The sequence below is a fragment of the Sciurus vulgaris genome (assembly GCF_902686455.1).
Source record: "Sciurus vulgaris genome assembly, chromosome: 1".
Lineage (NCBI taxonomy): Eukaryota > Metazoa > Chordata > Mammalia > Rodentia > Sciuridae > Sciurus > Sciurus vulgaris.
In genome coordinates, this window is record NC_136461.1 from 30,321,095 (window position 1) to 30,607,496 (window position 286,402).

The following is a 286,402-nucleotide window of genomic DNA, read 5'->3' on the forward strand; positions in this document are numbered from 1 at the left end:
TCCAGCACCTCGGTGTGGGAAGCCATCCTTATTTAGCAGAGTCAGACTAGGTTGAGCCATGGGACACAGAGGCCTGGCTTCTAGGAACTGCCAGGAAGCATGTGGCGCTGCCTGGGAGTGATTCCATGTCTCCTTCTGGAATTTTCCCCTAAGAAGATGGCTCCCCTAACTCCACCCTATCCTGTCTATCACAGAAGGAGCTCCTCCCAGCCCTTGCCCCCTTTACCTGTATATTATCAATAAAGGAGAGTTGGGTGATTTGTCATTGTAAGAGGCCAGAGCTGATAAGGCCAGACCCATCATGCCCCCTCTCATAAAAAGAGTATTGGCTGTTGTGTGTTCATTGAGTAGATAAGTTTTTTGTGTAATAGATAGAAAAAGTGCCAATATCCTCCTCTGGCAGTTCACCCTTTTCTCCTCCATGTGGGACGTAGCAGAGAGGACCCCCACACCTCAGTGCACTCAATCTGGGCTAAGAGCAGGCATCAGGACACATGGAAGGCTACATGTAGGTTCAAATCCCATCCCCCCAAAGGTGGCAGGCAGGGGTTCTTCTCAGGCCACAGACCTTACACACACCTGCCTGTCTTCAGACTGAGGTGTGAAGTGGCCTTGTGATCTGGGCAGGTTCCTTTACCTCCTCATCTGTACAATGGGAATAATCACATCCTTAGGGTGTTGCAAGGACGACATGAGGTAACATCTGGAAAGACTCTAACAGAGGCCTCAGCACCCATGAGCTGCCATAATTGTATTTTCTTAGGGTTTCTAAAATTAACAATAAAAGGAAAATAAGAACCAAGCCCTGCCTCCCAAAAAAAGATGCTTAACTCAGTCTTTCTTTGGGACTCTGGAGATGGTGTAGCATTGTTGTCTCTCCTTTGACATGGTAGAGAAGTCATTCCACTCTTGCTCTCTTTTCCAGAAAGTAACCTATTTTTTAAATGTTTTGTACATTTGTAAGATGCTTTCTTGATCCTTGAAATTAAGAACTTCATCCAGATACATGGAGATGTTAGTTCATCTTCTAATTTTCATTGTGCATCCATGATGCTGGGCTAATACTTTAAATCTAAAGAATCAAATTCTCTTTCAGATTAAGTACATTTTCATGATTTCTTCTTTGCTAGTTCTGTTCTTTGGTATCCTTCATAAGTTCTTCTGGATTTGTTCTTCATGATTTAATGTTTTTTCTCATAATTTCACTTTTCAAATCCCTTTCCTCAGAGTCCTGGGGGGCTTCTTCAGGTTGCCCCTTTAGTGACTGACCTGATTTTCCGTGTTCTCCAGTCTAACATGCTATTGCTGCAGCCTCCGTGGAGACTTTTTTTTTTTTTTTTTAAAGAGTTACAATAAAAATCTTTATTTAGGTTTGGTCAGTACAGGTAAGATATACTGGAGTCACAGAGCAATATGCATTAACAGGATACAACAGTTCATAAAAATTTTTTTTTTTTTTATTTCTGAAAACAAGTTTTATTTAAATAAGGGTTTAAATACATTACATAACATTAAAACTGGAAGGGAAAAAGAAAACCAAAAACCAGTTTATTACTTCACATGGCACTGGGCAGCTGTTGCTAGTGAGTTGCAAGCTCTATAGCTAGCTACAGGACTGATAACATCAGTTTGGTATTTGTTCCCTTGTCAAAAGTTTAACTGATATTAAGCTGGCCTCACATTCTGTTGTTCTGGACATCCCTTAGCTAGAATATGTCTAGTCAAAAAGACCTTGGTGGCAAGCCAGATGTCATTATCACCTCACTGGAAGGAAGGTGGCCTTTGAGTTCTGCCCACCTGGTCAGGTTAGACACCAGGGGCTCTTTTTTCTTTTTCTTAAAAAACAAAACAAAACAAAACAAAAACCCACCAAAGGCCCCCTTCTAGTGGTACAGCTGCCTTACCCCATCCTCCTGCTCAGGTCATCACACTCTTAGGATAGGGGCCTCTGCTGAGGGAGAATTGAGAAGCTTCTGGTCAGACACAGCCATCTGATCTTGGGCCTCTGGGCTTTGCTGAAACATCACGTTATTGCTTTGTTTCAGAGTGGACACTGCCAGGCACCTACTGCTTGACCTCTGTTTAAATGAGGGACTTCAAGACTAGACAGCATGGCTCTTTTCAGTTTATTGCATGAAGGAGTTACACTAGTCCAAGTTAAAAGCGGACCCCAAATGGTTACATTATACAAGCTGTGAGGTTTTTAAACTTGTGACAAGGGACAGAAGGGAAATTCTACTCATTGCAAGGAAATCCTCACTTAAGCTTCAGTGAGCCACAAGCACTTAAAACCCATGAACCTTCAGCTGATCGTCCTTAGCCAGTCCAGTCTCTACCAGGAACTGGCATATGTTCTTGCGCTGGTCACCCTGTAGCTGAATTACTTCTCCATATTCTGGATGCTCAATTACAGTACCATTGCAGGCAAATTTCTTCTTAAACGCCTTCACTAGTTTCTTTTTATCGTAATCATCAGCGATCCCTTGGACAGTGGTAAGGGTCTTCCTGCCGTTTCTCTGTTGAATTCTTATATGGATATAATCCTCAGTGCCAGCAGGAAGCAGGTCATCACCCTTACTTGCATCAGCAAAGGGGTCGAAAGAGTGGAGGTTCTGGATAGCGGACATACGATACGATTCCTTTTCCTCGGTGGAAACGGCCTGCGGAAGGCGGCTGCGGGAGAAGGCGGGCGGGGGGGACGGAGCGTCGGGAAGCGAGGGGGCTCGAGGGGGAGGCTGCTGAGTCCTCGGCGGCGGCTCAGTGACTGGGCAGTTCATAAAAATTGAGTTAACTATGCACACAAATATCTTAAACATTCAGTCACCTAAAGAGAAAATGCACAGATGTATGGTGGAAAAAACTGTATGTAACACTGAAACTACTATAGGATTCCATCAACAAGTTCAACTTTTAGTGATAAAATCTACGGTACTGGGCAAACTTGGCAGTCATAAACCCACATCTACTCTAACAAGTCTGAATGGTGCGGAAGTATATAACAGCATGAGGAAGAATGCCCTTACACAGCACGGGTTCTAGAGACACAGATTTATACAGACATCATTGTGTTATACTTTAAGATTTCCATTTACAACTTCACATTAACTCATATAAAAATAACTTGACCCTACACAAAATGTCCTTTTAGCAACATTCAAAGTAATTAACTGTTACAATTTCCAAAGTGGCAGAGGTATTGAAGCAAGAAAAAAAAGGGGGGGGGGATCAAACAAAACAAAAACACACCCATAAAAAGGCAAGTTGTGACAAAGTATGCATCAATTTTCTGGACAGTATCCTCTCCCAAATTAAATGACACTGTATAAAAATTTGCTGGAAAAATATTACAAAACTGAACCCTGCACATTTACACTTGAGTCCAAGCCATTCTGGACGTGGCGGGAACCCACAGTTCGGTTACCTTTCCCACTCACTGCTTTCTCTTCTTGAGGGTCATGATTGGAGTCTGTGTCATTTGAATGGTGTGTGAGAGAATTTTCACTGCCCGTGGGAGAGTCTACACTTTCATACCCCGCACTGAGTTGGTTTACGTAACTACTACCTCCTCTGCCAGTTCTCTCCTCTGAGTTGTTGGAGGCCTTATTACCGTTCCCTGGAGAAGAAGGAAAGTCATCCTCTGTTGTGTTCCCCTGCCTGTGAAATCCAGACCCAGACGTCCTCTGACGGGAGAAGCTGCCATTGCTTGGTCCGTTTGCCAGACGACTGCAGTCTTTACTTGTGGCCTCTGCCTGTTCTACAGGTTCAGAAGATGTAGTCCTGCTGGTACTTGGGGCTGAGGTTTGAGACTGCTGCTGCTGGTACTGGGCCAACTGCTGGCGTGTCTCCTTCAGTTGCTGCTGAAGAACTAGAATGGTACTCTGCATACCTTCTACTTCTTTGTCAAGTTGAATGATGAAGTCATTCAGTTCATCCTGACTGCTTTTAAGTTCCTCACTATATTTCTTCTGTAAAGCCAACTCTGCTTCAAGCTGTGCAATACGACCCTGGGACAGTTGCCTTCCAAGCTCTTGGTTTTCCTGGATAAGCATTCGACACTTCGCCATTAACTTTTTGCCTGTTTGGAATTGATTTGAATGATTAAGAGAGAACTTAAGTCAACCTTGTTAAAACTGCACTTAAACGTTGGGACAAGCTGGAACATTTATCTTCCACTCATCTCAGACTCCATTATCACCAAGCGAAAATTCAAATTGGTGACTTACACAATGTTCTGACGAAAAAAATTCACCTCCAGGATTGGATGGAAGCATGAAGAAAATAATGCCTCATTTATCTAAATGATCAAATGAATTTGCTAGAAATGGTCACTATACCTTTTTTCAATTCACAAAATGTCTCAGTTAGGCCAGCCCATAGTTCCAACACATTATGTCCCCAATCTTCTGGCAGACACCCTGTGAGATTGTCCCACATTAATTTCTACTACAATATCCTGGGACAAAGTGTCAAAAAGCAACAAGTATCAAGTCTCCTTGTCTTTTATGATACCAGATGGAATAAAGTAGTTCTTTTAAAAATGAGATATACTTTTCCTTCACTTTGAAGAGCATAGCAATAATTTTCCAAAATGAATCTGCTCTCCACAGCCCCCCAAAATTAAAATGTTAAGAATACAACAAAATCATAGTATTCCTTGAACTTAAAAAAACAAAACCCAAAAACAAAAAAAACAAAAAACAAACAAACAAACAAAAAAAAAAACAACTATTCCAAGGCACATTTAATTTAATATCAAGAGTGTAATACAAAAGGCCCAAATACAATGAAGGAACACATCCCCCATTAACACCAACAACAATGCTCTTTTGACATGTGCCTGTTGAATGGGATGGGGTTTCATAAAGTTCACTACTGGAAAAAAATAATGCAGTGAGTCTCATCACAGCCAATATCCTTATACAATCTAGTTGTGAAATGAATGTTTATAATGCTTCAAACAGTTTAAACCTGAAGTTGGATACCACACCTTCATGTTTGTACAGTCCTCAGTTAAGATTGTCTAGTTTTTGCAACCAAAGAACAAACCATTGATGAAAACCGCATTGATTTAAGGCTCCGTCATGTGATATAGAGCCCTAAGCTAAATGGTTAGATATATGCACTACTTGTACGGACATCTGTTATTTGATTTTCTTGTGACTATTAAAGTTGGTTCTCAGCAAAAAACCCTTTAAAGGCAAAATCACCTCATTTGAGTTTTGACCCAGAAGTTCAACAACAATCACGAAGTCCACAGTCTTATTGGCAAAACTGATACACAGTGTCTCTAAGTCATTATGCTAAAGGTTAAGAGCAATGCATATTCCGTTTTTACATTTTACTGGAATTTTACATGTTCAATTCATGATTTTAAATCTCTAGGTTTTCAATCCTCCAAACTGTCTGAAGACACAGTGTGCCACAGACTTAAGACTTCTGTTTCTCCCTCTATTTTCTTCAAACAGAAACATTTCTCAAGTGTCTACATGTTCTAGAAGGGGAATTTTTCGGAGATGGCCTCTTCTTCGGAATAGTCCGACGACATCAGGCCTCAGAAGCAAGGGGAAGGGGAAGAGAAAAAAGCTGAAACACAAGGTTCATCGGGTAAGTTTTACATTAACCATTACAAGCTGCACGGTATAAGAATGTGGTTTTTTTTTTTTTTTTTTTTTTTTTTTTTTTTTTTGCTCAAAAAGTCTGAGTCTTGGTGTGGAAACGAGTACTTGGCTGTCCCACCACAGCTGTCTTGTAGTGGGACTGTCAGGAAAGTCTTGACGGGGGAGTATGATTTGTTTACCTATCAGGCGTAAACTTCCAGGCACTCAGTTCATTTTGGGCTTGTTCCAGTTTGTCTTTAGTCTGTTCCAGTTCGCCTTTCATTTTTAGGAAAAACAAGTTGATCGCTGGGTCTACCATTGTTGATCTCAGTTGGGCGACACTCGGCTGCTGGACTTGCTTGAGGTACTGAATTTGAGTAGTACACTCTTGCATCTCTTGTTCCTTGGTCGCTAGTCGCATTACAAGGATGTTTTCCCTGCGTGCAGACTCCTGCTGCTGTTGCTTTAGTTTTTCTTCAGACTCCCTTAAGCCTGTTACATCATTTGCTTAGAATTAACTCATCTCGTGCCATAACTTTAAAGTCTGTTTCACTGAGTCGAACCTTTTTTGGAAGAGGTTCTTCGTTGGTCATCTTGAATCCGAGGAGTCGCCTCCCGGCCGCGGCCGCAGCCGCCCGCCCGCCCGCGGCGGGGCCCCGCCGGGGCAGGAAAGGCGAGGGGAGGTCGGCCGTCCGCCCGGCCCGAGCGGGGCCTCCAGCCGTAATGGAGCAGCTGCACCCCGGCGCCACGCCCGGCCCTTCCCGGAGTCCGGCGCGCGCCCCCCTCCGTGGAGACTTTTAACTTGACAGTTGTTTTTCTCACTTGGGTCATCACTTTCTCATGCTCAAAGTCACCCCTCTCCAGGACTGTGCTGAGGGTGGCAAGGGTTTCTGCCCGAGCACAGTTCTCTGCTGTCCTTGGTGAGTCCATGCTGGAGAGGAGGTGTACAGTGTGCTAGGTGTGTCAGGGCTTCTGTCGCAACACAGATCTCCGTGTGCAGCCGAGAGCCCCCACGAGGGGGGCTGTCTGAAGTGGAACTCCTGAAATGCAAACCTCAGGCTCATCAGAAAGAAGCCACTGGTTGGAGGAGAGTGGCAAGGACTTCCAGCAGAGCTCTGACCTTCACACTCGCAGGGGGAGAGGCTGAAGAGGACCTGCGATGTGACAGTGTGGAAAGGCTTCCGGCCAGATCTCTGAGTTTATCAAAGACTTCACACAAGAAAAAAACTCACATGCCCTGCTTGAAGTGAAGGCTTCAGTTACCACAAGAATCTTCTTGCCCGTGAGAGTCCAGACATGTGGAAAGACTGAGAAGTGAGTTCAAGTCTTCAACGATCCACTTCCACACAGAAGGAAATCCCCCCAGTTTGGAGACTGTGGTAAGAACATGGAGCACATAGTATCCCCTCTACCAAAGTGTCTGTCTCCCACAAACCTGTGCGTTCCACAAGAATGGTGCTATGTGCACTTCTCTCACCCGTGTCCCCAGCTCCTAGCAGTGACTGGCACAGAGTAGCCATTTGGTAAATGTTTGCTGAATGAGAACCCATGTGTGAGAGAACCCCTCTTCATGTGCTATGCATGGCAAGGGCTTCAGCGTCCATGCTAAAATCTTCTTAAAACATCTGTCGTAAGGATTTCCATCCAATCACGGGTTTCACCCGTTCCCTGCAGAACGGAAGTCCTGTTAACCTGATGAATTGAGCAATGGCCTGAATCCGAGCTACTTGTTCAAATTATTGATCAGTGTTGTAACTTTAAAATACCTTGTCTTCAATACAACGTAATCCACAACCCCCAAACTGTGTAAATTATAAAAAAAATGGTAGTCAAAACTCCTAAGTTAAAAAGCATATCTAATTGCCATACCAAAATAAAAAAAATGCTGTGAATACCATAAGTGAAATTATGTGTCTGTCCAGACGGACCACCTTGACGTAAATTCAAGTCAACAGTAGAGGCTATTTTGTTTTACATTGCATCTTAAAAGACATGTCAGACTCAACAAACAGGTCACCCCGATCAATGACTAACAAAAGGGGCCTAGCAAAGGGGCCCTTTCAGGCTAACAGTCTCCTGACCCTAATCTGGTGTCTTCCTGTTCATCATGTCACCAGGCATCTTTATGCTTCTCCCCATCCAGTGCAGAAATCACCAGATGAGGCATCTTTAGGATAAATGTCTATGAAAGAGGGAGTTAGAGAAAGAGGCTAGGGTAGAGTGTAGGGAAGGAGATTAGAGGAGAGGAAAACAAATCTAAAGGGAAGGGAAAGGGAGAAGGAAGAGCCTCTGGGAGATGAGTGTCAGGGCAGGAAGAAGAAAAGCTCAGAGGCTTCTCCAGATGGATGGACCCCAGCACACCAAGAAGGTTTAGAGGAGAAAAGGTTAGGTTACAAGAGCCTTAGTCCAGTCAGTGGACTAATCACCTGATGGGATTGAATAGTAATGGAAGGCAGGTGGGTGTGGCTGGAGGAGGTGGGGCTTGGGGGCGTGGCTCTGGGTATATATTTGTATCTGGTGGGGTCGCTCTCTGCCTTCTCATAATTGTGAGCCGCTTCTCTCTGCCACACTCTTCCTCCATGATGTTCTGCCTCGCCTGGATTCCCAAGGAATGGAACTGACTGTCTATGGACTGAGACCTCTGAAACTGTGAGCCCTCAAATAAACTTTTCCTCCTCTTCAATTGCTGGTCAGGTCTTTTAGTCAGAGCAGCAAAAGAGCTGATGAAAACAGATGAGTAGAGAAGGACCCCACTGACATCAGGACCAGGAGGCACCAGCAGTAGAGGAGTCGTGTGAGGGCCTGGGAAGGCAGCTCATGCTCCAGTGTTTCCCAAGTGGCCCTAATCAGGGGGGACCGGTGTCCCTCAGTGGAAGGATCATTTATAAAGACAATAATATGATTGACCCTCCCCTTCAAGTGGCATAAATTAATCAGGGATCAGAGCCTGGGGACCTGAAGAGGAAAAACCCCAGGCAATGGAGATTAAGAAGGAATCAGTGATGGAGTCTCATCACTAAGTCTGTGAAGAGAGAAAGCGTCAACGTTTCCACCACATCCTTCGCCTAAGAGCAGGCCTCCCCTCCAAGCTGGCATCTTTGGAGAAAGGACGCCCATGATTAGAGAGACAGTGGGCTCTCTAGGAGGACTGTGCCAGTTGAGCTGTCCCGGGACTTTTGCCCCAAGTTGGGGAAGGGGGTTGATGTCTGCCGGGCACATGGGGGACGCTGTGGAACGGGCTTCAGCAAAGTTCTCCCAACTCTGAGGGCTTCCGCCCTCCTCTCTCCATCTCTTCCTTTGTCTTGGATTCTGTTTTTAGATTTCAAAAAATTTTTAAATATTTTCATAGCATAAAACATTTTAGACGCACGGAAAAACTCAGAAAATACAACAGACAACTCTTTCCTCACTATTGAGGTTAAGTAGATGTTAAAAATTTTCCCATATGAGCTTCAGATCTTTGTTGTTGTCAAGGAATAAAACAGCAGATGCAGCTAAAGCCTCGGGGCCTGTCTCTCCCAGCCTGAGTTCCTGGGTATTGTTCCTGTAGGTTTTGTGCTTTAATTACCTGGATGTTCACAGTGTTTAAATTTTTTACATCAATCATATTGCATTATGATTACCTTTTGGCCTTTTCCTTTTTTCACTGAACACCACATTATTAGATTTTTAGTGCTGATGCTCTAGAATTAGTTCATTGATTTTAACTTCTATTAAGAAACTTTTAGTTCATGAGAACTTTAGCAGATTCTTATAACTTTGTGATAATGACACACTTTTGAGTATTCCAGCTTTTTAAAAAATGGTTTTCGCTACTTAAAGCCCTTTATTCTTTCAGACAAACTGCAGGCTTAACTTGTCAAGTTCCTTGAACAAGATCTGTTGGATTTAGCGGAGGTTTCCCTTTCTCTCCTTTCTTTTCTTCGGTTGGATTGTGTTTTATTATTCATTTCCTCTACAGAGTTAGTAGTCAATTTTCTCTTTTTGATTTGTTAGCATACATAATTTAACGAAGACTATAATTGTGCCCCTCCTTAACATTGGAGGGTAGAACACTGACTCTAGTTTTCCTTCTCCCATGTTCCATGTTATGGGTTTCATTTTGTCATGTTTTTAATGTGGCCCCAAATTTGTCATTATTATTAATGTTGTAAATACACAATGCAAGTTTGGATTAACCTGCGCATTTGACAGTTTCCTTCTACTCGTTCTTATATTTCCCTTTTCCTTCTGAGTTTAATGTCTTTGGCCTCCCGGAGCAGAGGCAGCTTACGTAGTGGTGAAAGCACCAACTCTGCAGCCAGACCGTCCGCCTGGGCGTGATATCCAGCTCTGTTGCCCTCTGTGCGTGACCTTGAGCAAACTAATTCATTTTCTTTGTGCCTCGGTGCCTCCATTTGTGAAAGAAGGATGTTAATAACATTTACTTCATCGGTTATTTTAAGGATCAAATAATTACTATATATAGAATAGAACCTGGCACACAGTAAGCCTTATAAAAGTATTTTGTGTATAAATAAAATAAATGATCCCTCAGTAGTTTTTCAACAAGTCTGTGTAGTAAATTCTTTTTTTTTTTTTTTTTTTTTTTCTGTATTTCCCCTTTACTCTTGTATTTTAACTGGGTATAAAATTCTAAATTCACATTTATTTTTCCTCAGTGATTCCTTAGCCTCTAAAATGCTATTTTTGAAAAGGCTTGGGGTGTAGTTTAATGGCAAAGAGCATGCTTAGCATATGAGAGGACTGGGTTTAATTTACAGCACCAAAAAAATGAAAGGAAAAAGGGTCTGTTATTAGCCCAATTAATAGTCTCTCTTTTCTGTATGACTGCTTTCAAGATTATCCTTCACAAAAACAAAACAAAGAAAGATTATTCTCTTATCTTTATTTTGTAAAATTCTCAAAAGCAGAGAAGAGTCCTGCCATGTATCTGTATCATGTATCATGGGTTTGTTTATATTATTCCTAATTGGGACACATTGTGCTTTTTTCTAGATGTTATTTGTGTTTGTCATACTTTCCTGTCTTCTTGAGTATTATGTTTAGAGCTTATTTATTTTAGTCTCTCTTGTTTTCTTATAAATGTGTTTCAGTGAATTACATTTCTCCTGAGTACTTTGCCAACATCCTTTCCAAAATGCAGCTTGGAAAAAGTATCAAAGCCTTTAAAATATTTATGCCATTCGACTCAGAAATTTCTTAGCTAAGAATCTCTGTTAAGCAATAATCAGATGTAATGTAAAAAAGGTATACATTAACATGTTACAGGTACTATTATTTGTGGTGCTGGAGATTGAATCCAGAGGTGCTCTGTTGCTCAGCTGTATCCTCAGCCATTTTTAATTTTTTATTTTGAGTCAGGATTTTGCTAAGTTGCCAAGTCTAGCCTCGGATATGTAATCTTTCTGCCTCAGCCTCCTGAGCAATTGGGACTATAGGTCTGCTCCATGGCATCTGGCTTTATTTTCCATTTTTTGATGGTAATCATCCTGATGAGAGTGAGTTACTTTCTCACTGTCGTTTTTATTTGCACATCCCTAATGATGAGTGATGTTGAGCACATTTTTATCTGCTTATTTTTCACTTATATAACTTCTTTGGAGAAGCTCCTATTTAAATATTTTGACCATTTTTAAATTAGATTTTTGTTATTGTTGTGGGGTTTTAGGAGTTCTCTATATACTATGGATATCAATCCTTATCAGATATATGACTTGCAAATATTTTCTCCCATTCCATGGGTTGCCTTTTTTATCAATAGTACCTTCTGATGCACAAACATTTTTACATGAGGTCCAATTTGTCTTTTTAAAAATTTTTTTGTGGTGCTGGATCTCAAACACATGCTAATCAAGTACTCTATCACTGAGCTACACCCCTATTCTTCAATATGTCTATTTTTTTTCTTTTTTGTCTATGCCTTTAGCGTCACATCCAACAAATCATTGCCAAATTCAATGTCATGAAATTTTTGTCCTATTCTTTCTTCTAAGTGTTTTATAGTTTTAGTTCTTACATTTAGGTCTTTGATCCATTTTAATTAATTTTTGTGTATGACATGTATTAATCAGCTTTTCATCACTACAACAAAATCCCTGAATAATGAATTTATTAAGACAAAAAGTTTATTTTAGCTTGTAGTTTTGGAGGTTCTGGTTTGTGATCAAGTGCCTTATTGTTTGGGCCTATGACAAGGCAGTACACCATAGCGGGAATGTGTAGCAGAACAAAACCATTCACCTCATAGCTAGGAAGCAAAAAAGAGGAATAGGGGTCTGGGTTCCATGATTTCCTTCAAGGGCACAGTCTCAGTGACCTAAGATCTCCCAGTAGGCCCCAGCTCTAAAAGACTCCACCACCTCCCAACATTGCCACCCCAGGGATCAAGTCTTTAATATAAGGACCTTTGGGGGTATATTGAAGATCCAAACTCTAGCAAGATGTTAGGTAAGCATCCAATTTCATTCTTTTGCATGTGGACATTCAGTTTTCCAACATAATTTGTTTAAAAGATGGTCCTTTTTCCATTGAATATTTTAGCATCCTTATCAACAATGATTCAACCATATCTGGGAGGGTTTGTTTCTGTTTTGTTTTATTGTTTTTATTTGCTGGACGTCAACCTCAGGGCCTTGTGAATACTAAGCACATGTTCTACCACTCAGCCACACCCCAGCCCCTATTATCCTTTACCTTAAAACACTCTCTTCCCTTGGGTCCTATTTCTAGCCTCCTTTGTGGACTTCTTTCAACCTGTCTTGTACCATAACTACCGATCCTTGTTCTTCAATACTGTCTCTCTTTTCATACTTTTTGAAGATCGCATTTCTCAGATGCCTCTCAAATTGACATCCCTTGTTCACATCTCTCCCCTGAGTTTCTGACCAACTCTCCCTCTGAGTTTCAACGGATGCCCCACAATGTACTCCATTCTTAATAGGTCAAAACTAGAAACTACCACCTTCTTATTCCATGCCCCCTCAAACAAACCTGCTCTTCCAGTGTCCCCTGCTCCACCCTGTTCCCTAAGTCAGAAATGACTTCTGCCTTTAGATCACAACCACATTCTACCTATTTCTTCTCGAATTTTCCCCTCTATCCCCATGCTGTGTCCAAGTCAACCTTGCAACTTTTCTTTCCTTATTTTGTGCAGCTTAACTAAACTTCCTGTGTCCTCCTTCAACATTTCTACACACTGGAATCAGAGTGATTGTTTCCAAGACATGTTTTTAATGATGTCTTTCTTAAAAGCTTTCATAAAATAAAATCCGTGCTCCTTAAGGTGGCCCTTCCAGAAAAGACCACTGCTCAGATCTCTAGCTGTATGTCTTGCAGATACTCCCTAAAACCCCACTCATAAGAATTTGTAAATTCAATTAAGCCTCCATTGCTCTCACTTGCTGCTGGGTCTTCTTCAGTGTTATTTCTTTTCCCTGGATGCTGCTGCCGTAACAACCCCATCTCTTTAGCTCAGCTAATTCCCATTCTTATGGAAGTCCTCCGAGAAGTCTTTCTCTTTCCTGAACTACCAAGACTGGCATGGGCACCCTCCCTCGTGTTTCCATGGCACCCTGGGCTTCCCCTATCAGCACTGAGCTCCCTACAATGGAGGTAACATCTCTGCTCTGTGAGCTTTTAATGAGAAAATGATGAGAACCGTGTGGGAGCCTAACACATGGAACAGAGGGAGACCCTAAGCTCTCCTTGACCCCTTCTGGTCCAAAACCTTCCCTAGGTGTCTGTACTAGTATTTTCCTTCCTTCTTTCCTTCCTTCCTTCCTTCTTTCCTTCCTTCCTTCCTTCCTTCCTTCCTTCCTTCCTTCCTTCCTTCCTTCCTTCCTTCTTTCCTTCTTTCCTTCCTTTTTTCTGTTTTTAATTGGCACATGTTAATTGTGTTCATGGGGTATAATGTGAAAATTTGATACATATTTATAATGTATACTGATCAAGTCAGGGTATTGAACACTTCCATCTCCCTAAACACTGATTGCTTCTTTATGTTGGGAAACTTCAAACTCCAGGCCTGTAGTTCTTTTTAGAATATGCTAAATTATTGTATACTATAGTCACCCTACTGTGCTGGAAAACGCTAGAACTCATTCCTCCTATCTGTGTTTTGGTAACCATTATCCAACCTCCCTCTTTTGCCTTCTCCCCTCTTTCCTAACCTCTAGTGACTATTATTCTACTCTATACTTCTATGACATCACCTTTTAGGGTGTTCTTCATGTTCAGTCTTTTCCCTAGGAATTTCTCACAGTGGGGAAACAAGGGGCTCCTTGCAGGTTGTGGCAGTGACTTAACAGGAATGTAAGGTGCCTTCAGGATTCCTTAAAGGATGTAAGGAGAATAACCTCCTCCACTCTGTCTAGAGTGGGTCCTGTTGGTGAGAGGGTTCCCCTCCGCCCCCTGGAGAGCTCTGCACCTTTGACCCACTGCCTGGTCAGCCTGGGATTCTTTTTATGTACTCTGGATTGGGTTCTGTTCAAACTGCACCTCTAACAAACTGTTGGGTGACTTTGGACATCTCACTGGGCTTTAAATTCATCATTTATAAGATGAAGAAAGCTGTATTTGTGGTTGTAAAAGGTCTCTTCCTACAAAAAGTGCCCTAGAATCTTGGACTCTCTTTTAACAGAATCTGAGTCATCAGGAATCAAGCAAAGAAAGAATGCAGAGCACCGAACCCAGAACCCAGCGTGTGGACTGTCATTTCTCAACTGAAAGTCATGCAGAAGAAGATGCCCCGCCTCATTCGCGCTCAGCCTCCTCTTCATCCCACCTCCACCCCTGCACTGGCTGGGCCCCCTTCCTCCTCATCCTCCTCTTCCTCCTCCCTTCCTCCTGTCCTGCCTCTTGTCCCTCTGCCTTCTCTGTCTCATCACCCTGTGCCTTCCTCAGTCACCAGTCACTTACACCAAATTAGTTCTCTCCCCATCTCCTTCCCAGACTGTCTCCCTCCTCTTACCAGTCTCTCCTCATCCCATCTCCCTGCATGGGTCACCTCCACCCTGGCCTGTCCTCCTCCTCCTGCCACCTACCTTCCACCTCTCCCTCTCTCTTCTATTCACCGCCCCTTCCGACTCGCTCCCCTCTTCTCCCACACCCCTCCCTTTATCCCTGCCCCTCACCCTCACCCTACTTCCTCCCCTAGATGCTTGGGCCTGGGGTCCAGATAGACACACCCTGCCTCTGCTGGAACACCTGCCCCAACCCGCCCTCATCAGGCCTTATGGTACCCATATTCCATGTGGGGGTCCCAGGTCCCTACCAATGACGGACCTGGCTTTTCCCAGGGCTTCTGAGAGTGGTGGTATCCAGCATCCTAGTGACCTGGTGGACATGGGGGACACCGAAGGATGACCAGCAGTAATACAACCTGGAGGAACACCTCCATCAGGTAAGGACCTCTTTCCCAAGATGGGGTTCTCAGCAGCCACTACCTACATGTTAATTCTCCTGCTGCCTGAGTTCAGTGCATACCTCCCTGCCCATCCTTACTTCAAATGTGAATGGGAACTTTATTATTTTTACATAAGAGACTCCATAGAGAGGAAAGCTTAGGGAAAATTCCAAGTGGATTCTGAATTCTAATTATCCCTAATAATCACAATGCCTAAGTACAGATGTTCTGTCAGACACAACAGGACATGTTGTGTGTGCATACAGGTTACTATCACCCTGCAGAAGGATTGGCATTGAAGAACTAGGCAGCTTTAGCCTGATGGTGTGAGTTCAGGGCTCCTAAGATGTTTTATTTTCCCTTCCTTTTGATGTAATACCAACAACTTAATTTGGATCTCTCAATTTACTTCTACATCATATTTATCAGTTGAAGCCCATTTGGTGGTAGCATACCCTTAATCTTGGAATGAGGAAGGTTTGTTTAATCTCAGGAACAAAGGACCAAATTCCTTTGTTCTTAGTTCATACCCTGCGTTTATCATCGACCTGTGCAGGGTCTCACTCTTGTTTTATTTATTTATTCACTTTTTAAAAAATATTTTTTAGTTGTCAGAGGACCTTTATTTGTATGCAGTGCTGAGAATTGAAACCAGCACATGCTAGGCAAGCGCTCTACCACTAAGCCACAACCCTAGCTCTACGTATTCACTTTTAGCTCATTTCCCACTTGTGCTTACCTCATTAAAGAAAAACCTCTGAAGAGGCAGGAGGATCGCAAGTTCAAGGCCATACTCAGCAACTTAGCAAGGCACTAAGTAACTTAGTGAGGCCATGTCTCAAAATGAAAAAATAACAGAAAGGACTGAGGGTCTGGTAAAGCACCCCTGGGTTCAATCCCCATTACCATAAAAAAAAGACCTCTGAAAACATTTGATATGTGCATGTAGATAGATATTCTTGTAAAACGTGTGACTTTATTTTGTGGGTTATATTTTTAAATTTTGTACACAACATGCTCTAGACTTCATTCAGCCTTTTCCCCTAGCACTCTATTTTTATAAAGATCCATCTCTGCATGTGCATGTCATCTGTGCTTCTAATTTCCGCACTTCTAACTTCTGCACTGTATATACTCTTCTCTGTTACATGCATCCATTTCCCCAGGGACAGATGGGCACCTAGACTGCCTATAACTCTCCACCTCCATGCCCTGTTCTGAAAGGTCTTTCATATGTCCCCTTTTAATACCATGTGAGAGTTCTCTCAAACTGGTACCCAGTACCAGGAGCATCAGGCTAAATAGGCTGCTCCAATCTAAACTTCCACACTCACAGACATGTGTCCTCCCTGGGATGGAAATCAGCCATCATAAGGTCAGTTCAGTAAGATCCCTCTGGGCCATGGACATGCCTGAGACTGAGTATGGGAAGTGATTTTATCAAACCCACAAGAGAAATTTTGGTTCTGTTGAGGCAAATTTTTTTAAACCAGTTTATATTTTGCAGATTCTCCTGATTTTAGTGGTAGTCTTTTATCAATCTATGGAGTTTTGAGGTGCACACACAAATTGAGATTGTAGACTCCCCATTTTAGCACTGGCACAGCAAGCATTAGCTAAGGGGCCAGTGTCATTGAGGGTTATTTTACAGGAGCTGCTTGCTAGGCTTCTTCTGCAACTTCTTCACAACTTGTGAAGTAGTAATTACTACTACAGGTGTTGCTATTGTACATCAATCCACGGCACCTCCTACTTTCAGAAACTGGTGGAATGTTCAGCAAATTTCTTTTCCTTAGGCAGGTTGCTCCCCACCATCCCCTTATCATCCGTGCTATTGCGTATTATCAGTAGTGCTAAGTAGTATCCCATAAACTTATATGGCACCGACTGTCTTCCATCACCCATAGCTAGATGTGACAATTATCCATGTTACCTCTTAACTCCCAACCTGGTCCTTTTAAGCCATCCTCCTTTAAGTGAGAACAGTGTTGAACTTTGTCAGTAATGCTGTCAGAGGGACAGTGCAGGTGGAAGGAGCTCCTCATCCTGGTTCCAGTGTGCTCGTTTTACCTCCTCCTACTGCCAGATGCATGTGTATGAAACATCCATCAGCATTCTGCCCAGCTGTGTCCTGACCACATCCACCCCTGTGAGTGCACAGCCCTAGCCCAGTTCCTACCAAGGTAGGGCCTTCCCAGTGAGGGCTCTGCACACCTCAGGTCTTGCACTGCCCTGCAGGTGAATAAGCCTCAACACTCTGACTGTCTCTCTGTGCCACTCCATTCACCAGCGCCTGCCCCACCACCACCAGGGTGGATCCTCCAGACATGGACACCATGCCTCCTGGGGCTTATACCTCTCCACCTGCAAGCTGGTTCCTGACTCTCTGACTCTTCCCTGCTAGCCTCTGCCTGCCCGTACTTGGGAGGTCTGCATATAACTGGACCAGAGTGGTCCAAAATGGCTGCCCCAAGCTACATTCTCAACAGCACCTCTGAGGTTTCTGTATCCTCATGACCCCATCATCATTTGACATTATCCAACTTTCTCATTTTTTTTTTGCCAGCCTATTATAAGTACAAAGAGAGGTCCCATAATTGCTCCAATTCGCACATTAACTAAAAGTTCTTCCTTGTCCTAAGTCACAAAAATATTTTTCTTCCATTTTCTTTTATCAGCTTTATACTTTACCTTCCAATTGTTAGTCTACTAAACCAGGTAGTGCTTATCTTTGTATATCTCAGTTTAGGCAGGGATACTTTCTTTTTTATCCTGATAGTGAACCGGTTTTCTTAATATGCATTTTAAATAATCTCTCATTAAGATGCTCCTTTGTTGTCTAGTATTTTCTCAGATATGCATGTGTCAATATTTGGGCAATCACTTAAACAGAAGTTGATCAAACCATTTAGGAATTTGTATTACTTCTTGTAAGTTGTAGAGTAAGTTTAATTCTTAAAATGTCAACTGAAATTTTTATTAAATTACATTGAATTTGTAGATTTTGGGAAAATTAATCTCTATTGAACCATCTCATTCAAGAATAGGAATGTCACTCCATTTATTCAGATTAGCAGTTTTATTAGCATTTCAAAGTTTTCTCCAAAAGATCTTATATACTCTCAAATAATCCCTAGAAACTTAAGGATTTGGGGGAGGTGAGCGCTGGAGATTGAACCCAGGACCCTTTACCACTAAGCGGCATCCCCAGTCCTTTTTATTTTGAGGGGCTCTCACTAAGTTGCTGAGTCTGGCCTGGAATTTGGGATCCTTCTGCCTCAGCCTCCCAAGTTGCTGGGATTACAGGTACATACCACAATACCCAGCAATACTTAATGAGTTTTACTGCTATTGTGAATAATATTGTTATTATTGATTTTAGCCGCTTTAGAAAAAGGTTGATCTTAATATCTAGCAACCTTGCTGAATGTTCTTATTAGTGCTAATAATTGATGCTTTAAAAAAATAGGTGATCAAATGGTCTACGAATGAATTTTATCTCTTCTTTCAGTCCTTATGCCTCTTTTTTCTTCTTAATGGCATCATAAAGATTTCAAAAACTATATGAAATGGCAGCAGTGGTAGTGAGCACTCAGGTATTGATCTTAGAATGTGTTTTCCCACAATATTTGCTGTAGGTTTTTTAGAATATAACTTTTATCAAATTAAGTTACCTTTTGTTCACTAAGATTTTTTTATTATGAAAATAATTAAACCTTATAAAATCTTTTCTGCATTAGGATAAACAAAATTTCTCCCTCAGTCTATTAATGTGGTGAATTATAGTGATGAACTCATCTATAATGAACCATTCTTACATTACTGAGATAAACAATACTTAATTATGAGGTATTATTTTTAATACACTGTTGGAATTCATAGTTTGTATTTAGAATTTTTACATCTACTAGACTCTATTTTCTTAGTTTAGAGATTTTTAAATGGATACTTGATTGAGGTTATTCAGTATCTTCACCCTCCTCAAGAACATTCCAAGGATCAATTCATGTGTTGTTATATTTAATTTTACACATTAAACATTATAGTTTTATAATCTATGTTAATGCCTACTAATGTTTTTAATCTATTTCTTTGCTCACTTCCTTCTTGCCTCTTAGTCTTTCCATCCATGGCCATCTTCCTTAATGCTAGTTAACCTATGATATTTACCATGTTCCATGTGTTCTGTGAACATAGAACAGTGAGTTAAACATGGTGCCTTACCTTAATCCCCCAATAACCCTGCGGCATGCACTATGTTCCTTCTGTCTGAAGAATGCCCTTCAGAATTTCATTCTCTGGATCTCAGTTTTCATTGTCTGCCCTTTTGTCCTTTTGAGAGGTAAGAAGTAAAAACCAGAATCCTGGAGATTGCCAGAGTTCATATATTGGTCTCCTGAGCTGTCCCTCAAGAGATGATACCCATGGACACTGCAAGGCCAAGGGCCTGAGACACCACAGTTGAGGTCACCCTGGAGGGCTCCGGGGATGCAGGATGTCAGCCTTTCCCCTGGCCAGCACATGCTATGAAGATGCTATACTTCCTTCATCCTTCTGTGCTCGCCAGTCCCACCCAAGAGGACAATTCTAGAAGTGACCAAATGTTAACATACCTTTCTGCCCCTCTGAAAGGAAGGCAAGGGGTGCTCCAAGGGTCAGTTATAGTTGTAGTTCACAGTACTAGAGGTCAACTGCTTATGTTAGGTGTGGCTGAAGTTAGCAAGACTGACCCAGCCATATGCCTGAGCAGATCTTTTGCCCCTTAACTTTCCCCTCGATTTGGACATCCCTTGTGGAGTGTGTGGAACAGAAAGCTTTGAAGGCCAGTAAGCAGGAGCGCTAGAAGACAGCTGGGAAGCTGCCTGACCAGTCTAACTCCATAGCCCAAAACACAGCTGTGGCAATGGAGACCTGCCAGCCAGGGGTCAGAGGCCCAGGTCATACCTTCCATGCTTTTTTCTGAGATGTGCTGCTCTCCTGCCTCAAGCAATGTCTTGTCCCTCTTCCCTTTTCAGTCGCCTGGAATCCTGTTTTCTTTCTCCTAGAATTAAGAACTGCCTCCACAAATGCAACACAAGGTCAATTTCAAATGGACTTTAATAATTTTTGCTGCCCAAATACTGTACATGCAGAAGCCATGTGAAGAATTTTTTTCCTCGAGAGAACTGGCAAGGACATCGTACAAAACAGCCAGCAGTCCCTCCCAGCTGTCCACCTGCCACCCAGGAACCACACATTTGGAAAGATGCTGCACATAGAAAATGTATAGAGCACGGATATAAAAGGCAAATTGCTTCTTATCTAAACAGTGTGCTTGTCAGTCCCTAACACCTCTCTCTCTTTGCAGGGTGCATTTAGAAATTCTAAAAAAAGGGGTTCCTGCCTTCTGTGAGTTTTAATGCTAAAGGGGTTGACAGAACTCTTGGCCCCTTCCCTAGGGAAGCAGCCACTCTGCCTTCTGAGATGATGCCTGTAAAAGACATTTTGGAGGGAGGAATGGTTTTAAAAAGCAAAATACTCTGAAGGGAAATAAGTTCCCTCTTTCTTCCCATCCAAGAGCATTTCCTTTAAAACTCTCAGGACTTCAGCTCTCCCCACTGATATCTAGAAGCAGAAGTGAGGGTGACCCAGCCTCATCTGCTCATGGGGACACTGACCTACTCAGGATGCAACTAAAGAGGTGACATCACACCAGCCCCTTGAAAACTGTCTGTTGTAGACAACCCTTAAATATTTTTCATCATGACACAAGAGTAAAGGAGGAAGTGCAAACCATGGAAGGGTGAAAGCAGAGCATGTTAGGGTTCCCAGAGTTCTTGTCAGAAGCAGCATCTAGGTGCGGACAGGATCAGGACTGTGCCAGCTTGGGCACCAGGGGCTAGATGAAACCAGGTGCACCACGCTTGCAACCCTCCACAGCTAGCTCCAACTAGCTGAGGCTCTGATTTTGCAGATGAGGAAGCCAAGGTCTAGAAAAGTGAGGAGTCTCTCGCAAGGTCACCGCTTCTGGCAAAATGGTATAGAGCAACTGTCCCCGTCCAGGTCATTGGCTAATGGAGCAGAAGCTCAGTTGCCGCTGAAGTTCTAAGGCCCCATTTCTGTTAGCCAAGTGGTCTGGAACCCAGTCTCAGGGACCCTTCCTGGATGATACAACTCCTTGGGGGGCCCAAGGCCCTGTCCTTGCTGGCCAAATTTCCAGCCAGAGCCCTGGAAGGTTTCTCCATAGCAGTAACATTCATGCTTTTCAACAAGCACCTGCCCCAGGCCAGTTCAGGACCCTGGAAAATGCAAGTTCCTCTCACAGATGTGGCTTTCTGCACCAGCACAGCCATGCTGGGCCTGCAGAAGCCCAAGCTCGGGGTTGGGGGGAGGGGGAGTTGCTTTGCTACATGGAAAGATTAAGCCCTTTGTCAGAGAACAAGGTCCCACGCCTGGGCACGCCAACATCTGAGTTGCATTTGTGCAGCTCCCCCAGCAGAGCTGGTGCCCAAGGGGGCCAAGTTGCTCTCTTTGGCATCACTGACATTGCTCTGAGATGCTCAGGCACTCTTTCAAAATAAACCTTTCCAAGCCATACCAGGCCAATCCAGCCACCATCAGGACACACCTGACTGGTGGACTCCCCTGCTCTTCCAGCATGATGATTTTGTTTTGTCGTGGTCTCTTCTGAGCTGGGTGAGAAGCAGACTGGAGGGAGAAAGCAGGGGATGAGTCTACATTTCCATCTCCTCCCTGATCATCCCATGAAAGACAGTCCAGTAGAGGAAGCAACATTTTAAAGCATCTCTCTACCTGTCAGGACACTGGAGAAGTCACCTCTGAGGAGAGGAAGAAAAAGGAGGCAGGGAAGCAGGCCTCTTTTCTATCTCCCTGCAGCCACTGCAGAGATACTGCCCAACGACCTTCTGCCCTGAAAAAAAGGGCCACCTCTTGCCACCTTGGTGGGAAGCAGCTCATCCACATCAGACAAAGGCAGCAATTTCTTGCAGAGTTTGCACAGTGCTGGAAGCAATCAGGGAAACAGAAGAGCAGCCTTATCAAAGCCCTGCTGCTTTCTGGGCCAAGGGCAGAGGGGAACGTGAGGTATCAGGAGCCCTGGGACCCCAGGGGAGGAGGAGCAGCTTGGCATCTCCTGGGCAGCAGGGCCTGGAGTACAGCCCCAAGATGCATGTCAGGGCCCCTGGTATTGAAGTCCAGGATTGTGCTACATTTCATTTCCAAAGAAGTGCCCTTGGTGGGCTCTATTGTCTTTAAAAGTGGAGGCTTCTGCTCTCCTCAATGCTGGCAGTAAGAGCGAGCTCAGGCATGCTTCCCTGGTGGGAGTCAGGGCCCTGGGAGAGCTGGCTTGACCTCAGTCTCCAACCAGCAGTGATTCCATAAGTGAGGAGTGATTCAGGTGCCCTCCTTGCAGCTCTCCTAGGTTCTGCCTCAGCCGCACAGAATGCTGGCACTGAATGGGAACTGCAATCCCAAGACCTAAGTGCTCCTTTCCTAGCAGAACTGGGTGGAAGAAGAGACCGGATGGGGAGTACTTCTGGAGATGGTCTTCCCTGAAAGATCAAATCCTCCTTGTCGAACCAGGACTTGGCCCACTTACTGGAGCCTGCTTCATATCAAGGGCCCACTGCAGACTTCCCAAAGGGAAGGAGTCCATGAAGAAAGTAGGACACCGAGCAGAGCAGAAATATGAAGACAGATGCTATGAGTCATCCATCACCGTCCCGGACCACAGCCCAGCACCATGCAGGGCCACTCCTGTCTCTGCCACATCCTCAATGAACCCTACCCGACCAGGGGAGATGGAATGATACCCTCTCCTGGAGCCACTGTCGGGTTTCACTGGGGGTGAGGGAGCAGCCGAGTTGGCTCCACGGTAGGGAGGCCTCAGAAGGATCATGTTCCTTCCTTCCCTGCCGTCTCCTCCTCAGAGGGCAGGTCTCTTCCAGCCCAGGGCAGGCCAGGAGTCACACTTGTGCACTCTCCTCTTCTGGGACAGGCTAGCTCCAGAGTGGTTTCCCAGACAAGCCGAGCATCCAGAACTCCGAGGGACAGACCCTTAATGCAGCCACTCTCCATCCTGCATACCTGTCAGCCTCATGCACCCTCACCCTTGTGGGGGGTGGGAATCCAGGTGGAGGCTAGTAACTTATTTGTACAGTGTTAAAAAGAATTCCCCAAGGTCGTTTGCAGGGAATTGCCTCCCATAGAGAGATGGAATAGCAGAGCGGCCCAACTCCTGGGCAGTTTTGCAGTCAGGGATTGTAGATGGTCAACCCAAGTTACCAGCACATCAGGCCCCTCGCCCGATGCTGACCCTCCCAGAGGCAAGGGGAACCAAGACCTAGAGCTACAAGGGGCAGCCTCTCTGCTGGCAGCACTCTCATTCTCCCAGCGCCACCCGGGATGCCCAGAGTCATGAGGATATTGACAGATCCCATCAGCAAATGTCTGTGCTATCCGTGGGTCACTCATACTTCCCCCACTCCAAAGGTATATTTTCACACTATCCAGAGTGCGACTGTTCTAGAGGTGAATACACCCCAAAAAGGAGGCAAAATATCCTTTAGCAAGTGTTTCCTCCCTTCCCTGCCCCCACTGGGGTCAAAGAGTACAGAGCCCTTTGTCCCACTTTTAGGAACATGGGAAATGCATGTATTTCCAGGCCAAGCAGGACTGGGGAGAATCTTCTGCCTGAAGAGGAAACAGTCCAGTCACCTCTCATCCTCTGTGCACACAAGGATCTCTTCTCTGGACATGCAAGGATAGAGGCTCAGCAGGAGACAGAAGTCAGTTTTGTTCCTTTCCCTCCTGCCCTTACCCACTTACTTTCTGTCTGTGGCAGGACCCTTGGGATCCTGGCTTCCCTTCATTTTCTTGGGAGGGAGGTTACAGGACTCTGGCTTCAGCTCAGTAAAGATCCTTGCAGACAAGGAGGCCCTCTGGACTGAGATGGTCCCTGCCCCCTCCAGCTTTGGTATGAATGTAGTCAGCCCCAAGACCTCAGCCCTGCCACCCCAGGCAGTTCTCCTTGCCCCAGGCACTTGGGCTAGATGTTAGCACTTGAGGATGAGAGCTGGGGAAGAGGCAGCCAGCCAGCCTTTCCCTTACACTGATCCCTCCTGCCACCTCTTCCCTCCCTCCCAGACATGAACCCAGGGCTGCTTTGTCCCTCTCCAGGGCAGCCTCACACCCTTCACCCTAGACTGAGGAGGGAGAGGGACGCATGTGACATTCCCAAGTCCCATTCCCACTTCAGGATTCCCAGCAGACATCTCCCCCCACGATAGGTTCCAGCAGTCAAATAAGGGTCTAAGTGCTGGGAGAAGCCCCAACTCGACAAAGGTGAGAAATAAAGCGGAGGCATTTGGGGTGCCCAGAGCAGGCCGCTTCCTGGAGGGCAGCAGGATCGTGCGAGAAGGCAGGGAGGCCAAGAGGGGTTAAGTATTGCTTGTACAGAGCTGGTGACTGTGCAGATTAGAGTCCAGAGCCAGGCCACTCATGGAGCCAGGAGGCTGGAGCCCAAGTGTGTGTGACAGGGACTCTCATCTGGAAATAAGCAAGGACTAGAGCCTTCATGTAGCTCTTCCCCAAAGGTCGGACGGTATTCCCAACAGCAGCTCAGAGCAAGTCAGCCTCAGCCTCATTCCAGCAAACAGCCTTGCCCTCAGCGCCTCTTAGCAAGCCAGGCCCCACTAGGGACAAGCCCAGAGTGGGACAGGACCAACCTCTGGGCATGGGGGAGGAGGAGACTGTCTGCTTTGACAGATGACATCCCCACTGAGGCCAACCTCCTGGCTCCCCAGAGAGCTCCTTTGGCATGGTGGAGGAGGGGTGGATGGGAGGAGAGAAGGCCTTGAACAGTGCTGAGGGAGGCACCTGGCTCTGCCCTCTAGGGTACCTGGCCAGCACCCTGGGGGCTAAGACCTCTTTGCTTGATGGCAGGAAGCAGGTGATTCTAGCCTGGGGGAAAGCAACTCAAAGCCCTCTACTCCCAGGACACTTTCTGCCTCCCGGGGGCCCTGGCCAGGGTGCTGAGTGAGCATGCTACGTGCTGCAGGATGCAGTCGGTGGGGAGAGCTGCCGGAGCGGCTCGGGTTGGGGGGGTCCCCAGAGGAGCCCAGTGTGGCCCGCTGCAGTGGATGCTACATTCCTCAAAAAAGAGCAGCAATGCTGGGAGAGGCAAAGGGTGGAACAAAAGACAAGACAGAACCAAGCAGAGACCACCAAGAGGAGGCACGGGGGACACACAGGCTCTGCCCCGGGGGAGTAGGTGAAGCAGGACAGGCCAGTGGCCTCATCCCCCACTTCCACCTCAGAGATTCCTTGGGGCAAGTCATGTCCACACAATACTCCTTTGGGTTTCTTTTCAACAAGATACAAAGAGACATGGATTCCAGCCCATGTGGTCACCAGGACTGACTGTACCCAGACAAACAAATAGATAAAACACAAGACACACACACACACACACACACACACACACACACACACACACACACACACAGAGGCGCACACACACACATCTCCACTGCCAGCTGGGACAAGCCCAGTAGCCAACAGGCATGCAGCAGGACAAGGGGTCCAGAAAGACACAGAGACTATGTACAGCGGGGGAGATGGAGGCCAGTAGGCCTCCTCTCACACCACCACCCGGCCTCTGGTCCTGAACAAGGTCCTTAGGAGCAGGAAGGGCTGGTGGCACTCTCCAAGGAGGACTGGGACAGGCGCCTGGTGAGGGATCCAAGCGTGGAGTCTGCCACGGAGGAGGTGGGGAAGAGTTTGTACCAGCCGGTGACCGCAGAACTCAGATCCAGTTCGTCCAGCATGATCTGGGCCATGCCCATGAAGCACTTGTGGTCCATGCGGCCATAGTCTCCCCAGACGATCACCTGCCACAGGGGAGGAAGAGTCAGGAGCTGAGCCACTCTTCTCCAGCTCCAGGACTGGGCAGTGGGCCTAGGAAACTGTAAGTTTTGCCAGGGCACAGATGAGACAGAGAGAGCCAGAATCCAGACTGATTTTGGGCAACAACTTTCTGAGCACTTAAGATGTGCCAGACTCGATCCTATGGACTTTACATGTGTTATTTCAAAGATACAGTCATCTATAGCAGACCTGGGATTAGATTCTGGGTGTGTCCGACTCCAGGGCCTCCCAGCATCCTAATTGACGATTTCCCCACTCTCAGCTGACTGAGTCCAGGGCCCCCCACCATGGCTCCATTTTTACTGCGGATTCCCTGTGTGCCTTGCATCTGTCCCCGGCCCTCACACACCTCAGTGTTTCCATTCATAACTCTGGGGGTGGGGAACAGGTTAACTCAGTGATATTCAAATTTGTATTTTTAAACAGACACATGATATTGTGCCCTCTACCCCAGAACCCTAGGGTTCTGTGGTTTTTCAGTTTGGCAACTCAAGGGCCCTGGTCACAGAAACACCCCAGCCCAGAAGAGCCCTCTGGTTTGGATAACAACGTCCCCAAAGGCACAGGTGTTAAAGTCTTAGCCCTTAGCTTGGCGCTAGCGGGAGCTGGTGAAAACCTTTCAGAGGTAGGACCTGGTAAGAGGTTTCAGATTACTGGGGGTGTGTCCTGGAAGGGGATAGTGGGGTTCAGCTCTCTTCCTCTTTCTTGTCACTTCCCAGCTGCCAGGAGGAAAGCAGTTTTTTTCACTGCTCACTCCTTTCATCACACACTGCCTCGTGACAGGCCCAGAAGCAGTGGGGCAGACTGAAATATCAAAAACTGAGCCAAAATAAAACTTCCTCTTTCTGATTTGAGTATCTCAGGTATTTTGCTACAAACAGAAAGCTAACAGAAGACACATGGCCCAAGCAGGCCTGACTCTAGCCTCTTCTCTGTCACTTCTATGCTCAGCCAAAGCCAACTGCCACCACCACCATTATAACTTGGTGAGTGGCTGTCTGTATGCCAGGTGCGATGTTAGGCTCTGTACGTGCCATCTTTCAGCCTCCGTGATATACCATCTATAGCTAGTGAGTGTCTGCTGGAATTCGGACCCAGAATCAAGCTCGGAGATAGACCCACCACTGTGCTAAATGCCCACCTGAGCTCAGAGCCTTTGTCTATGGAGGAGGCCTGGTGAGTCCTCCCTTACAGTACTGCCATGAAGGCCAAGGACACACAGAGCATGAAAGGGCTTTGTCACCCTCAAGGGGTTGAGATGGGAGCCACCCAGACTTGGTCTTAACTCAGTTCTGCTAGTCGCTCACTAAAACCTCAATCAAATCACTTCATCTTCCCAAGACCCTGTTTTCTCATTTGTAAAATGGGGGGAATGACATCTGCTTTACAGCATAGTCTCAAGGACGACATGAGATCATATCTGGAAAGCACCTAATGCAAAGCTCCGCCCCCAGCTGATGCACAGTGAACATTAGCACCAGGTAGCAGGAGGAGGCAGGACAGAAATGAACCCTGCTTCTCCCTGCCAGCTGTGCAAGCTGGGGAGCATCTCAGCTACCCAAAGCCTTGATTTCCTTATCAATCAACTGGGGACAAGGACACCTCACTGGGGCTGTGAAAATAAATGGACAATGTAAATAATTTACCTGGTACACTGTTTGACATTGGGTGAATCATCACTGAAAAACTTTGTTATGATTTCTGGTTCTTGAGAGTCTGCCCTGGCCCACTGGCCCTGTAACACTCACCTGCAGTACCTTGCCCTGGGGCCCCTCATCAAAAAGCAGAGCCTGCTGGTACAGGGGATCACAGGTCTTCTTAGCCACCTTTGTCTTCTTCTTGGCCAAACAGGCCCCATTCTCAAGCAGGTAAGCCTTGATATAGGTAGCTGAGGGATGAGGGAAAGAATGGTATAGTCCCAGATAGATAGCTATGGCCTGCCCTATTCCCAACCTCCAGGGGACCCTGGAGGTGAGCAGGGTGAGTAGGATGTACACAGCAGGAGGAAGAGGCTGACCCCTCCATCCTCCCCTGCCCCCACCTTGCTCTTTGGCCTTCTAGGGAAGGAGTACTCCACTGTCAAGAACACTGATTTAGGCCAATGGGAGCTGAGGACTTACTACACACAGCTCAGCTACATACCCCTCCCTTCCAGGACCTCCATTTCCCAAGTCCCTCTCGTAGCTGCTCAGCCTCACCTGGGAGGGATTTGGAGCCTGGTTTGGGGGTTAGGCCCCGAGCTTCAATCACTTCCACCTCCAGCTGGCCACCCCGGTCCATGATAGCAATGTGCACATCTCCTGCAAGGGAAAAGAGGGACAATCCAGGCAGAGTCAGTCAGACAGGGCGGTGGGGGGTGGGGGGTGGGGGCAGTCAGTTTCTGGTGAGCATGTCAGTCTGCAGGGGACACTGCAGCATCACCAGAAAGGGAGCATGATGGGGCAAGCTGCAAGTGTCAAACTGTTCTCAGAGACCACTTCATATTTTTAAATTTTATTTTATTTTTGGTACTGGGAATTGAACCCAGGGGCACTATACCTCTGAGCTATATCCCAGTTCTTTTTTGTTTTTTATATTGAGACAGGGTCTCACTAAGTTGCCAAGGTTGGCCTTGAACTTGCAATCCTCCTGCCTCAGACTCCGAAGTCACTGGGATTACAGGCATGCAGCACTTGGCTCTTAGAGATCACTTTAAAATGCTGGGTGAGGTGGTACATGCCTATAATTCCAGTGACTCAGGAAAATGAGGCAGGACGATTGAAAGTTCAGTCTCAGCAACTTAGTGAGTCCCTGTCTCAAAATAAAAGGGACTGGAGTTGTAGTTTAGTGGTGAAGTATCCCGAGTTCAATCCCCAGTACCAAAAATTAAAATTAAAGAGACCACTTCAAAGTGACTGAGAAACACTTTGATAGATCCTGTGGCTTGGGATGGGGGCATGACCCTCAAGGGGCATGCTTGGGTCACAACAAATGGCTGCCAGACTCCCATCATCTGGCTGACTAGGAGGCTTCTGTTTCCCTAAACAGAATAGGCAAGTGTGGGGACAGAGAGCGTCCTGCGTCAGGAAGGTTGTGTGCTCTCTCTTCTTCATCTTCCCTGCAGCAGCCTTCAGCCACTCCCATTAATGTATCAAACAAATACTGAACGAGTGTCAGTGGGAAGTGACACCAAGCCAAGTTGGCCTAGGACACAAGGCACTACCTGGGAATGGGGCCACTCAATCCCTTGCCAGAGGAGCACAGAGAGCTGAGCACTCACAAGGTCAGATCCTGTGTCCAGCAAGGTCAGATCCCATGTGTGGAATCATAGCATTACGTGATTTCTAGGAACTCTTAGCTTTGTTCATCATGGATTTAGAATTATGCAGTAGACACGTGGAACAGCCTTCAAAGCAATAGATAATCATAAGCCTGATCCAGAAAAATTAAATGGGCCAGACTTCTGGTTCAGCCACCCATTTCAGATTCTCTGAGCCATTATGCAATTGCTCACATTTGCATATGAAAGAAGACAGGGATTTACTGCTTTCAGGAGGCATCCTAAAATTCATCTTCCTGCAGTGATTCCTGACCTCTTCAGGGGGGAAAAGGAGGGTCTTGGGAATTAATCTCCTCCATGTCTGGCTATATCTCACTCCCAAACCAAGGAGAGGAAATGCAAACCTGCTTTCCCAGTTTTGGACACAAGGGGGAACCACGCACAAAAGTTCTAGGCTGTGATGGCACATTAGCCTTGTGGATGTGGCTCTGCTTCTCAATTCATGGTCTAGAGGAGAGGGAAAGCAGGTTCCCCAGGCCCTTAAGAGGCTGCCAGAAAAGGGTGGGAATTAGGCAAATCCAGCCCAGAGCCAGATGAGAGCTGCACTGCCTCTCTGAGGATCCCCGTGGACCCCTCTTCCAGAAGAGGGCCCTGTGTGGGCCCTTTCAAGGAAGATGGGGAATGCTATGGAAAGAGTCCTGGCCCTGGACCAGACCCACTGTGCACCTTGCCTTCCTCTTTTGCTGGGAGGGTCAAAGATCGAGCAGTCTGGATAGGGGCCGACTGTGGGCATCTGGGTCAGATAATGCTCAGGCCAGACTGATGGGGAAGGGAGAGGAGGCAGGAAGCACCTCTGGTGAAGCCAGTCTGGAGAGGAGCTGCTTAAAGCAACACAGCCTGAGGGAGGGAGGAGTAGTCTGAGAGTGCATGAAATGAGCCAGACTGAGCTAAGAGGACCAAGGCTTTAGAATGTCCTTCCTAGCTGCAAGGAAGAGGAATGAGAACATTACTAGATGGCTTCTAGGTGCCAGGCACTGTTAGAAGTAACAGGTCAAATCAGCTCAGTTTCTACAGAGCACGTTAAAAGACCTCATGCAAAGCAACTTAATAGAAAGGAGCTCAATCAGCTGGTGCGAGATTGCAGAACTCAAGAGGGTATTATTATCCCCATTTTACAAATGAGGAAACTGAGGCTCAAAGAAGGGAAGTGACTTGTCCAAGTTTCCACAGAGAATTGGTGAATAAACTTCAGGACAGCCAATGCTACATACAGGTGATGGTTGAGTGAGGTGAGGGAGGGGACATGCTCTAAAAGTGCTGCGGGACAGCAGGCAGAGAAAGGCAGCCCTTCCTCCCCTCTTTGATGAGGGAGGGATTGATGAACACTCCACCAACTCCTCATTGGCACAAAAGCCTGAGGGCGGGCTCCTTTCTGCTGCCTGTGCCTTGTCATGAACCCCAGCAGCAGCACCAACACCACCAGCTCACCCTCCCTGCCTTGGCTGCCATCACCCCACTCCCCACGCGCTGCCCTCAGGAAGACTCACCCATGGGGGGTGTTGCCAGCGTTTGTCGCCCCACAATTTGGGCTGGTCCCAGCCCATCCAGGAAGTCACTGAACTGGCTTTCAGCTCCCAGCCGGGTGGTGGGAAAGATGAACCTGCAGGAGGCGGCAGAGGGGCCTGTAAGAGCCTCTGGCAGCACTGGGTGGACAGGATCTGCCCTGGGCATGGGGCTCCTCCTCTCCTCTACACAGTATGAGTGCACTAATTTGACTGGACAAACAACTGTTCGTATCTGCATATTGAAGAAAAATTATTTGATGTCACTGAAGAGACAAAATTTAAAATCTCATAATGATGGTTTTCAATCTTTAAGTTCCAGGGATTTCTGAGGTGACCCTCAAAATGCAGGACCTGCTGGACATCTGTGTTTCTCACCAGAGGATGTCGATGCCAAGAACCAGAGAGGCCAGAAATCTCAATGCCTGGAGCAAATTCTAAGAACTGAGGTTTGATTTGACCATAAATTTAAAATCCTAGTCAAAAACTACAAGGTGGTGCCCTGAACAGCAACTGAGACCAAAATAACACAATTATAGGGTTGAGATGAATGGCAAGAGATGGTGGGTGGTCCAGGGCAATGGGGGTCCTGGAAATAGTAACAAGAAAAACTGCTGGTGATTGAAAGCTGGCCAGGTGCCAACAGGGCACTAAATGTTTCACGTGTACTGTGTCTTTTTTTTTTTTTTTTGGTATCAGGGATTGAACCCAGGGACACTTAACCACTGAGCCACATCCTTAGCCCTTTTTATTTTTTACTTGAGATGGCATCTCACTAATTGATTAGGTACTAATTGCTTAGGGTATCATTAAGTGGCTGAGGCTGGCTGTGAGTTTTCCATCCTCCTGCCTCAGTCTCCCAAACTGCTGGGATTACAGGTGTGTGCCACCACACCCAGCACACTGTGTCACTTAAACATTACAAACATTCTGTGTGGTAGGAACTACTATCCAATTTTGCAGATGAGAAAACAGAGGCTTCAAGAGGTGAAAGACTTGCCTTGCCTACAAAACAGAGATGATGCCCAACTCACAGACTGTGGTGCAGGCTAGGGCAGATGGTACAGGAAAAGTTCTGGACAAACAGGAAACAACAAATGGTGGTTAGTGTCGCTGCTGCTACTGTTGTCATCAAGAGAAAAGTGCTGTTTTTTCATGTCCTCAAACCTAGACATCTGGGTGTGGCCAGCAGACAAAGGCCAAATGAGTAAGGGTTGGCCTAGGCCTGCTCAGGGGCTATGGTGGACCAAAGTACTAAGATCTGGCTAGACAGATTAAAGGCTGTGCAGGAAAGAATCCCTGTTGGACAGGTTGGCCTGGAGTCCCGAATGGTCAATGACAGGCAGGGAGGGGTATGCTCATTAGAGAGGCTATGTCTCCCCCACTACACTGAGTCTCCTCCACTCCCCAGGAAGGCTTCACGACACCCACTTTTTATTGACCATGATCAGCAATCATCCAGTATCACCTTCTTATACTTCTTATAACAATAGGATCTGAGAGCTTAAAGAAATGTAGACTCTCAAGGTCACAGACTTCTAGGAGCTTAGTGTAGAGTGGGTGGAGCTTTGACTAAAGGTTATAGAGTCAAATGGCCTTCATGTAAATACTGACTCCACCCACTTAACAGCCGTGACATTGAGCAAGGTTCTTCCCCTTCTCCTTGCCTCAGTTTCCTCACGGACAGACATAATGGTAGTTCCCATGTTCCCTGGGATGGTTACAAGTGTTAAATGATCACCTTTCCTGGGCTGATTACAGTAGGTATATTCCAGGGCAGGAATCACTGATCTGAGGTACTCAAAGGTGCTCTGTGCATGACAAGTCAAGTTAAATGTAGCAGGTATTCTCATTCATGGAAGTAGGTATGATAGGTCCTCTGTATCCATGGGTTCCACATCCATAGACTCAACCAACCACAGATTGAAAATATTAAAGAAAAAATGGTGCCTTTATTGAACAAGTGCAGGCTTTTTTCCTTGTCATTATTTTCTAAACAATATAGCCTAACAACTATTTCCATTGCATGTACATTTTAATACATGGGTCTTAAAAGTAATCTAGAGGTTACTTTAAGTAATGGGATGATGTATGCAGGTTATATACAATACTACACCATTTTATGTAAGGGACTTGCACATCCTTGGATTTTTTTGTCTGTGAGGGTCCTGGGACCAATCCCTCAGAAATACTGACTATATAGCAAAGAAACATGATCACTGAATATTAATAATGGAGGACAGAATCCTGAGACTGGAAATCACAGGGCCTTGATAAAGCAGAAGCAGAAAGTGTTAGTCATCAACCATTGTTTCAGATTCAGAAGAGAAGAGATCTAAAGGAATATCTAACCCAGCAACTTTCAAACGTTTTATTGCAACCTGAATGTAAGAAAAGGATCTAACATCATGACCTACTACAGACCAAAGTATATCTATATGTGTAAAACTGAAACAAAAGGACACAAGGTAATTCATCCTCACTATGAGCCACAACCCCAGCCCCATAGGACATACTTGAGTTCTCTATTTCTTTTCCTAATGCTGGTTTTGACCCATTATGGTGATTTTATGTCTTGCTGATGAGTCATTGCTGACAATTTTAAAAACACGGATCTAGTCCAATCTCCTTTCCTAAGCTCCAAGAAAGCCTACTTGTGAGAACTCCACTCATCCAAGCCATAACAATGGTTTCAGAGTTAAAGGTAATTTAGGATTATTTTCCTTCCCAACCCTCTCCTTCTGAGCAGGGTGGCATGAAAGTGGTAGGAGGCAGGAGGTATGGGTCCCTTTCTGAAACACACAAAAGGAATTCACTGCTCCTGGGCTCTAGAGCATTCCAATGGAGCAATAGGAAGACCTGGGGGACAGGCATGGCATGTCCAGGGAAAGAGACAAGGGAGGCAGAGGCATAGGGGAATCCAGACATTTTGACTGGAAACCACACAGGAAGATCTTCCTGCCCTGCCTGCTGGTTGTGTGACCCAAGTCGAGGGGGAGGAGACAGAATGGGCTCAGCAGGGGCGCACATACGTGCCGTCGGAGCTGTTGCTGTTCGTGCTCCCATCGGTGGACTCCCGGCTGCCCTGGCGAGTGACGCGACTCCGCATCTCCACAGCAATGCCAGTCTCTGTGCTCCGCCGGATGTTGCTGCGCAGCTTCTTGGTGGCCCCTTCTGAGAACCCCACCCCAAGGAAGGGGGAGGAAATCAGTTCAAAACACACTGAGGCCTCTTGGACAGTGCAGAGGCGGGTGTGGCTGAGCCACCTCCAGAGCTGGTCTATAGCCTGACAACTGACCCTGCCAGAAGCAGTGACACAAAGCGGACTAGAAAGATGGCTAGAGCGTCAGGATGGTGGAGTTGGAGAGAGGCATGAGGCAAAGCTGCACTGAGTGGCCTCTACCCTCCTCCTGATGCCACCTGCCCGCTCTACTTCAGCCCTTGCCCCCAAACTTGTGTTCCTTCCCTCTCTCCCTCTCCCCTACTCTTCTGGAAAATATGCTTATAAGATTTACTTTCCTTCTTCCAGGTCCCCTCAGGGACCCCATCACACCCAGACCCCACAATGTATTTCTCTGATACTTTCATAGGACCTATTAAAACAAACAAACAAACAAACAAACAAACAAAACCAGGGGAGCCTGATCACTCAAACAAACTTGCCGTCTGAAGGTAGGTCTAGAGGGGCACGTGTGTGGCAAGCTGGTAAGGCCCTCAGGGAAGCAAGACTGTGAGCGGGACTGTTAATCAGACCTGAATTCACTCTGGCTTTGAGAAAGGTCTGCAGAAGAGCCCACGAGATTGTGAAGGGCAAGCCTGCCCTGTGCCTCTGTATCCTATACAAGGCATGCCCTGCCCGGCCCCCATTCCCAGCCTGACAGGGGACACGGGGCACTCTCCTTCTCCTAGCAGCGTACCATCCTACCTGGGTTTCCATAGCAACCTCCTTAGCTTTCAGTGTAGTCCCTTCAGATTTACTCTCCTTTTGGGAGGTGGGGTGGGGACAGACTGAGGGTTTGCGGGATTTCCCTGCAGAAGCCTGCTGACCAGAGGAGTTTCAATATGGAGGTGGGGCTTGGATGGAAACTGTATCAAAGGAGATCCTGCTGTCATTGGTTAGATGTCCCAGCAAATTAAGGGTGGGGTTCTTTACAGAGATGGGGGAGGCCTGAGGGAAGGGTGGGAGGCACAGCCCCTGAAAGTAGTGGGGCTAGGGGAACTGATTACCCTAGCAGTCTGCTCCCATTCAGCAGTGGGTTGGGGAAGAGATGTTCAAGACCCCAGCCTCGGATAAGGAGGACTTTACCCTACATTTCTTTCAAGAAGTCTCCACCTGGGGAGGAAGCCAGAGAGGGTTAGTGTCACCAGTGGATGGGGTGGCAGTGGATGGAAGGTGATGGGAACAGAGTTGGGAAGTAAAAGGAATGACTTCTGTAAAATCAGCCTAGCGCCTGGGATACTGGAATACCTAGCATATCCAGGATCAGTGAGATCACTGATACGTGTCTGTCTCACACACACACACTCACCTCAGCTCATACGTATTTCTTTCACATAGAGGATTATAAGCAGATATACACAAATGCTGACGATCACATATATAAATACAATAATCTCACATAGGAGGTCATGTGTATGTTTGTACAAATTCACAGTCATGAATGGTCCCACCAGGTCTTAGTCATATATATGTACATGACATACTCTGTCAAATGCAGTCAGCTTACACATATATGACGTTTTGGTGTGTAAAATACCTGGAGTTGAACCAATTCACTCGATCACACACAACAGTGCCCACCCACACATGGTGTGTGACCCACCACATACAGAGGGCTGGGTAAATATGGGGAGTGTAAGAGGACTCTCCCTGTCCTTGGCTCCTAACTGCCATGTCCCCTCTAACCCAGTTAGAAGACAGATGGGCTCTGAGGGCTGCAAGTTACCCTTCCTCCCCCTTAACATCCTCACCCCCTCAGCACACACTCTTTTAGAGTTTGGGAAAGCTCTGACCCGTTTGAAGTGAATCTAACTTCTAAGACTTGCCCAATCCAATGTGAATCCTTGAATGGGGGAGTCAGAGGACCCTGAAGTGGTAAGAGATACTTTGCTAGCTCACTATACCATTTCTCAAATAGGAATCCTGAGGTCCAGGTGCCAAAAGAACAGGGACTAAATTCCAGGCCCTTAGACTCCCAGTCAGCTGGCATGCTATTTCTCTGCCCTTCCAACACCCCATCTATTTGTGACATGACTCATTAGAGAGAAATTTCCATGTCTTTGGGGGAGGATAAAGGTCTTGCAGTCATAGGGGAAAAGTCCTTCATCCCTGTGCAATTTCAACCCCCTATCTGTCCAGGGAATAACTTTATGTAGTTTCTCTCTAGAGCACCAGGCCAACTTGCTTACAATAATTCTATATCCCTGGAGACTGAAAAACTTCAGGAACCATCCCAAATGGGATGGTTCCCTCCCTGTCCATACAAGGGAGGGGCAGTAGCAGCTTGCAGCAATATACCAGAAGGGACAACTTCTGAAATGATCCTGAGACCTCTGACCCAGAGCCTAGAGAGAGCCCAGGAGAGAAAAGCCACTGTCCTTGGTACTGAAAAGAGAAGCTCTATTTGGACAGGGGCTGAAGCAGTCGTGCATGACCCTGTGTGGAGCTGGCCTAATTCCAGACCAGATTTCACCTGTGTCCTGGGACCCAAAAGCCATGACTTCACCCTTCTCATTGCTCCCACAACTTAGAGAATTATAGATCTAGAAGGAAGCTGGGAGGGAGCATTTTTAGTTCCATTTCACAGAAGAAACACTGAAACCCAGTGGGAAAGTGACTTTCCAAAGGTCCCACAGGGAGCTACAGACCCAGGACTAGTCCTCTAAAGCACCAGGATGAGTTTTTTGAAAGTTCACTCTAGGGCAATATGATGAATAAACTGGTAGCGGGTGGCAGGGGAACCGGAAGGAGGTTGGTACAGCACTCGGGCTAGATATTATGAGGCCTGAACTAGGGCACAGGCTTTGAAACAAAGAGGGGTGGGCAGGGCTCTAGCTGAAGCAGGGTACAGATAAACTAGATGAAGGGGGCAACTGAGAAGGGCAGACCCAGAGCCCAGAAGGTTGGGTCCAGGAGAGGAATTCCTACCAACTTCACACAGCCCAGCCCTGCAGGGAACTGAGCCATCCCATCTGGGGGCAGTGGCAGGCGGCAGGGGGCACCCTTCTGGGAAGTTTCCCCAGAACAACAGTTCCAGGGCCAATGCCCATGGTGAGTTGGCTCCATTCATCCCTCTCATGCCAGACTTTTCCACTCAGGAGGAGGCCCCATGCTGGGACACTGGCATCCTCGAGGCTTGGATAAAAAATTTTTAAAAAATTAACTGAGAAAAGGAATAAAGATGGGAGAGGTGTGGAGGCCAGAGAGGTCTTACTTCTATTTCAACTCTACTGTGCCCATGGATAACAATAATGGCACCAACACACTTCACTGAGTGTCTCCCATGTGGCAGGAATGAGGTTGGCCACCTTCCCATTCATTATCTCATTTAACCCCTGGACAACAATGCAAGGCATGTATTACTGTCCTTATTCTACAAATAAGAAGCAGGCTGAGAGATGGAGTAACATGCTAGAATGGATCACCTAGAAAATGACAGGGTGTGGCTTCAGAGGCCACCTGGGGTCATTCATTCTCCAGGAAAATGCTTTCTCCCCAGGCTTTGAATGCTTGTCATAAATGAGTACAGTGAACTAGATGACCGCGAGGAGCCCTTCCTGCTCTGACATTCAGCAATTAGATGACTCATAGGGACCTTCAGTTAGAAGGGCATCTGGGCAATTCTGGTCCCAGCCCCAGGCCTTCAGCAGTGCCCTTACATACCATGGAGACAGGGATCCAGAAGTCCCATGGCTATTCATCTCCTCCCAAGGCAAAAGGTCTTCCTGGCATCTGCCCCAACCTTGTTTGCTGTCTGTGAAGTCTATGCAGATCATTGCAATGGCTCCCAGGGACTCAGGCCCCTGACTTGGCCTTGGGAGACTGTACCACCCAATCACTCTGGACAAGAGAAACTTTTGGACCTGAGACTGGATTCTTGGGCTTGGTCTCCCAAAGCCAGACCCCTGGGGTCTAACACCTCTGTGACTTCCTAATTGTAATACCCTGGCCCTAATCCCACCCGTTGGTCCTACCCTTGTCCTTGTCCTAGCCCAAGTTCTGAATTGCCAAATCCCCACCTCCCTCACTCCTGAGTCCCAGGCCTGCACTGCCCACCCTAAGGCACTAATAACCTCAAGCCCCTTCTTTATCCAGCCTCTCCCTGAGCCAGAAACCACATCACAGCTTGATTGCTGGAAAAGACCATCCCATGTGCTCCTGTTAAGGGTTTTTGTAAAAATCTATTTTAAGGCCTGGAAAAGTCCCCCACCCCCAGCCCCAACTGGGGAGTCTTGATGAGCATTCTCCCTGGATCCTCCGGCAACCCTGCCCCCCACCACCCCCATCCAGCTGCCTATTTGAAGGTTTCTCGGGGAAGTTGTTACTCTGAGCAAAATAAGCAGGAAGAGATTTTAAAACAAAACCAGCTGGTGTCTGAGCTGATACCACAAAGTGAGGGGGTCTTGGTGGGGAGGGCTGGCGCCTCTGTGATGTGGGCTCCATGTGTGGCTGTGTGTGATAAGGTGGGTCTCCTACCAGTCTGAGTACATCTGGGGTTGTGTAAGTGGATACCAAGAATGTGTACGTTTTCATGAGGATGTAGCTGTTAAGGTGTGTGAATGTGGCTGTGTGAGGCATGTGCATACCCAAGTATGACATGCTTCTGTGATCTGAGTGTGTATTTGTACTCAGAGGACTGTGGTTCTGGTTGGTTTTGTCTGTTGCCATGTATAGTCTGAATGAGAATGATCACTGCATGCTTTCCTGGTCATATATATGAGTGGCTTACTTGAACACCTGGGCACTCTACTTATGTGACTGTACAAACCGTGAATCTCTGTGTTTCTCTAGTTTCTTTTTGAAACATCCATGTGTAACTATGTAACTGTATTTATGTGGCTGTTTCTGCTCAGTGGACTTGGAGATGATAGATGAGACTGAATCTTATACATGCGTGTCTGTAAAATAGTGGTGTCACTGACCATGGTTGCAGGAACAAAGGGGTTTCTCATAAACAACTGCTGATTAATGCGTAAGTATAAAAGTTCAGGGCCTTAAGTAGGAGCCAACTAATCAGGTTTTAACCCAGGCTCCACCATTCCCCAGCTACGTAATCTGGGACATGTGCCTAGCTTTTTCTGTGCTTCTGTGCACGCCTGGAGGGGCTGAGGATAACAGGAATCAGCATACCTACTGGGCACACAACAGCACCGAGTATGTGGGAAGTACCATATAATTGTGCGGGGTGTGGGAAAGCAGCACATCCACCAATTCAGTACCTGAGTACTCACAGCACAGTGACCCACTCCCACCCCTCCATGCCCTGTGCCCTTTACCTGGCTGGGGGAGCTGAAGTGTGCTCTTGCTCCACTGGGTCAGGCCCACGATGGCCACCATCTTGGCGCCCAGGCTGCTCCGCCGCTTCTTGGCAGTGGTGGTCCCAGTCCCGCCCCCAGGTTGCTGGGATCCACAGATTTCGCCACTGATACTGGAGCTCCGCACAACATTCCTGGAAGATCCAGCTGAGGCTGGACCTGGCTCCCCGTTAAACATGATCCCAGGGACAGCAGAGCCTCAGGCAACTCTGCAGTGTGATGGGAGACAAAGAGATTTCACATGAGACTCCAATAAATCTACAGCAGTTCCACTACTTCATAGCTGTGCAACCCTGGGCAAGTCATCAGCCTCTCTGAGGCTATAAGTATCAAATCAACAAATTAATATCAAGGGCATGCACAGGGTCTGGCTCAATAAACAAGACTATTCGTTTTAGTGCGTGGCTACCTGGTTTGGTAATGAAGACCAAGGCTGTGGAATTAGATGGCCTTGGCTTGAATTCCAAAGGTCTCCAGGCACTAGCTGTGTGAACCTGTGACCAAACATCTTGGGATCTCAGGAGACACTTCAGCAAAATGAGGAATAAAAGCCCTTACCTTATAGGACTACTGTAAGAATGAAATGAGATAGCACAGGTGAAGTGCCAGGAACAGAATCACAGCAGAAAGAACACTCAGCCAGTTTAGGGTTGATTATTTCCATAGCAAATAATAAGAACAGGGAGAACACACCAGGCTCTACCTGTGCAGCTGGAGGAAGGGGTCCTCCTGGGTGAAGGGGATGGTTCAGAGAAGCATGAAGCAGCAGGCCCAAATCACCCTTCCCTGCTCTGCTGAGAGGCAGCCACCACGAGTGTTTTAACCCAGTTCCTTCCAGTCTCCTTACCAAAATAATTGGACTCATACTGTAAATACAATTTTATATCCTGGTATTTTTCATCTAACATTATATCCTAAGTATTTCCCAATGTCATTAACACTTTGTAAAAAGGTTTTAATGCCATCATAATAGTTTGTTGTAAATAGGTAGCATACTTGACTTAAATATTTCAATACAGCTACCTCTTGAATCAGGTCCAAGTTTCTCTTGCCTCATTTAAATAATCACTGAAATAAACATCTTTCTGCACTGGTTTAGTCTGCTGATGTCCTGGGGATTGACTCCTAGAAATGGACTGGGGGGTGGGAGGGTGTGGGGATGGCTGATAGCTTTCCCAATGTGCTGTCCCACTTCCTACATCCTGGTAGAGTAGTGGTTTTGTCCAGGTCCTACCCTGTCCTTGTTTTAGAGGCAGATCCTGATTAGTTTTGGACAATTGGTGAATGGCATTCCCCATGGTGACTCTCACTTGTCCAAGGGTGGGCATATGACTAAGTTGGCCCAATTCTACCTAAAGGGAGACTTGGATTCTATGCTTACAAGAGAGGTGGGGGTCTTAGTGTGTCTGTCTGTCTGTCCCCACCCCACAGCAGGCCCACTCAGAGTCTGAAACTAGTGCTGTGGAGGGTAACACAGCACACAGACCCCAAAGTCACCAGGCCACACCTGGAGTCTGCCTTTCTCTGGTCTTCCAGTTCTAAGAGATAATACATTTTCCATTGCTAAGCCAGTTTGAATTAGAGCTCTCTGCTACATCCAAAAGCATCCTGCCTGATACTGAGGGCATAAATGGTTTTTGGATTCTTAGACTATATTGCCAAATTCCTTTCCAGAGTACAGAAATTTACTCTTCTCATTAGCTGCATTCAACAAATATTTAATTTCCTAAAATTTCAAGGCCAATGCTGAGTGCCAAGGGTACAGCAGTGAGCCAAGCCAACTTGGTCCTGCCCTCCCAAGGCCTCTAGTCCAGAAGGGGAAATAGATAGTAAGTAACTAATTATGCAATTAAATATTTAATGGTGGTTACAATAAGTGCTGGAAGAGGAGGACAGAAGACTCTGAGAGCCACTCTGAGGGAGGGGGCATCACGGGTTGGCAGCCCTATTTCATACAGAGCAGGGGGTCTCCAGCTGTCAGCCTCTGTGACTCGGCTGCAAAGCCCAGTGCTGCAGTCAGCTCCTCTGCTCAAGCAGAGTACAGGAAAGCCATGCTCTGCACCCAGCACCTTCCTGGCTCTGTCTCAGCCCACGGTTCTCTTCCTGGGCGGATGCACATCCCAGGGTTCAGGGCATTCTGTTTGACCCTTTGCCCTCAGGCCTGTTACCCTGAGAAAATTTGACTTTCCAAAAGGACACAGAAAGGGGAGGAAAATGGGGGTGGAAGAGGAAAGACACCACTCTGGCTGATGAGAAAGACAGTCCCCAGGCAGGGGAGAGCGGTCACCTGGACTCCCGGTCAGCATGGCTCCTGCCAGCCTGGTGAATTAGGGCTGACAGAGGGGATGAGTCAAAGCCTTGTTTTGCCTTCTTTGTGTCTGGACTGCTCTCACTCACCCAGTGATGTGTGCAAAAACCCGGATTGTATTACTCCATCCCCCATCAGCTTTGCAGCTATCGGAAAGTCCCCCTGGACTCTGGCCTGTGATGATCTCTTTAGTTTCCAGCTCCAGTGCCAGTTTGTATGGTTTTCTGGATATCTGCATGGTCTTTTGGTGGAAGGTGGGACAGGGCTTATCTGATACGGGAATCTGCCAGGGCACAAGTCTAATTTAGTCTAACATTTCTGCAAGGTGCATAGTTATCTCTACACGGCACATGAAAAATCAGTCTCAGAGAAGTAAGGGAGTTGTCCGTCCCACTCAGATAGGAAGTGGCAAGGCTTGGGCTCAAATGCAGGTTTCCTGTTTCTACAAACAGACAGATGTGCTCAGCAGCCTTTGTCCCTTCAACTGACAGCTCATCCAAAGATGTGTGGCCATTCCTCAATCTCTGGTTCTGCCCTGGGTCTCTAAGGTCTTTGAGAAAACTGCAAGGCCAGTGCCTATGATAAGAAAACCCCCTGTCTCTGTCCCAGACTCTCCCAGCTGGCATAAGCATCTAAGGGACATCCCCACCCCCAGACCATACCTGGAGAAGCAAATACTTCCCTGGTGCGTACCACCCCAGGGTGAGAAAAGAAGAGGTAAGGGACAGAAATTCTGACCCTGCCAACTTTGGGAGCTCAAGTTTCCTTATGAATAATGAATTAAACCTACAAACAGATGGCTTGACATCCAGGACGCTGCACCATACAGAGCCATTTCCTCATCTTTAACTGCCGGGGAGAACTGGAGAACTGATGAATGTCTGGGGAAGCCCAGCCTGCAAGCCACTCCCCAAGGTGGGCAGAGGAGCCAGATCCAAACACTTGACCCACAGTCCTAGGTCCTGACCCTCTGTCCAGGAACCCTAGTGGGGCAGCCTGGAAGGGTTAGAAATCATGATGTGGATTAGAACGTGAACAGATTCCTTGTGCGTACTTCTTTGTGCCTTGGCTTCCTCGTCTGTGTATTAAATAAAGGGGTCAGAAGAGGTGGTCCAGAAAAGTCCTTTTGACTAGGAGAACTGAATCTATAAATGCATGCTACAGTGGAGGGCTCAGGACTGGAGTTCTAGCTTCTCTGGCAGTCACTCTAGTTCAGGAAGGGTAAATCAGAGAAAGACAGAGATGGACACCTGGTCCCTATAAAGAGGGAAATCCACTCTGTAGCAACCCCAGAGCCTTCAGACCACAGGGATGGAAACGGGGAGAAGGCAGAGATGGGGGCAGGGTGATGAGGGGCCAGCAGGACACAATACAGCATGTCACACAGAGGTGGTTCTCAATTGCTAAATGAACTAAATCCTTTACACAAAAGTCACTTGAACAATTCCTCTGCTTCTGAGCAGGCCTGCCTCTTCCCCAGCCTAGTTCATGACACCTCAAGTAAGGGACCCTTCCCATGATCTCACTGAACTACAACACCTCCCTCTGAAGTTCTCCCTGGTCACTGCCATCTACTCCTGCAGCCGCCAAGGAACTCATTTCTGATTTGTCCTCCAGGGGTGAGGAACTACTGCCCTTCCCCTAAAATTTCAAGAGACTTCACACAAGCTGCCCAGGAATAAGCCATGTTTTCTTCCAGCTCTCGACATCAGGCCTCTGCCTGGGGTCTCCCTACACTACGGACTCTCCAAATCTTCCCTTAATCCTGACAACAGCAAGTCTCAGGGCCCTGCCAGCATCCCCACCCAACCCTGAGGCCACTTGGTTCCCTTTAATCATGTATCTAACCAGCTAATGAGACTTCTCCAACATTCAGTGAGGTACCTAAGTCTAAGATGAACCTAGCTACCTATGCTTTCAACGGGAAAGGCAAAGGAATCCATTACAGGAACTGGACTATTAGGCTGGGAAGGGCTGACCTGAGGCTCCTATCACCCTTCCCTATCCCCTTCCACAGCAGCCATTACTAAGCCATCTCTTTCCCATGGAGGTCAGACTGAACCTCAAAATCCCACTCAACACACAGCTCTAACGCCAGCTGATGGGAACTAGCTCATGAGCTAAACTGACTTGCCATCTCTCATTCCAGCCTGAGCCTTTCATTTTGCAGAGCTGGAAATCAAGGCCCAGAATGGGCAAGAGACACATCACACCATGGCCATACAGTAAGCTGGTGGCAAAACCAGAGTTCCAATCCAAGTCCCCTGACTTCTAGGTCCCATGTCACCTGGCAGATACTCCCTCCCAAACCCCTCACCTGGAAGAAAACCCAAACTCACCCAACTGATGAAACTGAGCATGGAGTTCTGCATCACAGGGGGCCGTGCCCCTCCCAGCAGCACACCCCTAGGGCATTGCACAAAGCTCCACTTAACTTCTGCTGAGACACCAATTTTCAGGAAAGGAGATGAAGGCAATCAGGGCAGCTCCAGGAGGAGGTGATGTTATAAAAGGGTCTGGAAGGGAAGAGTCGAGCTCAGAGGAAGGGCTAGTGAAGACATCTGTCCTCAAGGGTTCCCAGAAAATAGCTTGTGGTATAAAAAAAAGATAGATTTTGGAGATAGCTGTGGGATCTAGGGCAAAACATTTCAACTTTCTGATTCTTGGCTTCCTCTTTTGTAAAACTGTTTGAACTCCTGCATTCCCTAATCCACCTTGAGCACTTTATTGTCAAACAACTGAGGTCCTGCAACTTTAAGATTTTTAGGACTGGGTCTGTGGTAGAACACTTGCCTAGCATGCACAAGGCCCTGGGTTCCATCTCTAGCACCACAAAACAAAACTAAAACACAAGAACTTTAACACAAGAGGGACTCATCAAGGACCAATTGCTAAGGAGTTCTAGAGATACTCTTTCTTCCTCTACCTTCTCTCTGATGGCATCTGTGTCCCTCCCTAGATTCTTTGTGGCATGCCCAAGTCAGGATAAGGAGGCACTCCTACCTCTACCCCCAGCCAAGTGACCCTAGCACGTCACTCAACCTCTCTGATCCTCCATTTCATTTTCTGAGTCTGATGACCACCTGAACCCCACCCAATCCTTCCAACTAGACTAAGGATCAAATGAACCAATGAGGAGAAGAGCAGAATGATAAAAACACAGTGCTCTGGAGGCAGACAGAGTTGGACATAAAACCTGATCTGCCATTTACAAGCCAGTGGTGGAGGGTTTCTCTATCAAGCCCAAGCCCACTCCCATGGATCACTAAAGTAGGGATGACAATGTGTCAAGGAGTATTAGATATTACAAAACAAGGACTGGTACATGCTCAATGCTCAGGAGAGCAATTATCTGGTTATTACTAATAAGGTGCCTTATAAATAAATGATTGTCCAGGTATTAGTTCTAATTCACCAAGTACAACCACTCCAGGGGAAGGCTCAGAGATTAACAGGATCACCACGTCTTGCAGCCCTGGGGACACAGGGATAAGTGTGGATGCTGGGTCCTGGCACCTCTCAGTTGAAGTGGGAGATGGTCCATGAAGCAACGCCAATCTCAGCTCTTGAGCCCTTGCTGGATGCTGGGTCTGGCATTTGAGATCCCTGCCCTGACCCTGATCCAGCACAGGGACTGCCTACCAGACCAGCCATGCCAGTCCAGACGCATGTCAGAGGCCAGTGATGGTGTGCACAAAAAAGGGATCTTGGCTCTAGCCTTTCCCTTTCCCGCTAAGAGAAGGGTGAGTGGATGACAGGGGTTGGTATGTGGTGGGGAAGGCAGCTGAGCCAAGGAAGCACACTCTGCCAGAGTGGGGAGCACGCTGTGCCAACTCCTCTCCTGGCTGTGCCGAACTCCGTTTCCCCAGATCAGCTTGAACACACACACACAAACGCGTGCGCGCACACACACACACGTCACTGAATTTCAAATGGGTGACCACACACAATACAAACCCACACAGAGGATACACACATAAAGACGCAATCATGTGTGTTCACAGATATTCACACACCTCATTGAGATGCTCACCCAAAGGCACAGAGAAGCAGCCACCACGACAGTCTCAGACTCGTGTGTGTACGCACCTGCACACACGCTCAGGCATAACACACACAAACACACACATCCTTCCCCTGGTCCCTACCCAGCCAGAGGGGTGAGAAGAGCTCCATCACTTCAAGATTCCTGAAGGCAAGTGAATCTCCCACCTCCGACCAGTGGCAGGGAAACAGGAGGTGTCTTACCCCAAGCTGTGGGCTCTCTGGGCCGAGGCACACACACTGGCTCTAAGCAGATGCTTATGTGAGCTTGAACATAAACACACTCATACATACTCCAGCCCCCAAGCCCATCCTCCTGGCCCCCATCCCTGCCAGACCGGACAAAGGAGCTCATCGGTGAGGTTTGCGGTGAAGAGATGAGAAGCCTGGCAGGGAGCAGCTGCTGTCACCATGGCTACAAGCTGACCCACTTCTCCTCCACCCAGGCTGGCCCACCCAGCCCAGGCAAGGCAGGGATGGCAGCTTTGGGCATGATGGGCCCTCTCCCATCACACACAGGAAAGGGATGGCCCTCTGCAGGTATGGCAAGGGATGGGTTGAGCACCAGGTAGGCTCTAGGCATCCCTGGAGGGAAGGAGGGTGCTGCAGACACCGCCTCTGCAAGAACCTGGCTTCTCCCGGCATTCAGGCCTCTGACTTCAGGAAGCCACATGGGCCCTGGATACGTTCTCAGTCACAGCCCTCCCACAATGCGTGGGGTGGAGTGATCCGGTCTCACCCTATGTCCCCAGACTCAGAGGACTCAGCAAACCCATGGGCAAGGCTGAGAGCCCTGTCTCTTGTTCAGAGCAAGGTTTCTGAAGGCAAGTGAATCTCCCACCCACTGACCAGGGGCTGCTGGGGGAAAGCCGTGTCTCCATCTCTGGACAGAGCTGTCATATGCCTTCATAGCCAGAAGGCTCCTAAGGACATGGCTATATGTCCTCCTTCAGAACTAGGGACTTAAGACAGGCTTCTGAGCACTCAGGTTCGGGAGGAGGCAGCCTACAAAGCAGGATGAATCACTTGTGTCTGACAGTTTGCCATAGCTCCTCGTTTCCTTCAGGATAAAGAAGGCAGCCCTTATCAAGGCCCACTGTGACCCTGACCCTGATTTCCTCTCCCAGGTCTCACCTCCTCTGGGCCTCTGACCCCTGTCCCATATTCAAGCCACACTTGCTCCTTTTCATTCCTCAAAAGTGCCCCTTTGTCTCCTTTCTGCCTGGAATGCTCTTCCCAGCAGGGTCCCTGTGCTTGGAGGACCCCATACTGGTCTTTCCCTCTTCCCCTGCCAGCTTAAACCCTGTTCTTCACTTGGTCCCAGTTGAAGGTCATTTCCTAGGACAGTTTTCCCAGGCAAGATCAGTCATTCTCCAGAAATCTGTGTTGTCCTTGCATGTTATGGGTTGAATTGTGTCTCTAACCCCAACAAAATGTTGAGGTCCCGGTACTCAGAATGTGTCCTTGTTTAAAAATAGGGTCATTGCAGATGTGATTAACTGAGGTCATTTAGAGTAGGATTCATCCCTAATCCAACTAGTGTCCTTACAGGAAGCAGTGCCATGAGACAGGGACACAGGAGAAGCCATGTGACCACAGAGGCAGAGATTAGAGTGAGGCGTCAACAAGCCAAGGAATGCCAAGGATTACCAGCTGTCACCAGAAGTAATGGGAGAAGCCTGGAACAGATTCTCCCTCACAGCCCTCAAAAAGAAACAAACCTGCTGATGCCTTGATTTCAGTCTTCCAGCCTCCAGAACTGTGAGAGAATAAATTTCTGTTGTTTTAAGCCACCCAGCTTGTGGTGCTTTGTTACAGCAGCCCGAGAAATGAAGATGCTGCTGTTTCTAACTTGCTCAGTGCCTGTCTCCCACACCCCACTCCCTGGCTGTGAGCCGCTTAAAAATAGGAACCATCCTGTCTTCCTCACCCCAAATCCCTGGTACGCGACAGAGGTCTGAAGCATAGCAGGACTGTAAATATTGTTAAGTGAACCAATGAAAATCATAAACATTAAATTAATAGTATTTATGGTTGGGTAGTAGAATTGTGAGTCATTTTTACTTTCTTCATGTGACATTTTTTTTTTAAGTTACTACTTTAGAAACTATTAATGCTGTAATAAAGAAAAAACAACAAATATTTTTCTTTTCAAAACATGCACTAAAATAACAGACAATTCTAGCAATGCATGTTTTCTGAACAGAGAAAAGTTCTGTTATATGCTTAATAACTGCTTTTTATTGATTAATTGATTCTTCTTCATGTTGCAAGAGTGCTTTCTGGAGTCAGTTTTATGAGCTTAAGCTCTGGGGTCGTTCAGGCTATAGATCCCATGTGGGAAGGGTCCTGGCAGAGTACACATCCTTCTCAGCCATCTCTACCACTTACCCCCTTCCACAGCTTTTGGGATCTGGCCAGACATGGCACCTGTCACCTGATGAGCTGCTAAACTTGGCACCTGAGAAGACCACGCACCGTGGCCAAAAGCCATGCCCAAATAGAAAGGAAATCCTGTCTCAAGGAACACTGGTCAGTGCTTCCCAAACTGAAATGTACACATGAATCACCCAGGGATGTTGCTGAAACATGGAATCTGACTAGGGGTCACAGGTAGAGCCTAACAGCCTACATTTCTCACAAGTTCCCAGGTGATGGCCAGGCTGCTGGACCACCCAAGGCATTGAGGGGTAAAGATAAAATATTCTGATTATCCTGCAGGAGGAAACTCTTCAGAGAAGGAGTGGCAGGGAAGACATCATTAAGATGTGAGCTGTGGAGCACCTCAAAAGACAGGTGAGATTTGGCAAGGCAGAGGGGACTATAAGGAAAGCAGTGGCAACTACTAGGACGATCCCAAGAACAAACAGTATGCTCAGAGGCTGGTGAGTGGAGCTGTGCAGTTAGAGCAGAAGGTAACTACAACTGTGGAAGAGGGGGCTGGAAAAGGAGGCTGGGAGCAGCCAATGAAGGGCCCTGAATGTACAAGGAAAGTGGCTTAATCCTGTAGGAGTGAAATATGACAAAATTTAAATGTAATGTTTTAGGAGATCAATCTGACACTGAGGTGCAGAATCAGAAGCAGCTGACAGCAGGGAGGGTTGCTACACCCAGGCAAGCAGGAAGGGCTGCGCTGCTTCTGATTCGCATGTGTGAGCAAGGCCAGGGGTTATGGGTGGGGTGAGGGGACTGCCTGCAGTTGGAGAGAGGCAGCAAATGCGATCCCAGGTGATTTATAGGAAGAATGGGGCTTGAGGTGCCAGTGGCAGAGCCTGTGAACCCCTAGGACAAACCTGGCTTAAGGGGAAGATAAATCTTCATTTTAGTCTGAGATAATACTGCAGCTTCTCCATTAAGGTGTTAGGCAGGTAAGCAAATCCACTGAGCTCAGGAGAGCTACGTGAGTGGGCAGGAGTCAGGTGTGTTCCCAGAGGGAAAAGTAGGGTATGCAAAAGAAGGGAATGCCCAGAAGAGAGTACAGGTGAAGAAGGGGTGAGAGATGATACCCACAGTCAGACAGAACAATGAAAGGAGGGAGAATCAATGGTTCTAAGTAGGAGAACTCAGAGGAGGTGCCAGGAGTATATAGATGGCCAATCTGGTACCCTACAAAACCATGATGCTGAGACCAAAGAAAGGCCTGCCCTGGATCCAGAAGAGGTGGAGTGCATCCTGATGCCCGTTCTAAGGGGTAGGGGAAGCCCAGACCTGAGAAGAAGCACAGTTTAAATAGAAAGTAAGACTGGTAGAGAAGGGGGCTGGATTCCTAAGAGAGGGTCTGGGCTGCAGCAGGATCCCAAGGGCCTCAGGGCTCTCTAGCACTTATCCCAGCTCAGCCCTAGCACTGAGAAAGGCAACCCCCCCAACATACAAGTGCATGCAAATTGTGTGATTAGGCTCCTGGCTACAGAACATCCAAGGTCAAGCAGAGACCTCAGGGAACAGGTCTGTGGATCAAAGCCTTATTGCTGGTGAGCACATAATTTATCATCCAACTGAGACCAAGTGAGCCGGGACACTACTAACAATCACATCAGGACCACAGGCAAATGTGTACATTAGGAATGCCCCAGGCAAACCAGTTATATGATCACCCTAGCCCTGAGGGATATTGGAACCAAATAAGATGCCCATTTGGTTCCTCTGCTCCCCTTCTTAGATGGAATGAGAGAACTGACTGACAACCGTGGGGACAGACAGTTCATCCTGAGAGTGGGAGCCTTCCATTGAGAGTGCTGGTGGGTGGGGCAATGTCTCCCTCATCCCGGTGGGTCCTCCTGTGAACACTGACGCCCCCAACAGGGGCAGACGCGGCAGCACCAAGGACAGCGGCCGGTGCTCACTCCGGGCTGCCCCTCCCCTGGCCAGGCTGCCCAAGAGCGGATCAATATTTCATGGGGGGAAGGGGCTCCTGTTACCAGGTCTGCGCCAAGCCGGAAGGCGCCGCTGCGCCCGCTGCCCACCCTGGGGACCCTCCTCTGGAACCCAGCACAGACACAGCCCTGGCTGGGCCAACACTGCCCCCTCCCAGCCAGCACCGCCCCCCCGCCCCTTCCAGGCATGCCACATATCTTTACTTGGCCACTCAGACACATAGCTGTACAAAGACAACAACATACTCAAAACAACAAGTACACACCACACCTAGCATTCGAGCCACACATGCATCAAAGACACGAGTTACATGGAGATGAAGTGACCACGGACCCACACACACATCACACACAGACACTTGAGATCCCTGACACGCACTCACAAATTCACATGCTGCACGAAAACTCCCTCACAAAGAACCTCAGATACATCACGTGAGGATCCACTCACCACAGACACACGCACAATGTGCCTTCACTAAGACCCTCATTCACCATCAAGGCAAAAGCACCCCCCCACACGCTGCCCAGGCCCACCACCCCCATGGTGCCCAGGCCACACTCCCAGTGAACATGGGAAAGGACAGGGAGTAGACAGGACTCCCTACCTTCTAGCTGCCCTCTCTGCTCTGACCCTGATCTTGGGCCCTGTGGAGAAATCCACTGTGTTCTCTGAGGCCTCCTGGGATCTGCTGCTTAGTCCCCAGGGACAGGCAGTCAGCAGCACAAAGAGGTGGGTAAAACAAAGGATCCAGGGACCTTCGAGAGTCCCAAAGCCTCTTGGATATGCTACCCTTCAGCCCTAAACTCTGGGGCATGAAGCTCCAGGGACTGCCTCACCTTCACCTGAGGCCCCCAGAGCCTCCCTGCTCCCTGAGACTCCAGGTCTCTAGGAAGCTCAGAGGCCGGCGTTGTGTACCTGGACCAGAACTGTGGGTCTGCAGCTCTTGCTTGCCACAAGATGTCTCAAGTTATGGCCTCAGAGATGAGGGGGCATCTGACTCCATCCAGACACCCCAACTCCAAGAGCCCCCCTCTCAAGCAGGTTGTAGGGATGGCACAAATTCCTGTATGCAGGATGATCACTGCAGGATTGTGCAAAAGAAACACAAGCCAGGGCACAAAGTGAACAGAGGGGAGCAGGCCAGCATAGCAAGGAGAGACCCTCAAATATATCAGGTAGGTAGAGGGGAAATTTTCAAGGATAGGCCAGTGGTCCACATCTTACAATTCCATGTCACTTCCCAATTTTACATTATCCATGTAACACTGTGTACCAACCACCTCAACAGTTTCTGACAGACCCATATACTACTGTAATGCACATTATTTATTTTTTAATCGACACTTTTAACTTAAATGCATCAATTTTAAATACAAACTTGGTGTTACTACTATAAGCAGAAAGCCAATGTCACTTTTAATAAATATACAATGACAGCAAAACGAATGCAGTAAAAAACAAAGTTATATTTACAAATTTTAGCTACATGGAGTTGCCAACCATATTCTGAGATTTCTCTGTTCAAAAGGAAAGCTAGTAAGTGTTGGGAAGTTGCAAAAGATACACAAGCAATGACATGACACTTTCTTCCTGGGACAAGCTCAGATTTGCTAGAGTTGAACTTGTCCACAGTTACCAGTCACACTGACAAACAGGGCAGAGTCACAAGAAGATTTGCCTCCCACCCTGAGCCTTTTCAACTTTACTTGCATCCACCTGTCCTATGGTCAGGAGCCTTTGCTCTGGGCTGGTCCTATGGTGGGCAGTAGGGAAAGAGGGAGGATGGTAACCTGGTATCTTTAAGGCCCCCACAATCCCAAAAGGGTAAACAAACAAGTGAATAAGTAGCTGGGTTTAAGAGTTTTTACTCTGGAGTCACACTGCTGTGTACCCTAGTCCATAAATTCTACCTGTCAGAACCTTAGTTTCTTTGTCTATAAAATGGGGACAGTAATAGTACCCATTTCAAAGGAAGTGAGGATCAGATGAATAATGCATGTGCATAGTGTCTGGCACAAAGTAAGTACTCAAAAAATGGTTGTTACTAGGAAAGTACAAAGAACAGAATCAAGATAGGCAAAGAATGACTGGGGGAGAGGGATGGGCTTAGTATAATTCTTCTTTGAGGAAAGGAAATGAGTTAAGTCTTAGAGGATGATAAGGTTTTGGTAGGGAAATGGCTCTGACTGCTCTCACCAGCCCCTTCCCTCTCTCCCTACTCCAAAGAGAAGCGAGGATATTTAGGGTCTCATCTCCCTTTCTCTCTGCTCAGGCCTCTGAAATACATGTCACAGGTTCTTCAGAGCCTAGCCACTGATCCCAGGAAAAAAAGCCCCCTTTAAGTCATAATTCCAGGTTCCTTTTCTCCAAATGCCGCCCACAAGGAAGCCTGGGGCTCAGGCTGGACTGCCTGAACGCCCTGGCATGCTAAGGGTTCCAGCAGATGTCTTTTAAAGTACTCATCCAGCTAAGAACACACTTTCTCTGAAGTGGACATCAAGAGTCATGTTCACATGTCTGACTTTATGATCCTTTCCAGCAGGCTGCAATTGATTCGCCCAGGGTAGGTACATGACCCTTCAAAGTCAATCAGATCCTCCCCTAGGATTGGATCTCCCAAGCCCTGGGTTCTGTCTCTGAATATGGCTGGAACTGAGTGACACTATACAGGAACTATGGGTGGCTTAGTGCTTGGAAAAGCAGAGAAGTCTGGTCTGTGGGGAGAAAGGCAAAGACAGTCATTTCTTACAGTGAAGAAAACAATTGATTCACATTCTCCTGGCCTTCCAGATTCCACTTTCCCAAGTCTAACACTTTTCCTTCCCCTCAATTTCCAGAAATTCCATGTGTCCTCATAAAAAGCCCTTCCTTCTTACTGAAGTTGGCTCATGTGGATTTCTGTACATAACTGGAGACCTAATTAAGACAGGAGTTATGTATGACACATGCAATTCCATGTAATTCTAGCTACTTGGGAGAGTGAGGCAGGAGGATCACAAGTCTGGGGCAAGTATGAGCAACTTAGCAAGACCCTGCCTCAAGAACAAGAATATACTTCAGTGAGTTAGAGCACCCATGGGTTCAATCCCCAGAAACACTTAAAATAAAAAAAAGGACAGGAGATAAGCAGGGAGCTAGATAGATGAAAAGACGAATAATAATAATAAGGAAAAAAACCCAGTAACTGCCTGCAGTGAAGGAATCCAGTTTAGTGGGGAGAGTGAGTAAAAGGTTTAGGTTCTGCACAGATGTGGCAGAGGGAGGGTGGACTAACTGTTCAGGAGGGGTAAAGTGTTCCACACAGAGTGAAGGACATTCTCCATGGAGATAAAGTAGGGGTGGGGAGGCACTATGAGCACAGGGAACAGCAAGTGCAGGTGCACGGAGGCACACAACAGCCTGGCATGCTGCAGAAATGGCCAGGTGTTCAAAGCGTGCTACAGGAGCATGGGAGATGCGGCTGGACAGGGAGTCAGGCACAGATCATAAAGAGCTTTGAATATCATGATAAGAAGCTGAGGCCTTTTCCTGTCAGCAATGGGGAGCTATTGAAGTATTTTAAGTAGCAGGGGGTGACAGGGTCAGTTCTGTGTTTTGGGAAGATGACTCTGGGCTGTATGGAGAAAGAAGTAGAAAAGGCAGGCCTAAGAGCAGAAAGGCCACTTAGGAATGCTCATTTGCTCTTTCATTCACCAACCAACTCATTGTGTACCTACTACACATTGGGTCACATAACATGGGATTTCTGACCCATAGAATATACAGGCTAGCAAGACAGAGGGATGATGAAAGAGAAATTCGAGTGTGCTGAGTGTCACGAAGAAGTCCAAGATTCTGTGGAGGTGGGTAGAGTTTAGTTCCTGGTTTTTAGGCTTTGCTGAAAAAAATGCCACTAGAGCTAGTGTCCCTGTGAAGGATAAGTGGGAGTCAGAATGGCCCCAGGAGTGGGCCTACATTCCAGGATCGGGGACAACATGTGGGCAACTCAAGCAGTTGAGGGAGAGGGAGAATGGTAGAAGATGTTACAAAAAGGCAGACAAGGGCCAGATCACACAGGGCTGTGGAAACTGCGTCACTGAGTCTGGATTTTATTCTAAGTCCTAGAAGTCTTAAGCAGGGAAATGACACAATCAAACATTTATCTTTAGAAGATCGCTCTGGCTACAGAGTGAAAAATAAAATTAAGTGGGGCAGGAACAGAAAGGTAAGGAGTCCAAATATGAGGCTGTTGCCAACGTCCAGATGAAAGACAATGGTGGTCTGGAGGGGGCCATGGGCAGGAAGAGGGTCCACAGATCAGACAGGTATGCAGGCAAACTAACAGGACTTGCTGAGGCTTGGCTATAGGGTGTGGGGGCGAAGAAAGGGAGGCGTCCAGGAGAATTTCTAGCTTCCAGCTTGAGCAAGTGGGTGGATGATGGTGCCAGATATGAGATGGGGACCCTGGAAGCAAAGCAGGTGCAAATGGTGGAGCTGGGGACATGAGGCCCTACTGTCTGTGCCCAGGAAGCAGTTAGACCTGCAGGTCCTGAATTCAGAAGATATCATTACAGTCAGATGATTGGCGGGGGTGGGGATGGGGGGTAGCAAAGAAAGGGGCAATGTGGTTAAAAGGGGTCGGCAGCTCTGAAGAGCCATAGTAGCAGCAGGACCTGGGGCTCTGAGCTTGGAAAATCATAACTATGAAATCCAAAGGTTACTTATCTCAACCCCTGGTGTCCTGGCTTTAGCTCCTATTCTTGGCCAAGCAGTACCACCACCCCCATCCCTGCACAGATATTCTCACCTGAGAACACCCTCATCTCCTCTGCACCTTCTTCCCCCTGAGCAAAGCCAAGTTCTTGTTTAGACCCTACTCTGCAGTTCCTTCTCTGAGGTGAAAACTTCCCTGGTCCAGGCATGATCTCAGCAGCTGAGTCACTTGACAACTGTGTGGCAGATTTCAGTCAAATAACTTCAGTTTCCTCATCTGTACCATGGAAATGATAATCATACCCTCCTCACAGGAGGGCTGCTTGAAAATGAGCATGCAAAGTGCTAGCAGAGCACCAGCACACAGTAAGCACTAAATAAATGTTACTATGATTAACATCCCACCCACCTTCAGGCAGTTAGTCATGCCCTCCACCTTTCCTGTCCTCCACTTGGGAACTATTTCTAGGTCTGTGTCTCTCTGTCTCTTCCTATCCTTCCTCAACTTGTGGACTATATAATATACAGGGTCCAGTGCTAAATCAAAGTGCAAGACCCTTGTTCAAAATTATAAAGTTCAAGATGGTGACAGCAGAAAATTAAATCAAGTGTGGGGGTACTTCAGAGACCAGTGTGACCATAGAGTCTTTTTTAAAATTTTTTGTTGTTGTTGTTTAGTTTGTTGTAGATGAACAGAATGCCTTTATTTTATTTATTTTTATATGATGCTAAAGATCAAACCCAGTGCTTCACACGTTAGGCAAGCACTCTGCCACTGAGTTGCAGTCCCAGATCCTTTAAATGTTTTTATTAGTGCATTATAGTTACACATAATAGTGGGGTTCGTTTTGACATATTCATACATGCATGAAACCTATTTTGCTGCACTACAATCCCCAGTCCTTCCACTTTCCCTTTCTCCTCCTTCTGACTGTCCCTTCCTCTACCCTACTGGTCTTCCTTCTACTTATTTATTGATGCTTTGATGGGTAGTTTACAAATACACAAAAAGGTGGAATTCACTGTGGTATATTCATCTGAGTACATAACCTAATCTGGTCAGTTTCATCCAAAGTTCTCACTTTTCCCCTTTCTTCTTTCTCCCCCTCAATCCCCTTCCTCTACTCCAAAAATCTCCCTTCTGTTTTCAGACTCTGGACTCTTGAAATCCAACCTGCCTGCAACCCCCAGCCAGCTCTGGGCATGGTCCAGAGTAGGTGCCAGCCCCCGTGCAATAGAGTAAAAATGCCAGCAGACACTGAGATAGGGCTTTATGATTTCCATCTAGAATTTCACCTTATCCTTCCCACAGAGAGATTCATATCAACTCCATCTTACAGTTGAGAACATTGATGTTCAGAGACAGGGTGTGCCTTGCTCATGGACTGCTGAGCTGGGATGTGAACACAGGCCAGTCTGGTGCCAAAGCCCTGTCTCTTGCCCTTCTGGTTCCCCCTGGAGGTTGGGAAAACCTGGCCCCAAGGACTGAAACTTTGTCAACAAGGCTGAGATGCTGCTCAGCCCAGAGAGAGGGAGCTTGAGGGACTAGGACTGGCCTCCTCCCTCCTGAGGCAACCACATAAACAACCACTCCCTAGGTGCCAAGGCTGCTGCTGCACAAGGAAGAAACAGAAGGGGAACAGTCTCTTATGAGAGGCTCCGCCTGTGGGCCACACATCCAGCCCACACTCTGACCCCGCCCACTCTGCTTAAAACCCTTTAAGGCCTGCCACTGGCCTCAGGGCAAATCCCCAAGTCTCTAGTATCCTCCTAGACCATGGAGGTCTGGCCTGGCTATCCCCAGGCCTGCCTACACCCTCCCTCGCCCCTCACCCCAGGCCTGCTGACACCTTTACCAGGTCCCCAGACATACTGTTCCCTCCCTTCTCCTTGCTTCTTTACCTCTTCAATTCCTTGGCATCTTTCATGCCTCAACTAAGCTGTAACCCTCTCCAGGAGCCCTTCCCAGGCCCCAGAAAAGAAGAGAACCTGTCACCTCCAGTAATAGGTTCCGGAGCCTCCCTGAGTCCCTGTTTCAACACTTGTCACATGTGTGTAATTACCTGCTGGGGGTCATGACCCTACTAGAATGTTGGCTCCAGGAGGGCAGGGGCCACTGGGCTCACAGAGCTTGGTATATCCTCAGCACACAGTGAACTGAATACATCTTCCTGCAATGGAGGCAGGTGGGCCTTGCACTCTCCATGACCCTCCTTTCCTTGTCTGGGTATCTTGGGCTCAATGTGTAAAGAGCCCAAACTTGCAAAGGAAAAAGAACCACCATTATAGAGTAGGTGCCTTCCACTGCCAGGCCTGGGTTGGGTCCTGCACAACCAGTTACTCATCGAATCCTCTCAACACTTTCCAGGTGGGGTGAGCCAGTATGGGTACAAATTATTCCTACTTTCTGGAGATGGAGACTCAAGAGTTGAGGCCACTGTGTGAATTGGTAACAGGTTGCAAATGGAGGACAGAGGACTTGAACCCTGCTCTGTCTGATGCTCAAGTACCTTGTCTCTTCTCTGCCCCAGACTACACACCCCTCTGTGACTCACCACTGCCAGCCAGCTCACCCCCACCCAGAGAGCAATTTCTAACCCACACCCTCAGTCCGCAAACCCCAGCCCACGAAGTTCCTCTGTCAGGACAGCAGTCTACCAGTGTGGGAGACAGTCCCTCTACCCGCAAGGGGCCAGTGCTGAAGTCGCCCCTCCTGAGCATCAATAAAATGCCAGTGTGGGAAGAACACCCCTAGGTCAGCCAAATACTAATGGGGAGGTACCCACCCCACTGTCAGCAAAATGCCAGTATGGAAGATGCACCCTGTACCCCAAGTCAGCAGAATGCAAGCAGGGAAGACTGCTAGTCAGCAAAAGACCAGTGCAAGAGAGGCTTCCCTACACCCCCTCTGCCAGGGCCCATGACTTGAGTGGGTGTGCACAGAGTCTCTAAGGTGGGGCTTCATGGGGTGGGGCAGACCCTGGGGCCACTGTTGCCTGGGGGAGAACGCTGTGGCTGGGGAGTGGGGCAGACTCAGGTGAGAGTTCTCACATGGCACTAATGAAATCAACCACCAGCCTGCCCCTCCTTCCCCAGGGACCCTCCAGGCTCCAGCTGATGCAATGCCCAGACCGGATAATTGTTTTCTTGCTTCCTTAAAGGGCCAGCTGCTATTACTGCTGCAGACATCACCCAGAACTGTGAGAGACCCCACAGAGCCCAGCACCTGGGCAAGGAGAGGAGGAGCCCAGAGAGTAGCAGCCTCAGGCCTGGGCTCTGCAGAGTAAATTCAATTAACGTATGTCCAGAGACCAGAAGCGTTGGTGAGCAAGGAGGGACTGAAAACAGTTAAGACAGTGACACAAACCACATGTCCTCAGGGAAGGGAGCATGGCCCCTGCTGAGTCGTCAGCACCTGGCTCTTGAACACCTGCCCCAGCAAGTGCTTGGCAAAGGGCTTGCTCGTGAGTTCAGCAATTATCTACTGAGCTGTCCTACAGGCCAGACACTGGGCTAAGACTTAAATCCACCATTTCATTTACTCTTCTGAGTAGGTGGGTCTGTTGTATTGAAAGAGGCTCAGAGAGGGGAAGTGATTTCTTTAATATCACACAGTTAGAAAGTGCAGAGCCTCTGTTGAAGCCAAGTTTAACTAACTCTGGGCTTCAATACTCTGCAAAGGGTCAGGTAAGTGTAGAACCCCAGGAAAGTCCCTTAAGCCAGGCAGTTGTGTACTGAGGGCAAGGAATGGGTGTGTGGGCCCTAAGCAAACTCCAAAAGACTTGGTGCTTGGTTTAAACCCAGGTTATATGGGTTCCCTTCCCAGCAGGCCCCTGCCCAACCAGAAAATGCCCACTAGGCAGCCCACTTGCCCCTAGGGATATTGGCAGCTGTGTGATTGTAGACTAATTGGTGGCTGGCAGCAACTATGGGAATGGCTTGTTAACCCCTTGGTGACCAACCCCAACCCAGAAAGATCCTCCCTCCCCCCATTCAGAACCCAAACCCAAGAACCTCAGACCTGAGAAGTCATCTTGGGTAGGATGAGGCCAAAGGGGTAGCAGCCTTCTCCACACCCAGAGAATGTGTCTGGGGCTAAGGATGGGCACTGATATTCACCCAGGTTCCCAAACCCTGAAGAGCCACATTCAAACAGCCCTCAGGTAGCAGTGCCAGCCAGTGTCCCTTGTTCTCTGCCCTTAGGTATGGCATTGCCCACCTCAGGCCAGGATCACAAGAGTTATAAGTCCTTCCTGAGTTTCCAGGCCTAGAACCCTGGGAAGAAACTCACTCCTCAGGACTCAGTTGTCTAGAGAAGGTGATGGGGGCATGGGGTCCAGGCAGCCAGGAGGCCAACCAAAGAGATATCCTTCCTGAAACTAAAAGGAGATCCAAGTTGCCCACCAAGGGTCTTGTCAAGCCTCCCTGAGCCCTGGCTCCCCACCAGGCTACTGGCCAACTGTCTTTCCCAGCTTCCCAGATGCCCCTCTTCCCACCTGAGACTGGAGTGAGCACCACCCCTTCTTTCATGGGATGGCAGGAGCGGGGTCCTATGGGCACCACAATGGTGTCACGTTTGGAAGAAAAAAGTGGCCGCTTATCCCACCAGGGCACAGGCAGGAGGGAGAAAGGCAGGCTGCCTTCCAGTTCCCTTTCCAAGAGGGATTTTAAGCACTTTCCAAAAATGCCAAGCGAGGCAATGCTGTTGAACACCAAGGGCCCCAGGTACTCTGAGCTTCAGCAAAGAACTCAAGACTCTGGAGCCCCCTACCCCATTTTCCAGGCTTCCTCAATCACCCCACGTCCCCTTCTCAGACCTCAGCCCCCGCCCCAGAGCCATCACACTCGCTCTGCTCATCCCTGGGCCCCCCCCCCCAAACCCGGCACACTCACAAGCCTACGTTGCGCTTCACCGCCAGAACCCCCACCCTCGTGGTCTCCCAGATCGCAGCCCCCTCCTCACGTCCACTCCCAGGCGAGTAGGGCCTACTGACTTACCCCGAGGTGGGGCCGGAGTCCAGACAGGGAGGGGGCTCCGCAGGCCGAGGTAGCTCCGCAAGGCGGGGCAGGTGTTCCCCCGGACCCCGCCCCGCGGACCCGGCGGTAGGCGCGGCCCGGCCCCAGGCGGGCGCGGACTTTGAGAGGGTAGGGACGCGGGGCGGGGAGGGGAGACGAGAGAGGCTCACGGGGGCATCGCCCGCCGCCGAGCCAGGCAGCTCCGCTCCGCCCGCCTGCGCTGCCGGCTCAGCACCCGCCACCGTTCTCAGACGCCGCCGGGTGCAAAGCCAGAGCCCCGGCTGGCGGGAGGCGAAGAGGGAGGCGGGGCCTGCTGAGGGCGGAGCCTATGGCGGGTGGGAGGGGCCACGGCGACGGGGCGGGGCCAGTGCGCTGGGGTCGGTGGGGGGCGGGGCCTGGGGAACAGGGAGGGTGTTTGGGGGTCACTAGGTTTGATGAGGCCTTGAAGGAGTGTGCCTGGAAGCGGAGGGTCTGGGAATGCCTCGAGCTTCTCCCTGTCGCTATGACGCTCCTGCCTTCTGCCCGCCATCCCTGCCATCTGTTTTTTCCCACCCTTCCTGCTCTCTGGCAACTCCCAGGACTTCAGTGGCACCGCGGTGCTCCCTGCTGTACCCAGGACAGGATCCAGGAACGTCAGATGGTGAGAGAAGGGGAAAGAACTTACAAACATCAAGTCCATTTTACAGATGAAAAAACTGAAACTCAGAGAAGAAAGACTTGCCCAAGTGCCTGTGAAGAATAAAATGTCCCTTTCTGATAGAGGAAGGTAAGGGAGGAGAGACTGTCCATCCTGTGACCTAAGTTAACCTCCTTCACCTGCCCTCTCTACTCCTCCTAGGGCAATAATTTTCAACTTTTGACATTGTCTGGAGACATTTTTGGTTTTCACAATCTAGGGGGTCTCTCAGAAGAGACTCTGGATACTGCCAAACATCCTGCACAGGCCAGCCACCAAACAAAGAATTATCAGGTACATAATGTCAGTAGTACCAGGGTTGAGAAACCCTGTTCTAGGGCCTGGAAACTGCCTAAATGAACTTCAGAGTGGACACCCTGAGTCTCTATTCCCCAGCAGCTTGGGACTTGAGGAGCATGCTTTCGTGCTTACTTAAAATCGATCTGTTCCACTCTTGGGGTTTGGGTTTTTTAATTTCACTCATTCTAAGAAGGACAGTAGTATTATTATTATTGGTCCTGGGGATTGAACCCAGAGGCACTTAACCACAAAGCCACATCCCCAGCCCTTTTTATTTTTTATTTTGAGACAGGGCCTTGCTAAGTTGCTGAGGCTAGCTTTGAACTTGTGATCCTTCTGCCTCAGCCTCCCAAGCCTCTAGCCTTACAGTTTTGTGCCAATGTGCCTGTCTAGAAGGACAGTATATTTTAAAACTTTTTATTGATGCATGATAATTATGCACACTGGATCCATTGTGACATGTTCATACATGCACACAACAAAATTTGGTCAATCTCTTCCCTAGGATCTTCCCTCTCTCTTCCCTCCTCTCTCCCCCATCCCCTTCCTTTCCTCTATTACTCTCTCCCTTCTATTTTCATGAGATTCCACCACCTTTTTTTTCCCCAGAAGGACGATATTATTAATATTTGTTGGAGACAGGTAAAGCAAGTATTCATCCTGCTGAGGATATGAATTAAATGTGAATGGGGAGTGGGAGGTGGAATGAACAAGGAAAATTATTGAAGTTAAAGAACCTCATAGGGGCTGGCAATGTAGCTCAGTGGTAGAGACTTGCCTAGTATATGCAAGGACCCGGTTTTGATCCCCAGTATCACAGGAAAGAAAGAAAGAAAATGAAAAAAAAAAGTGTAAAAAATAAAAATAAAAAGGACCTCATGGGGATAGTTAGCTGTTTCTTCCATACACCTCCCCAATCATATCTCATTCCTTCTTATCTGATTTGTGAGAAAGGTAAACTAAGGCCCAGTAAAGCGGCCTTTAGGAGAGCCTAAAGTTGGGTCCCAAGCTGGTCAGAGGTGAAGCTGAGACTCATGATTTTATTTAGTTATTAATTAAAATGTTATCATCTAATCCACATCAGGACTCGCCTAGAACTAAGGCCTGTGTGGCAGAATGGTTGCCCTGGCGGGAGGGGGCTTAGATTAGGGGAGGCAAGATGAGAGGCAGGGAAGTATTGGGAACAATAGTGTAGGTGAAAGATGGGGAGAGCAGAGCCTGTGAGGACTGGGAGAAGAGAAGAATCAGCCTTCCTCTGTACTTTTCCCTCACCCCTGGCAAAGAGACAATGCCAACCAAGTGCTCCCTACAGAATCATCCTTCACACAGCTGATGAAAATTTTGGACTTTCTCTCCAAAAGAGAGAGTGAAAATGCACATTTTTCATATAATTTCAGAGACTCCAATGTTCACATGGGTTTTCAGAAGGATTAGATGGAGATGGGGTTGATTCTTAAATGTACATACAAAAATTAATATGCAGGAATAAAAAAATCTTAACTGGGCGTGATGGCACATACCTGTAACCCTAGCTACTTGGGAAGTGTGACAGGAAGATCATAAGTTAGAGGTCAGCCTGGGCAATTTAGCAAAGCATGGTCTCAAAATAAAATTTTAAAAGGGCTGGGTTTATAGCTCAGTGGTAGAACCACTTGCCTACCATGTGCAAGACCCTGGATTCAATCTCCAGTACCAAAACAACAACAACAAAAACCTATAAAAAAGTAATGAAAAAGGTTTTGCATTACCTGATATTAAAACATATTACAAAGTCAAAGTAGTTAAAACAGTATGGTTGGCCAGGCACGATGGCGCACACCTGTAATCCCAGTGGCTCAGGAGGCTGAGGCAGGAGGATGGTGAGTTTAAAACCAGCCTCAGCAACAGTGAGGTGCTAAGCAGCTAAGTAACTCAAGTGAGATCCTGTCTCTAAATAAAATACAAAATAGGGCTGGGGATGTGTCTCAGTGGTCAAGTACCCCTGAGTTCAATCCCAGTACCCCAAAACAAACAACAACAACAAAAAAGTACAGTATGGTATTGAAGCAGGACTAAGCAGAGCAGTAGAACAAAAGAAGTACAGAAATGAACCAGCAATGACTGTAGTTCACAATAACCTATTACAACAATTACTACTACTACTACTACTACTACTGCTGCTGCTACTATAACACACACACACACACACACACACACACACACACACACACAATTTTTCCGTGCTTGGGCTCAAACCTAGGTTTCATGTTCGCTGCTAAGCAAGTGTTCTACCACAGAGCTACACCTCTAACTCAATTATATATTTTATGGATTACTAGAAGAGAGGAATTTGAAGGTTCCAAACACAAAATAATAACATTATGGAGATGGAAACAATTACTCAGCTTTGGTCAGTACCTGTTGTTTCCATGTACTGAAATGTCACACTGTGACTGGATAAGTAAGTACCATTATTAGGTGTTAATAAAAATTTTTTAAGAAAATGTTTAAGGTGAGGGGAAATGATAACTATTCTGATTTGATCATTACGCTGTATACATGTACCAAAGATGACACAGTACCCATAAGTTTGTACAATAAATAAATAAAAGAGACCCACCCACCCATGGGAATATGGTGTATGATGAATTTGGGAATTTCTGACACAGGGGGAAAGAGAGGCCTTTCAATGATGGGTGGTACATCTACCAAGCCATTTGAGGAAACACAAAAAAGTTGTTGTCCCTACATACAACTAAATAAATTCCAGGTAGAGCACATAATTAAATAATAACACCATAATGGACCAGAATAAAACATTGGTAAATATTTTGATCATCCTGAAGATGGAAAAGATTTTCTAAGTATGATGAAACCTAGAAACCATAGAGAGGCGATAAGTTTGACTATAAAAACTTTCGTACACAGGAAATAACCATAAACAATTTGAAAGACAAATCACAGACTGGAGGGCATAAATCCCAGTTGCCCACCACTCTGTCGGCTGTGTCCCGCTAGCCTTTCCCGCCAGCCTCCAAGGGACTACACGGACTGTGAGAGTCTAGACCAAGCCTATCGCAGAGGCTCCCCCAGGGCGCCCGGACCAGCATCCACCTGTTCAAGGACTGGGAAGTCCCGGAAACCCCAGCCCTGCCATCTGGGTCCTCAGCAGGTGCTTTAGCACAGCGGAGTTCGTCGTCCAGGAGGCTGCTCACCACTTCCCTCGCGTGCTCATCCTAGGAACTGCAAGCATCGGTTCCAGTTGATGCCCCAACCTGACCTTAAGAGATTTTTTTCCCCTTCAGATAAATATCTATGTTTTGTTATTGCTTTTGTTTTTTGAGGTAGCTAACCGTATTCCAGGCATTGTGCTAAAATCTTGACATAGAGTATTTCATTTGACTTCAAAACTTTATCTCTTCAAGGTAGGTCTACTACCTTATCATTTCCATTTTGGGGAAAGTGATGCTTGAGACAGGGGTCTTGTACACCTCTAAGGGGTGGCACCAGAATTTAATGTCCCATTTCCAGACATAAGTTTTAATATGATAAACCCAAGTCCCTGGGAAAATTAAACAAAACAAGCTTTTTTGAGATTTACCTTGCTCTGAGCCTTGTACTGGGTGCTGGGAATTAAGAATCAAGGATGAAGGGAAGTAGGCAGAGAAATATACTTCAAGCAGTGAATCTTTGAGACTCCCGGAAGGGGTGGGAGGGCAGGGAGGAATCCTAGGGGAGACTTGTGGAATTTGAGAGTGGGGAGGCAGAGTGGAACTTGGGGAAGAGCAGTAGTCTCCGAGCTCTGAGCTTAGGTGTACATTGGAGACTAGCCTGGATAAAATACCCCAGGACAAAGCAAAGGAGTTTTGGTACAAAAGATTTTTGAGAACATTTCCATGTTTTTGTTGACTTGGCCTAGGAGTGCCTGCTCTGCCAACCTAGGCTGCCTCTCCTTCAGACACCCTTCACCCTGGTCACTGTAGTTTGAATCTCAAGTGTCCCATAAAGGTCCATGTGGTAAAATTTTGGTCCCCAGTGTGACACTATTGAAAACTGGTGGAAACCTGAAGAGGTGGAGCCTGGTGGGAGGTCATCAGATCACGTGGGGAGAGGGGAAGTGCCGTAAAGGGGATTGTGGGGCCCCACTAGGAATTCCACAGTCTTATTTCCTCTTACTTCCTTTTCTCTTACTTCCCAGTCACTCCGTTATCTGCTCCAGCCATCATGTGCCACTGTTATGGTTTAGATGTGGTATCTCCCAAAATCTCAGGTTTGGAGGAGAAATGATTGGGTTATAGCCTTAACCTAATCAGTGAGTTAATTCCTGATGGGATTAACTGAGTGGTAACTCAGGACCAGTGGGGTGTGGCTGGAGGAAGTGGTTAATTGGGGGTGTGGCTATGGGGTATATATTTTGTATCTGGAGAATGCAGGATCTCCATCTGCTTTCTGATCATCATATGAGCTGCTTCCCTCTGCCACACTCTTCCTCCATGATGTTCTGCCATATCTCAAGCCCCAAGGAATGGAGCCTGCTGACTGTGGACTGAGACCTCTGAATCGTTTCCTCCTCTGGTCAGGTCCTTTTAGTCACAGCAGCAAAAAAGTTGACTAAAACATCCACCTAGGCCCAAAGAACAGAGCCAACCGATCAACCTAGAGTTTAGGGCAGGAACCTCTAAAACTGCAAGCCAAAATAAGCCTTTCTCTTTATAAACTGATTAACCCAGGTATTCCTACAGAGACTAAAAGTTGACTGACATACTGGTTCAAGGTACCAACTGCCCAAGCCGGAAACCTGGGAATCACTCCACTCTGCCCTCCTTCTTACCTCTATCTACTTAGTTTTCAGGGCCAGCCCCAGTCAGCCTCCTAGAGACCACCATGGTTCACCAACCCCCCTAGTGCAGCCTGCCTTCCTTTCACTCCCAAGTTCAGCTGCTGTCTGAATGGCAGTCAAGGATGGGGTAAGAACTTATACAAAGGCCCTGAAGTTGCTTCTCCTGAGTCTCAAGTTCCTCATACATATAATGGAGATATTTAGGGTTGTGATATAATGAGATAATGTGTGCAAAATCCTTAGAATGGGTTCTAGGACATAGCAAGTTCTCCATAAAGGTTAGCTATAATAATTATCAATTTTTTTAAAAAGTAGAAAGCCATTGGAAGCAAAGGAGTTAAGTAAGCATTTTTTAAATGTCACTTCAGGGCCTGGGGTTGTGGCTCCGTGGTAAAGTGCTTGCCTCACATGTGTGAGGTACTGGGTTCAATTCTCAGCACCACATATAAACAAGTGAATAAAATACAGGTCTGTCAACGACTAAAAAAAGGTTTTTTAAAAAAGTCACTCCAGCTGCAGTGAGGGGCATGGATTGGCGCAAGGAAAGAGCAGATTCAGAGAAAATAGTGAAATTTTTGCAGGGTCCATTGAGAGCTGTGGGTTTTTGTTGTTGCTGTTGTTCATTGTTGTTTTTGTGGTATTGGGGATTGAACCCAAGTGTACCTTACTACTGAGCTATATCCCCAGTCCTTTTTTGTGTGTGTACTGGGGGAGTAGCTCACTAAATTGCGCAGGCTGGCAACTTGCAATCCTCTGCCTCAGCCTCCCAGGTCCCTGGAATTATAAGTGTGCACTACCACAACGGGCTAATTGTGGGGTTTGGGGACTGGGGTGGGACTATGGTTTGGATCTAGAATGTCCCCCCAAAGCTCATGTGTTGAGGACATGGTCCCCAGTGCAGCAAGGTTCAGAGGTGAGGCTTTGGAGCAATGATTGGATCATTAGGGCTCTGACTTCATCAGTGTGTCGATCTATTTGATGGATTAATTCAGTGCTATCTAAATGGAATACTGAGAGGTAGGATCCAGTTGGAGGAGGTAGGTCATCAGTGTGCCCTAGAAGGGTTTATCTTCTCCCCCACCTACCTCTCCCCCTCTCTCTCTGCTCACTACCATGAGCTCAGCGGCTTTCCTCTACCACCCTCCTCCACCATGATATTCTGCCTCACCTCATGCCCAAAGCAATGGAGCCAGGTGACCATGGACTCAAATTTCTGAAACTGGGGGCCGAAGTATATCTTTTCCTCCTCTAAGTTATTCTTGTCGGTATTTTAGTTACAGCAACACAAAGCTGATTAGTACAGGTGGCAAAGAGGAATTGGAGCGATTTTGTGGGTTAGATGGTAGACACCACTAGCCCTGATATTTTACTGGTACTAGGAAACGGTTGATAAGGAGGACTCCTAACTTTTGGGTCAACAGCAGGGTGGGTGGTGATGTTCTTCACCAAGACAGGGAAACCTGGAAGAGGATCAGGCCTTGGGGAGATGCTAGTCCAGTTCTGGATGTGTTTAGGTGCAGGGATTGCGGGACATCCCACATGAAAGGCTGGATAGGCAGCTGATGGGCTGTGGAGTTCAGAGGAAAAAACGGCTAGAAACATAAAACTAGGATTGTTGGCAATTTCAACAGCTTTGGTCCAGTGACAGCTGAACCTGTCACCCTCTGTGTGTAGTGGTAGGAGAGGACAGAATAGTTGGATGATTTTTTTAAGTTCCCCCTGGCTCAAACATGTATAGGGTCCCAAGTGTTGAAGTCAGTAGGATTCCAGAGATGGAAAAAGTCACATGGCCTGAAAGATTTTCCAACAGCCCCTTGGAGGCTACTTTGCTATTCTTTCTTCTCTCTCTTACTGAGCAGCTACTAAGAGTCACATGCTATTCTAGGGATGGAAGGATGAACAAGATGTAGCCTCTGCCCTCCAGGAATTCACAGCCTGGTGGGGCAGAGAGAGAAGGCAAAGGGCAATTACAAACCATTACCACAGGTATCCTAAGATAGGTTTGGGAGACCAAGTAATGCTTCCTGGGGGAAGTGGCACCCAAGATGAGACCTGAAAGGCAGAAGAAAACTGTGAGGGAACTGCAGCAGGGAGTGTTGTTTCAAACGTTGGTGTTTAAAGCGCCTCTTTTCCCTTGAATGTTTCACTTAGGACTCTGTCGTGTGCTCTGAGAGCCTACTCCAGGATCAAAGACCAGGCATAGCAGTTGATTCCTTAGGTTCTGTTGAATATGCCTTCTCCTCCTGCCAGAGCTGGAAATAGGGTGAGGCGTGTGAGACAGATGTCTCCGGTGGTGCAGTGTGCTCCTGATCACATCCCCGATTCAGCCTTCCCAGTCTTTCTAGATGCTCTGCTTGGGTCTTGCTGTTCTCATGTATGGTTCTCTGTGATTATAATCGCTCCCCACTTGGCCTAACGAAAGCTTGCTCGGGCTCAGCTCAGATGTCACCTCCTCCTGGAAGTCCACTGCTCTTCACATTCCTGCCCTCCTCCCTAGGCCAAGATGGTCCTCTGTATTGTAACAGCAGGGTACAGACCACACTGTGCAGTGTGAACAGAGCAGGTTGTTGGCATCAGAGCCCTGCTGTAATGACTATTTTCTGGAAACTACTCTCTGAGCCCGTTTCTTTCCACATGTGTGAAATGGGGTGCTGACTTCATAAGGGAGTGATAAAGATGAAACAAGAAAATGTGTGTCATCAGCCATGATTGGTACATGGTACTCAGTAGATGGTACCTGGTACTCAGTAGGCGGTATCTACTGTTACTACCTTGTTCATACTTATTCTAAAGCACTCATATACCCAAATTATCATCCTGCCTTTATCTTCTCTATATCATAAGCTCCTTGGGGCAGAGAGGAAGGGGAAAAGAAAGAGGAGAAGGAAGATATTCATGATGACATTTAGCAGGCATTAAGATATGTCTGCTGCATAAATAAGGAAAAGAAATTATAATTCCATGGCAGTTCCAGGTAGGAAATCTGAAGCCTTGAGCTCCAATCACAGTTTTAGTGATGGTAGTTTTTTTCCAGTTTACAGCCATATTGAAGACAAAGCCACCTTGAGGACAACACTGCTGGCTCTCCAACCTCTAGATCTGAGTATATGGTACCAATATCTGAGACAAGGGGCACTATTTCATGTGTGAACTGGTGACCTCTGACCAAAGACCTTGCACAAAAATCTGGGATGGGCCAATTAAAGCCTCCCTAGAGTGAAGGAACAGAAGGAAATTGCCAGATGGCAGAGGGAGTTGAAGTAGAGGGGTCAGAAACAAGTGGGCTCTGGCCAGGAAAGGCATGTGAAAAGTGGCATAAGAGGGAGCAGAAGCCTGGGTGCAGTAGAGAAAGGAGCAATTCTGTCCAGAGATAGGACGGGGCAAGGAGAGAGAATGAACAGAACCATGACACTTAGACCTGCCTCCTTCTCACTGGCCTCTCAGTTCCAGTCCTTCCTTATCAGACTCTCCTCCACATCTGAGTTACACTGAGTAAGTTCTGTTCCTTGCGGCCCAATGAACCTGACTCTACTGTGTTATCTTGGCCAGTTCCTTCCCCTCTCTGGGCCTTACCTTGATTAGACTATCTCTAAGATTCTCTCTAAATTAATGTTAATTATGAAGATTGTGTAGAGGATTGGTTTTTAGGTTTTGGCAACTGAGTTCAGTACTTATTGGTGTGCCCCCGACATCATGGCTTGTTGGCTGGTTGAAGAGCCTGTTAGAGGATGCAACACACACCTGGCTTTGAAACTGAACCCTTGATGTGATCTGCCTTCCCTTTCGATTACATTTTTTGTTGTATCACAAAGGAACTGAGGAACAGGGCTGGTGTTTCTCCAGTGTCTCCTGGCTGCTGAATGTCCTACCTGTCCCCTCAACACCTTCTGGACCCACTTCAGCATCTCAGAGGATTTTAGTGCCAGATCTTCTCCAAAAAAAGTGCCACTCCAGGAAGAATTTGAAGAAACGAAGTTTTTCAGATCTTCTGGCTTCTAACTGTTTGGCTCTTGGTCTGTGCCCTGCCTTCATCCTCCTAAGCTAACAGTTATGTTGATAATAATACCTTCGTGCTTTTGAATGGTGCTTGTGCTTCTCAAAGCATTTTTATACTTATCATATTATTTGATACTTGCTGAAACCCAGGGAGGATGGGCAAGAAGGAGACATAGAGGATAATATCTATGGTTTCTCCCATCCCATTTACCCCCTTAAATCAACTTATTTAAAATAGTTTGAAAAAAATTATATGCTGTTTTTAAAATAGGTGGAAATATTGAGATCGAGCTTAAGTGACTTGCCTAAGATCACAGAACAAGTTAATGGCTGAGTAAGATCTAAGTTTCCAATCACGAATCCTATTTTAAATTTACAGTTCTCTTTCAGGACTTGCCTAACTCTGCCTTGCAAAATGCCTTTGGACCATGGTAAGGACTGCTGAGAGAAGTAGTGTTTCTTGCCACTGATGTCCCTGTGGAGCCTTTGGGTCATGCACAATCCTTCCTTGGGCAAGAATAGCTCAGTGGTAGAGTGCTCACCTAGCACACAGAAAAGCCCTAGGTTTGATCCCTTCTGCTGGCATCAAACAACATGAAAAAAAATTACTCCTTGCAGAGACTTTGTTGCCCTGTGTTGGCTTGGGTAGCACCAGAAGACCACAGATCTAAGCTAGGTTGATGTAAGGATTTTGTAATGATTCCTCAGACATTGGCAAGGATAAATGCTGTTGGAAGTTTCCATTTTCCTTGTTTTGATCCCAGAGAACTTGGGTGGAAAACAGACAGAGAATGTTGAGAACCATCAGTCTAGTTCCTCCATCAGAACTAGCTAAAAAAAATATGAGCAGGAGTCACGATCTCTTCCCTTCCTCCTCTATAACTCTACTCTAGCCAGGATGCCCTTTCCTGACTCCTCTGTTTTGGATCCACTTGCCACTGTGCTCATGGCTGGGCTCCCATCTGGTCATTCTGGAGCCTATCCATCCTGGCGACAGCATAGAATTAAGTTCTCTTTGGAGGCAAGTAGTGCCTCCATAAGGCAATTATGGGGGTAGGTGGAAGCAAAAGGGAATAGGCAACTTCACCTGCACTGCTGTGGTCTGCCCTGGGTCCTTCCCCAGTGCCCTGGCTGAGAGCTCAGTGTGCCCCTCTTATAGCATCACCCAGCTCAACAATGCAAACCCACAACTGGGAAGTTAGTAATTGCAGTTAGCCTGTCCAGAGGCCAGGGTATGCTGTGTCATTTGGGGTGAAGATAACAAAATAGAAGATGTGCTTGGAATTTCAAAAGAGGGAATTTATTTCAGAGAATGTGGTTAGGAAAATGTTAGTAGGGCCTGAAGGAGCAAGAGTAAAAGTTGGGAAGACTGGATATTAGTAGCTGCAGGAAGCTTCTACTACCCCACAATGTGAAGAACAAATGGGGCGGGTATTATTAGACAGAAGAGCACTTACTGTGGACAACTACTAGATCACTGTTTTTCAGTATGACAGTGGACCACTACCAGCATGGCCAGAAATGCTGAAGGTCTCCTTACTACTGTGTGCTGTCAGTCTCCAGCAGACACAGAGAGAACAGTGCTTTACCTCTCCTACCACCATCTCTTCTTCAAGCACATTTCCCACCTGAAGTTCCCATTGGCCTAATCTGACAGGAGCCAACTAGCAAAAGGAGTCTGGGAAATGTAGTTTATTGGGTCCAGCACCCAAAACAGAACATGGGAAGGCGGAACTGCAGCTTACAGCAACAAGCAATGACTACTAACACAGATATTGTTGAACTGCCAACTAATTTGGAAACCATTAATTACAGGTTGATTTCTATTGGTCTTAATTGATTATTTCTTTAACCTGCCTTTCTCCTTTTCTAATAGTCTTGGTTTCCCTTCCAGGGTCTGTGTTTTCTAATTCCACCAGGTATAGCAGCACTGAACCAAACAGGGCATTCATTCTCACTGGCTGGGATGATATGAACTCAGCCAGTCCAATCAGAACGAAGTTCAGGATTTTGCCAGAAACCTAGCATGCAGATTCTCTTCCTTGCTTATTATAAATAGGAAACATGCAGGCCCTGGGGGCTATTGGCAATCATCCTGGGTCAATAAGGGGAGTGGAAAACCAAGAGGAAGAGTAGCTCTGAAGATCAGGATTAATTTTTTGATAATATTATGAACCCCACATGCTTAGACCACAGCTTGGGAGTTCTGGCATAGTTAAACAGGATCAGCCTTAGGGTGTTCATTTTCTTTCACAAATAAAGACCAATTTACAAAGCTTGTGAAAATCTACTGGAAGAGAACGAAGTTCTAGGAAATCAGATACTTTTCCATGGTCACATGCTAGATGGCAAATATTCTTTATCCTCAATAAAAAAAATCAATTTTATACCATGACCAGTACACATGTTGCTGTGTGTATGACAAGCACAGTTTCATAATAGTTTTCATAGTATTTAACTTTGTTCCATTAATCCAAAATTTAATTCTATTCTATTCCATTATAAAAACAAAGTTGGTCACAAACTTCTAAATGATTCTGTGATCTGTTAATGAATTATGACCTGAAATTTGAAAAACATCATCCTATACTATGGTCATCATTAATTGCTACAAAATTTAACTCTTGATTTTAAGCATCCTAACCTTTACTAGCTTTCCTGTTCCTTTACTCACATTTTTTTGTCTTCCTCTACTCTAATACCCCAGCTCCTATCAAGGTGAACCTCTCCCTTGACTTGTGCTCAGGACCTCAAGAACTTACCTCTGCAGATATTCTGTCTTGTTTGCATTGTCAATTCCCTCTTCTCTGTTGGAAATATTTAGTTTTACTTGCTTGCTCTAGAGTTTGGTCTTCTTAAAACCAAACCAACAAAAAGGCCTCCTTTGACCCCATTTTAACTTCTGCTTCCTTGGGTGTCAAAGGAGAGCAGATATGGTTGCCATGTGCAGGAAGCAGAAGGGGGGCGCCTTAGAGGTGAATTCAGCAGAAGGAATATGGAGTGTGGCAACTCCATATTTAAGTCAGGGGCACAGAAGGGAGAAGTTTTGAGATTTGTGGGAGCGTGTAGAAGGGCAGAAGTGAATATTTGATCCCGAACTGCGTTTTGTTTTTGTTTTTATTTTGCGGTGCTGGGGATTGAAACCCAGGGCCTGTGCTACCAACTGAGCTATAGCCCCAGTTCCCAGAACTGCTTTTTTAAGTTTCCTTTTTGAGACTCCTTTGCTCCCTGGTTCCCAAACCTTAGTTGGTGGAGGCTGAATTCTGGAGTTGGGGTAAGCTTAGTTTTGACACCAGTCCTGCCATTCTGAGCTGAGTGGGCTGGATAAAGGACATCTTTTCTTCAAGTTTTCTCATTTGTAAAATTAACCTAATAAATCCATCTCATTTAGTTGGTTTAAAGGATTAAATGAGATCAACATATATTAGTTCTCATTATTGTGTAAGGGTCTTACCCAACCCTTAATCCAAAATCTTACTCCTGGACTAATTTTAACTACATAGTGATCACCTGTTGATCAATTTCTCTGTGCCAGGCAATAATGCCAAGGACCTTAAAAACAGGGTTTCCAAGCCAAGAACTCCTTGGCACCTTCTAGTTCCTCCTCGCCCTGATAACTCAATGAACAGACATTTATCAGAATATTTATCATGCATCAAGAATAGACTGATTTTACCTATATTCACTCATTCAACTAGATCTGATCTACTAGGGTGCCAGGTACTTACTAAGTGCTCATAGATGCACTGTGGCTCTAACCCTTAAAGGACTCACAATCTGTTCACAGAGTAAGTGCTATATAATGAGGTGTATGCGGTGAGGTGTTCTTTCCTTGTGGCTTCCTTGGTCTAAGCAACTCCAGTTTGTGGCTCCAGGCTCCACAACGACAGTGTTTCCCATTGTGTTTTTCTGGCTTGACTTTGGAGCTCTATGTTTACTACATGCCTTTGAATTCTCAGCTCCCCTTGTGACAACTGGAATTAAGAGGAGAGAGAATTTTTGCATTTCCAGTCTCTCTGCCTGGGAGTTCCTTCTGGAGGAAAGGAACTTAGCTGGCATCCAAAAGGTAGGTGGATAACTGGTCTCAATTTTACCCCATCACATTTTAAACCCTTATTATCTTCATTCCTTCAGAGTCCTCCAAAATGCCAAATCTGACACTCTTTGACCCTTTGTAGATCTTTTGTCATTTCTCTTTGTGGAATCACATACCATTGAACTGTTCTTTGCATCTTTATTTTCTAGCTCAAAGAAGTTAAGTAAATGGAGCTGGGACTCAAACCTAGATCAGATTCCAAAGCACATGCTAGAGCAACTATAGAGCAACTACACCAAGCGACCAATTGTTTAGAACTGTGCTGCCTAATATGTAGTCGTTAACTACATGTAGCTTTTTAAACGTAAATTATAAATTAAAAAATTCTGTTTCTCATTCTAACCATCTTTCAAGTACTCAGTAACCACATATAACTAATGGGTATTATGTTGAACAGTATAAGGGTGAAAGCACTTCTATCATCTCAGAAAGCTCTACTGGATAGCATTAGAAAAAGTTTCTGCCTCTAACCTCACCTTTCCTCTTTTCCTTTATTTATTCTCTGGGAGTAGACAATCACCATTTGGTATACCCAACCCTCTATTCCCACTTTTCTGGGAAGCGTTACTCTTATCACCTGCCTTCCCACATACATCTATTCATGTAATGGTGCCTACCCCTCCACAACAATGTTGGGTTAGTTCAGGGGTGAACCCTTGGCTAAAGCTAGCCCAGCAGGAGTCTCTTCCTCTCAGGAATTTTAATTGGACCTACGATTGAGTCACCTGGATGATCTTTTGAATAGAGGTGACCTGGGATCCCTGGGTGACCATGTTTTGAAAACTGGTCTAGGAGAGAGAAAGAAATGATAGAAGAGCTAAACATAGTGGGGAAAGTTGGACTCTAGCTCCAATCGATGTCAGGGCTCAGAGAGGCATATACCTCTTTGTCTGAGTTCTATTTCCTCTCTGATGCCTTCGTGCTCAAGTAGGCAACTGTGTCATGAAGCAGGAAAAAAATGGTCACTACCTAAGATAATTGTGGGTCCAACAACCTCCAGAAGAAACCTCCTGTCTCTCCTCTGTCCATTTTTCAAATTGTATAAAGACTGTTTTCAGTTGGTTTGGGTCAAGTGCCTATGTTAGCAAATTTCCGTACAAACAATGTCTGAATAATGAATTAAGTGCTAAAGCTTCATGTGGAGACATAATCCAGGGCAGTGAATGAGGGGACAAGGGAAGAGCAGAAGATGGGAAGGAAACGCAAGGAAATGTTTGCTGGATACTTCTTAGTCAGCTGTGAAGAGCCACAGCTAAATCTTCTGGCAGGTGTACGCACTTGGACATGCAGTTCTAGGTGAGGTCATAAGGAGAAATTATGCCTTCAAACAGTTCATCAGAGGAGGGAGGGGGAGAGTAGATGATTCTATCCTGCTCCTTCCTGTCTCCTTGTCTCCCACCAGTCAATTCACCCCATGGTAGCTAAATCCCCTGTACTAGATTGCTTCATTGGCCCCTTTAGCAGCTACCCAGGAAGCCAGATTCCATGTACTGTGAGGTGGTCTGGAAGTTGTAGAAGACATAGAATCCATGTTTGCAATGAGGTTGACATCAGGCAGCAGAATTATAAAGCCTTGCTCAGATCTTGTCAGTCATGGCTGTCATTGAGGTGGATCAAGTGGTCTGGGAGCCAAATGATGCTAAAACTCTGAGGAGGTACTGGACCGGGATGTGGAGATTGATCATTATGATTGGCAAGACTAGTAGCCTCTGGCTAATGGGGCATAGGGAGTGAGTGTACCATGGTAGAAGCATATCCCGTCCTCCCTCCATTATTCTGTTCATCATCCTCAGAAATCAGACACCAAGACAGGGATACAAGAAAACAAATTTAGTATATAAAAAAAAAAACCTGAGAGATCATCGGAATAGAAGCATCTTAGACTATTGTGAAGTTCTGAGGAAAGTTGGCAAGGGCTGTTGAGTCCTTGAGTCAAAGTTGTCTATCAGAAGAGTACTGCTCAGGGCTGGGGCATACTCAGTGGTAAAGTGCTTGCCTATCACGTGTGGAAGCACTGGGTTTGATCCTCACCACAACATAAAAATAAGTAAAGGAAAAGTAGTGTGTCCATCTACAACTAAAACAAATATTTAAGAAAAAGAGGAAGAAGAAAAAGCTGTTTATCTCAGGAACAGGCCTGTCCAAAAATCCCTGTTGTGCTGTCATTGGCTCAGAGCAGCCTATGGGATTAGGCCTCAGAGTGGAAAGGACAACAGACTTCAAAGCTTGACGAGGGGTTTTCAGGGCCAAGCAGTTCGGACGATGAGAGAATATAAACAATTCCCCCACCAGTCAAGTAGATGCTGAAAATTACATTCTCAGGGCCACACACCCTCTTCAGCCCTGTGTATAATAGAGATGAAAGTCAACGATTCTACAACCTAAAGAGAGAAAAGCAGTGTGTCCATTACCACTCTAAGGGCAAGGGATATTGAGCAGACCAGACAACAAATATCCACTCCATGGCCTACAATGTCCCACTTGTGAGTCACAACTCTGTATGTCCAAACTGAACTGTGGATTTCTCCACACTTGGACTCTTCCTCTGGGACTATCATCCTCCCAGCAGTGAACTTGGGGGTGGTGTTAAACACCCTTATTTTCCCTTGTTCCCCACCTGCCTCAATAGTCATCAATGATCAAGTCCTTTCAATCTTAGCTTGGCCATATTCCTTATGCATTTGTTTCTTCTTCCCTCAATTCTCATGGCTGCTGATGAGTTCAGGTTCTCATGACATGTTCCTTCAATGATTGTGGAAGTCTCCACCTGATCATTCTGCAACTCTATCCCATTCTACTCTCTTCCAGATTGCTTTAAACATAGTTTTGACCAGGTCACTCCATTCTGGAAAACTGATACCTGTGGGAATGCCACTGTGGAAAACAATATGATGGACCCTTAAAAAACATTAAGCATAGAATCAACATGTGATCTAGTAAGTTCACTAGTACATACCCAGGAGAGTTGAAAGCAGGGACTCCAACAGAGATTTGCACTCCAATGTTCACAGCAGCATTTATTCACAGTATCCAAAAAGTGGAAATAAATGTCCATCAATGGATGAATGGCTAAACAAAATATACTATGTACACACAATAAAAAGAAATTTTGGTATATGCTAACAACATGGATGAACCTTGAGGACATTATGCTAAGTGAAATAAGCCAGATAAAAAAAGGACACACGTTTTATGAGTTCTCTTAGTGAGTTACTTAGACTCAAATTATTAATACAGAAGTGGGGGTAGTGGGAGATGAGGGGTTAATGTTTAAGGTAATAAAAAGTTTTTAGCTGGACATGGTGGCACATTCCTACAATCCAACACTTGGGAGGTTGAGGCAAGATGATTCCAAATTTGAGGCCAGACTCAGCAAATTAGTGAGGCCCTGTTTCAAAATAACAAAACAAAACAAAACAAAAAAGGACTGGGGATGTAGCTCAGTGGTAAAGTTCCTCTGGATTCACTCCTCAGTAGAAAAAAAAAAAAAAAAAAAAAAAAAAAAAAGGATGATGAAAAATTCTGGTGATGAATAGTGATTTGAATGTATTTAATGTCACCACATAGGACACATTCAAATTGGTTAAAATTGCTTAAAAACAAACTTCTACCACTAACTTTCCTTAGCAAAAAATAAGAGTCTTGATTCTCTTTTCCTCTGAGATACTTAACTATTGAGCTACATCCCCAGCCCATTTTATTTTTTATTTTGAGACAGGGTTCTGGCTAAATTAACTGGGCTGGCCTTGAACTTGCGATCCTCCTGCCTCAGCCTAGGTGTGTGCCACCATTCCCAGCTCAAGAATCTTAATCTGACTGTAATGTCTTCCTATATGATTTTTTTTTCTTCATTTCCCTCTTACTCTATTTCCTCAACTGATCCCTTACTTTCTCTATTTGCTTACTACTGCTTACACATGTCATACTCTTCATCTATTTACTTTTCAAGACCCAGTTCAATGTCACATCCTTGCAAATCTTTCCTGAATTCTACCCATTATTTCATACTAAGTAGCAGTAATCTCTTTTTTGAACTACAACAGTACATGACCTGTATCTCTTTGGCACTACCTGCTTTTCTTTTAGATCACAACCAGTAATGAGGTAGAAGGGTGGTTCTTAAGGAAGTTCAGCTGATTGTTGAGGCAGGTCCCTCGACAGTGCTATAACTTTAGGGAGTTTACCATCAACCCAGAACTGATCTTTTTTTTTTTTTTTTTGCTGTTTCTTTATTTTACTTATTTATTTATATGCAGTGCTGAGAAACGAACCCAGTGTCTTATACATGCTAGGCAAGCGCTCTACCACTAAACTACAGCGCCAGCCCCCAGAACTGATCTTTAACCTTGTAAACTCAGAAGCCTGATTTTAATAATAAGCAGAGAATGGAACAATCTGAGAGCCTTTGTATTAGCCTCACAGAAACTGATATTTATATAAAATAGAAATAGAATGTGCTTAAATTATAAAGAAAAATACAATCATTTTATAAACTAGCCAGGTGTGATGGCACATGCTTATAATCCCAGCTACTCAAAATACTCAGGATGTTGAGATTGGAGGATCCTTTAAGCCCAGGAGTTCAAGACCAGTCTGGGAACACAGTGAGATCCTGTCTAAAACAAATAAAAGAACTAGACTCCTCTAGGTAGCAGATGACTGAATTCTGACCCATTTGCTGGGTAACTAACTACTGACTCATATCCAGAAAGCACATTGATCTTAAGAAGCATTTCTTAGAGAGGCAGCCTGAGATATTATCTATCACTTAGATGACAGAAACATGGAAATCCTAATGCTCAGGTTGTCTTTGTTGAGACAGGGCCTAGAGAGGTAGTGTTAGTGCTAGCCCTGTGACTGCCTTGTTTTGGGTTGCCATTGCTAAATGAGCCTTTTCATGCAAAGAATCATTGTATATTCTATTTGGAGAGAGATCTAAACAGCATATACAATGAGGGATTGATAAGGTTTGTTTATTAAATTACAATCACATTTGTCTTCTTGAGATTCCCCCCATGTGATGCAGACCAAAGTTCAGTTTATTTTTTTCATTATGTTTGTAGATAAACTCTTGGCTCACCACTGGGATAGCTATTTTGGCGGCTGTAGCTTGCTAGGTTATGCTGCAGTTAAACATTACAACAGTTTATTTCATGTAATGTCATGTGCATTAGCTGTGACTGTCCACATCTTCATTCTGAGACCAAAGCTGGAGAAGCTTTACTGGGGACATGTTGCTTTCATGGCAGAGGAAAAATGATATGCCTGGATCATGGGATGGCTCATATATTCCTGCTCACAAGTGGCTCATGCCATTTCTACTTATTTCCTTGATCAAACAGGACCAAACTTAGCTGGATAATCCCAGTGGCTTGGGAGGTTGAGGCAGGAGGATGGCAAATTCAAAGCCAGCCTCAGCAACTTAGTGAGATCGTTTCTAAATAAACTATTAAAAAGGTCTGGGGATGTGCATCAGTGGTTAAATGCCCTTGGATTCAATCCCCAGTAACAAAGAGGACTAAACTTAATGAGATTAGAGCGAGATATTAATTCTTAGAGATAGGAGAGATAGGAAGGATATTGATAATACAGCTGGGGCCAAAGATACTGATGAAAACAGCTGAGGCCAGAGATACAGCTCAGGAGTAGAGCACTTGCCTAGCATGCTCCAGGCCAAGTTTGATCCTCAGAATCCTAAAGGAAACAAACAAACAAACAAACAAAAAACTATAGCAATGACTAATACTCAGCTTATACGTATCAGTATAAATGTTATCAGTTATAGTACTGACCACTAAAATATTGAAATACTTTAGTATTTAGTAAAAATCTTCTGTCCCAGCCTCCTGATAACTTCCCTCTTCTGGGATTCCTGGGGATGCACTATTCACAAATCAGCAACGACAGGGTTAATACCTGATATAGATGGAGACCACTAGGACCTTAAATGGTTTCTTTTTTGATCCCCAGGGCCTAGTGCGTACTAGATGTTGCTCTATCACTAAGCCACTCACACAGAACATTAAATTGACTTTTAATCTGATTGATTAATGCTAGAGCACTACTTGTTAAATATATTACCCTTGGCTAATTTCCTATACTACATAGACTTGTATTTAAGGGTAACCTAATTTCCAGGAGGGAAATTGACTATAGAACCCATGTGTTGTTGATATTTTATTACAGTATAACAATAATCATTAATAACACCAACTTGTGCTACCTCCAACACATTTTACATCTTTTGCAAACATATTATAGGCAATAATTGCTCAATAAATATATGTATGTATTTTTATATTAGCTAAGTTTATTTCTCTACAATCTCAACACACATTTCTTATTTTGGGTCTCCACTGTAAATTTTTTATGTCTGAAAACATCACCGTTATCACTAATTTCTAACACTTTTGTAATACACAGTCTCACATTCTTTTATTCAATCTCCCCAACATTCCCAGGTGATAGAAAGTATATCATTTTACATATAAAGGAATTGAGATGCATTATACTTAGTTAGGTTTTGTTTATTCATTCATCAAATACTTGAGTGCCTAAAGTGAGATTTATTGAAATTGGACATGAGAACAACCTTTCTGAATTTTAGTCAAGGATTATTTCAATATTCTCAATTACTTTATCACCAGAGTTATGAACCCAAAGGAAATACTATTGCTATGTTGATTTATTACTATATTATTATTATTTGACCCAAGCTGCCCTCAAACTCCTGGACTCAAGCAACAACCTCCTCCTCCCCTGAGCCTCCAGATTAGATGATTACAGAGGCTTCTGTATTGATTTTATTGTTGAGAACTTATGCAACACAAGTCCCAAAAAAGTTCTAAAGTCAGTAAACTCAAGGTTACTATCAGTAGAGGCAGTCCCATTCCTTTCTGTGCTTGTTACCTAATACTAGATAATTCCATTCAATACTTACATTAGGTGAATATATTTACAGGTTTTGAAACTATCTGAATTGTTTGACACTTGCTGTGGGGAGTTGATCAAATTATTTAACCATTTTGAGCTAGTTTTCTATCTGTAAAATGGAAATACTAATGCCTTTAAAATAAGTGGTCGCGGAGATGAAAGTACGAAAAAGAAGTGGATGCTTAGTGCATCCGTGGTTCCCAATTGTCTTCGATTTTTTCTTACTATGCATTCAAATGAAAACAGCAAGGTCTTTGTCGACGAAAAAGGTTACAAGCTAACCATTCATGTTTTTTTATTCTGGAGTACACGATTTTACAGTTTGGGGCAGCTAAAAGTCCTCTTATATGAATTTATAGTGTTGGTAACTTAACTTTAACAGCGAGTTAAAATTGCCATTCCCCATGCCGTACTCCGTCCCATCTTTCTCTCCAAATCAAAAACACCACAAAGCTACCATTCCCTAGGACTCATAAGCGTGCGCAGCCCAACAAGGACCACCCTTCGCCTCTGGATCCCTTGAAGGGGTGGGATTAGAAAAACTCTCAACTCTCCTTCCGCTTCATCCGGCCGTCGCTGCTCCCCAATTCTCGCGAGACTTCAAGTGACTCGGCTTCTGCGCACTACACCACACAAGGAGTCGAGGCGCCAAGGGAGGGGGAGGGGAAAAGGGGAGACGGTGCAAACGGCGTGGCCGCCATCTTGTTTGTGCCCCCGCTCCGCGCGCGCTCCGTTCTCCGTGACGCACGCTTCCCCCTCCCCTCCGCCGTGCCCCGGCCCCTGCACTGCCCGACGCCGCAGGAGCGCGGGGGCGGCTCCTGCTCTTCCCAGGACAACGAGGCAGAGACTTGTGAGTGTGCGGGAGTTTCAATGGGAAGAGGGTTAGAGGGGGCGGCGGCGGGGGGAGGGGCAGCGCTTCCCGCCTTCGGCGGAGACCTCACTTCCCTCGTGCGGCCGCTGGTGCAGTTCGGTCCGGCCTGCCGCCGCCATGTTGTATCCTCGCCGGGCCCGCAGCTGTCGCCGCTGCCGCCGCACTCGCGGGGTCCGTGCGCCGCCTCGGCCGGGCCCGCGGGCTTTCTCCCATTGGCGGAAGGCGACGGCGGGGGGGCTCGCTCGTGATTGGTTGGTGGCGGGGAGGCCGCGGACCTGGCACCTTATTGGTCGCGCCGGCTCCGGCCTTTGGGGGTGTTGAAGGAATGGGAGGCTGAGGGGATGTGCACGTCCTGGGCTCAGGTAGCGGGGGCAATGACCCCTTACGGCGCAGGCGTGGGGATGGAGCTGGGGGAGCCTAGAGGCTTTTAGGCGGAAAATAGGGTGGTGACCTGGCAGGCACTTGGTGGGTAGTGTGGGGCACGACCCGGGATGGGGGACACTCTTCATTCCGGAGGCGCTCGCGGTGCTACTTGCTTTTGCCTTAGAATGGGGGCGTACAAGTTCCTGGAGTCCTAGGCATGAAAACACCGAAACTCGAGTTACCGGCCAAGAGGGGTGACTTGCAGTGTGACCCAATTTAGGGGTGACCCTGAAGCCCACCAGTTGAGTGCATGGTATGGAAAGGGAGCGCATTGGGGCTGGAACTCAGATCAGGAATTTTGCTGGAATATGTGAGCTTCGAAACACAAGTTTTTGAGGAGCCCTGGAATCCAGTTACTGGGCCTGGGATGTGGTGGAGGAGCGGATTACCTAAAAGGGATCCTATTGGATAAGTTGGCCGAGTCTTAGTAACTGTCAAGTCTTGGAGGCACAGTGTTAAGTACCAGATCTATATCTAAGAAAGTCGACTATAGAAAGCATTTTGGGGAACATTTTCAGACTTGGGAAGTATATTAAGAGACTAATGATAGACTATTAGGTCTCAGAATTATGCCGCTAGTTTTGAGTGAAATTTTACTGCTTTAGGAAGGATACAGGTCAGGGCCTACGTTTCCAGTAAGATTTCTAGTAAATGTTAGGTACAAGAGGAAGAGATCTAACCAGATACTCTGGATTTTGGCTCATTTCTTTTTATACGTGCCTAAAAAATAACATCCATCCCCATATGCACTTTTAATTTTTATTTTAAATGAGCAACTCCAAATGCATATCCTTGCCGCTCACTTTAAGTAACAGGATTTACCAACACTTTCTTATTCATGTTTCTGATGGCTTTTGTTCTAATCCACAGTTAAGAATTGTTGGAAAGTACATTTTACTCCCACTGAATTGTAGTGACTTAGATCGTTTTACACTCTCTCCTCCTAAGGTGTGGGGGACCACTGAAAATTTTATGTTAAACCTCTGTGGGTTTTTTTTTTTTAACATTGTAACTTTATTTAATTAATTAATTATTTTCATGTGGCGCTGAGGATTAAACACAGTGCCTCGCCTGTGCTACACAAGTGCTCTACCAACAAGCCTCAATCCCAGCCCAAGCCTATTTTCCTAATTGGTTTTTCTTTAAGTGATCCCTTTTAACTTTAGATAGATGTTACTCTTGGTTCTCATAGCAGTTTCAAGAAATTCTAATGTTTTTCACTTTTGGTCAGTTTTGTGTGACCATGACTAAATTTTTGAGAGGTGGGGAAAGTAGTAGAGAATGTGAATTGATGTTTTTGGGTACATTTAATATCACACTCCTTTTAAGTTGTCATTGTTGTCCCCATGTTGCGGATGAGGACATTGAGGATGGAAGAGGTTAAGGAGCTTGTCCATTGTTGCTAAGTAAGGGCTTAAGCTGGAATTCGGCTTGATGGCAGACCCTATAGTTTTTATCTGCTATATCGTACTCAACATAAACCTGACTAGTTAAATTCCCCGATGGTTTTATATTTCCAAGTGTTTCATCTTACTTTTGATTTCTCAATGTTGAACGTTAAATGTGAGAATATAATCAAAAAGTTGTACTGTTTCAAAGATTCAGACCACAGAATTATAGGCATATAGAATATAGATTCACCCACTGAGTATTTAAATCATATCCCTTGGTTTCTGTTGTGAAAAGGAATGTTTGCAAAAGAAATTGCTAGATTTTTTTTTCTGAACCCAGGAAGTTAATGGGGAAAATATATGTACAGATACTTTAGGAATCTGCATTCTTTCAAATCAGATTTCAGAATATTATTGATATAGTCTTTTTGTATATGGAAGAAATTTATGCCAGACAGTGAGGAACCACCAAGTGCATAGTATAAAGAACTCACTAATGAGATTTTTCACAAAAATCTGTCATAAGATCTAGTGCCTTCTTCATACTGGGATACTGACTCTGGAATATGCTTATTCTGAATAGTGTGCAAAATTAAAACTGGACATGACAAGATATTTGCAGTTCCAATTTTGCTAGGAAACCTTTTAAGTCGAATTTTGAGGGGCAAATAATGAATTGAAAGTCTTAATTGCTTTACATCTTATTGTGATTAGATGAAGCATCCCCTGACCCCAGCCTTTTATTTGCAATTATATTGCAGTGTGGAAGTTAACAGGCAAAGCTATAGGGGGAAATAGGGCTTGCTGTACATTTTGTACATTGTTGATAAAAGCCTCATTTGATTCACAACACTCTTGTACTCCCCCTACTCCAGTACTGGAGATTGAACCCAGGACCTTGTGTATTCTGGCCAAGCACTAAGCTAAGTCCCCATCCTCATTTGGTTCATTTATTAAGTTAAGCAAATATGAAAAATGTTATGGCATCTATAACTTAGTTTCATTTTTACTAAGTATAGATAAAGCTATAAAAACAAACATTTTATATATATATGTGTGTGATATAAATTTTTTTTTCAGGAAGCGTTTCTTTCCTGTTTTTTTTTTTTTTTTTTTTTTTGAGGGGGGGGCAGTGTACTGGGGATTGAACTCAGGAGCACTCAACTACTGAGCCACATCCCCAGCCCTATTTTGTATTTTAGAGACAGGATCTGAGTTTCTTAGTGTCTCTCTGTTAGTGAGGTTGACTTTGAACTTGTGGTCCTCTTGCCTCAGTCTTCAGAGCTGCTGGGGATTACAGGCTTGCCACTGAGCTTGGCAGGAAGCATTTTTTAAGCTGCCTGCTCTTTGATATCACAAACCACTTTTGTCCCATATTAGCCCCTTACACTGCTTACTGGGTCTTGTTACCATCTGGAATTGATCACCCTAGAAATCTTGAACTCCCAAGAGGTCTGAGCTTAAATCATGGGAACCTTAGCTTTGTCTTCTGAACAGAAATCATACATTGCTTTATACTTTATAGAGTGTGTCCATGTCATTTAGTTCTTTTATCATATAGTTCTCATTTATGTTTACATATTTTTCATTCAGTCAAAACTAATTCATTATTCTAGAGATACAAGGTGTTTTTCTCCTTTTATTTACAGAGGCATGGAGGTAAAGGGCAGTGAAGGCCCATGCTAGATGTCTTTTTTGAGGCAACTTTGAAATTGACATCTCTTATCTTTTAGTTCAGAAATAGTGAGCCATTAGGGTTCCATGAATCAAACTCAGTAATAATATAGCTACTACCTTTTATTGAGTACTAACATTGTACCAACTGGAGTACAAATGAATCATATGTACTATGCCACACAGTGTGAGATAGATATTATTACCATCCTCATTTTATGTGTGAGGAAACTGCTTTGAGTAAATTACAGTGTGCCTGTAGTCCAAACTACTGGGGAAATTGAGGCCAGAGTATCTCTTGAGCCCAGGAGTTCAAGGCCAGTCTGGGCAGTGTAGTGAAAACCCATCTCCAAAAAAAAAAAAAAAAAAAAAAAGAAAGAAAGAAAGAAAAGAAAAACAAACCAAAATCCAAAAGAAGAAAAGCCATCAGTCTTGTGCTTAAAGTCTCAAGCCAGTAAGTAGCAGAGCCCAGAGTCAGACAAGTATCTGTGACTCTTAATTCCTATACAGTTTATGGAGCCCTTTTTCTTCTCTCTCTGTCTCTCCCTCTCTTTTGGTAGTATGGTAGTATTACACATTAAACTCTACCACTGAGCAACATTCCCAGACCTTTTTTTATTCTTTTGAAACAGAGTCTTGCTAAATTGCCAGGCTGGCCTCAAACCTATGATCCTCCTGCCTCAGCCTCCCAAGTAGTTGGGATTACAGGTGGGTATCCTTGTGTAGTCTGGAGCCCTTCAACAGTCTTAACACCACAGCACATTATGGGAAAAGAAAAAATCTTTGCGTCTTAGCTCAAGAAGTTATCTCAATTCTTTCAGGACCCTCCTTTGTACTGAGACCCTGAAGAGTAAGATTACCTTGACAAGGTCACTTAGTTTTGCTAGGACAAAGAAGTTTGTAACCCAGTTGACTGGATTTCCAGACAGGTGCTCATTCCTCTGGACAGCATTGCTTCCCTGTGGAAGCACTGACTTGATGGCAGAGATGATTTTTAAGTGACAAGTTTACCTTATTCACAGGAGGGGAAATGACAGAGGACGTTATTAAGGTCACAAACAACTACTTTGGGGTTTATTCCAGCCTCAGGCATACAACCTAGAAAGAACATTCCTTAGCCAGCAAGTTGTTCTTTTCCATTCTATTTCTTGTTCTCAGATGAAACTGGTTGTGAGTTATCTGATGTCTTATAGTCTCTCTTTTCATTTTGTTTATTCAGTTTTTCATGCATGCACTGTAACAAGTTAGGAAGGTTATAGTAAGTAATTTTATTTATTTTTCTGCGGAGACTCAAAATACCCAGCATAATTTAAATAGATTAATTGCAGGAGGAAAGAGACTTCAAAAACATTAACCAAAGACTGCCTTTGTGAATGGGGCATTGTAGTTGCTGATTTTGGAGTCAGTCAAAGGAAAGAATTCAGTTTCTGCAATGCATTTACCCCCTGTGTTTGCTGGGGCAGGTTCTTAACCTGGGTCCCAGTTCCTTCCTCTGCAAAGTGATGGTAATAATAACACCTTACAAGGTTATTATGAGAAATTAATATAATAGCAAATGATAGGTACCTGTCACAAAGTGTACCTTAATGAGAAACACTTCATTTTCTTTTTGGAACCACATAAAATCTACCCCAACATTTAGTTAGCACTTACCTGATGAGGAGGCCTTTTGTAATTATCTGCTCTATTATATACAGTAAGATTTCCATATTGGGGACAGCCACTTGATATAAGAGAAAAAACCTGATATAGTTGTACTGTTGTAGCTTTGGAGCTGTGGGCCAGTGTGAGGTTAGTCTTAAACTTTGCACGAGAGATCATTTGTTTTGGTGAAAAGTTGTTTCATGATTGCTTCTGTTAATCCCTGGGTTCTGGTAATGATTCTGATGAAATGAAGACTTTTTCGTGTTTAACAAAAGCAATGATTATTAAAATCTCAACAACTAGTGTTATCTTTCTGTCTGGGAGAGATTCGCCTTAATAGTAATTTTTAGTTTTTTTAATTGTAGAAATTGTCAGTTGGAGTAGGGCCGTGGGTTTGACTTGTGTGATTTATAGCCACCTGGGTAGTTTTCTTTTATGTAAGCTGAAAACATCGTGGAATGGTTTTGAAAAAACGTCTCTACCTGCAGAAATTTTTGCCAGGTTGCAAGATTTGTTGCACCCTTCCCACACTTAATGTTTTAGCAGTGATGTACCTGATAGCAATGAGACAACACCTGAACTTACAGTATGGGAGTTGTGTTTTCCATTTTGGTATTTCCCAGTCTATAGACAGGTAACTTATGAATTCAGTGCACTTTTATACAGTGAAAACTTTCTAATGGACTTCAGGTGCAATTAAGAGAGATGAATTAGAGTCTAACCTTTGCATTTGAATATTTCCAGAATAGATTTAAATTAAAGGTTTAGATCTTCATGTCTAAGGTAAATAAGGTGTCCTATTTAAATGAGTACTCTCCATTTAAAGCTGACAGTATATTTTTATACCTCTGATTCAAGGATTGCTCTGTTTTTAAATACATCTATGCATATGAACGATAAGTAGTGATCTTAAGTGGTGCTTCAGTAAGAGGAGAAATGAGATGACTCATAGAAAATATTAGAATTAGAATATTTTGTATCATGTCACTGATCTAAATCTATGAATTACTGAAGGTTTTCATAGTACCTAATGCCTATTATTCCTATGCTCAAAAACTGCAAATTGTGATCTATATGAATTGAGATTCTTTGCCCAGAGTTAAGAAAATGTATTCTCCCAATGCTGGCATGATCTGTCCATTTTAAAAGAAAGAAAGCGCTAGGGAGGCTGAGGAAGGAGGATCTCGAGCTCAAAGCCAGCCTCAGCCAAAGCAAGGCACTTAGCAATTCAGTGAGACCCTGTCTCTAAATAAAAAACAAAATGGGGCTGGGGATGTGGCTCGGTGGTCAAGTGCCCCTGAGTTCAATCCCTGGTACCCCACCAAAAAAAAAATTAAAGAACAGACTAAAAGTATATGCCATCGGCACAGTTGAACATCTTTGCATCTTTAATTGTCCTAAAATTTTTTTACCGTACCTTGAAAATAAGTAGCATAGAATTTGCTTATTAACAAATGTCAAAGTTTAGGAAGAGCGCATGTTTGGTTGGCACTAATTTGAGAGGCAGAGGATTACTATTTATGGTGGTATTTAATGTGATTTTCAGTAGTACTGAATTAAAAGGGAAAACTCCATTGTGTAAAACTCTAGCCACTTTGGAAGGTTGTCAGAATAGAATTGCCTGTCATCTTTTCATTCCACTAAATTTTACCAGAATAATGGCCAAAGTGAAACACATTTCTTTATTATCCCCAGCCGTTTTATTTTATTTTGAGTCTGGGTCTCACTAAGTTGTTGAGATAGGCCTCAAACTGCCTCCCAAGTCACTGGGATTACAGGCGTACCTGGCAATTTCAGAATTATTTTTCAGAGCCTTTGTGCTCATGCCTTATGACTCTCCAAGAAGGTGAATACATTATTCATTGTCACTCAAACAATCTTGGCCATGGAACCCTGTTTGTGAGAATACCTAATAAACATTACATCTTATGACTGGTGTGTAGTGGGGCCCTATTGAGCAGTTCTGTTGTAGTCGGTAAATCATTTTGTATAGGATAGCTTGGCCAATAGTCATAAAGACCTTTTCTGGAAACAAGTCTCAAAACTGACATAGACTGTAAGGGATGAATGTGATTTCAAAGGTCATCTTATCCAGTTAACAATAAAAATAGCAACTCCCATTTTTTGAACACTTATTTTTTTTTTAATCAGGCACAATGTTGTTGTTCTGCATAGGTTATTAAGTAACACAGTCTTCTTAATGTTTTCCAGTCTACTTTTCAACATCTCCACTACTGTTTTTCAGTAACTTGATTATTGCAATGTCCTGTTTTCCCTGTTATTGATCTAGAGTGCTGTCATTCTCCCCTCCTGCCCCCTTCTCCAGCTTATTCTCCCCCTACTCCCCAAATTATATTGTTATCTCTTCTAATAAGGTAATTCTAATTGTACCAGTTCCATGCTTAAAACTTCCCAGTGCCTACTGAACTAGTGGCACACTTCTGTAATACCAGCAATTCAGGAAGTTTGAGGTTAGCCTGGGCAACCTAGCCAGACCCTGCCTCAAAATTTAAAAAAATAGAAAGACTGCGGGATGTAGCTCAGTTGGTAGAGCACCCCCTTGGTTCAGTCCACAGGACCACAAAGCAAGCAAGCAGCCAAACTCATCAGTGCCTTACCATTGTCCTCATAATAAAGGTTTAATACCTTAGCCTTGTCCAACCCTGTTTACCTAACTTTATTCCTCACCTCTTGCCTTTGGGCTGCTGCCACAACAAACTATATCCCGTCCAGCTTTCAGCTGCTTTCAGTCAGTTCCAGGCCTTTGCATGTGCAGTTTACTTTGTTTTAGTAGGCAACTAAATCTCCCAAGACGCTTCCCCTGACCAGCTTGAAATTTAGACAAGTCTTCTATGTTCTCCCGTAGGATTGTATGTTTGTCCATGCAGCACTATGATTGCCTGTTTTAACTTTCTTATAATAGACTTTAATATCCTTAAGAACAGGGACCATGTCTTTAGAATCCAGAGCTTAGGTAGCAGAGTGCCTGTATTATTTATTGAGTGATTGCAATAGAGTTTCAGTAACTAGCATATTACTTAGCTGAAAGCGGGGAGGAGAGATTAGATTCTAAATCTGTCTAGCTTCAGAGACTGGGCTTTCTTTCTAGTTACTCCTCAGAGGTACGCTTTCTCTTCTTGCTTTACATGTCTATCAAGTGTTGACACAGCTTGTGCCTAACGACCCAATTTGTATCTTTTGAGGCAGTATGTGCCATCTTTGGACAGTTCTAAGAGCTGAAGTACTTTCTCCTAGAATAATTGTCCATCCATTTTCCTTAGTTTATGCTTCAGAGATTATAATTTATTTATTTTTAAAAATATCTTTAGTTGTCCATAGATTATTATTTATTTATTTATTTATATGTGGTGCTGAGGCTCATTGAACCCAGGGCCTCACATATGCCAGGCAGGTGCTCTACCACTGAACCACAACTCTAGCCCAGAGATTATAATTTATTTTTAAAAACAATGTTGATTTTATAATCTACCGAAGGCCCCACTTACTCATTTATTTCATTTATTCATTAAGTAATTTACTGAGCACTAGTGCTATATTCCGGTATTCTAATGATGTTCATTGCTTAAAATGTTTCTGGGCCTTCTTTGGGGATTGTCTTCAGAATTTCTCCTAGATTCTTTTGAAAATATGTTGACACTTTTTTTTTTCTTTTAACTTTGAGGTAGATATGATTTGGGAAATAACTAATAGGTGTTCAGGATCACGTCAGGTGAAAAATGTGTCAGAAATTGCAATGTGGCAATCCTTGGTTTTCTTTGATTATGAACTTTAAAAAAATTGATCAAAATTTAAAATTGAAAGATATGGCATTAAAACAAAAAAATCTGAAGCAACAGTCTAGTGTTCCTACATTCTTTTTTGTTGAAACTGATAGCGGTTGCCCCTTTAGATAGGACATTCACTCAACAATTTTACTTGATCCTACTACTGTTTCATTGACCCTGGCTGAGGCTGGGTTTAGTTTATATATTTATGCTGAACACTGGCAATATATGTGGTAGATACAGTTGCTTACTTCAAGAAACCTTCTCTGGCCATGGAAGCATGTTACAAAGTAATTACAATATGTGTAAGCACTATAGTAAAGTCTATATTATAAACAGTAATTGAGTACCTACCACATTCCACATAATATACTGAGTGCTTTCACTTTTCTCAGCACTCCTTTGGATTGATTTTTTTTTTTTTTCCCATTTTACTCATGAAGAAATAAGCTCGAGTGGTTAAGTAACTTAGCCAAGATCATACAACTAGTAAGTAGGTAACTATGATTTCAGAAATCTGTCTTCTGACCATGAGCATCAGTTCTCACTTTGCCTTCTTTAAGGGCATTTATGCTTGAATATTATAACTAGTCACTGGTTTTGTTTTATAGTGATTGAGTGTTTTTTAGAGTGAGAAGATAGAATTGATGTAGAAGGCTGCTGATATCCAGGGCCAGGGAAAAATGGAAGTTAGAGTCCCAGAGATCCCACAAGGCTTTTGGTCCACAGTAATGGTAGGCTAGAGAAGAAAGAGCTGTAGTGAGTGAATGGATCAGGCTGCCAAATGGAAATTCAGGGTAATTTGAGTTCTCTTCCCACAGTGACTTGAATTCTACTAAGGTAACTGTTGAGAAATGGAAGTTGAAGTGTTTTTCTTGCAAACTGCCAAGAACTAATAAAAACTATGCCAAAGACCTTCACAGAGTGTCAAGGGACATGATTGGTTTAATCTGGTACATCAGAAACAGAGTTGAAGGGCAGATTTGTGGAACAATAACCAGACCTCAGCTGGGATTGGTGGTGAAAGGTATGGATTTCCTGCATAAAAACTGGAAAAGATTTTAGTAGCTTCTGGGAGTCCTCCCACACTGCCCTTTATAGCTAAGAAATTGCTTACTGCGGGGTGTGCTGGGGATAGAAGAGACATTCCCTCAAGGTAGCTTTAGGCTGTATGTAGGTCTTGTTCTTCTTTGCTTCTTAGTCTCTCCCTCTGTAAAACAAGGAAGCAGGATTGTATGACATTTAGCACTTCATATTTTTTCAGTGCTTATTCAAGCACATGCAATCTACTTTACATATGTTACCTCATTTAATTCTTACAGTGGCTCTGTAATGTACATGGTGATATCTGTATGTTATAGATGAGCAAACCAAGGCTCAGGCTTAGTTCAGTGTTATGGAGTTGAGAGGAGTATTCAGAATTTGAAACTAGCTTTGCCTGACTCCCAAGTGCTTATTTGTTTTGCCATACTGACAGTAACTAATATGAAGTTGTAAACATGTTCTCCCTATTTTTCTGACCACCCTTCCAAGATAACAAGTGAGCTTCTTTGCTTCTTCGAAGCGACTTAGGCCCTCAGTGTTGTGGGATTAAAAGAAGCTCTAATGTGCATTCTCTCCACAGACTGAGGTGTTCAAAAGCTGCAGTCTAAGCTTTTGAGAAAACAATTAAACCTGTGACTCTATGTAGCTTCAGACACTTCCCCATAACGCATTCTGTTAGCATAAACTAAATTCTTCTTTACGTGCCATAGTGAAATTGCTTCATAATCAATATTTTTATGTATGCTGTTGTTAAGGATTTAGTTGTTTCAAGTCCTTACACAGTTTAAGTGTGCTTTGCTACAGGTTAAATGTTCCTAATAATTTATTAAGAAATTTCTATTAATTGTTAGAATGTAGTTTTGTCTATACTTAATTAGGTCTCTGATAGGCAGATAAAACTTAACATTGGACCGATTTTGTTTTTAAATTAGTGAAGTTAGGTAATGGTTTATGCCATCTGTGCACGTGTGGCACCTAAAAATGACCTTCGATGTGTCCTGAGGTGTTCCATGTCGTGGTAAGCAATGTAGTGCAATGGAAAGAGTACCACTCCAAGTGGGATCTGAGTTTGCATCTAAATGCATGGGCCAGTTACTTAACTTCTCTGAACCTCAGTCTTTCTCACACGTAGAAGAAAATTGTGGTGAGAATTAGAGGGGTGAAGTTGTAATATACCTAGCACAGAACTTTATGCTAGTTGGTATTCAGAAATTGCCTCATTTCATCTTGGGAAATGAGTGGAATGTGTGTACAGAAGTTAATATAACTTATATGTCAAAGTAATAGGACAGACCATCTCACTTCTCTTTCAAGTCCCTGATGAATTTCTGCATATGCCAAAGACAAGTTCTCATGTAAAGTCAAGCAAGAAATTTCTAGCAAAGATCTGATTTGTCTGACCAAACAGCTGCCTAGTTTAATAGTCCTGGGATATTTAGCTTTGATAGGAGGAAGCAGATCTAAGATTATTAAATGCTTCAGATGATGATATGTTTCTATTTGAATATTTTGTAATAAAGAAAAGAAAGCAAGACATATTAATTGATTTTCACCATGTTGAGAGCCTCCTCTTAAAATGTAAGCAGTAGGGCCCAAAATCTTTAAGCAAATCTTTGACCACCACTGATGAATTCAGCACCCCAGGTTGTTTCAGAAACTACCAGTCAAATAAAAATACTCCTAATTTCCTGAGATCAGCCCTGATGCTTATTCTTGAATATGTGGTAGAAAAATGTATCCTTTGTGATGTCAGAACCCTGTAACAGTAAAACTAGTCAACAGCATTTGATTTTATGATTGCCCCATTGTAAATTAGTTTAATAGGGTATTTTCTGATGTTTTATCTTCTGTGCAACTCCCGCCCCCCCCCCCCCTTCCCCATTATTAGATTTCCTTCTTGGCTTTCTGTAGACATTTTTGAAATACCACTGCCCAGGCCACCAGCTTCATATGTTACTCCCCCAGTTTTTCTGTTTTTATTACTTTAAGATAAAGTGCTTTGTCCTGATGTAATCTGTGCTTTTAAAATTATCATGAACATAATGACGTGCCACTTAGAAATCCTGCAAACTGTTGTTATGAGGATTGATATCTCTCTTGGTATTATTAAAGAAGCTGTGGTTTTTTTTGGATTAACTCTACTTAGTTTTCTTTTTCTTTTTTTAATTCTCAACAGAAAACTGAAGATAGTTAGTCACAACTTTCCAGCCTGCACACATTCCTGCTTTGGTTTACTGCCACAGGATAATATGGCAGTGTCTTACAGACATCATTGATGGCCAATCAGAAGCAGTTAAATTACCTTAAATTTTTTTAAAAATGGAACTCTGACAACCAATAAGAAATCCTTTGGGTGGGAACTGTTAACAACCCTTTCCTTTGATTTTAAGGACAATTCTAAATTTGCAGTATCCAGTTTTGCAAGCACCTGAGGCCCTAGTATATCTACCATATGTATTTGCAGGCCATTTCCAATCCTTAAGTTCCTGGTAGTTTGAAGTCTGAATCTGACCCCTGTTCTGCTTCTCAAGGTAACTTTAAAACAGGAAGTGTACAAAGGAGGTAACTGATGACGTGAACAGCCAATCATGGCTTTGTGTTCTTAGCTGATAAAGCAGCTCAGCCAATGGCACAGCTCTGGAGGCAAGGTTTGGTGTCAAATAGCAGGCTAGATTGAATGCCTTTGACTGTTAAAGTGGAAGGAGGCTGCAGGGCTTCATTGGAGCCTCGGAGTTTTTCACTGAGGCAGGGGTCAGCTGAAAGACAAAGAAAAATGGCGAATAGTTTGTTGGGGGGTGGGAAGACAGCTGTTCGGGTTTTCACTGGAGTGGACATTCCAGACTCAGGTTTCTGCATCTCCTGCTGCTTTTGTTTCCTCCGTCCTTTTGGGGGGGAGGGATAGGAGTGACTTAAATTCTCCCTGTCCGAGGAGATATAAATAACTACATGTAAAATTAATGCAGTTCCCGGTAAGTTTAATTCTTTGTTTTGTGTTGAAATGATAGAAACTGTTTAGCTTCAGAGAGTGTAGACAAGTTGCACTGTTTCAGAAAATGGCCACTTTACATTCCAGGCATACCTTTTAGTGCACCTAGAATACCTTGCTTGGTTTAGATTTTGCATGTCCTTCAGCTAGGATTTCTTTTCCTAGTTGAGTATTGACAAGATCAGGTACAAGAAGAACTAATCATTTTTCAGGGACACACAGAAGCAAAGCACTTTTCTTTTTTTGCATTGGGTAAACTTAACTGTTTTCCAAATAATTTTCCTTTGTTCAAGTGCACTGAAGCTTTCCTACAGAATAAGCTGATTCTTTGTAAGAGTTTTTCTATTTCTGTGCACTTTATTGACATGTGTGTTTTCAGAGATAGAAGCCACACTATGGCTATTCGAAATTTGTGTGAAAATAGAATTTGCACTGATACAGGTTCTTATGGTGAAGGCCCACATGCCAACATGAAATTCTCCCATAACTTTCTTGATCTACCTGTCTGCCTCTAGATTCTATTAAGTTTTTATTAATATAGTAATAATAGTTGTTTTAAAAATGCACATTTTAGCTTAGAATGCTGGTTAAAAACAGACTTCTCTAGTTACATTGGCAGTGACAAAAGCAAATTGTTTTCCACTAATTTCAAATATTTTGTCATGTTGGCTCGGCTCTTAAAATGATATTAGAAAAATGTTTTTCATTTTCAGCATGAAATATTTAAGATCCTAATTTATCTGCAGTTTGTAAATAGCAAAGTTAACACACTCTTATCTTTTGCCCTTGATATTTTTCCCCTATTAGGGATATGAAGCTAATGTAGGTTGCTAATTAGCAACCACTCAATTCTTGTGAATAGTGAAATAGTCAGTCCCATGTACTAAGATTTGTAATACATATGATTTAAAGTCCAATTCTTATTTTCTTTTTATTTGCAAACATGGAATGAAGGTCATTGGAACATTTCTGCAGCAGTCTCAGTGTGAAGCAGTGAGCCAGCAGCACTTTCTGGATAGGGAAAAGAAGCAGGCCCAATTAGAGAAGTTTGGAGGGTTGTTGATCTGCCTTGCCTTTCCTTTAAAGGATTTACCTGAGAGAATCCTTAGGGTTTTGGGTTTTGTGCTTTTTGAGTTGGAGCACTGTAACACCAAAGTTCCAGGATGCAGGCCTCTGTCGTTGCTTAGAAAAGTGACCTTGAAAAACTGCCGAGGAGTTGAAAGATTGAAGGACAAAGTTTGTTTATACAGATTTGGACTGAAAAGCTCTATTTAAGATGAAAAGGGGCTGTACTTTTGATGTTCAAGTCCAGTGGTTAGGAATCTGTATAGATTCAAATTATGAGTTTTTAAGCAATAAGACAATGGGGCTGCATTCATTCTCTCTCCCACTCTTCTTTCTTCCCTTCCCCCAGCAAAAAATTCTAAATCCTTCTGGTATGATAGTTGAGTGAACTGTCTAGCAGATTCAGAATTCCTTGCACACCACCTTGTCTTTGAAATCTAGAGGGTTCTTAGTGAAGAATGGTATTTCAGGAGTTGAAAGTAGCTATTTGTGAAACTCTTTTTGGAAGATTGGAATCCTATGGTAAGAAAATGTTCATTCTGAGAATTTAAGTCCTAAGAGAAAGAAATGTTAAGCGTTACATTTTAAAGTGTAATTACTTTAATTTAAATATATGTTTTACACTGATTTACATTTCATATTTTATACATGATTTAAAAACAGTTGTAATACTGAGTGACCCTGTTTGCTCTGGGACAAGACCTGGAAAGGGAGGTAAAAGTGAAGGTGGGGTACAGTATGAAGCCAAAATAAAAACTCTTTATAAACTTGATGACTTTGCAGATTTAACTGCTTAGAAAAGCATCTAGCCTAGGTTCTTCACCCTTTTAGAGTAAAGGACTCTTGGAGAAACTGATCCACTATCTGTAGAAGTTCACATAGGCAAATCTGTGCAAAACCTCTGGTGACTTAGGATATTTTCTGTTGTTTCCTATGTTGAATGCTGTTTACATGATCCTCTCATATAACATTTTAGACAGGTAAATGTTTTCCAGAGAAATGAAGAAAACTATTTCTAGAAAGAGCAAAGACTTTCTAGATCTGATTATAATTTTGAGTGGGGTTGTATGGGGGAGGCTTAGATGGAGTCTGAGATTTGAATCGGTGTTTACTCTGGTAACAATATTTTGAGGCAGCACAGTGCAAGCCATTGAAGTCAAGAGACCTGTGTTCAAGTTCCACTCAGTTCTATTGCCAGCTTTGTGAGCTAGGGCAAGTCAGCCATTTAGTGTCAGCTTCCTCATGTGTAAAAAATGAACCTAAAAATAGCACCTTCTTATTTAGTGAGTCTTGAATGAGATCATGTATGTCAAGGGCTTTGAAAATTATGAATTGCTGCATAAATATTATTTGTATTAATCTAGACTAATTGGAGACAAGTATGGCATCAAAGGAAACAATGCCAATATTTTAATAAGTTTACAAAGAGGTTTGTTTAAACCCCATACACCTGCCTTCTCTGCATGTTCCCGTTTGTACTAACAGGACCCCCTCTATTCAGTGCCTACATTGAGGTCACCAAACCTTCATTAAGGGTTCTATGAAAGAATTTAAAACCCTTTGTCAAAAATTTAAGGACCTCAGAATAAGATGAATTGGGAATTTTTTTTAACAGCCTTAGATTTAAGAACCTGTCAGAATAAAAGCTGAAAGCCTATTCTGATTGGATACTGTGATTTGCATTACAATACAGGTAAGTTGTAATGGTTGCTGGTGTTTACCAAGCAGAGGTTACATTTTTAGTTTGTGCACCAAATATTTATAAAGTAAACCGAAGGCATTTTTGTTTGCTTTGTAGTCATATGATCTTTATGTGTTCAGGTCTGGGAGGTAGTTACAGCTTACAGAGTAGTAGCAAGCAAGTCAGTGTTGGGATGAAGACTTAAAAATATTGGTCCCATTAAAATCTAAGCACTGTCATAGATTTCACGCTGTGATACTGTGAGATACCTAACAAATGGTGGAAACCCATGTGGGTTTCTTTCATATCCATTTTATATGCCTAATGTTATCTATTTTAGGACTTTCTCCCACCGCCCACCTTTTCCTCTGGTGTGGGGCTGATATTTTGTGATCTATTTGATTTCCTATCCTATAAGTCGTTTCCATCAGGCATGGTCAGTCAGCATTGATATCTTCCTCCTTTCTTTGTATTGAAAGAATCATATCTAGAATGAGATTTGGCAAAACTAGTATTGCCTTCTCCAAATGAAATTCTAATTCCAGGGATGTGTGTGTTAGTAATTATGATCACTGTGGGTTTTTGTTCCTAAAACAAGATGAGGTCTCCATTTAAAGAAGCTGTATACTTTTGTGGGGACTTCAGTAACCCGGAATCATTCTTGAAGCTCATCATAGTTATCTTCATGAATCACATTTATTTTTGCCCATTTCTTTCTCTAATAATACAGAGTTTTGAATAAGTCCTAAATTATGCTAGTGGCAGTCATTTAGGGATCTAGTCTAGTTCCTTTCTTTTTCTCTTTTGGTACTGGGGATTGAACCCAGATGTACTTTACCACTGAGCTACATCTTTAGTCCTTTTCATTTTTATTTTGAGACAGGGTCTCACTAAGTGTCTAAGGCTGATCTCTAACTTACAGTCAGTTTTCTTACCTCAGCCTCCCAAGTCCCAGGATTACAGTTGTGTGGCACTGCACTCCAGTTGGTTCTTTTCTTGTAAAGGGGAAACTGAGGCCCAGAGAGATTAGGTGCCCTTATTAAGTAAGGTCTTTCAGCTTTTATATGGTGGCTGGCCTGTGCAATCAGAGATTCAACTCCCACTCAATTCATTACATGTTCATTTTATTCCTCTAGGTTTTTACTTCTGATCTTCCATGTTTTATTTTCTTTTGGTATATCCATACAGGCTTACTCTTTGGACACAGAAGGAACAGAGAGAAAAATAGGCCATGGAGGAGGTTCAGAAGTTTCCATAAGGAATCTGTTAGATAGAAAGTCTGCTGTGGCAGCAGACTTAGCATTCCTTTTGGGATCTGAAGATCTCTTGCCTCAGCCAGTTCTTATTCAGAAAAGTGAAAATCAGCTAGGAGACTAATGGTGCCCACCTGGCTTAGGTATTCCAGAAAGCTAGGTTACTTTTATGCTGTACAAGGAAGTGAACAAAGTTACAAACAACACCTGCATGCCAATTAGTGTTACTTATTTATTTTATTAATATATGTCAAGAACAAGTTAATTCTAAAATAAGTTTGGGTCAAGTTTTTCAAGTAAATTCTTAAGCTAACCTGTATTTAATAAAACAAGATTCCAGGGTCATTTTAAGCTTTTGATAAGACTAAAATAGAAATCACTGTTTATGTATTCCCAAAATTACATTTCAAATGATGCTACTTTTTCCCACTAGCAGAGGTTGTATTTTGTTCGCATATGTGTTCATGTGTATTGGGGTAGTTGCAAATTTTGCTTTTCTTTTGTATATTATTGATAGACCATGATATTGAAAAAAATTTAAAATTTTCCTGCCCCCTTCAAGCATTTGAACAAAAGTTAGTTTATTGAGAGAATGAGGAATCAAACAATGTAATTTACGTAATATATTTTAAGTCCCGAAGTATACTGCCATTGAAAATTGTAGTAGACATGACTGGGTAACATGTAACTCATGTCTGCGTTACATAAAGGTTTCAGTTTTCTGCTCTTTTTGTTGCATCAATATTGGGCCCAGATCACTGGAACTTTGGTTCAGATTCTATTTGTAGAATAAAATCTTATCTCCCTGTCTCTTCCCATGGCATCCCCAAATCAGACCCTGCTGTTCAATAGCTTTTCAAAAGTTTTTTTCAGTTTTATAAATTGTTACAGTTCAACACCCTTCAGTGAAAAAGGGCTACTGAAGGGGAAAAAAATGAAGATACATTCTAGTATAAAGAAAGAACTAAAGAGAAAAACACCTTGTAAATGTTTAAAGTGGCATAGCATAGTTTGTGACCTTGTTACTTTGTTCAAAGAAAGGAGACCGAAATAAAATAACCACAGCAAACTGTAGTGCTGATTCATGTAGTTATTCTTTATTCTTGGAAGTACTATCATTTTGTTCCATCTCCATGGTTTCAATTACTTAGAAAACTAAAGGGAATACCTGCTTGACTAGAAATATCCAGATAAAATTAATTTTTCCTTTATCTACCTAAGCTGTATAATTCCTACCTTTGAGGAAATCCTAAAGTTGAATCCTTTATACTTTCTTTCATCAGTTCAGTATACTTTTTTTTTTAATGTGGAGATTTTTTTTTTTTTTTTTTTTTTTTTTTTTTTTATCCAAGTGGACTGGGAATGTGGCTCAGTGGTAGACTGTTTGCCTGGCATGCATGAGGCCCTGGGTTTGATCCTCAGCGCATGTGCGTGTGTATGTATATGTATATGGATGGATGGATTATATATGTACACACATACACACATGCTTAAAACACGCAAAATTTTACTCAGGATCTAACAATCGGTAGGGAAGACTGATGATATATATCAAGTGTTAGAAGCTGATTTGAAAGGTGCAGGTAAAGCACACACAGTTCCAGAGAAGGGGAGACCTTGCTTTAGAAATAAGGAAGGCAGTTTAACTGCGTATTGGTCTTAGGGAGGTAGGAACTAGGACATTCTGGGCATGGGGAATAGCAGGAGCAAGGTCATGATTCACAAAGTGCAACTTGGGCTGAAGAGAGCAATAAATGGGCCACTCTGCTTAGAACATAAGGAGATGAGTTAAGGAAAGGAATGGGTAGTAAGAGAAAGAAGTCTGGAGAAGGTGGGAGGTCTTGACTTTCACATGAACAGTCTGACTTTGGGAACCATTGAATATTTAGTACAGCAGATTAATATGACCTTATCAGAGCTGTGCTGTTATAATATTTATTACATATCCTTATGTAAAATGAATTTGAATAGATGCTAGAAACTGAACAGTGCAGGTTATATACTTAGGTTCACACCCTTTTAGGATTGTGAGGAGGGTTAAAATAGGTGGTAATGTAAAAGGCTTAGGGCTGTCCCAATACACGGTAAGCTCTAAATGGGTGTAAGCAATCATCGTATAGTTTTTATTATTACATGGAGGTGATGAGGGCCTGGACAGAGATTGTGGCAATATGAGGAAAGGTCAGGAGATGGTCACTGTTGCACACTGTTACTACACTGTTACACACTGTTGCACACTGTTACAGAATTTAGCAGTTTACTAGAATTAAGAAACAGGAGAAAGGATTCCAGGAGATTTCAAGCCTGAGTGACTGACAAAAAAGTTAGGAGGAGCAGGTTTGGGGAAGGAAGACAGATTTGAGTTTGGGCATGGGGCATTTCAGTTCTGGGTAACTTTGTGGTTGGAAATGTCAGCAGTGTGTACATTCAGGATTGGAACTTTGGAGTAATACCAAAATTAGTAATGTATATTTGGAATTTGAACTCACAGAAAATGTAGCTGAACGTGGGGGATAGGTAGGAGAGAATCAAGGGAGAGAATGTACAGAAGAAAAAAGTTTCATGGCAAAGATGGAAACAAAAAAGGTTAGACTCTAAAGTTGAGAAATGCAGAAGAAAGCACATTGAAATCTTCTGGGTCAGTGTTGTGTAATTTTTTTTGATTGTTTTCAAGTGAGCAGTATTCTTACTCTCAAAAGTTACTTTTGTTCATTTTTGAATGTTCAAAACTAGAGAAGATAATTCTCTTTATGCACTTAGCAAGGTAAACGTGTTATTATTAGCCCACGTCTTCCTCAGAATAATTTGAGCACCATGTGTACATGATACATGATGTTAAGTGAGGACATTAGTATAAGCTCATAGGCTAATGTATACAGAAGCTGAAACTAATGTTTTCTGTCTGTGCCTTGGCAAGTGAAAGATTGGAGAAATGCAGCCCTAGAATCCGGTGGCCTTCACGTGTTCTGAAGATAAAGATATTTCCTTGAGATCTTATTCAGTAGTTCCTTAAGATTAGTTTGTGTGTGTGCGCATATCTCCATCTAATGCAATGATTAGATTTCTGAAATGCATTGCATTTAATCTTACTGATTATTATGATCCATATATTAGGTGTTCCCCCAAAAGCTTGTGTGTGAGTCAATGCAAGAGAGTTTAGAGGTGATTTGATTGGGTTACGAGTGTCTTAACCTAATCAGTGAATTAATAGCCTGATAGGGATTAACTGGGTAGCTGAAGGAGGTGAATCATTAGGGCCATGATTTTGGGGTATACATTTTGTCCATGGTGAGGAAAGTCTTTCTGCTTCCTGGTGTGATGTCCTGAACTGCTTTCCTTGGTCACACCCTTCTGCTATGATATTCTGCTTTACCTCAAGCCCTGAGGATTGAAGCCAACTGTTTTACAGACTGAGACCTCTGAAACTGCGAGCCCCCAAATCTTTTTTTCCTCTAAATTGTTCTTGTTGGGTCTTTTAGTCACAGCAGTGAAGAAGCTGACTAAAACACTGATGTTTAGCTTTGTACCTCAAATGGCAGCATCCTGCCTAAAGCCAATCAAAAATAAACATGTAGTCTGGGCATGGTGGCACATGCCTATAATCCCAGCAACTTGGGAAGCTGAGGCAGAAGGATTGCTGGTTCAAAGCCAGCCTCAGCAATTTAGTGAGGCCCTAAGCAACTTAGCAAAGACCCTGTTTGAAAGTAAAATATAAAAGAGGGACTGGGGATATGGCACCTCTAGCAATCCCTGGCACCAAAAAATAATAAAATAAGTTTGTAGGAATTTGACAGTCTTAGCAAATAATTTTTAGCCACATGACCATGATAACACCATTGAGTAGCACATACAGTTTATTTCCAGAAATGGGACCAACCTCATATAGAATTTAGCAGTATTTTTTAGTATAAGGCACCTATATTTGGTTTCTAGGCTAAGTATGTTGTAATTATCTTCAATCTAAAGTAAAGGTATAAGGCACCTGTATTTGGTTTCTAGGCTAATATGTTGTAATTATCTTCAATCTGAAGTAAAAGTAATAAGAAACTTTTCACTAGAAAAATAGTGGTAAATTTCCAGTCACCCTGCTTTGATTATTTATATCTTGAACTCCATGATTATTTTCTCCAGGTAATTAACTGGTAAATGCCAATACAACTACCCTTGAAGGTAGGTAAGCTGTATAATAGTTTGCAGTATTTATGTTAAGCATAGTAGTTTGTAGTTTATAGTTAATGTGATTTAGTACTTATTCTCTTATTTGGTATTTACCTAATATAAGTAATAAATATTATCGTCCCCATTTTGAGGGTGAGGAAACAGGAGGGAGAGCATGATGACTCTGCACTGTACCTTGTTCTGTATGTTGATGAACAATTTATAACTGTCCATTTTATGGGACTAATTCCTCCTCCCACCTTCCCTTTTTCTGTGCATATTTCTCCCCCAAGATGTACACATTAAAAAAAAAAAAAAAAGTAATTCCTCAAGTGTTCTCAGTCTTTATACATTATATGACTACCTAACATATTGTTTATAATAGAAGCAAATATGTAGTCAAATTCATTTACTTTTAAAACTTTTGTCAAGAAGAATGACCACAGCCACTTCTCAGAACAAACCATTGTACAAGTGGATAGATGCTATTGAGTATTACCAGTGTTTTGGAAATTGCCTTTCATGATTCTAAAGTACTACTTTTTTCAAAATAAATACATGACTAGAGTTGTGTTAGGAGTTCTGTGGTGGCCCTCAGCTATGCATATGCACTTTTTTTTTGGTGTGTATTGGACAGCTCCCAAATTTTGTATTGTTGACTTGAATCACCAAGAATAGTATTTTTAGGTGAGTCATGTTGCTTTTAAATAATCAGTTGCTTTAGGTTTTCTAGATGTAATTTATAAACTTTGCTTTACCTTCTAGTAAGATAGAACAAAGGAATTCTGATTTCTTAGAGTCATGGCTGCATAACAAAAACAACATTGTCAGCCCTGTTCACGATGTAGCAATATTTATAACTTAGAAAACTGAACAGGGTTTTAACTGAGTGATTCCTATTATAAATGTGCTATTTTGGAAATACCTCCAATAAGGGAATTGAGCTAAGGCTGTTCTGAGCTATAGTCAAAGTTCACTAGGCCCCCAAAAGTGAACTGTGTTTACAAGGCCTTGCTAGCTTCACTATTGGCTGGTAAGCAGGTGGTCTAGTTCCACTCCTTGAATAAAACTATAGTTTAACAAGGTTGGAAAACTTAAGCTTTCTGGTTTTAAATTTTCTGCCTTAAAATGTGTAGGAATCTTGGATTTGGGCATTTTAGAGTCCCTTTTTCAGGATTTTCTCTTTTTACCCCCCCCCCCCTTTCTCCTCCTCCATCATCTCCCCCTAACCCTAAGCAGAGGGCAGAATTCTCTGTGTTTGTGAGTCAGCAGAATCCATACAGCTGAATCAATATAACCAGGCTCATATTGACATTCCTATAACACCCTCCAGGTTTTTAATTGAGAATTTTCTGCCTCCCCACAGTTTTTAGACTGATTAACTCACTGGTATAATTCTCTATTTTCCAGTGCAGCCTCAGATTAGATAATAATCTATATTTGTGCTACATTTTCTAAAGTAGAACACATTTTTTTATCCATCCCCACTCACTTAGTCTTCCACTGGATTACTATACAGAGATTGCTGTACAACTGAACACAAATATTTATGAATGTCCCTGAGGTCATTAGTTTAACAGAGAGGTAAGCCATGCAATGGGAGGAAGAGGAGGAATCAATAGAGGAAATATTAATTAAATGGTCTGTAAACTATTTCCTGTAAATAAGATTATCAAACCTATTTTAGTGTAATGATTGTCAAGTTGAAAAACATTCTCATATTTAAATTGGTATGCTCATCAACACTCTTTATTAATAAAGTGTATTTCAATATGAAAAAAAAAAAGATGTTCCTGTTTGCAAATTTCAAAGAAGAGAACCCTGAGTGAGGTCAAGAATACTTGAGGCCTTAAAATAGTTCTCAAGGAGCTTATGTCTGGTCATTTGATAGATGTACATTGAATCCCCACTATGTGCAGAGCATGTTTGCATTGAGGATGTGCCAGAAACAGATAGTTATGTAAGAACTGGGGAGAAAATATAAGTATGGAAATTTCAGGCTTAAAAAATGTCAAAATCATAATATTATACAAGTCTGAAAATGCTACATATAGAAAGAAATAAATTTTTTTATTTGTATTTTGGTGCCGGGGTAGAAATAGATTATATTCCAGGAGTGGTTTCTTGGGGAGAAAAAAATGAGCTGTCACTAGTAAACGTGTATATTTAATTTTCTTACAGTTGTACTGAAAGGCGCAAGCCTCTTTTCAATGCTGTTCCCCCCAACACCTGAAATTTTGGTTATAATCCAGAATTTTTGGTCTCAAAATTGCTGTTTTCCAGGACATGTTTTCCTTACTCAGAATCTTGGAGAAATGAAATCAACAGAGAGCTCTTGTCGGAGCTCAAAACAGAGTCTTTTGTTTGGGTGGTGGGGCCAGGTAGGTAGGGGAGCTACTCTGACCTCTGCTTTTTCCATATCTTCTACAAGATAAAACATCCATTTATTTCTAGTTTCTAAAAGTTTGAGATGTCAAAAAAATGGCCTAAGAATTTAAATGTTTTTGGATTAGTATGGAGGGAAAACCTCTGTAGCTACTGATCACTGATGTTCCCAGGGATTTAAATTTGAAGCATTCCCACTCATATTCAGCTTTAGTTCTTTGCTTATGTGGAACTTGAACATTCACTCTAAGTTTAGTAGTTTAAGGGACTTTTTAAAAATTATTTCATATTTGTTAAAAAGATGGAAGAAGATCTTTCTTCACTTTAATAGTATTTCCATGTATCTAAAATGGTTTGTAAAGGAAATATATTAAAAACAAAGCAAGTAATCTCAGTGAGAGAGATAAAGAAGGTAATTGGGTCACTTGCTACAGTACACAAAAGAGGTTGTCCTTAGGCTTGATACTGTACCTGGGACCTTTCAGGCTGAGACTTAGGTGTCTCATCCACCAATTCTGACCAGTAACGATGATATGCCATCTGGCATTTCTGTGAAGCTCAGTGTTTTTTGAGACCTTCTAACATGTAGTGCCCCATTTGTACATTGTGACTGATGAATAGTGGCCCTGAAACGTTAGGTGATTTGTTCAAGATCATAAACATCCAGTTGGCCGGAGAGTAAGAACCCCCATCTGATAGTGTCTTTAATCTTGAACTTTACTGCCCCCCAGTGTTTGGAGTATTCATATGTACTGCTGATCCAGCTAAAAACATGCAAAGGAAAAGGAGAAAAGAGTGGCAGAGTGTGGAAAGGGAGACAAAAAGAAATAGGAGAAGGATGTTTATATGATGGGGTGTAGTGTAATTAGCACTTCTCTTCTGTGATTGCCACAGGGATGTTTAGAGCAAGTGGATAAAAATGATCTTTGGGGTTAAGGATTTAAGTCAGTATCCAAGCTGAAATTGTTCTTCTCTCTGAACAGTTTGAATACACATTACCTTAAAACAGTGCAAAAAGTGAGAGCAAGCAAACTAATAAAGAACAGAATTTTAGAGCCTTTGCATTACTTTCTCCACTATTTACTGTATTGTGACCTTAAGGAAGTAGTAATTTAAGGCACCCAATTCTTAGCCTTATGTGTAAAATTAGAATGATTTTGATAAATTTATGACTGAGCTAAGTGAAGACCAATTGAGGGTAATTTATGTGGCAAGTAGTTTGTAAATTCTAAACTTCTCAAGTTGGCATCTTTGAAACATTCTCACTTCTCCTGGACACCCAAACACAGAATACTGCCAGAAACTGAGCAGGAGATTATTTGTAAATTTCAGAAGGAACCGAGGAAGCAAAATGGCTCTTTATTCTAGGATACAAGTTAACTTAGGCTACAGGCCCTATTTCTATCTCTAACCCATGTTAGAATTTCCTTTCAGTCTCAGGACCTGAAAAACCAGTTACTCTCCATTCTTCCTGCAAGAATTTATTTACTCTCATTAGACTGGAGGGGCAAAGAGATTCAGATTTATTTCTGTGGGGCAGGAGGTGCTGGGGGGATGTTTAGAGCAAGTGGATAAAAATGATCTTTGGGACTAAGGATTTAAGTCAGTATCCAAGCTGAAATTGCTCCTCTCTCTGAACAGTTTGAATACACATTACCTTAAAACATTACACATTACAGGGGAACCATGTAACAATTGTGTGATCAAGGCACACGTTTCAACCTCCAGTACTCAGTTTCCCCACTAGTAAATATGAGATAAAACACTTAACAGGGTTCTAAATATTATATGATCCTTTTTCTTTAAGGGACCAGATGATATTTTAGGCTTTGCAGGTTGTAGAGTTTCTGTTGTAACTCACATCTAATGAATGTTGCTGTGGGCCACATATGTCTTGTGGGCTGTAGTTTTTTTAATCATGCTTTAGAATGCTTCATTAAACATTTGGTCCTTGTGTACCACCCTGCAAAACAATGATAAACATGTTTTATTGCTGTCATATATGCAGGAATGGTTTAAATTTGAGTATTCATGAGGTCATGAGGAAGAAAGTGTATGAAGTAAGATGCATGCGTACTTTTTTGTGTTCCACAGAAACAAGTTTTAAATGTTGTGTTTGTGCTTTTATCACTTGTGTTGCATATACCGGTTACTATGCCTTTATTTCCTCCTCATATACTACACCTGTGCTATATGGCCCCTGTTTCAGAGACTGGTTTGTAGTAGATATCAAACAGAAACATGTTTTTGAAGGAAAAGTGACCCCATTTCCAGTTTTAAAATGTCCTCGTGATCACATCTTGAAGAACAACAATGTCAGCCAGTTCCAATCCTTAGTCTTTAAAGAAGCATCAGTATCCAATAGGTGCAGTTGAAAAGCAGCTTCATTCTTGCCTCAAACACTGAACTGGGTATTAATCAGAGTAGGGGAAAGTAAGACATTATTCATTTTGGGGGTAAGGACTATATAATAGCCTGCCAGTATGACTAGCTAGTGCCCAGCTAGAAAGGGTTTAGAATGTAAGTAATAAAGGTTTCTGGCACTGGGCTTGGTGCTTTCTTGCTTAAGTAGAAACTAAATGAGCTTTAAGTAAAAAGACTATTGCACCTTCTTTTCTTGCCAGTCACCTAGCTTTCCCTTGTATACATTCATGTGTTGCATCTTCAGGTAGTAAGTGTGTAGAACTTTCCTACCAGAGCATTAGATGTATGTGTTCAGTTTACACGATTCTAGAAGTAGCTTAGAGGAGTGACTGGCCCAAGACCACTGACTAGTTGGTATCAGGGCAGTGTACAAACATAGGTCTTTTAATTTCCAGAGCAGTGTTATTTTTTTCCTTCTGTCAGCTTGAGGTTAACTTAACTTATTGAGACTTGAAATATTGTCTAGCCAGTATGATTGATAATGGTATATGTCCTAAGTTCTATCTGTATAAACACCAAATTGTTGGTGGAATTGTTTGTTTTGAATGCCTCAGTCCTCACATTTATTTTTCACTTTTTTTTTTTTTGTAATTTGGAAGAATATCTAAAGTAACAAGTACAAATAAGATTAAATTCTATCCACTTTCTTCCTTTTCTTTCTGTTTATTCATATTAATGTCCTTTTCTCTTTATTTCTCACTCACTTTTTTAAAGCTAACATCCCAGCAGTTTTCGCTAACTCAAATGAAGAGAACTGGAGCTAATAACATCAATGGATACCTGAATAGTATTGGAATATAAGATGCTTATGACAGTGACAGAGGAAGACTGTTCAAAATTCAACTCAGAAAAAGGGAATGAAGAAGATATGTGCTTCTGAACATAAGGAGATACTTGTTGATACAGGAATGATTGGTGACACTGATAGCCTAAAGGCTTATAGCTTTATACATTGAATAGGGAAATACTAAGAGGACATGATGGTACCAGCACTTAGGATTGCTTCTCAGTCAGTCCTGGGCTAAGATTTATTTGTTTGCATTTAACAGCGAGAATATTATTTTTAGGTAAAACTTGATGCTCAGGATGGGTGCTTTAATAAGAAGCAGCATTGGTCAAGAATTGGACTTTATTTTATAGGAACTTCCTGTGGTCTTTTTTTCCTTGAACAGTTATTGTGATGCCACCAACATCTATTTGGTTTTAATTACTTCAAAGAGCTGTGTTGTAGATTTAGGCATATTACAAAGGACTTTGCTGTAGACAATGAGGTATATGCCAAGGAATAGAGAGCTGTAGCCTAAAGGTACAGAGTTTTGGAAATCAGGTTAAATTTTGCAGTAAAACCTAAATTTCTTTGTATTTTATAAGCTTGGTAATTTTGATATATCCTATTCTGTGCCCAGACATCACTAAGGGAAGATTTGATGAACATGGTACCTGTTAAGAACAAAAACCTGAAAGATTCCAAAGAATCTTAAAAGAGAAGAACTCTGCTTTTGGGATGTTATAAAAACTGCTTATGTCTCTTTTTTATTTCTTCAAGAATGATGAAGAGTGATATTAGAGTGTTAAAAACTAGATTACCCACTTTAAGTGGTCTGTTTGAATCATCTTACTTCTTCCTTCATGATTTTTCTTAATTTTGCTAATCGATGACCAGACAGAGGTAATTAGTATTTAATCTTCTACTATTTAACCTGTTGTCATTAATTTTTCTAACTTTGCTTATCTATCCAGGGTACCTTTTTGAAGAGCTTCTGGCTTTCAAAAGACTTACGTTTGGGATTGGCATACACCCCATTTCCAGCCTTTTAGTCTGCCTTGCAACTTCTAGGACCTTCTTGCATGTGTGTATATTTGTGTGTGTGTGTGTGTATGTGTTTCTTTCTGTCATCCCTTTTATCTTAAATCCACTTTAGTAAGTCAACTGCAAGCAGCTTTTCGATTAGAGTCCTTTTTGCTTTAAAGATTCAAAGAGCGCCTCATTTATTCTGAGCTTCCTATACAGCTTATAACCACTTCCTTTGGTTGTTCAGGCAATCCCAGTGAGTCTCTCTTGGGATTAGACTCTCTAAGCTGCCCTTTTTTCAGAGTGACTCCCTTGCTCTTCACTCAGTAGTTATCAGTCTGTGCTAAATGATATGAGGGATCCAGAGATGAATCATACTCAGATCCTGTCCTATGGTTTGTTCATCAGAGCCAGGCATGGTGGCAAACTCCTGTAATCCCCGTGACTCAGGCAGAAGGATTCAGTTGGAGGCCAACCTCAATAAAGACTAGAGGTATAACTCAGTGGTAGAGCAACCCTGGGTTCAGTCCTTGGTACCAAAAAGAGAAAAAGGAGCATGTATACCAGGAGGGGACATAGACATAAACATAAATAATGATCATACCAGGGTTTTGTATGAGGGTAGAAAGAGAGCAGCAGATCAATGATTTTAAAGGTTCATAGAAGGAGGGACCACTTCCAGACGAGGATATTTAAAGAAGACTTTGTAGAGAAATGGTAGTTGAGCTGAGCATTGAAGAAACAACCTTTTCATTATGGACTTTGATTCTTCCTTTTCTAGTTGTGGAAAGCAAGCTTTTTAAAACAGATAAATTAAGAGGTACTAGGATCTGAGAGTACTTCTAGCAACAACCATTCACTACTTCAATTTGGCCTTACCTCATTATTAAACAGTTAAACAGTCTTATTCAAGGATTTATAAAGTAATTAATGAACATGAATAATAAATTGAATATTAATAATGAATTAAAGCTGGGAAATTCTATATCGCATTTTTCATAAGAGTGATCTAAGATAATTGTGACCCACGTGGTGTTTTACCCAGTGGTAGAGATAGTGACTTTACATGGAATGAAAATAATCCTGGAATAAATCTCTTGTAACTTTTAAATGCATGCTTTCTTTTATCACCCAGATGAACCCAACACATTTTCCATGGGCCACTGATGTTATAAATGGGCTACTTCTGTAGTAAAATAAATACATTGCTTGGCTCGCTTATTTATTTATTTAGGTACCAGGGATGGAACTCAGGGAGGTTTAACCACTGAGCCACATTCCCAGCCCTTTTGTATTTTACTTAGAGATAAGGTCTCACTGAGTTGCTCAGGGCCTTGCTAAATTGGTGAGGCTGGCTTTGAACTCGAGATCCTCCTGCCTCAGCCTCCTGAGCTGCTGGAATCACAGGTGTGTGCCACCTCACCAGGCTTGCTTGCTTATTTATTTATTTATTTATTTATTTATTTATTTATTGACAGGGGGTCTCACTGTATTGCTCAGGCTGGTCTCAAACTTCTGGGCTCCAGGGACCCTCCAGCCTCAGCCTTCCTATTAGCTGGGTCTACAGGCACATGCCATTACACCTGACTTGGTCTAATGTTTTAAAACTCAGTGCGGTGAGTGGATCTGCTTTAGGAAGAGCCTTTTGAATAAAAGTACTCACCTTTTCCAGGAATATACTATTAACTATGTGCTTAATCATCTCTGCAAAGATGCTAGAAAATGTGCTTCAAATCTTTTACCTTTCCTTTTTTCCTCAAGAGAATCTGGTGTCCTAAATAGAGTACTTTTGTCTTTTGAGCTTAGGAATTTATTAAAAAAAAAAAACAAAAAACTAAAAAAACCAAAAAAAAAAAAGACAAGAGGTTGCTGGATGGAAAAATTATAAAGACTATAATTAAATCTGAAGCTCAGCTGGAACTTACCTTATAAATTAAACTTAATGTAAAGAAGAACATTCAGACCTGTCCAAAGATGGAAAAGAATGCCTTACCAGTAAGCCAGTTTTCTGAACTGGAGAGGCAGGCACTCACATTTAAGTGGGATGACCACTTAAGGTAGAGAGTTGTGGGGTTGGAGCAGAGATTAAAAAGGAGTTGTGAGCACCATTTAGAGGAGTGGACCCACTTGTCTCCTGGTGTCTTTTCAGTCCTAAACTCTGATGTGATAAAATATATGGGGCATTAGCATTGACTTGTATTTTTTACTGTTATCTTCCCAAGTTAAAACTTAACATTTAATATGTTTTTTAGTTACAGAACTATTTGATAACTTCTGTTTTGGTCACAACTCCCTCTGCAACAGTGTTGTGGCTCTGAGCCAGCCATAGATTCATTTGTTTATTTACTGCACAGATGTTTAGGGACTGATCTTGCCAGCATATCCAGAGTTGGAGCAGTTCAAAGTTTAAATTTGAACCAAACAGTTATTGTAAAAGTGCTTCTTGAATTGTGTACCATTGTGATGTATTTGGGAAGGTCAGAGGACAGCTAAAACTTACTACCAGACTTGTAAATCTTAGAGACCTTTGTACTCCTTTTAAACCTACCTGTCATTAACAAATGCATGAAGATGTCATGGCAACAATGCATCTTCCTCCTTTGGCTCTGTAGTAGTTTGTGTGGAAGATTGTGCTAAGATCATACCTGTCCATGGACGTATGTAGTGAAAGATTAGGTTATTTTTTGAGCTTTTTCTTAATTTTCATTTCCAGAAAAAAAAATGTTATTTGCCCATTTAAAGAAGTTTAGATTGTGTCACTCTCTTCATTATCATGAATGCCTTGTAGGAAACTATTAACAAAAATAAATTAATATTCTCTAGATTACCTTGAATTCTTTGTTGTAAATGCATTTAAAGTTGTATATAGACTATTGTATGTGTTGATAAGAGGAAGTGTCATAAGAGCTGAATTGAGGGAATCTCACTGGGTTATTTACGATTCAAGATTTTATCTAGTCGTTTCCAACTGTGATTCAACACTTCCCTTTAACTCCTTCCAGAAACTCCAAGAACATATTGCTTCCCAGATACATAAGAGTCCTTGTTGATGTATAGAGCTGTTTATAGGCCTCCAGCATCAAAAATTGGCTCCAAACCTTTTCCCATTACATCATCCCTCACTAATGTCATTACACCAGAGTGAAATCTGCTTTGAAGATTATACTCCTGTTTTCCTTCCATTTCTTTCCTCTCTCATTTTCTTTGGAAGGAAAAGGGGAGGGGAGTGAGAGACCTCTGGGACAATCCCAGACAAACATTTAAGATTGAATTGAACATCCTTTTAGGCTAAACCTAGATTTGTACCTAGATTTGTCAGACTTTCTTTTCATTCTGCTGGTAGAGAGTGATCTACCCAGCATGCATCCACATGGAGTCTTGAAAGTGACACATTTGATCATGTGATACCTGGCTTTGGTGCCTTTTCTTTTAACCCCTCAGAATTAGTTCTAAACAACTTACATAGCTGTCTGCCAGCATCCTGTTACTGGCATGTTAAGCCTTTTCAAATAATTCCCTGGTATAGAAATTCTTAGGAGATCACCAAGTTTCTCATTCTTTGTGCCTAATTACACTGTTGCTTGCATTTAACTATTTGCCAGATAAGCATTTAAGCCATCTGGAAGTTGTTTTTTTGTTTTTGTTTTTTTTTCCTTCCTTTTCCTCCATAAATTTTTAAAGACATTACAATATTATCTACAGTTATAACTGATGTGGGGATCCATGTTTATCACAAAACACTTGACCAAGTGTAGGTTTTGTCTCTCTTTGTGCTAATTTTAATTCACCATTGTTTCAACTGTCTTTAAAGCTACTGTTTGCTAGTGTATTGTGTTTGGCTTTGTGCCAAAGCAAGATTCACATCAGGAAAGAATTGGGAAGTAGGTAGTTTCAGTTCAGACTTCATGTCACCCACTGAGTAATTGACATGGTCTTTTATACTTTTGTCTTTGACACAGATTTGCCTTAGATTAGAAGTAATAATAATCATTAATAACTCCAGAGAAATGGGACTATAGTGTCCGAAACAAAAGAATAAATTTGGTTTTTTTTTTTTTTTTTTTTTTTTTTTTTTTTTTTTTTTTGGTGCTGCTCGGGATTGAACCCAGGGCCTTGTGCATGCTAGGCAAGCACTCTACCAACTGAGCTATATCCCCAGCCCCCTGGTTCTTATCTTTTAAGTTGGGGGATGACATTTTTGTTTTGTATGAATTACTGGGAACCCTTACCATATCTGCTACAGGCCATGGCTTGGGAAGTCATGGAGAACTTGGAAAAAACTTTGAAAGTATGGACTAGACTAGGGCAACAAAGTCCTTTCCCTACTCCCACAAGAAGTTAAAGGTCTTGATTTATATTTTGATATTCTAATTGGAGCTCATTGATTGTCTCTGTGGTATAATCAAGACTGAAGGGAAGGTGAGGGGAAGGAAAAAACAACAGAATGAATCAAACACCATTACTCTATGTATGATTACACAAATGGTATTCCTCTACTTCATGTACAAACAGAGAAACAAGATGTACCCCATTTGTTTACAATAAAAAAAAAAAAAAAAGACTGAAGGGAAAACTTTCTTCCAAATGTTTTCTGCTAAGATTTGAATCTGCCAGAAATCTCTAGTAAAAGTATGTATACCTTATCAGATTGAAAAATTAGTGAAAACTCCATAATGGAAGATAAATTACTCCATAATGAAAGAAAAACTCCATAATGAAAGACAAAAAGTCTGACTTCATTAATTTCTAATGTGTCTCATGTCTGTGTGTTTTCAGTTATCGAAATGTCCACAGAAGGTGGGTTTGGCGGTACTAGTAGCAGTGATGCTCAACAAAGCCTCCAGTCCTTCTGGCCTCGTGTTATGGAAGAAATCCGGAATTTAACAGTGGTAAGGAAAAATGAGAAACTTCTGAAGATGATTTTAAAAAACTTAAGACTAAAACATTTTCATTTCAAGCATATTTACAAAGGCATAGTGCAGTCCTGACCATAGTACATTCCTATAGGAGAAAATCTTACCTTAGGTAAGATAGCTACAAGGGTGTCCTGTATCATCTTCGTGGTGTTCTTTAGGTGTGTAGGTGTATAGTGGATACTTTGACTTGGATGTTGTCTGATGTGAGGTATATCTTTTACAAGAAGGGCAGTGATTTCACCTTATTGAAGTTGATGTAGTTCTTTTTTTTTTTTTTTTTTTTTTTTTTTTTTTTCCTAAGTGTTTATTTTTCTCTCTATCCATCGCACTGTGCTGGGGATTCAAACCCCGGTCCTTCTGCATTTTAGGCAACCACCCTACGGGTTGGACTATATTGTCAGCATGATGTAGTTCATTTCTTATTGCCTAATTTAGTAACCCTACCAAATTTCTAGAACTTGGGGGAAATAATTGGCAATTTATTTATGAAATCAGTTGTGAGCCAGACACTCTTTTGATGTGCTAAAAGATACAAAATCAGGGTTTCTTATCAGCTGCATTATTGACATTTTTGGCCAGATAATTCTTGTTGTGAGGGGCTATCTTGTGTATTAGAGAATGTTTAGCAGCATCTCTGGCCTGTACTCACTAGATGCCAGAGGCACCTTCCCCAAGTTGTGATCACCAAAAATGTTCCAGACATTGGCAGATGTCCCTCTGGGATAAGATCAACTCCTATTGAGACCAATGACTTAGAAGGATCAAATATAATCCTGACCCAAGCTTGTAATTACAACCAGACTCGTTTACTCCATAAGTATTTATTAAATACTCACTGACTTGCTTAGTGATGACTCCTGAAGCAGTAAAAGGAAATGTGCTGTGGGAGCGCAGAGGACACACTGCTTTCTTCTTGCTGATTGAGTTAGGGGAGGCATCAAGTAAAGCCAACGTATTTGTTGCATCTTAAAATATCAGTAAGCATTCATCAGATTGAAAGGATGGCAGAATAGCTCTTGGGCAGTGAGAAGGGATCTATAAAGGCGTTGAGGCTCAGAGCAGAAAGCTTTCTGTTTAGAGGAGCAGCAAGAAGATCAGAGTACTGGAGGTTCTTACATGAGTAGTGGAGGTTGCGGGTAGGAGGACAGGGTATGAGAGTGGTAGTAGAAGGTGAAGCAAGTTAGAATTGGAGAATTTTCAGAGTACAGCATCATGTCCTTAATGAAGAATGTTCCATTTGGTATTATTTTAGCAAATACTGAAGGAACTCCCTACATTGAATATGTCATTCCTACCCTAGAGGTATTAGCATAATGGTAGAGACGATACTGAATTCCTTCCTGAAGTGAAGCTAATACTGCAATTCCTTAGGTTTAGTGGCCTTTAGTCTCTGATAAAACAAATTTGCTCAACAAATATTTTTCACTTACCATAGCTATGCTAAATTCTTTGGATCCAGTATTATGCCAGTCACACAAGATCATTGCACTCATGGAACATGAGTTCTGTTGAGACAGACTGAAAACAAATAGAAGAAATAAATGGGCTGGGATTGTGGCCCAGTGGTAGAGCTCTTTCCTAGCACATGTGGGGCACTGGGTTTGATCCTCAGCACCACATACAAATAAATTAATTAAATAAAAAGAACAAGCTAGCTTCTCACTGTGATAAATACCCACTAACTTCAGAGGTAAAAAAAACTTATTTCATATTTTGGATATACCTGTGGGTGGTGTTTATTTACATAAGGGGTTTTCAGCAGGGGAACTCGGCTGGGTCTTTTCACAGTGGCTTGTTTTCAGAGTGGATTTCCAGTGAAAAGTCATTGTTTCTCTTTAACAGTCTCAAGGTGGTAGTTATATGAACTGTCTCAAAAGAGAATGGAGAGAACAGTGGCATTATAAAGTTAAGAGTGGGGTGTTTTCTTCAAAAATTGGGAAGATAATCTAATGGTTAAGCTTCCTGGGTTTTGGTGCGAGAGTCAGCCTGATATAAAACTGACAGTATGGCAGAACTGGCCAGTGTAGAAGTCTATGCACTAGCGTGGGCTCAGGAACCTAAATCCAGGATCAGGGCAGGTGGCTAGAGAGGTTTAAGCTCAACACTTTTAACTTTTTTGTAATCCGTTGAGCTTTGGTTGATTGGTTAGTTAATAGTTATGATTAAAAACAAAACAAAATTTTACTACCTTAACTATTTTTAAATGTTTGGTTTAGTAGTGTTAAGTATATTCACATTTTTGTGAAACACATCTCCAGAACCTTTTCATTTTGCAAAACTGAAACTCTCTACCAATTAAACAACTCCCCCATCCCTTAGCCCCTGCTAACCACTGTTGTTCTTTCTTTTCTATGAATTGACTGTTTTAAATGCTCATGTAAATGAAGTCAAACAGTATTTGTCCTTTTGTGATTGGCTTATTTTACTTAGCATAATGTCCTCAAGGTTCATCCATGTTGTGCATGTAACAAGATTTCCTTCCTTTAAGACTGAATAATATCCCATCATATGTGTATGCCACATTTGTTTATCCATTCATTTGTCCATAGACAGTTGAGTTACTGCTACCTCTTGGCTATTGTGAATAGTGCTACTACAATTATGGCTGTGCAGTTACCTTTTTAAGACCCTGGGCTTTGATTTGTTTTTTTTTTTTTTTGGTGCTGGGGTTCGAACCCAGGGCCTTGTGCTTACAAGGCAAGCACTCTACCAACTGAGCTATCTCCCCAGTCCCTGGGCTTTGATTTTTAACCTACTGGTTTCCTTTGAAGTTTTCAATAATGCAGATTGTTTTATTAACCAATTTTAGCACCTATACATTTAGTCTATCAGAGGTTTAAAGAGGAGTGATTACTTTGAGGCATTCAGTTTTGTTTAGGTTTGGGATGGGGGAAAAGAGTAAAATGGGAGTTGTTCTTAATCTTTCTTCCATTGATTACTAGACCTCTATTGTGCTATGGCATCATCTGTTTAGAACACTCTCTGGCATATTGTAGCTGTACAATAGTATTTGAGTGAACCAGACTCTTCCATTTCAGATTTAGTACAAAGCAACATCAGTTACAAGTTTTAGTGAAATGTGATCCAGTAAAGTCAGGATGATTTTTCCCTTAGAAAGCCTTTCTTTTTCCTCTGTGCTCAGGACTCTGTAATTTCAACACATGGAGACATCTACTTCTTTGACTGTACCTCTCTGCCTATGCAACATGACTATACATTTTGACATTTCATCTGTGCCCTTCCAGAACTCAACAGTACTTAAAATCAGACTTCTTCAAATATGTCATAATCTCTTAGATTAGCACCTTGATATGTTTAACAGATTTAAAAAAAAAATCCATTATGTTTAAACTATCCAAACATAAGTTTAACTTAAAAGAATATTCATAAGGTGTTGTTGTCTAAGACTGGGAAACATATTATTCCGAAAACAAGTAATTGTAATTTGCTAGATGATGTATTTCAAAAGCAACAAGAAAGGGTCATGGCTAAAGAGATCATATCATTTTTCCCTAGTAGAAATGTGAAATGAGGCAGAAATTTACAAAATGGTCAGTTCCTTCACCTTACTGATACCACTCTGGCCCCAGTAATTTTTGTCTCAGTCCTACAAAAGCAATTTATCTTTCATCTCAGCTTGACCATTGTGTTCCCTCATTCTTAAAAGCTCTCTAGTTGTCCATAAATCCAGATGTTCCTCTGGAACTGAAGTTGGCTAAAAGCCATCCCTAAATGATAGCATACCAGAACAAATGTATATAATACTGTATATTCCTGCTCATGCAGAACTCTAGGAACAAAAAGGAATAGACTTCTTGAAGTTAAGTTTTACCCCTCTGGATTTCTTTGGAAGTGGGGAAAGCAAAACCAACTTTTGTCTTTTGGGAAGTTGAGTGGGGATGGTGATGATGCTGAATCTTGATAAGTCTAATCTTCCCCTCACTTATTCCCTGCATTCTATTCAACCTTTAGTCAGCTGTAAGTTCATACCTAAGTTACTTTCATTTATTGACAGTGGCATCTTTTCTTTACTCAGTGCCTCCAGATTGGACAGTGACATTTTTAACACTACCATCAAACCAGTAGTTATTTAAATGGGAACTTGGTGGAGACATCTGGTGGGCTATTATAAAATGAGCTCTGTATTGTGGTTCTTAACCCTCACTGGACTTTGGTCATTAGGGGAGTTCTCAAAAATGATGCCAGGACTCCACTCCCCAGGGTTCCTGATTCCTTTGGTCTTGGGGAGAATCCAGGCGTTTCAAAAGCGTCCCATGTGATTCCAACCTTTAGTTAAAGTTGAGAATCACTGTTTTCAAGAGGATTAGAATCTTGACTCTCTGGAGTGCCTGGGCTGACTGGGTAGACCTAGAAGAAATTTCTCATTGTTACATGAAACTGGATTCTTTAGTACAGCCCTAGAACCATTGACTTTTTTTTTTTTTTTTTTTTTTTTTTTTGGCTCCTACTGCTCATTGAGTGAATTCAAGCCTCTTGAAACTTGTTAGTTTCAAATGGCAGCATATTTAATATAGTTCTTTGTGGTCAGGAGCATAGAATGTTCTGAGAGAGAATCTGTTCCTTTGCCTTACTGATATCACTCCTAAAAGTAGGGGAGAAAAAGTCAGTGCATGTCAGTTGTTCTTCCACTTGGATCAGCATCAAGAGTAGGAGTTAAGTGGTACTCACATTAATTGTACGACTCACATGAGTTGCCAGTGACATGGGCAGCATTGAATTGAAGCCAGTTTAGTGGGCCTGTCTTCCAGTACTGGAGGGGCTCCCCTCATCAGAAGCTTACTGTGAACTCTTGTTACATGTAACTGGAAAGTTGGGATAGAATAATAGAAAACTGATCTCTGCCAGCAGTGGTGATTCCACTCCCACCCCCCAACATATCTCAAGATCCACTTTTGTCACACCAGCCCTTGAGATCTCAGGGTTTGGGGATCATGAAAAAGTTTTTAAACTGGACACAGGGTGCATGCCTTTAATCTTGGTGACTCAGGAGGCTGAGGCAGGACGATCAAAAGTTGCCCTTCAATTGATGAATGGATAAAGAAACTGGTGTATATATATATATATTTATATATATATATATACATACATACATACATACAATGGAATATTACTCCCCCATAAAGAATGATAAAATTATGGCATTTGCAGGCAAGTGGATGAAATTGGAGAATATCATGCTAAGTGAGATAAGCCAATCTCAAAAAACCAAAGGAAGAATGATCTCGCTGATAAGCGGATGATGACACATAATGGGGGGTGGGAGGGATTAGTGTTAGTGTTAGGGTTAGGGTTAGGTGTAGGGTTAGGGTTAGGGAGGGTGGCAAGAATGGAGGAAGGAAGGACTGTATAGAGGGAAAAGAGGGGTGGGGGGGAGGGAAAAGAGGGGTGGGGGGGAGGGAAAAAATAACAGAATGAATCAAACAACATTACCCTATGTAAATTTATGATTACACAAATGGTATGCCTTTACTCTATGTACAAGCAGAGAAACAACATGTATCCCATTTGTTTACAGTTAACCTCAGCAACTTAGTGAGGCCCTAAGCAACTTAGCAAGATCTGTCTCATAATTTAAAAATGAAAAGGACTGAGAATGTAGCTCAGTGGTAAGTGCCACTGGGTTCAATCCCTGGTACCAAAATAATCATAATCATGTCGTTGTCGTCGTCGTCGTCGTCGTCGTCGTCGTCATCATCATCATCATCATTATCATCATTATCCCTGGTACCAAAATAATAACAATAAGAAGAAGAAGAATTAATTGCTCACAAATAAAAGGTTCAGGGTTGGAGGCTTAAAGCAGAACGTTTTGTAAATTTCCACCTCATTTTACATGTCTATTAGGTGGAAATGACACGATCTCTTTATCTGTGATCTTTCTTATTCCTTTTGATTGAACAATAGAAATGATCATCCTTCACCTTCTCTCTGGCATTTCAGGGTAGCATCATTATCTTGCATGATGTGCCACACAAGAACAGGGATTGATTTCTATGATAAAATGTTTTTTAAAAACCCCTTCAGAGTCTGACTCCAGTCCAGTTTTCTCTTTCCTACTGCTCCCCTCTGCATTCATTTAGGTCATAAGTCCAAAATTTCAGTAGTACATGTTTTTTGAGTCTCTTTACTCCTGTGCTTGTTATTCTGTCTGAATAACATTCTCAACATCCTGCAAACACAGTTCCCATATTATCCCTCCTATGAAACATTGTCCGGCATTCTCCCTTCCTCCAGATGGTTTTACATTGTTGCTGGTTATTTCCTTCTTGGTACTCCTGTGGGATTTACACCCTCTCCACTAATAGTGGATGGGGATTGTAATGTTTTTGTGACTGTCTCTGATAAACTGCAAACTTTTCCAAGGTAGCAGTTGGTTTGCATTTTTCTCATAGTAGTAGATATAATACATTCACTATTAGTTGGGTTACATGAATGAGTAAATGAAAGAGGAGAAGAAAAAATAAGAATATAAAGAATATGTCCTGCTGTCTCACTTTTTGACGAAATTTTAATAAATTGGACCTCTAAGCTTTTCTCGCTCTAGGATTAGTTTTAGTAGAGATTTCATGGAAAATGTTCATACCTAATTTGGAAAAGAAAAAGATGAAAAATTAGTATTTGACAGAGCTGAGTGATAGCCAGGCAGCTTGTTGGGTTTGCATAGAGAAATTATGCAATGTAATTAGATATCTTGGTGTACGTTTTATCCTAATAGTTGTTCTTCCTTCTGTAATCATAAAATGGATTCTGAGAAGCCTGGTGATGTTTTTCCAAAATGCCTTCATTTCACATACATTTGAGATTTTCTGTTGGTCTTAGAAAAAAGTTTATTTGTACTTAATAATTTCATCACATCTCAAAAGAATAGCTTCTCTTTCCATAATGTGATGATGCAGATTCTCAGGTGATCATGTTGGGTTTGATGAGTCACATTTTGAACCACTTATAGAATCAATCATTTGACACCTAGTTCCAGCAGAGATTTTGCTGATCTTATTCTGTGCCTTTGGACCTTTCTCTTCAATACAGCTCTGAAACTCAAAATTGATTTTTATTTCTAGAATTGCATCCATCATTGGACATATGTTTAAACACTAGTAGTTTTAAAATAAAACAACAATAAAAAGGACTTTAATTGCACATAATTGAGAAGTGCCGGTCAAAAAGCCCTTTCTTAAATCTTGACAGTGAAATTGTGTGTTCCCCCTACGCGCAAGGGCTGTTTGTTAAGAAAAAGGCAGGGCTGTTGCTAAAAGGCAGGTGGTAAATTCACCCTAACACTTTTTCCATAACCTTCCTCCCACACCCTGAAATAAATTTTGGAGATAGGGAGACCTTTGCTGCTATGATGAGAAAGGATCCTGACCCTGATTCTGCTAATGCAGAGGTCAGAAAGGGCCAGTGTTGCACTAGCTGAAAAGGTCTGTGGATCACTGTGGTCAGGTGCTTCTGACCTTGGCCCTTGCTCTTATAGTCCCTGAACAGAACGAAAAATTGACAATTTAGAGGAATGCTCCCTGAGGCAGAAATCTGTTTTAACCCATGTATTGCAGACTGGTAAACTTTCTTGGAAAAAGAGAGAAGGCTTTTATAATCCACCTCTATATTGCACTGAGGCGTAGAACCTGATATTGGTTGGGGCTGCCTTTTATGTGGGCACCGTTAGAGGCCAGTATAAGTTTTCTCTCCAACCTTATAATTGTTCGAAGCTCTGTATGGGTTAAATAAAGAATTTTTTCCAAATAACAGAATGAATCAAACACCATTATCCTATGTAAATGTATGATTATGCAAATGGTATGCCTCTACTTCATGTACAAACAGAAACAACATGTATCCCATTTGTTTACAATAAAAATAAATTAAAAAAAAAAAAAAAAAAGAATTTTCCCCCCCTGGAATTTATATTTTTTTCATTTCATCTGTCCTTCCTCTCCTGCCCTATTTCCTGAAAGAAGAGTCTAAAATAGTCAGTATTTGCTACTTCCTGTGATGCTCTGCCACCTTGTTGATTGTCCCCACCACTTATGTACCTCTTGTTGCTCATTTCAGAAAGATTTCCGAGTACAGGAACTCCCACTGGCTCGTATTAAGAAGATTATGAAACTGGATGAAGATGTGAAGGTGAATTCACATTTATTTTTATGATTCATATTGAAGCCAAAGTGATGGATAGGGTATTACTCATTTCTCTAGAGCTCAGAGTTTAATTAAACAAGGAAAATATTGTTGTTGTCTGTTGCTTTTTTAGTTTCATTTGATTTCTCTCTAAAACTAAGTGAACTGAAATTGAACTGTTTTAATTATTATATGAAGCTGCTCTGAAATTTAGGGATCTCCTGTTTTTTATAGATAGTAAGAAGATACTGGGTGTTTGGTTTTGATATCAGGTGGCATTACCAGTTATTACTGTGCAGTGTAAATGACTTGTACCATGACCATGCAGGGTGGCACATACTTGTAATCTCAGCTGCTTGGGAGACCAGTGCAGGAGGATCTCAAATTTGAAGGCATCCTCAACAACTTAGATCCTGTTTCAAAATAAAAATAAAAAGGGCTAGAGATATAGATCAGTGGTACAGCACCCCTGGGTTCAGTCCCCAGCACAGCAAAAACAAAACAAAGAAAAGCATGTATTGTCATATCAACAGGATAGTACCATCATCTTATCATCTTTTGTTGTTTTTGTTGTACTGGGGATTGAACTCAGGGGTGCTTTACCGCTGAGCTACATCCTCAGCCCTTTTTATTTATTTTAAAACAGGGTCTTGCTAAGTTGCTGAGGCTGACCTCAAACTTTTGATCCTTCTGCCTCAGCCTCCTGAGTCACTAAGATTACAAGTGTGCATCACCTTGCCTGCTCATTTTAGCATTTTATTGCAATCTCTGGCTAGTTAATCTGAGCTCTTAACAAATTTCTGATGATGACATTGCACCTGTTTGACCTTTTAACCTGTGAGTTTGTTTTATATGAGTGAATATTTGTGAGAAGGTTTCCTTAGGATTGGCCATTTCTATATTCCTAGGAGGCCACCTCCCATTACAACTCTTAGGAAAAGAATAGCTCTGTCTCTACCTCATTACCTCTCAGAATTAACGGTCTCTTGCATTTAAACAGAAAGCTAACAGTCCATAGCAATTTCCCCTTTTATTAGCGTCCTTCTTCCTCACAGCAACCCTGTGAGATTTGACAGGAAAAGAATTCTTCATTCCATTTTACAGATATGAAAGTTGACACAAAGGTGAAGTATTTTGCCCAGCATGATAGCACCAAGATTCAGTTCTCATCTCCTGCTTCTTTAACTCTGGAGCTCTTTTTGTGATTCTTCCCTGCACACAACACTTCACCAGGAGTTTAGAGACTTGTTTAACTTAAACTTGAACTTGGAAGACAGACACATTGATATAACTTCATTGCTTGAGCTCTTACTACATACCAAGCCCTGTGCTAGGTACATATGTCATCTCATTTGATTTCCATAATAACACCGGAAGGTTATGCTCTTTTTCATTGTGAGAAAGAAAAAGCCCAGAAAAATGAGAAGTCTTGAGATTTTACCTATGTCCATTGGCTCTTGAGCTCATTATCTTTCCCCATATTGTCTCTCCTTGGATTAGAACCTAAACCCTACCACTTACTGACTCTGTGACTATGGTCAAGTCTCTTCCCATTCCCCAACCCCTTGTTTCTTTGAAGAGCTATTAAGAAGGTAAGAAAGCACCTTGCATAGGGCCTGTAAGTATTCTTTGTCCCTTTTCCCTTCTCCCTTTTCCCTGCTTTGTTCCTATTCATGGATTTATTTTACCTTGAAATTTCCTGAGGCTATCACATTCTTATTTTTTAACTTTTGCCTCATGGCTTCCATGAGGCAAGAGAATGGTTTGAATGATTTGCTGGTGATTGACAGGGAGGGCCTACGTCTGTTGCAGATGATCAGTGCAGAAGCCCCTGTGCTCTTTGCCAAGGCAGCCCAGATTTTTATCACAGAGCTGACTCTTCGAGCCTGGATCCACACAGAGGATAACAAGCGCCGCACCCTTCAGGTAATATTGCAGGCTTACATTGGGAAAAAGCAGCTGCCTTTGCCTGCTTCTCTTGCATGGCTTTGGACCAAAGATTGTTCTTCCTTTGGCCTCTGTCAGGCATCTTCCTCTGCACTGGGACCCAGGCATACCTTACAGCCATGGTGATACTGTTTCCTTACCAAGATTCTTAGTTTCCAAATCTTGCATGATTTTCACAGCTGGTGACTGAACTCTTCACTTGGTGAGCCCTCATCTAAACAGAGTCTCAAGTTATAGGATATTTATCTGTTTCTAGATGTAAAGAACTTTTGGTTGAGAGACTCCCGGAAGGGACAATCCCAGGAAGAATTTGTAGTCTCACTGACTTCATTAGCTTTTTTTGTTCCTTGTCTGTCTTCCTGGAAATCCTTTTGTTTTCATTTTCTTTTTCTTTTAATCCAGCAGTCAGCATTCGTATGGTATGTAGAACCCTTGGTGATTGGCTCTGCAAACCATCTCTCATAAGCCAGGTCCCAATTCTGGGAGAAAAGATTTCCCAGATACAAGAGGAGGGATTTGACAGTTACAAAACTGACAGTACTTTAATAATAATGCCAAGAAAGTAAATTGTTTTCTCCTCATTTCCCTTTACCTACCAAATTGAAAATACTTGTTTTTGTTTATTTAGTCTACGGATATTTACTGAACACCTGCACTGTGCTAGGCTATGGGGAATAACAGTACATAAAATAGATAAAAATTCCTACCCTGTGAAGCCTGCATTCTAGTGCAGTAACACATTGTGGCATAGAGTTAAGGTTTGTCTACTTTATGAAATTTTAAAGCAAAAGAAAAAATAGGGAAAATATATTGAACTCTAATGTATGTGAAAATTACAAAACAACAACCACAAAAATATTGCCCTGAAAAATGTCTGGATCTAGAGAGATCCTGTAAAAGTGATATAATCACTTGGAAAAACTATTTGGCACTTTCCAACAAAATCTATTCTACTCTGACTGCCATTCTACTCTGAGATGTGCATATTAAAAAAACGTGGACATTCCTGTGTAGAAATGTTCATAGCAGTCATTTTATACTAGCCAAAAACTGGAAGCAACTCAAGTATCTATCAGTTTCTGTATTATTAACAAATTCTGATATATTCATGAAAGGAATTACTTCTCATCAATAAAAAGAAACAAAACATTGTTCCATATAGCCTGGATGAATCTCAAAAATAGGCTAAGCAAAAGAAATCAGAGGAATAATTTATACTTGTAGAAATCAGAGTTGTGGTTGTCTCAGGTTTAGGGGCTACAGGGAAGAGGTGATTTGCTGAAAAGAGTTAAACGGGAACTTTCTTTGTTTTTATCTGTATTATCTACCTGGGTTTAGATTTTTGTGTTTTACTGAAGATGAGTAGTACTGAATGTTAATATTAAAAATGCAAAATGTGGGAAGCTGGGCGTAATGACACATGCATCCTAGCAATTTGGGAGGCTAAGACAGGAGGATTACAAGTTCTAGGCCGGCCTCTACACTGAGGCCCTCAGCAACTTAGTGAGACCCTGTCTCAAAATGAAAAGGTCTGAGAATACAGCTCAGTGGTAGGGCTTCTCTGGGTTCAATTCCCAGTTACCCTACCCTGCCCAAAAAAAAAGGGCAAAATATAAATTAAAATATAAATATTAATATATCTATATTTTCAGAATACTCGAGTCCATTTTAGTGTATGTTTGAGGTGATTATCATCTCTTTTACTCCCTTCATTGCATCCATTTAGATAGTTTGAGTAGGTGACATCATCAAGAATGTAACACTGTATTGTACTTATCTTAAATGAGTCCTGGCAGTCTTTAAGATATGCCCTGCTTCATTTGGGAGGGTTTATTATCAAGCTGGTTGTTGGCAAGGAGGGCACACTAGAGTTTTGCATTTCAGTGGCTTGGGGCCATCATAGATACCAGAGAAGGAAAAACCAGAAAATTTCCATTCCCTATTTGTCTGATGAGTCACCTTACTTAAGGTGTGGTATATAAGAAGTTGCTACAGATTTGTTAGTGTGTTGATATTTTTCTGTGAAAAATTTCAAACATAAGCAAAGTTTACAGTGAACATCTGTTTCTTTACCACCTAGATTCTACTGTTAATATTTTACTCTACTGGTTTTATCCCCATATCTATAACTATCCATCCATTGAGTCATATATTTTTAGGAAAACTTCTGTTTACTTTCCTAAATACTTCAGTTTCATTAGAGTTCAGTGTTTTTTCTCATTGCTTTTCTTTTGCTTTAAATGTTTCAGTAAAGTACACAAATCTTAAGTACATACAATGTGTTGGGTTTCAATGAATATTTTCCAATTTTATTATTTAAAGGAAGGGAGTGTCACACTTGGAAAGAAAACCTTATCAGGACAAACCTTGGTTTTGGTATTACTTAATCCCGTAACTCCTGTGTTCTCTTCCTGTATTGCTATTGTCGTAGTGATTTCAGCCTTCAACATTCATGTTGCATTAAACCAGATTTAAACCATGAATTTATCACTGCAGTTTTGAATTCCAAAATAAAAATCATAGTTTTACAGGGGCTAGCATATATAGATCTAGTGATAAGATTGGAACTACTTGTGAACCAAAGACAAAATATTACTTAGGGCCTAAGAGTGATTGAATGGATAGGCTGACCTTGACAACCGTAGAATAACCAAAGACCTCCTGGTTAAGATTGTGAATTTGGCTTCATTTAGTTGGAGGAAGGTATTTTGACAGATCCATGGAGGACCTTAGTACCAGATCAAGCAGGAAGACCAGTGAGTGGTTGGAGGCAGAGATATCCATTTTAGAGCATGAGCTACATGTATCTCTCCTTTGATTTCTGTCTAACAAGTTTGATGATTTGAAGTTCTTGAGTTTGTGCTAATTTCAGTTATAGATATGACCAGAGGTATTTAGTTTGACTTAGAAGTCATCTATATTAATTGGAGGTTAGCATAAATTCAGATGAACTAGTTCACCCCATGGCCAAGTTTTCACTCTGCTTTTCTTTATTACAGAGGAATGATATCGCCATGGCAATTACAAAATTTGATCAGTTTGACTTTCTCATCGATATTGTTCCAAGAGATGAACTGAAACCTCCAAAGCGTCAGGTGAGCTGGGGAAGGTGTAGCTGTGCCACTGACTATACAACCTTGGCGTACTGCCGTAATACCTGCCCCTTCTCCTCTTTGCACAAGGCATTTGCTCTTCCTTTTGCTCCTCATCTTTAGTCCAGATCCATCCTTAATATCTTCTGCTACTCATTTATGGATACTTTTAACTCAGTGCCTCTGCAGTAGTGTTTCAGTGAAAATAGGTGAAATTAAATTCAAAGACATTAGTTACAAACAGTATAGTGAAGTGCTTTTCAGGGTATTGTTAGGAAGTCTTATCAAGAGTTCTTAATCCGGGATGGGAGAATATTCCCAGTCAGTTATGGAGATTTCAGATTTTTAGAAACTGCTTTTATGTGTATCTAGTGGTATTTGGGATGAGTGGGTTTCTTATTTTCTCTTACTCTGTATTTTGGCTGTTCATAGTGTCCTGACTGCACATAAGAACACATTTTGGGGTTTAAGAAATACCATTGCCCAAGCTTTACCCCTGTCATCTGAATTAGGATCTGTGATGCTGGCACCCAGGCATAGTACCTTTTAAAGCTCCCCAGGTGATTTTAATGTGCATCCAGATTTGAGCACCACCACTGTAACTGTTTTCTTGACAATCACAAGAAAGAATGTGTCTGCCCTGCCCCTCTCCAAAGGTCACACCAGTTGTTGTTTTTTTTTTTTCCCCTGCACTTGGGTGCATATAGCTCTTAATGGCAATTGTAATAGACCCCCAGTTGTGTGAAACCCATTGTTTTAGGCACTCAGTTTGCATGACTCATTAGGTATAGTAGAAATGTTTGGGAAATAGTGGTCGAGTCATGCAGGAACAAAGCTGTACCTTGTTCAGCTGCCTTTGTTTTGTTAATAAAATTTTCAAAGTTTTTAATGAGTTATTGCATAGTATATTATCCTTAGAAACAGTTGTTTGGTGACAGCTATTCTCCCGTGTTGGCCTGTGGGCTTTCAAAGTGTAGAACAAGTGGGCATCCTAGCCGGCCTTAATTCTGACCTTGCACAGGAACTTTTGGGTTAGCAAGCCCTATGTTGCCTCCTTACTGGAGCAGGGTGTGCTTCACTGCAACTGTTTTTTCTGGGCAGTCTTTGCTACTGTAAACATCCTTGACTGGAAGCTGTAAGTTGTTCAGAGGAGCTTTCAGTCGGATGTTTACAGCGGCAGGCTGCCACGGTCGTCTCCAGCTGCGCATCCGGAGACATTGCAGGTTTGTGCCCCCAGACTTGATTCCTCCTCTTGGGGTGCTTCCCTACTCTGAGAAGTCACAACAAGGACTCAGATCACTTCTCTTCCTTTAGAGCAAACAGTACATACCACACTCCTGCTTTCCTTGTCAGAATTTTTTCTTCTGTGTCCATCCTAAGCCCCCTTTAAAAACAAGGTGGCAGGCTTGCTGATGAAATTAGACTTTGCTCACTTTCATTGTGCTAACTCCTTGTTCTCTGTGGGCTGCTTGCTGAATGAACCGGCTGGATAAAGGGGTCTTGTCCTATCCCTTCCTCCAAAGTACTTCTGGTTCTCTCAGGGTGTCAGGCTCAGAATGCTCTGATCTTCTCCTTTTAAAAGTGTGTCTAGCTGAAACAGCTCCTTGCTCCCTAGATTTAGTTCTTTGTAGGTGTTTGAGCTATTGATTGGCATCCTATTTGGGACAGCTGCTGCCTGGTCTTTGAAAGGTTGAGATTGCTGAAAGCTGGCCTGAAATTCTAAGATAGCATTTTTAATCCTCTGTAGACATGAAGTTTTCCCAAGCTCCAAATTAGTTGGCACCTCCTGAAGTCCTTTAAAAGCGCCTACTCTCCAAAACTCACCCTTTCTGAAGGAGGCAGCAGTTCACTCTTGCTACTAAAGCAAATGTACTTTTTTCCCAGTCTGGGGCTGGCTGCACAACACTGTAGTAATGGCCTTAAGCTGTGATGCTGCACATTCTCTGGCATTTTTGTCAGTTTCAGCTTCTGAATAGATTCCAAGAACAACCCCTCTACTTAAAAGAGCCACTGCCAAAGTTGAGCAAATTCCCCATTCTGGATCAATCCAGTCATTTAGGGATTGTATTAGCACTTGGGGTATTATCCCACCCCTGGGAAAAGGAACTAGCCAGAATACTGAATTGTGGGTGTAGGGCCTGTGTCTTCTCACAGATGCTTGGGTATCTCACTTTTTCTTTAGAGAAGCAAATAAAGACTGAAAATAGAAAGTAATTTAGGCCTGACTTCTGCCCCACTAAACTATGGGTTGAAAGTTCGTCCCTTTTGAAATGTCATTATCTTTTCACCCATTTCTTTAAAGCAAGCGCAGTCATTCTCTTGCTAGCTTATCTCCATTGGCAGAATAATGAGTCTTCATAATACAAAAGAACCTTATGTATACCTCCTTTCATCCCAGTTGTTTGAGAACAATCATGCCTTGTCCTGACAACACAAACCTAGGTTCCTCTGCTTGATACTCATTGGATGTCCTAGGCACTGCTTAGTTCATTAACCATCCAAGAGGATGCCGTAGGAATCGTAGGAGAGATTCTTTTCCTGTTCACATAGCTTTTCACAAGAAGTATTTTGGTATCTGGGAGGGATACTTAAAGGGCTTGCTTTTTGTTTGGGAAAAAGACCAGATTTTGTGTAATATCATCTGTAATCAGGATGGCAGCTAAAGGCAATCATAGGTCAGGGCTAGGAAGTGCCAGTGTCTCTTTGTTGCATGATTTCCTACAAGCTAGTTCCGGGGCTCTTAGTCCTCTATACCTTCCCATCACCCAAGAGCTTTTCCAAGTTAGGTCTAGACTTCAGTGATTTGTATTTTTTATAAAATAGGAAGGGTGACCTCTTTAGAAAATAAATACATTAAAACCTATTTCAGCAGCTTTGAAAAGAGCAGTTGGCCTCAGTTTCATGGCTTAAACAGGTATCAATATTTTATCTCTGCCACAGCCAACCTAGTTGCAGGCTAAACTTTGTTTATAATGGTGAGAAGTTAGAGTTGGAATGGACCTGGTATCATCACTTAAGTTTTTCTGGAAATTGAGACCTAGATGAAAATAAAAGGGGATCACCTTCGTTTTCTGCCTCAGTGTGATTATGTGAGGGTTAAAACTGTGTGGGTCTGAAACAGAAAATATTAACCTAGAAGGTCAGTTTATGTTAAAGGACTTGCTTAGGCACTCATAATGTTACAGGTATCTCCCTAGCCTGGGTGGATGACCCATCAGGGAACTTCTTTATGCAGAGCCCCAAGTTTCTTAAAGGCTAGATACCAGCAGTCCTGTTCCAGTATTTGAGTCCCCAGTCATCAGGAAAGCAAAACAATATCCATTTCTATAATACAGGGGATGCCAACTTTCTCCACACACTCGGGCCACAGAATCCAAAGGTAGCAAAAGAAAGCTTACAGACTTTTATGTTGGTAACAGCTGTTGGGTTCAATAAAATTTGTCATATGACCAACTTGAAAAAGTACTTTCCTGCCTCTGTTTGCCTGTCTGTGTAAATCTACTCATTATTCAGTCAGGACTTATTGAGCACCTACTTGGGAATGGTAGAGACAGTGGGGAGCAAGAGAGGGAGAGAGTGGGAAGCAAGTGTTTTCCCTTTTAGGACTTAGATTCTAGCCGAAAAGGCAGTTACATGCAGATACAAAAATGTGTAATGTAGATAGTACTGTGGAAACACAGTTTGGGGTACCTAAATTACTGAGGGGATGGGGTCAATACTAATTGTAAATGTCACATTGGGGAGCTTTGAGGCATCCACAGGGTCTCTGTACCTTGAAGAAGTGTTTTTTTTTTTTTTTTTCTTTCTTCTGAAAACCTAGCAAACTTAGCTCAGACTAAGGAAATGAGTCAATTTAGCTAATATTTTTACTCAACCAGCCCACGTGGTTGTATGTTTTTGTTGTTTTTGTTGTCCCAGGCAGGGATACTGTGTGTCACAGGTCACTCCGGATCAGACGCCGATCTCTGTGTGGTCAGGGGCTGACCAACCCCAGATCATCTGGGCTATAACCATGTCGTAGTGTGTGTAAACATCCTACACTCTCAGCTGTGAGCTCAAGTTGGCTGGGAGAGGGTTGTTTACTCCTTCTGCCATGGAAAACGTCAGCTGAAGAAGGAACAGTGTCTTCACTCGGCAAATCGAACAGGATGCGACCTCCTTAGTCAGCCAAGGCAGCACCCCAGCGGAGAGCTGTCCATCAGGCCCCCTGGGTTGCGCTTCTATGGCTAAGTACAACCAGAACCAGATATGACACTGGATAGACATGTCCTCAGTAACCACAGAACTTTCAATGTGCTGTGAAAACCTGGGCACTTGCCTACCAGTATGCTTGAACCTGACATTTGATTCTGAAATTCTAGTCCAGGAAAAGCCCTGTTTTCCTTTACTGTGCTGAATCCCTCCTGAGTGGGTGGGAGCAATGTAAAATGAGTGCTGCCTATTTGGGAGATTGAGGACCAGCCTAAGCAGCATGATGTTTAGGTAGTGTCTTCCCTAGCACTGGCAATTCGCACTGTTCTCAGATCACAGACCTTGCCAGAATTACTGACAAGCACTGCTGGGGTGTGATTTTTAGTTATAGTAATTATTTGCCCGTTTGCAACTCATTGCACATTGGGTGATTACTCAGTACCTCAGAAAATTGGCTGTATGTTTTGTGAAGCCTATAGAATCTGTTATTTTTAGTTTGATTTAGCACAACTGATCTCTTCGAATTCCACTTTCCTTTGGCTTCAAATGTGGAGAGCTCAGCATTCAGCAGGCAACTGCACATAACCTCTTCGGGGAAGAATGGAAATTCACTGTGGCGGTTGCTGAGTCGGTTCTTTTCCTCTTACCTGTCTCTCCTTCCACCCCACAGGAGGAGGTGCGCCAGTCCGTGACTCCTGCCGAGCCTGTCCAGTACTACTTCACGCTGGCTCAGCAGCCCACTGCCGTCCAGGTCCAGGGGCAACAGCAAGGCCAGCAGACCACCAGCTCCACAACCACCATCCAGCCTGGGCAAATCATCATCGCACAGCCTCAGCAGGGCCAGGTCTGTGAACTGCTGAGGGCATTCACTCAGCAAGATGGTGCCTCATAGATGTAGATGGGGAAAGCTCAACAAGGGCAGAGAGGCAACCAAATCATTTACAAAACTGGATTTGCAATCTGAAAACCTGAGCATTGCCCCAGATTCAGTGATGGAAGCAACATGTTTTCCTAATCTCTCTTGACCCTGTTTTCCTCTACATCAGATAGAGAAAATACAATGTATTCTCCAGGATTCCTATGAACCCAGAAATTTTAGAAGGAAAAAAATTCTAACTTGCCCATAAAGAGCAGTTGGATCTTTGTAAAAGGGCTTTTCAGTAGACTGTGTACCTGCCATCTGTATGTCCTCTCCTCCCTGGCATTTCTCTGTCCCACTATATTTGTGTCAGGTAACCTCTTTTTACAGTAGTAATCAGAAGAGTCTTTGTCTTCCCCAGAGTATGTGGATAGCGGTATAATCCGTTGGGAGTCTTGAGAGACTATAGAGGAAGGACCCAGTACTGTTAGCTCTGCATTCAAATTCTGTCAGTCATTATTTATTCATCAAGCAGGGAGCATCCTCTGAGAGCAAAGTCCTATGCTAGATAATAGGAATGCAATCATGAATAAAATAGTCCTGATTTTCCAGAAATTTAAAATCTAGTTGGGGATACAAATATTAAAAGGTTATACCACTATGAAATGTAAGCTATTTCTTAGAATTATGTACAGAGTGTTATGGGAGCACATCAAAAGGAACACTTATCAAAGATGTGAGGAGGTGGTTAGAGAAGCTCATGGCTGTTGTGCCCTGACAACAGGGCATACCATACGTGATTTGGCAGCTGCCATGCTAACACAAACCCTCAATTTCCTGAAATGATTTAGAAATACCTTGGAAATCCTCTTGGGCAAATTAAGGTTCCTAACAGGAATGATGTGAATCTTAGAGCGAACACTAGAAGTTAAACAAGCAGGAAAGGATGATATGGTTAGTAAAGGGCAAAGTACAGGCAAAGGCTTAGAGGCAAGAAACAGTACAAAGAATGGTGAGAAAGTGCCATCAGCATTGGGAACCTTTGAGGCAAGTCCAGGGAACACACCCTGGATAGTCTTGTGTATTCTAGTAAGGAGCTGGGTTTGCCTAGAAGAAAAAAGTTGGGATGGAGATGGATTTAAATATGAATTATGACTTTAAGATTAATTCCTGGCTCATTTATCAGTAGAACAAAAATTTATTGAGTGCTTATTCTTCTTTAGACACTATGCTAGGCGCCAGGAGCTCAAAGATGATCTCAGTCCAATCCCTGCCTCAAGGCATTCAGTGCACCATGATGCCTAAGGGACCTTCTTTGGCTCATGCTCATGCCTCTGCAATGGGAAGAGCTTTACTGCCAAAGGCTTTATCCCTTTATAGAGTGAACTTCAAGGGAATGTGCCAGAGTCTGGCCCACATTGGCTGATCATCCTGGGAAGCTCATGGCTGTTGTATCCTGACAGCAGGGCATACCATACGTGATTTGGCAGCTGCCATGCTAACACAAACCCTCATTTTCCTGAAACGATTTAGAAATACCTTGGAAATCCTCTTGGGCAAATTAAGTTGATACAGTATAGTGATGAGTTGGCAGCATGCTTTTTTTTTTTTTTTTTTTTTTTAAAGTCAGAATTTCATTTGTCATTTTCTCTGCCAATCCATACCTGCTTACCCTAGAACTGATAAGGCTTGTGAGAGTGATGAAGTTGTTCCAGCTGTTATTTTGGTGTCCTGCCGCTTCAGGGTAGTCTCATATGGGTCTTACTCCCTTGATCTATAGTGATGTCTCTTTCAAGTTGGGTGCAGATATCTGTTGCAAGACAAAATGTTAGAGCAAAGTTAGGAGAAATATGTTTTTGTGAAGCGAATTCTCTATTTTTTGTTACAAATTGGGAATTTGTGGAGGTTAGGGGATAGATGAGTTGAACTTTCTGTTGTCCTATTAACGCATCACAGGTTTTACTGAGAACTTCCCTACCCTCCTCCAGTTTATAATAATTTCTTCTTACCAAGTAATACTTGAATCTCAACTGTAATTCACAGAAAATATCCCCTTTCCTTGCAACTTTAAATGATAGTTATAATCTCCTGTAAGCCTATGCAGTCAGAATTAAGAACATCAAAATAGCAGTTGAAGTCCATGATTCATTGAGATCTCCAGAGTTGTCTTATTGATATGATTTTTAGTTCAGAGCAGGGAGAGACCATGTCCAAAACAGGATGGAGTTGGGGGGTTTAGGAGTGGGAGTCCAGTTGTAGTTTAAAGAACTCCACTCACCTCTCACCAGATGAGCCAGATATGGTTGGCTCTTATCTCTGTGGGTAATCTGTGAAAGTCATATCAGGGGCTAAGTTTTGAGATTTGAAAGAATGATTGACCATTTCAACAGTTCAAATCTTTACCTCTCACAAGAGTACATAAGACTACAAGCCACTAACTGTGAGAGACACAGTATCTGCCTAGTAATATATATTAGACAGAAATGTCTTAAATCTGAGATTGCCAATTCTAGAAAATTAGTAGAAGTTATTGCTTTACTGAATTCTAGTAATAAGGGTAGGTTCAGTTAAGAGTCAGGTCTTGACAGTGCCTAATATTCTACCAGTATCCTACCAGTGGTCACCTTTCCCATGGGAAGCCATGGTGGTCAAGAGCAGTCATCTGGCTAGTGTAAGCAGGAATTGATGTGCTTCTTAAATGAGGGAGAGAGCCATTCTGCACTAGGCCCAGCCTCAGAGATGAGCCCAAGTGCTTTATTTTCCTATCGTCATTGTTTTGCATGCCTAAGAAGGAACCTGGAACCCTAAAACTTAGTAAAAATTTATATGGACCCCACTTTCTATTTCATTTTGCCCTCCAAATTCATCTGCTGTGGGCTTGACTTTGGCCAATTCTCAGGTGAACTATCATGATTTCTTTTGATTTTTTTTCTGTGCCTTATGTGCCTTAACATTGTTGAAGAGACTGTGAAAAGTGGTAGCATTGGAAGCAGAGAGATTTGTTTGAGGTCCAAGCAAATATTCTGTACTGTTAACCTAAAAGTCAGTTGGCTTTCTCAGCTTTTATTTCAGACAGTAACTTTTTTAGCAGTGCTCCAAGACCCAGTGGACTCTGTAGGTTGAGTGCTATTATTGGTGTTAAGGTGAGTTTAGTTACCAATGGAGAGGTTTTGCTCCTGGTTAACTGCTTGTTTTTTTAGCCCCATGTAATTCTAAACTTTGTTTTGACTTCCTTTTAGACCACACCAGTGACAATGCAGGTTGGAGAAGGTCAACAGGTGCAGATTGTCCAGGCCCAACCTCAGGGTCAAGCCCAGCAGGCCCAGAGTGGCACTGGACAGACCATGCAAGTGATGCAGCAGATCATCACTAACACAGGAGAGATCCAGCAGATTCCGGTAAGCCTGCTCCCAGACTTGCATGGCTCTGTTTTCAGCTTATGACACAAGAAATACCTTAAGATTTCATATATCATATACTTGAAATTTTGCATGTGTGGTTTTGTTGTTGTTGTTGTTTTTATACTGAGGACTTAACCCAGTGTTGCTTTATCACTGAGCTATATCTCCAGCCCTTTTAATTTTTTGAGACAGGGTCTTACTAAGTTGCTGAGGATCTTGCTGAATTGGTAAGTGTGGCTTCAAATCTGTGATCCTCCTGCCTTAGCCTCCCAAGTTGCTGGTATTATAGGTGTAAGCCACAGCACCTAGCAGTGCTTTGTTTTTAACTTGTTTCCCTTACACCCTGTGCCCCACGCCAACATGCTTCACTGTGTTTACTCTTCATTTTGCATTAATTCGGGTTCATGGAGTGGCCCCTCTCAATTTCTACTCACTCCACTTACACACAGAAATCATTATAGCCGCTACCATAAGCTAAGGCCCTAAAACCTTGTGAGACCATCCTAACTTTTGATTAACAGAGAGTAACAGGGAGGTTTATAAAGAAGGCCATAAATAACACTTGTTGCATATTCATGAGTCAGTTCCCAGTGGAGCCTGCAGCAAAATATATTTTTGGCTTTCATTTAACTTACCCATTCCTTTTCTGTAGGCTGCAGCTTCCTGTGTGCCTTAAGGGATTTCATTTCTAAGATTTGTTGCTTTTGTACTTATATTTGTTAAAAAAAAAAATGTGTGTGTGTGTGCCTTTTTTATATATATATATATATATATATTTCCTTAACACTTGCAAACTATGCATTGGTCAGTTTGCCACCAAAAACTAGAAAGTGAGTGGCATACGGCAGTGCTTTTTTCCTTTTATTTTAATAATTAATTTTGTAATACTGTGGCTTGAACCCAGGGGTACTCTACCTCAGAGCTACATCTCTAGCCCCCTTTTTATTTTGAGACAGGGCCTCACCATGTGACCAAGACTGTGAACTTGGGATCCACCTCCCTTAGCCTCTGAAGTAGCTGGGAATACAGGCATGTGCCACTGTGTCTGGCTTTGGAGTAGGCATTTATGAAATGTAGGCTGATAGAAGCTTACTTGGCTTAGTTGACCACCTCCTCTTTGAAAAAAACTCAAAAAGTATCCTGAGCTTAGTTTTAGGAACTAAATACGTTACAGGGTAATAAGCCAAGAGAATCCTTTGGAAAGTGGTGTATGTGTGTCTGTCTCTCTCAGTCACATAGACACACACACCATTAATTCCAGGTGAGTGGGCTCTGCCTTTCCTCAACCAACTCAAGACCTCTGTATTCAGTAATTTTCATTTTTTTATGTGAAGGCACCAGAATAAGGTCATTTAAGCAAAAGAAAAAATCCCACCTTGCTGTAATTTTAACCCTCTGCAGCACAAAGTTTTAGCCCAGATTTGTTGTAAAATCCACAACCTCATCTCCACTGGTCTAAGACATCTTGTCAGAAATATGCATTTCCAGACTTTTCAGGCCATTCAGCAGAATTCTTGTAATTGAAGTCATGACTTTGTGATGGAAACTTTACTTCTCTCCTTTTTGGGGGGTGAGGGGAGATACTGGGGATTGTACTCAGGGGCACTCAACCACTGAGCCACATGCCCAACCCTATTTTGTATTTTAGAGACAGGGTCTCACTGAGTTGCTTAATGCCTCATTTTGGCTAAGGCTGGGTTTGAAGTTGATCTTCCTGCCTCAGCCTCCGAGCTGCTGGGATTACAGGCATGGGCCACCACACCAGCTTTTCTTTCTTTTGAAAGCCTAAGGTTTAGGCTTAATTGCCCTGCAATTAAGTTAAAAAAAAATTGTGAGGAGCATCTGATCCACCCTATCTCAGAGGACTAAGAGGGTCTTAAGTCTAAGAAGAAAACCTCCTCACTGTCTTCGAACTGCTTGGCACCTTTTGGCTCACAGCTTTTCAATCACATTGGAATTTCTGCAAAGCCTCTTCCCAACTAGAAAATTTTAAATCCCTATGGCTGTCAGGACACCTGCCTCCACAGGATAAGGCTTTAGCTTTCAACAGGATTGAGTGTGAAGCTAGGCCTGGCACCAGTTTCCCAGCAGCTCCTCTTGACATGGTATCAGGAAATAAATGATTGTGGATCACAGTATTCTTGCCCTATTTTCCTTTGAAATAGTTTCTTCATGGGTACCTCAGGCAGTTCTGGAATGGTCTACCAAGAACTACAACTCCTGAGTTTTTCTGGGTGGTTTGAAGCTTTTGAGGCTGGAAGTTTCAGAGAAGCATTCGATTTAACACTGCATGCAACAGTGCTGCTCCATCCCATCAGCATTTTCCTCAGGGGAAGTAAGGTTCTGCAGTAAGGTTAGCTCCTAGAGGCCAGAAGGAAGTGTGCTCCAGGGCAAAGAGGCCTGAAGTGTCCATCAGCCTGAAAAAGCTCCTTCCAGAAGCAGAGGTAGGCTAGGCAGCTAGGAAGGTGGTTTTGGGCCCATGGATAGAGATAGAACAAATTTGCTTGTGCTTCCAGAAACATTTCAGCTCTGAGCCATGGGTTGTGAACATCTGCTGTCCTCTGCTGAGCCTTGGTCTTCCCTTCATCCCCAGCTCTAAGCGCTAATACTTTCATGGCACACTGGAGCGTTAAGAGCCTGAGTTAAGGCTTTTAGCACACAATTAAATGCAGCCTGTGGTATTATTGTATTATCTGAGATTTAATTGTAAGCATGAGAGACTCTTAAGGGTACTTTTGTAGCTTTGTTTTCCCATGATGGGGTTTTCTGTGAGAGGTTTATTGATTTTGCTTCCCCTTGGGAGGTGTTTGGCCAGAAGCTAGTGCTGAACACCCAGGAACCTCAGAATCCCACAGACCCCCATTGATCATGGCTTTTGGGGACAGAGATAATAAAGCAGAACATTTTCCTCCCAAGATATATAGCATGGAGTTGGGCAGTACTAGGCTGTAACGCAGAATGACAGCTGTATCTTTGGGTTCCTGGCAGACAATGGAACTCTTCACAGTATTAGGTGTGGAGATGTAGGGGAAACAGATCAACACTTACTGCAGGCATTCTGATAATGTCAGACAGGCTTTAAGATTGATTCCTTAGATAAGTTTTGATCCTACAGCCAAGAGACAGCAGTTCTCTTGCAACCATGCCGTTTTCACATACATGACAGGATCTTCTGGGAAGTCTATTTAGAAAACATACCCTCTTTTGTACTGTGTTACTTGTGGGGTTGGGATGTTATCATTTTACTTACTTCTTTTGATCTGTTTAAAGGGATTTTTTTTTTTTTTTTTCAGGGCAGCCTTCTTTGGAGGAGTAGGGAGCCATCCCCATCTCTGATCATGGGAAGTTTGCCTATAGATGTTGCACTCATACAAATTGTGGTCTGTTTGTCTCTGCCCCTGACCTAGGTGCAGCTGAATGCTGGCCAACTGCAGTATATCCGCTTAGCCCAGCCTGTATCAGGCACCCAAGTTGTGCAGGGACAGATCCAGACACTTGCCACCAATGCCCAACAGGTATGTACCCCAGAGATGCAGGGCTTGAGTTGGAGACTAACAGTAACTCTCTGGCTTCTAGCTAGAAAGGAGCCCTTAGCATACAACTCTCACTACCTTTAGCAAGAGGGTCCCCCTCCCCCAGCAAATCTGTTCTGCTGCCCAAGAGATAGATGAAGGTAATTGGAAGATTGGATTCAAAGGGTGTCACTTACATCTTGTTCTTGAGGAGTAAAGGAGTACAGGGAAGATCAAGTCCAGAGGATGAAAGAAGCTTAGTAAGTGCATGCACAGGTCAAGCTGGAGGAAGCCTGATCACCAGTCTGTTTCCTTCTTTAAATCTGAATGGCTGTTGTGTTGTGGCACATCCTCTACCCTCTGGAAAGCTTACTTAGAGTTTACCCCACCTCTGCATGTATCCCCAGCCAGAAGACTTACCCTTCATCTCCTCCCCTGCCCTGTAATACCAAAGGCTGTGAGTCACAGAGCCAAGAGGGCCCCCCCTGGCCTTGAGGGGTTGAGGGACATGGGCGTCATTTGCAGAGAATGGGGGACGCTGTTCAAGGGGAGGCATTGTTAATGGATTCTTTTGCCTCAGACCCAAAAAAAGCAGCAATCGTTTAAGAGCTGGACCTGTCTGGCCCAGTTGCATTTTTGGTGATGCATCTATTGACAGTGGTGACAGAGCTGAGTTTGTAGAGCAGGTCTCCAAAGATCTCATTTGGGAGGCTGTGAGGAATGAGCCAAAGCAAGGCTTCTCAGTTCTATATAGTCTCTGGGATCATAAAAAGACCTTTTCCTCATCTACTCCCTGCACACCCATGGACCATGGACTTTTCCATGATATTCTTGGAACTCATATTGGTATCTCAAGACTGGTCACACCTTTGGAATCCTCTTCCTTCTTACATTTTTTAAAAATCTTAGGAAATGAGAAGGGTTATTGGTAACTCAGAGGTCAGTTTGGGAAACAGAACTACAGCCAAAAAGTGGGAAGAGTTGACCAAACAAGGGAGGATGCATGAAGAAGGATACCTGAGGGCAGTTAAAAATCTCCATAACAATAAGTAATTGTGACAACCTGACACTAAGTAGTTGCTCAATAAATGTTTGTTGCATGAATACCAAATAAATAATATGTATATTTGATTTAAAGGTAAATAAAATTTCCTTCCCAGCTGCTGTACATGTACTGGCCATAGGTCAGTGAACCGTTTTTTTTTTTTTTTTTTTTTTTTTTTTTTTTTTAATTTTTCTTCTTTCTTTCTTTCTTTGTTTTTTTTTTTTTTTTTTTTTTTCTTTTCTGTATGGAAGATTGAACTCAGGGGCATTCAACCATTGAGCCACTTGAGCCACGTCCCCAGCCCTGTTTTGTATTTTATTTAGAGACAGGATCTCAATGAGTTGCTTAACACTTTGCTTTTGCTGAGGCTGGCTTTGAACTTGTGATCCTCCTGCCTCAGCCTCCTGAGCCACTGGAATTACAGGCATGTGCTACCGTGCCTGACCAGTTAACCTTTTTATCTGTGAGGAGTTGTATCCATTTGTTTCAGACTCAATTATTTATTCTGCAGAAATTTCTTGAATTTTTACACTGGAGGAGTAAAGACAAAACAGCTCCTGCCCTCCAGTAGCTTAGAGATCTGTGGGAGGAGAAGGAACAATAGTAAGAAATTTTTATGAGGCCCTTTATCACCTGTCCCCTTTCTTGTTCTTCATAGCCTCCTGTGTAGACTTACAGAGGTTACTTTTGTCTGTTGGGAGGACATTCAAGAGGACCAGCCTTACCTTCTTGTTTGACTGCGATGATTCCGGGAGATGGTACACAGAGGCCATTGCTCGCCCCGTGTTCCATAGACATACTCTCATGCACAGGCTCTGGTTTTCTTTTTAGTTTACCAAGCTGTTCCCAGCAGTTGTCAGTATGTGATAAATGTTTTTCTTGTTGCACCCCTTGTTTCTCCACCCCCAACCCTTCTTTCCCTTGACCCAGAGGGCTGAACATTGCCTCGCTCAGAAAAAGTACTTTCCATGATGATCACCAGGGCCAGGGCCACTGCTTATCAAGGTGTTTTGTATTCCATTCAGATAATCTGGGTCGTAAGGGTTGGTTTGGAGCCCATCTTCCAAGGATGAAAGGGACCACTCACGACTCTGCCTAGCATTTTGCAATCTGCCCTTCACTGGCTGAAACATGTACTCTACCCCAAACTGTAAATGTTATTCCTTCTCATGATAAAACTACAGAGTTAGGTGTACTCCTTGAGCCTCGGATTTTGAGGTGAGGGGATAGTTGCAAGATGTGGATATTAAGAGATAGGATCCTGATAGTTGTGTTTTACATGCTCCATTGTTCTTCATGTACCTGTGTGGTGCCAGCTCTGGGTAGCTAGGTGATTGGGAGAGACTCTTGCTTTCCAAGTCCTCATCAAGCACCTGTTTTGTGCCAGGCCTTGTTCTGGGCACACTTTGTAGACGTTGTTCTGATCTTCATGGTGGTGGGCTGGCGTGCAGCTTATGTGCCTACTCTACCATCTTGCTTCCCACAGATCACACAGACAGAGGTCCAGCAAGGACAGCAGCAATTCAGCCAGTTCACAGATGGACAGGTAGGGTACCCAACCTGGGCAAGGAGTTGGGGGGCCAGAGTTGTGGGTGGTATGTGGGTTTGGATGGTTAGGGCAACTGGGGTTTGGATGGTTAGGGCAACTGTCCTATCTGCTAACAATGAGGGGACAGAAATTGTTAAAACAAGGGTAATCTTTAAATCAGGGCACATATCCTTCATATTTGTAGGCATGTGGGAGCTAAAAATAATCTTAGACACTATATAGTCCAAATTGCCATTTTACAGAGGAGTAAACTGAGCCCTAGGGATGGGAAGCCGTGTCCATGCTCACTCAAGTGTTGATTGTAGAATAGAATGCAATCTCCTGTTTCCTACTCTTGGACTGTTTTTGTCCTAAGTCTTGATTCTTTTTAATGGCACATATTGGTTGAAGTGCAGAAAACATGTGACCTCTTGAGCTCTTTTGATGCCAGAATTCAGTAACAACTGTAAACATATACAAGGAAAGAACTTTTCCTTTTCCCCGTTTCTCTCACCAAATGCTCCCAGACATCACTGAGTATATGATAGAATGACATGTCCAAAGTTGTACTGTTCATTGGCCAAGAGAAAGAAGAGCTGGCATTAAGACTCATCTCTGACTTCTGCCAGTATCAGATGCTTGACTCTGAGGCCAGGGTTCCTGTGGGTATGGGTCTTAGTTTTGGGTTTCTTTCAGGGCCCTGAGAAACCATAAGACCGATAGGTCCTAACCTTACTAAGTGACTGCATGAGCATCTTTTCCACCCCTCGTGGGGCTTGGCGGTAGGAGGTGTCAAATTGCAGGCCACCTCCTTTGCAGGACCCATGTAGGAAATGCAGGTTCAATATAGCTTCAGCCTGAGCCAGGTATTCTGAGGAAAGGAGAAGCAGGGGTATCCTGCTGCCCCTGCCAGTGAGGATTGCCAAGGGGGAAATGCTTACTTCCAAGCTGCTGGTACAGTGGTCGATTGCTTGTGTTTGTCACAGAGGAACAGCGTGCAGCAAGCTCAAGGCTCTGAGCTAACGGGAGAGGCAGAGCCCAGAGAAGTGAAAGCCACAGGAAATGCAACTCCCTGCACCTCCCTGCCCACCACACACACCCCCTCCCACCAGGCTGATGCCTCCTGTGTCTGCTGCTCCCTGCCCCAGCAGAGCGCCACACCTGCTTCTCCCTCTGACGCCTTGCAGTGGGTGGTGGTTGAGGTTTCTGGGGCCCCCAACCAGCTCGAGGCCCATAGGGAGCTGCATGCCCCTCTCCCAGGGGTGACCTCACTCTCTCCTCTCCACCCCTCGCAGCAGCTCTACCAGATCCAGCAAGTCACCATGCCTGCGGGCCAGGACCTCGCCCAGCCCATGTTCATCCAGTCAGCCAACCAGCCCTCCGACGGGCAGGCCCCCCAGGTGACCGGCGACTGAGGGCCTAAGCTGGCAAGGCCAAGGATACCCAACACACTTTTTGCCATACAGCCCCAGGCGATGGGCGCTGCCTCCCTCCCCAGAGGACCCTGCCGACCTCAGCGCCTCCTGCAGGCTAGGACACTGGTGCACTACACCCCACGCCTGGGGCCGAGATTCTCCAACAAAAAGATGCAATATTTTTTATTTCCTTTTTTCCACTTTTTTCTCCAAGAAATCAATATTTCAATATGTCAAGCTGTGTGTCCAATTCTATGAAATGAGAATATTAAATGACATATTTATGGCATTTTCTTGAAGTGTGTGGTTGAAGAAATATTTCTCCTTTGGTTTTTCTTGTTCTTGTTCTCACCGCCATTTGTTTTAGGAGATCTTCCTAGGGATGCACAGGATATCCTGATTCTTGGAACAACTGCTGCCCCAAGATTTGCCACCTTGTTCTGCACTCAGAACAGAGTAAGGTGGATGTGTGCAGCTTTTTTTCCCTAGTGTTCTTCTCCCCATCCTTATTCTCACCCAGAGCCCTGTGTTTGCATCCAGAGGCCACAAGAAACATTCCTTGCATTTAGGAGATGAACTCAGTCCCCATGGAGAGCAATGGTTTCATTCCTACACCCTCTCTCCTGGGAACCCAAGGAGACTAGAATTGTGTGTATGTGCTGCCCTCCTCCCTTTATTTTATTTTTTAAAATGCATTAAAAAATTGTGCTAGTCTCCTTTGCTGCATGGACGTCCAACTGCATGAAATGCAATAAATCTCATTTTAGATACTTTAGAGTCAGTTTCTGTGTCTGGGGACATTCATGGGGCCACTTTGGGAAAGACTGGGGAAGGTTTGTTTGCCCTTGAGTTGGGTATCTGGAAAGAAGGGGCAATCTGATCAAACTGAGTTCCTCAGTCAGTTTTACAAGTGAGTTTCATCAAAATATATTTGCTGCTCAGAAGTGCCTGCCCAGCTGACCTAACTGGACTGTCACACAGAGAACTGTGGCCTACTTGGTTGAGGGCTGATGGGGGCATCTCTCCCAGAGAATGCTGGCTGTATCCTGCAAGCAAGGAAAAAGGACCTAGGCCCTTTGTCAGCCAGCAGCTCATAGGGCTTTTACAGCCAGATCCTGGGTCTTGTCCATTGAAGCAAAGAGAATAGAAAGCTCCGGTGATGAGCCTCTTTCTGATCCCCACCATACCATCTTTACAGTCAGAGTGGGTCCAGTGATGGGAAGAGCAGGTTTTTGTCATGCTACTATGAGCAGCTCCCTTGGTTTTGGAACTGTCTCGGGGCAAAGTGGAAATGGGAAGAGGCTTATATTTAAAGATCAAGTCTGACAATTGGAATTCCTTTAACAAATATTTCCATGCATAAAGCCATGGCATCATGACATGAATTGGTATTGACAGAATAGGAAAGGTTTCAGGTAACACTTTCTGCCCCCTGTTCATTCTTCCTCCTGAGAGATCCCCAGACCTTTCAGACCTATTTAAATTTCTTGCTTAGATTTGGGTCTGACCAACTTTGCCCTTTACTCTCCAGGTATGGAAACTGTTGACTGTATCTCCTTGTCTATGTCATGTGGCACCCTGTGTCATATACTTTTAAAGTGTATCTTACCTCATTCCACAAAAAAAATTGAGATGACTGCAATAAAAACATAGCACAATGAAATAATAAAATAGGGCAAACTAGAATTAGGGAAAAAAAGCCAATTGAGTAGGAAATCAGGGTCATAAAAAACAAGAACACAAGTATGATGGTCACCAAGACCTACATCATTAGAATGACTTGATGCTGAGCCTCCCATCACTAAAGCAAAAAGAGGGAACCAAGGAAGGGATTCATTCACATAAGAAAGGAAGAAAAACAACATTTTTTCAGAAGCAAAGATTTTTCTAGTTTTAAGGTTATGGATACATTGTACCCTCCCAGTGTCATCAGGGAAGGTAAGTAGGTGACACTATCACCATGAGAAATCAGTACCTGCCCCTTAACAGTTCAGGCAGCCCCTGCATGTTTCTGGCTCCCAAGTTAGTACCCTCCTTCTGTTTCCAGTTATACTACCTCTGGACTTGTCTCTGAAGGGGTCTTCTGGCCTTTCCATTTGTCCTGCACCCAAATACATCTTAGTGAGACAGTCAGCAAGTTTTCACTAATGGCTGCATGCCCAACTTGGTGAAAAGAAAGCAAGAGAAAGAGGAAGCAGGCAGAGGGGGCCCTGGTCTTCAGACAGAAAAGGTAGAACCTCTGTTATTTCATTTTCTGGGGCCCTGTGTCCCACTTTGCTGCTCTTCCACACATTGCTGAAAATTCTACCACAATTGGAATTTCAGGACCATCCATGGGTCCCTGTTTTCCCATAGACTTCTCTGTTCATTTTGGAGATACTGCGATCAATTGTGATTGGCAAACAGCTTCTGCGCCGGAGCACTTTGCCTTTAAATTGCCCTGCCAGCAGGGCCCTTCCCGGTGTAAACAAACCCTTTGGTTTGGCCCAAGAGAGTCCCTATCTAATACCCAGCATGATCCCCTTACATCCGGAGTACTCTTTAAACATTTTTTCTAGCATTTGCAGCATCCGTCCTCCTGATGATCTTCACAGTGACCCTGCAGGAGAGACAGGAAGATGGATCATGATCCCTGTGTTATAGAGGGAGTCATGAGAGGCCTGTTGAAATGCAGTGACTTGTCCAAGGTCACTCCATGAATTGGGGGTGAAGTTGACACCAAAACACTGACCTGATCCTCTGCATACACAACTGTTTTCTTGCCAAAGGTGGGATATGTATGTATAAGAAAGAACAAAATATTGACAAGTGTTGACTGTCTCCTTTTACTGAGCTTCCCCAAACTCACTGGCCCAGTCCTGAGTATATGTGGAACAAATAACGTGATTGGGTCTGGTCTGGGGACAGCTGGTAATTGGGAACTTTCCAGGAGGCTGATATTGGAAGTTGGAGACCCCCTGGGTATGAACAGAGGACTTGGCTGGCTCCCTTGCTGCTCAGGTCTGCCAGGGCCACGAGGGGGCAGCAGGCAGCTCTTACCTAAGTCTTGGGAGGTGCCTAGTCCCACCCTCATCCCACCTTATGACAATTCTAGGAACCAGTGGGGGTGTGACTGTCCCTTTTTCAGTAGGTAGGAGATCTTTGGTTCCCTTCCACGTAACACCCTTACCCTTTGAGGGGAGGAGTTTCTGTGGGATTACAGTGAGGGCTGGAAACTACCCTTTCCAGAGTATTGCATCAAGGTTAGACTTTAATGAGGGCTTCCTGACAGCCAAGTTCATTCAGAGCCCTTCTAGCCCCCCAGCTTTCTTCCCACCCTTTGCACTCCTGTCACACCCCCGTTACTCACTGGTTCTTGAGCTTACCTCCATGCTTTCAGACTCTGCTCATCCCAATGCCTGGAATGCCCTTTTGTTCCCCTTTTCACTTATTGATCTCCTATACATCCATCAAGACACAAATTCAAATGGCCCTCACTGAAAAACTTCTAATTCTTGGGGCAGATCAGTGAGGACTTCTTCGATGTTCCTGTATCAACTTATATAGACTATTATTAGAGCTCACGTATACAGTCATTCAGCAAATATTTCTTTGGCACCTTCTGTGTATCCAATATTGTTTTGGACATTCTGAATACAGCTGAAAACAAGCCAGATGAAATCCTTGCTATTGTGGAGCTTATATTGGATTTTGAGTTGGGGTTGGGGTTCAGGAATTGGAAATGGGAGAAATAGTAAACACTAGACTAAGTTAGACTCTAAAGATACTGTCTTTCTCACAGGTGGTCCTCAAGTTCAGGGTCATTTCTGTGTCCCGGAGCCCAGCACAGGGCTTGGGACCAAGAGGGTAATATAAGTGATGAGTAAGTGAACACAAAGCTTGCCGTGTAGCCAAACAGAGACAGGGACTCTGCACACTGCACACAATCCCACCTCTACTCATCTGACTTACGACTTTCTCTTGTTAACAGTTTTTTTGGTTGGTTGGTTTGTGGGGTTTTTTTTTGTTTGTTTGTTTGTTTGTTTGTTTTGAGTACTGACAGTATGCTAGGCAGGGCTATTAGGCAGAGATTATACATTTAAGAAATTTATGTGTAAGAAAATAAAGCTAAAGCTTGATACCTAAATGGGTTTTCACTTCATCTTCACATCCTTATCAAATAGGTGTTCTCCCCATTTTATAACAGGAAACTAAGGCTTGAAGAGATTAAGAAATTGCCCAAGGGCACCAGCTGGTTGCATGGAGCCAACTGCTTCAAAAAGCCTCCTCTCCCAGGTGACCCAGCTGGCTCAGCCCCATTGGACTTGTCTGCTCTGTTCATGATTCATTTCCTATAGAGAATGAAAGTCCCCTCCCCATGAATTCATGGGAAAGGGCCTAGTGTCCATCCCACAGTTCCAGCCATCCTTAGGCCTTTGCCAGGTAGCATCTGGCCTCCCTGGAGGAGAAGATTCTAGGGTGGAGGTTAAGGGTCCAGTCACAGCTGGGCATGGTCACACACACCTGTAATCCCAGCAACTTGGGAGGTTGAGGCAGAAAGATCACAAAACAAAGGCTAGCCTCAGCAACTTAGCAAGCCCCTGTCTCAGAAATTAAAAAAAAAAAAAAAAAGGCTAGAGGTGTAGCTCAGTGGTAGCACACCCCTGGGTTCAATCCCAAGTACCAAGGGGGTAGAAAACAAAACAAAACATGCCCAGTCCCATGAGTGACTTGGGCATGGCCTCCTTGAGGAGGAGCCAGGCTCATAGTGTCATCCCCTAGCTTGGGTACTTGCCACTACCACACAGCCCAGGAAGAGGGGACAGGAGGACAGCAAAACTGGTGGTCAAGAGTGGAGAACCTGAGCTGGGCCACAACTGCCCAGGCTGGGCTGGGCTTCTTTGTCTGGCTGGTGCTGAGGTGAGATCAGGGCCTGCCAACAGCCCTGAGCCTCCTGCCTTTCCTTAGTGCCCTGGCCTCCATTGAGCCCAGGACATCTCTGTGAACTCCCAGCCCTCCCCCAAGTCCCTGTGCCTCTCTTTTTCAGTGAAGATCTGTGGAACAGAAGCTTTCAAAGATCTCTTACAAGTTCAAATGTCTTTATTTTGCCCTTTGATTTAAATGACATTTTGGCAAGATATGGAATTGTAGGTTCACAATTATTTGCCCTCAGCACTCTGAAGTTGCTCTTCCATTGTTTTTTGGCATCTGTTGTTGCTGATGAAAAATGTACCATCAATCCAATTATTGGACCTTTGTAGATATGCTATATTTTCTCTGTGATGTCTTTCAGAATTTTCTCTTTATTCTTGTTATTCTACACTTTTGACTATAAGGTGTCTGGATGTAGTTTTTTTTTTTTTTTTTTTAAAGACATTTTACTATTTTTTAAAGACATTTTACTAGACAGTCTGTGGATCTTCTAAATCTAGAAATTCATGTCTCATTTTTGGAAAGAGCATGGTCACTCCACTATCTCTTTCTAAAACCAGTAATACAAAGGCTGGAATTTTTCATTCAATATTCTGTCTCTTTAGTATTTTTATTGTTCTGTTCTTCATTTTGGAGGATTCCCCCAGCTCTAGCTTCTAATTCATTAATTCTCTCTAAAGCTGTATTTACTCTACTAACCCATCTGTTGATTTTTTTTTTAAATGTCAATGTTTGGTTTTCGTTTCTAAAATTTCTAGAAATTATGTTCATTTCTGCTACATATTCCTGTTTAATGTCTTCCTGTTCTTGTTTTATAGATGCTATTTATTTCTCTTACCTTCTTGAAGATTTTAACTATGTTAGACTTCCTTTCAGATTGTACCATTATCTCTAGGTCTTTAGGTATGAATTCTCCTGTGAGAGATATGTCTCTCAAGGTATTATGCTTTTAATACGATGTGATGTTTATCCTTGAGATTATTTTCAGCACATTTTTCTGACTATATCCTGGAATGTGGAAGTCACCCCAGGGGACCCTTTCTCAGTTGTGTGTGCTCAAGCCATGTGGGAGTATACTAGCCTCAAAGCAGCTCTTACATTAGTGTCTTGGGTTTCACATCATACTCCTAAGAGTACTCTTTCTACCTAAAGCCAGAGCCAGGTGGTCAACAGGCAGAGATGTTTGAGCACTTTCTCAAAGCCAGCATTAAGCTGGGAGCATAGTGTAGCCCTTTCCACTCATGGGATCTTCCAGCTGTACTTCCTGTCCCTGCTGGAATACTGAATCTCCCTACCCCTTGGAGGTGCACCTTCCACTCCTCCTCACCACCAGGAATACCCTCTCATTTCTGCCGTTAAAGAATTCTCATTCTCAGCTGGGCATAGTGGCCCATGCCTGTAATCCCAGTGGCTAGGGAGGCTAAGGCAGGAGGATTGTGAGTTCAAAGCCAGCCTCAGCAAAAGTGAGGGGCCAGGCAACTCAGTGAGACCCTGTCTCTAAACAAAATATAAAATAGGGCTGGGGATGTGGCTCAGTGATTGAAAGAGGAGAACTTCCCTAAGTGCTTGTTCAAGCTTTGGATTAGAGACAAGGGAATCTCTAGGAGCCGGAGACACCTGAAGTCAAGCTTGACCTGGAAGTTTCTTTCTTAGAGCCTCCCTATCCTGCCACTGAGTCTCTCACCTCTTTTCTGAGCCCCCATCCTTCTCCCTTAACAAGTATCATCCCTCATCTGAATCCCTCTCCCTGCCACTCAGTCTCAGTCCCTCCCACTCACATCATCTTCCTCCCTGAGCCCTTATCCAGGTTTCTCCCGCCAAAGCAGCATACATGTTCTTTTTGAGTGGACACTCTGCAACCCAGAACAGTCCTTCCTCTATATTTCTCAACTGCTCCACTATCCCAGTGGCCCTCTGAGAACATGGAGCCGACCAGCAGGACCACAGTACTGATGCCTTTGGCAGGGTCTCCAAGAATAGCGTTAAGAGGCAAGAATCCTGAAGGCAGAGAAGGAGCGACCAAGAAGGAACAGCTCTGACCTTCATTTCCACACACCCCTCTCCCTCTGTCTCCTCCTGGTGGGCCCCACTCCAGCCCTTCAAGATCAATGGGGGTCCACTTTCGCTGAGCTCAGCGACACTACTACCTCCCCACTTCCTGTGACTGAGCTGACTGGCTAGGCCAGCTTGGTTAGGCTGGAGGTCAGTGGTACATGCCCATCTAGGGGAAGAGAACCTCCCCAGGACCCTTCAGCCCTACTCATCCACTGGGCAGACCAAGTCTCATCCTTTCTAGACTGCCTAGGGAAAAGGAAGGAGGCCTTCTCTCTTCCTCATGCCTCCTCCTGCTCTCCAAGGAGGATTCTCAGAGGCAACAATGGTGCCATCCACCCCAAGAGCACCCCCCCATGCCAATCCTAACCTGAAGAGCAGCAGGCTGAACGGCTCACGTTCCTACGGCTGCAGGCATTGTCTGACTTTTTCATGCATTATTACCTTCTGCCCTCCTGCCAGCCAGGGAAGCAGGGAAGAGGAGGAGCCAGGATTGGAAGCCCAGCTGTGGCTTGTGGTTCAGGGCTCTTTCTGCCCCTGGCCTTGCCAACTTCTTTTCAGGCCAGTGCCTCCTGCCCCTCCTGGACTTGCTTCTGGGGAGCCTCAGCCATTGCAGCATGCCCAGGCTCAGGCCCTGCCCAGACTTCCTGTTTCCAATCTGGGTGATTGAACCCTTCAGTCTGGCGTGCAAGGCCTCCTGTTTCCCCCTGGCCATGCTTGTTCTTTCTCCCCTATGATCTAGAACATCCTCCCCAACCCAGTACCCCACACCCATACATGCTGCACTGTAGGGGTCAAGAGCTGGACTAGGCAAGTCTCTTCCCAGAGCCTCAGTCTTCTTAATTTTTTTTCTTTTAATGTGGTGCTGGGGATGGAACCCAGGGTCTCATACATGCTAGGCAAGCGCTCTACCACTGAGCCACAACCCCAGCCCCAAGAGCCTCAGTCTTCTTGACTGTAAAATGTCACGTAAACCGTGTGAACCCACAGGGTTGTTGGGATGCTGAAAAAAGATTAAACAGGTCCACCATACTGCAGGAAGCTTAGCATTTAGCATGGGGCTCACTGATGGCAGCTGTGGGCATTGCTTGTTGTATTTCTCTATACTTTTCCAAGTGCCTCTGCCCCCCACCAAAAAAAGAAGAAAAAAAAAAAAAAAAAAGGCTTCCTCTGCCATTGCTAGTGAAGGCTTAGGGCCTCTGGTGACCATTGGAGATATAAGAGTGGTCCTGGGGTGCAGAGATGGAGGAGGCAGGTGGCTGGAACCTAGCCCCCTGGCCTCCATCAGTGCCTCTGTGGGAGTGCTTTCTACAAGCTTATGTGCTCCCCGGCGATTCTGTGGAAGAAGCATTCCATTGCTGCTGGAGTGTGAGAAGCGCTGCTTAAATCACCCCCGCCCACTCCAGGGAAGGAATTTGAGCCCTTGAATGACCCGAGGTCACAGTGGAAGTCAATAATAGGATTGAACAGTGCTCCAAGGACTGAGGTCCCGCCTACTTCCAGATCTCAATCCTTTCAGACCTGGGAGTCTCACCCTCTGGCAGGAATGCGTCCTGGAGAACAAGGATTGGCCACGTATGGTTCCTTCAGTCCCAGCAGTGACCCAGGTACATGTCAAAGGGAAGCACAGGTCACAGGCAGTCGTGGGGTCACTGACTGGCTGTGTATCCTTAGGTGAGTCCCTGCACCTCTCTGAGCCTCAGCTTTCTCACAAATCAAAGGACTGCTCTTGGTCCCCTAAGGGACAGGGCATGGCACACAGTTGGTGCTCAGCAAATAGGAGCACTCTCCCCCCGCCTCCTTCTCAATCAATACTTGCTCCATTGATATATGATGGGGACAGTGATGAATTAAGTCAAGGATTCTGCCCACTTCTTGTACAGATGGGGAAACTGAAGCCCACAACAGGGGAGGGATTATGCAGGTGGGACAGTGAGTCTGCACAGATCAGTGAAGTTCGGATAGTGTAACCAGGGAGGGACATGGGATTGAGGGTGGGAAGGGAGCTGCTAAGGGTGGGGTCAAAGGAACAGGTGGAGGGAGGGAGGAAGGACGGTGGGAAACCACAGCATACTCCGCCTCCCTCCAGCAGAGGGGCCAACTGAGGGAGCCTGGGACAGCTGTTTGCTCAGAAAAGTGTCTTAGTCACTAGAGGCTGCCGTGGGGAAAGTCCATCCTCCCAGTCATGTCCTGAGAATCCGGATGGGGGCAGGAAGGCCACTGGGTGACACTCACAGTGGCCACCTGTCTTCTCTAAACTGGACTTTCTCCTCTGCTTCCCCATGTACACACACACCAACTAAACTTTGCTAGGGTCTCCTAGAACCACCTCCCGCTTTCCTTTCATCTCTAAGAAAAGTTCCAAGTCTCTCCATTTTGAGTAACAGTGGACCTGTTCCTGCGCGGGCCACAACCCCTCCGTAGTGCCCTGTGGAGGTGCTTCTAAGCTCTAACCTCCATCCCTCTCAGCGGAGACTTCAGTCTCCCTTCCTCCTGCTGCCTTTGAGAGGGTAATCTGGAATTAGAAGTTGGGAAAGATAATGAAAGACCCTCTCCCTGCAGGGAGGGCTCCGAATGAGAGAGGAAGGGACCTATGTAGTCCCCTGAGTGGGAAGATAGGCACAGGGTTCAGAGGTGATGCTGAGCTAAAGGATCAGATTTCCCAGAACAGACCCAATTTTAGATATTCTGGGTGCTGATAAGGGCAACCTGAATTCAAGTTCCAGTTCTGCCACTGAAGAGCCTCAAAAGACTCCAGGCCTCTGGCAGCCGCTTTCCTTTGCACCATTCACATCCAGACCTCAGTCCCATGCCCAGGACCCCTGAAGGAGACAGTTGTACACAGAATCAGGAGAGGGAGTGCCACATATCTGTGGTGTGTATGTGTGTTTGGGGTGGTGGTACTGGCTTCAGTTTAACAGAGGATGACTTAACCTGGGCATTGCATCCACTGTGGGGTCTATGAAACCTTCCCTGACTGCCAGCAGATAGGGCCATAACCTGCACTGGGGCACCAGGTTCTGGCTCTGGACCCACCCAGAGCCAAGAGCAGCAGGAGAGATTCAGGTCAGACCCCAGGAGGCACCGCAGGATGCAGAGGGAAAAGGGCCACTAGGTGTTTGGGGTTTTGACCGGTTTTGCCAAAACCAGCTTGGCGACACCCAGGTCCTTGCAGCCCCCACCTAGTCCGCCCACAGCCCTGACTCCCGCCCTCCCCCCACGGCGCTCCGCCGATCAATGCTGCCTTTGCTGACAGCTGAGAATCGAGCTCGCCTTCCCGCCCTCTCGCTCGCCCCTCCCGCTCGGCTGTGTCCCCCGAGATCCTCCCAGAGGAACGGGGAAGAGTTTGCTGCCGAAGCGCTTCACCCTGGGGCAGGGCCTGAGGAGTGAGCGGCTGGTGTGGCCATAGCTTTAGACAGGAAAAGAGAGAAGAACGATCAGGAAAACGAAATTATTACCCTGTGCAGCGCCCTGAGGGCTAAAGGAAGAGGACTACCCACCCAACCCCACGAAGGCTGGAGATGGAGGTCAAGCACTAAGAATAACCATTAGGATGGAGAAGGGGTGCGCTGGGAGAGTCTCCCCTCCTCTGAGTGGAATTCTGGGGGCCTTTGTAAGGGAAGTGTCCGGTCCCCCTAAGGTTTGCTCAGCGCTTACCTCTTCACATTCCATCTGACCTGAACCTGGTTTTCTGACCTGGCAGTGAGGCAAGGGAGGGTTTCCCACCATCGAGGGGGAGCTGTTACGCACATCAGGAGAAGTCCCTCTTCTGCGCAGGGTGGCTAACTGAGGACTCCTCCCACATGATGAGGAAGGGAAGTTCAGAGGTGTGAGGAGAGAGACACACTTGGGGTCCACTATGCTACACACACCCCAATATATCTAGGCAGCCCCTTGTGCACCAGGCCCTTCAGGTAGCAGCCGGAGCAGCTGCAACTGATGTCAGGGCTCACTCAGTACTGGGCGCACTTTGAACACCCTGCACAATGCACGAAGGGCACAACCCGACGGGCACACCTCCCCGCAGCGCAGCCCGGACTTTACACACCCATCTTCACACGTACCCACGACCCATCACCTCGCGGACCTGCAGTCACCTGTTCTGCACACACAAGCAGGCAATCCTCCACTCACGCTAGCTGAACTCCACAGGACACCGTGCCCCATCCACGAGCGCAGCCACAACTCCACACTCCACGCCCCGCTTTCCACAACCACCCAGCAGACGTCCCACCCCCAGGTCGCCCTTCAGGGCCACACTGCCCTCCGTAGCGGTGCACACCACTGCACACGCCCAGCTTCCGGGCCCCCCGCGCTGCCCCCTCCACGCTGGTCGGCCCCGCCACGGAGTCGGCAGCCCGCGCGTCCTGCCCGCGCCTTCCGCGCGCGGTCCCTCCCTCCGCCTGGCCGCGCTCGCTGGCTGGCTCGCTCCCTCCCGATTTGGGAAGGCGGCGGCGGGGCGGGCGGGGGCGGCGGGGGAGGGGCGGGGCGGGGGAGGCTGACATGTGAGCGCGCGCCGGCGGCAGGTGGAAAGCCGAGCGGCATGGAGCGCGTAATAAGAGAGTTGGAGTCGGAAAGAGCCGCCCCAGTCGCCGGGGAAGCGGGCGGTCAGTGCGGGCTCCGGCGGCCCCCAGGCTCCGAGCGCCCGCCCCCGGCCCCGGCGCGGCCCCGGTCCGGCCCCTAGCCCCCGCCGCCCGCGCCCGCCCGGGCCGCCTCGCCGGCCCGGGGTCCGAGCCATGCGCCGCTGAGCGCTCCGAGCGCGCCCCCGCCCCGGACCGCACCGGGCCCCGGCCCCCCCGCCCGGCGCCGCCCATGGCCGAGGCCCCCCCGCGCCGCCTCGGTCTCGGCCCCGGTCCCCAGCCCGGGGACGCCCCCCGCGCCGAGCTGGTGGCGCTCACGGCGGTGCAGAGCGAGCAGGGCGAGGCCGGCGGGGGCGGCTCCCCGCGCCGCCTCGGCCTCCTGGGCAGCCCCCTGCCGCCGGGCGCGCCCCTCCCTGGGCCGGGCTCCGGCTCCGGCTCCGCCTGTGGCCAGCGCTCCTCCGCGGCGCACAAGCGCTACCGTCGCCTGCAGAACTGGGTCTACAACGTGCTGGAGCGGCCCCGCGGCTGGGCCTTCGTCTACCACGTCTTCATGTGAGTTTGCGACCCCGGGCCCCTTGGCGTGCCCCGGCGCTGTCCCCGCACGAGCCGGACCCCCTGGGGACTGCTCTCCCGCCCTGGCTCCGCCTCCTACCCCTCTACCCCGCGGCCGACCCTCACCTCTCCCTCTCAGGCCTGAGTCCCGTTTCTGACCCCCAGCCTGACCCTAACCCCTGATCTCCCAGCCCTGACCCCTGCTTGCCCTAGCTTCGGACTTCCTCCAGTTGTTCTTATTTCCGTCCTGATCGCCACCCGCCGCTCCTGCCCCAGGTACTCCCCACATCCAGCTTCTTAGTCCCCTCTGCTCAGTAAGGTCTGGAGCCACTAGTGTGGGGCTCCCTTTTCTTCTTTCGCACCTCTGTCTCCCTGTGTCCCAGACACAAAGAGAACTCCTTGGCCCCTACACTTTCTGCTCTTTCCCAGCTCTGTAGCTGTGATGGGTTCCCACCTGGCTCCCCTTGGAGATGCTCCTCTCTGGGGACACCCCTCCCAGCACAGCCAGGGCTGGTCTCAGATTGTAGGTGTTGGAGGTCTTCACCCGCCTGACAGGCCTGTGTACTGTGTCTGACTTATCTGTTTCCCCTAGTCTTGCCCTCCATCCTCAACTTCTCAGTGGCAGCAGCAGTGGGTGCCCTGCCCTGCCCAGCTGGCTGGGCCCAGCTCGCTTGCCTTGCTGGCCAGCTGCATCAGGCCTGGCTCTGGGCACTGGGGGAAAAAGAAAGAGGAGAGGGGTTGGTGTGGAAACACTGATGCTGAGCTCTGCCTCCCTGGCATCGAGCTCCTACAACTTTCAAACCACTGACCCCTCCTGGATGTAAAGAGTGAATTTTGGCAGCTCAGAACTAGTCTTGGGGGACAGCCTGGCCCAGCAGGGAACATGAGAGACCCAGTGGATATCAGTTAAAGGGCTGGGCCTGGCTCTGGGATGCTTGGAGGTAGCCTAGAGAGACCTAGTGTGCCTGGAAAATATGCAGCTATTAATCCCTTCTCACCACTGCCAGAGTCTTGGGTCCTTTGGTCTTGGGGTCTCCTGGATGGTCCACTTGACTGTCCACCTGGCTGTCCAACAGTTCTGCTTGTCTGGTTGTCCCTCCACCAGACTGAGTTTCCACCTGTGTGTGAATTGGCCTGTGTGTTCATCTCTCCACCTAACTGGCCAGCCGTCTTCCCGCTGGTCTCCTTCCATCCTTCCATTGGCCTGTCCAGTTCTGTGTGCTTGTCTGTCCATCTGTCTACCTGATCGCTCTTCTACCTGGCCTTTTCCACCAGTCTTTGGCTCTGTCTACCTGTCTGTCCCCCAAGTGTCTGCTTGCCCACTTCTGCCCCATTGGAACTAGACCCACAGAACTTAACAGCTGAGGTAGAAAATTCCCTCAGCCGTTGTGCCTGGGGGTGGCAGCCTTGGCTTTGTGCACACACCCCTGCAGGGCTGGGCTGGAACAGAGAAGTGAGATTGCTCAGGACATGAAGTCAGGCTTTGGGGTCAGGTCAACAGTTAGGAGTAGCCCCATCCCCTGGAGGCCTGAGATGAACATTTGTGGATGTGGAAGATTGCTGGACTGATGAGGTTCAATGCTGGTGGCCTTGGGTGTGAGAGGCAGGAGTTGCTCATTGAGTGTCTGCATGAGGACTGGGGTGCAGTTCAGCAGTAGAACACTTGCTTAGGGTGCAGGAGGTCCTGGGTTTGATCCCCAGCAAAGGAAAAAATAAAGAAGGTGACTTTGTGGCAGCCCCTCAGGTGCTCAAGGAAGCTGAGACACTCAGATCACAGCTGTGTCCTCCATAAGCTCCTCTTGGGAGATAACTTTTCCAAGGCATGGCTGGGCCTAGGAAAGCTAATCAGCTCTGAGCGGTGTTCCTCAGCCCCCAAGGTCTGACCTCTTAGCCCCCATGAGGGGCTCTTTGGAGGTGAAGGGCCTACCACCTACCCTCAGTCAGACACTGTAGTCACCTCCTTTGGAAGGGCCTCCCCTTCCTCTCCAGGAGCTAAATCCGCTGACACCTTTGCTCTACATCCTGCCCTTTCTGGATGCCAGGAATGCCCTGGCCAGGGACATGCTTGTCCTAAGCACTTGTCCCCAGGAGCCCAGGCTGAGGCATTTCTTGGAGCTCTCGGGGAGCACATGTGGTGTGAAAATGTCCGGATGTTTAGAGATCTCAGGGAACTCTTCATTCATCTCGGAGGGCAAAGAGGGCCAGGAGTCCTGCCTCTTAGATGCTCTGACCTTAGGTTTCTGAGCTTTAGATCTGTAGGTTGTCAAAGAGGGTAGAAACCCCAACCTGTGGGCCTTTCTCTTGGATGAGGTAATGGGTGGGAGAGCTTGGTAAGCTGCAAGGGCCTGTCGGATTGTGAGGGATGGTTGTTATTATTGGGGCAGGGGAGGGGGCCCACACCAAAGTCTGTCCTGTTCTTGAGGCGCTCCAGATGTGGGGTTTCTCAGCCACTCACTGCAGGGTCTTGTGTGTTCTTGCCAAGAAATGCTTCCTCCCCTTGGGCTTTTAGCCCTCCTCTTCCCCAAGCGAGTAGTCCAGGGTGCACAGTTAGTTAGTAACCCCTCTCAGAGAGGCAGCAGCAAGAGGGGTCCTTCAGAAGAACCTGGAAAAGAAGGCTTGGGAAGGAGGGACTGGGACAGCTCTCTTACACCTGGCAGCCAGGCTACACCTTCCCTGCACCTCTGCGCGGGAGATCGCCCAGAGGACAAGCCTGATTCAGCCTCTCCTGTCGGCAGCTGCTGCTCTGGAAAGGGAGAAATGCTAACTCCTGTCTTCATGTTGAGATCCAGAATGAGGGGTGGCTGAGCCCCGAAACTCTTCCTTTCTCTTCAGCTCTTGGTCCTGCCACCAAGTCCTCTTCCCCACCCTGCACCCCAGCCACTGATGTCCTCAGCCCTTCCTGGGCCTCTCTCTTGGATACAAAATACCCATCACTGCCCATTCTGCTTCCTGAGCCCTTGGGGATGGAGAAGCTCACCGCTTTCAGAGGCTCTCGAAGGCCACAGCAGTCTCCCTTGAAGTCTGAGGGCTAGAAGAGGCTGGTATAGAGCAAGACCCCGCTGCCCAGCATGCTTCCCAAGCCTCTGTGGGACACTGGCCTGCTGCTCCCAGCCCCCAGCTGCCCAGCAGACTTTCTCTATGTGAAGGTTTACTGCTCTGTAAACATCCTCCCTCAGCCTTGTCCCTGGGGTCAGAAACTGTGGGAATGGGGAGGGGAGGAGGTGGTGGCAGCTCCTGGGGTTCTCAGGCTTTTAACTTGGGAGCCCCCAACCTCTCACCCTGCTCATCCAAGAAAGAACATTGCCCGGGCTGGAAATAATCCCAGCAAAGGGCACCCCTAACCCCAGGCTTCCACCCTCGTATTTTGACAGCCCCATTTTGCTTCCAAGAAAACTAAGGCTCTGGAGACCAAAGTCACATGGTCAGTTGGTGGCAGATGCAGAGGGCCCGACCCCAGGATGGCTGACTCCCTGCCTGGGACCGCTCCTTCTGCACCCTGTGGCCGCCCGGCACGCCCTCAGAGTTTGAACTGAGAGTTCTAGCCGTGTGGCAGCACCCACTGTGTGCAGGCACTCTGTTATGTGCTCTTCAACCACTCTCTCTGCATCCTTCCACGGCCTCACAAGGTGGCCGCTATTATCTTCCACATCTGACAGACGAGGGAACGAATTCAAGATAGGTCGTCCAGAGAGAGGGAGGGCCCCAGCGGGAAGCTGGTGGGACTGAGATGCTGTCCTCCGCATCTCAGGCTCAGCCAGCCCTCTACTGCAGGATCCCTGGGAGCATCACTCCTGTGTGGTCCATCTGTCCTCAGCACCCCGCACACAGATGGGGCTGGGGGAGCGGGTAGGAGCAGCAATAGGATTTTGTGGAATTGAATAGAAACCGCTCAGTGGCACCCAATGCAGTGGCGCTTTTTTTGTACACATATATTCCTGCCATGTGCTCACCTGAGTGTCTCCTGAAAGCTCACTGCTGCCTTGACTGCACACGTCTGTGGAGCTGCAAAGGTACATGCAGCACACAACCAAGGAGAGAGAATTCAGTGCACTGCCCCTACCTATTCACTCACTTCATAGGCACGCCTGCTGGGCCTGTGGCTCCTGCCCGAACCCCAGAGCTGCTCAGAGCTGGATCCCTTCCTGGCGGCTTTGTCTTTCTCTAGCCACGGCTGCAGTGGTGCCTCTGGTCTGTGCTTATTTGTGCATCTGTGTCAGAGGGCAGCCACAGGACGGTGTAAGAGCAGGATGGCTGACTTTCTAGGACTTTGCTGGCCTGCGCTACCCCTGGAGGGTCCCCTGAGTGCCTTTCATCCAACCCTGTGAGGTACTATTGGGTACACCAAGGCACCAAAAGGTACCCACACTCCTCCAAGGCCACACCTATTGAGGCAGTGGTGGGACCCTCCCAGGAACCGAGGCCCCTGCCTCCCACCTCAGGACTTCAGACAGCAGAGTTCCTTGTCCCAGCCCATAGAGAAGACTGATGCTCCAAGAACTTTGCCTTGTGATTAGGAGGAAGCTCTTGGAGGGTCAACCACAGTTTTTGTGCTGGTTTTTTTTTTTTTTTTTTTTTTTTTTTTCATTAAAGCCACTCATTGTTGACCTTTATAAGGAGGGAGAGAGTGGAGAGACCATCCTATGCTTAAGTCACCTTCCTCTTCCTTGCAGTCCTTTGCTCCCTCCTTCCTGATTCTCTTTTGGGGGTCATGCTAGGACTTTTATTGTCGCCTACCCACCCTTACTCCATAGTACATCCCTTCCTTCCATTGAGGAAGCTCTGCTGGATGTCTGACTTCAATCCTCATTGCTGCAGAAGCTGGAGTGTTGGAGCCAGGAGTGCTTCAAGAGTGGTTATTCTTGGGCTGATGGTAGCACTTTGAGTGGGTGATTAATTTAAGGTTCTCTGAGCCATCAAAAGCGCTGTAAGTGCCTGGGAGCAGGGAGAGGAGACTCTGCAGCCTGGGTTTGCCCCCAGAGGAGCTGTGCAGGGGGCTTCCAGACTCCCAACAGCAGTCTGACGTATTCCCTGCCCCCTCACCGAACCTCCCCCTTACCCGTTCTCCTTTGCCCACGTAGCTCTGTGGCAGATCAGATCCTCTGGTGGGCCATGGGGCTCAGCAGGGAATTCTGAGTGTCTCCCTGGGGCAGCCCCAAGTGTGAGAGTTGAGGGTCTAGGGTGGGGAGCGCCAGGGGCACTGTTCATTTCCCCAGAGCCTGTTCCACGGGGAGAACAGCTGAGAGCCTGGCTCAAGTCTGATAGATCTGGGTTCAGTTCTGCTCTGCCCTTAGCAGTCCTGGGTCCTCGGTCAGTTACTTAACCTGCTTTGAGCTTCAGTTTTCTCATCTGAAAAATAGAAATAATGTCTGCTTCTAGGCCTATCGGGGCTGAAGGACGGATAGCAATGAGCCTCCGTGCTGGGGACAATCTTGAATCGTTGATGTCACTGCGATTGTTATGATATTGTTTTTATTGTCATCTTTTCCTGCCTATGGGGAGAGGTCTGACTGACTAGTGTCCTCAACTTAGCACCGTGAGTGTGTGGGTACGAGCTGGGTTCGCTTGTGTCACGGTGTAAGTGGCTCTCCACGGAGAGTGTCTTTGTGGCCTTCTGTGGAACATCTACCAGGTCCATCTTAACTGTGTGTGTGGGGGTGGGCAGGGGAGTCTTGCTATGTTGCCCAGGGTGACTCTGGGCTCCAGTGATCCTCCCGTCTCTCCCAGCATCCTCAGTGGTGGGGACTGCAGGCACGTGCCGCCACACCTCTGTCTGAGCCTTTTAATTGCATTCTTTTATCTCATCCTCACAGCCATTGTCAGGTGGGTACCATCATCTCATTTCCCACCTGAGGAGAGTGAGTCTGGGTGAGGGGATGCCACCCGCTTGCCCACACAGCTAGATGAAGGAGGCACCAGGACTCCAATCTGGGTCCCTAGGACACACATAGATTTGTTTCTTCTTTCATTTGACAAATGTAGTTGAAGAGTGTCAACGCTGTGCCAGGTTTGGGGACCAGAGCAAGGTCTCAGGGAGCCAGGAGCCCTCTGCGAGGAGACCGTGGAACATACAGGACCACTGCCCTCTGCTGCCGCCTCTTTCAGAGGCTTGGAGGGTCCACCTGTGTAGGCGTGAGTGTGTCTGTGTTAAGGGGACACTGTGGACAGAGTGTCACTTTGCGGCTGAACTTTGGGCATTGTGGTCAAACCCTGGCAGCTAGCCTGGCCCCAGGGAGCTGGAAGTAGGGCCCTGGCACCCACAGAGAGAGCCCTGAACCCCTGAGAGAAGTAGGCCATCTCCCACTCTCTCTTGATCCAAGGCTCTCTGGGAATAAGGGTGGGAATACAAAAGAGATTTAGAGATCTGTCTCAACATTCCCTGGGAGGTTGCCCCGAACTCCACCCTTATCCCTGAGCCTCAGTATCCTCTTCTGTAAAATGGGCTTAACAGGAAAGTGGATCGCTCACTTAGGGTGCAGAGCACAGAGCAGAGCTGGATGAGTGACAGGAGCCGCTGTTTCAGGACCTGGGATTGTGTGGTGGGTGGGGGCTTATCTTCCAGTACCTTCTCTAGGGACCCATCAGAGAACAGGTTAGCACTTAGAGGGGAACTGGGGAGGCTGCTCGCCCCTAGTGGGGACTTTGAAGGGCTGGAGAGAAGGTGCTGATCGGACTCCTGGGGCACCCAAAGGGCTCTCCAGGATTCTAGGCTCTCTGGGCAGCTCTGTCTCCAGGATAGGATCTGTGTACCCCGGAGGTTGGCACCTGGCCTTGGGGGGTGGGCAGGGAGGGCGAGTAAGGAACAGGAGGCAGAAGATTAATTGGAAAACCGTGGGCAGCGCCTCAGGGAGAGAGGCACCGGGAGCCAGGAACCTGGCCAATCTTCCCTTTTCCTTCCCTCCCGGGGAAAGAGTGGATGGTGGGGTCTCTGGGGGGACTGGAAGAAAATCTTGGGACATACTCTTCCTGACTCCTCAGATACCTAGGCCAGGCAGATGGGATGGAGAAAGCTTGCTGGAGATTAAATGGAGCATGGTTCCCATTGACATCAAAGGGACGGAGGTCAGAGAGCAGGAAGGACTGTCCAATAACCAAGAGATAGAATGAGATTCCCTGGGGGTACTCTTTCCAAAACTTGGAGACCCCTGCTAGCAGGGCCAGACAAGATTTACTCTATGCCCCATCAAGCAGAGGAGTGCTACCCCTCCTCCACATTGTGGAGGGTGGAGGGGAGGGACTGTTCCTTTTGAGCCCAACATGGAGGAGCGATCGGATCAGGAACACTGGCTTTTGAGTTGGGGGAGGCAGGTTGCAGGCTGCATCTCTTTCACCCTTCCTTCCTTGCTGCTCCTCCCTGGGAGCCTCAGGCCTGTCCAGGTCACTGTCTTTGGGTTTATTTTTTGCTGGGCTTGGCTGTCCCCTGGGAGGGGAGGGGTAGGGAGAGAAGGAGGGAGGAAGGAACAGCTTTGTCAGCAAAATTCCTGGCGCCTCTGCTCCTGCCCATTTGGTCTGACTGTCACCCTCTACTGGAGGGACCAGCCTCTGGGCACAATGGGGGTGCATGCCCCGGGGGGACCTTCTCCCCTGGGGCAGAACCAGCAGGTCAGAAATAGGCCTTTCTGCCCTCATCCAGGCCCCACTGATCCTGCCAGCAGAGCAGAGGACTCACAGTTTGAGCAGATACTTCATTTCACAGATGGGGAAACCAAGGCTGGGGGGAGAAAGCAGATTGCCTGAAGGCAAAGCTTAAGAGGCAGGAGTTGTACTGCAGTGTGGGGGGTGGGTGGGTGGGAACTCTGCCCCTGTCCTGTACGGGGACGGACCCCCCCCCCCCCCCCCCGCAGTGTTCTCTCATCTTACTTTTAACCTCTGGGGGTCAGTGGCAGTCCAGTGGGAGAGATGGGATAGGGAGGAGAGTGTGACCCAAGACCCAGCAGAGGGCGGGCACTACCGCCTGGGGCTGCGCGAAGGTTCTTCTTCCTTCAGTTCTAGGGGTTGTACCCAGGGCCTTACACCTGCTAGGCATGTTCTCTGTCCCTGAACTACATCCCAGCCCTTTTTTATTTTATTTTGACAGGATCTCACTAAATTGCTCAGACTGGGATCTTGCAATCCTCCTGCCTCAGCCTCCCAAGTACCTGGGATTATGTGCGCGTGCCACCGAATCTGGCTTCCCATGCTTTTTATCTTAAAAAAAAAAAAATCCACATGAGCCTGTTTTACAGATAAGAGGATTAAGGCATAGAGAAGTTAAATGACTTACCAAGGTCAACATGGCTGATAACTGGCAGAGGCAGGATTCAGTCTGGGAACAAGGCCCCCGGGGAGCCCTGACTTACCCTGCACCATGCTGCTTCCCCAGCGCTGGGCCTGGGCCCCTTCCTGTGCTTTTCTTCCCTTTCTCTCCTTCCCTCCTTTCCTTTCTTTTTCTTTACTTTCCTTCCTTCCCTTTTTTGTGCTGGGATGGACCCCAGGGCCTTGGGATGCTAGGTGGGCACCCTACTTCTGAGCTATACCCTGGCTCCTGGGGCCCTTCCTCTCAGGTACAGACTTCCCCCAGCTTTCCTTACCTGCTTCTCTGGCTCTATCAGCAGGGAGTCGACCCCTGCAACATCAGGGCGTTGACTCCCAGAGGACAGCCTCCCTCTCTGCAGTGTGGGGGGTGGGTGGGTGGGAACTCTGCCCCTGTCCTGTACGGGGAGCTTCCTGGGGACACCTCATCCCTGGGGCCTCTCCAACCCAGCATCTCCCTCCAAACTTGTCCTCCTTCCTTGATGCTCATGGCCATGACTCCCTCACAGCAGCGTCCTAGTCAGGAACCCCTCTGACCAGCATTCTTTGCTCCCCCCGGTCTGCCGATGTGTCTGAGCCACTATTATGGTGACAGGCACTATTATTGTTCGCCTTTTGCTGAGAGGAACCTGAGTCTCAGAGACGAAAAACAAGGCACAGCTTGTCCGTGACATAGCCAGGATTCGAACCCACGATGAGTGACTCCCGAGGGGTTCTGTGTTCCGAAAGTGCTGTCAGTGCCCGGCGCGCTTCCCTTCTGCCTGCAGAGCCTCGCTTCCCATAGCACTTCATCATCTGGCTGACTTCTGTCCCTCCTTCCCAGCCCTGGTCCTCGGAGACACTCCTTGTCTAGCCGGCCCCCGGCCGAGTCAGGGGTTCTGCAGAGTCCCCAGAACTCCACTCAGCCGCCCCCATGTGTTCTGGGTTCTTCCTCGTTGAGCCATGAGACCTGGGTGGGAGCGTCTGAGCGGCATGAGTGGCACATGGTTGGAAGTGAGTGCGGAGGGAAGGTGGCCTTGTAGCCAGTTGTAAGGAGAAGGGTTTGGCCAATTGGAGAGAGGTGGAGAAAGGACACCTTGTTCCTTTGTGTGCTGAAAGCTCTCATGATTTTTATCCTGAGAGCATGCGCTCCAGGTGGAGGGAGCAGTTGGAGCAAAGGTTTTGAGGCGGGGCTCTCAAAGTCCCTCTGCCCCAGGATTTGCAGCATCTGGGGTGTCCAGAGCCCTAAGAGCTGGGTCATTGGGTTATGGAGATGGGCCTTATCCTGTGGGTAGTAGGGAGCTATAGGCAGGCCAGGTCAGGGCAGGGACACTGACTGATTAGGAACCAGCCTTGACTGAGCTTTTTCTGAGCAAGCCCTCGGCAAACTCCATGACAGTCCTTCCAGCCCTCATTGCGTGGCAGGCCCTATTGTTGATCCCACTTTGCAGGTAGGAAACTGAGGCTCAGAGAAGGGAAATGAGGCAGACCAAGTTGTACAACTTGTCCATAGTTGAGCTAGGATTTGAACCCATGTCTGTGTGACTCCCAAGCCCAAGCTCCGTGGTTCTCAGACACATCAGCGGTTTTCCATGGCCTGAGGCAAAACTGAGGAAAATAAGGACAAGGTGGCGGCTTTTCTGTGAATCTAGATTTATTCCATTTAAAGGACTGTCTTTTGGTCTGAGATTATGTCTTTTCTTTTACGAAATGATGGGCTGGGATTTTTTTTTTTAAATGTCCTTACTTGGCAAAATAAAAAGTTGACGACCTTACGCAGTCCCCAAAGTGTTTTTGGAAATTTTACCAGTGCGTGAAATCCCTGAGTCTGGGCGCCTTCCTGACTCTTCCCTCCTAGCTGGAGGGCCAGAAGAGGGAGTATTCTGGGGTAGATGAAGGGATTAGGGGGACAGAGGAGCCTCAGCCCTGTCTTCCAGGACCAGCCCTGGGCTCTTTTCCAAGATTGAACTGGAGGGCAGGACCAGCCAAAATCAGAAGCACTGGATCAGGAGTCAGCAGGCTGGGTTTGGCTCCTGCATCTGCTTCCTGGCCACTGTGTGACACTAGGCAGGTAGACCAACCTCTCTGAGGCACCAGTTTCCTTCCACATAGAAGGACAATTAAGATCTCCACCTGCCCACCTCACAGGGCTGCCTCCTGTACCAAGTGCTTGATAAATTACAAAGTACTCTGAAGAACTGGGGGCTGTGGTGGTTTTAATATTTTTATCTTCTCATCCTAGGCTGCCACTTCTCTTGGGCCCTCACTCACCTGCACTGTTTGAACCTTGAGGAAGAGACCTTGAGGGGAGTATTTAGGTCCTGTAAGAGCAGGTCACTTAGCCTGGCAATTTCCTCCTCAGGATCCCTGGATGGCAGCTCAGAGATACACTCAGGCTGAGGCCTGGGGAACTCTGGGAAAATAATGCACTTCCCGGGAGCCAGGCTCAGCGTTCTCAGCACGGCGTCTGGCATTTAGTAATAAGAGTCATAGTCTAATCTATAGCAGGTATTGTGCTAAATATTTCTCACATAGTACTTCAAGAGCTCTACGAGGTAGGTATTGTCATTATCCCCATTGTCTAGAAGAGGGCACTGCGGTGTGCAGGTTAAGCACGTGCCTTGTCACAGACCGTAGGTGGTAGGAAGTGGAGAATGCTCTCTGGTCTCAGTCCAGGTGACAGAGGACCCTGAAAGCCCGAGTGTGTAAAAACCTCGTGCTGTGCCAGGGTGGGAGCATTTGCAGGGCTGCCGTGGGGGTGGGGCACTGGTAGTGCACATCACGATCTGGGCTTGGAGTGGGAAGGCAAGAGGCACAGTCCTGCTGGGTGGCTTCTAGCAGTCACCTTCCTCTCTGTGGCTCAGCGTCCTCCTCTGCTCTGGTTCTTAATAATAATAAAGATATTAATAGCAAGTGTTTATTGAACACTTACCATGTGCCAGCTGCTGCTCCTGAACTTGCCATTCCTTTTCTCACTTGGTCTCTCAACAACCCTGTGAGGTAGGTCCTGTTGTTGGGCCCATTTTTCCAGATGTGGGAGTTGAGGCGCAAAGAGGTTAGTTAAGTAACTTGTGTAGGTAGCACTTGCCAGGACTCAAACCTCAGAATTCCAGTTCTAGTGGCACTTACCACATGGCCTGCAGCCTTCAAGTTCAAGTCCTGCTCCTACCCAGTTCTACACTGGGGACTTGCTCTACACTCGCTTTCTCATTTGGGAAACTTCTCTGGCAGTCTCTCGGGGCAGACCCTATGCTGGATGTGGGGACAGAGCGGTGACTCAGACCCTTCCCTGATCCCTGGAGAACACGTGCCCAGAGGTTGCTGGTTGCCAGGCAGGGTGATAAGTACTACTGGACAGAGTCCTGCAGGAGCCCGGCACAGAGCAGCCCTAAAACTGCACACAACCCTAACGTGGGCACAGCAGGGAAGGTTTCCCTGAGGAAGAGGTTTATATTGAGATATGAGGGATAAGTGGGGTGGGAGTCAGTCAGGCGAGGAGAAGCAGGGAGCAGTGTTCCAGACAGAGGGACTAGCACAGGCGAAGACCCAGAAGTGAGGCTGAACATGGCATTTGAAAAGGACAAGGAGTCCGGAGTGGGAGCCCAGAGATGCGGGAGGTGTCTGGAGAGGAGGCTGGGATGTGAGCAGGCCCGGGCTGGTGGGGAGAGTGCCAGGCTGAAGAGCAGCAACTTCTTGGGAAGGGCTGGGAGTGACATGGAGGGATGTGTACTTTGGAAACTCCTGTCTGGGACCGTGAGGAAGATGTTGGAGGGAGCCCCTGGGGAAGCCATTGCACTGGGTCTCCTTTTTCCTCTGCCTTTCCCCCAGGGCCAGACCTCTGAGTGCCTCCTCCACAGCTGTCCCCTGCCCTGCCCAGGGCCTGCTGGCTCAACCTGGCCAGGAGCCCTGGGACTTTGCCTGTAGGGAAAGCTCTGCAGCTTATGCAAACCCAAGCTTGGGGGAGGCTTGTGTGCTGAGCTGGGGGTGCCTTGGAAGCATGGAGGGTAGGTGAGGCCCTGAGGTTGTCCTGAAAGAGGGTCTGTGGAGGTCTCTAGAAAAGTGCCCCGTGGGAGCACACAGGGATTTGGCTCAGATGATGGTGGGTTCCGTGGGGAGGGGGCAGGGCCTGGGTAGCTGACCAGTCCCAGTTCCTCTCTCCCTTTTCTTCTCAAGAGTATGCAAATCACTGGTCTCAACCAGCCCCCACTGTCTACTGATGGGGACTCTGAAGCTACAAACTGGGCAGGAACTCAATAAACTCAGGTCAGTGGTGGAGCCCAAACCAGAACCCTCAGTCCAAGAGTCTTAGTTATCCCCAACAATGATAAACAATGCCCACCTTTCTTGCAGAACCTCACCAAGGTTGGCCTGGTCTCAAGTCCCCTCTGGGTGGTCTTGGACAGATTTCTTAATCTCTCTGAGTCTTAATTCCTGGGTCCAAAATGTTCCCTTGTATTGGGAAGGAGGTCCTCTCCCACTTGGTAGTCCACAAAGCATTTTATTTTTATTTTTTGGAACACCATGGATTGAACCCAGGGGTACTCTACCACTGAGCTAGCCCTTTTTATTTTTCAGTTTGAGACAGGGTCTCACTAAGTTACGGAGGCTCACTTCAAACTTGCTATCCTCCTGCCTCAGCCTCCTGAGTTGCTGGAATTACAAGCATGCACCACTGTGCCTGGCTCCACAAAGTACTTTAAAGCATACCTGGCCCCTTGTGGAGTACAATTATTGTGTGTTCAGCACATCCCACTGAATTCTTCCAACAGCCCTGTAGAAGCTATTACACCATCATACACACTAAGGCCCTGAAAGTAGAAGTGACTTTCCTGAGGTCATTTAGCTGAGAAGTGACTGAGATGGGGCAGAAGCCCCAGGTGTTCAGGTGCCTGCCCGCATCCCTGATGGACACAGGGATCTGTGCTCCCCGTGTAAATCAGCTGGTAAGAAAAACGCATGAGGCAAGTGGGCCGGGGCTGTATGTGTGTGTGTGTGTGTGTGTGTGTGTGTGTGTATGCGTGGTGTGTAGTGGGCCGGGCTGGCCTCCTGGCTGGAACTCAGCTCACCCTGGGCCCATGATCAGCCTGGCTGCAGCTGCTGCCCTGTGGAAAACCAGGCCCTCCCTCTTGCCCTCCTGCACCAAACGTTCTTTCGCTGGGCCTGGCTGGCCAGGGACGGGGGCACTGCCTGTGGCATGAACACAGGGCAACTGCCAGCCCTTCCCACGATGGGCTCTGACTATCTAATGCCCCTCACATGACAGGCATGGGATGCACCAGGACTGGGGAGAGGGATTTGAACTCTCCTAATCCTGGGCTGCAGCCCTCCCTCTGTCTTGGCCAGGGCCGTGGGAGAGGTTTGTCCCTGCACTGTGCCCAGTGGCCCTAGCTCAGATCCCTGGCATACGCCCAGCTCTCTGCTTGGGGCCTTCTCTGCCCTTCTCATGCTCCCCACCCTCCCACTATTTGGGCAGAATTGGGACTCATGGGGGCAAATGCTGGGGCATCTGGGGCTAATGGAGGTGCCATCCTATGTAGCATTTGGGGCTGGAGGACCAGGGCATTGTCAGGGAGGCTTAGGGCCTATGTTAGGGCAAAAGATTGGTTGGGGTGCAGAGTTGAAGTGTTTGGGGCTAATCCTGGGCCACCCCTTCCTGCAGAAATTTGGCTACGAGTCAGGGAGGCAAATGTGTGGGCCATGCCCCCCCCTCGCTGGGCAGTAAACACTGTCGTCGCCTGGGAGATGGGCCCAAACATCCCGGCCCCCCACGGTTATTTATACCAGGACTCCCTCTCCTTCTCTGGCCTGGTCTGGCTCCTCGATCCATCCCCTGAGCTGGGAGACCTGAGCTGAGGGTCCATCTACCTGTCAAGAAGGGAGACCCCCAGTAGCAGGCCTGCTTATACCCCACCAGGCACTGGGTACCAGTCTCAATGGCCTGTCCCTTTGGAGGTCCTCGGTCTGGATCAGAAGCATGGTCGGTGGGTAGCTCTGAGAGGCCAAGGCCTAGGAGAGAAGCAGGAGCCCTGGGACTGTACCTTGGGTTTCCTCTAATGGACTACACAACTGTGGCCACTGCCAGTTTCTCTGTGTGTAGTGGGAAGGAGGGTCCAGGTTAGAGCTTCTCAATCCGATTTATTTATTTATTTATTTATTTATTTATTTATTTATTTACTTACTTACTTACTTACTTACTTACTTACTTACTTACTCAGTTATTGTACTGGGGATTGAGTCCAAGGGTGCTTAACACATCCTCACCTTCTTTATTTTTTATTTTGAAAGAGGGTCTCGCTAAGTTGCTAAGGCTGGCCTGGAACTTTTGATCCACCTGCCTCAACCTCCTGAGTCACTGGGATTACAGGCATGTGCCACCATGTCTGGCTTCAATCAGTAGATCTAGTCCTTGAAATGAAACCTGATGCCAAAGCACAGCACACAGATAAAACACACCAAAGCAGGGCTGATCTGGGAGAGGGTCCAGAATTCTGCCCACTCAGCCAATGTGGCCCTGCATACCAACCTGGAGTCTGCATGTGGCCCTCCTTGATCCAGAACACACTCCAGGTAACCCTGGATTCCCTGGTTAAATACTTATGACTACTTCCAGGGCCTGTGCAGGCCTCTTTCTTGGTTTACCTCCCACAGTGTCAGAGCTGCTGGTATGTGAGCCTGGAAGCTGCTGATTGGCAGTGAGTATAGATGGAATCTGAGTGAACAGGCTGGGACATCCAGAGGTGTGTACCCAAGGCCTAATGAGAGATGAGCCCTGCATGGGAAGAGAATGGGGGCATGCCATGGGCTAAGGATCAGAAGGTAGCAGGGGCTGACTGTCCCTTTCATGCCCAATTTCCAGCAGCCTGGGACTTCAAGGAGTCCAGGAATTTAAATTAAACTTGGCCTTCCAGACTGGTCTGAAGGTGCATGTTTCAGGAAGTTTATAACATATTTTATTTAACACCTTGTTAACTTGATTTAAACTTTTTAATATTTAGACTTATAGTATGTAGGTCTCCATTTGTTCTCTTTCCCTTCCCTGCTACTGTTAGGGGTAAGTTTGCATCAACTCTCCCTCTGCCTGCCCACCTCTGCAGCATCCCCAAGACAGCCTTCCCAGAACCCTCAGGCTTCGCAGGACAGGATGAAAGTCCAAGTCACTAAGGCTCAAGGTCCTGACAACCTGGGTCTTCAGTTTACTTGATAGATATCGTCTGAGTATCCACTTAGGCTGACCCAGGGAATGTGAAAGAATCAGACTGGCCCTGCCCTAGAGGATGGATCTCAATGAGGAGCTGAGATGAGGGCAGACAGAGGTAGAAACAGTTTCAGCACACAGATTGTCAGAGAAGAGAGTGACAAGGGGATCTCAAGAGCGCCCAAGAGGAAATCCTAACCTGGGGCTGGAGCCCTTCTTCCTAAAGCAGAACAGGGATTCTTGGGATAGAAGGGCACAGAAGTACGGGGCACAGGGAAGTAGTGTCACTGATTCTTAGGATGCATACAGCTTCCATGGCTGGGCTAAGGAGCTTGGGTTTAGATGGGAACAGAAGCCACTGTAGGGGGCTGTGGTTGTGGCTCAGTGGTGGAGCACTTGCTTAGAACGTGTTAGGCACAGGGTTCAATCCTCAGCACCACCTAAAAATAAATAAAATAAAGTTTTTTAAAAAAGTGCTTAAAAACAAAACAAAACACTGTAGGCTTGTCAGTGGAGGAGGGGCATTCAGACTGTAAGGCAAAATGAGCTGGGGATGAGAGCTGGTCTCCTGTGGGAGAGTTAACTGGCCACCTGGATGGAGAATGGGGCTGAGTCCTGATCTGGCCAGGAGTGGGAAGTGGGGCTTAGGAAAAAGAGGTGATTGCAACTGTACCTTCTGGGACTATGACTCCTATCTCCTCTGTCTTGTCTCCTGCCATTCCATTGCCCTGAGTCTCCAGGCTGGAGAAAAGGGCACATAAACCTAACTCCTTTCCTCAAAGTAGGTCCCTTCAAGCAGGAGATCAGTCAGGATGCCTCAGTTCTCCAGGCGGCTGGACAACTGGCTGACTGGATCCACTCTTGCATTCATTTATTCACTTAATCAATATTAAGCGAGAGCCTACATTACACCAAGCCCTGTTCTAGGTGTTGGGGAGAGTGTGAACAAGATAAAGTCCCCCCATTCATAGCTTGAATTATGGGGGCCAGAGGAGCAGAAACTGTCTGTCCCTAGTGTTCACCTTCTAGCTATCTATGTCTGAGCTGGGTCCCTGGGGGCCTGGGTACAGGAACTCTCCCCATTACCATTCATTTATTCCAGCAACCCTTGGTCAGCACCTGCTTCTCTGGACACTGAGCCACAGGGTGGGTCCCAACTTCCAGGACCTCATTCTCCCTACTCACTCCGGATAGACTTTGAACCCCTTACAAGGACCTTCCTGGCCTTGGTTTCTTTTCTTTTTATCTTTTCCTCCTTTCTTTCCCTTCCTTCCTTCCTTCCTTCCTTCCTTCCTTCCTTCCTTCCTTCCTTCCTTCCTTCCTTCCTTCCTTCCTTCCTTCCTTCCTTCCTTCCTTCCTTCCTTCCTTCCTTCCTTCCTTCCTTCCTTCCTTCCTTCCTTCCTTCCTTCCTTCCTTCCTTCCTTCCTTCCTTCCTTCCTTCCTTCCTTCCTTCCTTCCTTCCTTCCTTCCTTCCTTCCTTCCTTCCTTCCTTCCTTCCTTCCTTCCTTCCTTCCTTCCTTCCTTCCTTCCTTCCTTCCTTCCTTCCTTCCTTCCTTCCTTCCTTCCTTCCTTCCTTCCTTCCTTCCTTCCTTCCTTCCTTCCTTCCTTCCTTCCTTCCCTTTTTCTTTCTCTCTCTCTCTTTCTGTACTGGGATTGAGCCCAGGAGGCACTTAACCACTGACTATACGCCAACGTTTTTATTTTTTACTTTGAGACAGGGTCTCACTAAGTTGCTTAGGGGCTCGCTAAATAGCTGAAGCTGGTTTTGAACTTATGATCCTCCTGCCTCAGCCTCCCAAGCCTCTGGGATTACAGCCTGTGGACCTTGCTGGCCTTGGTTTATCTGTGAGGTGGGGCTTTGGGGTGGGGAGGGAAGAGGAGGGAGAGATGGCTAAGCTCCAGTACTGCCCATGAATGGGCAACTCTGGCTATATCGTGGGAGTTGGAGGGATAACAAGGACTCAGTATTATTTCATTATTAAGACATGATAATAATAGTCTCTACCTATAGTGTTCACTGTCAGCCTAAATATCTTCTCACATGCAGCTTATTATTATTTCTCATATGCCGCTCTGCTTGGTGGGTCTATGTGGGTGTATCTTCTCTCCCATTTTCTGGATGAGGAAACTGCGTCTCAGTACGGTAAAATGACCTAGGTGAGGTCACACGTGAAACTACCTGACACTGGGAGCCCTTGAGGACCGTGCTATAAGGTGCTGTCTGGCACCTGCCCCTCCTGGGCACTCAGCCTGGGAGTGAAAACCCAGCCCTGGCACCCCTCCCCTAACCCTCCCCCTTGGTCCCCTCGGTGGCTGGCACCGCCTCGAGCCTGGGCACTGGGTCCTGCGACCCTGGCCGGGACAGTTCCCGGAGCTGGATCAGGCCAGGACTCGACTCAGGAGTCTTGGTACCTCGGGGTCCTGGGGCGCTTGGTTCCTGCACCCAGCCCTGATGGGTGGGCAAGTCGCGGACGAGTGGGGTGTCGCGTCCTCTCTCTCTGCCCCAGGCTTCGGGGACGCGGCGGTACCTTCACACTTTCCGCTTGGCCCGCTGCTCGCCTTTCAGGCCGCCGAGTTTTCAATTGTTAATTTGGAAACCGAAAAAGAAGCCGGCCGGGCGGAGAGGTAACCCGAGCCTCAGCGCCGCCCCTCCCGCGCCTGGAGCCTGCTGTCGGCGAGGCCCCGCCCACCGCTGGCCCGCCCAGCCTGCCCCGCCCCTCCAGCATGCTCCGCCCATACTGAGATCCCGGATCGCGGAGCGGCGGCGCCTCTGCAGAGGGGGAAGGGACCCCGGCGTCAGAGGCGCGTAGAGGGCTGGCCGCGGGAGGAGTCCCTCAGGAGCCCTCCCTCCCGAGGAGCCCGCCTGGTTGTTGGCCTTCTGTGTCCTGAAGTGAACCCAAGCCTACATGAGCTCCATCCGGTTAGACCCCTGCCTCCAGAGCTCAGGACCCGGTACCACTGGCCCCATTAGGCAGACGAAGACACTGAGCCTCAGAGAGGGACAGTTCACTTGTTAAAAGTCCCACAGCCAAAGCAGAGCTCGGTTCAAGTCCCATTCTGGCAGTGATACATGCTGGGTTTGTCTTCCACAGTAGAGGAGCGGGCGTCAGGACCAGAAATGCAATTCGTTCCCTTTTCCTGATTCCCATCGATGCTGTGGTCAACGAGTTACTGGAATTTCTGCTTTGGTCTATCCTGACTTCTCCTTAATATCATTACTCACTTATGGGAGAGTTTTGGAAGAGAAGGAAATCCATCTAGACTTTTCATGCAAATGGAATGTAAAAGACACTCTTCCGGAGACTCCAGAACATTGAAGTCCCAGAGGACTGGCAGCTTCAGGAGCTGTCCAGGCCTCACTTTCCATTCAGGAAGCTGGAGTGACCAGTCCCAGATGGACCAGAGAAAAACAAGGCCTATGAGACCCTTACTCAATCCCTTCCTCATGAACAGAGACTGAGACAGTTTCTGGCTCTTCAGCTGACTGTTGGCAGAGTTAGGATAGTGAACCTGTGGACCTAGGTTCCTAGCTCTGCCTACGCCCTTGTGCTTCCCCCTCGGCTGCCAGCACTCCTGAAACCTCTCTCAGAGCCACCAAGCAGGTTCCTAACTCTTAAAAGACTCTGGATCTGCTGGAACTGCAGGCTGGGCAGACTTCCCTGCAGGAGGGGTGTCTGCAGATCTCCTTCCAACTTCCAGCTTAAGACACACCCAACCCCAACTGTTCTACCTTAGCTGTGTGGATCATACCCAGAGAAGCAAAGCACCTAGTCCAAGGTTGCACAGGAAGGCTTTCCCCTCTTGCAGGGCTTATTGGGATCAGTCTGGCTCTTCTGGGTTTGGGGATCCCACGGGAAGCATGCTCTCAGGGTAGCTGTAAGCTGCTGCCCCAGGTGTGGCCTGTGAGTTTGCATGTAGCTTTGCTTATAAGTAGCAAAGGCATTGAAATCTCCCTCCCTCTTCATACCCATATACCCCTACTCCCACTGGGTGGGGTCCTCCACAGCTGAGTCTGCAGATCTCCCAAGATAGTCTCCTACTTGGCATCTGAGTTCCCCAGGGGACCCTGCCTTCCCCAGAGCTCTTGTTCTACCCTGTCAGCTCTTGTTGGTACTCTCAGCTCTGGGAGTACTGAGAACCAAGTGGTGGGGACTAAGCTCTTTTCCCTGTTTTGGAATCTTCCCTTCCCTCCCTCCTCCCACCTCTATATAGGTTCTGCTGATTGAAGAAGACAAGGTTCCTTAGAGGTGACCCTGACCCCCATTAGGCTCAAGTAGCTGGGGAACTGAGCAATCCTTGAACCCAGTGCTGCCCTATTACGTACAGCAGGAAGGGCAGGGGCTGGACCCTTCCTGGTACCAGGATGAGGAAAATTTTAGAGTAGGAATGAGGGGCAAGTGACTGGGTCCTGCCACAGAAGGAGGAGAAATAAAACAACATTGCCTTAGGAACTGGGAAAGGTGGGGGCCAGGCTTAGCTCTGTTTCTGATCTCCCGTATCATCACAGATAAGCCGGACCCCTCTCTGGGACTCGGTTTCTTAACATATAAAGGAGAGGATTTATGGATTTCTAAGGGATCTTTCAGTGCCAAAATGTAGCCAGTATCTGATCACATCTTGCCACCTCCACTTCCCCTTGAACAAGTCACCGTCATCTCTTGCTAGGATTGCACCATTAGCTTCCCAATTCCAGGTAGGGCAAACACCAACCACCCACCCTGTCCCACCCCCATGGGTTCTCCCCGCTGCTGTCTGGGGGCGGGGGGTCTTCTGCAAATACAAGTGAGATCTTGAGGCTCCTCCCTCATACTTGTCTGTCTTTCCTGGAGTACAGGCCAGTCCTCAGCAGCCAGTGGATTTCTGCTTCCACCCCCACTGCCTCTCTGCCCTCCCCTCCTCCCACTCTCCTCCATGCTTACAAGGCTGGGAGACTGCTCCTTTCTGATGGTTCTGGAATATACCAGGCACCCTTCTGGCTCGGGTCTTTTGCACTGGCTTTTCTGTCTGCTCAGAGCCTCTTCTCCAGGTGCCCACATGGCTCACTCCCTCTTTCATCTTTCCTCAAATGCCACCTTCTCAAAGTTGCTCTTCCTGACCACACTCTAAAATAGTCTCCCCCACTTCCACACTGGTGTTCCTTGTCCCCTTTTCCCATTTAATTTTTCTCCACCATCATCTGACAGTTTGAACATTTACTGGTTTATTTTCCATCTGTCCTTCCCACTTCCCAGCCAGAAAATACAAACTCCCTGAAGGCAGGGCTTTGTATGTCTTTGTGCCTGGCCCATGGTGAGCACTAAGTGTATGGGTGCCGAAGGAATGAAGAAAGGAGTGAGCGAGGGCTCCACGGCTCTGTGGGAGCCCCATATTCCCTCCTGCTTGGGAAGGGTTGAGGTGCGTTGAAGTGCCAGCAGTGCTTTCTGAGAAGGAGTGGTACCAGTGAGAGGATGCACCCCCTCTCGGGAAATGTCTTCCCATCACCCACTTGGCTCAGGCATAGGGCATGCAGTGGGGAAAGGACAGGACCTTTGGTCTGTGGGAGGCAGCCACTCAAACAGCTATTCATATGCTGAGGTGTTCTCGGTAATGGAGGTGAGTATAGGGATGGGGAGTGGGGGATTAAGAGAGTATCAGGTGGGGCCTCCCCTTAACCCAGTCAGTTCAGGGGCAGAGGTAGTATGCAAAGGTGGGGAGGAAAAACAAAAACTTTGCTTGGTGGGGGACTAGAACTATGCTAGCGGGTATCAAGTTCCAGGATGGGCACCTGGGAGTGAAGAATAAGGTGGCCTGATGGGTAGGGCCAACCTTGCAACCATGCTAAGAACCTTGTGAACCTGAGCCCGCAAGTTGGTGGATTTCACACTTTTACCACTGAGCTACACCCCTATCCCTTTTGACTTATTATTTTGAGATAGGGCCTTGCTACATTGCTGAGGGTCTTTCTAAATTACTGAGGCTGGCCTCAAACTTGCAATCCTCCTCTCTCAGCCTCCCAAGTTGCTGGGATTACAGGTGTGTGCCATCATGTCTGGCTGGACTTCATGCTTTTTTAAATAGCAGCAAAGCTCTTTGTTCAAATGAAATCTTATGGCAAACCCAGCATGTAAAACTGGGCTACCCGAAATTCTGGCTGCTTATATTCCAGCCCTTAGTTCCTCTTCACTTTTGTGCCCTTCTGGTTGGGAGGACCCATAGCTCCTTGTTTGGGAAGTCAGTGCTCCCTGGCCAGCCCCACAAAGATGGATGGACTCTGCTTCTTCCTTGTTCCATCCTTGGCTTATGCTGACATGTTGCTTAGTTCACTCGCCTGGTGCAGTAGGCGATCTGGCTGGCATGGCAGAGGGAAGCAGGGAAAATAAGTCAGGGTTTGGAGATGGTTCAGGTGGGAGATGATGAGGCTATTAGTCATCATATTAGTCTGTTTTCTGTTACTATCACAAAATACCCAAGATGGCATTTTATAATAAAAAGAGGTTTATTTAGCCCACAGTTCTAGAGGCTCAAGGTCATGGTGCCAGCATTGACTTAGTCTGGTGAGGGCCTCATAGTGGATAATGTCACAATTGCAGGAGTGAGTATGAGAATGAGAGAGCATGTGGTGGTTCAGCAAGCCACAGCCTGGAGTCTGAGGAGAACCAGTTCATCCCTTGTGAGTGCGTGCCTCCAGTGACCTAACAGCCTCCCAGTGGGCTCCACCTCTTCAACATCCACCACTCTTAACATCGTCACGCTAGGGACCAAGCTTCCAACACATGAGCCACTGGGGGACAAACCACATTCCAACCATAGCTCTCACCAAATGTCTTGACCAGAGGACAACACCTTCCATATCCTGGAAGTTCTGAGGTCACTCACACTACCCCAAGAAAGACTGGCATGTGGGCTGGGGATGCGAATCAGTGGTAGAGCACTTGCCTAGCATGTACAAGGCCCTGGGTTCGGTTCCCAGCAACACACACACACACACACACACACACACACACACACACACACACACAGAAGACTGGCAGGTGCTAAGGAAAGAAGAATGTTGCAAAGGTTTCATGGCAGGAAGCACATCTGGGATTCATGGAATAGAGAATAGGAAATGAGGCTAGTGCAGTGTGGTTGCCATTGCTCCCTGCCCTCTGCCACCCTTCCTCTAGATTCCTATTTCCGTTCCTGAGAAAGCATCTCATTGGTTCAGTACCACCTACAGACGGAAACTTCCTGGGTCAGTCTCCAGCCGTAGATGAATCAGCAGCAGCCAGAGCAGGAGCATGGGGCCGTCCATGGACAGCACAAAGGGACTTGGCATAGACGGCTGAAGTGACGCTGAAATCAAGCCTGTGCCTGGGTGTGTCACCCACAGCCAGGGATGCCTGTTTCTAAGGGGGCCAGCTAGAGGGGGTCAGGCTTTTGTAACTTGTCAGGCTACAGGCAATGTGTTTTTTTCTAATTGGTCCTCCAAGAAGGAGCATTTTTTTCATAGTTTGCACTGTGTGCTGGCAGCTGCTGTCCCTCCAGGGACATCATCAGAGAAAAGTAGAACTAAACTGAGGACCAGCTCTCTCCCTCACACCCCACTGCTGGAGAGTCATCAGGCAGAGGGAACCTTAGCCATTGAGTTGTCCCCCACTTTCAAGTTGTGGATAGGGAAACTGAGGCTCTGTGAAGACCTCATCTCAGCCCTGAGCCCCATCTCAGGCCTCCGGAGAAGCAGCAGCGCAGCGGCAGCCCTGGTGTGGGGCCGAGGATCATGTGCTCTTGCTCCCTTAGCCATATTTAGAATCGCTGGATCAGGGGAAACTTCTCCTCCCAGCCCCTGAGGATTCTTGGAAAGAGCCTCGCTCTGAGGCCTGCTGACTGCCCCTCCCCTTGTCCTCCTACAGAAGAAAGTAAGTGCCTGCTCCCCGCAGAGAACTGGGGTGCCCTCCAGGCCACTCTGTACCCCACTGTCAGGAAGTGCCTGTCAAGTCCAGCTATGACCCTTCTTCAGTATCAGCTCTGGTTTGGGGTTCAAGAAGTCCCTTTCTGCAGGTAGGTGGCAGAGCCTTGGCTGATGGAGACTGACTGGTCCAAGTCCTCCAGCAGAGGGAAGACAGAGCCCTGCCTTTGGGACCCTGGTCTGGGGAGCAAGGAGGGAGTTACACACTCCCCGGGCCACAGGCAGAAACCAGGGAGCCGGCTGGTGGCTGGCAGGCCCCAGACACTGGCAAGGCTTGGTATAGGAGGAGGGAAAGGAGGAGGAGGCTCTGGAGGAAGGAAGGGGCAGGGCCTGCATGTGCATATACTTTGGCCTTGGGGGCTTGTATCCATCTAGTCCCAAACAGGCTGCTTCCTCACTGGATTATCCAGCCTTAACAACAGAAAAACCAATCAAAACACAAAAATGTTTGTGTTGAGCACCTGGAAGTTCCAGGTGTTAAGCTGGTCCTCCCTGTGGGGGATGATGGCCTTGTGTTCCCATGGGGGCCGTCTCCAGACCACGGCAGCTCCTTCTCTTCAGCTCTGCCACTCACTGTCCCCTAGGTGGACCTAGCCTCCTATTCACAGAGCGCCCCTGGTGTAAGCTCAGTCCCTCCCCTGCCCCAGCCCCTCTCCCACCCTCTCTGCTTCCTCACCCTGCCTGCTCAGAGGCAGCTGGAGGGGCCTTCCTGCTGAGCACCAGTCCTCTGCTGGGTCCCAGCCTCTCGACTTCCCTGTGGACTTCTCGTTGCTCGCTGCTCTCTCTCCTGCAGCTCTGGCTCCTGCTTTCCTGGCCCCTTCCACTCTGGGGCTCACATCTCAGGAGACTCCCTGCTTCCCATCCTCCTCAGCTCTGGCCTCTCCTTTTTGCCGTCAGATGTCTTTGAATAGTTCTATCTCACTCTCTCTCCCATCCTCTCCTCCTGGGGTCCTCCTCTCCCTCTGGCACTGTCCTGACCAAGGTACCCAGTGACCAACATGTCACCAAATCCAATGGACATTTTTCAGACCTTATCTCACCTCCTGGCAGCGTTTGACACTTGTCCACTCCCTTCTTGAAACACTTGCTTCACGTGGCCTCTCCCATGCTTCCCTTCCGGTTCCCCTCCCATTGCTCTGGTGCACCTTCCTGGTCTGGCTGAAGGGCTTCTTTTCCGTCTGTGCTGCTAGACTCCACTGGGTCCTTGTCTAAGTTCCCAGATGCTTGTTGGACTGTCTCAGCGGCTCTGTGACCTCTACCCTGATGTGCCCCACATCTGCACTGTCCCACAGCTGTCTCCCTGACGTGCCCTCGGTGGCACTCCTCCCTCCACAGCCCTCCATGGACCTCCTGGGACACTTTTATTCATCCAGTTCCCTCACCCACAACAGAGGAGTCTCTCTCCCTCATTGGATTTCCAATTAATCACCAACTCCTCCTTCCTACAACTTTCTCCAAGCCAACTCCTTCTCTCTACTCCCTGCCACCACCACCCTGCTCAAGGCCACCATCATCTCTCAGCTGCATTATTGTGGAGCCCTCTGCTTAGTTTTCCGGATCAGCCCCACGACTCTAGTCCACACTCCACACTGCCCCTGAGTGGTGGTCCTGAAACACACAGACTGTCATTCCCTCTCTTCAAATTCTTCAATGGCTCCCTGTTGCCTGTAGGATGATGTTCAGATGCCTGAGGCTGCCTCTCAAGGATTTGACCCTTTATGGCTTCTCCACTGCCCCCTTCACTTTACATCCCCACCACAAAGAACTCCTAGTCATCCTGGGCACAGACTCCCACATCTCCATTGCTTGCACATGTTACTTCCTCTGCCTGGGGCACCCCTGCCCCTTTCTAGCCACTTTGGCTGACCTGAAGTCCTCTTGGGGTTCTCTCAGTTCCCTTAGTTCTCTGTCATTGCCTTCTCCATCATGTCACGTCACCACTGTTATACTTGTTAATTTCTTGGGATGTGGATTATTCTTTTCTGATTTTACAAGGAACCTGACTGAGGGTAGATAATTAATGTTTCTGAGGGAATATGGGTTCAGAGATGTTAGGTGACAACCTCTTTCCTACTGTGGGATTCCTGTCATTCCCCTCACCCATCGGATCCCCATCTCTTCAGCCTTCCACCATCTGTTCTTCCAGGGATAATCCCAGAGAAGAGTGGAGCGTCTTGAGGAGAGCCATGGTTTGTAGTGTATGAAGATCACTCTGGCTGCTTTGAAGGGGTGGGTTATGTGAAATGGGAGTAGAGGCAGGAGCCAGGTGGTGGTTGCTTGGTCAGGAACATGTTCTAAAGGTGGAACCAACAGAATTTGGTAAACAGCAGGAATGCAGAGGGCAAAGGACAGGAAGAATAAAAAATAACTCAGTCTGCCTGAGCCCCTGTGTGCCATTACCAAAATGGAAGGTTTGTGGGTACATGGGGAGGTGGTTTTTGTTTTGTTTTGTTTGGACACGTTCGGTTTAAGAGACCACCAAACACATAAGCTCCTAGGAGGAACTACCATATCCTCGTACCTGCTAAGGGCAAAGGCCACTGCAGTAAGGGAGGGGACAGGATTCTTATATATATTCTTATTATATTTTCTTATATATATATATATTATATTATTCTTATATATATATATTCTTATTATATTTTTAAATTTTTCATTTAGATATTGATGCCTTTATTTATTTATATGTGGTGCTGAGAATTGAACCCAGGGCCTCACACTAGGCAAGCACTCTACCACTGAGCTACAACCCCAGCCCTGTTTTTATTTTAAAGCAAATGGATTTTAAAATGAATATTAGTTGTTATTACCGCAGAAACCCATGTTCTTAAAAAGTTCTGAAAAAAAATTAGGAAATAAGATAAGCAAAAAACAAAACAAAAGCTCTGATCCCTTAATTTTGCCACCAAAAATAAGCCCTGCTGACTTTTGCTACATATATTTAAGCATCTATATTTTAAGCATTGGGATCATATTGCCTTTGAAGTTTTGTAATTGGTTTTTTTCACTTAACCTATTGCTGACATTTGATAGATGTGTAACTATTGACATGACAGGAAAAATGTCAAGAAAAAGAATTTCAAAATAACCTCAGTAGGAAGTCACCCAGGCCTGTGCTACCTGAGGCCCCAGGGCAGCTGAAAAGAGGCAGAAGGATTTCTGCCGAGGGCCAGAGTGAAGGCCCATAAAGGTTTAGCGGCAACCCTTCCCAAAGGAGGGAGCTTCCTGTCCCAAACCCTGTGCCAGCTGCAGTCACCATCCAGGTACCAGCCCAGCCATGGCTATAGCTAATGACTAGATCTGAGGATCTGAGCGCGGGTGCTCCTGTGCCTCCCTGTGCCTGTGTCTCTGCTGATTCGGCTCTTGGCCGGAACTGGCCAAGGCTTCTTTCTCACTCATTCATCCAAAGCCCTTTATGGACATCTGCCACTTGCCTCCTTAACCCGGGCATCTGCTGGGATGCAGCCCCAGATCCTGCCCTCCAGGGAGATATAATGGGGCCATGGCAGAGCTGCGCCCTACACCTGTTTTTCCTCTCATCAGTGGATAGGGACTGGCTCTGTGAAGGTAGAGGACACACACAAGCAGGATGTGACTTCAAGCCCATGCCCTTGCCAGATGAAACCCAAACGCAAATAAAACCATGCAGAAAGTGACTTGGGCCGCATAGAAGGAGACAAGCACAGGGAGGAGGATGTTTTGAAGAGGGAACCACAGGGTGTGGGGATCCCAGGTCCATAGAGCAGGTTGTGTTTGTGATGGGGTAAAGGGTGCGTGGAGGCTCAGATGGTGAGCTGTTTTGCAGTGTCAGCAAGGTGCAGAAGTGGGGAGACTCTGGGGCCAGGTGGGGAGGGCTGGTGGGTGAGTCCACAAGGCAAGTATTTGCAGAGAAGCCCATCCCCTCTGGATTCTCTTCCAGGGTACGTGAATGTTCTGCCTATCCTTGTCCCAAAGAGGGCTGCCTGGAGTCTACCTTCCTTCCTCTGCTGCTCCTGTAGCCCCATCCTCTCATCCTGGCCTCCCTTACACGTGCACATGCTCTTCAAGGCACATGCTGATGGTTTTCCCTCTTCCCCTCCACTGGGAAGTTGGAAACCCTGGCTCTAAGCTCTGTTCTGGCTATACTGGGTGACCTAGGTGAATCTTTTCCATGTCTGGGCCTCAGTGTCTTCATGTGTGCAATTGAGGAAGTGTTGGATGAGTTAGGATCTAAAATTTCCTTCTTTCCCCCTTCTTCCTGGTACTTGGGATGGAACCCAGGGGTGGTGCTCTACTACTGAACCACATCCCCCACACCCCCCTTTTTTTTGGTACAGGGGATTGAACTCAGGGGCACTTAACCACTGAACCACATCCCCAGCCCTGTTTGTGTTTTCGAGACAGGGTCTCACTGAGTTGCTTAGCACCTTGCTTTTTGCTGGCTTTAAACTCGTGATCTTCCTATCTCAGCCTCCTGAGCTGCTGGGATTATAGGCATGCACCACCATACTGGGCTCCCAGCCCTCTTTTATTTTTTTTATTTTGAGACCGGGTCTCACTAAGTTGCCCATACTGGCCTCAAACTTGTGATTATCCTGCCTCAGCTTCCTGAGTTGCTGAGATGACAGGTGTGTGCCACCATGCCTAGCTAAAGTTCCTTCCATTTCTAAACATCTGGTTCTGGGCTGCTTGGTATCTTCCCACTGCCCACAGGGGAGTTCCAGTTCTGCACTGCCTGATTCCCCTCCATATTCCTCTTCTCTGCATCCTTCCTGATCTCCTTTCCTTCTGTAGCTGTCTCATTTAATTCCATAACAGCTGATAAGGACAGGGGCAGTTGTCTCCATTCTGCAGATGAGGCTGTGCTCCTGCTGCTTTGGTGTACCTGGGGAAGGTGGTCCCTCCCTCAGTGCCGACATTCCCTGAGCCCCTGGCTGACTTCTGAGACACTTCTCTCAGTACGATCTTAAAACCAAGCCAGGGGTGGAGACCACTGCTTGTGGGTTGCTGAGCGTGGTGTGTGTCCTCTACGTTCACAGAGCCTATGTGTTTCCACTGCCAGCCTGGACAACACTGCCACTCAGCTGAGTGACCATCTCTCAGAGACACAGCTACATTGGTGCAGTTCACAGAGTCATGGGGTGTCTATGAGTTCAGCAGCCCAGAGCTTGGGGACTGCTGCCTTTGGTGCCCAGCACAGAGCCCATCAGTGCTTCCCTCTTCCAGAGGCTTTTCAGCTATCCTGTCCCCTTAGCCATCTAATCCTTCCCTTCCTGCTGCAATTGCAGATTCTTGCTGGTCTTCAGCTGCCTGGTGCTGTCTGTGCTGTCCACTATTCAGGAGCACCAGGAACTTGCCAATGAGTGTCTCCTCATCTTGGTAAGTGCTGGGAGTCCCTGTCCAAGGGAAGCTGTGGGCTGAGGGCGGAGGTGGGGAGAGGCTTCTCAGACTCTAGGTTGGAGACCAGATTCCTGTGCTGAGTTCCCTCAGCTGGTGACTACCCCTCTCTGGATATCATCCTCCAATTTATAGCTGGTGTAGGGGACCTGCTTCTTCCATATGAGGCCTTATGATGGGCCCAATAGAGACAGGATGAGTAGGTTCCACCCCTTATCAGGACAAAAGCTGCTAACCCCACCTCTGCCTAAACAGGACACCAGACTAACACCCCTTGGAGGGAGACAGCTAATGGATAGCTGCCCCTTTATGTCATCCAGATGAGGATGGGATCCAGATAAGGATTCTGGGATGACTGGGAGGGGAAGGGAGATTGTGGAATAGAAAAATCCAGGCAGTTTATGGTGGCAGAAGGGGAGGACAGACTCTGGTGTTCAGTTTCCTCAGAGGAAGTAAGAACAGGGAGGGGTCTGAGGAGATGCTGGTGCTCCTAACTTGGGACTTGGGCGGGCCAGTCTCTGACATGGATTCTGGTCCTGGACCTGGAGAGTGGACACCAGAACCCAGGCCCTGATCCCACAGGAGTTCGTGATGATTGTGGTCTTTGGCCTGGAGTACATCATCCGTGTCTGGTCTGCCGGCTGCTGCTGCCGCTACCGAGGATGGCAGGGCCGCCTCCGCTTCGCCAGAAAACCCTTCTGTGTCATCGGTATAAGGCATTCCCCGCCTCACCTGACTCCTGACCCCATGCCCCAGGGTTGACCCCATCCCTAATCCCGGCCCTGGCTGCTGACACTGACTTGGCAGACCCACCCGACCTGCCACCTCCTCACGGCCCCAGGAGACCCTGGGTCCTGACGCGGGCCGACTGTTGACCTTGCCACCCCCCGCCCTGCAGACTTCATCGTGTTCGTGGCTTCAGTGGCCGTCATCGCCGCGGGCACCCAGGGTAACATCTTTGCCACGTCTGCGTTGCGCAGCATGCGCTTCCTGCAGATCCTGCGCATGGTGCGCATGGACCGCCGCGGCGGCACATGGAAGCTGCTGGGCTCGGTGGTCTACGCGCACAGCAAGGTGAGGCTGGAGGGGGCGCGGAAGCCGGAGGGCAAGTCTGAGTTAGAGCAGAGGGCCGGCCCTGAGCGGAGCCCGGGCTGGGTAAGGGCTGAAAGGAAGACTAGGGACGTGGAAGCCGGGCAGGGCGGGGCCGGAGCTGGAGGCGGGGCCTCGGGAGTGGGGCAAGTGGGGGCCGAGCTGGGCCTAGGAATCGGGGTCTGAAGCGGGGTTTGAGGGTGTCGCTTGGAAGCTTCTGAGTTTGGAGGGACAGCTTGCACCAACAATGGAGAGCTGGGATGGGGCCTGGGGAGAGAGGCAGGGAAGGGATTAGAATTTAGGACCCCAAACCTGAGAGTGGGGTTGGTAAGTGAAGCAAGGTGGGCCTGGGAGTGGAGGCCTGAGCCCGGAACTGGGCGGATCAAGGGGACCCTGCCCGGAACAGGGCAGTTCTGGGGCCCTGGTGGTTTCCAGAAGGTGAGGCAGGGTTTCTTTGAAGTGAAGAGCTGAGAAAGAAAACGGAGAAGAGCCACTGCTGGGATTGGTGAGGTGGGGTATTTTACCCCTTTCAGAACGCAGTACATAGGTCATAGGGAGCCCCAGGCGCCCCAGGTAGGCATAGCTCCTCACACCTCTTCATCTGCCTGGCAGGAGCTGATCACCGCCTGGTACATCGGATTCCTGGTGCTCATCTTTGCCTCCTTCCTCGTCTATCTGGCAGAAAAGGATGCCAACTCCGACTTCTCCTCCTATGCCGACTCGCTCTGGTGGGGGACGGTGCGTAAGGGTCTGTGCAGGACTGCCCTTCTCCCTGGGCCTTTCCCGGAAAACTTCCTGAGACCTGCCCTTTATGTCCCCGAACTCAGTGTTGACCGGGCCTGTTGCCTACCTTGTAGAACTAGAGCTGGGACCCCCTTTGACCACCCCCTATGCCACTGTGCCCCCAGCCTACTGTGGTGGATTGCCCTGCATTCACATGAGCCCCCAACTCGACCCCTTGTGGCCAGCACTGGAGAGGAACCCATGTATACCCCTACTGCCCCCTTGGCAAGTCCTTGTGGCCAACCCCTGTGGGAAGCACCTGGGGATGGGGGAGAGGAGAACTCTTCCCTTGTGTTCAGTCTTCCACCTGCCTGTGCCCCCAACAGTTCTCCTGGTGGCCTCTGTGATGGGTCTTGTGGGTAACCATTTGTATCCCCAGATTACACTGACAACCATCGGCTATGGTGACAAGACACCACATACGTGGTTGGGCAGGGTCTTGGCTGCTGGCTTCGCCTTACTGGGCATCTCTTTCTTTGCCCTGCCTGCTGTGAGTTCTGCTCTGCTGTGTTTTGGAGGGGGGAGGTCGAGGGCAAGACTTGCTCAGCCCCCATCCCAAATTTGTCTGGGCAACCTAGGGTATCTCAGATGGGCAGGGATGGGGATACCCTTGCAGCCTCCAGTTTTCTCCCCTTCCCATGTTCCCCCAATCCTGCCTTGTCCCCTTAGGGCATCCTCGGCTCCGGCTTTGCCCTGAAGGTCCAGGAACAGCACCGGCAGAAGCACTTTGAGAAGCGGAGGATGCCAGCAGCCAACCTCATCCAGGTACGTGACACCCAGGAGGCCCTGTGGCACATGCCCTATGACACACCCGCCTGACGTGTTGGTCCTGTGTGCCCATCCATGTGGCCCAGCCTCACAACTACAACTCCACTTTGAAGGGATGTGACTTTTCTAGGGTCACATGGCAAGGCACAGACAGAGCTGGGATGCTGGCAGATTCACAGACTTGCCCCTGCACCAAATGCTAGCGTTGCTGCACTGCCAACTCTGGCCCCAGCTCCATGCAGCCTGGGTAGGTGGGGTCTGCAAGGCTCCTGTGAAGACCCAGCTCTGCCGCCCTGCAGCTGTGCCGCTGTCAGCCTGCAGCACTCAGGGCGCGTTCTTTCACACGTTCCACGAGAAGCCACACAAATGAAGAGATGTTGGTCCAGGTCTAGGCTTTTGGGAACTCCAACATTTAGTGGCCAGGCAGGAAAGGAGCCAGCCAAGGAGACAGAAGGAGCAGCCAGAGGAGTGGGTGGGAAGCCAGGAGCATGTGGTCTTAGTTGCCCTCAGTGTGATGGGTGATCGGAGTCGCTGTGGGATGAAGCCAGGGCTTTATTTTCTATCACCATGTGACTAGGCGTTGGCTTCTCTCCAGTCCGGGGTGTGTGTGGGAGAACTCAGTGCAGGAAATGGTTTGGGGAGTACTGGCATAGCCCACCTCTGCCTGCCCCCCAGCACACCACCCTCTGACCCCAAACCCAAGTCTGACTCAGCCCCTTCTTATCTCTTTTACCCAGGTGAAACCCCCACTCCCATCCCTGCTATCTCCAGCCACCAGCCCAGCCTTTTCTTCTTAGTGTCCCTTGGGGCACAATGGCCACTGTCCCTTGGGAGCTGGCCTTCTGAGGGGCATTGTAGGGGCAGGCGGCTGGCACTGTTCGTGCCAAGAGACAGCTGGTATTATAGTGCCCATAATTAATGAGACAGCTCTGGCAGCTGCTATCCAGCCCATGCCAGGGGCCTAGGCAAGCAGGAAGTAAAAATATTTCTGTCTTAGGAAGGCGCCTCGCTGGTGAGGTCAACAGTGGCAACCCCTTAAGGACAAGAGGCACCCAAAGAAGGGGGGCATACAGGGTCCTGTTCTGCTTTGTCTTGCCTCATAGCTTCCATGTGTCTCTGCCTTGACTGATCATCCCACTCACAGTCTCCCCTTGGCTCTTCTCCATACTTCAAGGGAAAGAGACAGTCTTTTTTCTTGTCTGACCTTCTTTCATCCTACTATGAAGGAAGTCCTATAAGTCCATGGATACTGAGGGATTGGTGGATGATACTCTTTCCTTCCACCAACCCCTCAGCATTCCTCAGCAACCCCCTTCTCAGTTCCTAATTACTAATAATTATTATTAGTAGTAATAGTAATTTGCTCAGTCAGCATTCATTCCCCAGACATTTGCAAGACACCTACATGTGCCAGACATTGTACTTGGCACTGAGATCAGTCCCATTAATTGAACACACAATAAATAGATATTTATCAAATGTAAAGTAGGGAGTTCACAGGAGGGTTTAACAGGGGAACCTGGCATTAAGTGCCTACTATGTGCCAGCCACTGAGCTTCTTATTGGATAGACAAACACACTCACAGCGTGCTGTTAGGTTAGATAGTAACCGATTTGTTCTATGGGGGAAAAAACTGAGGTTCTGAAACTTCGCTTAGTGTGTCCACACTTGAAAGGGGCAGAGCTGAGACTGGAAATGCACATCTGTCTGATGACAAAACCCCAGGTCATACCCCTTTGCTCCAAGGTCCCTGACTCTGGTGTTGATCTGCTGGACCACCTTGGGCAAGTTGAACTCTCTAGGCCTTGATTTCTTAGCTGGCCTTGCTGGTGGCTATGGAGTTGGGACTGGCCTCTGGCTGCATGACCTGTGGCTGGCCAAGGACTAGGTTCCTTCAGGGGCAGAGGGCTGGTGGGCACCGAGAGACCTCACTGATGCCCCATTCCCGCCACGTATCCCCAGGCTGCATGGCGCCTGTACTCCACTGACACTAGCCGGGCCTACCTGACAGCCACCTGGTACTACTACGACAGTATCCTCCCATCCTTCAGGTAGGTCCTTCTGGGGGCGGGAGTGGGTGGGGGGCTGGCAGTAATACCTTGTGAACATGAGGGGCCGGGATTGGGCCCTGGAGGGTGGGGAGAGGGTGGCAGCTCCAGGGGAGCACTTTGGGCTGGCTCTGCAGGTTCCACCTTGCGAAGAGCCTGGAAGGTCCTCTCTTTGGCTCTGCTCCACCTGGTGAGAGGCACACAGGACACAGGGCCGTGACGCAGCTCCGCCCCGCAGGCTGAGCAGAGCTCTTGGCAGTCGTCACATTCACCCATAGTTGACGCCACTGAGGCCAGTGGCACAGCCAGCTCATTTCCTTTCAGTCTTGAGTGGGGGTCACTGGTGGCACTTACCAGCCTGCAGTATTGCAGCTGGTTGGAGAGAGCATGGAGTGGTCAGGAACACGAGGGCCTCCCCAGCCCCGTATGTGACTGTGTCCTGCTGTGCCTCAGTACCCAGAAGAGAGTCTGCCCACCGGGCCTGGCTGAGCCAAGGCTGCACGGGGGTGGCTCCACGCAGGGGGTTATTAATAGCATCGCCAAGGTGCATGTGGCCAGGTGCCTGGCCAGGCCCTGGGGCAGGAATGAAGACCGCAGACCTGGCACGGTCCCATGGGCAGGCCGGCATGGAGTGCGCGGCTGGGTCAGGCTGCTGCGCTCAGCGCTTCTGCGCACCTTTTTTGCCTCATTAGTTCTCCAAGAGCAGCTGTTGCGTGATCCCACTTGCCCTCACCTGGCCCATTCCCGCTCCTTCCCAGCCCCGTGGGCTTCCCAGGGGAGAGGCATGAGCAAGGGAACTCAGAGGGGCCATCAATCACACTTCCCACCCGCCTCTCCCCACCTGGCAGAGGCAAGCTCCCACCTCAGGGACAGGGATGGCAGCTAGACTGGATGAAGCCTCCTTTTCAGGAGCAGCCCTAGAGGCAGGGGAGTTGGGGCAGGGGCTGGATGGATAGAAGGTGGTGTGTGGGGGGGAGGCAAGTGGGATGGGGTGGTCTGAGTTCTCTGGTAAGAGGGACAGAGCCTGGTTTAGAGATTTTGGGTCTATCAAATCTTCTGCTCCCTGGGCCTCAGCTTTCTCAGCCCTATGGTGGGAAAACAGGGTGCAGTGGATGGGGGGTTTACTTCTTTGACTTTTGGCAATAGGAAGTGGCCTGGAGAGTCAGGGAGCAGCTCCAGGCCCAAATTCCATCTCCAAGAACCGAGCAGCAGGAGTGAGCCGCAGGGGAGGGTGGCTGGGCTAGCTGCCCTGTGAAATCTCCATCCTCAGCCTGTCTTCCCTCAAATCCAGAGTCAGATCGGGAGGGTAAAGATTTCAGGGCTGCCATTGGTCTTCCAGCAGGCACAGTGCCACTGTGCCTCAATGAGCAGAGAGTCAGCTGAATTTGAGCTCCTATTTGCCACCTTGTGCGGGCGCTCTTTGAGTTGTGCCCAGTCTGCACAACCAAACCTGGTGTCCCTAAGGATTTCCCAGGAACTGAGTGTAGAAAGGGAGGAAAAGAGCCAGTGTCTTCCATCTTCCATCCCTGCCTGGCCTGGCCTGGGTGTTTGTGAGCACCCCTAGAGGGCAGGACCCAGCAGGATCTGAGCCCAGGAGCTCCGAGCCCACTAGGTGAAGGGGGTGGTGCCAGGGCCCTGCTTGCGGCTGATGGTGCCCTCTCCTGCAGAGAGCTGGCCCTCTTGTTTGAGCACGTGCAACGGGCCCGCAATGGGGGCCTACGGCCCTTGGAGGTGCGGCGGGCGCCAGTACCTGATGGAGCGCCCTCCCGCTACCCGCCCGTTGCCACCTGCCACCGGCCGGGCAGCGCCTCCTTCTGCCCTGGGGAAAGGTAGGGGCCCCCTGGGGTCACCACCTCCTCTTGCTTCTCCTCCTCTTCTTCCATTCTCTGTCTTATCCTCTCTCAGACCTGCCTCCAGCCACTCAGTTAGCGTCTGGGCCTGTTGTAGGGCCTCCTGGGCCTCTTCATGAGACCTGGGTGGTTGTTGTCAGATGGCCAGACAGGTACAGATGGAGGGCCTCTCTGGAGAGGTCAGGCTGGACTTACCTTTTTGTTTCCTGGGACTCCAAGAGTCTGAGTGGGGGAGATGTCCGCACCATCCTTCCCTGTCACCTCCTCCATTCATGCCATTGTCCTCTTTCTTTCTCTGTTTCCACATTCCCCTCACTCTTCCATCCCTGCACCCCCATCCCTCCTGGGAAGCTGGAGAGAGGAGGAGGCCGCTGGCCACAGGTGCTTACGGCTCAGGTAATCGTGGGCACCATTCTGGGGTGTGAGGGCAGGGAACCCCCTCCCCAGCATGTTGCTCTAGGAGGGGCTTGACCCTGCAGTCGCCTCTCAGGAACCAGATGCCAGCTGGAAAGAGTGCTCTGTGACTAAGACTGCTGTAGGACCTACATAAATTCAGCCAGCAACTAATGCTCTTGTCTCATGTGACCCTTGTCCACAGCTTTGCTAATCCCAGCGGGCGCTCCTGGGATTCTCTTTTCTTCCTTACTGAGGTACTCTTTGCCATCTGCAGCTGTCTCTTTCCCCTTACCTGTTGCTCCTGGAGCTTTTGCATTTTGAAAGAAGAACCAAGAAAGAACAATGCTTGGCCTGCCCTGACATGGGTTCTTAAATGCAGGAACTCCAGACCTGTTTGGATAAGGGCAGCCTGTTCACTCACAGCATGGGGAACAGCGGCTGCTTCTGTAGAGGTTTAGCTTTGAGGTCAAGGGTTCAGTCCCCATCCTGCCTCCCCTGTCCTTTACCCATCTCTTTGTTTTGCCTCATCTTCACACATCATCACTGAACTAACTAGATAGGCATCTGGGCCTTGAGCTGCAGGTGTAATTCTGAGCCCCAGGCCCAGAACAAGGGATCAGGGAAGAGGTGCCGTGGAAGCTTGCCTCTGCCACCTGATCTGTGTGTCCTTGAGAAAGTCATCAAATCACTCTGTTCCTGGCAGAAAATCACTGATGTTTAGGCTGATTAGAGCTCTGTGTTGTCTGAGTCTCTAGGCTGAAAAGGCCTGGAGAATGGAGTGATACAGGCTATGTGGGGTGTAGCATCCCTTCCCTGTTCTTAGGGCACTTCTGGGCCAGGGACTGAACAGGAAGTGGGGAGAGAGAGAGAGAGAGAGAGAGAGAACCCCTCCAGGTCTGCAACTAGAGGGAGGGGACGGGAAGTATGACTGGCCAGGTCATGCTGGGAGCTCCCTGGAAGAAATGTCCATGATGTAGGACCACTTGGATTCTCCAGCACCATCTGAAGACACTTTCTTATTGTCCGCACCCCTAGTAAACCACGATTTACAGGCAGAAACTCAAAAGTTTTGGCATTCCCACAATGATGCCAAGAGCATGGGCTCTCTGCAACTTCTAGGTCACTCTGGTCTCACTTTGCCTGAATAGGAAGGCATGGAGAATGGAGGTAGCCTGGAGTCTGGAGCCTGGCACCTGTAGCACACCCCCATGGCTTCTCTGGGTCTCTGAGTTCACTGAGGCCCAGGAACAGGTTACTGCTAAGGGATTGGCTATCACTAACTCCCAGGCTGTCTGTCTGCCCTTGAGTGTCTGTGTGTCTGGAATTCATGGTGACGGTTGTGGAGTGTCCTTTCTTCCCAGGGACCCTAGAGAGCCAAGCTGTGTCTTCTAAGTCAGTCCCCAGGCTCAGGCCAAGTGGCCTTGTCCTTAAGCTTGGCTGTCTGGGTCCGATGGGGTAGGTACTACAGCCGGGACACCCCCAGATACATACCTACACATATACACACACCTGGTTGGCCACATCCCCAGTGATGCTTGGGGATGGACCCAAACTAAGCATGTTCCTCAGAAGTAAAGCTCCAAGAAGCAGGACTTCTTGGGGGATGGCCAGAGGATGGCATTCCCTTTCAGGATTTTGTGATGAGATGCTCAAAATGTGGTCTCCCGACTGCCTGCATCAGCATCTCGTGGGGGTGTTTGTCCAAAATGCAAATGCCTGTCCCTCTCTCCATGCCTGTGGAGTCAGATTGGAGAAGAGGCCCAGGGTTCTGCGTGTTCACAATACTCCCAGGAGGTCCTTATGCAGACTTGGAGAACTTCTGCATTTTGGGGATGGGGCTGGAGGATGACTTGGGCAGGGGTCCTTCTCTCCCACCAGCCACAGGAGACCGGCCCCATCCTGGCAGCTCCCCACACCTCTGCCCACCTGTCCCTTTGTCATTAACTTCTGTTCGTGTCTTGTTCTCAACTTTCCAGCCAGATGTTTAGTAATAAACGGAGTTTCTTTCGGATCCACGCCAGCTGGAGACCGAGGTACCCCCTCGCCTGCTCCTCCTGTCCCCACTCCTCCTTGCCCCCCCAGCTTTGGGGGTTGGAGAGGGGGACAGGATGGGCCATGGACAAGGTGCATGTGCCTGCCGCCTGCCGTCTGCCTCGGGGTCCTGATGAGCCCCTTGCCTTCCTGGGGATGTCTCTGCCAGTTCTGGGGCATGGGCCCAGTGTGCTAGAAGGGACACTTATAGGAGCCTTGGGGATGTGTGCTGGCTCTGCCGCTGACCCCTGTGTAATTTTGGTCAAATTGCTTCCCTTCTCTGGACCTTAGTTTCTCATATGCGGAATGGGCAGATTGAACTAGAGGCTCTCTGAGGGTCTTTCCCACTCTGACTTTTGCTGGGTCTTGGGCTTAGCTTCTTGCCTCCCCACTGCCTACCTGGGAACCCGGCAGATGCCTGAAGGGGCTGGGCCTGGCACCTCCCTAACTCCAGATCTACAGTTCTAGCTGCATCACCACTACATTCATGGTACCTGCTGCACCAGGACCTGCTCTGTGCCCTGGGGACGTGGTGATGAATAAAACATGGTCCCCAGAGAGTTGCGAAGAGTAATTGCAATTCTGTGCAGTGAGAGCAATAAAAGGAGAAAGCGGAGGGGCTGTGAAGCCCGAATCGGGCACTTAACCCAGAGGAAGCCCTGGAAGGGGTGGCTGTTAGCGGGGACACCCAGGCCAAGAGAGCAGCACGAACCAGGCAAGGAGGTGAAACAGCATAGCCATGGGGAACAAGCGCATTGCCCGGTTTGGTCAGTTCTAAGAGTGGAATGTCAGAGCTGGGGTTAAGGCAGGGCTGGGTCATGAAGATCCTAAAAGCCCAGTGGGGCTTCATCTTGTTGGCATTGCCTGGCACTTGGGTTTGTGGATTGCTGGTTTCCCTAAGGTGCCTCTGGAGATAGCAGATGAGAAAGGGAGCCCCTGGCTGTCATGTTCTTCTGTAGAAAAGTAGCATTTCTGAGAAATGTGGGTTCTCAATCACAATCTGGTCCCCATTCACTGGCCATGTGTTCATGGGCAAGTCACAGAGCCTATCTGTGCCTCTGTTTCCTTAGATATGAAATGCAGATTGTTTTTTGTTTTGTTTTTTTTGTACTGGGGATTGAATACGGGGCACTTTACCCCTGAGCTATATCCCCAGCCCTGAAATGCAAATCATAAATGCAGTGTAGCCAGCTCAAACTGCCTGGCTCCGATAAAATTGACCTCATTCAATTTGGTACATTTGGCAGTTAAGATCTTACTTTAAGAAATAGTTTGGGAGCCATGGCTGTAGGAATTGGGGACACAATGAAGGGTGAAGCTGAAGAGACTCCAAGTCAGATATGACTCCCTGCAAGATTGGCTATGGTGGACAGGCTGGACACAAGGGCCAGGGTGGACAGAGAGGCCAGCTATGAGACTGTTTGCCCAGTCCCTAAGAAGGGGCCATGAACAGCAGGAAGCGGGGAGACTGCCTTGGCAGGCAGAGGATGAATCCTAAAGAAATTCCTGGTGCAAGTGAGTTCCAGGGTGAGTCCAGCAGGGCAGTCAGGCAGTCAGTGGCAGAACCGGCACTACCAAGGACGGTCACAGTCAAGCTTGCCCTGTCCTTCTCCTAGGCACCAACAGACCCCTTAGACCTCAGTCGATCACTTCGGCACCTTTGACAGTGTGAATCAGACAATTCTTTTGCTTGGGGCTAACTCATGCTTTGTGGGATGCTTAGCAGCATTCCCAGCCTCTACCCATTAGATGCCAGGAGCACCAATGTGCTAATGACCCCAGACATCCCCAGACATTGCCAAATGTGCCTTGGGGGGCAAAATCGCCCCAGTTGAGAACCGCTGCCCTCACCCTCACCCTGAGCACTTGTCCTGGAAAAAGAACACAATCTCTGAGGCGGAGAAAATGGTCTAGGACTTGCCCCGTCCCATGGGAGCTCTGTGACCTCGGTCAAGTTGTTTCACTTCTTTCCTCCTTGGAAAAATAGGGATGGAGATTCAGAGCCACTGCATGATGTGGCAGAGGACTGAAAGCACAAAGGCAGGCAGGTGGGACACTGCGTGCTCCAAAGAGCCTGGGAGGGAAGGAGCTCTTTGGTGCCCACTGTGTGCCAGGTTTCTTCCTATTTTCCTTGAGCTTTCAGGCTCCAGAGAGGCTGACGTGAGCTGTTTTCTGGGCCCTACCCAAGGAGCTGGAATTCAGGGCTGCTCCTGGAAAACTGTCTTCTTGCATTAAAGAGGAGCTCGGGCCTCTGACTGGCTGGAAAGTTACAGAACCCCCACAAACCAGGCTGGAAGCTCCTTCTACCACCACAGAATCAGAGCTGGAAAGGGACCTTTCAAGGCCTCTAGTGCAAGCCTCAGACCCCTTCCTTCAAAAGTCCTGCTGAGTGCACACTCAGCCTTGTTTGCACACTTATTGAGAAAGGGAGGTCGCCCCTTCCTTCCCTAGAATGCCCTTGGTGCCTGATATGCTGGGTGCAGTGATTCAGAGTTCCAGGCCCTTGACTGGAGCTCTGGGCCTTCTCAGCCTCCTCTCTTCCTCTCCAGCTTGGAGGAGTGGAGGATAGGGGCAGGAGTTGCACGGATGGCTGGGGTGGTGGGGTGCTTGCCAGCATGAGGAGAGCCCGCAGGAATGGCTCTGCAGGGGAAAGTGTGGGAGAGCCAGCCTCAAACTTTGGTTGGAATCTTTGGGATGTGTCAAGGGAATACTGGGCCAGCAAAGAGCATGCTGGATTGAGAGAGTCATCCCTGACCTTCCCTTCTGATATCCTAAGGGCCCCAATCCTTGACCTTTAACCTCTCCCCTCTGGGCAGAAGTCCCTCCCCTAAGGATGGCCCTACATCCTAGCCACCTTCCTGAAGGTGCCCCTGGTTTCGAGATCTCTTACCTCAGCAGCTTGGCTCTCTACCCTCCACTCCATGCCCTGGGCATGGGGGACCCTGGTACCCACCCAGCATCGAAACCAGAATCAGTCCTCTGCTAAACCCTTGATCTTAAAAGTCCCGGAGAGTAGGTGACAGTCTCCTTCCTCAACTCTGCCCCACCTCAGGCCTCCTCTGAGACTGGCTGGTGCCCCAGGCAGTGGGGGCCTCCAACACTGTCTGCAGGGATCGATCCTCCAGTGGCACACAGCAGCAGGCAGGGCAGCTGTGATGCCTTAGGGCATGGGGTGAAGTATGTTGGCATAGGTCTGACCCAAACAGCAATAATGTGGTTCTTGAACCTCTTGGACACAGAGTTACTCCACCAGGTACTGGTTAATCAGGGCCTTTCATGGTGAACCCAAGGCCTCCCAATCTCCCTCCAAGGTTTGGGGGATGCGGTGTGGGGCTGGGTATAGTAAGGTGAGCCAGAGCGCATGTCCATACATGCACATGTGTGCTGACCTGCACACAGTGGACGCTGAACTGGGAGCTAAGTAGGCAGAGAAAAGGGGAATCTTCTAGGGAGATTCAGGAGCCCATGGTCAGGACATGGGTCCAGGTGAGCAGAACTCAGGCAAGGGAGACCACAGAACAGGTTATCAAAATAGATCTTCACTGGGAGCACAGGTACCAGGCATGACCTAAGCATACAGCACCTAGACTCACAGGCACTCAGATGTCACACGGCACTCATCCACTGGCACATCACACTGAGGCCCATGTTTGCAGAGCCTACCTGCATAGCTGTATCAGGTCCTAAAACCCTGACCTGACCCACATTGGATCAGATAGCTCCAGCAGTGGGGAAAGAACATAATACAAACTAAGACATGTACACACACATCATGTGTATGCACTCTGCTACCTTTGTATCCACATTGTCACATGTGCACACACATACCTCCTCGACTCCATCCAGCCTGTCCCTGGTACAATGAGGACTGGAGGCCTACCTCAGTGTGCATGGCCAGGTGAGCTTCCCCATCCCTCAGCAGCCTGTCTGTGTCCAATGGGGTCGCCACCTCCACCCTCCAACCACCCACCTGGGCCAGGCCCAGATCCTTTGTCTTCCTGTCTGTCTCTGATTCCTTCCTGAGTTTCTCTCAGTCCTTCCACTCTGACATCTGTCTTCTGTGCACCCTTATCTGTCTGGGCAAAGAGGGGTGGGAGGTGGGACTGGGGATGGGATGTGCTCCAGCTGACCTCAGTTCAGCTTCTTGCCAGTCAGGGCCCCCCTCACCACACCCTTGTTCCATCCTAGAAAGTCTCTGGTGGGGAATCTAGACCCAGTAGTCACCCCCCAGTCCTAGATCAGCTTTGTCCCCACTCACTCCTGCCCAAGCACCAGCTAACTTGGCTCTCTCCCCAACCTGCCCTGCTCTGCTAGCAGCCGGATGGGCATCAAAGACCGCATCCGCATGGGCAGCTCCCAGCGGCGGACGGGTCCTTCCAAGCAGCACCTGGCACCTCCACCAATGCCCACCTCCCCAAGCAGTGAGCAGGCCGGTGAGGCTATCAGCCCCACCAAAGTGCAGAAGAGCTGGAGCTTCAACGACCGCACACGTTTCCGGGCCTCTCTGAGGCTCAAACCCCGCACCTCTGCTGAGGGTGAGCTCCCAGGGGTCTGGGGTCCAGGACCTGCTGAAGGTGGCAGGGGTGGGGATGGACTCTGGTCTTCCAGTCTATAAGATGGGCATCATAGCACTTGCTTTGCTATAACCTGGATGCCAGATTGTTGGAGATCAAATGAGAATGTAGAGGGTGGCATTTGATAGTGGTTGAGAGCACAGGCTTTGGATCTCGGCTACTTGGATCTGAATCCTGGCTCTGTCATTTGAGCAAGTGACCTAATTTTTTTGGTCCCTACTCCACTTCCCTCACCTGTAAAATGGGGACAATAATAGTATCTGCTTCAGAGGGTTGTTGTGAAGATTGAGATAATCCATAGAAAGTAAATGGAAGAGTTTTTGGAATATAGTAATGCTCAATTAACACTAGATGATGCTGGGCGCTGTGGCGCATGCCTGTAATCCCAGCAGCTGGGACGGCCGAGGCAGGAGGATTGCAATTTCAAAGCCAGCCTCAGCAACTTAGCAAGGTCCTAAACAACTCAGTGAGATCCTGTCTCTAAAAATAAAATATATAGAAGGGTTTGGGATGTGGCTCAGTGGTTAAGCACCCTGGGTTCAATCCCTAGTACCAAGAAAAGAAAAAGGCTAGATGACAATGCATGTGCCTTGGAAGGAGCAGAAATTCACATTTCATGAGCCCTGATGGCATTATCTCATTTGCTTCTCCCACTGACTCCATTTTCATTCCCACTTTACAGATGTGGAAATTGAGACTCTCAACTCATGAGAGGCAGAGCTCCCGTCCTCCCACGGGCCTGTCCAGTTCCAAAGCCCAGGCTCTCTGCCTCCTCTCTTAGCAGTCCAGTCTGCAGACATGAGGCTGGTGTCTAAGGGGTCACTTTTCTACTGTTGGAGGGGGACTATTTTGAGTTCTAATTCTGCTTACAACTCACTGTCACTTAGACATTGGCCAGTCTGTGCCTCAGTGTCCTCTTCTGGAAAACGGGAGGGTTGGACTGGGTTCCCTGGCAGACGCTTCCCAGTTGCAGAACATACTGCAGGGCCCCAGGTGGGGAGAGGGAGTGTGAGTGGACAAGGTGGAGGATGGGGACCAGAGGTACTTTGTCCTTGGAAGGAGGGGGTAGCCATGCTACCTCTGCCTGTGCTGTGTCAAGATGTTGCTGGCTGACAACTCAGCCTTTTCCTGGAAAGATACAGAAGACACAAATGAGTCTTTGGTAGGTGCTGGCCCTTAGAAACCTGGGGATGGCTGGTGCCAGGGACTTCCTTTCCTGCCTACTCATGCCCCTCCTCTGGGGGGATGAGGAGAGTATCACCTTTCTTGCAGGGCAGAGTGACAGCCCCAGAGAAGCTGTATCTCTCATCCTGGTTTTAAGGGTCTTGCTTCCTCAGGTACACAGCTGGCCAGAGGAGCCTACCCTGAGCCTCCTTCCCTGTTAGCTGGAGGATAAGATGGTGCATGATTACGTGCAGAGCATCAGGTGCCTTTTCTCCAGGGTTCCCTGTCCTGCATGGTGAGGCCAGTGGGACTTACTCCAGAGCTGTGTGTATTACATTTGCCCCAGGTTAGACCAGATGTGCCCTCAAGCAGCTGTCACTCATCTGGCACCAAGCAGATGTTTGCTTTGTCTGACCACAGGGGCAGCTGGGAATGTAGCAGTCTGGGGTTTTCCGTCCTGACTAGGGTAGTGAGGGGCAGAAGCCAGGGAGGCAGGACCCTGGTCTGCCTGTGCCCCAAGAAGGTTCTGGGCCCTTTCTGGGCCTATCTTCTTAGCAGTACTTCTGTGGAGGTGGGGGTTGGAGTGATCTTTTCCACTGCTGCCCCTTGAAACACATGGCTGCCCCATCTTTTCAGAGGGTCCCTCAGAGGAAGTAGCAGAGGAGAAAAGCTACCAGTGTGAGCTCACAGTAGACGATGTCATGCCGGCTGTGAAGACGGTCATCCGCTCCGTCAGGTGAGACTGAAGCCTGAGGTGAGCACCCTCCCATCTGCCACCCACTGCTGCTCCCCATCTGGGCCCACTCTCATGGCCATGCCTGGCCTAGCTCCCAGTGTGCCAGACGCTGCCCGCCTGGAGGACGGACAAGGTAGGGAGATGGCATATGGCTCCCTGCAGGGCTTGCTCTTACATATCATGTCCAGAGGGCCAGGGTCCAGGGCACAGCTGACCATAATGGTCCCTATCCTCACACACACAGTACCCTCCCAGGCCCTCCGCTCTGCCTCCTCTCTGCTTTCCTCCCCCTTCCCCTTTTCCTCCTCCTCCTCCCTTCTTCTTCTTCTTTTTTTTTTTTTTTTGTGGTACTGGGGATTGAACTCAGGCACTTGATCACTGAGCCACAACCCCAGCCCTATTTTGTATTTTATTTAGAGACAGGGTCTCACAGAGTTGCTTAGCAGCTTGCTTTTTGCTGAGGCTGGCTTTGAATTTGCAATCCTCCTGCCTCAACCTCCCAAGCCGCTGGGATGACAGGCGTGCAACACTGTGCCCGGCTTTGCCCGCCTTCTCTCCCTCTGCCTCCCACTTTGTGTCAGCCTCTTTATTTCGCTTTCTCTAGCTGTGTCCATGCCTGCCTGCTTCTCTTGGTTTGTCTATGCAGTTTCCCTGCATCTCTCATTCTCAGCCTCCTTTTGTCCTGGTGTTGAAAACTCTCTCCTTGGGGGTCTTGGCCTATCTGTTTCCCCTAGTCCTTCTCTAGATCAATGCTTTTTTAAAAAAATATATATATTTTTGGTTGTAGATGGACACAATACCTTTATTTAATTTATTTATTTATTTCATGTGGTGCTGAGGATGGAACCCAATGCCTAATTCATGTTAGGCAAATGTTCTACCATACTGAGCTACAACCATAGTCCTAGATCAATGCTTTTCAAACCACAGGTCAAGATGGTTTGAAATCAACTTAGTGAAACCAAGTTAGTGGGCCTTTAAAAAAAATATGAGAATGCATTTCTCATTTTAAGGGTAAATAACATTTATGAAATTTATATTTCAGTTATGTGTGTGTGTATGCATACGTGCTTGTGCGTGCATGTGAACTGGTTTGTGCTGTAACATGTATTTCTTATGGTAGGTCTTGGTCAAAATTTTTGAGGGCTGGGGAGATAGCTCAGTCGGTAGAGTGCTTGCCTTGCATGCACAAGGCCCTGGGTTCGATCCCCAGCACCGCGGAAAAAAAACAAAAAATTGTGAAAATCTCTGTTCCACTGGCTATCCCCCTGCCTCAGCAGTTAAGCAGGGACCTGTAGGCATGGCTCAGTCGCAGATCTGGCCCCAACTCCTTGGCAAGGAATTCCGGCTCAGTCTTCATTTCTAGCCCAGCTCTAGCTCCAGAAACTCCTGAACCTCATGCCTTCCGGACTTACCTTCTCTCTTCCCTGGCTTGGGCACCTGCCCATAAGCCTCTTCCCTTTGTGTCTTTTTGACATCAGTGAGTTGGATTCTCTCTCCAGAGTTTGAGGCCTCTCCTCTCTTCCTTTGTACACATCCTGTCTCTCCCCTCAGGTGACCACCATCTGGAACACAGTGCCTGAGCTGTGAATGCCAGGTCAGCTCTCCTTGGCCACCCTGCAGACCTCTCAGCACCCAGCATGCCCCAAACCTGTTCCTCCTCCTGGTTCCCATTTCAAACTGTGGCACCACCATCAGCAGTAGGAGTCATCCTGAACTCAGAAGCCTCTCAGTCCCACCTCCGTAAGGGTTATCTCATAGCTCCACCCCACTGCCCCCTCCCAACTCAGGCCTGTTCCCTGGGGCTAATCTTCCCTACCCTGACTCTGGCCCTCCAGGTCACATCTCCATACAGGCTGGGAGAGCAGTCATGCCAAAGCAGAGTGAATGACCTGCCCCTCCCAGTGCCCATGCTCTGCCAGAGATCTGGGGCTCTTCCCCACCTCCTTCTCGTGGCTCATCTCCTCCCTGTCTCCTCACACTGTCCTCTAACCCCTGGGCTGACCCCTTTCCTGCCACTTGGAACCAAATCTCAATCACATACCTCTGTGCCTCTCTGCTTTCGGCAGCTCTCTTCATCCCCTTCTTTCCCCGAGGACCTCCAGCTGAGGTCCTCCCTTACTGTGGCCCCAGCTCTCTTCATTCTTTGACATGGTTCTTGCCTGTGTCCTCTCACCTTAGTTGGGGACTCCCTAGGCCAGGGGTTGACTCTGGTGCCAAGGGCCCCCACAGCTGTGCCAAGTATTTGTGGGGTGAATATAGTATTCCTTCCCCCACATGGTCATTCTCAACAGTCAAGTTCACAGATGCCCCCTGTGTTTTACCCAGCCAAGGGCACCAGGCCTAGTCCCTATTATCCCAGGTTAATCCAGATACAGGACATGACAAAACACCGAAGAAACCTGTGGGGTATGGAAGTGGGCAGGAAGGCTGGGGACCCTGTAGAGGTTGCTGGTGGCGGCCCAAGAAGGACTTGCCCTTATGGTCAATAAGCAGGTAACAAAGGTATGGAGAGGTGGCCCGAAAAGAATCCCATAACTTGATGGTTCCATACAGATGGCCCTCTGAGATCTCTTCCCTTGACAGGATTCTAAAGTTCCTGGTGGCCAAAAGGAAATTCAAGGAGACGCTGCGACCTTATGATGTGAAGGATGTCATTGAGCAGTACTCGGCAGGGCATCTGGACATGCTGGGCAGGATCAAGAGCCTGCAGACTAGGTGGGTACCTGCCAGCCCAGACTAGGAGGGGCCTGGAAGGCAGGGTGGGATCTGAGAGCCTGAGCCCTTCTGACAGCACCCCCTGGGGGCTGCTGCTGCAATGGGGTTTATGGCTTGAGCAAGGTCTCTTCATGGCTATAGCCAGACCCCTTTACCTGTCTTGAGGCTGAGAAAAACTCAACCATAGGTCATCTGTAGAAGCCTGTCCACCTGAACGACTCAGGGGCTTTATTCAGAATAACTGTTTAGTGGTCCTAAAATAATTGGCCTACAGTAATCAGCAGCCTCTCTCCTACCTCCCAAGGGGATAGGAAAATTGCCCTCGATGCCTACTTCTTGGCTCTGGAATTCATGTCGCTTCTCTAGGCTCAGCATTAAGGGAGAATCCTCATATAAAGATCCAAATCACACACACTTTGCCCCTTCTGGCCTGCATTTTCAAGGCCATCCATCCAGCCATCCAGCCATTCACTCAAGACACAATCATTGGGAATTTATTACTTGCCAGATAGTGAAGTTATGGTGGAAAGCAAAACAGTCCCTGTCCTGTGCAGCATTCATTCTAGTGGAAGGGGAACACATGATAAATAAAACTAGAGTACATCAGACGATGATAAATGCTAAGGAGTAAAAAGGATTAGGAATTGGGATTTGCTTTTTTGGGGGACAGGATACTGGGGATGGAGGTCAGGGTCATTCTACCACTGAGCTACATCCCTAGCCCTTTTTAACTTTTTTTTTTTTTGCGGTACTGGGGATCAAACTCAGGCAGGGCCTTGTGCTTGCGAGGCAAGCACTCTACTGGCTAACCTTTTTAACTTTTAATTTTGGGGCAGGTCCAGCTAAACTGCCCAGCCTGGCCTCGAACTTGGAATCCTCCTGCCTCAGCCTCCTGAGTTGCTGGGATTACAGGCCTGTGTCACCATGTCTGGCCAGGGTTTGCAATTTAAATACAGGAGGGGGGAGTGACACCAGAAAAAACTGAAGAGATTGAGACAGTTAGACCTGCTGCTGTGGAGGTGAAGTTTCTAGAGGAAGCAGAAAATGCAAAGGCCTGCAGATGGGCCAGAGGCTGCAGTGTTGTTTTAGTACAGCAGGGAGTTCAGTGTGACTAGAAGGAAGTGAGAAAGGTAGTAGATGAGGTCAGAGGGCTAAGAGCACTTAAGACTGTGGAAAGCCCTGCAGGCCACTGCAAAAACTTGGTGTTCATCCAGGGTGAAATGCAAGCATTGGAGGGCTTGATGAAAAGGGCTGATAAGATCTAGATTATCTTGCTGGGTGTGGTAGCACACATCTGTAATCCCAGCAGTTTGGGAGTTTGAGGCAGGATGATCACAAGTTCAAGACTAGTCTCAGCAATTTAGTGAGGCCCTAGGCAACTTAGTGAGACCCTGTCTAAAAAAAAAAAAAAAAAAAAAAAAAAGAAAAGAAAAACAGTTAGGAAAGTGGTTCAGTGGTTAAGCACCCCTGGGTTTAATCCCTGTACCAAAAAAAAGATAGATGTGTTATCTTTTAAAAGGACCCCTCTAGGGGAGTGCTGTGTTGAAAATGGACTATAAGGAAGCAAGGGCAGAAACAGGTAGAGGTGTCTACTTTAGACATCCAGGTCAGAGATGATGGGACTTGGACCAGGGTGCAGCCTGGGGAGGTGGGACAGGTGGTCAGATTCTAGATCTATTCTATCTCTTACACCTCATCAGAAAACTACTGGGGGAGAATGACAGGGTAGAATGGAGGGCAGACATGATCCATATGTGAGCTATGCATGCATGGAAATGTCACAGTGAAACCCATTTATTTGTACAATTAGTACATTTAGTTAAAAAAAAAAAAGAAAGAAAACCCTTCTGATGGGGTAAAGAAAGAAGAAAGTCAAGGATGAATCCAAGGTTTTGGATTGAGCAAGAGGAAAAAAGGAAACTGCCATTTATTGGCACACAGAAGGCAAAGATTATAGCACACTTCAATCAGGAGAGTTGGGACTGGCTGAGTTTGTGAAGCCCATCAGCCATCCAAGGGAAGCGTGGGTCTGGCGGTAGATGTAGGGTATGGAGTCTGGAGGAAAAGTTCGTATGGAGAAATAGATTTGGCCCTGGGTTTGTGTGTGGGTTAGGAACATACACACATAACACACACATACACACATTTGGTGTCAACAAGATATAGAAGAATTGAAAACATGACCTAGCAAGTAGGAGTAAATTGAGAGGTCTCAAGAGGAAGCTGTGGGGCTTGCAATGTTTAGAAGTTGTGGAGATAGAGGTGGTGAACTCAGCCAAAGGGATCAAGGAGAAGACCAGCTGGGAGGTAAGGGTAGAACTGGGAGAGGGTGGTGTTTCAGAATCCAATTGAAGAAACGTTTGCAGGAGGAAGGGGTGATCTGCTGTATCCAGTTTTGCTATTAGGCCAAGTGAAATGAGGATTGAGAGTCAGTCACTGGATTTAGCAACATGGAGTTCATTTGGGAACCTGACAACAGTAGTTTTGGTGAAACGGTGGGTTGAAAGCCTCACTGGAGTAGATTTAAGAGTGAAAGGGAGACCATGGCACACCTGTAATCCCAGCTACTTGGGAGGCTGAGGCAGGAAGATCTCAAATTTGAGACCAGCCTGGGTAACTTAGTGAGACTCAGCCTCAAACTAAAATATCTTTACAAAGGGCTGGGGATAGCTCAGTGGTAGAAAAGCCCTGGTTGTAACCCCAGCACCGAAGGGGTGGGGAAAACAAAGAAAAATTTTGCTGTGAGAGTAGAAAAGGTGGGATCAGCTCTAGCCTTGTCCACTTTACAATTCACGTTCCCATGTGACTACGTCTTTCCCTTTCGCGGTCCACCATTTCCTATCTCTCCTCCATCGAGCGGTTGTTTTACTGGCCATGCTTATGTATTGGTGTCTTTGCTTGGTCAGCTGGGGAACCCCCAAAGCAAGAGCGAGTTTCCCCACCCCACTCAGCCTCCATTTGTCAGGGCAATGGCCTCCTTCCTCAGATGGCCATTCCCACAGGTGAGGGCTGTGTCTTCCCTTTCAAAAGGAAACCTAGAATTCTTGTGGAAGGGAGGGGCAGCGTGTATGCAGGCCTTTTGATGGTTCCCTTTCCTCACAGGGTGGACCAGATTGTGGGTCGGGGGCCTGGGGACCGGAAGGCCCGGGAGAAGGGCGACAAGGGACCCTCAGACGCGGAGGTGGTGGATGAAATCAGCATGATGGGACGTGTGGTCAAGGTGGAGAAGCAGGTGAGTGTAGGATGGACCTTTGCCGGGCTGGTGAAGCTGGTCGTCGGTCTAGTAGCACGGGAGGGCCGCGGGAACAGACGAGGGGAGGGCGCCTTTCTCTGGACCGCAGCCCAGGGCCCAGGCCCAGGAGGCCCCACCCGGGTCCTCGCATCCGTACTCGGCCGAGCTCCGCCCCACAGATAAGCCCCGCCTCCCACAAAGGCCTGCCCACTCCTACAGCATCCGGGTAAGCCTGTCACCTCCTGCTAAGCCCTGCCCGCGGTGTGCCGTAGTCTCACCCCAACCCACCTACTGCCTTTAACCCCACCTCTCAGTTTTCTCTGGCTCAGAGGCTGTCCCAATCAGTTACGGCTAAATTTATCCCGGGGAACATACCCCAGCTTCCCAGCTTCGTCCTGCTCTCTGGCCAAATCCCACCCTTGACGCGGCTCGCCCCTCGCCTCTCCCAGAGAAGTCCCGCCCAGGCCCCGCCCACCGCCCGAACCACGCCCACCACGCCTCCTGCCGCGCCCCTTCCGGCCAACTCCCGCCTTCCAGCGGGACCCGCCCCCGAGTCCTATCCAAACTCCGCCTCCTAGCCGTGCCCCGCCCCCAGGTGCAGTCCATTGAACACAAGTTGGACCTACTGTTGGGCTTCTATTCGCGCTGCCTACGCTCCGGCACCTCTGCGAGCCTGGGAACCGTGCAAGTACCGCTTTTCGATCCCGACATCACCTCGGACTACCACAGTCCTGTGGACCACGAGGACATCTCCGTCTCCGCACAGACGCTTAGCATCTCCCGCTCGGTCAGCACCAATATGGACTGAGGGGCTTCTCAGGGGCGGAGCAGCCCTCGGCCTGGCGCTCGGACCCGACCCTTGAGGCCTCAGAACTCTCCTCTTACTTGAACTCGCTCCCTTGCGGGGAGAGAGGCCACACGCAGTATTGAGCTGCCTGGGTGGGCGAGATACCCGATGCGGGTGCCAGAGCCCAGCTTCCACCCCAGGAGTGTGAGATGCCAGGCCCTATGGAGGGCAGCAGCAGCAGCAGCAGCAGTGGCTCCCCCATGGCTTCTGGGTCCCCGGGTACCCTGCCCACTCCATCAAGGCCCAAAATAGCGAGCCTGGCAGGGGATACTGCCCAGGAATGGGAGCAGGGCACTAGGGTACAGGGCCCTGACCCAGCTTCCAGCTATGCAAGGTGAGGTCTCTGGCCTACCCTTCAGACAGAGCAGGGAAGCCCTCCTGCCAAGTCCCTGCCCCACTTGGGGATGGGCCCAAGGTGCCCTCACAGGTACCTACAAAGCACAGGACCCTGCCACAAGGCAGATGGGCACCATATATGCAAACTATGTTGAATATGCAACTTTGGGGACCCCCATGGGGTCCCCCTGCCCCTTTCCTTTGGAATATGGGCTTCCAGCAGTAGCTGGTCTCAGGCTGCTTGGCCATGACCCCATTCTCATTCTTTGGCGTATTACCCTATTCCCACTCAGCATGGGGCCTGTTTCTCTCCTGTCCTCTCCCAAGAGCAGTGCTTGGGCCTTTCCTCCCATTTGCAGGTGTCACCTCCAGGGGCTCCCTTTTCCTGCTGGTTGTTTTCTCCCCTCTTTGGCCCTCCAGACACCTTGGACAGCACAAGTTTCTGTATTCTCCCCAGACTTCCCAGACAGTACTCCACGGACAGTCACACAAGTCCCTTTAGTTTCTGAAGAGAAAGCCTCATGCTCATGCACAAAACCACATATGCTTGGAGACATGAGCACAGAGCCACTCAGCCTTTCCTGGGTCTCTGCAGCTGATGCTAGTGGACTAGCCTTGCAGGATGATGTCCACTAGGAGGAATCCCCTCACTCCCTCTGACCAGAAGAGAGAGCTTTAAAGTGACACCACATCTCTCCTGACCCTGCCCCAGAACTTTACCAGCTCCCCTTCCACAAGAAGATAGACTCCTTACTGGTCCAGGATCCTAACTTCTGCCTCTGCCCCTGAGGGCCCTCCTTGGTGTCCCCACAGCACAACTCAGGCCTAGGCCTCTGGGACTGGTGCACCACTGGAGAGACTCCAGGCCCACACTCTTCCTAGTCCCAGAGAGAGTAATAATGCACTTATAAGAGACACCAACTGCGCACCTGCCTCTCACCTGCACTGCTCCCTCCCCACTTCTTCACTTCAGTTGGCAGCCCTGCATCTTGCATAAGTGCCCATCCACTGTAGGCCCTCAGCACCACTTTCAAATCCCTACTCCTGTGTTCCTTCTGCAAAGCCAATGCAGGTGGCAGGAGGGTGAGGGGTAGTGGACTAATGGCAACCCTCTATGGGGTACCAGGGAACAAGGGGCTGAGGCCAAGCTGCCTGTATCTCATACTGGGGACCTGCATGCACCAGCACCAGGGCTTGGGTTGGATCTTGCTCAGCCCCATGGTGCCCAGCCTCTGCCCTACCATGCCCTTTGCATGTACCATCATGCCCCGGATGGAGCCTTTCCTGGCTCGCCTTACCTGCACTGCACTGTCCCCAGAGAGCCATCCCTCCACCCCTTCAGAGACAGATCTGCAGAGAGGGCAGGAGAATAGATCACCCTGTGACCAAAGGAGACATGGGAAGCAGCCCTCCCTCCTTCCACCATCGAGGTTCCCTCACCAACCTGGTTCTCAGATATGCAAGTACCTCACTTTGTTAACTTATTAACTTATTGGTTTCATTAAAGTTTTCAGTAGGAGGTGGTTGGTCTTGGTTTTGTTGAGTGACTGTGGGTGAGGCACTTGGTTTGGGGATAGGGACAAGGAGATTTGGATGAGTTTGGACTCTTTTTTTGTCTATAATAAAAATCCAGTCCCCTATGGCTTGAGCAAAATATGAAACTTTGACCTAGAGAACTAAAGAGGGAGATAGATTTGGTTTCATGTACAGCCAGATCCAAGTGCTTAAACAAAGTGAGGAATCTGTCATTTGTTTCAGCCTTCCTCTCAGGCAGGCCAGCCTCTCATGATGACCAATGAAAAGTGGGTACCACTTTTCCAATAGTTTGTTCAGTTAGGGTCCAACCAGGAAAACAGGAACAATAGTACATTTTTCAACAAAGAGAATTTACTATGGGGAGTGGGTTTCACTGAAGGGGTTGGGATCATCAGAACCCACAAGTTGTAGAGGGGCTAGTTCTGGTGCTCAGAGATCTGAAAAGGAGGAACTGACTGGTTGATCTTTTAGAGGACTCAGTGAGGCCCATCTGGGAGTGCAGAAAAAAAGCTAAAGTCTGGGATTGACTTCCTGGCTGTTACTGATAAAGATGGGAAGGAAAGGAAGACATCTCCACTTCTACCTTCTGGCTTCTCCTCTCACCCTTTATTGTCAGAACCACAGCATCAGTATAGAATGCTGTTCTTAGAACTTAATGGCTACAGACCACCTCCGACACTCAACGTGTCCATGCACTTCAACCCACGCACATTGGAACCTCCATATAATGATGGTAGCTTCCACCTAATGAGACGAAACTCTCCTTCATACAAATGAGGACACTCTAACCTCCCTCACATGGGAAAAGTATAAAACCCCACAGTCCAACAGATGGATCTATCTCATAGTTACTGAATCCATATTTGGGTGATGTTAACTATTCTCATTCAGTCACAATCCCATCTGCAACTAAACACTAAACACATGTTAGCAATCATTGACAATCTTTTTCTATGAAATAATAAGGGAAAAGGAGGAGGAAAGAAAGCATTCATTAATTTATACACCACACACGCACACACACACACACACCAAAGAAAGAAAACATGCATAGCTGCAATAGACTAATTTTTTTTTTTTTTCAATAGACTTCTGGTAGCTTTTCATTAGCTTCTCCTGTTGTACATGGAAGTATGGTCATCCCTTGGAATCCAGGGGGTTTGGTTTCCAGGACCCACTGCGGATACCAAAATTCATGGATGCTTAAGTTTCTTATATGGGGCTGGGGAGATAGCTCAGTCGGTAGAGTGCTTGCTTTGTAAGCACAAGGCCCTGGGTTCGATCCCCAGCACCCAAAAAAAAAAAAAAAAAAAGTTTCTTATATGAAATGATGTAGTATTTTTATATAACCTATGCAATCCTCCTGTATACTTTAAATAATCTCAACCTCACTTATAAAACCTAATACAATGTAGATGCTATATAAGTAGCTATCCTGTATAATGACAAGGAAAAAAGTCTTTACAGGTTCAGTTCAAATACTGTGTGTGTGTGTATGTGTGTATGTGTGTGTCCCTCAATCTGCAGTTGGCTGTATCTGTGGATGCAGAAACCACATATTTGGAGGGCTGAGTACATTATGAGGGGCCCAGTGAATTCTCTGGATTCCATACATGTCTACTTTGCCCTTATAGCGTAGCAGCAACCCCTTTCTCCTTGGCAATGGGGAGTAGTCACGCAGCCAGGGCATTAACTCTTTCTTTTTCTGATGGTTCAGTGGCATGAGGAACAGAAAACGGCCAGGTGGAAGTTTCAATTTCCAATTCAATGAAAACTGTTGCCTCCCTTCCCTTGAAAACTAAGACCTTCAAATTAAAAGAGCCCAGACTTGCAGGGACCAGAAGTAGAAGTTCAGTGAGTGTGTATAGTAGCCTGAAAAATGGCCACCAAAGATAGCAAGTTCTCATCTCTGGACCAGTACATGTCACCTTGTTTGTAGAAATGATTACGTTAAGGATTTGGACATGGGAAGATGATCCAAGACTATAGGATGGACCCTAAATCCAATCACAAATGTCTTCCTGTTGTTGTTGGATAATACCAGAGATTAAACCCCAGGCCTTCCTTATACATGCTCTACCACTAAATTACACTCCAACCCCACAAATGTCCCTCCCTCCCTCCCTCCCTCCCTCCCTCCCTCCCTCCCTTCCTTCCTTCCTTCCTTCCTTCCTTCCTTCCTTCCTTCCTTCCTTCCTTCCCAGGAGTGTTTTACCACTGAGCTACTTCCCTAACCCTTTTTATCTTTTGAGTCAGGTTCTTACTAAGTTGCTGAGGCTCGCCTTGAATTTGTGATCCATCTGCTTCAACCTTCCAAGTAGCTGGGTCAACCTCCCCCAAACCCTTCACCCCAGCTCTACAAATGTCTTTTAAAGAGAGGCAGAGCTGTGGGTGGTGGTGCTTGCCTACAGTCCCAGTGACTCAGGAGTCTGAAGCAGGAGGATCACAAGTTCAAGGCCAGCCGGGGCAACTTAGCAAGACCCTGTCTCAGGGTTAAAAAACAATGCAGTAGAAAATAAATAAATAATAATACGAGAGGGGCATAGGGAGATTGCACACACAGAAGAGAAGCATGTGGGGTGGAGATAGAAACAGAGGTGAGAAGGAGGCAGACACAGCAAAGGAAGGGTGGCAGTCCCAGATGCCAGAAGAGTCGAGGAATTGATTCTCTCCAGGAGCTCTGGAGGGAGTGCAGCTCTGCCCACACTTTGATTTAGGCCCAGTGAAATTGATGTTGAACTTCTGCCCTCCAGAACTGTGAGAGGATACATTATTGTTATTTTAAGCCACCAAATTTAATTTATTACAGTAGCCATAGGAAATTAATTCAGGGAACCCACTGGTGTCTTAGTGAGAGAAACCACTCTCAATAACTTCCTGGGATTCCTGGAAACTTTTATTCTGACAGAGTCAGTGAGGATAAACCATGCCCATTCCACCATGGGAAGTGGAATCCACCTGGCACCGGGTGGCTAGGTAGGTCCCTGCTGGAAGGATGACAGATTAGATATTTTGCCTTTGTCTCTGTTGAAAATATGTGAGACATGTAGTGGTGGCATTGGCCAGATCAACCTTGATGATCCAGGCTGTTGACTGCATAGTCCGCATTCTGGCTACTATGAGCACGTGTCCATGGTCATCCTGAGAAAACACTGAAGGAACTGGAAAAAGACTGACTGACATCCACAGAATGTGCCATTTTGTCCTTCTGATTATTAAGAGCCTCCTCTGCCATGGATGTCTTGTGGTGAGACATTAGAATACAAATATCTTCACATTTTGTGCCATTTCTGTAAACCCAACTGAATACCTCTTTCCATATTCCTTATTGCCAATCCTCCAATTCTGTGCTTTCTGAGTCCCTGACCATCCAGTCAAATCGTTAGCCACTGTCCATAAATCAATGTATATCCATACTTCTTGTCATCTCAATCCAGACAAAATGGACAATCAAACACACTGAAGGGTGAGGAGAATTTAGCCAGGCATGGGGACTAGCATGCTGGTGTTGGTGGTGAATGTTCCAGCTAGAAGGCATAGCATGTGGGAAGATCCAGAGACACAGAGCGTGGTCCATGAAAGGAATAGAAAGAAATCCCTGTGACTAGGCTCAGAGCAAGGGAGAGAGGAGTACAAGATGATCTTTGGAATTTTGGAGTCAAAAATTTGCAGGACTTTATAAGTCATTCCAGAGAAACAGGACTTTACAGTAAGGGCAATGGGGAACCAAGGAAAGCTTTGGATTAGGGATCACTCTGGGATAGATTTGCATTTTAGAAAGTTTTCTTCCCAGGATGGCAGATGGATTTGAGGAAGCAAGCCTGGGTGTGGAGAGAAGGTCAGGAGACTGCTACAATAATCTGAACAGGAGATGTTCAATATGAACAGGACCCAAGGCAGTTCAGTAATTGAATAAATATCTATTGAGCACCTGCCGTATGCTAGATCCTGGGTCAGCACAACACGCAGAATGAAAAGATGGAGGAGAATGAGTTACAGCCCTGAGGCCATGTAGCCCCTGGGGGAGATAGATGCACAATTAACCAATGAACAAGTCCTTGTTTTTCTTGTAAGTTTGTCTGGCTCAGCAAGAGTTTGCAGGTGGCTGTGGGAGTCCCCAGACTGTTATCAAATATGGTCTTGAGAGCTGATATGATTTTAGCTTGGTGTGTCATTTATTGCTGTGTAAGAACTCACCCTAAAACTTAATGGATTAAACAATAACTGCTTTATTAATTCTTGATTCTGTAGATCAGCAGTTTGGGCTGGACTCAGCTGAGCAGTTCTACTGACCTCACCTGGGATCACAAAGGTGATTGTAATCACCTGGCCTCTTGACTGATGCTGGAGAATTGCTATGATTCAAGTGTGTCCCCCAAAGATTCATGTACTGAATCCCCAGTGTGGTGGTGCTGAGGCAGAACTTTTTAGAGGTGGAACCTCGTAGAAGATAATTAGTTCATGGGTTCTCCACCCTCTGAAGGGATTAACAAGTCTTGTGAGATTGGATTAGTTCCCTCAAGATCTAGTTATAATAAATTGAGCTGTTACAAGGGAGCCTGGCACCTTTCCTGAATCCCCCTTCCATGTGCACAGCTTGCAACTCTCTCCCACACTCTCACCATTGTGGTGCTATCCACAATGAGGCCTTCCTTGCCAGAGCCGAGCAGACACTAGCGCTGTACTCTTGAACCTCCAGAACTGTGAGCCAAACAAATCTTTTTTGTTTATAAAATACCCAGCCTCAAGTATTTTGTTATAGCAACACAGAATGGACTAAGGCAATAGTCTAAGATGGTGTTACATTTCCCATGTTTGGTGTACCCTAGTTTGTCCATAGGTTGGATTGTTTATCTCTGCTCCATGTGGCTTCTCATTCTCCAGAGGCTTAGATTGAGCTTCTTCACATGACAAGAGGGCAAAAGCGGAAGCCTGTTGAGGCCCGGGCTCAGAAACACCAAGCAGACTGGGAGGACAATGTTTTAGGGGCTTAGCTCACTTGCAGGCTATTCTGAAGATCTTGCAATTTTTACACTTTTGAGATCAAGGAGAAGCATGCTTCATATTTCTCAAGTTACATAACTTATTTCATGTACGTTTGACAGTTCCATCCAGTTGTTGAAACAACACCTTTGTTTTCCCTCTGAGAAGCTGAAGGGCACATCTTCCCTACAGCCACCTCTGTGTACACCAGGGTGTGACAGTACTACTACCCTGATGTGTTAGTCTGCTGAGGCTGCCATGACAAATACCACAGACTGGGCAGTTGAAATAACTGAAATTTACTTCCCAATAGTTCTTGAAACTAGAACTTCAAGATCAAGGTATCAGCAGGGTTGGTTTTACTGTGGCCTTTCTCCTTGGCTTGTAGAGGGCTGTCTTCTGGTGTCTCTCTGTGATTATCTTTTTGTGCATGTACATGTCTCGCATCTCTAATTTCCTCTTATGAGGAACTAGTCACATTGGATTAGGGTCACCCTTAAAAAATCCCACTTAATTACCTCTAAAGGCCCTTTCTCCAATGTAGTCACATTTCAAGGACTAGGAGTTAGGGCTTCAACTGTATTTTGAAGGGGCACAGTTCAGTCCATAAAACCTGGATGGTGTTTGACCCACCAATCTGGCCCTGTTTATGGGGCTGAGGATTATTTCTGGGGTTTGCCCCATCCCAAATAGGCAGAGGTGGACATGCATAGATTTCATGGAACCTAGTGTTTTGGAGACATTATTTTTTTGAACCCCAGATCCTTTGCTATAACATAACCTATTTGGAGCTTCAATATATAAAATAATAACAATACAACCACAAAGTAGGGACCTACCAGGGTCCTCAACTTCTCAACATGTATACACATTTGCAGGGTGAGCAAGTGTTCTGCATTTTGTTGCAGTCAAAATAAAGATCTGTCACTGTTATTCCATGATTTTTTTGTACTGGGTGGAACCCAGGGATGCTTTACCACTGACTACATACCCAGTCCATTTTACTTTATTTTATTTGAGGTAGGGTGTTGCTAAATTGCTGAGGGTTCCTTAAGTTGCTAAGGCTGGCCTCAAACTTGTGACCTTCCTGACTGAACCTTTGGAGTCCCTGGGATTATAGGAATGTGCCCCTGCCCCAGGCTCCATGCTGCATTCTTTTAACTATTGCAGTAATTTGTGTTCTTTGTCTGAAAGGCTTCCGTCCTTCCCCATCCATGCCATGACTGTCCTGGCTTGGCATATACTTGCCTATCTGTCTTACAGTTGGTTTCCTGGAAACAGATTCTGAGAGAGTGGTGTGCGGAAGGGTGGTGGGGAGTGTACTCAGATTCATTTCCGTGGAGGGCAGGAGGCAGGGTGGGCAGAGGGATCTGCTATGGGATGTCACCCAAGGCACCGGCTAATCCTCAGGAGCTCTGGAACTTGTGCCAAACTGAGGGAAGGATTCAGGCCTTTGTTGCCAGGCACCAGCCAATCACAAGCCATGACTTTGGGTGAGGCAGATTCTGACAGCCAAGGGCAATTTCCAGTGAGTGACACAACTTTGAGCCAGCAGCAGTGATTCCCAGTAGCTGGGGAATAGGTATCTAGGCCCTGAAGCCGGGGATCTGGAAGGAGCACCACGACATCATGAATTGGGGCTGGGCCATGGGATTATTTTGGTCAATTGATTTTTGGGGGAAAGGACAGTGTGCTTGTTTCAATCTGAGGCCCGACCTTATGGTGCTCCCATCCCCCCTCTGAGGTAGCTGGTGCTCCTTCACCCTGAGCCCAGGATGCATATACATAGAACAGACCTGAATCACTCAAATCGGGAAGTCCAGCCTGGCCCAGTCCAGTCAGCATCAAGTGAACTGTGGTTGACCTGGAGACTCAGAGGTGTGAAGTAATAGTTGGTTTTGTAGGTCACTGAGATTTTGGTTGGTTTGTTTTACAGCATTAGCACGAGATCTGACTAATACAGCTAGTAAGGTGGATTTGACTGGAAGCAATGAGGTGGAAGATTTCCATTGCACATCACAAAGGATTTTCTTAAGTCCTCTTAAATCCTCTTTGGTTTTGTCCCTAATGGCTTCTCTGGACACTAGATACTTTCTCTTCTCTATCACTTTTCCCTTCAAATGGCCTATAAAATTCGCAGGAAACATGGAGGATTTTCTGGAGGAGGTGGGAAGTTTGCTGGCAAACAGATACTCTGGGAGGAGAATCCTGAGGTCATGTGGTGCCTGCTCGGAACTGGGGTGGGTCTTCCCTTACTGAACCCACCTTCCTCCCACCAGGATCCTCTGCTGGCACCTCTCCTAGATGCCATGACCTCTCCCCTGCTCTAGGCATGACTTCAACTCCTGGAGGGAAAGAAACATCTGCTTCCTGTTTGTGGTCATCACCATCCCCGGCACGAGGCTGGGCACATGGGTGATTAATAAACAGTTGGAAAGGGATTAGCAGGGTCACCTACCACTCAAGAAGCCTACTCCCTGTCATGTGTCTCTATGGCCACAAGGCGTCAGTAACGACCTCGGCTTGGTGTCACAGCTCCTGCCTGGAGCCAGGAAACAGGCTGGACTTTTGCCGCCAGGCACACTACCATGAAGGCCCTTTGGTTAGACCCAGTATGTCTGGGAGCAGGTGGCAGGGCTGAGAAGTGAGGAGTTTAGGACTTGCCTTAGAGAGTCCGGAGCTGTTCCCTACCCTTCATCCATTTATTCTAGTTGTTTGTTCATTTCTACTGTGCGACAAGCACGTTTTTGGGGTGCCAAGGTCACAGAGACTTTCTGAAACTCACAAAGCCTCTGCTTACTTGGAGTAGAGAACACACTAGACAGCAAATAAACTAAAAGCCAGAAATGAAAACAATATCAACAGCAAAAACCAAGATAATTTCAGAGGGTGATAAGTGTTATGAAGTAAATAAAATGGAAATGAGGTAATAATGACTGTGTTGGGGCAGGACCTCACCTTGGGTGGCAATCAGATAAGCTCAAGGGGAAGCAAGAGCCTTCATAAAAAAACAGCTGCCAAGGTTCCCAAGAACCTGCTGGTCTAACAACCTCATTTTGCAGATGGAGTAACTGAGGCCCATTAAGCCAGGGCAGAGCTCAAAATTGAACCCGACTTAAGAGATTCCTGAATGACCTTCCTCGCCTCCCATCCTTAACCTGCACTGTGTCATCTTAGTGAGAGGGAACAGAGGCAGGGGTGCTCTGAGAATGTGGGCAGTAACAGAGACAGTGTGTGTGTGTGTGTGTGTGTGTGTGTGTGTGTGTGTGTGTGTGTGTGTGTAAAACCTTTCAAAGCCTTCAGTGCAGAAAACGACACAAACCACAACAGTAATATTTTAGAAGTTCCACAAAATTCTGATATTTTTTTTCATGACAACTTCAAGCCTTTTTTCTCTAAAAACTATCACACATCAAATTCTCTTCCAGATTTTGGTTTTGGTGCCTCTGCTTTGCCTGTTTGAGGGTGTGACCTGGGAAAATCATTTCCCTTTTTCTGTGACCCTCAGTTCTGCAAAATCTGCAAAATCTGAACCCATTTTGTAACCCCCCACCACCACCAAAGCCACAACCCTGTGGTCTCTCTGCAGATCCTGGATACCCTCCATGGCTAGGTTCTGGGCTGGACCCACCTCCTGCTCCTGAGGCCACCCTGCATGTCCCAGCCCTGTGTCTACGACAATGTTAGATACAATTGTGTTTGTCTAGAGACTCACAGTGACACTGTGACGTAAGTCGGCATTTGTTATCATCCTGTTTGCCAACCAGGAAGCAGGCACCAGCGTCACAGGACTTGCTCAAGGTCACACAGTCAGTAAGTGACAAGCCAGGATTTGAGCTAAGAGTTCCATTCAGTTTCCTCTACTTAAGCTCCCATTTGAAATGGTGGAGAAATCTAAAATTTTGGTGTTTGGGACTAACATTTATTTTCCTGAAAACTCACGTATGTGCCACATGTGGTCCAGGTAGCCTCACTTGATGTAGTGCTGCCACCTGCAGAATAGAGGGGGAGTTGCACCCCACATGAGCAGGTGCCACTGGGCCAAAGGCAGGGGTAGAATTTTTCAAATGCTTTTAGGTCCAGGGATGGGGCTGGGGTGCAGCCCAGGAGTAGAGCCTGTGATTAGCATGTGCAAGGCCCTGGTCTGTCCCCAGCACCTCCACCAAGCTAATCGACCAACAAACCAAACAAACAATCCAAAACACTGAAGAAGCTCCAGACCTGGGTCACTTGAGTCAAGAAAATGCTGAGGTCCAAAAAGACTTCCTAAACAAGATGGCAGCCCTGCTGATCCTATCTTCCCTTTTCTTTTTTCTTGCTGAGCATGGCAATCTGACCCCCACCTCTCTGTTTCCCTGAAACTGCTCTGGCAAACTTGGTTATTGGCTTCCTCATTGTCACATTGAAGGACTCCTTTTCAACCTTTATTTTACCTGACTTCTGGGCAGCATCGTGGGCTGCTAACCATACCCTCCTTTGGGAAACAGTTCCCTGGGTTTCCATGACACCTGTGTGCTCCTTCTCCTACTGCCTTCGCTGTTCCTTCTCAGTCTCCACCTCTTTCTTCTCTTCTGTGTCTGTGATTCCCCCAAGGTTCTGTCCTTGGCCACCTTCTTTGATCATTCTGCAGCATCATTCCCAAGGCAACATGCTAATAACTGCAAAACATATTTATTGTCAATCTAGACCCTCCTGAGCTCTGGGTTTACTGTCTGGCCCTGGTCCTTGTAGACATCAACCCTGGTTGACCCAACATATCCATTCTGTTCGTAACCTTCTCTCCACAGCTTGCTCTTTCCTTCTAGATCCCTCTCCATGGAAGACTCATCCTGTCCCCCAAACCACACCCCTGAAATCATTTTTGGCTCCCCTCTTTCCTGTAGCCTCCACTGCAGGTAAGGATGCAATATCAGTTTTGTAGGCTTCATTCCCATCTTCTTCAGTAGCAGAAGCTAAGTAGTTAGACACAAGGCCACCTGGAATAAAGACTATATTTCTGAGCCTTTTTTGGGGGGGTTGGGGGACAGTTAGGGGAGGGCAAATTCTAGAAAGTGCCTTTCTCCTTCTCTTTTCTTCTTTTCTTTTCAGGCTGCAGTGATGCTATGGTAGCTGAAGCAGCCTTTTTGGATCACAAGGTCTAACCCATGATTGACAAAGCAACAAGGTAGAAGGGCCTAGATATTGACAGTCCTGGACCATGTACCCACCTTCTTGTATTCAAGTGACCTCCTTGTACTGAAAAAAATAAAGAAAAAAGCTAACTCCTTGCCCACCTGCTCATGTCCTCTTTGGTCCCTCATCACCAATAGGATCAAGCTCAAGCTCCTCCATCTGACACTCAAGGGCCATCCCTCTGGCCTTTTCCTATTCTAGGTATATTCCTTGTGCCTCTGACCAAGATTGATATCTTGCACATTAATCACTCTGGACTCATTGCCTTTCTCAGTCAAATCTCATTCATTCATGTCACTTGGCTTTCCCACACCTCCCTCGGATTTTTCTTCTTTCAGTTGCTCATGTCCAAATTCTACCCCATCCATTCTACCAGTGAGCAGCACCTAGCATGTGTTGTGAGCAGCAACTTATGGGCAAGTCCCCTTATCTTTCCAATTTTGCAGACAAGGAAACACTCAAAGGAGGGAAGTAAGTTGCCCAAGGTGGGTATTCATAGTGATGACTGGTGCTAAGTCTACTGAATTCTGCCAGTTGTCATATATAGGACTCAGGCCTTTAATATCGTCCCCATCCCACCGAGTACCCTGGGTCCCAGGAGCTTGAGCTCTTAATCACAACTCAGCCACTTACTATTATCACTTGCTGTGCTGGAGGCTGCTTGTTATCCACCAGATCCATCCTTCCTCTCTTTCATGATACCTGAATTATTGATGCATACATGGTTGCTAGCTAGAAACCATATTTCCCAGTCCCCCTTGCAGCTAAGTGTGGTCCTGTAATTAAATGTGGTCAAGTTATGTGTGTTGCTGGGCCTCAAAACATTGAGTGTGCCCACTTCTCTTCTTCTTGAGAGCTGGAATGGAGGTGTCTGTGACCCAGCTTCTACTCTGCAGAGGTAAAAATAGAAAAGTTGACTTGGTTGGGCAGCCATTGCGGCTTATGAGTTTCAGAGGTCATGATCATCAGAACAATAAGAAGAAAGCAATCTGGATCTGAGTCATAGGGTGAAACCAGAAAGAAATATTTCTGCTCCTTAAGACACTTTAAAAATTTTCTAGCCAGGTGAGGTGGCACACACCTGTAATCCAGTGACTTGGGAGGCTGAGATAGGAGGATTGCAAGTTTAAAGCCAGCCTGGACAACTTAGTGAGATCATTTCTTAAAATAACATAAAAAAGTCTGGGAGATGTAGCTCAGTGGTAGTGTACCCTGGGTCAATCTCTAGTACTGAAAAAAAATCTCCTGGGTCTTTTTGTTGTAGAAGCTGCACTCACACTTAAAATATATCTCTTTCTATGTGCAAGGTACTATCCTGAGTGCGATTAATGTTTTGACTCAATAAATTACTCACTGTGTGGCAATGGGCAAGTCACTTTATCTCTATGAGCTTCAGTTCCCTCAGTCTTATAAAACCTGGAATAATAATGCATTAAGTCAGATTATTGAGGGTCAGGTGAGATATTATGAGTCAGTACTGGATGACCTAACAAGCAGAGAGCACATGTGTCTAGCTGCAAATTTTAAAGATTTTGATATGAAAAAGAAAAGGAAAAGGAGGAGCAGAAAAAGATGAAGATTTGCCTTTTCAAAATAGTCATGTATGAATGAAGTTTTTGGGCCTTCCTTCCACTGATTTTACCATTTAGCATTATTTTATTTCAGAGCACATAGAGAAGAACAGGCACACTTTCCAAAAGGGCATGGACTATAAATGAGGGAGAGGTGGTTCCTCAAAGAAAATTTGGGGAAGTCTTTTTCCAGCAGAAGAAGGGTACTGAACCCCGGAAGGCATAGACCACAGATACCAGCATCTGCCTCCAGTCTCTCTCTGCAGGTTGAAGGGTCATTTACATGACATGTGGTTCAAAGTCACCTCTCTGCTCCCCAGACCCTTTTTCTGGACAGGCAAACAGCTTCTGCTTACTCAGCACTTGTAAGTTGGGAAATAGCTATCAATTATGGGGAACTTGCCACACGCCAGGCACTGTGCCGCCTGCACATTAGCCAATAGCTCATTTAATCCCATAGGTTGGGTGTATTTGTATTTGAATGTATTTTCAATTAAAAACAAAAACAGAGGCATAAAGTGGTAAAGTGACTTCATCAAATGTCATATGCAGTTTGAAGCCAGAATTTAAACTCAGGTGTGTATGAAGCCAAGACCTGAGCTTGTCTCTCAGCTGCAGCTGCTAATATGTCCATGTTATTCTCCGAGTGCAAAGTCTGGGCAGAGGCACAATCCTGAAGATTCCAAGATGATCTCCAAGGAAAGCCAGGCCCTCCATTACTGTCCTTAATCTAAAGAAGCTCTGGGTGGAAACAATTAGATCTGATAACATAAAAATTAATTTGCCTTCCAAACGGTTAAATGACCAGCAATAGGTGGGGAGACAATATCTAAACATTCACAAAAGATAAAGGTTTACCATTCATAATATATAAAGAACACTTAAAAACTATTAAGAAAAAGACAACCCAGTAGAAATATGGGCAAGAGTATGAACAGGTAATTTGTAGAAAAATACAAATAGATAATATCTTATTAATAATCAAAAAGTTGAAATTAAATGACTCTAGAGAGTTAAACGTGTAGAATATCCCTCATATCTAGAGTAGTGAAGGGTATGACCCAGCAGGCAATTCTCACACAATGTAGGCAAGCAGGTAGATGGGATTAGTCACTTCGAAAACCATTTGGCAGTAGCTATTACAATTATATTTGCTCATATCTCCTGATCCAGTAATTCTCCTTCTAGAAAATAATTCTACAGGGATATTCCCAGAGGTGTTCAACAGTAAATATGCAAGGATGTTCTTGTAGCATTATTTGTTAACTGTGAAATTTAGGAAACAAGTTGAAATTCCATCAATAGGGGATGGTGAAGTAGATTATGTTCAAGGCAATCATTGGAAGGAGTGAGGACTGGGGTATCGCTCAGTGGTAGAGTGCTTGCCTGGCATGCACAAGGCCCTGGGTTTCATGCCAACACTGCTTAAAAAAAAAAAAAAAAAAAAAAAAAAAAGAGGGGCGGGAAGCCATATTTACTGACATGGGAACATTTTAAAAACATATTAAGCTAAAAATAAATCCAGTTAAAGAAAATGTTATAATCCCATTTATACAAAAAACATGTTATGTATATGTGTGCAACATACATATAATACGATGAGTATATATAATATATTTGTGAAGGAAAAACTTGGGGGTCTCTGACTTTTCACTTTATGCTTCCTAAATTGCTTGGAAATAATTTTGCCTCAAGCATCCTTTATTTTTGACTTAAGACAATGTGTTTATTAAAACGAAGAAACAATGATTGGCTCATCTCCTCTGTTGGGCCCGGCAGGGCTGGGTGGCCTTGGGAGGGGGGGTCCTGTTGTTGGGATGTGATCATTTTGTGGCGAAGTCCCAAGCCTGAGTTGCTCAGCAGGAGAGGCACAGGAAGGAGTTCTTCTGGAGCTCACCTTCTAATGAGCTGCACGGTACTCCCTGCTCCTCCTGGCCACACCTCCGCTCTGAGGGGACATCTGGACTTGATATTTATGAATGTCCACCTTCCCCGCCCCCAAATAAGAGCAAAATTTTCCCAAGGGCCTGTGTGGTTTCCTATGTGTCTGTGTATCCCTTCCACTGGCTGGGTGTTGTTGATTAGGTTGCTTAACCTCTCTGAGCCCTGGCTGCCTGGAATAAGGGCAATAACGATACCCACCTCCTGGAGCTGCTGTGAGGACTGAGGAGAAAATGCACATCAAGGCCTCTGCTCCCACAACCCTGGCCCACCACTACCTCCCAGTGCCTGTGAGGCAGTGGGTACAGGGAATGTGTCTCCATCATACAGAGCTTAGAGTTAAATGTCATACCTAAGGCTACAAGCTCACGGTTAAGCTTCAGAGCTCCTGGCTCCCACTTGGAATCCAGCCCCGGGCTCTCTTTCAGCCTCAGCTCCAGCTTGGGGCCAGGGAAGCACCACTCGCTCTGCTCCGGCCGTTTTAATACGCACTGTGAATGACACGTCGGGCAGAGGTGGGGATGATCATGCATGTGTCAGGTTCTGATCCCAGAACCCTGCAGTTTGGTGGGGAAAGACCCCTCACCAACTCTGATGGTGAGGAAATTCGCCTTTCATAGGTGGCAGAGCCTCCGGGGAGGGCATTTCCAGTGACGGCCACAGTATCGCCAAGGCGCCAAGGTCAGGAGGTCAAGGAGCGCTGGATATCAGGAGCCTGGGGTGGGAGCAAACCTGGGGGCTCCTCCTCTCCCTGTGGGCACATTTCCCACACAGCTCTCACATGAGTGGCTCACAGGGCAGGCGCTCCACATCTCCTTAGTTCATTCTCACAGGAAGCCTGTGGTGTCTGCATCTGACAGATGAGGAGACCGAGCCCAGAGTAGCATCCTTATATCGTCCATCTGTCAGGGCAAACTCCTGGTCTTGCCCTGTATTTATGTCCAGTCCTTCTACCTTCATGTCCTCCCCACGCTGGCCCCATCTCACCCTTTTGTTACCATAAGCTCTCAGCCTTTCAGAGCCTGAGCTGCCCAGCATGCCTGCCTGGAACCCTTGGCATGACTCTCTGTCACATGCTCCAGGCTGTCCAGATCTCAAGTCGCACAGCATGTGCAGGTCGCTTCTCCCCAGACCAGCTGCAGAGCAGAGGCCATCACCGTCCATCCCCAGACCCAATCGACCAGGCAGCACTGAACAATTTGCAATGTGTTCTCAGAAACCTCGTCTCATTGGAATCCTTGCACATATATTTCTGATATTAGGGTTATTCTCCCCCTGGTAGAGAAAAAGAAACTGGATAGATAAGGTGTGACTGCCCTAGTTTCCTGACCTCTGGATGGGGATAAGCTCCCTAGCAGCGCTGTTTACAGGGTGGGTGGAGACGGATAGAGGCTGGGGAAGAAGAAAGCATCTTATCAGGACCTCCCTGTTCCCATTGTGCCTGCACACAGTAGGCACTCAACAAGTACTGACTTGGTCTTCCAGTTGGCACTCGTCCTGACCCAGCACTTCTAAGAGCAAAGCAGTGTGAGTTAGGCAAGGGTGGATTAAGGAACCCAAAAGGATTACTCAGTAATCGGCTAACCCGCTTAAGCTTCCTGGGAAAAGACGACAAACTGTTCATTAATTTACTTAACAGATGATTGTTGAGCATTTCGCTGAGCTGGAAGGATGAGGAGGACCGTGACATTGCTCAGTTACTGAGAGTCTACCCTGTACCCATCAACTTGGTGAGGCTGAAGTACCCTGGAAAAAATATCTTGCTGCCTGTAACGGGGAGGGTGCTAGTTTGGGACTAAGGTGAGGCAAACCATCCCTGGAGCGTAAATTGGAGGAGGCATGTGTTCCCACTCAGGCAACACCCCCTTACCCTCTTTCCCACCACAGTGCTTGTGGGGAACACGGTGGTGGGCTGCCCAGAGCCCCCTCCATAAAACGGTTGTCCTAGCTGCTGGGAGTGCTGGGGCAGATGGCCTTCCCCTGGCAGCTCAGGGCTGGCTGGGCTCAGCTGGGCAGAGCTGTCCCTCCCACCGCCAGGTCAGTTCCCTGGGCAGCTGCATCTGATGACTGACGGGGCAGGAATAAATGGCCTAGCTCAGGATGACTGTGAAGGGCCCTTCTAACTCCAGAGTTCCCTGGGGTTGGCTAGGGCTCTTGCGGCCTGCTTTGTAGAGTCTGCTCCTGCCCCTCCCTCCCTCCCACTCCCTAACAACTGTCTTGCAAGCTGAGCCCCATTGCAGAGTCTGCACCGTGGGGAACTCAACTTGCAACAGTGTTACTATTGGAGTAACCTCTTTCTAGCTGGTTAAAGCACTGCATTCCTAAATGCTAAGACAAGGGTGTCTCCAAAAGCCAGGCTCAGGGATAATAGCACCAAATACTAATCCCACTGTTCCGAACACTTCACCTGCATTAACTTATTTAATCTCTGCAGCACCTCTGTGGGGGTGGTACTATTGGCATGCCCATTTTAAAAAATTTCATCTAAAACAGCAGAAGAGATGATTTATTGTGCACATATTAGACTTGGCCACACTGAGATGAGAACTAGTTCAGAATGCTACAGATCCTGGGCAAAGGACCACAGGGACTGTTAAGGACAAGGTGGGTTTTCTCTCAGAGGTGGTCTCTGAGATGAGATGGTGATGGAAGTTCTAGATCAACTGAGTTAAATTCTGAACAGTAGCATAGCATGCATTTTACAGATGAGTGTGAGAGAGGTTCTACTTTTCTTGTAGAAAAAAAAAACCCAAAGAATTTGTGATAAGATCTGGTCAACTAAAAGATAATTCGAAATAAAGAATGTCAGTCTAGGGCCAGGTATGGTGGTGCTACACCTGTAATCCCAGCTACCCAGGAGGCTGAGGCAGGAAAATCTCAACTTCGAGGACAGACTGGGTGTCACAAAGATACCCTCATTTCAAAGACAAAAACAAAGCCAGGTGCAGTGGCATATGCCTATAATTCCAGCAACTCTGAGAGCAGAGGCAGAAGAATTCCAAGTTTGAGGCCAACCTCAGCAACTTAGCAAGACCCTAAGCAATTTAGTAAAACCCTGCTTCAAAATAATAAATAAAAAGGGCTGGGGATGTGACTCAGTGGTAAAGTGCCCCGATGCCACACCAAATCAAACCAAACCAAACCAATCTGTGAAAACTTTCATATGAACAGAAATTGAAAAAGAAAGAAAAGATGGAAACAGGTCCTGTCTGAGCCATAACGCAGGTCCTAACCTTTAGGGAGTCTAACTCCTGGCTCCAAAGACTGACCCAGGTATGAGAGTAGAATCTACAGGGCAGAGGGGCAGCAGGTTGCCCTAGGAGAGAGGCCCCTTGGAACTCTGGAAGTTGGTGAGTTTGAAGGGTGGGGGATAGCTCTGCAGGGGACTCCCTCCTCCACTTGCACTTAACTTGGAATATGGCAGGGGTTGGGGGTTTTTTGCAATCCTTTCCACATGGAGAGTGCTTGAGAATTTGTCAACAGATATCAACCCATCCCTGTATTTGTTCGTCTTCACTAATGGTGAGGCTTACTGCCTTGTATATGTAGCAGGGTAGGGACATATTAGCCTCATTTTATTGGTGGGAAAACTGAGGCCCAGAGAGAAAGGAATCAAGGCAATGTTCACACCTGAGTCTAACCTTCCTGCCCCATTTCAGCTGCTTGGTTTCTGTCCCTAGCCTGGGTTCCAGGGCAATGCTGGAACATACACTGGCCTCTCAGCCCAGATCTCAGGCTAATCCATTCCCAGAAGCCTCTCTTCTTTTTCTCTCTCCGTCCTGTCTCAGAAGGTCCTGTGACCTTAGAAACCACCTTTATTCATTTGTCAAACACCTGTCATTCATTTCATGCCGTCTGGCAGTTTCAAAGTTGGTACTGACACAGTATGACCCTTGGAGAATTTTTTGGCTGTGGGAGAGTCACATTGACAGACTTGGTCTTACAGCAAAGCCCAACCACTGGGGACAGAAGGTCTCAGCCCTTTCCTCTCCAGCCTCTGGAATCCATTGTCTCCTAGAGAATGCCCCACTGACCAGTCCTAGCTCTGTCTGCAGTGTCTCTAACCCAGCCTCCTCCCCGTCTTCGGTCTCTCTTCCAGCCTTTCTCCCACACCCCCAAGGATCTTTTTAGAGAAAATCAACAGCAGAGGGCAGCCAGGAACCCAGGACTCTGAGGTCAAATCCTGCCAGGCCTGAGCAAGCTACAGGTGGTGGAAGGTCTCTGCCTACCTCGCCAAGTTGTCACAAGCTACTAGACCTTTCTTGTTCCTTCCAGATGCTCATACCTTCCCTCCCCATAGATTCCTGGTACTGGTATGTTTCCCTGCCTTTAAACCGGTTCTTTTCCTTAAAACATAGTCAACACTCCAGGTTCTTCATCATGTCAACTGTCACTGCCTCTCTGAAACTTGGATGGACCCCCACCTCAACCAGCTGAAACTGCTCCCTCCTTGGGTTTGCCTGCTTAGTTGTTCCACCTGCTTTCTGGACCTCATCATGTTATATCAAGATTAGTTATTCCCAGGTCTGTCACCTACTCCCACCTGGACTGTGATTCCATGAGGGCGTGTACTGGTTGGTACAAGGCCTGGAATAAAGCTGGTGCCAATTTGTAGAATAATCCTCACAGTCATTTACTGAGGGCTGTCTAGGAGTCTGGCCCTCTGCTAAAGGCCTTACAAACACCTAGGAGAAGGGATCATCTCCCTGAGGAAACAGCCTGGGAAATCTGAAAGGATTGGTGTCTTGGATATGGAGAGTCATGATCCAAAGCCAGGGCTGTCTGAATCCCCAGACACCCAGCTCCTCTGCAATATCACCAAGCTCCCCGCACCCTAGCAGCTGGTAAGGCCAGTAGGTTATGTTGCCACCCTGTGGCAGTCTCTGCCTTCCAGGTTATGACATCATAATTGCACAACTTAAGATATTTTGGAAAGAAACTGTCGGTTTCCTGTCCTGGGCACTGCTGGGGACTGTGGCGCCCCCTCCCACCCGGATTCTTTAACAGCTTCAGGGCTCTGGAAGCTAAATATAGCTGGGAGTTAGTGTGATAAGGAAATGAAAACTCAAGACTATAAAGTAACCCAATTTTATTTTGGTTTTGGAGGCCAGATGGGGCATTGCTCCACTCTGCAGGGGATAGGGCTGTACAATCTTTCCCGCCCCCAGGCAAGAGGCCCAGCGAGGGTGGGGGCTCAAGGAACGGTGGCTCTGGGACCCAGTTCCGGTAGTGGGCTGCACAGGGAGAGGGGAAATCAGGCAGAGGCCTGCAATGGCTCAGATTGGGGGTCGGGGGGCGAGAAAAGAGAGAGGACACGGAATCCAAGAACGTGGAGTCCAAAAGCTGGTCGTCTCCTTCACTTTGCTGCTTGGGTTCAGGTCAGAGAAGCGAAGCCAACTGTCATCCCTGGGGGGGGGGGGGGGGGGAGGGGCGGCTGGCCGGGAGTCCCAGCCCGGTGCGGGGCTCCGCGCACAAACTCGCCGCCTCCACCCTCACGGAGGGTGCGTGCACGACCAGGTGGCAGGTGCGGAGTCCCGCAGGCGGTCAGGCCCGCTTCTCCTCTGCGGCGCGCTCAGCAGCTCACGGAGCCCGCGGGCGGCGCCGACCCCAAGTCCGAGAAGCAGTCGAACTCGCTCTGGCCCAGGAAGAGCTCGGGCAGCTCGCGCACGCGGTGCAGCCCGAGCTCGAGCTCTAGCGACGTCAGCGCCTCCTCGTCGATGAGTTCGGCGGCGTCCATGCCGCCCAGGGCTTGCGCTGGCGGCGGCGGGGCCACGGCGGCGGGCGGCGGCGGCGGGCCTGGGGGGCCTCCGGGGGCGCCCGGGGCCGGGATCGCGCGGCCTGGGTACAGTGTCGCTGCTGGCTGCAGGTGCGCGTTGCCGGCGGTCGGCGGCGGCACGGTCGGAAAAGGCTGGAAGGAGGACGGTGGCCCGAAGGCCCCGTACGACAGGGCTCCGGGTGGTGGCGGTGGCGGTCCCAGGGGAGCTCCCCGCGGCCGCAGCCCGCTGTCCATACCAGGGCCGGCGTACGGCTGCAGAGTCCGCAGCCCGTGGGGGCCGTGGGCGGGAGCGGCCGGCGGCGGCCTCTGCACTAGGCGGTAGCCCTCGGCGAGCATCAAGTGGTCGGCCATGGCAGGCAGGCTGGCAGCTGTGGGGGCGGCGGGCGGATGGTCAGCGCGGGCGCCCCCGGAACCCGGCCAGTTGCTCCTCCGAGGCAGGAGACCCAGGCACCGTGCCGAACCAGCAGCTCAGCCAGGTAAAGGAGAAATGAATCCGACCGGTTCTCTCGCCCAGCCCAGGACGCACGCAGTTCCGCGCTCCTGCGCGCCCCACGGCCCCGGCTCTGGCCAGTAACAGAAGCAAACACCTACCCAGCCTGGCTCCACGACCCGCGCGCTGCGCCAGGGGGCCCGGCGACTTCTTATACCTAGAGGCGGGGATTCCCCGCCCCAGGGCTGTCATTGGCCGGATGAAAGGCTTCTGGGCGGGCCACGCGCGCCTCGATCTAGGACTCAGCCCCACCCCCTGACGGAGCTCTGTCCTTTGAGTCCCAGGCCCCACCCCAGTCTCTGAGTGCTGTGAGCGGGAGAGGTGTTTGGCACTTTCCCGAGGGGCTTCGTCTGACTTCTGGGGGCTCACTCCAGGCTAGGTTGGAGCCAAGCTTGACTTTAGCAGAAGGTGAAGTGGAAAGGTCAGAGGTTTGGACGTCCTAGAACTGCAGTATCTCAATCCCACCCATCCTCTTAATTTTCCAGATGGAGACCAAGGCGCAGAGGTGGAAGAGGTTTCCTCGAAATTCAGAGCAAAGAGAGGGGGACTCGAACCCAGGCTGGTGACGGCCTCATTTACACAGGACACCCTCAACAGCGCAAGGTCCCCGCGTGTTCTCAGCTCTCCATCTCCATAACCCTCAGGGAACCATTTGCGCCTTCTCGGGCTCCCACTGCACCTTGTCTGTTGAAGCATGTACTGAGTTGTTATTAGAGTAATTTATGGGCATGTCTCCTGAAGGACTTGTTCATCTTCTTATCCTCAGCGCTTGGCCCAGAGCCCGGCCCAGAACTGGCTTTTGGTAAAAGTCAAGGGAATGAACAAATGATGGAATGAATTGCAGCTCTTTCACCTGAACTTCAGTTTCTCCATGGGTTCCTCCTGGATTATGGCAAGAGTTAAATGAGGGGATGCTTGTAGAGTGCCCCCCACAGGGACTGACTCAGACACGCAAAAGTGTTCCTTCAATGAATGAAAGGCTGGATTTAGCTCAGTTCCTAAGGACCTTCCTCTGAGGGATTTCACACCTTCCCTGGATAATAACACCCCGTTTTGCAGATAAAGAGACTGAGGCACACAGAGAGAAAATGGCTGTTCAGTGAGCCTAAGCAATGAATTGCCATGTGAATGCTGTGTGTTCTCTAAGCTCTTGGAGCAACTGGAATCTTTCCCATGACCAGGAGACAGCCTCCCTGAACCTTGACCTCCACCTGTTTGCCACTCTTTTCCTCCCTCCTCTGACTCCCCTCCCCCAGCTGCTGCCTTGGGACTTCCTGGAACTTGGGTTTACCTAGCTGGTGTAGAGGGGAGAAGCCTAGAGTGACAGTTCAGAGGGCCAAATTTTAACCATGGCCCTGTCACCTGCAGGCATGTGACCCTTGGTTATTGGGTGGGGGTGGGAGGGTATCACTCGGATTCCCCGGTGCCTCAGCTTTCAGTTCAGTGAAAGGGAGATGGTAATCCATGCCTGAGAGCTTGTGGGAAGGTCACAAGTGACCACAGGTGTGATCAACATTTTTGCAAAGTGTAAAATCTGCATGCTGAAATGAATTCCCAAGCCTCTCTCTTCAATTAAGGCTCTACACAGAAATTCCTAAACCCAGACTCATCTGGAGGTATGTTAGTGTATATGTGTGGGAGCTTTGACAAAGACAGAATTTCTGACTCCACCCTAACCCCCAACTCACTCTCTCTGAGGGCATTTTTGAATTATAGAAATCTGTGCTTATAAAAATCATTCTACTATTCTGATACAGTTGGTTCAAGGACAACAGCATTTGGAAGTTGTTGCACCACGAGACAGTTTTCCTTTTAAAAAATGTGTGTGTGAATAGTGTTTTTAAGTTCTTTAATTTGGCCAATAGATATTTATTGAACACCTGCTCCATGCCAGGTGGTGGTCCACTTGTGAGCTCTCGAGGTCATCAATTCTGAGAATTTAATGAAAGCTACAGATATCCTGGTGATGTTCAGTGGGTTAACTGATCTGGTGGGGAATGGTCCATGGACTCCCCAAGGGCTTAAGGAGTCTGGGTTAAAAATCCTAGTCAAGTACTTGGGGATATACAGTAAACAACAAACTAAGTCAAATAATGATGCACATGTTAGAAAGTGAAAGTGCAATGTGTGTGGGGGGGATGAGTAGGGAGTAGATTGGGGTGCAGTGGAGGCGGCAGGTTGTAGGATTGCATAGGGTGGCCAGGGTAAGCCTTATAGAGACTGTGAGGTCTGAGCAGAAATTGAAAAAGAAGGGGGCCCTAGCTATGTGGTGTCTGGGGTAGGAGCCATCGAGCATGACTGGTATGATGCAAAAGCTTTGGCTTTCAGAGCATTTCAGATTTTCAAGTTAGGGATGCTCAACCAGAAAGTCTATACTATTCCAAAATCTAAAAGCCTCTGGAATCTAAAGAATTTGTGGTCCCAAGCATTTTGGATAAGGGCTGCTCAACGTGTACCATCACTCCTATTTTCACAAGGAGGCAACCGGAACTCAGAATGAGAGTTGATGTGCCCAAGGTCACACAGCACTACTGATGGAGGAGGGGAGTGTGGGAGCTCTATCAGTTACTCCCAGGATCAGCGCTTCTTCCCTGTGTTACCAGCATGCTGGGTTAGCTCTAGCTGCTTCCTCTGCTTGGAATGCTCTCCCCTTCTCCTCCTTGTCTGCTTGGACAATTTCCTCATCTCCTTCAAGTCTTCCATCAAATATTACCTTTCTTTTATCCTGACCACCCTACTTAATTGCAGTGGTTTCTAAACATGTTCACAAGTTCTTTGATACTCCTCCATTCAATGCCCCTCTCCCTGATTGTGAAGTAGACATCATGACTCACTTGTAACCAGTAGAAAATAGCAGAAGTGATGGGGACAGTTCCAAGACTAGGTCATCAAAGATAGTGTGGGTTCCTCCTTGATCTCTCTTTTGAATCACTTGCTCTGGGGGAAGTTAGCTGACGTGTTGTGAGGACGTTCAAGTGGTCATGGAGAGGCCCATATGGCAAGGAAGTGAGGCTTCTTGCCAACATTCAGTGAGTAGCTGCTGCCTTTTGCCCACAGCTATATCTGTGAGCCATCTTGGAAGTGAATCCTTCCACTCCCATCAAATTTTCAGATGACCACAGTACCAGCCAGCTTCTTGTTTGCCACCCACGAGAGACCCTGAACCCGAATGACTTAGCTAAGCTGCCCTTGGATTCCACAGAAACAAAGAGAATAAGTGTTTGTGTTTTAATCTATGAAGTCCTGGGGTAACTTGTTACACATCAGTAGTTATCTATAACTAATACATTAACATAGTAATCTGTCCCTGTTCGATCTCTGGAATGGGACTTACCTTGCTATACTTCAAGTTTTTTTTTCCGAAGCATTTATGATCTTCTAACCCAATAATTAATGTGCTTATTTATTATGTTTAATTACTTATCTTCCCACCCATAAAACAACAACTCCCTAAAAGCAGGGAACTTTGCTCATTTCAGTGCCTGAAAATTCTGTATTTCATTAAATATGAGATGTTATCAATTTAAGAAGATTCTTATTCTGTAAAAGTTAAAATCCATAAAATATGGTTGTAGGTGCTCTAAGTATTAGAATCTACAGTGACAGATGTTGATTTTATTTAGGGCAGCAATGTGCCCAACCAAGAATCGAACACATTCCTGGACAATGAGATATGAGTAAAAGAGACTGGGTAGAGCTTCCTGGAAAGCTCTTTTAAAATAGATGGAATTATGAAGAATAGGTAAAACCATAGAGAGAGAGGAGGGAGGGGGAAATAGGGAACAACTGCTTATAGGACCAAGACTTCCTTTTGGGGTGACAAAAATGTTTTGGAACCAGAGCTGGTGCATGTACAACATGGTGCATGTATTAAATGCCACCAAATTGCTTGCTTTAAGACATTTAATTTTAATGTTATATAAATTTCAGGAATTTTTTTTTTTCCAAAAAAGAAAAAAAAGATGGATTTCATCCATGCTCACTTTTTGTGTTTTGCCATTCCTCCTTTCCTGCCAGGGAGGAAGATGTAATGCCTAGGGAAGCAGCAGCCATTTTTTTTCAGCCTCAGGATAACATCCCCATCATCATCATCATCAATCATGGCTAACACTTACAAAGCACTTACCATTTACCAGATACTTTTCTAAGCTCTTTGCGAATATCTCATTTAATACTTGCAGCAGCCCTATGAGGAAGGTACTGCTATTCCCATTTTTTACACGAGAAAACTGGTACACAGAAGAAAAATATGTCCCATGCTAAGGATGACAGAGTAGAATCTAGTTGAAGCCTGTGCCCTTCGTGTATCATGGAATCACTGTAGCAGCCCAGGATTCCCACCCTGGCCTTTAAAACTATTTGAAAAACACCTCCTATTTAGTTAAGCTGCTGTAGTTAGGTTTCTGTTCCATACATCCTGAGATTCAAATCTAGGTGTGTCTGAGTTCAAGTGCACATGGACTTAACCACTCTCCTCTCCTGGACTGCAGATTAGTTAAGTGCTTCCTGGTCTCCTGGATTCCGATAGAAGGTGCCTTTTTGAAGGCAGAGAGGGGTATCCCTGCACTCTGAAGCCCCACTCTCAGTCCAGGGCCTGGCCTGTACCAAACAGTGCATGTGGTACATGCCGTGTGGTGTTGGGATGCGCAGTTTGGACCCAGGGAAAGGGCTCAGAGTGCAGAGGGAGATGTTGCCTGGTGTAAAACAAGCATCAAAGATGGAGTGAGCCCGATGGCAGGAAGAGCAAGACTGCACAGATGGTCAGGATGAGGTAGGGAAATGGGCTTTCCCAATGAAGAGCACACTCTTGAGTGAGGGCATCAAGGTGTGAACGCACAAGGTGAAGTTCAGAAGGGCCAGGTCCCTGGCGGGGTGGGGGGCTAAAATAATGGGCATTTGTGTCTGGAGAGGGAGGGGGCAGGCCTGAAAGGTGAAGGCCCAGCAAAATGCTGTCATGATGCTGAGAGTCACCCGTGCAGCGACCCATGAAGGAGATATGGCCAAGCAGCTTCACCCATTTTATAGAAAGGAATGGAGGTCCAGAGAGGTGACTCAATTTGGCTCAGGTTGTCTAATGAGCAATTGGCAAGATGGGACTTGAGTCTGGGTCTTCCAGCTTCACATCCTACACTTGCCTGCTTAAGCAAGTGATATCCATCTGACTCTGAGGGTCAGGAGAGACCATGGAAGGATTCTGAGTAGGAGAGGGATGTTTCTCCTATTGGAACTTTCTCTCCTGTCTGGGGAGGGGACAGAGTGAGTTTGAGGTGAACGCTGGGGCATGACAACAGACTCATTCATTCATTCGGATATACTTACTGAGCTTCTGCGTGTGTCAGGCACTCTGTGACATCATGGAGTGAACAACTTAGTGACTAGAGAAAGAATTGAGTGAAAAAGTGAACAGAGCAACTACAAATTGTCAAGGACTAGGAAGGAAACAGGCAGGGTGATTGGAGCTTACTGTAGAAAGAGGGGTCCTGGCCGGCCTAAGGGGTGATATTAGGCCGAACTCTGATAGACAGGAGCAATCAGCTCCACCAAGAACAGAAGAAAGACGTTTTGGGCAAAGCAGGATATACAAAGGCTCAGGCAGGGAAAAGATGGCAGGTCTGAAGGGTTGAGCAAAGGCCCTGGGGCAGGAGAGTGGTGAACTCAGGGTCAGCAATTGGACAAGCTAGCAGTGGTTGAGCCATGCTGGTGCTGAGAAGCAGAGACAAGGGGTTGGGTTGGGTTTCAAGATGGGTGGTAAGCTATGGAGCCAGGATGTTCCCCTTGGTGCCCCATCAGGACCCAAATCCTCTGACCTGTGGAAGAGGGACATTAGAGAGGGGAGAGAAAGAGGGGGCTCATCTACCTATAGAGAAGTCACATTTAAAAGGAGATGGGGTTTTAAGTTCCAAAATCAACATATAAGGCAAACATCAAATGTAGCTGTAAGAATTCTGTTTGGAATTTATTACATTTACATTTTTATTTGTTCAATTCTTAACAGTAGTAGGTATGATTTTATATATTCTGTACAATAATATACAGTATTATAAAAAGCATACACATACACTATATAAATATTACCCTGTATGCATATTACAACACACACAGTCAAACCTCAGTATCCATGGAGAATTGGGTCCAGGACACCCCCTCAGATACCAAAATCCACTGATGTGCAAATCTCTCCTCCTCCTCCTCCTCTTCCTTCTTTTTTTTGGGGGGTACTGGGGATTGAACCCAGGAGTTCTCTACCACTGAGCTGCATCCCCAATACCAGTCCTTTTTATTTTTTGATTTGAGACAGGGTCTCACTAAATTGCCAGGCTGGCCTTGAACTTGAGATCCTCTTGCCTCAGTCTTCTGACTCTCAAGTAGCTGGAATTTCAAATGTGCCTGTCTAGCTAAGTCCCTTGTATAAAATGGCACTGTATTTGTACATAATTAAGTTATCTCTAGATTACTTTTAATACTTAATACAATGTTCATCCTATGTAAGTAGTTGTTACCAACTATATTGTTTAGGGAATAGTCACAAGTCAAAAAAAATGTCTGTACCTGTTGAGTACAGATGCAATTAAAAAATACTTTTGCTTTGTGGTTCTTTGAATTTACAAATGTGAAACCTGTAAATACAGAGGGCTGACTGTAATTTAATATGACTTTTGAACATATAGGAGAGAGAGAGAGAGAGAGAGAGAGAGGAGAGGAGCTTGTGGAGCTGTCTGTGTGGATTCAACTCACAAGTATGCTGGGACTCCCTGGGCCCAGGGCTCCTGGGCTGCCATGATGTCCCCCTTCTCTCCAGAATGACCCTTAGTCAGATGGAAGCCCACCTCTCCACTACCCCAACCCCTGCCAGTTCTGGGGACAGAATGGTGAAGGGCACAAAGGACTAGTCCCATTGCCTTAACGTGAGGCTAACTCGGGGGAAGTGGGTGCTCCAGGGCTCCCTGAGGTGGGGGCTTCAGGCTGGGACCATGTCCTTAGTTATCTTCCCTCCCCTCTTCCTCCCTCCTGCCTCTGTAGAGCTCTGCTTCCAGGGAACCTGACCTCAGCCTTCCTTTAGTGCAGGCTGAGGACAGGCAGCCACTTGATGCCCATCGTCTGGTGTAATCCTTCTGATAGCTCTTGGAGGCCCTGTCTGACTTGGGGTGATACTCTCTGAGAAGTGTCTCTTCCTCACTTTATTCCTGGGGGTCCCCACTGTGCTTAGGTGATCCAACTTTTCTGGCCATAGCCCCTCGTGCCCAAACTGATCAGACCAGGGTGGACCTCAGGCCCAAGCTGGGCTGGGTTCCTCTTCTTGGGAATTTGGAATTAGGACTGAGACAGCAGCCAGAGTGATTGAGGCTGGACAGTTACACACAAACCTGGGGGTTATGGAGGGCAGTCAGCTTTTGCCACAGGTAGCAGATAAATGGAGAAGACCATCTGCCGAGGTAGACGAAGTAGCAGCCGAGAGAAAGGGAGGAGAGCGGGAGCAGAAGGGCATCTTGCCTGGATTCCCAATGGTCTTACAGATGTAGTTCAGACCCTATGTGGCTGTCTTTCCTGGGGACTAGGATGTCCCTGTCTCCTTCTGACACAGTCCTGATATGCTTTATCTAGTTTAAGAAGTATAGGAAGTGTCAGCTGGGGCAGAGGGTTTTGTCCTCATCCTACGAGGGATGAGAGGGATGCCCAGGAATGGTAAGTCACTGGCTTGTGGGAGCAACCAGAAAATGATGGAGTTAGAATTTGCAGAGGAACCCGCTCCTTCCAAAATCAATCTCCTTCCACTGCCTCCCCAGGTCCCCAGGGCTCAGGCCTCTGGGAATGTGGAAGCTGCATCTCTTGAGCATCCCAGCTCTGGTCTGGGATAAAGTGCTTACTGGAGCCAGGCTCAGTGGTGCACACCTGTAATCCCAGTGCCTTGGGAGGTTGAGGCAGGAGGATTGCAAGTTTGAGACCAGCCTTAGCAAGTTAGGGACAGCCTGTCTCGAATAACAATAAAAATAAAAATAAATAAAGGACACGGGGGATGTGGTGTATGGTGACTCAGTGTTAAAGTGTCCCTGGGTTCAATCCCCAGTATTCCCCCCACCAAATCCAAGGAATTCCCCAGTTGCTTCAGAAGATGGCAAACATGTCACCTCCACCTGGAAGCTGCTCCTTCTAACCTGGCATCCACAGATATCCTGTGAGCAGATGCCTGTGCCCAGCTTTGGCTCAAAGGATGGCTCAAGAGCCCTTGACTCCCTCTGATGATGACCTTGATCTCCGATTGCTGGATAACTGGCACTCAGACCTTACCCATCTGTGGGAAGGGGAGTCTGCCCTGAACTGCATTTTCTCATCAGTATCAACCATCCCTGAAGAATCAGCCTGATCAAGGTGACCATGCTAAGCCCCAGCCAGATTAATCATTTCCTCCTCCATGCTGCCGTTACTGCATCCTGTGTCTGGGTCATTTCCATATCCCCAGCATCTACCTCCATGCCTAGCACAAAATAGGTTTGGGGCATTTACTGAATGAATGTCATTGAATCTTTCACTGTTGGGCGTTGTGTCCATTCAGTCCCCATGGCAGTATGAGGTTAGAGTCACTCTTTCATTCTTTTATGTGGGAAGGGCCAGGATGGTGCTGTACAAGGAGTCCTGGGTGAATCCCGTCTCTGAGTCTTGAAACATTAGGTAACTTATTTATTTTCTTTGGGTTTCAATTTCCTCATCTGGAAAATGGGAGGGATAATAATCACAACTGTCTGACCAGGTGAGGATTAAATGAGATAATAAACCTAAAATTTTCACCTCAGGTCTAACACAAAGTAGGAGCTCAGTCAATTTTCATTTCTTCCATGCTGGTATTTCCCACTATATGTGGTATATGGCAGACGATCAATCAATGCTAGGTCACCTCCAGACTGTCCTGGATCACCCAGCCTCGGTTAACTGCCTGCAGCTACATTGATGAACCCGGGGATCCCAGCAGAAGAATTGCCCTGCAGGGTCCAACCTAATAACTACAGCACGCGGATTCAGGAGCTAATAAATGGTTTCTGTTTTAAACCCTAAGTTTTGAGATTGTTGTTACACAGCAAATCTAACTGATACAAACAACAAAGTTACAGGGTGGGCTGCAATGGAACTGATCTTTAAAAGCAACCAGACCCAGGATTATTTTGCTCTGTCTTCTTTTTTGCTTTTTTCTGCACATTATCTTCCTTTATTTTATAGATGCCAACTCTTCATGCTGCAGGAAACATGGTAGGGTTTTAAACCTTGCAACTTTGGCTAATGGAGAAAAACTGACTCCTTTCTCTGTATTCTGGAAAATTCCTAGGAAAAGACTCATTTGGCCCAACTTGGGTGCCCCCTTGGTCCAATCAGCTGGTGAGGGGGTGGGAGAAGGCAGATTAACACACACATACTGGAGCACAGCCGAGTGTCAGGCATTGCTCTAAGGTATAAATTGTTAACTTACTCAATTCTCAGTATAACAGTCCTATCAGAGCTATTATTGTCTCTGCTTTGAGGAGAGAAAATTGAAAACAGAGGCACAGAGAGTGGAAGCAACTTGCCCAATGTCACACAGCTAGAAAGAGGTGTAGCCAAGGGTGTTTGATATCAGAACCGACACTCCTTTTTTGTTTGTTTGTTTGTTTGTTTGTTTGGTTTTAGTTGTTGATGGACCTTTAATTAATTAATTAATTAATTAATATGTGGTGCTGAGAATTCAACTCAGAGCCTCCCACATGCTAGGCGAGCATTCTACCACTGAGCCACAACCCCAGCCCAAGAATCCGCACTCTTGCTGACCACATTACTATGCCTCTCTCTCATATTGAGTTCCTCAGGGGTGTCCCGTGGACTGAGGAGTGGGCAGGATGAGGCACTCCACAGAAAGACCTGGAAGTTTAACCCAGAGGTGGGAAGACTTTGGAGCCTTTGATCACATCGCCTTCAGATCTCTCAAAGTTTGTCACTAGGCAATGACAGGATAAGGGCCTGGGTGACCTCTGATAATGAATCTAGATCTAGGAACAGTGAGTGGACATTACCAGGAATTCCTTCAAGAGTCCGCGAGGTGAGTGCTCAGGTCACACTCAGGCAGCTGGCTGGCCAGGGCTCTCGCTCACACCTGAAGGAGTGCTAGGACTGTGCTATTAACCGCTGCACCAGACCTTCATCTCCTCAAAATGTGGAAAGGGATACTGGTGAGGGTGGGAGGAGAGGAATGGGCCCCATCTCTCTGCTCAGATCTACCAGAGACCTGCTGCTTCCCAGCAGAGGGGGCTGTGTGTGACTACCCTTAGTTATCCTGTGGGCGTGACTGCGTCCTTGGCTGGTGTGTAAATTCCATGGAGGGAGAGTCATGTGCTCCCTGGAATGTCCAGCCTCCTGCTGGGCCTATAGGATGTGGGGGCGGGGACTCCCTGTGGTTCCTCGAGTGGTCTGCAGCCTGCCTTAGACTACTAAGTGGGACGGGGTTGTGCCAGGCTGGAAGGAGCCACCCAGGGTCTCCTCTGGGTGGGGCAGTATGGCTCTTACTCTGCTGGAATCCAGCCTGGGAAGGAATTTCCAGGCATGTCTGGAGTCTATCTTTCGGTGGAGGGAGAGTGGCACTGGAAGATGATCCCCAGCACAAAGGGGGAGAACAATCTGGAGCCTTTCTTTGTGAGGAAGGAAGTAGCACTTTCTCATAAGAGGTCAGGGTCTGGTGTTTCCCTCCTGGGAAGAAAGTAAGATCTCCACAACCTCAGGAGTGATCTGTGCCCAGGGAAGGAGTCTTGGCTTCCCAGCTCTTTCGTTACTGCTGCGTAATGGAAATAGAACGTGAGTCACATATGAAATTGGAAACGTTCTAGTAGCCACATTTTAAAAGGCAAAGAGAAACAGTGAAATTAATTTTAATGACTAATTTAACTTAACCCCACTACATCCAAAATAACATCATTGCAACATGTAATCGATATAAAAATTATTAATGAGATATTTCACATGTTTTGTACTAAATCTTGAAACCTGGTGTGTGCTTAATGATACCACAATTTCAATTACTCGCATACCAAGTGCTCAATGGCTACACATGGCTAGTGGCTACCACATTGCCCAGAGCAAACTTCAGTCCTGGATTTGAGATACGAAGATCAAGAAGTCTCAGAATTGCTGCTTCCTAGGATTGTCTTTGGAAGAACTCAAGGTCATCCGGGCAAGCCTCTCACACACAAGAAAATGGCTTTCCTCAAGGACACCATGCTCTCAGCAAAGCTGGTGTCTGCACCTGCATGTCCCAGTCTCAGATAACTCTCCTACCTCAGCATCCTCTGGCCAGCGGAGGTGGCTTGCTGACAGCCACTGTCAAAGTGTAAAACAGGGGCGACAGCTGAGGCTGGAAGACAGTGGAAGGAGGGAGAGTGGATCCCATTCCAGCCCGCATCCTCTCCTCTGTCACCTTCTGGAGGGAATGTCACAACCTGGGTACAGACTGCACAGGAATTCTTCTGGTGACCCCCAAACCTGAACATAGCAGCGGGCCCACCCTCTCCCTGTTTCCATGGTTACTGCACCTACAATGAGCTGGACCCTGGTGTGGCTGCCGGGGACTTGAAAGACAGGAGTTGGAGGCCCTGGGAAGGCAGGCTGTGCTCAGACTTCCTGGGTGAAGGAGCAGTGAACCCTGCCTGGGGAAGCTGGGGCAGGCTTCTCCCCATTGATGATGGTGAGGGACAGAGAATGAAGGGCAAAGGTGTGCTGGCCAAGGGTGACACAGCAAGAAAGGGCATTGTGAGGGCGTTGGTTTTCTATTTTTCCAGGGTCCATGGCCCCTGCAGCTCTTTCTTCTCCCTAAGCCTAGAGTCCCAGGAGTCCCTGGGGCTTCCCATGAGAGAAAGGAGATTCCATTTTTAAAATGCCTGCCAGGTGAGGTGCTGCACACCTGTAATCCTAGCAACTCGGGAGGCTGCAGCAGGAGGATCCCAAGTTTGAGGCTAGCCTCAGCATCTTAGTGAGACCCTGTCTCAAAATAGAAAAGGACTGGAGAGGGAGAAAAGGAGAGGGAAGATCTAATTCTATGCTCAGTGATAAAGCACCCTGGGTTCAATCCCTAGTGCCCTCTCCAAACACACACACACACACACACACACACACACACACACACACACACAAACAACCATTCTGTCTGCCTCACCTGAGTTCCTAAGAAAACCTGCACTTGGTGTATGTCCGGCGCAGTTCTGTTTGATGAATGGAGGAGAATGAGGACAGCAGATGAAGGGGACATTCACTGTGGTCAGGTCAACTGGGGCACAGAGAGCGGGGATAGGTAAAAGGACAGGTATGTCCTGAGCACCTGGCTCATGCCCTCACTTTGGAATCTCATTTAGTCCCTCAGTGGTGGGAGGTAGGTGGTACTGCCCCCAGGCTACTTATGAGAAAGCTGAGGCTTGGAGAGCTTCCGTGACCTTCTGGGGTTAAAGCTCATTTCACCTGATTTCAAAGGCTGACCTTTCTAGGTGCCTCCTGGCATGTCCTTATCTGGCTACTGCCAAGAACCCAGCAGTGACCAAGTTCTTGGCAAGCACCCCTGCCTTCCTGAAGCATAAAGCCATGAGCCCATGGGGCTTGGAGCTCACCCAGCCACATAGGAACCCCAGGTAGGATGGGAGGAAGCTCCAAGGGGTAAGGTGGTTTGCTCGAGATCCCACGGGAGTGGGCGGCTCGAGGTGGGCTTGGCCACCCTGCCCTGGGCACTGACTCATGGTCGCTGCTGTGGGAAATCTACCACCAGTCCTTTGGCCTTGGCTTTCCTGGCCAGGCAATGGGTAGGATTGCTTCGGCATATCTGGCTGGCCTGAGCCAGGGGACTGGGAAAGGTTGAGCACAGCGCAACACCAAGGCACCTCGCCCTCTCCTGTTCCAGTGCCAGCAGTTGGCATGGGGCATCCCCTCCTGTGGGTAGGAGCCTTTCCAGTTCCCAGAGTGACCAGGCCAGGCTCTGATGTGGCTCAAACCCCCAGCACCCAGCACCAACAGGGTGGCCAGCTGTCTGTTACTGAGTGTGTGGTTGGCACCCAAGAAACGGTCTAAGTTGGGCTGGGGTTGTGGCTCAGTGGTAGAGCACTTGCCTGGCAAGTGTGAGGCACTGGATTTGATTCTCAGCACCATATAAAAAAATAAAGATATCATGTCCACCTACAACTAAAAATATATAAAAAAAAAAAAAAGAAAGAAAGAAATGGCCTAAGTGAAACTGGGTGTGGTGGCACACACCTGTAATTCCAGCATCTTGGGAGGCCGAGGCAGGAGGATCAAGAGTTTAAAGCCAGCCTCGGCAAAAGTGAGGCACTAAGCAACTCAGTGAGACCCTGTCTTTAAATAAGACACAGAATAGGGCTGGGGATGTGGCTCAGTGGTCGAGTGCCCCTGAGTTCAATCCCTAATCCCCCATCCTTGCCAAAAAAAGGAAACATCTAAGTGAATGAATGAAATCAGTGAACTAGAGAACAACAATGACAGTGACAACTAGAGAGTGCCCACACTGCTGTTGCTATGAGGGAGGCGGATGGGGACATTGATTCACTCAGAAGTGATGCTCCCATTTTATAGACCAGGAACCAAGGCCGCCAGCATGGACATATGCTGGGAGTTCTCCATCTCCTGCCTTTCCTCAGCACCAAATTGCCTAGACGTTCTTTCTTGGGTATTTTGAGCTGATCTCTGGGGCAAGAAGCCACAGGGCCAAGAGAAGTCACCCAGCGGATCTTTATTTATCTTAAGTTTGAGGCTGCCAGGACACTGACGGGAAGAAGAGGGAGCGACTTCTTTTCAACTGCACAGTACAGAGCCTCAGAGACCCCATCCTTCTTGGTGGGTTCAAACCTCACTCCAGCCACTTCCAGCTAAGGACCTTTGAGCAAGTGACTTAGTCTCTCTGCTTCAGTTTTCTCATCTGTAAAATGGGAATCCCATCAGAAAGCTAGTTTCTGAGGTTGTTGCAAGGATTAAAGGAGACAGTGTCCAGACAGCACCTAGCACGGGCCCTGCACCTAGCACGGGCCCTGGTGTAGCCGAACATACAGAAATGCTGCCGTTGTCCTTTCTTTCTTTTCTCCCTCCTTCCCTTCCCCTTTCCTTCCTTCCTTTCTTTCTCTTTCTTCTGTACTGGGGATTGAACCTGGGAGCTCACCAACCTAGGCAAGTGCTCTGCCACTGAGCTACATCCCCAGTCCTTTTTATTTTTAAAAATTTGAAGACAGGGCCTTGCTAAGTTGCCCGGGCTGGCCTCAAACTTCCTATCCTCCTTCCTTAGCCTCTCCTCCAGTGTAACTGGCATTGCAGGCATGGGTCACTTTGCTGGGCTCTGTTGTCATTTTTATTTGATGTCACAGGCATTGATTGCACACTGTGTGGCAGAGTGGTGAGAGGACTGAAGTCAGACGCTTCCATCACTGTGACTCGGGTAATCTCATCACTTCTGAGCGATTCAGTCTCCACTTGTGCACAGTGGGGTTCTAGAGCGTTCAGGGTTGCAGCGAGACGTGAGCTAGTGTGCAGCAGGAACGGGCGCATAAAGACCAGGCATGACTAAGGGAGCCATCCCCTTCCTTCCCGTGCCCTCCGACACCCTTAGAAAGCGCCTGTGAGGCTCATGCTACTTCCATTGACAGAAAAGGGAGAAGGTACTCAGAAAATGTTCCGTAAATGAACGAGTGAGCGAGTGAGCGGGCTTGTGAAAGAAAGAACGAGTGAATGAGAAGCTGAGCGGACGCGTGAGAGCATCCCCGCGGCCAGGGCGCCCGAAGCTCACACGCTGCACCCCAGGCGCGTGGGAACCTCCCCTCTGCTTGGCCACTCGGCTTCCCCTGGCATTTGGGGCTGCGGGCCGCCGCTGCTCCCCACCCAGGTGTGGGGCCTGCGGAGTTAATGGGCGCGGGGCGCTTGGGATGGCAGATGAAAGGGTCCGCGAGCGCCCAGCGCCGCCCAGTAATTAGCCGCCGGAGCGAGCGGCGGGGCGGGCTTATCGCCCATCGTGGCCTCCCGGGCGGGGTCCCGACGCGGCCGCGGCCGCCGCCGCCGCCCTGGGCAGAGGGCACGGCGGTTCCCACGCTCCGGCCTGGGCCCGGGGCGTTCTCGGGGACGGCGTGGCCGCGCTCGCCACCGCCGCGGAGGCCGGGCTGTAATTAGGGTAATTGCGCTGCTCCCTGCCTGGGGCCCCGCGGGACCCCGGCTGCGCCGCACTGGCCCGGGAGCGCAGGGCGCAGGGGCTGGCCAGGCCCGGGGCCGAGCCCCCGGCTCAGCCCGCTGCTCCAGACAGGTGAGTCAGCTCACCTGGGCGGCCCCGGCCGAGAGGGGGCTTCTGGAGTAGGCTCTGTGGGGACACCAGGGAAGGGAGAGAGGCCTTGGTGAAGCGCCCAGCGCGGTGGCGGAGCGGGATGCGCGCTCTTGCTCCACCTTGGTGTGTTGAAGAAGAATCAGTACTGCCCCTCAGAGAAGGCGCACAGAACACAGACAAGCATCCTAATCCCGCAGCGATTTAACCGGTGGGCATTAGGAAGTCGCATGTCCAAGACCAGACGACCAACACATCCGTGCTTCGGGAAGAAAAGGAAGACCCTGCGCCCAGCACAGCGGAGTACCTCGAATTCACAGCACCTTGAATCCCAACACTTAAACCTATCCTTAGGTTCTTAGCAGACCTAATCGGTAAACCCGGGAATTTACCACTGATACGGGCCACATGAAATCCTTCTCAGAAAAGGCAGGTTAAAAATAAATAATCCGATTTTTAAATCTAATCTCTAAGCCTAAACCCAATCCAGATCTTACCCTGGCCATGCTTAACCAGAAAATTAATCTTGACGTTGGTCCCTGCCCACTACCCAAACTTCTCCCCCCAGTGACCTCTCCTCCCCAGGTAACCTCTTTCTGCTAGCTGTTCCAGGCTTCTGGGTCTTTGCACACTCTGCAGACTCAGGCTGGAATATTCTTGTTCTAGGGTCACCTGGTGAACCTCTCCCTACTTTCAAGGCCCACTCCCACCCTTGTCCCTGGGCCAGGCTTTCTTCAGGTTCTGGGCCCTTAGAGGGTAGGGCTGGAGTTTGGGAGTAGAAATCGGAAATAGAAACAATTAATGGATTGTGAATGAGTGAGTGAAGGAATGGGAGAATACGTGAATGGATGGATTATTGAATAAACCTTGGAGCCTAAATTTTTAACCCTCAATCTAGATCCTTTCCCAAGTAGAAAACAATCAGATGACCAAGAGACCACTCTACTTCCAAGTGACTTGAGATTGTTAGTTTTCTCTCTCTCTCTCTGTGTGTGTGTGTGTGTGTGTGTGTGTGTGTGTGTGTGTGTGTGTGTATACATGTGGGCATAAACATCTGAGCCCAGAGCTTTGATCAGACAAGTCTGGAGTCCATTCCTGGCTGCAGTGTTTATCAGCTGAGTGACCTGGGAAAGTGCCTTCACCCCTCTGGGTCTCCATGAGTTAAAACAGGGTAATAATAAACTCAAGGACGGTGAATCAGCTCTTGTTCCTGTTCACTCGCCCTCCCCTCAACCCCTTGCCTGTGGCAGGCTCACAGTTTCTCGTGCTGTAGGAATGGGGGTGGAAGGAAGACAATCTTTCCCCTCCAGGAACCCCAGGGAGGACAGGCAGCCACTCTGCTGTGAAGGGGGACAGCCCCTGGGCTGGGAGGGAGGCTTCATTGAGGATGTGAGAATCACTCGGGCTTTGCTGCTGGACAAGTCATGGCAGAGGCAGCCACATGTTCAAAGACACCAAGCTGTGAACAAAGGGTTTCTATTATTGCTGGAGGATACTGTGGGAAGTTGGGGGGTGTAGCAGAAATTTGGGCTGGTGAGGGTGGCAGTGACGGATCAGGAAAGGCCTCAGGGGTAGTCTACGAAGGGCACACTTGATCCTGTAGGAAACAGGGAGCCATTGCAGGTCTGAGCAGGGAGGCATGGTCAGATCTGCACTTTAGAGCGATTACTCTGACCAGCAGTGTGGAGATCAGCATGGAGGTGGCCATGGCGGGAAGCTAGTGGGGGAGCACAAGAGACATAAAGTGACACGGACGATAGCTAATGTTTATGGAGTACCTACTATGTGCCAGGCACTGTTTAAATACTTAACGTTTTTAATTTGTTTAATTCTCACCACACCCATGCAATTTAGGTGCTCTTATTATCTCCTTTTAGAAATATCATCTATACACTAGTGTCACCCACATTTCCATCTCCAGCCTGGACCGCCACTCCCAGCCAATATCCCCACTAGGCTTTTGGTTCCTTGGCTAAATGTACTATAGCATCTTAACCTTCACGCGTTTAGGACGCATCTCCCCGCCCTCAAACTTCCCCAGTCTTCCCATCTCAGTCAATGGCAATTTCATCCTTCCAGTTACTCAGGCTAAAACCCGTGAAGCTATCCCTGCCCTCCACCTGTGTATCTTTTCTCTTGCTCCCCACATCCAGTCTCTCTGCAGATGTTGCAGATTCTAACTTCAGCATGAGTCCTTGGTCTGACGACTTCTCTCCCTTCCACCTGCAGCGGTGGCACCAAGCCCCTGCTGTTTCTTGCCTGGATTACTGAGGTGTGGCCCATCCATTCTGACTGAGCTCCCTGCTTCCGCTCCTCCAACTACAAAACCGGATCAGGTCTCTCCTCTGCTCAAATCTGCCCTCATGTCCCTGGATTCAAAGCCAAAGTCCTGGCAATAGCAGATAGAGCCTTACATGATCGAATCCCTCTCACCCAGACTCTTCTTCACTCTGCTCCAGCCACATGGATTTCTTTGCCAATCCTCCAACACTGCAAGGATCCATCAGCCTCAGAATTCTTGAATTTGCTGTAGCCTCCGCCTGGATTACCCTCTCCCCACATGTCTGATATGGGGTGCCACTTAAGAACAGACCTATCACCACTGAGAAGTCCAAATTTGAGAGTCTTCATTAAGCCGGCCGGCTGACTGTCTCACACAATTCCCCCAAAAATGGCTATTGGGAGAACAGCCCTGACCACAGGGTTGTAGGGGTTCTTATACCAAAAATCACATCAATCGTAAGTGTCTGTTGCTATGATTTGAAATTACAAACTAACATCATGAGATCATCGACAGAGGGGGAAGTGGGTCAAAATGACCCTTACCTAGGTACAAACTAAAGAATGGTTACTAACATCCACACAATCACTGTTCACATGGTACATTGTTTAGGAGCAATAGGGATCAAAAGAGAGCAATTTTTCTTTACATAGGATTTATCATTCTGTATTGTTAAACATGTCACGCTAAGTAACTGATGATGGGTACAGAGGTGGGGTGCTCCCATGGGAGAAGCTTATTTCCTCCATAAGATGGAGTCTCAGAGCAAAATGGAGTCTGTTTGGTCATTTCCCTTAGAGTCTGGCCTAGAACATTCTCATGGAGCCAGATCTGTCAGCCCATCACGATATCCATGTGATTTTCTCCTTCGAATTTCTACTCAAATGTCTTCTTATCACTGAGGCCCTCCTTCTTCCCTCCCCAGGCACTCTGGTCCCTCCTGTTTGTTGTTCATGACACACAGCCTCTGAAGCATTTTATTACATATATATTTGGGGGGAGGGTATCAGGGATTGAACTCAGGGGCACTCGACCCCTGAGCCACATCCCCAGCCCTATTTTGTATTTTATTGAGAGACAGGATCTCACTGAGTTGCCTAGTGCCTTGCTTTTGCTGAGGCTGGCTTGGAGCTCACTATCCTCCTGCTTCAGCCTCCTGAGCCACTGGGATTACAGGTGGGCACCACTGCACCTGGCTTATATTTTAACTTCAGTTTTTTGTCTTTCTCCCCTCCCTTCCCATCCTTCAAGCACACTGGAGAGTCAGCCCCACGAGGACGGGGTATGTCTTTCTTTGCTTCTCAGCCACATCCCCAGTGCCTAGGATATTGTAAATGCTCCCTAAAGTCTTTTGAATGTTGTATACAAAATCCTCAATTTACAGAGGAAAAAAAAACTGAAGGACAAAGAAGTTAAGCCAATGTGCCCAAGAATGCACACTAGGACATGCTGAGCTAGGATGACTGGGCCCAGAGTCCACAACTGACCACAGCATCCTGCAGTGACCTTGATGCAGGGACATTTCCAGGGTGATGTGATGGTCAAATGAGCTGAGAAGTGAATGCACATTGTTATGCAGGGAAGAAAGATTTTGGAACATTTGTGCCGTGAAGGTTTACTTCCCAGCAATGCCCGCCTGCGGCTCTGCGTCTATTGCTTCTTGGGGCAGCAGATCCAGCAGCGGGCCACTAGCCCCGCCTCAGCTTCAACCCTCAATGAGAATTTTGAACGGGTAGATCAGCAGAAGGTGCTAGAATCCAGAATTTCAAATAAGAGACATACATGCTCGTGTTTTTCTGACCACCCCCGCCCCCCAATTCTTTTTTCTTTTAGTTTTTACATGTCAACACGCGGCCTCTGACCAGGTCGGAGGGAGCATGGACTTTTCTCCGTGATCCTGGGAGAGGGACTGCGTGAGGCAGAGCTGCCAGTCTCAGATTCGAGTGTGCATCAGAATCATCTGGAGGACAGGGATGCAGGCTGGGCTCCACCCCCCAGGTGTTTGATTCAGTGGCTCTGGGGGTGAGACGGGATCCGTGTTTCTCATGACTTCCAGGCGATGCTGGCCACACTCAAGGAGCCCCTGTGTGGGCAAAGATCAGTCTCCTGGGCCAGCCTCGAGAACCCAGCCCTGAGGGAGGGAGAGGGGAGGGTTTCAGAGGCATCCAGGAGTCCAGGAGTGGGGTAGGAAGTCTGTGGGTAGGACAGCACAGGGACCAGCATGGAGGGTGTGGAGGCTGTGGCCAGGGGCAAGGTCCCCAGAGGGCAGCGGAGGCCAGGTGTGCCATGTGCCTCCACCACAGCTGCAGATGGCAGACACCAAGAGAGGCGACGGGGCTGGGGAACATTAGCACTAGAGACCCCTTCTTTGGCTATGAGACAACCAAGCCCCTGCCTGCTTCAGATGGTGCCCCAGTGAAGGGAGAATGAAGTGAGAAACGAGATTGGACATTTCATGCCAAAGAGCCCAAGTGCACCTGGTATGGCACAATTTAGAATTTTTTGCCAAAACTTCATTGCTGAATCCCTCTACTCCCGTTAGGGCCTGGGGAAGTGGGCTCACGGTTGCCATGTGAGTAAGAACCCAGCTGTGGAGTCCTGCCACCCTGGCAGGAGACAGCCTCTCTGAACCTCAGTCTCTTCTAATGTAATGGAAGATGCAAACGCCATCCGTCTCCTAAGACTGAGAGGGGGAAGAGCGTAGTACTTATTGTTATTCAGGGGTTTTTAACACTCTCTCCTTCCTTCATTCCCTTACTGGTACAAACTGTGCCCTGACACAGGCATTGCCCTCTTGGAACTCACAGCCTCAAGGTCAAGAGGCAATTCTGGAACTTGGCCTGCTCTGTGTTGGGATAAGCCCAAGGGACTGGTTTTCAGTAGGAACAAGAGGGAGTGCTTATTTAACTGGCTCTGTAGATGCTGACAATTCATCCAAAGAAGGTTTTCATAACAATAATAACTCTCGGGAAGTAAAGAGTGAAAATTATAAAATTTCTCCCTTTGTCAGTACAATTTCTCCCTTTGGAAATACAATTCTAATGTGTGACCATTTATAATGGGAAGCAGGAGAGCATAGCATGGCTGACTTTGAAATCAGACTGGGTGGGAATCCAGTCTCTGTGGACTGTGACCTTGGGTTAGTTTCTCAACTTCTCTGAACTTCAATTTTCCTTATCTACAAAGTGAGACTAGAGATGACTATTTGTTCCATGGCATGTGGTAAGAATTAAAGGACAAAGATTATGCGAAGAACCTGGTATTTGTTTGCTCACTCATTTCCAATCCAAGCGGGAAAGTAGATCTGGGCATTTTCTCTCTACCCAGTTTCCAAAGCAGAGTTGTCCCTTTCTGTCTCTCCCTTAGTGTTATTAATCATGATGAGCTGATGGCTCACCTGTCATTCTCACCAGACTGGGTGCCCCTGAAGCACAGGGTCTGCTTAATGTAACTACTTGGAATGAGTTTGGCATTATTTGTAAAGCTGAGGAGCACCTGCCTTATAATTCAGTCATTCCCTTCGCAGTTTAGAGAAACCCTTTCACTGGGAGGGATGAACAGAAATGTTCACAGCAACACTGTAATAGCTCCAAACTGGAACACCCCAAATATTGCCAGCAGTGGAATGCGCAAAAACTTGTGGAATGCAGTGGAATATTACATAGCCGTGAAGATGAGTGACTTTGGCAAGTGACATCCAGGACTTCCAAGGTCATGATGTTGAACAAATAAAGCAAGTCACAGCAGAAGACATTCAGCACAATTTCTGTGTTCAGTTCACAGAGATGCAAAACTAAATGGCATTTTTTAGGGATACAAATAAATATGAAAACAAAATTTTTTTGCAGTATTGGGGATTAAACCCAGTTGCTTTCTACCACTGGGCTGTATCCCTGCACCTTTTCATTTTCAATTTTGAGACGGGGTCTTGCAAAATTGCTGAGGTTGACTTCAAACTTGGTGATCCTCCTGCCTCAGTCTCCCAAGTAGCTGAGATTATAGGCATGGGTCACTGTGCCCAGCAAGAAAATACATTTTAAAATAAGGAATGAGAGACACACTATTCACGAGAATGGTTTCTTTGGGAAGGAGGGAGGGCCCCAGGGTACAGAAGGGCACATGGATGGCACAGAGGAGGCGGGATTGGGGGAGGGGTGCAGGAGTGTAGAGGAACCTGAGTGTAGAGGAATCGATTCTCAATTGTCATATTTATAACGAGTGCAATGCGAAACTCTTTTTGTGACTACTCAGTACAGATGTTTCTTGACATATAAGGGTACACAGAGTGCACTTCTCTCCTTTTGAGAGGGGCGGCACACTGGGCAGGGGCAGAGAACTGAGGCCCAGTTCCAAATCCCTGGATCCAGGAAAGAGAGGCCCAGGATTAGGAAGAAAAGGAGAGGGATGTTCACTCTGATGAACATGGAGTTGCTTCTGGAGCTTTCCTTTGGGGGTCTGTGAATTTTCCTGCTTTCTGGGCATCACAGCTGAATCCCTGAGCTGAGGCCGCAGAGCCTGCAGGGAGTGCGTGGTGCCAAGGGAGAGCTCAGGGAAGGACAGTGCAGACAGGGGAGCGCTCTGCTGAAGTGAGTCCCAGCTGGGCTCCAGCAGTGTGCAGTGTGCAAAGGAGCTCTGGCCACCTCTGAGGCTGGGTTAGAGGCCGCAGCCTCTGCCTTCTGTCTTTGATCCGGGGGTTCCTGTTGCAGATGGAGCTTCGACTCAAGTCACCAAACCTACAGAAGCTTTTTAGGCACCCAGTAACTTGGCAACTCTAATGCACTGGGGCTTCCTCAGGGAAGTCTGTGACGGTGCCCAGCCTGGGCACTGTTCCAGCAACAGCCACTCAGGACAGCCCATACTCTGAGCTGCAGACCCCCATCCAGATTCTGGGAGGCGTGGGGTGAGTGTGGGGAACTAGGGAGCAGCTGGACGTACTCAGGACTTTAGGAAACCAGACTTTTCTCGCTGTGGGACCTAGGTGGGTCCCTTCCTCTCTTTGAACCTCAGGTTTCTTTCTGCAAAATGGGGGAGCAACCACTGCTCTTCTCAGAATGGCTGTCGGGATACAAGAAAATGTCCCCAAAGCGCTCAGGACAGGCGAGGCTCAGGGGAAGTAGCCTCCTCTTCCCTTTTCCAGACTGGACAGGATGGAGTCTGGCGGCCTCCTGATCAGAGTCAACGAAGAGGCTCAAAGCTTGACAGCTGAGCCTCCCTGTCTCCCCTATTCCCTCATCCTCCCTCCCTTATCCACCCCCACCTCTGCTCTTCTCTCTCTTCTCCTCCTTGGACTGTCCTCCAGCCAGCCCCTCCCATCCTGGTGGCTACTGGGGACATGCCCCTGTCCTTCTGGGGCCCCATCAGGAAGCTGTGGGCATTGCTTGCTGAGTGTCCCTGGGCTTGGTGGGTGTGATGGACTTGGTGCCGGGCCCACCCACAGCATACTAGTCCAGGTGGCCTGCCAGGGCCCCACCCTGACTGAGTTAACTTGAACTGTTAACCCCTTCTGCTCTGGTGCTTTGCGTGCGGGTCTGCACCAGTCCATTCCATTTCCTCCTCTGTATGATGATGTCTGAGGCCCAGGTGAACTAGGGGCATGAAGGGCTAAGACTGTGGCTGATGCTGTAGGAATCAATGTTGTCATGCAGCAGATTCTGCCCATTCTCTTAAACTCCATGTGGCTCTGAGTCACTTGGATATGATTCAGGGCCTTTGCTTAACCTCTAGAATTAAGTCAATCATAGACCAAAAGCTCCTTGAGTGAGGGGCGGGCCGGGTCTCCTTGAGTAGGAATCTGCTCTAGCATTTCAAGCACTGATTCCATTTCCTTCCTAGCCATCCCCAAACGGAACTGTGGCAAATTACTAGTGTCCACATGCTTGGAGGAAGGGAAGAACCCAGAGCTTTGGGCAGCTTAACCCTGAGTTTAACACTAGTCCCTGGAGACTCACTGCCACTGTGGTCTGTCAATCAGTGTGATGGAACCTGGTCTTCCTGACACCACGCTGGCCCACTACCTGGACGCCATCACATGGATTAGACTAAGACCTGGTGATCAGGAAGTAGCAGACCCCCTAGGTCTCTGGTAAGATGCCCTCCTGCAGGAGGAAGGAGATAGATCCTACAGAAACTCAGGGCTTGGTACTTAGTGGTGCTTACAGGGGCCCAAAGGTCTGGGGCATGTCACGTTGCCTCCTCTGAAATGAAAGGAAAGACATGTCCTGTATTCCCAACTCCTGAGAAGGAAGCGCCGCATTTGGTGGTCCTGTAGCCTTTGGGGGCATCAGGTTCCACGTTTGGGTCTGATGTTCCTAACCTCTTACCAAATTATTCATGAGGCTTCATGGGAGTGGAGCTCAGAGAAAGAGAAGATTTCAGGTGGTTCCTATGAGCTGTAGTGCAGGCAGCTCGGCCCCTTGGGCCTTTGGACCCAGCAGATGCAGGTGCTCACATGGTGGGTGTATGAGGAAGGCGAATGGAGCCCCAGAGAGGAGACTTCAGGGAGGGTCCTGGGGGTTTATTTTAAATGTAAATTAATACAGGCATTATGGAAGACGGTACGGAGGTTCCTAAGAAACCGAAAAATAGAACTACCATATGACCCACCTATCCCACTCTGGATATTACCTATCTAAAGGAAAGGAAATCGGCAGATCAAAGAGATACCTGTGTATCAAAGGGATGGCCCTGTGTATTGTGGCACTATTTACAACAGCCAGGATATGGAATCAACCTAGATGCCTGTCAACAGAGACATGGATAAAAAAATGTGGCACACATACACAATGGAACATTATTCAACCATAAAAGAACGAGAGCCTGTTATTTGCAGCAAAATGAGTGACATTATGTTACGTGAAATAAGTTGGACATGGAAAGTACTGCATGTTCTCTCTCCGATATGGAAGCTAAAAAAGTCCATCTAAATGTAGAACAGTGATAACTAGGCAGGAAAGGCTAAGAATGGGCATAGGGATGTTAGATAACAGGTTCCCAAACTCAGCAGGCAGTTCACAAAAACCTACTATATTTATATATTTTAGGAATAACGGGAAGAGAGGACATGAGGGGTTAAAAACGCAATGTAATGACGAGGAGATGAAAACATTAGCTACTCTGATTTGATCAGCACCTGTTGTTTCTATGTATCGAAAGAACACACTATTCCCTGTAAGTATGTACAATTATTATGTAGTAATCACAAACTTTAAGACAATGTTTACGGAAATGGAAATGCCAACTCTACACACTTATCCATGTATCAAATTATCACACTATGCCCCATAAATATGTACCAGTAAAATAAAAATAAAAACCTAACAGTTTTATTGAGGTCTTATATTCCCCATATAAGAAACTGTATTTCAATTATTGAATTTTCTCAGTTTGATACACGCATATACCTGTAAAACCATCACCTCACGCAGGATACTTAACACATCTTTCACTCCAAGTCTCCTCCAGCGCCTCTGTAATCCTTTCCTCTGGTCTTTTTTCCTTGTCTCCTGGCAACCACTGATCTTTCCATATAAATGGAACTTTTATATAAATGGAATTGTAAGTGTATCCTCTTTGTGTCTGGTTTCTTTCACTTGGCATAATTATACTGACACTTTCCAATCTTATTGCACCTTTGAATAGTTCATTCTTTTTTTGTGGGGGTTGAGGATTGAACCCAAGGATGCTTAACCACTGAGCTACATCCCCAGCTCTTTTCTTTCTGAGACAAAATCTCACTAAGTTGCTTAGGGCCTCACTAAGTTGCTGAGGCTGGCCCTTGAGCTTGCAATCCTCCTGCCTCAGCCTCCTGAGCTGCTGGGATTACAGGTGTGCACCATCTGTAATGATTTTCTTTCGTATTGATGAATGGCAACCATTGTATGGGTATTCCACAATTTGCTTGTGCATTCATCTGTTGATGGACAATTCTCTTTCCAGGTTTGGGTTATTTACAAACAAGACTGCTGTGCACATTCACATACCAGTCATTGTATGGACATATGGCTTTGTTTCTGTTGAGTAAACTCCTAGGATTGGAATGACCAGGTCCTATGGCAGGTATATGTTTATGTTTTAAAGAAACTTCCTGTTCTCCAAGGCCGTTCTACCATTTTGCATCTCCACCAGCAGTGTGCGAGACTTCTAGTTCTCCATGTCCTCGCAACCACTTGGTGGGGTCAGTCATTTTAACTCTGATCGTGTCTAATAGACATGTAGTGCCATCTCCCTGTGGCTTTAACTTGCACTAACATAATGGCTAGCGAATACAGTACCTTTTCATGAGCTTACCTGCCATACCCATTTCTTTTTTGGTAAATTTTTTTTTCAACTATTTTGCCCATTTTTAAATTGAGTTATTTGTTTTCTAATTATTGACTTTGGAGAGTTCTTTATAGATTCTGCATACAAATCCTTGATCCACAACACAATTTGCAGATGTGTTCTCCCTGTCTTAAGGTTGTCTTTTCATTCTCTCAACAGTATCAAAGAGCAGAAATTTTTAATTTTTAATTTTTTGATACTGGGATTGAACTCAGAGGCACTCTACCACTGAGCTGCATCCCCACCCCTTTTTATTTTTTATTTTGAGACAGACTCTTACTAAGTTGCTGAGGCTGGCCTCAAACTTGTGATCCTCCTGCCTCAGCCTCCTGAGTTGGTGGGGTTACAGGTGTGTGCCACCACATCAGGTCATTTTTAACGTTTATACATTTTTAAAAAGACCATGCTTTTGATATTTTATCTAAGAAATTCTTACCTACCCCAGGGCTTCAGGTATTTTTTTCCTGTTTCTTCTTTAAGTTTCAGCAGTTTAGCTTTTACATTTAGGTCTAAGAATCCATTCCGAGTTAGTTTTCAAATATGATACAATGAGCAGGTTGAATTTTTTTTTTTTTTCCTATGTGAGGGCTGGAACCCCAGGTTTTGTGCACGGTAAGGAAGGGCTTGACCACTGAGCTGCACCCCCAGCCTCTAGATTGAATTTTTTTAAGTTGAGAAAAATTGTTGTTTGTTTTTAACATGAATGAGGAACTGCTCCAGTACCATTTATTGAAAAATGGTTCTTTTTCCAGCGTGCCCATGCATCTTTGCCCTTGTACATGTATGTGTGTATGTCTGGATTCTTAGTTCTGCTCCATTGTTGTCTTTGTTAATCTTTCATCATTACTCTCCTGTTTTGATTACTGCAGCTTACTCAGACCACTCTGAGACAAAGGCAGGACTGATAAGGAAGAAAAGACAAGTTACTGTCTCTCTCTATTTTTTTTTCAAATAAGCACACTTGCCAAGAGAGAAATTTTATTTTCCTTGGAAAGTTGAGGAGTTACATGTCCCCTTACCAGGCCTCACCCTCTCTACCTCTAGGTGTTGTCTGATTAGGGCTGACGGGGAGAGGACTAACACCTCCCCTCTTCTAGAGACAATACTTTTATAATATGACCTGATATCACATTAGCTTTTCTGGGGGTTGCTGTTGACTCACTTAGAGCTTGCACTCAACTGAGACTCCTTTGGCCGCTTTATAAATGATCCTGCTAAGCCAGGCCGAGTCAAACCCTCTGCGCTGACCAGTGTGCATATTATAATTTTTATTAGTAATTATGTGTCTAGCTTCATGCTAGGTACTTTACATTATAAATTATTATTATGGCTACCACACACTGAGCACTTTTACTATGTGCCAGATATTGTGCTCAACACTCTGCGTACTTCATTCGAGCCTTACACAACCCCTTAAAACAGGCTTTATTAGCCCCACTTTACTGTCGAAGACTTGGAGCCTTTCAGTAGTGACGTCATGTCCCTAGCTCATCAGCCAGTAGGTGGCAGAGCCAGGAGTTAGTGTTAGGTCTACACTGTCCTGCTTTCTAGCTTAGAAAATGAGGAAGCGAGGCTCAGGGAGGTTAAATAACTTGCCTGAAGATACAGTGAGTGAGTGATGGATACACAGGAATGTTGGCCCAGGGCTGCCTGACCCAGAGCCAGGCCGATCCCAGGATGCTCTTGGGAGACAGTGCCCTCGTAAGGGGTCTTGAGCATGCATGGGTCTGGAGCAAGTCACCCCAGGCTGCAGTGATGACTCCTGTGTCGGGACTTTTAAATTCTAGGGCACCAATCACATGTAAGGAGACGTCATTGCTGTCGTCACTGTCACCCTGGCTTGCCAAGTCTAATTTGGGAGACTTTGAAGGACGGCTTCACTGTGTCAGCTATTGATCTGCTTCCGTGAAACAGGAGCCCACTCCAGTTAGTTCAAGCACAGAGTGTAATTCAGTAAAGGAGTTAGGGCCAGGTCACAGATCTCAAGGGCAGTGGAGTCACACAAGGGCCTCACTTGGAGACGGGCACGGCCCCAGTAAAGATGGCTCTCTGAGAATTCCCACCTGCCCCACTGCTTCCCTTGGAAACGCAAGTTCTTTCCTTCCTAAGATGAGTGTTCTGAACGGGCCTCCCAGGCGAGCCTTCTAGTCCTTACCAAACACTGTCTTCACTCCAGAGCTCAGGAATCTGATTGCCCAGCCTGGCTCTGGAGTGGTTCTCTCTGCATCCAGTCACGTGGACAAAGAGGGGCTGAGCTGCCTAGAACCAGTGACCCAGAGCACCCCAGGCTGGGTGAGAAAAGGAGCTTGTGAGCTGAGCAGGTAGCTACCAGGAGGGGACCACTTCAGCTGTCCACCCTGGGATGAGGAAGAGGCCAGTGTGGCTCACGTTTTCTGCCCAGTCATTTCTCAGGGTTGAGTGAATGAGTAAACAAATGCTCTCATCTGGGTTCCAAGTACTTATAGAAACTGGAAGATTCTGAGAGTCCAGCAAAGTAGGCAAAGCTCTGCTTTGGGGCTGTTTAAGGCTCCTGGGGGGCTTGCCTACCTGTTTCTCTTGGGCCCTGAAGGTTAGTTTACAGACCAATGCTGGTGGATGCCACAACGCGCCTTCCTGTGTCACTGCTCAGCCTTAGGAACACGATAGATGAATTTGGAACTTTTGACTAGCTTCCTCTCCACTGATTCTGTCTAGTTTCTGTGTTTTCCTTGGTTTTGTGTCTCTTTGAATCACAGACTTCTAGGTTGGAAGGTCACTGTGTCCAAAGGCCCTCTGCCTCTTGGATTCAGAAACTGAGATGTGAAGAGAAGAACGGAATGAACGCAAATATACCTACGGGAAAGGTCGGGTGGACTGTGGGCAAACATTATCATAACAGCTGTCTTTAAACAAACTGCTCTTGCACAGGATGGGGCTAAACCCATTTAAGTAAAAGAGTCAAATACAGCTGTGCACGGTGGTGCACATATGCCTGCAAACCCAGCAGCTTGGGAGGCTGAGGCGGGAGGATTGCAAGATCAAAGTCTCAGCAATTTAGTGAGGCCCTAAGCAACTTAGCAAGACCCTGTCTCAAAATAAAACATAAAAAAAAAGGGCTGGGGATGTGGCTCAGTGGTTAAGAAACCCTGGGTTCAATTCCTAGTACCAAAAAAAGAAGAAAAAAAAGGGTCAAATACAAAAAACAAAAGAAAAATACCTCACAGGTTATAACAGATCAAGGCAGAATGATGAAATTATGTGAGTATGTGAGAATGAGTGACATTTGGAAAACTACATTCATGAACAAATGAGTGAACTAGTGAGGTTGTGGACGATGGCGGAATCTGTGGTTTTTGTTTTGTTATAGACTCAGAATAATTTATCAATCCTTGCATCTCAGATGAGAGAAGCAGCAAGACTCCATGAAATACCTGCCCAGTCCCCATAAGGTGCTATGCTTTTTACTAGGTACAGTTTGGATGTGAGGTGTCCCCCAAAAGCTCATGCGTGAAAGAAGGTAAGAAGGTTTAGAGATGAGATGGTTGTGTTATGAGAGCCTTAACCCAGTCAGTGGATTAATCCACTGGTAGGGATTAACTTGGTGGTAACCGTGGGCTGGTAGGGTGTGGCTGGAGGAGGTGGGTCCCCAGGGGCGTGCCTTTGGGTCGTATGTTTTGTCCTTGATGAGCAGAGCTCTCTCTCTCTCTGCTTCCTGATTGTCACTTCTCCAGCCACTTTCCTCTGCCACATTGGTCCACCCTCATGTTCTGCCTCACCTCCAGCCCTGAGGAATGGAGCCAGCTGCCTGTGGACTGAGACTTCTGGAACCGTGGGCCTCTAAATAAGCTTATCCTCCTCTAATTATTCTTGTCAGGTCTTTTTGGTCACAGTGGTGAAAAAGCTGACTAAAACAGTGGAACAGAAATTCTCTACCACGCTGTTCTCTCTTTTCCAGGTCAGCAAATTCTAAACTCAGGGAAAACTGAAGCTATCTTTTAAGGTGAACTTCTTGGGGTCTGGTTGCCCATCCTCCTTTGGATTGCTCTGACCTTGTCTCTGATCCTACAGAGAAGAGGCACTTGAAGGACAAGAAGGGGTCTTCACCTTCCCTTGTGGATTCTCAAATGCAGTCTTTGTTCTGGGCAAAGCCCTGGGCCCAGGCCAGGACAGAGTAACAGAGGGGGAAACTCCCCATGTGACAGTTGGACAGGACTAAGTGATCCTGGGCAAGTTCCTTCTCTCCTTTGCAGGGACTCAGATGCTTTCTCTGATAAACAAGAAGGTTGAACTCTACCTCATTAGTACACTCGTTCCATAAACATCCTACAACATTACTGGCATTTGCTTGGTGCGTGAGCAGATAAACAGAGGAATTAGACTCAGTGCCTGGAATACCCACGTCAGATGAGGTGGGGGAGAAGGGACATGGTAACATGTAATTTTGCATATGCTCACTCTGGGCTTGATGATGTGGGCAGTCCCCCACCAGATCTGGAATCCCCAGAACGTGTCAGTCTAGAGGAAGGAGCACATGGATGGCTTGGAAAGTTCACAGGGCTGAATTCAGAAAGGCATGGGCTTTGAAGGAAAGGGTAGTCCTGGGCCCACTCAGATCCATCCTCTATCCCATAGCAAACCTGTGAATATGGGCTTTTGCATGAAGAAGATTCAGGTTTCACTTTCTGGGCCGACACCAACCTAGGCTGGGTCTTGGTTTCCTTTGTTATTGAAGGAGGATAAAGCCACAGGCTCCCAGGACCTATAAAGGTTTCAGAAGATAAGTGCAATGCCAAGAGCTTGGCTAAGACCTGGCACACAGTGAGGGTCCACCTCTGAGTGGCCCTTTGTCCCTGTGGGCACACACCCACCTCTCCCTTCCGTTAGCTGGCCTCAGGTGGGGCAGACTCTCTTGCTGTGGGTCTCTCGCTGAAAATGCTGTGATGGGCTTTCCCTCTCCCAGGCCAGATCCCTCGTCCCCATATATCTCTGCTCTCCTGATTTGACCTTGAACTTGGTTTGTGCTGAGAGGGAAGAGACTGGTGGGGCTGGATCCACAGGTGGGATTCTGGGGAAAGCCTGCTGGGCAGGCTCTTCCCAGCCATGGGCAGTGCGGGAGCTGCCTCTTCCTGCTCAACAGCTTGCCCAGAACAAGAGGATGTCCTTCCTCCCTTCTTGGAGGCCGGGCTGAGTGACTTCCAAGAAGAAGGCGAGCCCAGCATGGGCGCGCCCAGGGGAGGAGGGAAGGAGCCTGGTTGGTGTGAGGACAGGAAGGTCTGGAGCCTGGGGCAGCCGTGGAGGGAACAGGTTTGCTTGCATTCTTGGCAGTCCCCAAGATTCCAAAGCACTTTTGTTTTTGTCACTGTCCTGCCAATGACACATTCTGCCAAGGCCACAGTGCCCTTCGCAGCACGAGCCCTTCCACCTGCATTTCTCTTGCTTCACGACATTCATAGGTGGGTACTGCTTGGCTCTGTTTTGCAGATGAAGAAACTGAGACTCAGAGAGGAAGAATTCAAAAGGGCTAATAAATTCAAAAGGGCTGATAAAAAGGAACTAATCTCGCACTGAGAACCTGCTGTGCACAGGACACCTTCTAGACCCGAGCAAGCAATGCCTTTTCTCAATAGTCCAGCAAACCATCCATTTTATAGATGAGTAGACCGGGATTGCCCAGGGCCTAGAGCTAGCAAGCACAGAGCACAAGCACAGAGCCACGGTCTGTTGGTCCCGGGTCCTGCTGAGCTAACCTCACTCCACATTGAAAGTAAGAAAGTGGAGACTCAGGTTCAAACCCTGCCCCAGCCCACACCACCTTTTCTATGGGGGAGGGACTAACTCCAAAACCCTTGCCTCTCCCACTACGCTACGTCTACATCGTCACCAGAAAAACTCTTTTCATGATGTGACTGGCTGATACCAGATGACTGTAAATAGGTCTCAAAGAGATAAAGACCCAAGACAGAAAGAGTCATGAACTATTACTGTTATTATCATTAACTATTATAGGTTGCTAGCATAGCAGGGTCAGCATTAAACTGTGTGATTCAGAATTGTGGAAATAAAGCTTTTCTCCTACTACTGTCAAGTTGATCGCAACTCCCTGTCCCCTGGTTTATTTTTGGGTTAAAATTCATTTTATGACAACTGAGGAGAATAGGTGATCTTACATTTTCTTTTGCCATAAAGGAAGGACATTTGGGGACAATTGGTAAAATCCAAAGAAGGTCTATAAATCAATCATATTCTCTAATGTTAATTTTCCAATTTTGATAACTGTACTACGGTCACATAGGAGAATATTCTTGTTTTTAGGGAATACACACTGTGTTAGTCAGTTTTTCATTGCTATGACAAATACCTGAGAAAATCCAACTTAAGGGAGGAAAGATTTATTTTAATTCATGGTTTCCGAGGCTCCCGTCCATGGTCAGCTGGCTTCATTGCTCTGGGCCTGTGGTGAGGCAGAGCATCATGGCGGAAGGGCACTGTGGAGGGAAGCAACTCAGCTCAGAGAAGCCAGAAAAGAGGGGAAGAGAAAGAGAAGCAGAAACAGAGAGGGGCTGGGGCAGAGAAAGCCTTCTGGGCATACATGCACGTGACCTGCTTCCTCCAATCATGCCCCACGACCTCAGTTCCACCACCTCCCTGGAGTCACTTCAGCCGTCAAGGATGAGGTCAGAGTCCTCAGGATCAATCACGGCCCCAAAGCCTCACCTCCGAACACTGCCGCCCTGGGAACCAGGCCTCCAGCACAAGCCTTTAGGGGACATTCCAGAACCAAACCATAGCACACACTGAAGTATTTAGGGGTAAAGAGGCATCTGACAACAATGTTTAAACATTTCAGGAAAAACTACACATGTGCACAGAAGAATAAAGCAAATGCACTGAAATGATAACAGAGAGGGTGTCTTGGACTTTTTGCACTATTCTTGCAACTTTCCTGTAAATCTGAAATTATATCAGAATAAAAAAATTGAGTGACAAGATTTACCCTTGTTTGGAAAAATAAGCAATTCAGGATGGGACTTCTCCTTTGGGGTTGGTCGTCTCTCAGTGGTGCCCTTTCTCACCCCCAGATGACATCCGCAGAGGAGCCTTAGGTAACACTGATGGCCTTAGGCCTGGGCTTCTGAGCTTCAAGTCCCCGTCCGCTGCCTCCATCTCTTTGGTCTTTGTTGCCGGCTTCTCTCCCCATTGCCTCTGTGTCGGTGTAACAGTCCGGCCTGGCTACGCACCGAGTTTGCCCCACTCCTAAGAGCGGCAGTCACGGTATCTGCAGCCAAGGATGGGGACACTGAGCCCTCCTCCTCCTGACCCCAAGCCTCTCACAACCAGGGTCTTATTGGGGTAGGATAGCCCTGCTGGAAACCTGTGATGTTTAACCATGAACCCCACAGACCTTGGGAGAGTGAGGTTCTTGTCTGGTCGGTCCCATCAGAAGAACACTGGTCATTTTAAGAGACAGAATTTAATATAAGAAATTAGATAAACAGTGTCTGACAAGTGGGAGAACAAATAGCGAGACAGCAGAGGTGGGAACTGCAGGAAGCATGCAGGGTCTAGCATGGAAGCCCCGGTACGCCACAGAGGGCTGTGTCTGGGGCTGCGTGCCAGCGGCTCAGGGACGGGGTGGCAGCAGAGTGGGGCTGGGGCCAGAGCAATTGAGAGTCTCCCTCCCTAAATAGGCCTCAGGCCCTCCTCCTCCACCACTCTCCAATGGGCCAGGCGCTGGGAAGCAGTGTCCCCTCTAGTGCAGGAGGTTGCAGGCTGGAGCCCTTTGCTCTGGGTCCTCTGTGCTCCCACTGGGCATTTGCTGGAAGGAGTGTTCCAGGCGCAGCCCCCAGACTGGAACCCCAAGTTATCTTTCTCTGTTTTTCAACCCTCGAGAATTCCTTGTCTGACAGAGGGTGCCTACTCCCGCGCTTCAGTAAAACTGTGTTTCCCTGGGTCACCATGTTTTATTTCTTGATGTTAGAAGAGAAGAATTGGAAATTCTAAAAAAAAAAAAAAAAAAAAAATTCCCAATTTTGTTTTGTTTTCTATCATTGACTTTTTTTTTTTTTTTTTTGGTACCAGTAATTGAACTCAGGAACTCAACTGCTGAGTCACATCCCCAGTCCTATTTTGTATTTTATTTAGATACAGGGTCTCACTTAGTGTCTCAACATTGCTGAGGTGGCTTTGAACTCATGATCCTCCTGCCTCAGCCTCCAGTGCCGCTGGGATTACAGGTGTGCGCCACCACGCCTGACTATCATTGACTCTTGCCATCAAATGCCTGGGCTCTTCAGTTCTTCAAAATAATTTTGCTCTGGATTCCCTTAAGAGCCCAATTTATGCAACGCACACACACAGACACACACACACACACACACACACACAAGTGCAGGTGGTCACCAGGCCATATGAGAAAACACATTTGTTAATTAACCTCATTTAATAATTCCACATTACAAACATATATCAAAAAAAAACATATATCAAAACACTACATTGTACCCCAAGAATATATGCAATTATTGTCAATTAAAAATATAACAAAAAAATTAAAACAAGGGAGGTAAGTCCTATTTGAAATCCAAAGATGACACTGACTCTCTTCTGCCATACCCCACAACCCCTAAATAATGGATAAAAGGCCATTAAACAGCAAAGACATTTTGGTCAAGAAGAAAGAAAAGAGAAACAACAGCAAAAACTCAAGGAGGTGGGCGGGATGTGGACAGACGAATGATTGAATGTTAAGTTGTCATTAGGTAAGAGAAATGTGTTCTGTGGTTTATTGCAGTAGGGTGACCATAAACAATGATAATGTCCTTGTATTTCAAAACAACCAAAGAAAAATTTTTTTGATGTTTTCACCACAAAGAAATGTTAAATGTTTGAGGAGATAGATATGCTTTCCTTAATTTGAATATTATGTAGTACCTATCAAAACACTCCATGGTATCCCATTAATATGTATGATTTTTATGTGTCAAAAAATTAAAAATTAGGGGCTGGAGGTGTAGCCCAGTGGTAGCACATTTTTGCCTAGCATGAGCGAGGTTTGCTCTCCAGCTCCAAAAATTAAATTAATTGAATTAAATTAAATAAAGACAGAAAAAAGAAAGAAAGAAAGAAAGAAATCCCCCCCAGTTTAAGAACTCTAAATGCGGGCTGGAGTTATGGCTCAGTGGTGAAGCTCTTGGCTGGCATGTGTGAGGCCCTGGGTTTGATACTCAGCACCACATATAAATAAATAAAATAAAAGATCCATTGACCAAAAAAAAAAAATATATATATATATATATATATTTTAAAAAAGAACTCTAAATGCTGTCCTGCTGTACTAATATGAATGGAATACTATGTGCTTGGCACTTGCTAAGTGCTATGACCATTCTGTATTTGTCTTCTGAGCCACCTGAGAGGAAGGTATAAAGGGACTTTGACTTTAAAACCTGAGCTTTCCTCTAAGCACTACACCATGTTTCTGGGGCTAGTTCTAGTCTTCTTGTTATAAACTTTTGTAAACTGAGGCTTAAGAGGGGGACTATGCAAACCAGCATTGAATGGCAAGTTCTGGAACAGTCTAGCATTGGGCAAATGACTCAAGTTTTGCTTTATATAAAATAGAGATGTGAGGATTTGAGATAATGGGTGGGATTTTTTTTTTTTTTTTTTTTTTGGCACAGTATCTAGAAAATAATAGGTATTTGATGCTACTACTAATAATTAGCATTATTGACCTGGGGCTAAGCACTCTGCATGTGTTGATTATTTTAATCCGCAAAGTCTCCCTTCATTCATGCTAGCACACACAGGCCTGATCGCTCTGTTTCCACCCAGCCCTGCTGGGAAGCCTCATGCCTTTGGTCTGATTCACAGTGCCTCTCAACTCTAGGTCAGTACTCTGCACGTACTGCCACCTTCTGAGAGGATTTCCATTGTACTGAACCGGGCATTCATTGGGGAGACTAGAAACATCTATGTGGCCTATTGCCTTTAATTAGTATTGTTGGAATCTTTCATCCAGCTATCTGGGTGTTATATATAAATTTCAGTTCCCAACCTTTGTAAGAAAACTTGGTTTAATCAAGAAATCTGAAGACTTTGTGATTTTGTTATTTGTGTTGTTATTTTTAAACTGTTATTTTGAAATGATTTTAGATTTCAAGATGAGTTGTAAAGTTGGAACAGAGTTCCTTTTGTCCATCTCCCCTAGTGTTACCTAGACATGGCACATTGATCAAGAGTAATGACATTGGCGAGGATGTGGGGAAAAAGGTACACTCACACATTGCTGGTGGGGTTGCAAATTAGTGCAGCCACTCTGGAAAGTGATGTGGAGATCTCTTAGAAAACTTGGAATGGACCCACCATTTGACCCAGCTATCCCATTCCTTGGCCTACACCCAAGGACTTAAAATCAGCATACTACAGAGATGCAGCCACATCAATGGATAACGAAACTGTGATATATATATATATATATATATATATATATATACACACACACACACACACACACAATGGAATATTACTCAGCCATAAAGAATAATAAAATTATGGAATTTGCAGGCAAATGGATGAAATTGGAGAATATCATGCTAAGTGAGATAAGCCAATCTCAAAAAACCAAAGGATGAATGATCTCCCTGATAAGCAGATGATGACACATAGTGGAGTGTGGGAAGGGGGCAAGAATGGAGGAAGGAGGGACTGTATAGAGGGAAAAGAGGGGTGGGAGGGGTGGGGGGAAGGAAAAAAATAACAGAATGAATCAAACACCATTACCCTATGTAAATGCATGATTACACAAATGGTTTGCCTTTACTTCATGTACAGAGAAACAATATGTATCTCATTTGTGTACAATAAAAAGAAATTTTAAAAAAGAGTAATGACATTGACACAATATTAACTAACCTACAGTCTTGACTCATATTTTATCAGTTTTCCCCTGTTTTTTTCTGTTCCAAAGTCTATCTAGCATACACATAATATTTGGTTATCATGTCTTCTTACCCTCTTCCAATGTAAGATAATTTCTCAGTCTTATTGTTGCATGACCTTGGACTCTTATGAAGGGCATTTTGTAGAATGTCCCTGAGATCAGGTCTAATTTTTCCATGATCAAACTGGGTTACAGGTTTGTGGGAAGAAGTTCCCAGAGGTGAGGTACCCCTTTCCTTGAGCACATCTGGGGACATAGGCTCCTAGCATGATTTGTTGCTGGTGATATTAAACTTAACTACTTGGTTAAGGTCATGTTTGCCAAGATTCTTCCCTGTAAAGTTGTTGTTTTTCCTCTTTCCTTGCTCTAGAAGTGAGACACTAAGCCCAGTCCACATTCAAGGGAAAGCTAATTAAGCTTTGCTTCCCAGAGGAATAGCATCAAAGAATTGGTGGACATCTGTTATCTGTTAAAAACCACTGTGGTCATTAATAATTTGAAATAGATACTTTGAAGCTCCACAAATATTCTATTTCTCCTTAGCATTTCACCCACTTTTTAGCATTCATCAATGGACCTTCCTTGCAGCAATTATTAACTTGCAATAGAGGAATGCTTTTTAACATAAAAAAAAAAAAACATGTTATCCATTGTTTGGAAAAATACATAATTTCAACAAGCTATTGTGAAATCAGCTTTTGTATTGCATTCACCACAATAAAATTTACATGGTCTAGATGAATTTAAAATGTACTCAGGGCTCACCCACCACTGTGGCTGTACTGACTGAATGAAATCCTTCTGCCCTCATGGCGAGCAGTTCCGGCTGGTGCCCTGCTCCAAGGCCGACTCCTCCCCAGGCCTCTGCAAACCTCTTCCTACCTCTCCACAGCTGAAACAGAACAGAGCACAACCTGCTGGCCAGTGAGGAGTCAAATCAAAGCTTTATTCCAATCTTGCCGTAAAGCAGATCAATTCAAAGATTTTTCTCCTGGAAGGGACATTTTATGGGAAAAGAGAAGGCTAGAAAAATTACTATCAGATTAACAAGTAAAAGAGAATGTTGCCCAGTTATCCATAAGGTCAGAATATGGGCTTTGGGACAATCTTGCTTATTCCCCACTACCTAGCAACCAAAGCAGGAAAACCTGGCACAATACTGGAATTTTCCTCTCCTGCCCGGCTTTAGACTAAGGTGGCTTCCGTTCTGCTGGTTGGCCCTGTGCTGGCTGGTTGTTAGATACTTTAAATACATCCCAGCTTTGTGTGTGTGCCCAGGATACATTCAATAGTCAGTCATGGTTTAGTGCAGGTCCAGTTGATTTGGCTCACAGAAAGCAGGGTTCAGAGCTGGAAAGGGCTGGTTTTGAAAACCAGTATTGAATACAAATTCTGAAACAGTCTAGCATTGAGCAAGACACTGCAGTTCACTTTATAGAAAATAGAGATGTTGTGAGGAGTTGAGACAATGGTGTGATTTTTTTTTTTTTTCCATTTATGGGGCTGGGGTGGAACCCACTCTTCACACGTACTAGGCAAGTGCTCTACCACTAAGCTGCACCTTCAGCCCAGATGTATGCTTCAAAACAGGGCCTGGAAAATAATAGGTATTTGATCAGTAGAATATTATTATTATCGTTATTAATAATGATGACACTAACCGGGCACAGCAGCTCACACTTGTAATCCCAGTGGCTTGGGAGGCTGAGGCAGGAGGATTGCGAGCTAATAAACCAGTCTCAACAACTTATGGAGGCACTTAGCAACTCAGCGAGACCCTGTCTCTAAATAAAATATAAAGGGGTTGGGGATGTGGCTCAGTGGTTAAGCACAACTGGGTTCAATCCTCAGTACCAATAACAATAATAACACTAATAAACATTTATTAAGTGGTTATTATGCCAGGCACAGAGTTAAATGCTTCACATGTGTTAACTATTTAATCTTCATGTTAATTCTGAGTTAGATGCTTTTCTACAGACAATGAAATCAAATCTCAGAGGATTCAAGGAACACATTTCAGCTTGCACAGATAGAATGTTGAGGTGGGGTTGAGATTTGGGTCCAGGCAGCTTGACAATTTGTACCAACTCCATGCAACTACTCCAAAGCTTCCAGAGTTCTACAGCTCAAGGGGTTGGGGGGGGGGGGGGCAGCTCCTGCCACAGCCCTGACTGAGATCTTTGGCTGCTTAATGAAACATTTCTGACCTCAGTGCGGTTGGAGAGTTATTTTTATAACTTTATAGCAAGAGGAAGACAGGTCAAAAGAAACAGATACTGCAGTCTCCCAGAAACAAAGAGTGTTTTTGAGATCCTTGGCAGGCAGGGTGAGACTGCTCAGAAGGGGTCATTGGACCACACATCCCCCAACACACTGTCTCAAGGTCCCCATTTGAGAGTTACTGCTCAGGCACCCACTTTTCTAGATGCCTAAACGTCAGAAGGCAACAAACTATGTGCAGAAAGAAAAACAGGGCCTCTCATTAAGGACAAATGAGAGTGGGGGTGGTCTCCTGAAGACATTTTATTTTTCTGCTTTAGCATAAAAGATGCCAATAATTTCCCCGTCTCTCTCTTCCAGAGGGTGAGGTGGGATGGCATGTGTGTCCTCCCTGACCTCTCTCTACTTCCACCCCATAGGTGAATTTCTTTGAGTTTTTAAGTTCTGGGTCCTGCTTAGGGACAACTTGGGATGTACTGTCTGAAAGGAGTTGCCTGAACCTGTGTAGTCTGGGATTGAGACTGAAAGTGGCTCATTCCTACAGTGGGTGACCTGGGGCACTAGGAGGCAGCCTGAGAGGTGACCAGGTGACCAGAGAGGTGATGCTGGGGGTGATGCCCACAGATTCTCTCTGGGGAGTCCACTAGAGCATGGAGAGCCACATTGGAGACGGTGAAACATGGCCGCAGAGGTGGCATTGAATGACTGCCTGAGGGGTTTTAAGATACTTCTCCCCATCTTGGGCAGGAAAGTCAGGCTGATCCTTCCATTTTGAGTTTAGATGCCCTCGTTGTTCTTGAATGGCCCGTGGTCAGAGTGCTGGGGAAGGGGAGGCGTCATCCAGTGATCCTGGACTTGGTGCTAGTCCAGCTGGGGTGCTCAGGACACTCAAAATGCAATGGGGATCACACTCTTTAAAACAACCGTCTTTGGTTATTTCCCAGTGTAGAAGTGCAGCCTCCCGCCACATCACCCCTCCAGGGGACAGTGACTGCAGGACCGTGGACTTGGCTCAACACACCAGATCACCAAGCTCTTCTCCTCTCCTTCACCCGTCCATGCTTAATCCACTAGGAAGCCACAAAGCCCCTTTGTGTGTGTGGAGCTGGAGTGGCTGGGCCTTTGGAAGGGCCCATGCTGGCGTGGTCCTCGGAGGGCACAGAGAAAGGTGCTTCTATGGATGAGGCACGAGCCAGGAAAAACAGAAACAGGAGGAAAACGAACCTGCCACCAAAAAGCTCCAGTCTCGTGGAAAAGCAGTATCACATCTGACAGTCGCTCATGCGACACGTTGGGACTTCCATTATTCATTGTGTTTTGAGACAAAAGGTCCTTGTTTCTGCTTTGTGCTGAACCATTTTAAATTACCTGGAGATGGAAGCCAGTGTTGAGAGCCCCAGGAACAGCCTCTGGAGGCGACCTGCGCCCAATCTAAAGAGGGCTGAGCACTTTATCCGAGACCGCAAGAGCCCAACCCCGCCGTGAAGCATCCGTGAGTCAGTCAATTTCGCTGAAGATTCCGCGGGCAGGTGGAAGTCCGGGACACGCTGCCACCACAGAGCAAAACACAATCAGAAATGCTCAGAGGCCTCTGCCTGCTCCTCCTGCCCGGGGCCTGCCTTCTCCCAACTCCAGTCCACCTCTTCCCGTTGCCCCCCCCCCCACACCTGGGAAGAGCAAGGTGGGGACCTGCTGGCTCCTGCCCCCCGACTGTTGCCTGCTCATTGCGTTTCCCTGCAATCCCAAGATCCTCTGTAGGTACCTCTCCATTGACGCTCCTTAGTGTGGCCTGTGGGAGGTGTAAAGAAACATTTCCCACTGGTGAAAACTTTTTTCTAACCCCTCTTGTTGGGCATTAGGAGACATGTCACATTTACCACCCAACTCATCAAACAGAATCTCCAGAATCTGAAGGCAGAGGAAAATGGATAAAGAGACAAGGCTGGAGATCCGGTTGGTCCCTAGCGGGACCAGGTAGGGACAGATAAGACCTCCTCCAGTGTGCAGAGGGGTGTGTCTGTGGAGTGGGCTCTTGGTTCTGGTCTGGTGACCTGGGCTAAGCCTTGGGCTGGGTCTCCTTCAGCTCTGAGTCCCACAGCTGGTACCTGATCAGGTGTCAATAAATCATTGATGAAGGAATGGCAGACAGCTTTGCTTGCCTCGCAGCCTCAGTTTCCAGCACTTTTGGGCCTCCTGGGTCCTCCCCTCACCTCAGCCATCTGGGCCCAGTCAGGTATCAGCAAGAAGTCTGTCTGAGGTTCTTCCTGAACCTCATGCTCCTCTTCCAATCCTCACTGGATCCTACCATGTGTACTTCCAAATATGTCTGGAACTTACCCCCTCCTCCCCATCTTTATCTCTACCACTCAAGTCTTGGTCAAGGGATGAGTTATAATGGTGTAGTGGGCACCAAATGAAGTCTCTTCAAAGGCAACATGACTGACTGTGTGACTCCAATTGTCACATCAAGTGTAATATGGTCCTGTCCCCTGCATAATGATTGATGCAAAGGTGGGACCCTGACCCAGAGGACATTCAGACTCTTTCACAAAGAAGGGCAGTCCCCTGCAGTAGTGGGCACTGAGTGACCAGCAACCATGTCCCCACAACCTGGAGGGAGGAGGACAGGATGCTGAAGGGAAGAAGCAGGAGAGTCAGGGAAAAGGGGCCACCCAGGAGGACGGTGTGAGCAGAGGATCGAACCATGCATGTGGCCAGGGCAGGTCACAGGGGGCTGGACAAGGACAGGCTCCCAGGCTTGGTGGGCGCAGATACCTGTGGGGAGGGGGCTGGCGAGAAGGGGATGGAGACTCAGGGATAGCCAGAGTGGACCTCCCGCCAGGAGAGGCGTTGAGGTCCAGCGGGGCCTTCGTTTTCGTTTTAAAGATGAGAGAATAGTACTTTGTGTCCTCTGAGAACAACCCAGTGAAGGAGGGAAGCCAAATGGCTCTGGAGGGAGGGGGACTGCTGTAGGACTGTCTCTGTGCAGCTGGGACAGGATGTCCCCACATCTAGGGACTGGACTCTGCAGGAGCTCAGACATTTCATCCCCAGAAACAGGAAGCAAAGCAAAGAATGTGGGTGCAGACACGGTGCAGAGTGCTCTCCGGATAGGTCAGAAGCAAGGTGGGCAGGAGGCCTGGGGGCCTGAGGAGGGTATAGGAGGTAGGATACAGTTGACTGGAGGTGGGGGTGGGTGACAGACCCAGGAATATATAGTGGCATCACCAGGCCCAGAGGGACCCCCTGGGTTGAGCAAACGTGAATTACAGTGAGACTGGTCAGCATGGTTGGCCCAGCCTCACTTCCTCTTTCCTGTTGGCCAGAAGGAACCCATGATCTGGGGAGGCAGAGGAGGACACCATCCGAGCAGGGCGAATCAGTGGGGAGCGGAGGCCCAGGTGAAGGTCACTTTGATCACCTTCAGCTCACCCTCTCTTTGCCCTCTGCCCTGCTGGCCAAAACCACAGTCTCCTTCTCCTGCCCCTCATCCGTCTGGTGTTATACCGCACCCCTGGGCTTCACCTCCTCTCAAGGGGCTGATTTTGGCTCCAGATAAGAAAACGTTTAAAGAAGCTATCCAAGCCAGGTGTGGTGGCGCACACCTGTAATCCCAGTGGCTCAGGAGGCTGAGGCAGGAGGATTGCAAGTTCAAAGGCAGCCTCAGCAACTTTGTGAGGCCCTAAGGCACTCAGTGAGATCCTGTCTCTAAGTAAAATACAGAAAAAGGACTGAGGATGTGGCTCAGGGGTTAAGTGCCCCTGAGTTCAATCCCTGGTACCAAAAAAAAAAAAAAAAAAAAAGAAGCCATCCGAGAGGTCGGCAAACCTCTTCCCCTGGACTTGTGTAACCACACCCGCCTGGAGGCATGGAGAAGCAGCCAGTGGATGCAGGGGAGACAGGCACATTTTGAGTCAGGGAGAGCTGCCTGTGTTGACCGCGGAGTCTGCAGGTCTGCGTGTCACCCCAGGCGCAGCCACACTCTAGCCACACAACACCGGCCAAGTCCATCATGTGTCTGAGTCTCAGTTTTCTCATCTGTATAGTGGTTGCCGTGGGGACCAGTGCGCTCCCCGTCCTCGCCGCTCTGCACAGGGAAGTTCAGTGGTGGCTGTGGCTTGTCTTTGCCGCCCTGTGAAATTCCAGGCTCAAGCACGCAGCCAGGAGAGGGAAGAAAGGACGTGTGTCAGGGTCCGGCCCCTGGTGGAAAGGCAGAGGCTGGGCCGCGGGGGTGCCTCTCACTGAGCAGAGTAAAAACGAGAGTCCCCAAGCACTGGGCTCTCACTGGGGCTGTGTCCGCGTGGACCTGCCTTGCCACGCCCGGTGGCAGCCCCCTGGGGCAGGGCTCTCACCCTCTCTGTAGAATCCCAGTGGAGACCATCTTCCCAGCACCCCAGCATGTATAGACCCCCCGCATTTTGCACACAAAACTTCTTTGCACCCACCCAGAGTGTCCTACCTGTGAAGAAGGTATGATCATTCCCAGCTTCCAGGTGAGGAAACCGAGCCCAGGAGAGTGGGACTCAGGCTCAGGTCTTCTACCCTGCTCTTCTCGTGAAGCCAAGCTGTTGCTATGCTGGGTGAACCAGGCCCTGTAACCACTCATTGAGCAGGTGTGGGTGAGTCCCCGTCCCTCAGTCCCGGGGGGCCCCCCTGTGGGGGAAGATGGACCGGACGCTCCCTGGAGCCCCCTGTCACCTTCCTAAAACATTGGTTCTCCATTCCTCAGGCACAGGCAACTTGGGGTCTACTTCTGCAAGATGGGGCAAGGCCAGCAGGGAAGGACCTTGAGGCTAGGAGGCCAGGAGGGTGACCCACTTCTTTCCCAAGCAGCCTGCAGCCATGGGCTTGGGTGCTTCGAGCCACAGGTGTGGCTCCCTGGGGGTTAAAACAATGCTCCAGGCTGGCACAGCCAGAGACTCGGTGTTCCCACTGGCTGCCCAGGTCCCCAGCCAGCATGCCTGGCTGCTCCCCAGGGAGCAGGACAAACAAGCCTCTATCGTGGCTCTGGGCTCAAAGAATGCCCCTTTGTTGAACGTGTCACCTCCTCCTCTCTGTCCTTGTCCACAGGAGAGGCATTCAGGTAGGAAGTAGCCAGGCCATGGCTCCTGTCCTAGGGACCCTGGAGGGAAGGAAGGGACAGAACACCCACCGCTCGCAGAAGGGCCTTCACATCCGGGCCTCGCCTTCTCTCGACTGTCATTTCTCAAACTTGGCACCCTTGCCCCTCAACCTGGTCACCCGGTTATTGCTCCTGGGAGGTCTCGTCCCAGGTCACTCCGTGTTGAAGCCCAGCTTGAATACCTGCTGCTCCCCACACCCCACTGGAGAGGGAGCGTGCAGAGGCGAGGATACGTGGCTTATTTATGTGGGCACCCTTGTGCTCACCTCAGAATGCCATCCAGAAAGACATGTCAGTCTTGAGGGACAAATTGACTGATTTCTTCTAATCGCCCAGTCACCCAGGTCTGAAAAGCTGACCAGCTCAATACCTAGTTGTTTACAAGGTCCCCCTTTTTTTTAAAGACGGAGTCTCTAAGTTGCCCAGGCTGGCCTCAAACCTGTGATCCTCCTGCCTCAGCCTCCCAAATAGCTAACACTACAAGTATGCACCCCCATTTCCAGCTTGTCACAAGTTCTCTTGGTTCTTCTGAGAAGCCGCTCAGACCCCTGAGCCAGCCTGGATTTTTCAGCCCCCTCCAGAGTGGTATCAAATGATCCAACTGCCTCTCCTGTGACCCTCCTGCTGGACCTGCCACTCTTTCATCCACCTACTTTGACCCTCCTCACTGAGCACGCTGCTGCTGCTGCTCTAGAGCCCGGAGAAGCTCTGGTGAGTGTGGCGGAGTCCCCTCCCTCCAGGTCTCACCGTCTCTTTGGGACAGACAGAATAAACGTGTGCAGAAGACTGAGCGGTAGTGTATCCAGGCGGGAGGTGGGTGCTCTGAAGGAATCCTGCAGAGAGCGTGTGTGGGAATGTGGGAACGGTGCCGCCCTGGGGGTGACAGGAAAGGAGGAAGGGCCAAGGTGAAGTTCAAGGTGAAGATTGCATGCTCCAGTGCCCATTCTCACCCCGGGCTCCGTCCACTGGATCCCTCCCCACATCTCCCCACCTGTCCCCTTCATCCCCGGATGTCAGGACCCAGTGCCAGGCGTTGCCACCATCCTGAACCCTCCCTTGCTGACTCCAGGCCACGTCACCTCTCCTTCTCAATTCCTAAGATGGTATCTCCAGTGAAGGGACTTAATCCTGTAGACGGTTCAAGTTCAGATTCTCAAATGCTTATCCCACAGCTGCTGCGTGGCCATCCCTGCCCCGGCGCCACACGTAGGTGACTCATCCGATCCTCCCCAGCTCGACACGAGGTTTGGGTTATGCCCAATTTTTATAGATGGGTGAACTGAGATTCGGCAAGGTTAAGCGACCTACCTGTGGCCTTCTATAGGAGGAGTGGTGGAGACAGGATTCGGGGAAACAGCATTGTGAATACAACTGCTTCCCTCAGGTGTGTGACATGATGGCACGGGAAGAGTCGTGGAAACTTCGCTACTGTAATCTTTGCTGGTACCAGCGAATGTTCAACTTTTTATTCTTTTGGCTAAATTCAGAAGAATTTAGGATGTCAATGATAATAATAATAGAAAAACAACAGTAGCTATTTTTCAAAGATGTGTGAAATAAAAAGAATATACACACTCTCTCATTTAATCCTCTTAACAACCCTGTGATACAGAAACTGAAGCACAGACAGGTAAAGCAGCTTTCCTGGGTCGCGGAGCTGGTAAGTGCTGGAAGTCAAACCCCAGCTCCAGCCTGAGGCCGGTGGATCTCCCAAGTCCTGGATTTTAACCTCTGCCAACAGCTCTGCCATCAGGTATGGGGGAGTCCATCAGGCAGTGGAGAGGCGAGAGAGGGTTCTTTTTTTTTTTTTTTTGGTTGAACTTGCTTTTTTTTTTTCTTTTATTTTAATTAAAAATCATAAATTTACATAGGGCAATGTTGTTTGATTCATTCTGTTATTTTTTTCCCTTCCCCTCCACCCCTCCCACCCCTCTTTTCCCTCTACACAGTCCTTCCTTCCTCCATTCTTACCACCCTCCTTATCCCTAACCCTAAACCTAACCCTAACGCTAACCCCTTCTACCCCCCCTTATATGTCCTCATCCGCTTATCAGCGAGATCATTTGTCCTTTAGTTTTTTGAGATTGGCTTATCTCACTTAGCATGATATCCTCCAATTTCATCCATTTGCCTGCAAATGCCATAATTTTATCATTCTTCATGGCAGAGTAATATTCCATTGTATATATATGCCACAGTTTCTTTATCCATTCGTCAACTGAAGGGCATCTAGGTTGGTTCCACAATCTGGCTATAGTGAATTGAGCAGCTATGAACATTGATGTGGCTGTATCTCTGTAGTATGCTGATTTTAAGTCCTTTGGGTATAGGCCAAGGAGTGGGATAGCTGGGTCAAATGGTAAGTCCATTCCAAGTTTTCTAAGGAATCTCCATACTGCTTTCCAGAGTGGCTGCACTAATTTGCAACCCCACCAGCAATGTATGAGTGTACCTTTTTCCCCACATCCTCTCCAACACCTATTGTTGCTTATGTTCTTGATAATTGCCATTCTAATTGGAGTGAGATGAAATCTTAGGGTAGTTTTGATTTGCATTTCTCTTATTACTAGAGATGTTGAACATTTTTTCATATATCTGTTGATTGCTTGTACATCTTCTTCTGTGAAGTGTCTGTTCATTTCCTTAGCCCATTTGTTGATTGGATTATTTGTATTCTTAGTGTAGAGTTTTTTGAGTTCTTTATAGATTCGGGATATTAGCACTCTATCTGAAGTATGAGTGGCAAAGATTTTCTCCCACTCTGTAGGCTCTCTCTTCGCATTGCTGATAGTTTCCTTTGCTGAGAGAAAGCTCTTTTAGTTTGAATCTATCCCAGTTATTGATTCTTGCTTTTATTTCTTGTGCTATGGGAGTCCTGTTAAGGAAGTCTGATCCTAAGCCAACAAGGTGAAGGTTGAGAGAGGGTTCTTAGTGGGGCTCCTGAGAGAGGGGCATTGCAACCGGGAAGCGCAGGGACAGAAGACACTAGCGTTGGCAGCGGGAGCCTGGGTCCGAGGCTGGCCCTGCCTCCTGCCGCTGCATCTTCTTGCTCCTTGCTTGTGTGGCTCACGCTCTCTGCGCCTTCGCTTCCTTAGGCATGAAATGGGGTGACAGTGAGTGCCCCTCCCCATCCTGCTCTGAGAAGGCAGTGCGGGGACACCGTGGAGCACCTGGCTCAGTATGTCATCTGTCCCTGAGCGGTGGGGGAAGCTGGCGGGCTGGGGAGTGCAGGGTTGGGCTCGCTCTGGGTAGCAAGAGGCAGGTGAATGTCTTCTCATTCAGTCAACCTCATATGACAAGAGAAACCTGCTAACTAGGTCACCTTGCTGTAGGAAAGAGCTATTCCGGGATTCGCCTGCCACCGCAGAGCAGGAGCTAGGAGCTGCGCTATTTCAGGGGTGGTACAGAAAGCTCATGCAACGGCTTTATCCTGGATCCTGGCCCGGCCTCTGTGCCTCGGGCTTGAGAGGCCAGGAGGCTCCCTGCTCCTGGCCCTGGGGAGCCATCACAGCCCAGCATTTCCGTCCTCTGGAAATGTCCTGTGTGTGAGGACAGCAAGGTGCTCCTTGCGTTTCCCAGCCTGGCTGGGGGCTCAGCTCTTGCATGCAGTGGCCCTGCAACATGGGCACTTGGCATCACAGTTCCGCACCTGGGTTTCCTCACCCGTACAGTGCAGGGCGGGTGGGATGGGGAGGGTGCTAGTCCCGGGACTATTTGAGGATTAAATGAGTTAATGACATAAAGCACCAAGCATAAGGTCTGGCCCAGAGGAGGTGCTTGCAAAATGGTTATTGTTCCTAACTGAACTCCTGGGGACTTCCGTGCTGCCAAGGTGACTGGGGGGATGACCATCGCCTGGCATGCTTGAAAAGCGGGCTGCAGTGTGGCGCCACGGGAGTGCGGGTGATGGGAAAGAGCAATGCCCGGGAGCTGGACTTTCGAGGCTCTGGCTCTGGCTGGAGGAGCTCAGTAGAGAGAAGAGAGTTTCCAGAAGGTGCCTTGCTTTGGGGTCAGTCTGCCTCGGTGAGAGCTGCTCAGCTCCACAGAGTGGGCGGTCAGTCAGGTGGGGTTCCTTTCTCTCCTCACTCAGGGGTCTGGTCTGCAAAACAGGAATGGAAGCTCCCACCTCCCATGTTTCCACAAGGAAGAACCGAGGCCATTAAAGTTAAGCCTTTATTTAGCACAGTGTTTGGCACTTAGTAAGTGCTCAAGAAATCACAGCTGTTATTGTATTGGATTCAACCCTCCCAGCAACGCTACAAGGAAAGTATTATTATTCCCATTTATAAATGAGAAAATGGAGGCCCCGAGAGGTTAAGTAATTTACCTGAGGTCTCACAGTTAAGAAGCAATCTTATCAAAATTAAATCCTGTCTGACTCTAGGATTTGCACTTTTAGTTTCCACTTCCCATGGCCGGCATGCAGTGCGTGTGTGAAAGGCAGGGGATGTTTAAGAGGCAGATACGTGGAAGTGGCACATTACGTAGTCAGTGGCCAGCAGTGGGTTGCAGCTGCTGTCACCGTTATTAATCTCATCATGTACATTGCTTGGAACTTAATTGGATATTATGAAACTAAAGAGTGGCAGGTGAAGGCAGAGGGTGTGTTACTAGAAAAGGCAGCAATGCCATTCTCAAGTGAATTGTCAAAAGGAAGAGGCTAAAACCTGGAATTCCAAGTGTGTATATGAAACAGTAAGGAAGTCGTGACACAAACCACGGTTGATCTCTTTGAAGGAAGATTACATGCCTACTTAAAATGATGATAATATAACTTAACTTGGAAAATGTTTCCTATGTAATTACTATTACCAGAAGAATGCTGGATATAAAAATTCTATTTCCGTTCTAATTATACTTCCATGAAAAGATCATCTGTGTGTCAAGAAGAACTGAGAGGGAACGTGCAAAAGCAGTCTATGTGTTCAAAGCTGAAAGCGAAAGTTTCTCTTTTTGTAATTGTTTTAAAAATTCAGCCATGATTTATTGAGCACTTACTAGGTGTTCATCACTAAGCGAGGCATGGTTAGTGGTGTGAGTTATTTAGACTGCAGGAAGAACTAAAGAGAAAAAGAGGCTTCACTGTCTTTCAGAAACATTCAGCACTGAGGTGACATCTTCAGGGCATCGGGAACATGACTCTCTGGTGGCTCTGACAATCTTAGAGTTCCTCTTTCTTACTGCCTGTCCACATTCCACCCAGGGGAGGGCATGCACCTACCCAGGAGCGCTCTGGCCTAAGTACTCACACCGTGGCTATAGAGTGTACGCATCCGTCACGACTTCGTCACATGGTCGACCCTGGCTGCAAGTTATGATGGGACATATCATTATCTTGGCCATGAGTCTCACAAAAACGGATTCCTATGAACGTAGAAGGGAGGTCACTGCAGCGTCACGCCAAAGAAGTGAGTTGAGCCTATAGCCCTTGAAGAGCCCGCTGCCAGGAAGTACCTACAAGACCGTGTGGGGAGGCTGGGTGACTTGTGGGATTATTGGCGACTGGGTGCTCAGCACAGCCCAGAGGGGCCCTCTTAGCTCCGTCTCCTGGGAGGCACCAGCACCATGCCCCGCCTGTTCTGTACCACATGGGGCTGTGCCCCCTCGGCCCCCAGACCCGCTTGATCTCAGAGCTGGTCAGGGAGGGGCCCTCCAGACCCAAGCTGGAACCATCCAGTGGCTTCTGGGGGTGGAGGGGAGCAGAGAGGCAGCATCTCATCAGCATCAGAGAGGAGCCACAGTCGACTGCTCAGTCCCTGGAGACGTCCTGATCCACCCCTCACACTGTTTATCTTCTTAGTTCTGGGGATTGAACCCAGGGACGTTTTACCACTGACTTACATACCCTATCCTATTTTACATGTTATGTTATTTTTTATATTGTGAGACAGCGTCTTGCTAAGTTGCCTAGGCTGGCCTCCAACATGAGCTCCTCCTGTCTCAGCCTCCCGAGTGGCTAGGGTCATAGGAGTGCACCTCTGCACTAGGCTACACTGACTGGTGTATTCAACGCTTCCTCCTTCCATCTGTCACCACTGGGCCACTTCTAAGATCCCGACCACCCTGTTTTTGTTTTGGTGTTTTGGCTTAAGAGAGCTCCTTGTGACCCAAAGCAAGCCAAGCTAACTCAAGGTCCGTGGGCAGTCGTTTTGCTGAGATTCAGAACCCAGCGATCCCCCAGGTGCGAGAAGAGGTTGGGAGGGTTCAGGAGGGCAGGGGAGGGCTTCCAGGCAGGGAGTCAGCAGTGCATAAATCAGGAAGCCTTTTATTTCTGTTAGTGGTTTATTGATTATGCAACAAAACGACCACCAAGTGGAGAAAATACTTAACAAAGGTTCCCAGAGGGACTCGGGAGCTGGCAGCCCACGAAGGCTCTTGAAGGAAGAGCTGGAGATCTGTCACCTGAGGCAGAGCTGGGCGTTTGGCTCTGTGACCCCAGACACACCAGTACACTTCCCTGGTTCTGTGTCTCCAATTTTAAGAGAAAATCAAGAGTGAATTAAAAAACGGCAGTGATGTTACAAACACTTGAAAGCACCTCTCTCTCCAGGCCTGGTTTAACCCTGGTGACACACTTGTTCTGGGTCTCTCCCCTGCACGCCCTGCAGTCAACAGCTCCCCTAGGCCCAGCCCCACTATGCGTCCTGTTCATGCCCCTCTCTAACCAGCTCGACTGCTGACACTGGGGCCCTGGTTGGTGCTTCATGTCCTCACTGGCCTTTCTGTTGGTCCCCTTCCAACTTGTTCTCAGAAACATGGCCTTTTAGAAATCAGAGCAAGTGAAAGAAGCCGGTCTGCAGATCACACGTACTTTAGGATTCCGGCTGTGGGGTGTTTGGGGCAAGGCTGTGACTACAGAGACAGCAGAACCGTCAGTGGTCACCAGGGGCTTGTGGGAGGGTGAATAGGCGAGCACAGAGGGGTGGCCGGGAGTGAAGCTACCCTGTACCCTGCTGGGGACCATGTGTGTGTGTGTGTGTGTGTGTGTGTGTGTGTGTGTGTGTTGCAGTGAGAGGAAACTGCACTTTCCACTAAAGTTTTCTATAGGCCTCAAGCTGTCGGGCTTTATAAAGACCCCCAGAACAGCGCACCGCTAACCCGAGTTCCCGACACCCGAGAAATCACTTCCTGCCTCTGTTTCTGGATCCCTCGTTGCCACCCGACTGCAGCGAGCATACGAAGATGCGGAGTAACGGGGAGAGTCCATTTAAAACGAGGGGGAACTAACTGATTGTGCCGAGGGACTTGAGAGGCACAGTTCCAGGTTTAGCTCCTGCGACCTGTGGGGGAGGTCCTGTCAGGGCTCTTCCGTGAGATTCAGGGAGCGGAGATGATTTGCCCCATGTGACACGGTTAGAAGGTGACCACGCTAAGAATCACTCCCAGGTCTGGCTGAAGCTATGCTGTGCACCATCCCATCCTTGCTCTGCAGGCAGGAGCACAGCCCTGAGCCAGGGATCTACATGGCTGTCAGGAAAACAGGGTGGACAGGGGCTGGGATGTGGTGAGGATGGACCCGATGTCAAATCTCACCCAGGGTGAAAACTCGGGCAGGGCTCCCTCTGGGAGAAGGAGGCTCATCGCAGTGCCTCCTCACAGCGCACCTCTGTGACAATGTCTCGGGACACGGCGTGCAAGAACAGGCCATCAGTGCTCTGTGAGGTGGCTCATGCTGATAATCCCAGGGACGACGGAGGCTGAGGCAGGAGGATCTCAAGTTCAAGGCCAGCCTCAGCAGCTTAGTGAGACCCTGTCTTCAAAATTAAAAAAGAAAAAAAAAGGCAAAGGCAAAGGAAATGGGGATGTAGCACAGTGGAAAAGCACCCTGGGCTCAAAAAAAAGCAGCACAGGCCATCTGTAAACACTCGGTGACTGAATGCATTGAAGACAAGATGAGATGATGAGGCTGGCCCATCAGACACGTGCCAGGCAGTTCCCAGAATCCCTTAAAGGACGGGAACTGGGATTCTATAACACAGCACCAGTATGGATGGGAATTTCAGGAGGGGCGCTTGGAGCTAGGAGGATTTGTGGTCCTCATCTTAACACATAAGGCAACTGAGGCCCAGAGACGGGGTGTAACCTCAGGTTACCCAGCAGGGTGGTGGCAGAGCTCTATGGACCCATGTCCTGTGATGGTCATAGTGGGAAAGGACCAGAGAAAGGGAGCGCCAACCAAACCCAAGTCCATCTGCCCACCTGGGGCTCCAGTTCCCTTCTCATGGGCTGTGGGTGTGAGGAGGCTGTGCTGCGCACGGGGACATCGGCAGACCCTGCCCTGAGGCTCCATCCAGCTCCAGGTTTAGCTCCTGGAGAGGACATGGTGCTCAGAGGGTCCTTGGCCCTCTTCTCCACCCCCAGTGCTCCTGTCCCAGCCGGGCCCACTGGTTTGCTCCCTGGCAGGACTTAAGAACTGGCTCTGCCACTTGAGGGGCAGGGGTGGGGGTTCTGGTGGCCCAGCAGCTTCTTTGAGCCTGAGTTCCCTGAACTTCAAAGCAGAGAAGATGAAATGCAGGCAAGTGTGCTGCCCCCACCGCGCTGGAACAGGCGAGCCGCAGCTGATGGGTGTCAGTCTCGCTCCCTCCCTCAGATCCATCCCAGCCTCCTGCCCGCAGCCTGTGACATCAGCACCCTGCTCAACCCTTCTCTTCCAGAGCTCTCTCAGGTCTCCGCTCGGGCCTGGCAGCTCCCTCCTCTGCCTCGAGCCATTGAGCGGCTGCCCTCTGCAGTCCCTTTATAATGAATGTGTTGTCAAGTTAATAAACCATTTGCTCATAAATCTCAGTCTTGCGGACCCAAGGCGCTTCAACGCATTAAGAGTTCGGAGAAACTCTTCAGGAGAGAGATCTGGCTAACCTTGCTCCGTCCGCACTTCACCAGATGAACTTGGCTGTGGCGCAGAACCCGCTCTTGCTGGACACCCTTTGCCTTTTCCCGTCCGCATGCCCCGCAAGGCTGGTCCTTGCTCCCCAGCCCGCTTCTCTCGGCCTCAGAGGCCTGGACCTGCGTGTCCCCAGCTCCAGCTCCCTCAGCCTGGGCCCGTCCCCTAATCCTCGCTCTCCCAGCCAGCACCAGCACCGTGGGCTCCCTGCAGGCTGCCGGTTCTCCCCCTAGGCCCCCCACCCCCTGGGTCATCCTTCCCCTGCCCATCTAAGCCCTGTTGTTTCTGAGTGGCATCAAAAAACCCCTCCTAAGAACATATATCCCTCCGGCAGGAAAAGCATCTCTCTTTCACTCCGGACTTTGAGTTAGAGTGCTTGCTGAGGGCAGGATCCATATTTTTGGTCTCTCCATAGTGCTTGGCACATAGTAGGTACTCAGCACAAGTGTGCTTATTCAGATATTCAATCAATATTTATTGAACCCCTATCATGGGTCCTGTGCTGAGCCTGGAGGTACGACGGGAAACAAAACTGACATGGAAGTCGCTAAGGGAGGTGGGAAAAGCAGGGACTCTCAACAGGGAGCTCAGCTTCAAATCCTGGTTCCACCACTCAGTAGCTGTGCATCCCTGGGCAAGTTACTTGACCCCTCTGTGTCCTCATTCACAAAACAGGGAAAGATATTTCTCTTACAAGAATCTTAGCAAGAGAAAGTGTTTAGAACGCTACCCAGCCCATAGTAAGTGTTATTGATGGTCAGCTGTTATTATTCTAACAGATGGCTTTTGCCTTGCTCAGTTTACAATTAATAGGGAAGACAGACAATGAATAGCTAATCATGCAAATAACTATTTTACTATGTTTTATATAAGTGTTAGGATGCATGTGAGGATGTAAAGCCAATGGCCCAGGCTGGCCCCAGGAGTCAAGGAAGACCCCTCAGAGGCTGTGCCACTTCAGCTTAGACTGAGGACAGGTAACTGTCACCAGACCCAGCACAGCCTGAGGGCATTCCACGCAGAGGGAACAGCGTGTGCAAAGACACTGCCTTCAGAGGAAGCCAGTGTGGTGACAGCACGGGGGAGGGGCAGAGGTGGAAGGTGAGTTTGCAGAGGGGAGGGGCAGACCAGGCAGGGCCTGTCAGGCACAGCAAGGACTTGAGCTTTATTCCAGGAGCATGGGGAGGCCTTGGAAGGCTCCATCCAGGCAGCTCCCCCTCCTAACAGACCCTTCCAGACACAGGTAGAGGTCACCGGCAGAGGGTTGGTCCTGGTGAGAGAAGATGGTGGTTGAGACTGGATGCTGCTGTGGCCAAGGAGGAAAATGGTTAGGAGGTCAAAGAAGGGACAGGAAAGAGGGCTAATGGGGTGGGTGATGGTGGGAAGAGGGGGGCTGGTGATGCGTCTGGAAGCATGATCTGAGACACTGAAGATGTACCGAAGGGGGCGCATCTTCCCCCACAGGGGACAGGCTGCATTCAGCTTGGGACGTACTGAGTTTGAGATTGCAGATGGGGTTAATCATTCCAGAGGGGTAAAAATAGCACATCAAGTCAAATTGTACTATATTGAGAGTCTTAAGGTAGGCGAGGTGATTATAGTTAGAACAGAGGCTTTGGGTTGGGAGGGAGATCACTTGTGTTTTGTACCAGAAAGGCTGGGTTGGTTCCCCCCGCCGCTTTTTTTTTTTTTTTTTAATGAAAAAGAGGTTACAAATGGAGACCACATTTAGTATTAAGGAGATGTGGGTGGAATTTTTGCTGGGTTGGAGGACATGGCGCTACCTTTCTCTGGTCCTGGCAATGGGTGAAGAATCTTGACAGTACAGACACTTGGCTCTTAGGAGAGTCACATTCACCTGTTCATTCATTCATCCATTCAATAAATAAATACTTATTTATTTGTCAGTGTTCTAGAGATCTAAAAGTTCCTTAGCTTCTACTGAAAGATATAGATAAGTCAGAATATAATTTGACATCAGCTTAACTGCTGTAGAGGAAAAGGCAAAAAGTCAAGATTGGGAAGTGACGGGGGTGTTCTGTGCCTCGAGGAACATTTGAGTTTTAATTGAACACTTGAGAAATTACAAGTTTCTGAATAGAAATATATAAATATATATAAATATGATGGCAACTATATATACATATAATATATATATATGCCATCTTTACATTTCTGTGTTAAATAGCAGACATCAAGTGATTTAAAACTTCATAGAATATGAAATAAAAGTCATAAAAACGAACAACAACAACACCAAAAGAATAAGGAATCCAATTCATAAACAAGTAAATGAGCTGAAGAGATACTTCTCAAAAGAACTGCAAACCAGGCGTGGTGGTGCAGGCCTGTAATCCCAGTGACTCGGAAGGCTGAGGCAGAGGATCACAAGTTCAAAGCCAGCCTCAGCAACTTAGCGAGAACCCATCTCAAAATTTAAAAAAAGAAAGAAAGGAAGAAAGTAAGTAAGAAAGGGCTGGGGGTGTGACTCAGTGGTTAAGCTGGGTTCAATCCCTGGCACCAAAAGAAATAAAAGTACCAATAATCAAAAAAATATGAAAAATTACTCAACATCTTTAACCATCAAGGAAATGCAAATTAAAGCTACATTGAGAGTCCATCTCACCCACGGTGGCTGTTATCTAGAAAGCAAAAAGCAACAAATCCTGGCAAGGATGGGATGGGGAAGCCCTTACACACCATTGGTGGGAATGTAAGGTGGTATAGCCACTATGGAAAACGGTGTTCAGGGTCCTCAAAAATCTAAAAATAGAACTACCATATGACCCAGCTATGCCACTCCTGAGTATGTAGCCAAAGGAATCAGTCGGCATACGACAGGGAACCTGCATACCCATGTTTACGGTGGCACTATTCACAATAGCCAGGATAAGCCATCAGCCCTGGTACCTGTCAACAGATGAGCCCACTTGGTATGTATGCACAGTGGACATTAATATTCCACCATTGAGAAGAACCAAATCATACCATTTGCAGGAAAAATGAATGGAACTGGAGGTCAAGCCCCAGACCCAGAAGGTCAAGGGTGGAATGTTTTCTCTCATATGTGGAGGCTAGAAAGGAAAACAAGAAGACATGAAAGCTGTAGGGAGTCATTAGGGACGATGAAAGGGACCAGGGGCATGAGAGGGCACGAGGGAGGATAGACTCCATCAAAGCACATCGTGTGTGTGTGTGGAGATTTCACAACAAAACCCATTATTTCATACAATTAATATGCATTAATTATTCCAGTAATAAAATGAACCCTGAAACCGGTAGAAATCCACAGAAAATTAATAGAAGAAAATGGTAACAAAAACATTTCTGATGATTTCAGAAGCAGTAGATCGTTAAGAACGGATAAATTTGAAAAGCAGGTATGAAAGAGGCTCTTGGAATCTTTGATAATCTTAATAAAAAGAAGTAGATCTCATGGATAAACTGGGGACAAAATTTAAATGTTCTGCAGATTTGACACAAATTACTGTACTTACTAAGAAAGCATAAACGTTACAATGAACCACTTCAAAGGGACGCCGATGACAAACTGAGGAATGAGCATCAGTGACAAGAGGATTTAGGGTTAGTCATTGCACAAGAAAACTTAAAATGTCCTCAAGGAAACTTCACGCTGGTTTTCACAAGTTTGACAACAATCCTAAAAATTTACACAACATTGCCAATACCATATTGTGAAGCTAGAAGACACTTCTCTGAATCACCAAGAAATTTTTTTTTTCTTTTTCCAATACACTGTGCTGGAGGGAAGGCTGAATCATCTCCCTTCTCTCTCTAGAAACACCAAATTACAAAATGGAGCCAAAACTGTAGGAAATTGTAGGAGCTTGCCAGACAAGCCATTAATAAGAATGTAATGTGTTTTTCTGGATTCTATGACTTTCAAGCCATTTGTCAGCTACTGCAATTTTATATTTCAATGTAATTTTTCTTTCGTTACAAGTATGCCCTCGTGTTTATACCTGCATTTGTTAGCTATTGTATGATACTGCTAGGTGACATTACACAAAGTTCACCCCCACCCCCCACAATTCAGGGCTTTTCAACCACAATCAGTTATTATTATGGATCTGTAGATCTTTAGGCTCCAGCAGCTGGGAGGCAGGTATCTGGGTGGATACAGCTGAATGGCTCTGCTCCAGGTATCCCCATTTTCCTGCTGGGAACAATGTGCTCCACAGGGAATGTCCTTCTCATGGCAAGGGACAAGGGATCAAGACCCAGACTCATGCTGTCACTTCTACCCAAGTCCATCGGCTAAAGCATGTCACACAGCCAAGCCAGGGTCAAGAAGGTGGAAATACACTCTGCCTCTTTAGTGACCAGAACTGCCATAACACATGACAAAGATGGAGACACAAGAGGGATGAAGAAGTAGGCCTAATAATGCAACCTCCCATAGTTCATTGCATACTTATAATTTCATTATCTTTTTTTTTTTAAGCCTCCTGCTCTTTATCCTCCCAAATGCATAAACCCCAGGTTTCCACAAACCTGGGTCTGTCTCAGGTGGCTCCATTCTTTTAATGACATCCAAAGTAACTGCAGGCTGACTGTTCTAACCATGAGCTTTCTGCAAATAAGAGCTTCTTTGATATTTTGAAATACTTGATACAACAAAGTTCTATTGAATTCAAAGTCCACTTACGTCATGTCAAGTATTATATTTTGGTCATGAATTTATGACGGAAAAGGAAGTGCCATTAGATTTTTTGAATAAAATTGCAATTGTGGTATGTGCCTAAGTAGTTGCAAATATATGGTGATAGTAATTTGTAGAGGTCTTTATTTTAAATTTTTGATCAGGAATTTTATTTCGTGTAGCCATTTCAGACACAAAATCTGACATTTTTTTTTCTTTCTTTCTTTCTTTCTTTTTTTCTTTTTTGTGGTGCTGGGGATTGAACCCAGAGCCTCACACATGCTAGGCAAGGGCTTTTCCACTGAGCTATACACCCAACCTGCAAACTCAAATCTCCAAGCAAAAATTTTAACCATATTTTATTTCCAAGTATATATAAATTCAACATTTGACAGTTCTGCTAATTGTTTTTCAGGGGGATCCTGGGCACATGAAATTAGATTATCAAAATCTTGGGTTTATGAAACACTCTTTCCATTGATTCATGTATATTACACTGGCAGTTTAGTTATTTATAAAAATGTTACATGTCACATAAAACCAAAGCCATTACCTAGACTATAACCCACATGTATGATAAGTTCCCCCATCGCATGCCCTGCTTCCCCTCAATGCTGTATTT

At 46.8% G+C, this 286,402-nt stretch overlaps 5 protein-coding genes and 1 pseudogene across 18 annotated transcripts; 2 read left to right on the forward strand and 4 right to left on the reverse strand.

Moving 5' to 3' along the window:
- Positions 1-1,851: 1,851 nt before the first annotated feature.
- LOC306644978 (eukaryotic translation initiation factor 1-like) lies at positions 1,852-2,763 on the reverse strand. The gene has a single exon (XM_079112214.1). The coding sequence runs from the start codon at positions 2,625-2,627 to the stop codon at positions 2,286-2,288; it is 342 nt and encodes a 113-aa protein (XP_078968340.1). The 5' UTR covers positions 2,628-2,763; the 3' UTR covers positions 1,852-2,285.
- A 26-nt stretch (positions 2,764-2,789) lies between these two features.
- Positions 2,790-6,373, reverse strand: LOC306644987 (pre-mRNA-splicing regulator WTAP-like; annotated as a pseudogene). Its single transcript has 2 exons — positions 5,798-6,373; positions 2,790-4,083 (listed from the first exon to the last, which is right to left on the reverse strand). The product of its transcript is annotated as a pre-mRNA-splicing regulator WTAP-like (transcript).
- A 13,451-nt stretch (positions 6,374-19,824) lies between these two features.
- Positions 19,825-77,087, reverse strand: RIMS3 (regulating synaptic membrane exocytosis 3). 6 transcript variants are annotated; one of them, XR_013764690.1, is made up of 9 exons: positions 59,705-59,998; positions 43,933-44,109; positions 39,247-39,494; positions 33,783-33,924; positions 30,736-30,848; positions 28,128-28,229; positions 27,678-27,817; positions 23,345-25,892; positions 19,825-23,312 (listed from the first exon to the last, which is right to left on the reverse strand). XR_013764690.1 is itself a non-coding variant. In XM_079145121.1 (8 exons), the coding sequence occupies exons 3-8, from the start codon at positions 39,461-39,463 to the stop codon at positions 25,680-25,682; spliced, it is 927 nt and encodes a 308-aa protein (XP_079001247.1). In that variant the 5' UTR covers positions 39,464-39,494; positions 43,933-44,109; positions 76,566-77,087; the 3' UTR covers positions 19,826-25,679. The 6 variants fall into 6 exon arrangements, 5 of the variants coding, with proteins under 5 accessions (XP_079001250.1, XP_079001247.1, XP_079001246.1 ...); XM_079145121.1 differs by lacking the exon at positions 59,705-59,998 and adding an exon at positions 76,566-77,087 and having other exon boundaries at positions 19,826-25,892; XM_079145120.1 differs by having other exon boundaries at positions 19,826-25,892.
- Positions 77,088-80,338: 3,251 nt separating this feature from the next.
- NFYC (nuclear transcription factor Y subunit gamma) lies at positions 80,339-143,933 on the forward strand. Of its 5 annotated transcripts, none has more exons than XM_079113542.1 (10): positions 80,339-81,392; positions 113,895-114,007; positions 122,108-122,179; positions 123,986-124,099; positions 127,120-127,215; positions 132,074-132,247; positions 135,502-135,660; positions 139,071-139,178; positions 141,707-141,766; positions 142,735-143,933. In XM_079113542.1, the coding sequence occupies exons 2-10, from the start codon at positions 113,903-113,905 to the stop codon at positions 143,161-143,163; spliced, it is 1,317 nt and encodes a 438-aa protein (XP_078969668.1). In that variant the 5' UTR covers positions 80,339-81,392; positions 113,895-113,902; the 3' UTR covers positions 143,164-143,933. The 5 variants fall into 5 exon arrangements, with proteins under 5 accessions (XP_078969668.1, XP_078969670.1, XP_078969669.1 ...); XM_079113544.1 differs by lacking the exon at positions 80,339-81,392 and adding an exon at positions 81,684-81,775; XM_079113543.1 differs by lacking the exon at positions 80,339-81,392 and adding an exon at positions 94,089-94,343.
- A 10,697-nt stretch (positions 143,934-154,630) lies between these two features.
- On the forward strand, positions 154,631-208,116 carry KCNQ4 (potassium voltage-gated channel subfamily Q member 4). Of its 4 annotated transcripts, XM_079141666.1 has the most exons (15): positions 154,631-155,258; positions 183,916-184,006; positions 184,607-184,733; positions 184,923-185,098; positions 185,726-185,851; positions 186,276-186,386; positions 186,566-186,661; positions 188,628-188,716; positions 190,381-190,542; positions 190,915-190,959; positions 197,305-197,525; positions 199,365-199,464; positions 202,051-202,182; positions 205,285-205,414; positions 206,010-208,116. In XM_079141666.1, exons 1-15 carry the CDS (start codon positions 154,939-154,941, stop codon positions 206,220-206,222), a joined length of 2,139 nt encoding a protein of 712 aa, XP_078997792.1. In that variant the 5' UTR covers positions 154,631-154,938; the 3' UTR covers positions 206,223-208,116. The 4 variants fall into 4 exon arrangements, with proteins under 4 accessions (XP_078997792.1, XP_078997789.1, XP_078997791.1 ...); XM_079141663.1 differs by lacking the exon at positions 190,915-190,959; XM_079141665.1 differs by lacking the exon at positions 190,381-190,542.
- An 18,758-nt stretch (positions 208,117-226,874) lies between these two features.
- On the reverse strand, positions 226,875-228,191 carry CITED4 (Cbp/p300 interacting transactivator with Glu/Asp rich carboxy-terminal domain 4). The gene has a single exon (XM_079154355.1). The coding sequence runs from the start codon at positions 227,925-227,927 to the stop codon at positions 227,373-227,375; it is 555 nt and encodes a 184-aa protein (XP_079010481.1). The 5' UTR covers positions 227,928-228,191; the 3' UTR covers positions 226,875-227,372.
- Positions 228,192-286,402: the final 58,211 nt, after the last annotated feature.

What these genes read in the sequence shown, in the direction of transcription:
- KCNQ4 (XM_079141666.1), top strand. Translation starts at nt 154,939, where the DNA reads ATGGCCGAGGCCCCCCCGCGCCGCCTCGGTCTCGGCCCCGGTCCCCAG. An exon ending in TTCGTCTACCACGTCTTCAT is followed by an intron (nt 155,259 to 183,915) that starts GTGAGTTTGCGA and finishes CTGCAATTGCAG; the next exon opens with ATTCTTGCTGGTCTTCAGCT. An exon ending in TGGTCAAGGTGGAGAAGCAG is followed by an intron (nt 205,415 to 206,009) that starts GTGAGTGTAGGA and finishes CCCCGCCCCCAG; the next exon opens with GTGCAGTCCATTGAACACAA.
- RIMS3 (XM_079145121.1), bottom strand. Translation starts at nt 39,463, where the DNA reads ATGTTTAACGGGGAGCCAGGTCCAGCCTCAGCTGGATCTTCCAGGAAT. An exon ending in AGCAACAGCTCCGACGGCAC is followed by an intron (nt 30,849 to 33,782) that starts GTATGTGCGCCC and finishes CGCCTCCTGCAG; the next exon opens with GTTCATCTTTCCCACCACCC. An exon ending in GCTGGCAACACCCCCCATGG is followed by an intron (nt 28,230 to 30,735) that starts GTGAGTCTTCCT and finishes TTTCCCTTGCAG; the next exon opens with GAGATGTGCACATTGCTATC.
- LOC306644978 (XM_079112214.1), bottom strand. Translation starts at nt 2,627, where the DNA reads ATGTCCGCTATCCAGAACCTCCACTCTTTCGACCCCTTTGCTGATGCA.
- CITED4 (XM_079154355.1), bottom strand. Translation starts at nt 227,927, where the DNA reads ATGGCCGACCACTTGATGCTCGCCGAGGGCTACCGCCTAGTGCAGAGG.
- NFYC (XM_079113542.1), top strand. Translation starts at nt 113,903, where the DNA reads ATGTCCACAGAAGGTGGGTTTGGCGGTACTAGTAGCAGTGATGCTCAA. An exon ending in AACTGGATGAAGATGTGAAG is followed by an intron (nt 122,180 to 123,985) that starts GTGAATTCACAT and finishes CGTCTGTTGCAG; the next exon opens with ATGATCAGTGCAGAAGCCCC. An exon ending in ACAAGCGCCGCACCCTTCAG is followed by an intron (nt 124,100 to 127,119) that starts GTAATATTGCAG and finishes TCTTTATTACAG; the next exon opens with AGGAATGATATCGCCATGGC.